The sequence below is a fragment of the Crotalus tigris genome, unplaced genomic scaffold (genome assembly GCF_016545835.1).
Source record: "Crotalus tigris isolate CLP2741 ecotype Arizona unplaced genomic scaffold, ASM1654583v1 scf7180000018470.655259, whole genome shotgun sequence".
NCBI classification, from domain to species: domain Eukaryota; kingdom Metazoa; phylum Chordata; class Lepidosauria; order Squamata; family Viperidae; genus Crotalus; species Crotalus tigris.
In genome coordinates this window covers 196046-484403 of record NW_024097026.1, presented here as the reverse complement: position 1 = coordinate 484403, position 288358 = coordinate 196046, and the positions used below count along the sequence as shown (strand labels likewise).

The following is a 288358-nucleotide window of genomic DNA, read 5'->3' as shown; positions in this document are numbered from 1 at the left end:
GGCTTGGCTTGGGTGAACGCGATATGGAGGTTATCTTCCAAGGTGGGGGAAAATAATAGGTGAAGTTTAAACGGCTTTCTCTTTGATCCCGGCGTCGGGAGAAGCGGCTTTTGAGGGACGCCCGAGCTTTAAGGTTTTAGGCTGGGCTAATTGGGGAAGCACTCTAGTCTGCAAACGAGGCAGGTCTTGGGTTTAAAAAGGGAGAAAGGGGCAGAGAAACTTTAAACGCGTTTTCTTGCAATGAGAGGTAGAATCTGCAGGGGAGAATATGGGCGTCGCCGTTTGTACTGGATTTGCTCATTTCTGGAAATCTAAATCTAAATCATTATCCTTAAAACAATCCATAGAACCAACATTGCCTTTTAATCCATTCAACAATTTTTACTAATTTAAACACACATGTGTATAATTGCATTTTTCAGCTCTAAATCATTATCCTTAAAACAATCCATGAAATCAACATTGCCTTTTGCTCCATTAAACATTTTTAAATTTGTTTTTGAGTCTGATTCTGGGTTTCTTTCTATGCTACACTGGCTTCCATAAAGACACTTCCCTTTCAACTAGTAAATCCATTCTCGATGCTTGTAGTAATCTTTGAGCAAATGTATGTCCCTTTCTCTGTAGTAAGCATCTTTTTTCTCTTTCAACCAATAAATCAATTCTTATTGCTTGTAATAATCTTTGAGAGAGTATAAATCTCTTCCTCTGCAGTAAACATCTTTTTCTGTTCTCTTTGCGATGTAGTTGTTTTGTAGTTTGAAGTCTTAGTCTTTGCTTCTTCTGGTTCTCTAAGTTGTTGGAGAAGGGATTGTCAGATGAAGTAAATTTCACTTCTATCTCTGTAAATTCCTCTTCTGGCACATTTTGATTTATGCCATAATCAGTTGTAACCTGGACATCAGTTTGGGCAAATATAGTAGAGTCTCTGGATTTTAATTCTGAAGTACAGTTTTTAAATGTAGCACAAATTTCTGCAGTGGCTTCATAAATCTTTTCCAATATAAGTGCACAATTCAGTTGTATCTGAGGTTTCTCCATTTTAATACTAATGCTTAAAAGGAGATCTCTTTTTCTTTTTTATAGAGGCTTTGTTTAATGTAGAAATATCCACCCCCCACAGCTTCACAGGTGCACAGTTTATTTTTAGTGTTTTAAAATTCATAAGACAAAATAAGCAGGGTTGCAGTATTAAATTTTCGCCACTAGATGTCTTCAGTAAGTTAAGCTAAATAGCCTCCTTTGTTATGATAAGGCCTTTTGGTGCTAACCACATTCAATCCCTTTGAAGTTGTACTAAAGGAAGTGAGGACCATAAAGCCCCTTTGTTCACCCCCCTCTCTTTCTTTATGACAGAATCCAGAGAGGGCAGAAGTGAGGTTTTCTATAATTGATAACTGGAGATGAAGTATAATTGGATTCTGACAGTTACCCTGTATTCAGCTCTGGAAAGTGGGGTAGGGGGGTAGGGGGGTGGGTTTGGGGTATATTTTGTAATTTTTGTAAAACTTTTCAATAAAAAAAGAAGTGCCCTATAACTCTACAAAAATAGTGTCTTATCTTTTGAGATATGGTTGCATCTAATTTCTTAAAGCTTTGCAGCTGCAAGAAGGCTCAGATCCTCATACTGCACTAGATTTACGAGCATGACACAAGTTTTCTTCTAGACCTTTTAAGAAATTATAGCAGACTGGAAACTACTTGATTAATGCCAAACAATTTCTAGTAATCAAAAATGTGGTGGATGTTTTTGTGTGTGGGGGATATAATGTACTGCTAGTAAAAGATGTATTATGTATTCCTAGGAATTGGCTGGAGACACAGCAGTATGAGAAGCAAAAATTATTTTCCCATAATGGAAGAAAATAAAAATAAATAAATAAATAATACACTTTATTCAGGAACTATTACACGTTGCCATATTAGAATTTGACACAGAACATGCATTCTAGAAATTCATAGATGAGCAGTAATGGAGACTTTCAAGTGCTGGGAGTCCAGGTCTTCTATCATACAATCTCCAACAAATTCCTGGAATACTTTTCTGCTAATATCTTTCAAAAGAGAAGGAATAATCAAGAGATGACCTTATCAAGATCTTAGCCAAGAGAAGTATTGGACAATGAGATTATATTTGTGGGAGATTCATGGAGGTAGGTAAAGTGATCAGCTGATGTTCAATTTGCTATAGAAAGCAAAACTGAATATAAACTAACATGGATGAGCCAAAAGCCTGTTAAGAATTCTGCCACTTGTAGCTTTTGCTTTAAGACATAACATTTATTTCAGTTTGGCACAATGAACCAAGCCATTCAAGAATGATTTCATTATTAATATCATGACTTAGCACATATGTTTTTGTAACATACTGATTTGAACTAATTAGTTAAGAAATTGTTGCATATTTTTAAGAAATTATAAATGGAATATTAAAAATGGGAAATCTGTCATCTTTCCTTGAAAATACCTTCATTTGATCATGCTCTGACTTTAATGTTAGGCCTTCCTTCTGAATGCTGATTATTTAATCTCTTAGCTTTGTGCTTTTCTCTCTCTCTCTCTCTTTTTAGGGAGATGGATTTCATATCTGATACCAATGCTCTTTGATATCCTTGAATTTATGGTTGTCTTTCTTTTGATATCTGTTATTTGGCTTTTGGATTCAATAGCTCTTAGCCTTTAGAGTAAGTTGAGCCGGTACAAAAATCACTTGCTGCTATGGCAACCAGACCATACAGCCTCATTAATGCCATCAGCTTGAACTAGAGTGCTATGGGCAAATCTGTCTCATCTGATCAAAAGATTTATTACATCATGATCATTATCATCATCACTGATGCAGGTAATATTAGAGTTAACTGTTTTCTGATAATTCACCTTGATACATGGCAATATGTATGCACTTGTTTCAAAATTGGATGAACTAGGTCAGCTATCTTTTTTAAAAAAAAATATTTTCCATTTATCCAACATAATTATACAACAAAATTCACTTTGCAAAATAAAATAAATTCATAATCATAACCATAACCCTAGGTGCTGCTTGCTCCCTCCCCCCAAGCTGCATCCACCCTCCCTAATACCTTCCTTCCTTACTTCCCTCCTCTTTCTCTCCTCCCCTCACTACTCTCTTCCCCTCCCCTTCTCCTCTTACCATCCTACTTCCTCCCTTCACCTTCCTCCCCTCTTATCCCTCACGAATACAGGAATACAGCGTAGGGGGAACGCCCAAGCAGCACCTCTCTAAATTACCCTGTCTATATTATCCTAATTATCTACCTATTTACCCACCCACACATCCACCCACCCACCCACCCACCCTCAACACCCCTCACTTCCCAGAGCAGAATACAGGGTTATTATTAATAACAAAATTAACAATATACAGTAAAAAAGAAAAAAAGAAAAAAAAGAGAAAGGAAAAAAAATCATACTTAACCCTTAACTCCCCTTAAATTATATCATCATTAAAAAAATCTCTTATAAAACATTTACTATAAAATTTACTCATAAAATAAATGAAACTTTATAGTCCCATACTTCTTCTGAATATAATCTATCCATCTTCTCCATACAATAATATATCTTTCTTGTGTATGATCCTTTAAATAAGCAGAAATTTTTGCCATTTCTGCTAAATTAGAAACTTTAAATATCCATTCTTCTAAAGTAGGCAATGAATCTTTCTTCCAATATGAACCTACTAATAACCTTGCTGCAGTTAATAAATTCAACATTAAAATAGTTTCTTTATCATCTAAATCCACAAAAATACCCAATAAAAATAATTGAGGAGTAAACTTTATCTTCCTTTTAAAAATCTTTTGAATGTTCCACCAAATCATAATCCAAAAAGCCTTTACCTTTTTACAATTCCACCAAATGTGAAAATAAGTTGCATCCGTATTATCACATCTCCAACATTTGGGTTGTAAGTTAGAATACATACAAGATAATTTTTTAGGATCTAAATGCCACCTATAAAACATTTTATAAAAATTTTCCCTCAAATTTTGAGCTTGTGTAAATTTAACATTTCTAATCCAAATTATCTCCCATAAGTCCAATGGGATCGGTTCCTGGATATTCTGAGCCCATTTAATCATACAATCTTTAACCAATTCTGTTTCCGAATCTAATTCTATTAAGACATTATAAATTCTTTTTATATGAGCCTGATTCTGATCTTTAATCTGAATTACCAAATTTTCATCTTCTAGTGTTATTCTCTTTTTCTTATCTACAGTCCACCTGTCCACTATTTGTAAGTATTGAAACCATGACTGTAAAATATTTTCTTGCCTTAATATATCTAAGGATTTTAAATGCCAATCCGAACCTGACCAATTTAATAATTCTTTATACGAGATTTTATCAAAATTCATCCCCTTAGAGATTCCCTCAATTGCATGTCCAGGAATCCCCCAAATAGGTATTCTATAATTTAGTCTATAATAATACTTTTTCCAAACTCGAAGTAAAGCATTCCTCAAAATATGTGATTTAAAAGCCCGACCAACTTTTTTATTAAAAATTAAGTATGCATGCCAACCATACATTAAATCCCACCCTTCAAGAGAAAGAATATCCTTATTCATTAAATTAAGCCAATCGCGTATCCAAGTTAAGGTGGCTGCATCATAATATAATTTCAAATTAGGTGCTTTAAGTCCTTTCTTGGGCATCTTGCAAAATCTTAAACTTAACCCTTGGTTTCTTCCCAGCCCAAATAAATTTATTGATACCCTTCTGCCATTCCTCCAAATTTACATCTTTTTTTAAAATAGGTATCATCTGAAACAAAAAAAGAAACTTTGGTAGAACATTCATTTTTACAGCTGATATTCTCCCCAACAATGACAATTGCAATTTTCTCCAGTCATTTAAATCCTTTTGTACTTTTGCCCATAATAATTCGTAATTATTCTTATATAATTTTCCATTTGAAGCCGTTAAGTATACTCCCAAGTATTTAAGCTTTTTCACCATCTGAAAACCTGTAGATTTAACTAAAATTTCCTTATCCTTAGTTTATTTATTTATTTATTTATTTATGAGATTTATATACCGCTTTAAGTGTAAGCACTCTCTAAGCGGTGTACACCAGTAAGCAATGTATATATATATATATATATATATATATATATATATATATATATATATATAAATGCCCCCAACAATCTGGGTCCTCATTTTACCTACTCCGGAAGGATGGAAGGCTGAGTCAACCTTGAGCCGGTGAGATTTGAACTGCTGACCTGCTGAACACAGTCAGCTAAAGTGGCCTGCAGTATTGCACTCTAACTGCTGCGCCACCTCGGCTCTTAGTTGACATATTCTTAGATAATATTTTAGTCTTGTGATTATTAACTTTAAAACCAGAAACTTTCCCATACTGTGTTATAAGTTTAATAGACAATCAACCGCTTGAGTCAATTGTTCCAAAGTTAAGACCAAATCATCCGCAAAAGCCCACAATTTATACTCATTCTTTTTTATCTTTATACCCTTGAGTACCGTTGATTCTCAAATCTGGATCAACAAAATCTCCATTGTTAAGACAAATAACAATGGGGATAATGGACATCCTTGCCCTGTTCCCTTTTCAATATTAAAAGTCTCAGTCAGTCCCCCGTTAACAACAATTTGAGCAGATTGTTGCTGATATATAGCTTTAAGCGCATGTAAAAACTTATCCCCAAAATTCATTTTCTCTACCAGTGAGAATAAAAATTGCCAATCTAATTGATCAAAAGCTTTCTCAGCATCCAAAAATATAAAAGCCACAGGAATCTGATTATTCTTATCCAAATACTCAGTTAAATTAATAATTTGTCTTACATTATATTTCATATGTCGCCCTGTTATAAATCCTGATTGATCACTATGAATCAAATCCTTCATAAGCTGCATTAATCTATTTGCCAAAATTTTAGAAAAAATCTTATAATCTACATTTAATAAAGATATTGGCCTGTAATTCTTAGGCTCTGTAAGATCTTGATCCTCCTCCAGGATCAATGATATAAACGCTCTTTTCCAAGAAGGGGGGACTTGAGCTCCCAACAAAATACTATTAAACAACTCCTTTAATGGCTCGATCATTTCTTCAGATAAAATTTTATAATACATTGACGTCAATCCATCTGTTCCTGGAGACTTTCCCACCTTTAACTACTTAATGGCTAAACCAATTTCCTCCACAGTAATTGAACAATTCATCACATTTTGTTGTTCCTCAGAAAGTTTAGGAAAGTGTACTGATTGTAAATATTTATCTATATCAATTCCCTTTATATTATCACTTGAATATAATTTTGTATAAAAATCTAAAAAACTCTTTTTAATCAAATTTTGCTGAAAAACCTCAGTACCTTTATATTTTACTTTCTCTATAATCCTAGCCTTCTGTTTCTTTCATAACTGATAAGCCAACCACCTCCCAGGCTTATTCGCATTATAGAAAGTATTATGTCTCATCTAACGCAGATTAGTAACCACCTGATCTGCCATCAACATATTAAATTGTTCCCTAAGCATATTTATAGAAACCTTTAACTTATTATCAGTTGGATTAAGAACAAGAACTTCTTCTTTTAATTTAATCTCTTCTTATATTTTTCTACATCTTTGTAAGATTTTACCCCTAGAAACTTTATTCAAATGAATCAAAATTCCCCTCATATATGCCCTACTGGCATCCCAGACCATGGGCATCGAAGTACCCTTATTCATATTTAAAGCAAAAAACTCCTTCAAATACTCTTTACATTTTTGTACAAACTCTTCCCAAGTAAACAAATTCTCATTCAGTCTCCAGGATCTTTTATTCCCATCTTCCAAATGTAGCTCCATCCACACCGGACTATGGTCAGACAACGTCCTAGGAAAAATTTTAACCTTCTTAACCCTAAGAAGAAGATAATTAGTAATAAAAAAAATCAATCCTTGAAAATGACTGGTGTCTGTCCGAGTAAAAAGTAAAATCTCTATTACTTATATTCCTTTCTCGCCAAATGTCAATAAGTTCCAACTCTTCTTTCATATCAAAAAAAGTTTTAGGTAATTTCGTTTGAGTAAAAATTTTAGAAGAACTCTTTTTATCTCTCATTGAATCCAAAACTCCATTCCAATCTCCCATCAAAATTACAGATTTATAACCCAGCTGAGATTTTTCCCATGCAAAAGCTTGTAAAATTGCTTCTGTTGTTGATTAGGGGCATATAGTCCAACAATAAGAACTTTCTTTCCTTGTAATAATAACTCCACAAAAACATATCTTCCTTCCAAATCAGCCTCTATTAATTTAGCCGATAAGTTTTTCTTCACATAAATTACAACACCCCCTTTTTTCCCTGGAGCTGGAGCCATGAAATGAGATCCCAAACGAAAATTTATCAAATATTTTGAGTCCTTTAAAGTTATATGAGTCTCTTGTAAACATATTAAATCATTATTATGTTGTTTCAAATAGTGGAAAAGTTTTCTCCTTTTCTGTGGTGAGTTTAGGCCGTTAACATTCCACGTCAGGAACTTTGCCATCTCCACTGGCTTGCAGCCTCTGAAGCATAGCCTGAAGATCAATTGTCGAAGATCTTTTAGGTTTTGCCCCTCCCACAGGCTCTGTAATAACAGTTCCTTCTATTTTATCACCACTCTTCTACTGCTGCTCTTTTTCTTTACATTTATGGGCAGCTCGTGTCATCCTTTGTTCTTTTATCTCAAAATTCTGTGCAGCCAATGCCGCTTGTTCCATGACCATCAGTGAAGAGGCTCCTGCCATTGCAGGCTCTCCTTCAATTTTATTTATTTGCGAGGATGAGGACGGTCCTGCCTTTAAAATAGAATAATAAAAATCTCTTGCCTTTGAAACTGTAGTTAATCTATAATGTGTTCCATCATAATTCACTGCTATTCCATTTGGGATCTCCCATCTGAACTGAATTTGGTGACGTTTTAACTCATCTGACAAAAAGGTAAAATCTTTTCTGCTTCTTAAAATTTTTGGAGGTATTTCTTTTAAAATTATCACATCTTGAGCTGCAATTTGAAACCTCTGTTTATAAAAAGTCTGTATAATTTCATTACGAATAGATCTTCTGGAAAAATAAATGACCACATCTCTGGGTAAATTTCTCTGTCTAGCAACCCGTGAATTAACTCTAAAATTTTTTTCTATCTCATTCCCAACTTCCTCTGGTTTCCATCCAAGAGTGAAAGCAATATCTTTAACAATAAGCATCTTTAAATCTTCCTGTAAATTTTCTTTCAATCCCCTGATGCGCAATGCAAACTCCATTTCTCTGTATTGTGAGATAGTTTGTTCCTCCTGTGTTGATTCTATCTTGTTCTCCACTTCCTCCACCCTAGATTCCAGTCTTGCTGCATTTTCAGTAATTTCTTCCATTTTATCATCAATCCTTTCAATATGCAAAGCAAGTATTTGAAACGCAAATAATATATCCTCCCTAACCTCCTTATTTTTTTCTCCAATAATTCTTCCATAACAACCCTTTCTGCAATCATAAAATCTTTTACCTCCTCTTTAATATCCAAAGCAGTCGATTTTAAAGCTTCTTGTAAGTCTTTAAGAGAAAGTGCAGGAGGAGGAGAGGGAGGGGGTGTCTTTGGTTTAGACTGAGAAACAGACTGAGTTATTGGGGAGGAAATAGAAGCTTTAGGAACTGGAACCAAATGTTTTGAAGCCATTCTTTTAAATTCATTTTTTTTAAAAAAAAAAAAAGTAAAAAAGGAAAAAAAAAAGAAAAAGGAGTAAGATTCTTGCCTCTATATTTGAAACATAAACTGTATCCAACTATTAACTTTGTTGCAAAATCAAACAAGAAAGACAATCACCATTTTGCCTTTCACTTTCACTTTCTTCTTCAAAAGGGAAAGTAAACAATAAAAAAGGAGAAGATACTTGCAGGAGTTAAAGTCCCAATTAATCCTAAATCCACTTTCTCCTGGTCTGCTCCATCTGCATTTATGTACTCACAAAGCCACCGAAAAAAGCAGATGTGGAAGCGGCATCTTGCTTCGTCCCAGATCTTTGGGACAAAGAGGTCCTGGAGTGCGGAGTAATCTCAGGCTCTGAGGGAGCTCTACCCTCCGATCCTCCAAGTTATAGGGATCCAGGGGAACTCTTCCTCTACCTGAGCGGCTCTTCTCTTCCCTTTCTCCCAGGGAAGAGATTCAAGCCGCGGGACAGCTGATTGTCAGAGTCCTGCCGGCTTTTACACACTGCGGGCACGGGCGGCTTTAAGAAAGCCACCATCGTTGCAGCTTGATACACCGGAAGTCTAATTTTTTTTTTAAACAAGTTTTATTAATTTTTTAAATTTTACATTGAAATATTTAGGAAGTAGCGTGGTGATTGGCTAGTCAATAGTCCAATAACAAAGTCTTTCGTGCATATCTCAGTTTATATAATTAAAAGTTCCCTCTCTATTTCCCTTAATTATTATATCACATTCAAGGTAATACATTTCTAATTATAGCTCAATCAATCAATACATTTGTCGATATTATTTTACTTATACATATCCAGATCCTGTTTTTAAGTTTTACCTATTTTCAATTACCATATTCCAATTTAGCCTTTAATATCCATAATATTTAGACTCCGGGTAACACAAATTTTCCTAATTTCATTAAAGAATAGTTATTGTATCTAAAATACACATATTATTCAGTTAATTACATTCTTACTTTATTCCACAAATATATTCTATTTCTCATCCTAATATCTCATCATTTAATAATAAGCTATCTTTTATTGTCAAAAACCAACTTCTGTATTACAATTCAAAACTATAATCTAATGGCTAATTTTCATTTCCCTTATAAGTCTAAGTCCTAGATATTAAGTCAATCAATATCTTTAAAAAATCTCCTTAGCCCATTAAGTAAGATTTTAGGCTCTTCCATTATCAGTCAGCAAAAAAAAAAAAAAAAAAAGAGGAAGAGAGGGGAAATCCCATTTTTAAATCTAACTCTAGCTTTCTTTTTGTGCCAAACAGGCTTCCATACCAGTGCCTTTAAATCCTCAGATGTGTCTCCCTTCATTCCTACACATGTTATTTGAATCAAGGGAGAGCATCCAGTTATCAACTTTTCAAAGGAACTGGCCTCTTTGTGATCCTTAGATTGTTGCTCTAATAACTCAAATCTCCAAGTTTGATTTAAAATATTTGTCATCAATTCAGTCTGGTCTTCTTCTTCTTCCAGTTTCATCTAGCTAAAATAAGAGGTCATGTCCGGTATTATAGTTGTTGTTTGATTGTCTGGGTTGTCTAAGTTCTCAATGTGTTGTGTTTGTTGATCTTTGGCGTTCTCCATCTTAGTGTTGCTTTCTTCAGTTTCTGTTGCTTTTTGAGTTGCAGGTTCCTTGATTGTAATCAAGGTTTGACTGTCAAAGTTCTCAGTAAATTGTACTTGTTGTTGTATAGAATCCTCTTTGATATTGATTTGTTCCTCTTCTGTTTTTTTTTTTTTTTTTGGATTGTAGGCTCATCAGTTGGAATATGGGCTTCAATTTGTAATTTTGAAGTGGCATCTTTGTCTTTTGTTCTAGAGTTCATTAGCTCAGTGGCTTCAAGAATTTTTTCAAGTATGAGTTTATAGTTAAGTTGTGGGTAGAATTCCTCCATTTCTATGGTGATTAGAGATAGTTCTTTAGTGGAGGCTATGTTTAATAAAAGTCAGCAAATGTCCACCTCCACTATTCCTAGAAATTGTTTTCACAGCTGTTTCAAATTCTTATCTTTTTTAGATAATAGGAAGGACAAATCTAGTGAATAAGCAGGCCTCACAGTCAAAGAAATTCACTTGCTGTACCAGGCTTCAACACAAGATGTCCCTGATAGCATATAAAACCTTTTTCCAGACACCAGTTAGGCTTTTATCTAATTGAGAAAAAAAAATTTTTTCCAACTGAACAGATAGATAAAGTAATAGGACCCTGTAACAATAGGAACTTTTTGGGACCCCAAATGTCCAAGAAGTACAAGTCCAGTTATTTAGTTGTTTAGGTTAGTTATTCTTTTCTTTTCTTTTGTTTTCAAGGCTTTAGTTTCCCAAGGTAGGCAGATGCCGTTATGTTAAAAGCGGGGAAGAAATTTCAGGAAGCTTTCATAGGAAGATAGTTGGGATACAAGAAAGGAAGAGTAAGGTCTCTGTGGGCCTTTTGTTGTGCTTGGTGGTGATTTTGTCTTTTGGCAGGCACAGCTTAGTGATTGGCCATGTTGATGCCTGATCTTTTCTCCAACGGTCCAAAGGAGCTGCCCCGGATCAAACAGAAGGCCTGCTGCCCTTCTGTGATCTATCGAGGGTCCTCCTCACCGTCATCAGCCCCCAGGGTGACTTACGACCCTTTTTAGGGTTGCCTGACAAAGGGAAACTGGGCAGCGGAGAGAGCGCTCCTTCCGCACATCCACCAGAGCCATGATCCAGAACCAGAAGCCAGCTACCTTTATTTCTTAATCTATGATCAGCATTCATCTTCCCTCTAAAACTTCCAAGTGAAGTTATATGATAAGAAAGAGCCATAAGGGAAAAATAATTAAACATTTATCTGAGTTGAAGTACTATCAGATGAGGTATATACTGTATCCCATGTTCAGATATTGATCTTGTCCATTTCTAATCTGCTTGTATTTTCTGTTCATTTAGTTTTTTTTCCTTACATCAAAATAGACATTCAAAGGGAAACATGCAGTAGGTGCACAGCATCATCAGACTGGAAGAACTTGTACTGTAAAAGGCTGCATCAATCTTTTTCATATTTATTAAACTTTATTATAATATAAAATAAAAATAGAAACAAAGTTCAAAAAAGAAAGGAGAAAAGGAATAATAAAGCAGCAATGCAGTAGAATACGAACTATAAACTACAGTTACAACCTCAATTTTTTCTTTACATTTCTTGTAAATACAAGCCTTTTCTATAACAAAGTTAATCTAATCATTAAAACATACAAAGGGTCATTTTTTTTCTATTCTGAGCATAAAGTGGAAAGAAATTGGATAAGTTCTTTGTAATTAAAACAGTCAACTTTGCAGTCTCTGCCAACTCTATCACTTATTCCATCTATTCTTCCATTGTGGGAATTGATGTATCTTTCTATTTTTTCACAAATAAGATTCTTGCTGCCGTCAATATAGGTAGCAACAAAGTTCCAAATTTTCTTTCTAGTTTTTTACTCAACAGCCATAAAAGGAAAACTTCAGGTTTCAAAATTATATTCACTTTAAAAATCTTCTGAACTAAGACAAAAATCTGGCCTCGATATTTTTTTGCTTTATCACAAATCCACCAGAGAAAAGCTGCATAAATCTGAATCCCTGCTTCCCTGCAAATTTCATTTCCAAAGAGTGCCCTGCTTCCCTGTGCCTGGATAATTGGTCTAGCTAATGGAGAGCAAACACCCAGCATTTAATTAGCTGCTGCACGACATGACTGTTGAAGAACTAAACTGTAAACAAAAAGCCATTTGTTTTTCTCTGTGTTGCTTCTGGCAATTAGACTAGATTTTGTTGAAGCTGGTTAAGAAGGTTTTGACCCAAAGTTTGTTTTGTACAACTCATGCCAAGTGGACAAGCAGTGATTTAGGAAACTTCCACACAGAGCTTTGTACCAGTTTAAAATAAGTTCAGTTGGGTTTTCCACTGTCATTTGATAAATGAGGCAGTGATATTTTCAGCTATGTTATGGAGCTTTCCAGAGCTTCTGGGAAGTCTTTTTCCCCTCTAATCAGAGCACTTAACTCTCCCACTACTCCTGGATTGACTGAGCAGCTAGTATTCTGTCCATAGCCCCTTTAAAATTATGTGACGCTTCAGAGGTCTTCCTTCAGTACTGGAATGGGACCTTTAGGCACCCACCATTGGGCACCCAAGTCACCCTCAGCTACCCACCTCAGTTCATTTGCAGCTAGCTTCCCTCCCCCAGTGATTTTCCATGGCCAATGGTCCTTTCCCCCAGGCACCATTTGTTCTGGGCATTTCGCTCCATGGGACAAGAAACTGCCAGCCAATCGAGTGATGGGTGGCAGCAATGGCACTGGGGGGGAGACTGAGGGGACTGTGGGAGGGCAGCGTGTGACTGGCTCGGTAGCAGGCTGGGGAAGAGAGCAAGATCTGCTGTGGTGTGAGGCTGCTGGTGTGCCTCACACCACAGCTTATTTAGCATGGGTGTGAATTTTTTTCTGTCTCCCCCTTTTTCCATGGAGGCAAGCTTTACTGTTCTCTTCTGAATGTCTATTATAGGCATTCTTAAAATCTCTCTGTTCTTCATTCCAGCCATACAGCAACATGGAATCATTTTTACATGTTGAGAAAAGTGCCTTGTTGCAAAATTGCTAGCATGCTAGCCTTTTATCATCACAGCTAGAAAAAGCACTTTACCTAGCAGGGGAGATATCATAATCATGAAAGAGTTTTAACTACAAAGGAATGGTTATTGCTCAGCTCCATGGGGACATTTTATAGTTAGTATTCTGATTATTTGTGGACAAAGGCACATATTAAGAAATGAAGACTGGGGGAGAAAGGTTCTAGAAATTTAATTGATCTTTTTTTACATAGTTTGGAAGCTGAAAGGATTTTAGTTTCTCTAGAACTTGTGGTAACTTGTTAATCGGCTGAAAAAAGCACTGGTTGGCTTAGGATATTCCCTCATATGCTCCATCTTTAGAGAAGATGACATAGCTATCTTCAAATTGATTTACCGAGATCAGATGTAATGATGATCACAAAAGAGACAATCATTTATCTGATATGATATAGGGTCTCCTACTCAAGCAGAGGGTTGGACTAGGCTTTTCAACCTTTTCACCCATTGTACCACTTTTAGGATATGGGAATATCCGAGTACCACCAGTTGCCTAGCAAGGTGTCAAAAAACTTAATAACCAAAAAAAAAAAAAAAGGAAAAAAGTGATAAAGTACAGATAGTCCTTGACTTACAACAGTTTGCTTAGTGACTGTTCAAAGTTACAATGGCACTGAAAAAAGTGACTTATGACCATTTTTCACACTTATGACTGTTTCAGCATTCCCAGGGTCATGTGATTTATAGTCAGGTGCTTGGCAACTGATTTATATTTATGATGGCTGCAGTGTCTCAAGGTCATGTGATCCCCTTTTGCAACTTTTGACAAAGTGAATGGGGAAACCAGATTCATTTAACAACCTTTTATATCAGGGGTGTCAAACTTAATTTCATTGAGGGCTGCATTAGCATTATGGTTACTGTGGGAGGGGGGGTTCCTTCCTTTCTTTTTCCCTCCCTCCCTCCCTCTCTGCCTCCCTCCTTCTCATTTCCATTTCCTTCCTTCCTTCCTTCCTTCCTTCCTTCCTTCCTTCCTTCCTTCCTTCCTTCCTTCCTTCCTTCCTTCTTTCCTCCCCTTCTTCTTTCCCTCCTTCTCATTCCCATCTCCTTCCTCCCCTCCTTCTTTCCCTCTCATTCCCATCTCCTTCCTTCCTTCCTTCCTTCCTTCCTTCCTTCCTTCCTTCCTTCCTTCCTTCCTTCCTTCCTTCCTTCCTTCCTTCCTTCACGATCCTGGCACTTCTGCTGAGCCCTGACAGCTGATCGGCACTTCTGCAGGGCTGTCAGGGCTCAGCAGAAGCACCAGAATCAGCACTAGGATCCAGCTGATCAGTACTTCTTCGGGGCTCAGCAGAAGTGCCAGGATCAGCACTGGGATCCAGCTGATCGGCGCTTCAGGGCGGCTCAACAGAAGCGCCAGGATCAGCATGGGGTCCAACTGATCGGCACTTCTGGGCAGCTCAGCAGAAGCACAAGAATCAGCACCAGGGTCCAGCTGATCAGCGCTTCTTCAGGGCTCAGAAGAAGTGCCAGGATCAGCACCAGGGTCCAGCTGATCAGCGCTTCTGGGGGGCTCAGCAGAAGCACTGATCAGCTGTAGCTGTGTGTGCCAATTGTAAGCTCCTGCTGAACCCCCATAGCCCTGAAGAAGCACATGCCAATCCTGGGACTCCTGCCCAGCTCGCTCGCTTGCCCTCCCCCCCAAAACAGGCCGCTCACTCAGTCGCTCGCTCACCCCCATCTCTTCCAAGGCCACATGCTCGCTCAGTCGCTTACTCACACCGTCTTTTCCAAGGCTGCCCCATCTCTTCCAAGGCCACATGCTTGCTCGCTCCCTCACCTTGTCTCTTCCAAGGCCGCATGTTCACTTGCTTGATCACCCCTGTCTCTTCCAAGGCTGCCCCATCTCTTCCAATGCTGCTCGCTCGCTCCCTCACCCCCTCCTCTTCCAAGGCCGCATGCTCACTCACTCTCACTCACCCTTCCCCCGAAAACAGGCTGCTTGCTCTATCTCTCACCTCACTGCTTTGCTAAGAAAAACCTCTTCGCTTCTTGCTCTTTCTCTCTGTCTCCTGCCAAAACCTGCCTCTTTTATACCTTCTCTCCACCCTCCTCCTCCTTTTCTCTTCCGGGTGTGCCGGAAATTCCAATTACCATGTTGCCATATGTGCCAATCCTGAGGCTTCTGTCAAGCTCTGCAGCTCCAGCTAATCTCCTCCAGGTCTGTGTGGCACCGCTTTAGCTGGTTTCCTCCTCTGCTACACTTAGCTAGGGGTCGTGTACCACCTGCCAAGTGATAAAGTACCACTGGTAATATGCATACCATTGGTTGAAAAGCCCTGGACTACAAGACCTCTGAGATCCCTTCCAACTCTATTATTCTATGTTCTATGCTGTCTGGAAGTCCTCTTAGAGTAAGGAAAGGACAAAGTCCTATAAAATGTGAATGAATGAAACCTACAATCACATACAGAAATACAAATTGAATATCTTTCTATCTATTTTACATAACACTACATTAATAAATGCTCAGGGGGAGGGGGAGGGGGAGGGGGAGCTAGCCAAAAGCACTTAAGTTGAATTAATAAAATATTTATGTGTTGCAGAAGCAATAACATAAACTTCCCTGTCAGAAATTGCTTGATACTGATTTGACAGAAGAGATATAACATGTATCAAATCTAGCTACAGTTTAACTAAAAAAAAATGGTGTTTATAAAAAAAAATGTTTATAAAGAAGCATAATAATGTCCTACTTCTATATTACTCAAACTGCAAATACAAATATAACTGCTAGTGGAGTGTTACAATATCTTCTCCTGAGCATGGCTGATTGCAACACACTGAAATGTAGCAATATTCCCTCTGAAGAATAGACTGAAAAGATAACTTATAGGAGCAAATGTTTTCCTTAAACTTCATATATTAAAAAAATTAACATCTCTGGCGGCACAGTGGTTAAAATATAACATTGCAGGTTAATTCTGCTCACATTGCCAAGAGTTCAATTCCCTCAATCCTGACTGGCTCAAGATTGACACAGCTTTCCATCCTTTCGAGGTGGGTAAAATGAGGGCTCAGATTGTTGGGGGCAATATGCTGACTCTGTAAACTGCTTAGAGAGGGCTATAAAGCACTGTGAAACAATATATAAGTCTAAGTGCTATTGCTATTTAAATGCTTTTGGAAGTCAGCATTCAACTTTATACAAAGCTTCAGCCTTTAATTTGCAAATTAAACACTGTGAGCAAAGGGTCTCTGTGTTGATGCCTATCAATCTTTCTCAGGTACAGAACTGAGTTTAGCTCAAAATTCATATGAAAATCCATTTCTCTCTCTTAAATCTTCACTTCATTTTTTGCTGCTGCTGTTAAATAACTGGGAAGAAAAAAATAATTGTCACTCCATTGTCAACACTGCTAACATTGGATGTTTTTGCTTTAACAACAGTTAGAGATGCAACCATTTTATTCTTCTATTTTACTTTTAGGGTATATGATGCTGGGAGGGGAGAAATGTGCATGGGAGTTTAGTTAGACATAACAATACTGTAACTAGTGTGAGAACCAAGGTTTTTGAAATAAGAGATGATAAGAATTGGTGAGTTGGAGAACTGGAGGGAAAGTCTGCATTTCAAACTAATTGGAGAATGTGATTTATGACTGTAAATTAGAGGAGGGAATTGTGGTTTGATACTATGTGCTCAGGGGAGGGGAATTCAGATTTTGGCTTTGGCTATGTAAGTGCCGATGCTATGCTTCTCGAATAAAGATTCTTTAAGGTAAACAATGCCTTGAAGTTCTTTGAAGAGTTTCATCTGTTGGAACCATGAGATCCACCACAAAACATTTCAAAATCTAATTTTCTTATCCATAATTAATAATATGGAGTTAGAGTGAGGGTGGGAGGAACTCATTGTTAACTTCTGACTTTCTGATCTATGCATAGAAAATATCATTTGGAGCCTGACATTTCTCCAGCTGCAGATAAAATTCAACATAAGCAAATCAATGAGTCTAAATTTTGCCATTTGTCTGCTGGCAAAAAATCTAACAAGCTTTTCCTTCAAATTCCAGAACAAATTAAGATGAATGACTCTCCAGGTTTGCAGCAGTTTTGACTACTTTTTTTCTTTTTACTCACAAAGAAAATCTGATACAAAACTAATAAAGTTATTAAAGAATGTTGATTGACATGAGAAATATCGGAATATAAGCAGGCTGTACATTTCTCATATTTCAGTTTGTATGCTGGCTCAGGTCCTTAAGTTGCTCATATCTTGTGCATAAACAGGCTGAGATAAAGCTGACTTAAAAAACTGCAACTGTATATTCATCTGTTCTTCAATTTTGGCAACAATATTTGTCAGGTTTCTGCTTAAGGACACTTAACCATAGATCCCAATTGTTCAGTTCCCATCCGGCATGTTCACTAGCAGTGGGGGAAAAAAATACAAACTTCAATTTTATGTCTCTTCTTATCTTCTGGATTTGAGGAAAAAACTGGAACAATTATTATCAACTTTATCTCATTATTTTTAAAAATCATAATCTTTTCACCAGTGGACCTGTTAAAAGAGTCCAGCTGTCAGAATCCAATTATATTTCATCTCTAGTTATCAACTAAAGAAAACCCCACTTCTGCCTTCCCTGGATTCTGTCATACGATGAAGGGAAGGGTGTGAAGAAAGGGGCTTTATGGCTCTCACTTCCTTCAGTATACTTCAAAGAGACTGAATGTGGATAGCACCAAAAAGGCCTAATCATAACAAAGGGGGCTTTTAACTTTCATGTAGTTTTCTCTGAAGTCTCCATCCAGCCAGCAGTAAGAAAAGGGGGGTGGGAATGTAATGCCTGAGACTGTCGCTGGAAGTAGGGGGGTGATTGGGTGGGGCTACTGGGAAACCCCTTAAAACCTTGAATGAGCTTGGACCCCAAGTCCTGTCTAGAACGCCTGCAACCATTTTCTCTTAATAAAGGATGCCCGTTGGAAGAATTATTCCAAGAGTTCTGTCTTCTTAAGATGCAAAGTGGGGTGGGTCCTTACATTTCCAGCCTTTCAGCAAACCCACCATGAACCCGTATAAATAAATAAAGTCTAACCACTGGTAAACTTCTAAGAGGGAAGGAAGAAACCCAAAGCTAAATAATGGAAGGCAGCAATTGAGGAACAGAGATAGGAGACATTCACACTGCTATGCAGAGTAGCTAGCTAGAATAGAGGCATTTGCCTATAAGAAAATGCAAAGCAGAAGGCAGATCATATAGAATCACTTTTTGGCAATGTTGAAAAATGTTGGGCACAGAGCAAACAAAGACAAATAGAATGTCTACTAACTCTCTGGGGTAAGCTATGAGTGAGTGAAGGGTGACATTGGGAATTCCTATTTTTGAGAAATATTTACTGAGCTCTTGTCAGACTAGGACAAGAAGGTGCAGATGAGCCTTCTGGCTATTTCTTGACTTTATCCTCCATCCATCACCAGCATGCAGAGCCCAAAGGGTTCTCACCAAGAACAGATGCCCCTTCTAAACATTATCAGGTTATATTTTTTGATTTGACAAAAATGGAAATCATTAAATGCATAGGAATAATCATCACATTAGCTAGATTTAATAAATGTAGTTTGATTCCTACTCTTACATCCTGGTATAGGGCCAGAATCTAAAATAACTATTCTGCACAGCAATGCTGCACTGCAACTAGAGTCCAGGTTAAATTGTGCTGCAGAAAATTATGAAATCATCACAACTTTTTCTCAAAGATGTCTAACTCAGTCAGCAGTACTGGTAGTCCTCAAGTTACAACCACAATTGGGGGCCAGAATATTGGCGCTAAGTGATGTCATTGTTAAGCAAGTCATCACATGACCAGACCCAATTTTACAACCATTTTACTACAATCATTAAATGAATCACTACAGTTAAGTTAATCACTGCAGTCATTAAGTAAATCTAACAGTCAATAAGCAAATCTGGCTTTCCAATTGACTTTGCTTCTCAGAAGCCAGCTGACAAGGTTGCGAATCATGATCATATGACTGCAACCATAGAAAATGTGAGCCAGTTGCCAAGCACATGAATTGTGTTCATGTGACCATCAGGATGTGATAGTTGTAACTTTGAGGATGTGTCATAAGCTGTTTTATCTGAGGTCATTGTAACTTCGAACCAGTGTTAAACTAATGGTTGTAAGTTGAGAACTACCTGTATGCTGTATTCCCATAAAATATGAATTGAATGTCTTTGAGAAAAGTGTAGATTTATGGCAGAGAAATTAGATCTAGTTGTTCAGTGCACTTAGAAATAAGTTAGCCATACTGAAATAAATGGGATTTATTTCTATTCTGTTCATGCTTAGAGCAGAGGTTGTCTTCATATATACACTTGAGTGATGTTGAAAAGATTAACACTTACTTGTGAATAACAGAATAAAACAGAAACTTTATTGATTTAGTATCCAACCGTATCAAAAGTATAAAACTGATACAAGTATATAAGCAAATACAAATAAAACAGTAATGCATATTCATAAGTTATCAGTCCTACACTTAACCTCAATCTGATCTAGATATTTTATCCTCTTCAAAATGGCCTTTGATTTAATATTGAAAACTACCCAGAGTTACCTTGTGGTAAGATGGGAGGTCAATAAATTTAATAAAATAAATACATAATAAATGATATAGACAGTGCAGTCTTACTGGTAATGTAGGTTTGTTCCCTGCAAAAAGTAAGAGTTTCTCCTTGGTGTCCCAATATTTTTTTAATTTTTAAATAAGAATCTGTCCGTTCCGCAGAATATAGTTTGCAATTAATGTCCAATATCTTCAACAGTTGGTACAGATATACAGTCTTTCTTCAAATGGAACTTAATAAAAGCTCACATATATATTTATTATATTATTATTATATTTTATTTATTTAAAACATTTATATAGCCACTCATCTGTCAGTCAACTCTGGGTAGCTTCCAATCAATTTTTTTTAAAAATCATATAAAAATAATTTTTCAAATTTATACAAACACAATCAGTTAAAACATTGAAAGCATAAAAAAACCTGGTACCAATCCAGGTTAATGTACTATCATCTAATTTCCCAACACTTGGGGGAAGGCCAGGTCTCCAAAGCCTTATAGAAGGCTGAAAGGTAAAGAGGCAAGATGTTCCATAGAGCAGGCCCTACCATCGAAAAGGTGTACTGCCTAGCGCCTATTAATGACAATATTTGACAGAAGGAACCATTAGCATCCTCACCCTATCTGAGGTGGCAGGACAGGTGGATCTCCTTAGGGCAAAGTGGTAGTTATATATCCCATGTATCCCAAGAGCTATGAATGCAGACATTGTTTATGTACTCTTAAAATTCTTTTTTTACTTTATTTTACCTTGCCTTATTTTTATATCTGATTTTTTTTTTACTACTGGAAGTAAGACAGGTTGCACAGGTTCATTTTAATAGTGAACACTTTTAACTACTTTGCAAAACAACTAAGATAATGAGGAAAAGAAGTGATATAGAATGAACTAAGGAATAATTGTCATTTCAAAGTATGGAATGGGACAACTGGTCACCACCAACTCACTGCAGCCAACTCACCATGGCCAACTCATTATGGGACAACTCGCCATAGCTAATTTACCACCAGACAATTCAACAAATACAAAAGCTAAGCTAATTTCAATGGAACCATGGCCAATAATAAAAAAATAAAGTCAGGCCAGAAATATGAGAGTTACAATAATTTTAATGAAAACGTGGTCACCAATAATAAAAGTAACTGAATAAAACAATTAATACAGCATTGCATTGTCTTGCAGCAAGTTGTCCCATGATGAGTTAGCCATAGTGACTTGTCCCACAGTGTGTTGGCTGTGGCAAGTTGGATGCAGCAAGTTGGCCATGGCGAGTTGTCCTAGACCCCCAAAGCAACCAAAATTTGCCAAAGATTTAAGTATGAAAAATGACTTACCAGTAAGTAAATGTAGATGTCAACACTGCTAACATTGGATGTTCTTGCTTTGACAAAATATGCAGAGCTGTGTGGTATTTTAGAGTTAACTTAGATGATGCTGGGAGGGGAGGAGAAAGAATGTGTGTGGGGAATTACTTTAGATAAAAATCCCACGCTGCAAAAACAAAAGGGAACCTTTAGCCTTCAAACTGATTGGAGAATGTGATTTATGGCAGCGAATTTAGGGAGCGAAACATGCTGGCAAAATATGTGCTCAGGGGAGGAGAATTTAGATCTTAGCATCCCTCCATGCTGTGCCGACACTCTGTTACACAAAATAAAGACTTTTTAGGAAAATAATGCCTGGAAGTTCTTTGAAGTGTTTCATTAGTCGGAACCATGACATCATGCCAAGATCCACTCTCTTTTCAAACTATCTGGGGTCCTGAACTCCAGACGCTGTCTCTAGACTTGAGAGAAGCTGGCAAAGATTCAGGCGGAAATTTCATTATGGGAAGAGAGAGCCTGCTTGAACACCATGACCCAGCAGCTGCTGATACCCCAGAGGGGGAAGCAACAGACAGCATGCCGGGGGAGGAAGAGCTTTGGCAGAATTCCCAGCTGGAGAAAAAACCCAAGCAGCTAGGAGAGCTCATCAGGCTGGGCCCAGCCCAGCGGAGATTCCAGATGCCTCAAGACTGCCTCGCCACCCTCAAAGTCTTCAAAAGCAGAATGGTGGAGAGCTACCAGATTGTCTACCACTGAGAATTTGGATGAGTGGAAAATCCAGTCTGCAGACCAGGCAGCCCTCCAGCCCAGGCCCTCCAGCCCCACAGAGAGAGAAAACCCCAGTCTGGGGTCCCTGCAGCAATGGGATATTTGGGAACCCCTGCAGGTGGATGCTCACTAACCTCTGAGCTTGCCATAGCTAATAGAGGCCTTGCAACAGCTTGGAGTGGTGCAGAAGCCAGGAGATCAGCAGCTGGTGGGAGGACAACCACAGCAAGGAGATTGGTCACTGCCCCCGAATGTATAGCAACCACTGAGGGGCCTACAGCAGCAGGGGGCATGGCCACAATCCCTGAACGTACAACCCCTGGGCATGAATCAGCAACCAGGATGGGGCCAGTAGCAACAGCCACAGTGGGGGCCCCAACAGCCTATAATTGCACTACCTTTCAGAGCAACCTTCGATGGGGACCCAGAGAAGCTGATTTTTTTCTTCAACCAAGTGAGCTCTCATTTGAACTGCTGGGCCTATCTCTACCCAGACCCAGGCGCCATGGTTGATGTGATTGCGTCCAGCCTAGAGGGAGAAGCATCCGAATGGCTGAACAATTTATATAATGAACAAGCCCCCAAATTGGAGGACCCCCACCTCTTCCTCTTAAGGCTGAGAGAAAGATTTGAGGACCCATCCATTGGCCTCAAAGCAGGAGAAAAATCCACAAAATAAAACAAGCCGGCAGGCCTGCCCTGGAGTACATGCAAGAGTTTCGCAAGATAGCAGGTCAAATAGAGGGGTGGCCTGAGCAATCCCTAATCCATACTTCATTGAGAGATTAGATGACCACCTCTTTCAGGCCTGCATCTATCGAGCAGTACCTGAACAGCTGCAAGGCAGTGGTGAAGCTAGACATTCAGCTTGCCTGCTATAAGAAGCCTCCCCCACCTGAATCCAAGCTGAAGCCAGAGCAACCTGAATGGCAATTATCCCCACGAAAACCTCCAACTACTGCAATGGCTGAAGGACCCAGGCTACCTGCAGGCCTGTCAATTAAGTGTTTCCGGTGCGGATGGGAAGGATATCAAGCATCAAACTGTCCAGTCCCCTACCCCTGACTACAGAGCAGACAGGAACCAGCAGTGAGAAGGAAACCTGCCCAGCGGCTAATGAGAAAAAGTCCAACCAGGTCATGCAGGAACCTGTTGCCCAGGTCACACACCCCACACAGGAGGACTCTGGGACTCTGGGTGGACGCACCCCTGCTCTACCATCCTTTCACAACAGCAATGATGGAGAGAAGGACCCGATGGTGAGTCAACACGTCCCACCTTTTTCACTGCCTGCCAAACTTATAGTTCCTAAGTCGGGGGCACAAATAAACCTAAATGTGCTAATTGATTCTGGATGCTCCTGATGCATCATTAGCTTGCCGTTTGCCATGAAGTTGGGTATAGAAGCAAAACTGCTCTCCAAGCCTGTGAGGTTTGAGCAAGCCGATGGCTCCCTGATGGGAGGGACTCTTGTCACGCAATTAACTGAGTCCCCACACCTAGAAATAGGTGAGCACTATTCGCTTCCTGGTGGCTCGAAAAATGACTGAGGCTGTGATCCCAGGGCTAGCCTGGTTGCACAAATGGAAACCATTTATCTGGTGGGAGAAAGGAAGGAGAACTGTGAGACTACCTATATGGCCTAAACCCCCACTGATTCAACCAATGTTGCGGGACACTTTAGGCCACCTAATGAGCGAGCACACATGGCTGCCTCACTGCCACCAGGCAAACCACTCATCACCAGCAAATACCAGGACGTAGCGGAGGCATTTAGTGAAAAAGAATGCAATGCCCTGCCGCCTCACAGACCCAATGACTGTTCCATCAAACTGGTGCCAGGAGCCAAACTCCCATGACTGAAAATGTATGCTATGTCCCCCCTCGAAATGGAGGAAATGCAGTGATACGTAAACAAAAACCTAGCGAGGGGGATCACTGAATGGGCCAAATCTACCATGGGAGCCCCTCTATTATTTAAAGAAAAATAATCTTCATCTTTGCGTGGATTATAAAGGTCTGAACATGGTGAGTGTGGAAAATAAATCCCCCTCCCCCTCCTGAAGGACTTACTAACCCATCTAGCTAAGGGGAGCATCTTCACTAAATTAGACCTGAAAGAGGCAGGGAGGGAGACGAGTGGAAAACTGCCTTGAACTGCCCCATGGGGAGCTATCAATTCAAAGTCATGCCATTTAGATACAGGGGGCCCCAGCCGTATTCATGCAGTTGATTAATGAAGTCCTACATGATTACTTGTACAAAGGGGTTCTGGTGTACCTTGATGACATCCTGATATACAGCATGGCTAATCATATAAAGCTGATGAGAGAAGTATTAAAGAAACTATTGAACTTTATGCCAAATTGTCAAAATGTGAATTTCACCAGACCCAATTAGATTATCTTGGCTACAGAATTTCCAACAAGGGCATTGAAATGGATCCAGCCAAGGTGAAAGCTATAATCGAATGGCAGCCCCCAAAGACTTGAAAACAGCTCTAGGTTTTGCCAACTTCTATCGTCAATTCATCCCCTCTTTTTCAAGATTGCCCTATCCCTTACAGAACTACTTAAGACAGGCAAAATAAAAGGGAAGCCATGACTGGGCCAACCACTAGCATGGACAATGGGCTGTCAAACAGCTTTTGAGAATTTAAAGAGACTATTTGCTGCTGAACCGCTCCTAAAGCACCCCTGCCCAGGGGAGCCCTTTGTAATTCAAGCTGACGCCAGCGATGTGGCAGTTGGAGCTGTATTACTGCAAAAGAACAAAAGTGGGGTCCTGCAACCCTGCACCTACACCTCTAAACAATTTATTGAAAGCGAGCAGAGATGGGCAATCTGGGAGAAAGAGGCCTTTGTAATTAGGTGGGGGCTATTAAACTGGCAACACTATCTAGAAGGGAGCAAGGTGCCTTTTGAAGTATGGACAGATCACAAAAAACTAGAGCAGTGGTTCTCAACCTGTGGGTCGGGACCCCATTCCAGGTGGACTCTTTTTGCAGAACCTGTCTAATGTAAGGACTCACCTCACTTTACATCTTAAGAAGACAGAACTCTTGGAGTATCTCTTCCAACACTCATATTTATTAAGAGAAAATGATTGTAGGCGTGCTAGACAGTATCTGAGAAATTCTCTCCCATCCTTCAATGTTTTAAGCATTCCCAAGCAGCCCCCTACCCCACAATTTTTCTGGGCGGCGATCCTTGTTCTCCCCCTTTTTCCTTACTGCCAGCAAAAGGGAGACTTCAGAGAGAGTAGATGAAAGATGATGGCCATATTGTTATGGTCAGTCCTCTTGGTGAGAATCAACATCCAGTCCTTTTGAAGTTTTAATGAAGGAAGTGAGAGCCATAAAAAAACCCTGCTCATCCCCCTTCCCCTTCGTAGTATGACAGAATCCAGAGAGCGCAGAAATGGTTTTTCTCCATAGTAAATAACTAGAAATGAAATATAATTGGATTCTGACAGATGCTATAGAATGAATGAATGAATGAATGAATGAATGAATGAATGGTGGCACTAATCATCAGCTTCAGCAAAGCTGTTATTTAAGACAGAAAAAATATTGCCAGCAAGAGAGTGATAGCCAACAGTGAAAAGAAGTAAGATCAGTTTGTGTTAAGATTCAGTTCTGTATTTAAAAAAATCAGTCAATATTTCTAAAGAAGTTTTTTAGTCTTACTTTGAGATGTTGGGAGAATTTGCACATAAGTATGTATTGTATCATAGAGTGTGGTCTCTTTCCACAGTGATTGATCCAATTTTTAACAAACTTCCATCAGACAACTAAACTAAACTCACAGTATACATACTACTGCATATTTTGTTTGTTTCATTCCAGTTTCTGTCTACCCACTCATCTGCAGAAAAGAGTTTATTGGAACAAGGTAAAAAGTCACTGATTTGTATTTACTTTTCCTATTCTTTACCTGACATCAAGACAAAATGACATATCCAATAGAAGCCCATAAGAAAGTAAAGGAAATCTAAATCATTCCTTTTTTGTTTTGTTTTTTAATGGAGACTAATAATTATCTGTCATTTTAACTATTCCTAAGGCCTGTTCCACAATTATTTAAAAATGCATCCCATGTGTCATGGACAGAGTAATATTACTCTACTACGACTATGACTATGACTAAGACTACGACTACGACTACTACTACTAGTACATACCTGGGCTGCAAAATCCAGATAGGATTAAATAGCAGCAAAAGTTAAAAGATCTTCATGTCCCTTTCCTGCTATCTAGTAATTATTTGGATTTTTGCAGCCCAGGATTTATAGCCTGCCGTAAAAAGTAAGCTTACACTAGTTTCACATAAAAACCCTGAAAATACTGAGATAATTTGAAATGTTAGGTCCCTCTAGTGGTTTAACATAGCAACAACCAGATTAGAAGAAATACACAAAATCAGTTAATTCTCTTGCTCTTTAATGTTAACATCCACAGTATGGATTATTTTAGTCTCCGCAAGCTATACTGCAGATATTTTTCTTTTGCTGAACACAATGAAAGGCAACGTAAGAATCAGGGTGTAATTATTTAATAGAAAAAGAGCTTCATCTACTTCTGAATAGCTTTAGAATTAATATTCACTGTTTTCATTGGACCATATGCTAGTTCTTGTAGTACTTTCTGATAAGTAATAAAAGTTCCATTTACTGAGATGATATTTATGTAGATTGTAGTCAAAGAAAAGAAACAACAAGGAAGTTTTTTGCTGATGTTGTTGTAAATGCGTATAAAACTCATCTTGTGAGATTTGCTTGAACCTGGTAATTGTTTGGCTGGATTTACTATTATGAGCTGAAACTTCCTCAATCACCTACACATGGATGTCAAACTCGATCGCATTACATGACATATCATGACGTATCACAACATTTTTAGCCTTTGCAGGGCCAAGGTGGGTGTGGCCTGCATGTGACGCATCCAGCCCACAGATGCCTGTGTAAATGCCTGTATCTTCTGACCCTCTCAACCCCAGACTGTGAAAGAAATAGTAAATTGCAGATTTTTCGTTGTGGAGTAAGTGGAAGGGCAATAGCAAGTGTTTGCAAGGAAATGAGAAAAAGAAATGAGAAAGTTCCCATGGAGGATGTGGGAGAGAAATTGATGGAAAATGCATATGAAAGAGGGAGAGAAAGAGAGATAAGAATGCTGAGTAGAAAAAGGGGGTGAGATTTTTCTGTTCCTTTTAACCATTTTTTTTCCTGCTTAGCTCTGTTTGTGGTTTGCACATATCTGTTCTGGTCACTGCAATACAAACTTTAAAAAATCAACTGGGATGCCCATATCCCAGTGAGTGGCATCTACTTACAAAAAGTTGAAAGTCAGTTTTGCAATAAGGCAGTTGAAAGAAGTAGGTAATATTTCAACTCGGAAGAGGGGGCGAGGAGGAAGTAGAGATAATTATATTACTAGACAAAAGAAATTTTAGTTGAGCAAGAAGAATATAAGAAAGAAATCCAGAAGGCTCATGGAAACGCTATATTCCTAGTAGATGCCCTTAGGCAAGAAGAGGAGGAAGGAAGAGGATGGCGAGGAGGGGGAGTTCAGGGAGTCCAAAGCAGTAGAGGGCATGGAAGAGGAAAAGAGGTCTCCTTGGGACCCAACCAGTGTGCTATAAAGCAAGGACATTGGAAGAATGAATGCCTGATGGCTATAGCCATGAGAGCAGGAGAAACAGAATGAAGAGGCCAGGGGCAATGAGCTATTGCTCCCCAACCCCCAAACGCCTGGTGGAAGTCCAAATTGGGGGATCTACACATAAGATATTAATAGATACAGGAGCAAGCAGATATGTCCTTAACAGAACCATATTTTCTCAGACTGCTGATGAGATACCTATTGTGGGAGCTTCAGGAAAAATTATTTTTTTTACAACATTTAGAATGTAAAATAGGGTGCAGTGTGTTAACTCACCAGTTCCTGTATTTACCGGAATGTCCAGTCCCACTCTTGGCACAGGAAATCCTTAGTAAATTACAAACAACCATAACATGCAAAGAGTAAAACATAAAGATGAGGAATAATGGAGAGCAACTGCCTTAGTAATAAAAGAAGAAATTTCCCAAATTCCACCAGGAATAGAAAATGTTATAAAACCTTAGGTTTGGCAGCAGGACAGCCAGGGAAGGCAGCATTTGTTACACCAATCATGGAGGCTTTAGCCCCAGGGGCACAAATGGCTAATATAAAGCAGTATAGTATTAAATGAGAGGCAAGACAAGGTCTCCAGCCCATTATAGTGAATTTCCTGGAATGAGAACTCATAACTCAAATGTCTTCACCTTGGGAATGCCCCAGTGCTACCTGTTAAAATGCCAGATGGGTCCTTCGGTTTCATAAATGATTGGGGGGGGGGTTTGAATAAAAATACTCTCACCCTCTATGCAGTAGTGCCCAATCCATATATCTTGTTGGCATATCTTGTTAATCCTAAAGATAAGTGATTTATGGTGTTGGACTTACAGGATGTTTTCTTTTGTATTCCATTGACAGAACACAATCTTTGCCTTTGAATGGCAAGTCCCCTCATTAGGCATTCCTGTTCAATATACATGAACTAGATTACCACAAGGATTTAAAAATAGTCCCACAATCTTTGGCCAATACTTGGCCAAGGACTTGTATAAACCATCATGGGTCAAGGAATATTCAGTTATATAGTATGTGGATGATTTGCTTTTAGGTATTGATACAAGGGAGAAATGTATAGAAGGAACTTTGCTGCTTTTGAATTGGCTGGCAACTTGTGGCTATAATGTGTCTAAAGCAAAAGCCCAAATTGCACAGCAGGAGGTTAAATACTTAGGCTATGGCATCTCTGCAGGAAAGCGGAGATTGTTAGCCCTGAGGAGGGAAGCAATCTGTCAATTAAAGGCCCCTGTTAACAGAAAACAACTGAGGGGATTCTTGGGGATGGTTGATTTTTGTAGACTTTGGATTCCTAATTTTGGATTAATTGTCAAGCCCCTTTATGAAGCTGTAAAAGGGGGATGGGAACAGGAAAATGTTTGAATGGACCAGAGAATGCCAACAAGCATTCATACAAATAAAGAGTGAGCTTATGAGAGCACCGGCACTGGAGCTTCCAGATCCCACTAGACCAGGGGTGCCACACTGCCGGCCCTTGGGCCAGACGCGTCATCTGGAAGCCGCACCTACCACATTGCCGGCAATGGCAAAACCATCCCGATATGTTGCGTGATATCACGTGACATTGCAAGTTTGACATGTCTGCACTAGACCATTTATTCTCTTTGTACATGAGTGAAAAGGCATTCCTGTGTGAGTTCTCCACCAGAAACTAGGTTCATGGCAAAGACCTGTAGCATATTTCATTGGGATGGCCTGGCTGTTTGTGAGCAATAGCAGCAACAGACCTGCTAGTTGAAGAAGCTCAAAAATTAATACTGGGACGTCTCATAGTTCCACATAGGGTTCAAGAGCTTATGGAAGTAAAGGGAGCATTTTGGATGACTGGGGGTCACCAAGCAAAATACCCTCTTGCTTGCCTCCCCAGCCATACAATTAGAGATATTCTTGCCCCAGGTGTATATTGAATTGCCTCATGATTATATACAGGTGGTGGATTCAGTCTATATCAGTAGACCCAATCTTAGTGATCAGCCTATCCCAAATGATGACTGCGAATGGTTTACAGATGGTAGTTTTATGTTAGAAGGCCAGAGAAAGGCAGGATATGAAAATATGCCTTTGGAGTCTTACATACCCATGGAGCCTTATGGAAAGAAAGAGGATTATTACATGCAAAGGGATCAACAACTAAGTATGGCCCACACATTTTAGAAATATTGGAGGCAGTTTGGCAGCCAAAACAAGTAGCAGTCATGCATGTCAGGGGGCATTCTAAGGAAGACACCCTTTATGCAAAAGGGAACCGGACTTCAGATAGGGCTGCTAGGGAAGCTGCCCTATGATGCTCAGAATTCACAGCCACCCTAATTCCAATTTCTCCTTCCATACCCACTTCTCCACCCAAGGACAGGACATGGGCCACATCAGTTGGAGGCAGGAAGGGGAATGATGGATGTTGGAAGAGAGCAAACTTATTCTACCAAGTACACCCCTGAGGATTCTTTTACCCCAAATACATGCAAGCATACACTGGGAGGAAGTGAGACAAAAGCCCTGGTAGACTTTGTGACATGCTATGCAGTAGGTAAGGGTCTCTATTCTGCTGCCTCCTAAACTGTAGCAGCTTGCCTGATCTGTGTCAGAAATAATCCAAAAGTGGCCAGGTACCCACCCTAGGAGTTCAACTTAAAGGCAACTACCCAGAGGCCATTTGAACTACCCAGGGGCCATTTGAGAAATAGATTTCATTGAGTTACCAGGAAGCAAGGTTTTAAGTATGCTTTGATACTACTATGTACCTTCATATGATAGCCTGAGGCTTTTGCTTGCAGAACTAATAAAGACCATGAAATAAAAGTCCTACTGTAAGAAATTATTCCTAGGTTTGGGCTGCCAAATAGTATATCATATGATTCTGGCACATATTTGATAGCTAAGGTGGTGCAACAATTGTGTGGAACAATTGTCTGCCATGATTTTTCTTGCTAAATATTTGCAGAAAGCTACACCTGTTGGATGAGACCAGCCTGGTCTATGTGAAAGTGCAGACAAGACTTTCCAAGTGCTACTGTCCATCTACACCAGTGTTTTGCTCTAGAACCTAACTTCATCTTTCCAGACAGAAGGCTGCAGATTCACTGGACTTTGTTTGGACTGTCTAAGCCAGTGGTTCTCAACCTTCCTAATGCCGCGACCCTTTAATACAGTTCCTCATGTTGTAGTGACCCCCAACCCCCCATCCAGCTGGCTGGGGGGTATCAAAAACTTGACCAAAAAAAAGGAAAAAATGGGAAAGTATAGGTAGTCCTCGACTTACAACAATTCGCTTAGTGACTGTTTGAAGTTACAATAGCACTGAAAAAGCGAATTATGATCATTTTTCACATTTATGATTGTTGCAGCATCCCCAGGGTCATGTGATTTACATTCGGATGCTTGACAACTGATTCATACTTATGACGTTCACAGTGTCCCAGGGTCACATGATCAATGGCCAGGGGGCATGGCCAGCTGATCACTCAGGTTGCAGAGTGCCTGTGGGGGGGGAATCTGTGGGTCTCTGGGATGGGACTGGGGTGGGTGCCTGCCTTCCTTCCCTCCCTTTTCTCCCCTTGTCCCTTCCTTCCTTCTTTTCTTCCTTTTCTTCACCTCCCTCTTAGTCTATTCCGCCTTCCCTCCCTCTTTCCCATTGTCCCTTCCTTCTTTCCTTCCTTTCCTTCACCTCCCTTAGTCTCTTCCGTCTTCCCTCCCTCTTTCCCATTGTCCCTTCCTTCTTTCCTTCCTTTCCTTTACCTCCTTCTTAGTCTCTTCCTCCTTCCCTCCCTCTCTCTCATTGTCCCTTCCTTCCTTCTTTCCTTCCTTTCCTTCACCTCCCTTAGTCTCTTCCTCCTTCCCTCCCTCTTTCCGTTGTCCCTTCCTTCTTTCCTTCCTTTCCTTCACCTCCTTCTTAGTTTCTTCCTCCTTCCCTCCCTCTTTCCCATTGTCCCTTCCTTCCTTTTTTCCTTCCTTTCCTTCACCTCCCTTAGTCTCTTCCTCCTTCCCTTCCTCTTTCTCATTGTCCCTTCCTTCTTTCCTTCCTTTCCTTCCCCCCCATCTTAGTTCCTTTCTTCCTTCCCTCCTTCCTTCCCTATTTGTCCCTTCCTTCCTTCCCTCCCTTCTAGCAAAGCTCGAGCAAGTTTGCTAGGCAGGAGCCAAAGAAAGCTGCTACAGATGACCTGCTTCTTGGCTGCTCTGCAAAAGCGCGGATCAGCTGTAGAGGTTCGCTCCGATCCTGGACAAGAGGGAAGGAAGGAAGGACAGAAGGGACAAGGGGAAAGAGGGAGTGAAGGAGGGACAAAGAGGGAGGTGAAAGAAAGGTAGGAAGGAAGGAAGGAAGGAAGGAAGGAAGGAAGGAAGGAAGGAAGGAAGGGACAATGGGAGAGGGAGGGAAGGAGGAAGAGACCAAGAGGGAGGCAAGGAAAAGAAGTTCTATCCAGCAGACACTTGGCAGCCTGGCTGCCGAGAAACAGAAGAGCGCAAAGCCAAGGAGAAGAAGGTGGCGGTTTCCTCCCAAAGGGGACTCCTTTTCTCCACCCCTTCCCTGGGTTTGTGGGGAATTTCTTGTCACCAATGCTGACATGTGCTCCTTCGAGCCCGCCATGAGCTTTCTCGCCCCCTTTGCTTCTCCCCCCCCCCCCGCTTTCGTGAGGATTGTGGCACCCTTGGGAAGCCGATCGTGCTTTGAAGCTTAGGAGAGGAGGAGTCCCTTCCTCCTTCCCTCCCTCTCTCCCTGTCAAGCCCCGGCGGGCTCGACATGAACGGGCAGAGGAGGAGTCGTGGACAGGCGAGGTGGCAAAGGAGACCGGTGGCCGTCGCCAGACCTCCCGGCTGACAAGCGCAAGTTTGGGGGTCGCCAGCTGATGGACGCAGGAGTTGGGTGCTATGGCGTGCACGAGAAGAAGTCAATCCGGTTGCTGCACAATGAGTCTCTGGGGAGGGCGGAGCCTTGCTCTTCATGCACCCCCTGCAGGGCACATTTGATAGAGTTCGTGCAGACTGCCGCCAAGCAGCATATTTTCCACAAACAAGTGAGGTGGAGCGGGGGGGGGAGGGAGAGAAGGTGGTTGACAAGCCCTGCCTAAGACCATCGGAAATATGTGTTTTCCGATGGTCTTAGGTGACCCCTGTGAAAGGCTCGTGCGACCCCCAAAAGGGTCGCGACCCACAGGTTGAGAACCGCTGGTCTAAGCTGTGACAGACATCTTAGTTCTATGGCTGCTGTTTAATAGAACCAAATGACTGGAGTTTGTATTCCAAGCTTCCTGGTTAACTTTTTCTTTTCAGGACATTGGATATATTCCAGACAAATTGAGGAAATCCAAAACTGAGCTGCACATATAGCAAAGATAGTTGTAACCCCCCAAACTATGAAAGAATGGGAAGGCTGGTGGCATTGGCGGACAGGGTGGTTACCTGATTTCAGATAGTGACTGTTCTATTAATCACCTGCTGTGGATTACAATGCCTTTTGTTTTGCCTTTCCACTTGTAAATATTGGTGTTGGGTGAATCTTGGAAAATTAAATCATTTTCAGATTCAAAGGGGGGGATGAAGGGCTGGATGCCAAAACAAAGCAAGGTTAGGCATACACTTCAAAAGAGTCCAGGAAGTCTGTAATTGGGGAGTTTGTCTGGTAAGAACAAAGAATGCTTATTCACAGGTAATATGCACATGTAAAGCTTGTAACAATTCTGGGTGGTTAGAAAGCTGATAAAAGTAATGAAGAATTAGGCATAGGCTGAATCCACCACCTGTATACATTCAGCTAAAAGTTAGGAATAGAGATAGCATGGAGCAAATATAATTTGTATTAGATAACTTCTAAATCATTCATTAGCCAAGATGTAGGGATAGGGACAGTTAGAAACCAATAAAATAATTATTAGATTATTATTGAAATGTTTATTAGATCAGGGTTTTTCAACCTTTTCACCCATTGTACCACTTTTAGGATAAGGCAATATCCGAGTACCACCAGTCGCCCAGCAAGGTGTCAAAAACTTGATGACCCCCCCCCAAAAAAGAAAAAAAATGATAAAGTACAGGTAGTCCTCAACTTACAACAATTCGCTTAGTGACTGTTCGAAGTTACAATGGCACTGAAAAAAGTGAGTTATAATCATTTTTCACACTTATGACTGTTGCAGCATCCCCAGGGTCATGTGATCATCTATTGCAACTTTTTGACAAGTGAAATCAATGGCTAGGGGGGGATGGCCAGCTCATCATTCAGGTTGCAGGGTGCCTGTGGGAGGTGCAGGCAGGGATGTGGGGGGGATCTGTGCATCTCTGGTGGAGGGGGTGGGACAGGCATGGGAGCCTTCCTTCCCTCCCTCTGTCCCATTGTCCCTTCCTTCCTTCTTTCCTTCCTTCCCTCCCTCTTTGTCTCTTCCTCCTTCCCTTCCATTGTCCCTCCCTCCCTCATTGTCCTTCCCTCCCTTCCTCCCTTCCTTCCTTTTCCTTCCTTCCTTCCTTCCTTCCTTCCTTCCTTCTTTCCTTCCTTCCTTCCTTCTCTCTTTGTCCCTTCCTTCCCTCCCTCCCTTCCATTGTTCCGTCCTTCCTTCCTTGTCCTTCCTTCCTTCCCTCTTTGTCATTTCCTTCCTTCCCTCCCTCCCTTCTATTGTTCCTTCCCTCCTTCCTTCCTTCCCTCTCTCTCATTGTTCCTTCCTTCCCTCCCTCTTTGTCCCTTCCTTCCTCCCCTCCTCCATGCTCAGGAAGGGACAAGGGGAGGGGGACAGGCTGCCAGCGTGCTGGCGGCTGTGCTGCTGGTGGCCATGGCAACATGCCAAACCTGCATGTGCATGTGCAGAGGCAGAAGCAGAAGCAGGGGAGAGCTCATGCTTCGCTGGAAAACATGCTGCTTGCTAATTTAGCAAAAGCACCAGGATCAGCGCTGGACTACAGCTGATTCACGCTTCTGCTAAATTAGCAATCGGCATGTTTTCTGGCAAAGCACAAGCAAGTGAGCTGGGCAGGAGCCCAGGAGAGCAGCTACAGCTGAACTGCACTTCTGGGCTGCTCTGCAGAAGTGCAGATCAGCTGTAGCTGTATGCCCCGATCCTGGGCTCCTGCCCAGCTCACTTGCTTGTGTTTCTCCAGAAAACATGCTGCTTGCTAATTTAGCAGAAGCGCCAGGATCAGCGCCGGGCTACAGCTGATCCGTGCTTCAGCAGAAGTGCAGCTGAGCTGTAGCTGCACACGCTGATCCTGGACTCTTGCCCAGCTCACTTGCTTGTGTGAGCTAGAGAGCAGGGGCACAAATCGGCGTGTGTTCAGAAACGTCGATCTTGTGCTCCTGCTCATCTCACTTGCATAAACAAAATTCAGAAGACAAGGAAAGGCATCAAAAGCTGTTGATAGATAGATAGAAAGCAAGTGGAAAGTAAGCAAATGAGCTGGGCAGGAGCGCAGAATCAGCATTTCTGAGCACACGCCGATTTGCCTCTCTGCCCTCTTGCTTGCGTGCCAGTGCCCACAATCTTTCCAGCCTCCCCTCTGCCTGTTTTGTGCAACTCCTCCTGGCCCCCACCATTAACCCTCCCACCACCATGCAGGGTAAGGTTGGCGCCCCTGCCCCCAACCCCGCCCAGATGCCCTTGCCTCCCCCAAGCATTTTTTTACTCATCTGCTTTCAGCTGCACTCCCTTTCTCCTTTTGCTTCTCTGCCTTTATTTGCTTCTCTGCCTTTGCCACGTGTTTGTGGGTAAAAAAGAAAAAAAGTTCCATGAGACTTTCTAACTTCTCAGAGAAGTTAGAAAGTCTCATGGAACTCTTTTTTTGTCTCACAAAAACATGGCAAAGGCTGAGAAGGACAGGAGAAAGGGAATGCTGCTGAAAGCAGGTGAGTAAAAAAACACTTGGGGGAGGTGAGGGCATCTGGGTGGGGGTGGGGTGGGGCCCAGGCAATGCGTCACACAGCTCCAGCGGAATCTTCATTGAAGACTGCATGAGGCTGCCTGCTACCCCCAAGGCCACCACCAATCAGCTGGAGCTGCACACTTTGATCCTGGGCTCTCAGTAGGACCCAGGCAATGTGCAGTTCCAGCTGACTTTGCCACAAGCCTGTGCGGCACTGCTGCCATCCACTTTTACACTTTTTAAAACTATTTTTTACATTTTTAACATTTTTTAAAACTTTTTTTACAGTGCTGTTCAACTCGTCCTACACATACCACCAGCCAGGTGCTCGCATATCACTGGTGGTATGCGTACCACCGGTTGAAAAGCCCTGTATTAGATAATATTTCTTATATATCCTGCCTTATCTCACCTTCTGCTTTAGTGGAAATGAATAAAGCTTTCTTAATTCTGTGGTTCGAGGTTCCTTGGCATTTTGGCCAGGATCCCTGTAAGGACCTACCTCAGCTAAGCCTTCCAATAAAACAGAACTCTTGAGACAGACATTATCTCAAAAGGAACTTTTATTAGGGGCTAGTCATAGCAGGGATGGCAAAGTGAGATCTGGGGAAGAACCTGCGCAAATAACATATTAAAAGCAATTTGATTACTCCTCCTCCCAGAGTCCCAGTGTCCGTTTGAAATCCAGCCAATCCACAGGTGGCATAGTGTTTTGTAACTGGCTCTGTTGGTGCATTCTTCAAGGTCTCTCTTGCTTTTGTTTCCTTCTTTTTTTAAAATTTTTTTTTATTGAGTTTATATGAATAAGGAAAAAATAGGAACAATACAGGTATGGGAGGGGAGGGGGATGGGGGGGGAAGGGGATGGGGGATTTAGGATAGAATAAGGATAGGTACAATAATCACATATTTTAACAAACAAACTACCGTCCAGATAATAATAATGAGTAAATATCATACTCAACCATTTTTAAAATAAGATTAACTATAACCATATTACTAACAATTAATAAACAAATTCATCTATTTAAATAAACATGAATAATAAAATCTCAACAAGTCATGACTATCAACATTAACGGTTAAAATCACTAAATCACTAAAAGTAGAGATGTTATCAGCCTATAAATTATAACTCAGTTAAAGATCAATCATCTATTCTGAAATATTAAGTCCTTTTCAGATTCTAATGCGTCTCTAACCATTGATAGAATTTTTCCCAAGTTTTAAAATAAACGGAATCATCTTTTTCTTTCATCTCCAATGTTAATCTATCCATTTCTGCACACTCTTAACATTTTAGTAATTATGGCCTGGTCAGATGGTAGATTCTCATTTTTCCAATGCCCAGACATTCCTATCTCTTTTGGAGATTATTAAGAGAGACTGTTTTTTTTTTTGCTTTGTGTCTGGTTTCCTTTTTGGATTTACTTTATTCTTTTCAAAACAAGGGAAACTACAGAAGAAAATTTGTATGTCTCTAACTGGATTATAAATTGGACACTGCTTTTTTTCTTTTTTCTTTATTGTTCCTTTTTTGTCAGCTTTGCTGTGTGGATATAAACATATCCTTTATGTCTCTCTTTCTATTTTTTTGTCTATAGACTTTGTATTCCTTTTTATATTTTTTCCTATGTTTTGACAATACTTTTACTGGATATTCTCACTTTTATTTTTTACCTTTTTTTCTTTTTGGCTTTTATATTTTTTAAAACTACTTTTGACCTTGATATTTGATAATAGGAGGGTTTTGGATTATAACTTTTTTATTTCTTTCCTTTTTTGAGCTTTTTGGTGGATTATAATTGGCCATCGGGCCCTATTTTTGGATTATAACTAAATCGGGCTTGATGGTGGATTATAAATAAATACAATAACCAAGATGAGTGTTTCAAATCTGGGGAAAGGGGTCAGGAAGGGCTCCTCGGCCCCTGCATCAACTTCAGTGAGTCCAGCGCTTCAAAAATCAATTACAACGTTTTTACAACTGGATTAGTAGAGGAGTGAATTTCAGATGGTTGATCCCAAAAGGATTATTAATTTTTTGGGACTCAAAAAGATATAGAGTGAGCACTCCACAAGAAGCAGAGGATTTTTTTGACAATCATAGAGCCTTCTTGGAAAAAGGTGAGGTGGAACCTAAGAAATTAGAGGAAACGGCCACAGGAACATCAAAACAAACAGAGAAGAAGTGCCCAAAAAGACTCAATCAGAGGAAGATGTTAGATCTAAAGATCAGAGACAGATAAGTTCTCCTAGAAAATTGAGATCCCGACATAATTGAAATCATGGAGGAAATTGGAATTCTTTCAATAAATATAAATGGTCTTAACTCCCCATCAAAAAGGAGTAAAATATTTCATAGATTACAAAAGCTAAAAATGGACATAATTTGTCTCCAGGAGACACATATTAAGATACAACATTCTAGAATCCTTGAACAACCAAAACTAGGTAAACTTTATTTCTCTTTGGCATCACAAAAGAAAAGAGGGATAGCTTTATACATAAAAGAAAAGATGAACCCAAAACAAATTTATGTTGACAAAGAGGGAAGAATATTGATGGTGGAGATCACATGGAACCAAAAACAAATACTGATGGCTGCGATATATGCTCTCAATGAGAAACAAGATCAATTTTTTCAGCAATTATAAGTTAAACTTGTGGACTTAAATTACCATAATTTGTGTATACTTGGAGACTTCAATGCAATTGTTGATCTAGTACGGGATTATAAAAGTTATAAACAAGGGAAAAAAGGAAGTAATATCTTACCTAAACCCTTTCTAAAAATGAAAGATGAACTCAGTATACAGGATACATGGAGAGAGATGAATCCAGAAAAAGAACAATACACTTTTTACTCTAATAGACACAAATCATGATCAAGAATTGACCTGATATGGACCTCATGATTTAAAGACCATGATACAAGAAATTGAAATAGAATCGAACATTTGGGCAGATCATAATCCAATTAAAATGACCTGGAAAGGATCTAGGAAAAGATCGAGATGGTCTCTGAATAAATCAATATTGAAGGAAAAGGAATTTCTACAATTTGCAACAAAAGAAATGGAATTTTTCTTTAAAATTAACAAAAAAGAAGAAACTTCTATTCAAATTGTATGGGACACAGCAAAAGCATACTTTAGAGGTTTGGCTATAACTTATCTTGCCAAAAAGAATAAAGAAAAGAAACATATGCAGCATAGATTGAAAGAACAATTTAGTATTCTGGAATCTGAGTTACAATTGGATCTGCAAAAGAAAAAGCTGAAGATACAAATGGAATTATTAAAACACAAATTAAATTTACTTGAGACAAATACAATGGCACAACAGATTAAACAATCTAAACAGAATTTTTTTGGGAAAATGCTAATAAACCAGGGAGATGGTTTGCATATAGATTAAAAAAAAGAAAGAGAAAAAAGATTAATAAGTAAGCTAGGGAACTCAGAAGGTGAGCTACACTGTCACAATGACTTAATGAAAAAAATTATGAAGGCTTACTATGAGACACTTTATAAGGCAGAGATGGTCTCTAAAGAGGCAATCCAGGCTTACTGTAATTAAAAGAAACAAACCTTCCAAAGGTTCCTGAGATTATGTGGTAGAGGCTAAATGAGAATATATCAATGAATATATACAGAGGCAATAAAAAAGCAAAAGAAAGATAAAACACCAGGACCTGATGGACTTCCTGCAGAATTTTATGTAGCAAGATATTATAACTCCAACTTTGAAAGATTTATGTAATGAAGTCTTCACACAGACAAAAATACCGGACTCATGGACTGAAGCTAATATTACTTTGATACCTAAAGATCTTACATTAATTAAAAATTATAGACCAATATTGCTACTAAATATGGATTATAAAATCTTCGCTGCAATAATGGCAGAAAGAATGAAAAACTTTTTGACGGAATTCATCCACTCAGACCAATATGGTCTCCTACCAAAAAGACAGATAAAGAACAACTTGAGGATTATTTTAAATGTCTTGAAATATTATGAAATCCATCCAGGGAACCAGATGGCACTTATATTTCTTGATGCACAAAAAGCCTTTGATAATTTAAACTGCCATAAATCAATTGAAATTTCTTAGTTCTGGAGTATTGCAGTTGTACAGTCGGCGGTGGTATCTTCTAAAGCCAGGGTGACCACCCTTTTTCCTTGTCCGTGGGCAGCGTTCTTCCTTATATCTGTATGTAGGTCAGCAGTTCTCAACCTATGGGTTGTGACCCCATTTGGGGTCGAACGACCATTTCACGGGGTCGCCAAACTAGGCTGTCCGCCATTTTTTTCCCTTTTTTTTAGCTGTGCTACTCCCTCTTATTCTGTTGGCTTTTGAAAGCCAATAGAATAGACTCTATTCAAGAGACTCTATTCTACTGGTGTTCGAAAGCCAATAGAATAGACTCTCTTGAATAGAGTCTAATTCTATTGGCTTTCAAAAGCCAATAGGAATTGTCCAGGCTGTCTCTGCCCTGCTGAGCCCGCCAAAAGCCCCATTCTGCAAACGGTGCTGCAAGGCGAACTTTCTGGAAAGCTTCCCTCCCTGCTGAGCAACTACTAAAAGTAAGTAAAAGAGGGCCAGGGGTAGGGGATGGGAGGCCGGCGGGTGCAGGGAGGGTTGCTGGCGCGTGTGGGGCCCGACGGGTGCCTTACCTCCCTTGGCTAGGCCAGCTGGTGGCCCAGCTGGTGGTCACCCTGCGCCCTCGCTGCCGCATGCCATTGCCGCCCAGGAGCGCCTGGGCCTGCCTGCCTGCCGCCGCACTGAATGTGCGGTGGCCAAGGTAAGGCTAGTGGGGCAGCGGTGGGTGCAGGGAGGGTTGCAGGCACGCATGGGGCTTACCTCCCTTGGGCTAGGCCAGCTGGTGGCCCAGCCAGTGGTCGGCCTGCGCCATCGCTGCTGCTTGCCAGCTATGCCTCGGCCAGTGCAGGGGGCAGCACCATGCATGTGCGGTGCTCCCGGGCCAAGGCGGTTGCTGGGCGATGGCCCGCGTGCAGCCGCATGAGAGGAGGCGAAACGTGCGCACCTTCTCTTGCCCCGCCCGCAGGGAAATACAGGTAGTCCTCAACTTACGACCACATGGTTGGGGTTGCGGCATTGGGAAGGTTGAGAACCACTGATGTAGGTGAACACCTGGGCCAGGAAAAACCCTAGTCTTTTAGGGTTTTCATCAAACATCACCCCCAATGGGATCGGTTTCACTTCCATAGGCTGGGGTGGTCCATCTCTGGGTCTTTGGGGGGGGGTCACACCCACCATGCCCTTGCTGTGGGAGGGGCCATCACTGCTGCTGCCTCCAGTTCTGCTGGCTCTTCTTCATTTGCTTCCTCCTCCACATCTTCTTTCAACCCTGGGTGCCCCTTCAGTTGGGCTTTTAGTTCCTTGAAAGACTCTCTCACATACCCCATGGTTTGCTTCAGGACTGCCTCCATCATTTCTGATTTTGGATCCACTTTCTCCTTTAGGGAGGGGCAGGCTCCGGATTTTTTTTTTTTTTTGCTTTCTTCTTTCCTCCGCCTCATGTGAGAGTTACTTTCTGAGCTTTTCCTTCCCAGTCATCTTTCTTTCTGGCCCCGAGCAACCACCTGGCTTGATTTGCTTCTCCCTAGGGTTCAGCCTCCTCCAGGTCCCTGGAGATGCCTTCCTCGGGGTCTGCGAAACCGGCGTCTCTGCTCCAGGTCTCAATTTCACCTTCTTCTATCTTGCTGTTAGGAAGAGGCAAGTCGGTTGCAACCCACCTCGGTAGAGCTGTTGCCTCTTCAGGTTGGGCACTATGTAGATCTCGTCTTATGTAAGGACCTTTTCCTCTCCCGTCAACACTTTCTCCATTCCTAAGTCTGGTAGGGCTCCTTGGGGTTTTACGTTGGCACGATCCCCCTTCGGGAAATTGATTTCTGCCATCCTCCAATTTATCCAGGGGTTCCATTTCTTTAACCATTCCAGCCCTAGGATCACTGGGAATTGCATGCCTGGGTCACTACAAATGTTATGTCTTCCTTATGGTTCCCCAGGGATAGATGGACTGATAAAGTGGCTAGGGTAGCTGGCACCCCCCTGCTATGGACCCATCTAACTGGCCAAATAAGATTGGTTGCTTCAGCCTCCTCACTGGAATGCCCAAGTTCCCCACTAGCATCAGGATAATGAGGCAGCGGGTGCAGCCAGAGTCTACTAAGGCTTTCACTTTGACAGCTTTGGGCATTGAGGGAACTAATATAGTCACTGTCTTGAGGATGGGTGCGATGGATCCACTTACCAGGGGTTTGTCCTCCGAGCTGTCGTCCGAGGCATCCACCGCCATGTGGTGTAAGCTGGAGTTCCCTCCCCATGCTTGGAAGGGGTTGGGGACTCCACAGCCTCTATTGCCCTCATGGTGTGCTCTTTTGGCTTGGCTTGGGACTTCCCTGATTTCCTGGCCAGTGATCGGTCTGGGTTGTACTGAGGGGTTTTTGAGCAGCATTCTACGGTGCAATGTCCCTCTCTCCCACATTTGAAAAAGCCTGTTGACTTCTTGGCTGTAGCCGGTGGTTTCGCTGGCTCACGCATCGGTTCAGGAGGCAAGCAACCCCATGGTTTTCCTCAGGGGTACCTCTTCAGTAGGTCTATCTCTGCTTCCTCCACCATTCATCGGTTGGCGTGGGTCCCCTCGAGGCCGGCAAGCATCATACAGGTCGTTCTTTAGGCCATATTTGAAATGGCTAAGGAGGATGTCTTCCGGCCAGTTCAGCTTGTTGGCAATGGTCCGGAATTCTTGTGTACATTCGGCTACCGGGATCTGCCCTGCCTCACTGTCTTGATTCTCTTGTGGGCCTTTTGATCAGCCAGGGGTCCTTGAATTGCCTTCTCAGAGAAGACTTGAAGTGGTTGAAGTTGTTGAGCATTGGGGCATTGGAATCATGCAGGTTCACCATCCATCCTGGGGCCACCCTGTCCAGAATAGATTGCACAATACAGATACGGGCTTTGTCACTGGGGATGTCCCATCTGTATTCTTCCATGTAGCTGAGGACTTGGGTTAGGAAGAATCCCAAGCATGGCAGCTCCCCCCTGAATTTTGCGTCCAGCGGTGGGAATTTTTGGATGGATCAATGCCTTCACCACCAATGGTATTGTCTTCTGTCCTGATCACCATCTGCGGGTCGGTGGGGAGTGGGGCTGCCGAGGTGGTAGCTGCTGTTTCAGCAGACATCCCCGGGACTACAGTTTCTGATCCCCTCTCAGTGTCTCTCCAGCTGCAGCTGCAGCTCCAGGTGCTGGTGCTGGTGCAGCCATGGGGTTCAGGTTTCTCCTCCCCTAGAGAGATGAGGGTTCTTTTCATCAGGTCAATAGCTTTCTGTAGGATCCAGTTCGAGTGCTGTGCACAACTTCCTTCCTCTTTGCTAACGTGCAAGGATTTCTGCATCTCTTGCTTCCATTCAGGTTGGTGGCTGCCCTGTCTCAGGGTCACCTTTCTTGATCTCTTTTCCCACTCATCTTTCTTGCCAACGCCCATCGACCACCGAGGTTTATGGTCACATGTTTCCACCACTTCTTCTCCTGAGGAGTATGACGTCTCGGATCCCAATAGCTGGCGGGATTCCGGTCAGGGGGAAGACTCCCTTTCTATGGGGTTTTCTCCCTTCCCTGCCTTGTCGTCCAACATTGTATTTTTTGCAAAGTCCCCCAGAAAGGGTCTTTCTTCCAGGTTGACTATTACTGCAGATCCTGTCTAATGTAAGGACCCACTTCAATCCCACATCTTAAGAAAGCAGAACTCTTGGAAACAATTTCTTCCAACAGGAACGTTTATTAAGAGTAGTTGATAGCAGGCATAGTAGACAGGATCTGAGGGATTCTTTACAGATTGATACTTTAAAGGGTCCCTAAACAAAGCCCACCCCACAGTTCATCCAGATGGTTCAGACTGCCCAATCCACAGGTGTTAAATCCATCGTGGGAAAAGGAAGATAACATCAATCAGGCTCCACTTGTAATACAATGTTCCACAGCTCTTCACACCTCCTTTTGAGACTGGAGAACTAAGCCAGGTTCTGGATGTTTGCATTTCTCCCCCCCCCCTTTTTTTCCTAACTGCCAGGTTAGAAAGACGAAAGTTCAGAGAGATGCATGGTGCAGGAGGCAATTTGTTACATTGTAATGGTCAGCAGACCCAGCAGGCAATAAACAAAAGATTACATTGTAGTGAATAGAGGAAATGAAAGCCATACCCCTCAGGCATATCCCCATCCCCCTTGGGAGTATGGCAGAATCCAGGGGAAGGTGAGATTTGGTTTTAGATCAGAGGAGATAGATAGAAATGAAATATAAATGGATTCTGACAGTCATTTGCATTCTTTTAAAGAGTTATTGAGGCCATTTGGAGGTTTATCTGTGTCCTCAGGGTCATAGGTTCACAAATGTGTGTGGAGATTTCTTGGCTGTGGAATATTTTCTGCCCTGTGTCCCTTCACTATTGAAGACAAGCATAGGTTGTTGGGGTTGAATCTGTGTTATCTGCATCTTGGATGAGAAGTAAAACATCTTCAAAGAAAAAACAAGAAAGTCCAGTTGCCTCCTGAAAAAGTACCTTTGGGACAACCATGACCTGGATGACTGAGAATCTCCATAGACATTGAGCAAACTGATTCATCTTGAAAGGTGCATAACACCATGAAAACGAAAATGAAGGCCAAGAAGCAATAACATGTGCTTCAGTGTGGTGTTTCATTGCACTTTATAGTTCTTCTGGTTTCTTCTAACACTTTCAGAGATGCCAAGGAAATTACAGCAGGGCTGGGATGAACACAATGGCAAGCAACCTAGCGCTCCTCTTTTAGTGAAGCAACAGTGTGATGTAACATAATTCTTCCATATTGTTTCATAAAACAATTTCAAGGAGTCCTTTGCTAAAATATCAGTTAAAGCAAAACAACTCCCTGAATGTTTATAAAGTCTTAGTACTGTATATATGTTGAATCATCATGATTGAGACTTTTCACATAACATAAGGAAGTTTGGAAGTGGACTCCACTTCTAATGGATATTAAGCTAAGGGCATGACTCCATTTTATGATGAAGAAGATTGTGTGCCATTTAAATGTTTTTAGAAAAGATTGTTTTTATTTCGTTTTTAATAGAATCATAGAGTTGTAAAAGGCCATTTTTGGCTATCAAATTCAAAGTCTTTATCAGTACAGAAGTCCAAATTTAAAAAAAAACCCAACAAATTATCTGCTTTACTGTATCTAGACTGTTGCAATAGAATCTATTAAACTTCATTCTGTAATATTTGGCCCATTTCTCTGTTGCATCAAGAGGATTTTTAATCTTCTGCATTCTGAAACTTAGCTGTTCCACCTAATTTTCTGTCTTCTGCAAATCTAATAAACATGCCATCCAGTTTTTATCCAAACAGTTCCTGAAATTGAAGCATAAAAAGCTAAAGAGTAATTCTTGTGGCATAAATAAATAATGAATATGTGTGGATTATTTACTGTATTTTTATGTATTTATTTTATTTACATCATTCCTTTGTATTCTTTCTATTCATTTATACCATATCATTCCATTGCTTTTCTTTTAGAACAAAGAAACTAAACATTTATTAATCATTGCTTCATTTTTTTTTAAAAAAGAAAGTGAATATAATACTAGACATTGATTAATTCCCCTGCCAAAACAAAAACTGTTATCTCAGTTATCCTCTTTCAAACTCAGGGACACTCTTTTGTATAAATAATTATGGACAAATATTAGGAATTTCTTGTTAGAAAGAACAGTTAATGATTATTGAATGATGCAAGTTGCTGCATGTATGGAGCCAAGTAGACAGACTTCAAGGAAATTCAAATTAATCATTTTAGATGATGATGATAATGATGTTGTTGTTGTTGATGATGATGATTGAAATTGCTTTCAGTACACAGTAAGTTCAAATCTATTTACAAAATATAAAATACCAATCAAATATTACATTAAAAACAAACTTTCATATAATTAATAAAATGAAAGAAAAAAAGGAAAACATAAATAAAAACCATTCACGCAACATTGTGTAAGGAAGGCCTGGGTGAAGAAATACAAGAAAAGGTAAAGATAAAATGTAAATTCCACCCAGAAAGCCTGCCTTCCTGCAACCAAAAGATGGCACTTTGTTTGTTGGTAAACAAGTAGAAGCTCCTAACAGGTTTCCGATCTGGAAACAAACCTTGTGTCACCCAGAATTTCTCCATACAATAAGAAATATTTAGATGCTATATATTGTATTTCTTAAATACTAAACTTCTAAGCATTACTATGCATAGCAGCAGCATCTGTGCATGTGTAAAAAAAAGGGAAGGAGATAATGGTATGAATGTCATTCCCTAATATAGGGCTTTTCAACGTTTTCACCCATTGTACCACTTTTAGGATATGGCAATATCCAAATACCACCAGTCACCTAGCAAGGCGTCAAAAACTTGACCCCTCCCCCAAAAAAGGAAAAAAGTGATAAAGTACAAGTAGTCCTTGACTTACAACAGTTTGCTTAGTGACTGTTCAAAGTTACAACGGCACTGAAAAAAGGGACATATGACCATTTTTCACACTTATGACCATTTCAGCATCCCCAGGATCACATGATTTACATTTGGATGCTTGGCAATGATTCATATTTATGATGGTCACAGTGTCCCAGAGTCATGTGATCCCCTTTTGCAATCTTCTAATAAGCAAAATCAATGGTGAAGCCAGATTCACTTAACAACCTTTTATATCAGGGGTGTCAAACTCAATGTCATTGAGGGCCACATTAGCATTATGATTATGGTCGGGGGGATCTTCCTTCCTTCCTTCCTTCCTTCCTTCCTTCCTTCCTTCCTTCCTTCCTTCCTTCCTTCCTTCCTTCCTTCCTTCCTTCCTTCCTTCTTTCTGCAGGGCTGTCAGGGCTCAGCAGATGCATAAGGATCAGCGCCAGGAAGAAAGATAATTAAATCCATCCACCAAATCATCTTTTCACAGCCTTGGGGCTATGCAAAATGTGGCTCTTTGGAAACTCAGCCTCTACAAAAACTTTTATTTTGTTTTATTTTTACATGTCAGGCACTGTTAAGGCTCTCTGGCAACTTCATTCTTCAATGCATCTGGCCAATATTTAAGAATACAGCCCCAAACCTCTTACGCAAACACAATGCATCATGTCAGTTGTAGGACAAATAACATGAGCAAGCATTTTATTTCCTCCCTGGATACAATTCCTGCAACTGCAGAAAAAGCAGCAAAAACAGAAAAAAGAGAGAATGTGCATTTCATTAATGGAGAACAAAAATGGTTTCTATGTGTGTATAGGGCAATCCTGTCAGATTTCTTTTAGTTTGTTCGAGGCTAGTGTTTATCGCTACATTGTTTCTTTTGCTTCCTGTTTCTTGGATGTCTTCCCAAGGCTATTAACTGAGCTGGGCAGGGGAGGAAGAGAGAGAGAGAGAGAGAGAGAGAGAGAGAGAGAGAAGAAGAAGAAGAAGAAGAAGAAGAAGAAGAAGAAGAAGAAGAAGAAGAAGAAGAAGAAGAAGAAGAAGAAGAAGAAGAAGAAGAAGAAGAAGAAGAAGAAGAAGAAGAAGAAGAAGAAGAAAAGAAGAAGAAGAAGAAGAAGAAGAAGAAGAAGAAGAAGAAGAAGAAGAAGAAGAAGAAGAAGAAGAAGAAGAAGAAGAAGAAGAAGAAGAAGAAGAAGAAGAAGAAGAAGAAGAAGAAGAAGAAGAAGAAAAATATCTTCTCTGGTACTTTTATTTTTTGGCTTGACTAATATTTCCCAAAGATATTTCTTTTTCATGGGTATGTAGATGCTAACTTCTAATTATTGATTGAATCAATAATCCATCACAGCCATGGAGCAAGTTTTGAATTGACTCCGGAGTTCAGAGATCTTAAATGAGGGGTGAGGAACCTTGGCTCTTTTATGACTTCAACTCCCAGAATTCCTGAGCCAGCATGGCTCAGCTTGGAAACCTCTCCCTTTCCCCTTAGCATGGCTGGCTCAGGAATTCTGGGAGTTGAATCCACAAGTCACAAAAGAGCCAAGGTTCCAAACCCCTGTCTTAAACAGTTGCTCCGCGGGAATTGCATCCCATGAAGAAAACCAAGCAAGGGATTTACTAAGACTTTGGAAATGGACGTTTGTAAGTCTAACCAAACAGGCCAAAGCTGACAGCTGTTCTTTGCTAAACTTTCACCCCCCCCCCCAAAAGGGCAACATTGCAAAAAAGAGAAACCAGTGAAGGAGCCAAACTTTTCCCTTCGACCTTCTCCTGAGGAAAGAGGAACGCTGCATCTGCCAGGCTATTTTTGTCCAAATTGGGCACCCAAAGCAAAGGGGAAAAAACTGCTGCAGAGTTTTGAAAAACTGCCAGGGCTGCTGCACCCTCCGCAGTCCAGCCTCATCCTGCACAGCCGCAGCCCAGCCACTTACTTGTCCAAAATGAAGTACAGGTCAAAGCCCCCATAGCAGATGGAACCACCCTCCTCTCACTGCCTCTCTTGCCCGTCACAAGGGATCATCAGGGCAGCCAGGAAGATCCACTGCAAACCCCAGGGAAGAGGTCTCTGCACTGCACAAGCCATTCCCAAATCCAGGCAGTCCAAGGCAGCAAAGGTCCCGGGGCTCTGCTCCTCCCAAGCTCCTTCAACGGATGGCCAGGTGGTGGTGGTGGCGGCTTCTCAGATCAAATCTTCACATTCAAAAAGGAGGGGAAAAGGCTGTCCAGAGGTGGGTTTGGGAGTTTCTTTTGGGTGGTTTCAGATTTCCCTTCTGCTCTGCTTTCCCTCTGGTCCATTTTCAGGGCACCTCTGCCTTGTGCTTCCAGCGCAGCGCAGCTGAGCCCGTCACTGTCGGCCAGGAGATTGGCAACTTCCAGTTCCCTTTGCTTTGCCTCAGATTTGAGGAACATGGAAGTCTCATAACCCCTCCCACCCCTTTCCTTGTGAAGGAAAGAGCTGGAATCCGGTGCTGATCCTGGCGCTTCTGCTGAGCCTCAAAGAAGCACCAATCAGAAGAAGCCCAATCTGAAGAAGTGCCGATCAGCTGGAGCCTGGGACTTGGCACTTCTGCTGAGCCCTGACAGCCCTGCAGCTCCAGTCGTCTGTCGCTCAGGCTTGTGCGGTGCTGCCACCAGTTCAGCTCATTCCTCTCCCCACTACCACTTCTAGGATGGTCGTGTACCACCTTCCAGGTACCAATGTACCACAGGTAGTACACGTACCACTGGTTGAAAAGCCCTGCCCTAATACATAAATGCCCATAGATATACAAATAGATTTTCAGTACTAAATTTATATCCAGAAAACAAAGAACATGTAAGGAACCACTTCAATTCACATCTTAAGAAAGCAGAACTCTTGGAAATGGTTTCTTTCAACAGGAACTTTTATTAAGAGAAATTGATAGCAGGCATAATAGACAGGATCTGAGGGATTTCCTTACAAATCAATGTTTTAAAGTGTCCCTAAGCAGCCCCCACCCCGCAGTTCTTCCAGGTGATTGAGACCAGCAGATTTCTAGGTATTAAATCCAGGAAAGATAACATCAATCTGGCTCCATTGTACGTGATCATTCAACAGCTCCTCACACCTTATTTTGATGACAGATCAAAAACCAGATTCTGGAGGTTGCATCTTTTCACCTCCCCTTCCTAACTGGCCGGTAAGGAGGAGAAGTTCAGAGGGGCACAGGATAAAAGGCTAATGGTTACATTGTGATGGTTAGCAGACTCAAGGCGAATAAACAAAAGGTTACCTTGTAGTGAATAGAGGAAGTGAAAGTAATAAAACCCTCATGCATACTCCCCCTCCCACTTAGGAGTATGGCAGGATTCAGGAGAATTGGGATTTCATCAGACGAAATAGATAGAAAGAAAATATAACTGGATCCTGACATCCTGCCCCTCTTAAAAATAAGAGAGATCCACCTGTAGAGAAAACAAAACAGGTATAAAAGTTAGTCTGGCTTGTTAGGATACTCTGTAGTATCCCAAAACAGTTTTGGGGCTCTTACATGACGTTTATGTACCCACTCATTTCGCAACGAGGGGAGGTGTTTCCATGCTACTAGGTATTGAGTTGTCCCATGATATCTCCTAGAGTCTAGGATTTCCTTTATTTCGAAGTTTTGTTCTCCTTCCACCATGATTGGAGTGGCCCTAAGGGTGACTGTTCTTTTTTTAGCAAACTGCAGTGGAAAATTGGGTATTTGCCTAAGATTTTTGGGTAATTCTAATTCTACTGTTACTGGGTTTATGATTCTTTTAATTGGAAAAGGCCCTATATATTTTGGTCCAAGTTTTTTACAGGGTTGTAGGGGTTTTAGTTATTTTGAAGTTTGTTTTGTAATTGTTCTACCCATTCTTTCAGTGACGGGATTGCTGGTTTGTTTGGGGTTAATTTTGGCATGGGGTTGAAACTTTGACCATTGGCTATTTGAAAAGGAGTGTAGCCTGTGCTGGAGTGGACTGCGTTATTGTAGGCAACTTCTGCGAAAGGGAGTAGGTCTGTCCAATTTGATTGCTGGAAATTAATGAAGAATTTTAAGTACTTAAGCTCAAGTACTGAGTTCATTTTTTTTCTGATTGCCCGTTACCCTGAGGATGATGACTAGATGTCAGTCCCTGAGTGGTCCCTAAAAGGGATAAAAATTCCTTCCAAAATGAAGATGTAAATTGCACTCCCCTGTCAGAGATGATGCGTTGGGGTGCCCCATGCAATCTGTAAATATGCTGCATGAAAAGTTTCGCTAAGGCTTTTGCAGTGGGAATCTTTTGGCAAGGGATAAAGTGCACCTGTTTGGAAAACAAGTCCGTGATCATCCAGATGACAGCATTCCCATTGCTTTCTGGTAATTCCACTATAAAATCCATGGCTATTTCCCACCAGGAGGCTGGGGGAGTTGCCACTGGTTGTAACAGTCTGGGCGATTTCCCTTGCAACTTTTAAGCAGTCGCGCACATTGGGCACCTGGCCATGTAATTTCCTATGTCCTTTTTCATGGATGGCCACCAAAATTGCCTTTTAATTAAGTGTAATGTTTTTACAAATCCAAAATGCCCTGCTGATTTTGTGTCATGGCACAGCTGCATGAATGTGCCCCTCTGGGTGGTTGGTATATATATATATTTTTCCCACTCAGGGCAGTCTTTCCTTGATTGTGCACACGTGTTTATTTTTCTGGAACCATTCATCTGTTTCCAAAGTTTTCCAGAATTTGATTCCAGTTTGGCTGCCCAGCTGCAGTTTTAATTTAACTTGGGCTCTGGTGGTTACTGGAATTGACAGTTGTGGTTCCGCCATAAGCGGTTTAGAATTGGTGGCTCACGTGTTGTTATATTGGGGCATGCGAGACAGTGCATCTGCCAAGAAGTTCTCCCCCCCCCGGAAGTGCTTGAGCATAAAGTGAAATTGGTGAAAATGCTGGGATCAGCTGGGTGTTCTCAAGGCTTCCAGGTTTTTGTGGTCTGTCCATACCTGAAAAGGAATTTTATTCCCTTCAAGGAACTGGTGCCACGTAAGTAATGACCAATATATCCCGTATGCCTCTTTCTCCCACACAGGCCAGTGCTGTTCCATTTCGGTGAGTTTCTTGGCTGTATATGCACAGGGTTGCAATACCCCTTCATCATTTTCTTGTAATAGTACAGCCCCCACTGCCACATCACTTGCATCCACCTGTATTGTGAAGGGCTTATCCATGTCTGGATGCCTCAATACTGGTTCTGCAGAAAAGAGTCTCTTTAATCTCTCAAATGCTGCTTGGTATTCCATTGTCCATTTTAGTGGCTGGATACGTTTCACTGAGGATTCTCCCTTCATTTTTAGTAAGTTCGTGAGGGGCAGGGCTATCTGGGCAAATAAGTTTGCGAAGCCCAGGAAACTTTGCAGCTGCTTCCTTGTGCGAGGTGGTGCCCATTCTAATACTGCTCTGACCTTCTCTGGGTCCATTTCAATGCCTTGTGAGGATATGCAATAACCCATATAGTCTATTCTTTCCTGGGGGAATTCACATTTTGATAATTTGGCATATAGATGGGCAGCTCGCAGTTTCTTTAAAACTGCTCTGACTAGGTTGATATGTTCCTCTTTGGATTCAGTGAAGATGAGGATGTTGTCTAAATAAACCACGACCCCCTTAAATAGGTGCTCCCTTAGTACCTTGTTGATTAATTGCATAAATACTGCAGGACCCCCTTGTAATCCAAATGGCAAAACTTTGAATTCATAGCACGCCATTGGGCAATTAAATGCGGTTTTCCATTCATCCCCTTCCTTAATTCTAACATGGTAATATGCTTCCCTTAGATCTAGTTTAGTGAAAAGTCTTCCTTTTGAGAGATGGGATAACATGTCCTTCGTGAAGGGTAGGGGTATAGGTTGCTTTCACTGATTGCATTCAATAATGTCCACACACAAGCATAAAGAGCCATCCTTCTTCTCTCTAAAGAGGACCAGGGTGACCACTTTAGGCTTGGCAGGTTCGATGAACCCCCTTTCTAGGTTTTTATTTATGAATCTTTCCATTTCGTCCTTTTCCTTAGTGCTCATGGAGTATAGTCTGAACTTCGGGAATTTTGCCCCGGGTTTGAATTCTATGGCACAATTCATGGGTTGGTGAGGGTGGAGCTCATCCGCCCTCTCCTCACTGAAAAGTTTGCAAGATCTCAGTATTCCTCTGGTATTTTGGGTAGCCCCTTTTCTTCTCCCATGGATGCTTTTTCCGTTCTTAATTTGGTAGGTCCCCTTGGGGTTTTAAGTCCATAGGGTCCCCCTTTGGGAAACTGATTTCTGCCGTCCTCCAATTTACCCAGGGGTTCCATTTATTTAACCATTCCAGCCCTAGGATCACTGGGCATTGCATGCCTGGGGTCACTACAAACGTTATGTCTTCCTCATGGTTTCCAAGGGATAGGTGGACTGGTAAAGTGGCTAGGGTAGCTGGCACCCCCCCCCCGCTATGGACCCATCTAACTGCCCAAATTCCCCACTAGTGTAGGGCTAATGAGGCAGTGGGTGCAGCCAGAGTCTATTAAGGCTTTCACTTTGACAACTTCGGGCATGGAGGGAGTTAATATAGTCACTATCTTGAGGATGGGTGCGATGGGTTCACTTACCAGAGGTTTGCCCTCCGAGCTGTCGTCTGAGGTGTCCACCAGCCCTGTGGTATAGGCTGCAGTTTCTTCCCCATGTTGGGCAGAGGTTGGGGATTCCACAGCCTCCATCACTCTATCACTCTCATGCTGGGTTCTTATGGCTTGGCTGTGGACTTCCCGGATTTCCTAGCTGGTGATTTGTGTGGGTTGTGCTGGGGGGCTTTCGAGCGGCATTCTATGGCCCAGTGCCTCTCTCTCCCACATTTGAAACAGCCCGTTGGCTTCTTGGCCATAGCCAGTGGCTTCGTTGGTTCGCACATCAGCTCAGGCTGCGAGCGTCCCTATGGTTTTCCTCGGCGGTGCCTCTTCAGCAGGTCAATCTCTGCTTCCTCTGCCAGGACATACCATCGAGTTGGTGTGGGTCCCCCCAGAGCAGGCACGCGTCATACAGGTCATAATTTAGGCCGTCTTTAAAATGGCTAAGGAGGATGTCTTCCAGCCAGTTCAGCTTGCTGGCAATGGCCTGGAATTCTTGTGTATATTCCAGCCAGTTCAGCTTGCTGGCAATGGCCTGGAATTCTTGTATATATTCGACAGATACCAGGTATCTGCCTTACCTCACCATTTTGATTCTTTTGCAGGCTTTGCAATCAGCCAGGGGGTTCTCAAATCGCTTTCTCAGAGAGGACATGAAACAGTTGAAATTGTTGAGCTCTGGGCCATCGGAATTGTGCAAATTCACCACCCAATCTGCAGCCAGTCCATCCAGAGCAGATTGCACGATACGGATACGGGCTTTGTTGCTAAGGATGTGCTGCCCGTATTCACCTCCCCTTCCTAGCTGGCTGGTAAGGAGGAGAAGTTCAGAGGGGCACAGGACAAAAGGCTAATGGTTATATTGTGATGGTTAGCAGACCCAAGGCAAATAAACAAAAGGTTACTTTGTAGTGAATAGAGGAAGTGAAAGTAATAAAACCCTCATGCATACTCTCCCTCCCCCTTAGGAGTATGGCAGGATTCAGGAGAGAGTAAGAATTGGTTTTTGATCAGAGGACATAGATAGAAAGGAAAGATAACTGGATCCTGACACAAGAAATGGCTCTCTAGATGAAAGGACTTCTTAATAAAAATTAATATTTACAAATTTAACTAAACTGAAAGAAAATTCACTGGAAGTTACAGAGCTAAAGCTTACTCTAAGGCAGGGCTTTTCAACTGGTGGTACGCATAGGACGGGTTGAACAGCACTGTAAAAAAATGTTTAAAAAAATTGTAAAAAAAATTGTAAAAGTGGATGGCAGCAGCACTGCACAGGCTTGTGGCAAAGTCCACTGGAACTGCATATTGTCTGGGTCCTACTGAGAACCCAGGATCAAAGCATGCAGCTCTAGCTGGTTGGCAGTGGCCTTGGGGGTAGCAGGCAGCTTCACCCAGTCTTCAGTGGAGATTCCGCTAGAGCTGTGTGACACATTGCCTGGGTCCCCCCTGCCCCCACCCAGATGCCCTCACCTCTCCCAAGTGTTTTTTCACTCACCTGCTTTCAGCAGCATTCTCTTTCTCCTGTCCTTCTCAGCCTTTGCCATGTCTTTATGAGACAAAAAAAAAGTTCCATGAGACTTGCAAGAAGTTAGAAAGTCTCATGGAACTTTTTTTTCTTTTTTACCCACAAACACGTGGCGAAGGCAGAGAAGCAAATGAAAGCAGAGAAGCAAAAGGAGAAAGGGGGTGCAGCTGAAAGCAGGTGAGTAAAAAAATGCTTGGGGGAGGTGAGGGCATCTGGGGGCAGGGGCGGAGTGCCAATCTTACCCTGCATGGTGGCGGGAGGGTTAATGCAGGTGCAGGGGGCCCAGGAGGAGCTGTGCAAAGGAGGCAGAGGGGAGGCCGGGCAAATTGTGGTCGCTGGCAAGCAAGCAAGAGGGCAGGGACGCGAAACGGCGTGTGCTCAGAAACACTGATCTCGTGCTCCTGCTCATCTCACTTGCTTGCAGAAACAAAATTCAGAAGACATGGAAAGGGGTCAAAAGCTGTTGACAGAAAGAAAGAAAGCGGAAAGCAAGCAGGTGAGCTGGGCAGGAGCACGGAATTGGCATTTCTGAGCACACGCCTATTAGGGGCACGAATTGGTGTGTACTCAGAAACACCGATTCTGCGCTCCTGCCCAGCTCACTTGCTTACTTTCTACTTGCTTTCTATCTATCTATCAACAGCTTTTGATGCCTTTCCTTGTCTTCTGAAGTTTGTTTCTGCAAGCGAGATGAGCAGGAGCACAAGATCGGCATTTCTAAGCACATGCCAATTTGCACCCCTGCCCTCTCACTCATGCAAGCAAGTAAGCTGGGCAAAAATCCAGGATTGGCGTGTGCAACTACAGCTGAGCCGCGCTTCTGCTGAGCCACCCAGAAGCATGGATTAGCTGTAGCCCGGCGCTGATCCTGGTGCTTCTGCTAAATTAGCAAGCAGCATGTTTTCCAGTGAAGTGCAAGCAAGTGAACTGGGCAGGAGCCCAGGATTGGGGTGTGCAGCTACAGTTGATCCACGCTTTTGCAGAATGGACCAGAAGCGCAGATCAGCTGTAGCTGCTCTCCTGGGCTCTTGCCCAGCTCACTTGCTCACACTTTGCTGGAAAACATGCTGTTTGCTAATTTAACAGAAGCGCAAATCAGCTGTAGCCCGGCTCTGATCCTGGCGCTTTTGCTAAATTAGCAAGCAGCATGTTTCCTGGCAAAGCACGAGCAATTGAGCTGGGCAGAGCTCTCCTCTGCTTCTGCTCATGCACAGGCAGGTTTGGCATGTTGCCATGGCCACTGGCAGCACAGCCACCAGCCATGCTGGCAGCCTGTCCCCCTCCCCTTGTCCCTTCCTGGGCATGGAGGGGGGAGGAAGGAAGGGACAAAGAGGGAGGGAAGGAAGGGACAATGAGAGAGAGGGAAGGAGGGAAGGAACAATGGAAGGGAGGGGGTGAAGGAAGGAAGGGACAAAGAAGGAAGGAAGGAAGGAAGGAAGGAAGGAAGGAAGGAAGGAAGGAAGGACAATGAGGGAGGGAGGGACAATGGAAGGGAAGGAGGAAGAGACCAAGAGGGAGGGAAGAAAGAAAGGAAGGAAAGAAGGAAGGAAGGGACAATGGGAGAGAGGGAGGGAAGGAAGGCTCCCATGCCTGTCCCACCCCCTCCACCAGAGACCCACAGATGCCCCCCCACATCCCCGCCCGCACCCCCCACAGGCACCCTGCAACCTGAGTGATGAGCTGGCCATGCCCCCCTAACCATTGACTTCACTTGTCAAAAAGTTACAAAAGGTGATCACATGACCCTGGGGATAAGTGATAAGTGTGAAAAATAAGTGTGTGATTATAAGTCACTTTTTTCAGTGCCATTGTAACTTCAAACAATCACTAAGCAAATTGTTTTTTTTTAGTTTCAAGTTTTTTATTAATTTTACAATATTACATTTACATATTTTAAAAGTAGCGTGGCGGCTGAGCACAGTAATTCTGTTACATTTGAATATCATCAGTACAAATCTCAAATTATTACAACAAACTAATTCCCTCTCTTTCCCCCATGATATCTACTGTCATGTTGAAACCAATGCAGTTCTTATTCTATTAATCAAACAAAAAATATCTTTCTAATATTCATCAATAATCTTCAGTCTATACATATCTTAATTAATTTGACATTCCACCTTTTAGACAATAACCTAGTAAGTTTTTCTTAACTTTAATTTGCCATTGATATTTAAGTTTAACGTTTAATCTTTATCATTTCCAGGTTTTAAATGATCCCAATTTCTAAGTCTCCTATCTCACATTTGGATCTAATAGTTTTTTTTTTCTTTTCTTCCTTTCACTTCCTTCCTTTCTTCCTTTCCAGAAAGAGAAAAAAAATTAAAAATAAACCACCAACATTTATACCACAAACCCATATACAAATTTAATTATTAGTACTTATACTTTTAAGTTTTATTTAACCTTTGTCTCAACTCATAACAATATCTTAAATTCAAATCTTAATTATTTGTAGACATTCAGATTACATTTAATATTTAATTTTTCCAAATTTTTAATTAAACACAATTCCTTTATCCCAATTGCTCATACATTCTAATATTTAAAACACACACCTTATATATAACTTCTACCATCTATCTTACCCATCTAATGACAATATAATATTCTTATTTCAACATATTTCTAGATTTTATATGACCAAAATTTTCTTTATCTCAAATCATTACAATGTCTTGTGTTCAGAATACATATTGTATCTATTTAGATATATTCTATTTTAGATCTCATATATAGATCAGAACCCCAACCTTTTTCAATCTTATTCTAGCTTTTTTCCTCTGCCAGGTCATTTTTCATATTTTTGCCTTTAAATCATCAAAAAAATCTCCTTGTATTGTTGTGGCTATTGTTTGATGCTGATAAGAACGTCTAGTTGATGTTTTCTTAAGAGGACTAGTTGATTTAGCCGTTAATCTCTTTATTTTTCCAGTTCGATGCAGTTGTCCTGAAGTATTTATCTTCTCTTTCATCTCTTTTTCTTTTTTATCTTCAAATTCCTTCTGGTTTATAAGAAACGCCCTTTCCTTGTTCTCTATTATCAATTTCTTTTTTGTGTTTTCTATTGTCTGTATTTGTTGAGTATCTAAGTCTTCTGTCATAATATTTGGTTGTTTCACTTTCTCTATAGAATTCTGTATAGATAATTCTTTGATTGAAGTCATAGTTTGAGTTTGTATATCCAGAGCTTGCATACATAGAGTTTGGATCATTGCTTTTAACATACAAAGAATTTGTTCCTGTACTTCCTCTGTAGAAGAAATTCTTTCCTGTTCTCCTTCCATTGTAATATATTAAACTCAAGAGAAAGAAACTGACAGTCAGAAAGTCCACCAAATGAAGAGCTGAGCTGAATTTTGCAGATGGTGTTTCAAGGTTATTTTATATCTTGTCTATTTTCAAAGCTGTCAACAAGTCTCTTAGAGCAGCAGTTCTCAACCTGTGGGTCGGGACACCATTTGGGGTCGAACAACCATTTCACAGGGGTCGCCAAACAACGCAGTCCGTCATTTTTTCCCCCTTTTCCTTAGCTGTGCTACTCCCTTTTATTCTATTGGCTTTTGAAAGCCAATAGAATAGACTCTCTTGAATAGAGTCTAATTCTATTGGCTTTCAAAAGCCAATAGGAATTGTCCAGGCTGTCTCTGCCCTGCTGAGCCCGCCAAAAGTCCCATTCTGCAAATGGTGCTGCAAGTTGTCTGCAGCGAACGCGAGCTATCTGGAAATTTTCACCCCTCCCTGCTGAGCAACTACTAAAAATGTAAGTAAAAGAGGGCCAGGGGTGGGAGGCCGGCAGGCGCAGGGATGGTTGCTGGTGCGTGTGGGGCCTGGCAGGTGCCTTACCTCCCTTGGGCTGGGCCAGCTGATGGCCCAGCCAGTGGTCGGCCTGCGCCGTCTCTGCCGCTTGCCAGCTACGCCTCGGCTGGCACAGGGGGTGGCACTACGCATGCGTGGTGCTCCTGGGCAGGGAAAGTCCTCAACTTACGACCGGTTGGGTAGTCCTCAACTTACGACTGGTTGGGTAGTTTTCAACTTATGACCGGTTGGGAGTCGCGGCATTAAAAAGGTTGAGAACCACTGTCTTAGAGAATAGCAGGTTACATCTTAGAGTTAGTTGGATCTTTTTAGGGGGGGGGGTTCCGCTCTATTTTAAGGGGGAAAAAACCCCAAATCTTCAATAATAATTAGAATAAAAATCAAGGAAGAAATATATATATAGAGAGAGCAGAAAGCTGCAAATCTTATAATCTGTTAGAGAATTTTAATTTCTCTAATTGGTGAAAAATAAATCAGAAGCTCTTACAGTTGACTGCATTTAGCTGATTCAAATAACTTTATATTTATATAAAAATATTTACAATACCATTCTTCTTTACAGCAACATAACATAATGAAGACTTCTTACAGAGACAGACCAGAGATAAACCTTGAGACTGGAAATCCAGCTCCTAACTCAATACTCTTTTTTCCACAGACTCAGTAGCACTTTCTTCCCATTGGCTGACTGAGTTACCACATGACTCTTCCTGTTCATGAATATTCCAACACTCCTCCCTTCATGACAGGAAGAGACATCAGACCTATTTAATACATTCTTTAATAGTGAAAAAACCTTGTGCCACTAACCTGGCCTTATACTGTATATCATTATTTGGCAATACCTTTTTCTTATATACCCATTTACAACCCACAGCTTTGGTTCCCTGTGGCAAAGTCACTGATTTAAATACTTCATGGTCTCCCATGGATTTCATCTCTTTATCCTCCTTCCATTTTTCTTGTTCAGCTTTTGGTAATGCCAACACCCCTTTATAACTTCTTGGCTCATACCACAAATTGCAAACCTTTACCTTGCTGGCACAATACCTGTCAGGCGGAATTCCTTTGTTATATCGCTCTGACCTACGTGGTATTAACTGCTCCTGTGTCTCAAGTCTTTCTGGCTTCATGTCTTGTTCAGCCTCTCCTCCCTGAACAATGACATCTTCTATAATGATTTTTTCATCATTAGATGAATTATTGTCACTAAACAGATCACTGTCATTAAGTAAGACATACCCAGAATTTGCATTAATTCAGTCCCAATTTTGTTCTGCAAAATTAGCAGACCTTGAAATTATAATTCTTTTACTTCCATTGCTAAAACGATATCCTTTTGACCCTGGCTCATAGCCCACAAACCTGAACTTTCTTGCCTTTTGCTGTCCCTTTCTTCTGATTGCTTTTGGAATATGTACCCATGCAGTACTTCCAAAAATTCTCAAATGTGCCAGTGATGGCTTTCTCCCATATAGACTGGCATATGGAGTATTATTAATGGAGGAACTCCACAGCCTGTTAACTATATAATTAGCAGTCAATATGGCTTCTCCCCAATATGACCTGCTCATACCAGAATCCTCCAATAACGAATCTTTCATTGTTTGCAAAACACCATTCTTTCTTTCAGCTACACCATTGTCTGCTGCTGAATAAGGATTTGTACGTCTGTGTCTTATCCCCAACCATTGTGGGAATTTAGTTGACATAAATTCAGTACCTCTGTCAGTTTGCAACTGACACACTTGTTGTCTGTACCTTCTCTCTACAAAACTTACCCACTGTTTGAATTGTTGTAGCACCTCTGTCTTTGCTCTAAGCAAGTAACAAAACGAATACCTGCTAAAATCATCAACAATTACCAGTGCATATTTTGCTCCTCCCAAACTGGCTTGCATAGGTCCCACCAGATCTGCATGGACCAGCTCTAGAACTCTTTTTGTTTGTCTTGTGCTCCATTTACTAACTGGGAATGCCTTTGACTTTGATGCTTTGCATACTGCATAGTCCAAATATGTTTTGCATCCCTTCAAATTTAGCCCTTTTGCAAAATCTTGCATTTGCTGCAAAACTTTAAAGCTTGCATGGCCAAGTCTTCTATGCAGAAGATGAACACATGAATCATGCTCTGCAACATTCTTAAATATATGGGAACATTGAACCTTTTGTCCCTGCAATACATATAGATTATCTTCCTTTTTGCCTTCTGCACAAATATTCCCATTTCTTTTGATGAGACATTTCCCATTTACAAAAATGACCTCAAAACCTTGTTTGTCTAAATTAGACACACTTAACAAATTATGTTCCATCTCAGGTACACAAAGCACATTGGTAAACTTTGATTCCAAATATAGAATTTTTACATCGCCTTTTCCAATGACTTTTGCTTTCTGACCATTTGCCAAAGCCACAGCTTCTTGTGCTACTGGAACAAACCTGCAAAATAATTCAGAGTTATTAACAATTGTTTGACTTGCACCACTATCAATTAGCCACTTGTCTCTGTTGTTGCTATTGCAAACGTTTGCAACACCAAAATGTTCCTTTTGCAAATCAGTCCTTTTTCTTTGCACAAATGTCTTTTTCTGCAAATTGTAGCAAGTCTTTTCCCGCTGAGCAGCTCTTTGCTTGCAAAATCTCTCTTTTGTTGCAATTTGATCCGGGTCTGATCTGCTTGTTTCTTCTCCTCTGGAGACTTGCAGTCTGGACCCCCTCCTCAGGAATTTCTCCTCCTCGTGGCTGCTTCTAAAATGGTGTTTTTCTTCTTCATTAAGCAAACATGCCTTTAAAGCCTCAAAATTTAAGTCTTGCTCTTCTTTGCACTCAAATATTGCAGAAACCGTGTCCCAAGTTTTATCTAAACTATTCAACACCAATAAAACCTTCTGGGACTCAGGGAATTTAATTCCACGTTGTTCTAAGTCCAAAAATAAACTTTGCATTTTATTTAAATGCTGTTCCACAGATTCACCTGGTTGCAAACAGGCCCTGTAAAGTTTTCTTGATAATTGCACTATATTGCATGCAGAAACATTCAACCAAGCTCTCAACTTCAACCAAATCTCCTTTGCAGTCTTTAAATTTGCAACATTTAGAAATTGGTCATCATCTAAATTCAAGATAAGATAAGCCATAGTTTGATCATGGCTTTTCTGATCTGCTGCTGCAAACACTTGTGGTGGATTTTCAACAATATACCACAGCTCTTTTGCTTTCAGCAAACATTCCATTTTTGCAGCCCATATAATGTAATTCTTCTGGCCCAAACGAGGCACAGAGTTTTCCTCAAATTCCATTGCAGCCATTCTGCTAATTCTGCCTTGTTCTTATACTTTCTAAACACAGGCAATTTCTTCCAGCTTTAAATTACAATGCAGTCCTTAGTAAGCTCTGGGCCCATAACCTGTTAGAGAATTTTAATTTCTCTAATTGGTGAAAAATAAATCAGAAGCTCTTACGGTTGACTGCATTTAGCTGATTCAAAGAACTTTATATTTATATAAAAATATTTACAATACCATTCTTCTTTACAGCAACATAATGTAATGAAGACTTCTTACAGAGACAGACCAGAGATAAACCTTGAGACTGGAAATCCAGCTCCTAACTCAATACTCTTTTTTGCACAGACTCAGTAGCACTTTCTTCCCATTGACTGACTGAGTTACCACATGACTCTTCCTGTTCATGAATATTCCAACATAATCCACCAATTTTAGGAAATAGGATTCCAATTAAGATCTCAGTATTTTCCAACATTTTAAACTCCCAAGTGGTTGATAGATGCTATTTCTGGAGGGAGGGCTAGAATCCCCCTTCCCTCACCACAGGGGGGAAAGTACTTTAGCAGCTTATGCAGGTAATTAAGTAGTTAGGATGTAAGAGAGGCAAACCTCACCCAGTCCATGCTGCTTTGAAGTTGCCAGATGGTAGTTGACTTCGGCTGTTTGCAACCTAGGGACGAGCCATATTTCTATAGCCGGTCCTTTCGTTTGCCGGTTTGGAGGAATCGCCTGGTCTGACGGAAGAGTTGCTGCTCTCCCGGGATCCAGCTGGTCGCCTCTTCGGGGCAAATTTCGGCCCTTTTCAGAGCCCCCCAGAGATGTGAAACAAAACAGGGGAAAGAGAGCAAGTCTTCCAACTGTCCATGGCGGCTGTGTGATGAACTGGAAGTCCACTAAGTGAATTGTTGTAAGTCAAGGACTGCCTATACTTTATCATTTTTTTTCCTTTTTTTGAGTCATCAAGTTTTTGACACCTTGCTGGGTGACTGATGGTACTTGGATATTGCCTTATCCTAAAAGTGGTACAATGGGTGAAAAGGTTGAAAAGCCCTGCTCTAAAGTAAGGGGGGGTACATTATTCGCTCATAGTTATGAAAGAATTAACCAGATAGCTTGTTTCCATTTTTCAAATTTTGAAAACTTAATAAATGGGTGAATTCAGGAGAGTCTAAAATATCAATTTTTATCCTGCATCCTTGAGAAACTGTACCAGCAGCTAATGTTGCTATTAACTATGAACTAACTTTATGCATATTTAATCAGAAGCAAGCCCTTTCTTTTGAATTTGCTACCAAGTAATCATCGATTGCAATCTAAATATTAATGTATAAAATATTATTAAAGTAAAATAATAGAATGAAATTTTAATAAACAATGTGAAGGTCATTAAGAAAGAATACAATGAGAAAAATACAAACAATGGAATATGGTTTTATTAATGTGCACATAACAGCACATTTTCTTTTGCACTGTCATTTCAAATAATGAATTTGCAAATTAGTGTAATTGGCCCTCTCGGAATGATCATAGATTGAAAACAATCCAGTAAGGACCAGTAGTTAGTATGGATTTGTCAAGATTAATCTTACAAGACTGATCTCAATTGTTAATCAGGTAGCTTAGATCAAGGGTGTCAAACTCAATTTCATTGAGGGCCACATCAGCATTGCGGTTGCCCTCGGGGGGCTGGGTGGGTGTGGCCAGGGTGGGTGCAGCCTACTGGGTGGGCATGGCCAGCTCTACATCATTCGTGTCAAGGGTGCCTGTGGGGGCCTGGGCAGGAGTAGTATAGATCTGAGGGTCTCTGGCAGAAGGGGGTGGGACCAGGGCAAGCGCCAAGGCATGGTCCATTTCTTCATTCCTCACAAAGGGTAACACCTCCCCAGCATGTACCCAGGGGGTGGGGCCGACACGGCAGGGGCTGATTCCTCGCTGTTTCTAGACGGCCTTGTGGAGCTAAGACTGAATGTGTTTCAGCATAGATGGCCACCACAAAATTGTACATTGGCTCCTGGCCAGCCTGGGCCAGGACCAAGGCAGTGGGAGCCATTCCCTCACTGTTTCCAGGATGGCTTCGCGGGCCACATGAAACCACTTCACGGACCTCATCTGGCCCCGGGGCCTTGTGTTTGACATGTCTGGCTTAGATAATAGGGAGAAGAGAGCAGATTGTCTTCTGTGTTATACAAAGAATAATGCAGATCAATAAAGCAGAGCCAGATGTGCCTTGAAAGTATTTATTTAAATTAATGCTGATTCAGATTTTTCTTCACTAATAATGCAAAGAAGCAGTTATTGTCTCTCAATCCAGGCCAGCTCACAGAATTGATGTGGGGAATATGGAAGAAGAGGGCATTATGTTGAGACTTTGAACTCATGAGCAAAAGGCATGAAATAAACCTAACAAAATAAACCAAATAACCAATAATTGCTTATCAAACACTTCCTTAGCACTAAACAATAAAATTATTGAACATTGCAGTCATGGGATGTTTGACAAAGGGATGGATGCACGAAAAGTTATTGCAGCTCCCATATCCAGACCTTTCCAACAAAGCTACAGTACTGAAAATCCTGCAGCCTGGTGAACAACCTATGATAAGACTATGTATCACCAAAATAGTTCCCAGTAATAGATTTCCTTCTCATGCTAGATGAGATTCTAAATAATTTGATATTCACTCTATTAAGTTTTTTTGAAAAAAAATATTTTTTTTTACTTTTTAAAACTATCAAATACATTAAGAACTGAAATAGAAGCAAGTTTTCTGAAGAATTTTTATAATTATACATCTAAATTCTCCTTCCCTTTCTGATCCCTACCCCATTCCTCATAAATAGCAGGAGTTTTTCAGTTTGTTGTTTTCGGTATGAAACTATCTAAACCTTTCATGACAAAGAATAAAGGAATCTGTGTATAAATAAAAGTGTTACATGCACAGACAGTAATGTGTTGGCACATTATTCAACTCTTTCAAAACACTTAAATATTTTAAACGAAATTTGAACTCCTATTTTCAGGGCTCCCCATTGGTGTCATAGCTACCCAGGCCCAGCAGAGATAGAGGGGAGGCAATCTTAGCTAGAACTGGGGGGCCATGGTGCAGATGGGGATCTGGCTTTCTCTGCTCGGGATGGCTTGCTGGCCCTGGGCGTGCTCTACCACTTCTACTTGAGCTTGCTACCCAGCCACTTTGCCTTCTTTGTGCTGGGTGGGGCTGCTGCCCAAGGCAGGGCCAAGGTGCATCAGGTGCATGAGGGGAACAGGCTCCACACATGGGCCAAGGGCAAGCTCTTTGAGGGTGCTGAGGAGATGACCAGCAGCAACCTGTTCTCCAACCATAAGCAAAAAAAGATGGGATGGAGTAGGCACGTCCGGCGGTCTGCATCACGTGCCTCCCCCCTCCCCTATTCTGCCTGCTGCTGGAGGGCTGGCCCGGTATTGGCAGCAGACTGCAGAGCCCCAGAGTGCATTGGTCTAGGGGCCATCAGGCTGCAGCTGCTGATGGACACCATCAGTAAAGTGACCAACTTTTTTACAATGAAAAGGAGGACACAAATAAATTGAAGAAAAAATATCGTAAATAAAAGAAACATTTTATTCATTGCAACAATAATACAGACAACTTGCATGTGCAAAGTTTGCTAGCCAGGTGTTTTGGTGCGCTCAGAAGCAATTCCTATTGGCTTGCAAAAGCCAATAGGGGGAGTAGCACTGCTCATGCAAAAGTTGAAAAAAAAACCATCAAAAAAAGGTGCCGGAACGCCATTCTGAGCATTTTATGAGGAAAAAAAAAGCCCTGCAGATTAGTCTTCAAATATCGAAAAGGAGGACATATAGGAGGACACTTTTTGAGGGAGGACAGAACTTACAAAAGGAGGACTGTCCTCCCTAAAGGAGGACAGTTGGTCACCTTACCATCAGCCCCCCTGCTTTCACTGGCCTCTGTGTACGGGGGCCAATGGTGTCAGGCAGCAGCTGCCCCTGGCCCTGCCTTGCCTAGCCTTGTCCCATGGCAATGCCACCCCACCCTGTCCCCTGCCCCCTGCCTCACCCCACAGGATGAGCCTCCTGCCCACCGCCCACCCACCAGAGGCCCCCTGGATCTCCCCAAACCCTGCCCGGCCCCCACAGGTATCCCCCCATGAGCAATATTGAGGTGGCCATGGCCACCTTGACCATGCCCACCCAGTCTGCCATGACCACCACAGCCACACCCACCCAGTGAGTCACGCCCACCCAGTGGGCCACATCCCACCACCACCCCTGAGAGCACCACAATGCTGGCACTTTGAAATAAATAAGTGGGTTTTGGGTTGTGGTTTGGGCACTCAGTCTTTAAAAGGTTTACCATCACTGGTATAGGTGGTACCTTGCTCAACAGTAGTAACTGTGAGAGGGATCTCGGAGTCCTAGTGGACAATCACTTAAATATGAGCCAGCAGTGTGCTGCAGCTGCCAAAAAAGCCAACACAGTGCTAGGCTGCATTAATAGAGGGATAGAATCAAGATCACGTGAAGTGTTAATACCACTTTACAATACCTTGATAAGGCCACACTTAGAATACTGCATCCAGTTTTGGTCACCATGATGTAAAAAAGATGTTGAGACTCTAGAAAGAATAAAGAGAAGAGCAACAAAGATGATTAGGGGACTGGAGGCTAAAACATATAAGGAACAGTTGCTGGAATTGGGTATGTCTAGTTTAATGAAGAGAAGGATGACATGATAGCAGTGTTCCAATATCTCGAGGGTTGCCACAAAGAAGAGGGAGTCAAGCTATTCTCCAAAGCACCTGAAGGCAAGACAAGAAGCAATGGATGGAAACTAACCAAAGAGAGAAGCCACCTAGGACTAAGGAGAAATTTCCTGAAAGTTAGAACAATTAATCAGTGGAACAACCTGCCTCCAGAAGCTATGAATGCTCCAACACTGGAAATTTTTAAGAAGACACTGAACAGCCAATTGTCTGAAATGGTGTAGGGTTTCCTGCCTGAGCAGGGGATTGGACTAGATGACCTCTACAGCTGCAGATACAACCACATTGCATTCTCCTCCTCCTCTCTCTGTTGGCAAGTCAAGGAAAGAAAGAAAGAATCTGAAACAGAATGGAGTTTTTTTCCAAACTTGACAAAAGGGAGGAATCTCGAATTTTAATAAGTAAAATCTCCATTGTTAATACAAATAACAAGGGGGATAAAGGACAACCCTGTCTTGTACATTTTCCTATTTTAAATACGTCTGTTAATCCCCCATTAATTATAATTTGTGCCGATTGTTGCTGATATATGGCCTTGAGAGCACACAAAAATTTATCTCCAAAGTTCATTTCCTCTACGACTTTCAATAAAAATTTCCAATCTAATTGATCAAAAGCTTTCTCAGCATCTATAAATATTTTTTTTATTGAAAATTTTTATTTTTTCCATTTAAACATTATAAAAATACAATACAATTTTAAAATAACATAAATTCATAACCATTGGTGTGACCCGCCCATTCCCCCCAGGCTGCGTCCACCCTTTCTTAAAACATTCCCTACTTCCCTCCTCCTTCTCTCCTCCCCTCCTACTCTTTTCCTCTCCCCCTCTCCTCTCAATACCCTACTTCCTCTCTACACCTTCTCTCCTCTCATCCCTATCAAACCCATGAACGCAGCATAAGGGGAGTGCCCGGGCCGCACTCCTATAAACAACCATTATCTATACTACACTTACCCCCCCTCTTACCCTCCCTCCCACCCCCAACCCCCCTCCCTTCACTTCCCAGAGCAGAATACAGGGTTAATAATAACAAAATTTAATAATAAAAAAAGAAAAGAAAAAAAAGAAAAAAGAAAAGAAAAAAGAAAAAAGAAAATATCATAATTAACCTTTAACTCCATAACCTATAAGACAATTCTCTATAATATTTGTTATAATATTCATTCATAAAATAAATGAAACTTTTAATTAACAGAGGGATAGAATCAAGATCACGTGAAGTATTAATATCACTCTTTAATGCCTTGGTAAGGCCACACTTGGAATACTGCATCCAGTTTTGGTCACCACGATGTAAAAAAGATGTTGAGACTCTAGAAAGAGTACAGAGAAGAGCAACCAAGATGATTAGGGGACTGGAGGCTAAAACATATAAGGAACGGTTGCTAGAATTGGGTATGTCTAGTTTAACGAAGAGAAGGACAAGGGGGGATATGATAGCAGTATTCCAATATCTCAGGGGCTGCCATAAAGAAAAGGGAATTAAGCTATTTTCCAAAGCACCTGAAGGCAGGACAAGAAGCAACGGGTGGAAACTCATCAAGGAGAGAAGCACCCTAGAACTAAGGAGAAACTTCCTGACAGTGAGAACAATTAATCAGTGGACCAGCTTGCCTCCAGAAGCAGTAAATGCTCCAACACTGGAAGTTTTTAAGAAGAGACTGGACAGCCATTTGTCCAAAATGGTGTAGGGTTTCCTGCCCAAGCAGGGGGTTGGACTAGATGACCTCCAAGGTCCCTTCCAACTTTACTATTATTATTATTATTATTATTATTAATTCCATACTTTTTCTGAATATAAACTATCCATCTTCTCCATACAATGATGTATCTTTCTTGTGTATGATCCTTTAAATAAGCAGAAATTTTTGCCATTTCTGCAAAACTAGATACTTTAAGTGTCCATTCTTCTAAAGTAGGCAAAGAATCTTTCTTCCAGTATAAACCTAGTAATAACCTTGCTGCAGTTACTAAATTCAACATCAAGATAGTTTCTTTTTCATTTAAATCAACAAAAATACCCAGTAAAAATAGTTGAGGAGTAAACTTTATTTTCCTTCTAAAAATCTTTTGAATGTTCCACCAAATCATAATCCAAAAAGCCTTTACTTTTTTACAATTCCACCAAATATGAAAATATGTCACATCATTATTACCACATCTCCAACATTTGGGCTGTATATTAGGATACATACAGGACAATTTTTTAGGATCTAAATGCCATCTATAAAACATTTTATAAAAATTTTCTCTCAAATTTTGAGCTTGTGTAAATTTAACATTTCTAGTCCAAATTGTCTCCCATAAGTCCAATGAGATCGGTTCCTGTATATTCTGAGCCCATTTAATCATACAATCTTTAACCAGTTCTGTTTCCGAGTCTAACTCTAATAACACATTGTAAATTTTTTTTATATGAGCCGGACTCTGGTTTTTAATCTGAATAACCAATTGTTTATCTTCTAATGTTATTCCCTCTTTCTTATCTACAGTCCATCTATCCACTATTTGTAAGTATTGAAACCATGACTGTAGAAAGCATCTATAAATATTAAAGCAGCAGGGATCTGGTTGTTCTTATCCAAATACTCTATTAAATTAACAATTTATCTTACATTATTTTTCATATATCTTCTATAAATCCAGAGTGGTCAGTATGAATCAATTGTTTCAAAACCTGCATTAATCTATTTGCCAATATCTTTGCAAAAATCTTATAATCTGTATTTAAAAGAGATATAGGCCTGTAATTTCTAGGTTGGGACAGATCCTGGTCTTCCTTTGGAATCAATGATATGAAGGCCATTCTCCAAGATGGGGGTAACTCTGCTCCCGACAAGATATCATTAAAAAGTTCCTTTAATGGTTCTATCATTTCTTCAGATAGCATAATAAATTGCTGTTAACCCATCTGTACCTGGAGTCTTGCCAACCTTCAATTGCTTAATTGCTGAAATAATCTCTTCAGAGGTAATTAAACCATTAATCCCATCACATTGGTCACTCGTAAGTCTAGGAAAATGTGCTTCCTGTAAATATTTTTCTATGTCTGAAGTTTGTATAATTTCACTAGCATATAACTTTGAATAAAAATCTAAAAAAGACTTTTTAATCAAATTTTGTTGATAGACTTCTTTACCTTTATAAACTATTTTATCTATAGTCCTCAATTTCTGTTTCTTACATAATTGATAAGCCAACCATCTGCCAGGTTTATTTGCATTACAAAATGTATTATGTTTCATATACCTCAAATTAGTTGCCATCTGATCCGTCATTAACATGTTAAATTGCTCCTTAAGCAGAGTAATAGAAACCTTTAAATTATTATCCATTGGGTTTGATATTAAAATCTTTTCCTTACATTTAATCTCATCTTCAAGATCTTTACGTTTCTGAATCTGTTTACGTCTATGAGCATTATTCATGGAAATCAAAATCCCTCTCATATATGCTTTGCTAGAATCCCATATCATTGGCATTGAGGTACCCATATTCATATTCCAAACAAAAAATTCCTTTAAATAACCTCTACATCTCTGTATATTCTCTTCATATGTAAATAAATTCTCATTCAACCTCCAAGACCTTCTAGTCCTTTCTTCCAACAAAATTTCCAACCATACAGGACTATGATCTGAAATTATTCTAGGAAATATCTTGGTATTCTTCACCCTAGAAAGGAAATCTAGATTAAAAGGAATAAAAACAAGTAAGATTGATTATAGGCTGAGCGCTTTTGCTGATGATTTGGTTGTGACATTATCCCATCCAACAGATTTGGTCAAAGATTTGGTTGAAATTTTAGCACAGTATGGACAGGTCTCTGGTTTTAAGGTGAATAAGAATAAAACTAAAATATTATTGAAAAATATGTCTATGAAGGGAAAAGATTTTATAGCCGAAGCAACAGGTTATGAAGTAGTTAATAAGGTTAAGTATTTAGGAATATATATTACAACATCTAATGGAAAATTGTATAAGAATAATTATGAACGCTTCTGGGTTAAAGTACAAAAAGATTTAAATGATTGGCAAAAATTGCAACTATCGTTACTGGGGAGAATCTCAGTAGTAAAGATGAATGTTCTACCAAAGTTTCTTTTTTTGTTTCAGATGATATCTATTTTAAAAAAGGATGCTAATTTGGATGAGTAGCAGAAGGGTATCAATAAATTTATTTGGGGTGGGAAGAAATCAAGGGTAAAGTTTAAGATTTTACAAGATGCTCGAGAAAGAGGTGGACTTAAAGCACCTAACTTGAAATTATATTACGATGCGGCCACTTTAACTTTAGTAAGTGACTGGCTTAATTTAACAAATAAAAATATTCTTGTTCTTGAAGGGTGGCATTTATTATATGGTTGGCATGCATACTTAATTTTTGATAAGAAAGTAGATTGGATCTTTAAGTCACACATTTTAAGAAATGCTCTACTTCGAGTTTGGAAGAAATATTATTATAAGTTAAATTATAAAATACCTATTTGGGGGATTCCTGGACAAGCAATTCAGGGGGTTTCTAAGGGGGTGAATTTTGATAACATTTCCTATAAAGAGTTACTTATTTTGTCGGGTACTGATTGGCAACTAAAGTCTTCAGATGTGTTAAGGCAAGAGAATATTTTACAATTGTGGTTTCAATATTTGCAAATAGTGCAGAGGTGGACTTTAGATAAGAAAGTGGGAATTACTTTAGTAGATGAAAATTTGGTAATTCAGATTAAGGATCAGAAACATGCCCATATTAAAAGAATTTACAATGAGTTAATAAAATTGGATTCGGAAACAGAGTTAGTAAAAGATTGTATGATTAAATGGGCCCAGAATATTCAGGAACCAATTTCATTGGACCTATGGGAGGTAATTTGGATTAGAAATGTTAAATTTACGCAGGCTCAAAATTTGAGGGAAAATTTTTATAAAATGTTTTATAGATGGCATCTGGATCCTAAAAAGTTGTCTTGTATGTACCCGAACCTGCAACCTAAATGTTGGAGATGCGGTTGCTTGGATGCAACCTATTTTCATGTTTGGTGGACTTATAAAAATATTAAAGCCTTCTGGATTATGATTTGGTGGAACATTCAAAAGGTTTTTAAAAGGAAGATTAAGTGTACTCCCCAGTTGTTTCTTTTGGGTATTTTTGTGGATTTTGATGCTAAAGAAACTATCTTACTGTTGAATTTAATAACAGCAGCAAGATTATTGGTGGGTCAATATTGGAAGAAGGATACTCTGCCTTCTTTAGAAGAATGGTATTTAAGGTTTCTAATTTAGCAGAAATGGCTAAAATTTCTGCTTATTTAAAGGACCATTCATAAGAGAGATATTTTAATGTATGGAGAAGATGGATAGAATATGTTCAGAAGAAGTATGGAACTACAAAGTTTCACTTATTTTATGAGTAATGAATTTGTTTATAAACTTATGATGTTAAAGTTTGAAGAGAGTTAAGGGTTAGTATTATTTGGGTTATTGTATAATTAGTAAACTTAAATAGATTATGTTTAATATGTTTGTATAACCCTGTACTTGGCTCTGGGAAGTCGGGGGGGAGGGGAGTGGGGGGAGTGGGGTGGGGGAGGATGGTTTCAAGTTTAAGTAGTTCAAATAAGTAGAAATAGTTTTATTGTATATAATATTGATGTTTTAATCTGGAGAGAGGAATTGCTTGGGCATTTCCCCTGGACCGCATCCAATGCGAGAAGATAGGAAGAAGGGGAGAAGCAAGTAGGAAGGTTGAGGAGAAGGAGGAGAGGGGGAGAGTGAGGAAGAGGAAGAAGAGGGAAAGAGGGAAGTAGGTTAGAGGGTGGATGCGGTTTGGGGGGAAATGGGTGAGCAATACCGAAAGTTGTGTGTATCAATTTATTTTATTTTTTATCTGAAGTATTTTTATGAATGTAATGTATTGCAAAATTGAAAATAATTTTTTTTTTCAAAAAAAAAAAAAAAAGGGAGGAAACAGAATTCCAAGAAGTTGTTCATGGACCATGAGGGCCTGCAAGAATGCCAAGTTCTCTAATGCAGGTGCTTGATGGAGAAGTGGACTGTTCCCATAACAAAAAGAAACATTACTATTGGACAATGTGAACACTCATTGGGTGGGTGGGGGCAAGGGAATCTATTGTTTAACTGAGCAAGCTTTTGTGCGGGAAAACCAGAGCTGGTTTTGCTTCTTCACTACCAAGATGGTGTATCCAATAAAATTTTACCTTTTGGAACTTAATGGCCTTGCAGGATCCTTTTGTTGAATTTGCTAGTCAGACAATTGACATTAAAACAGCTCTCTTCATTATGAATGCAACCTAATCAGATACCTCCAAGAGAAATGTAGTGTAACGATGTTGGAAACTAAAAAGAAGGCTGATGCCTCAGTGAAACCCAGAGCAGTTCTCCCTTGGGAAGCACTGGCAACTGTCCAAGCAGACTCCAGAATGCAGCCAGTGGAGATGCAGTCTAAGGTGAGGGCTGAGCAGTCAGAATAGCTGCTGGTGCAAGAAGAGGGAGTCATAGCAAGGGCCCCTCTACACTGGTCTGAAAGTCCAATTTTTGAGTGGTGTAGGGAAAGCTGCTGAGATGGAATTCTCCCTGATCCCGCCAAGAGTTGCAATAACCCAGGGGAGCAAGCAGAAGGCCAGGAGGGTTGCAGAATGGGAAGAGCTGGCAGAGTGGAAACCCTGACCATGGCCCGCATCCCTTCAGAGGGGCAGCTGCAAGAGAAGTTTGGTGAGATGGAAAAGTGGGAGTGGTACCAGTGAAGTTACCAACCCAGGGAATAGGGCTTGGAACAGGCCAGGCTTCAGCTACCTCATCCCCTTCTCCACCCTAACTGATGGTGTTGGGATTGGTATGGCAGGGACTGGCAGGGTCCTGGGGGGGAGCTGCCCTCCCTCTGGTGGCCACAGGGCAACCCCCGCCAGTTTCTGCAGTAGTAAGAGCCCCAGCTCATTCCACCCCACAGGTTGTGGGGATGCTGCCAGGTTACATGTTAGTCCGTGATGACCATGAACCTCCACCTTTGAAAGCCATGCTTGACAGTTAGCTGGAGAAGCTCACCTACTTCTTGAACCAGGTGTGGAACTACCTGGAGCAGTATGGAGCAGCATCCCCTGATGAAGATGCTTGTGTGAATGCCATCACTGTGAATCTGGAAGGGGAGGATGATGGTGGATGATGGTGCTCGAAGGGAACTCTGGAACTGGGAAATGTTGACACTTTCCTGGAGAGGCTTTGAGCCACACTCAGGGGGGGGGCATACTGATCCGCCAGGCAGAATCTGGCTGAGTAGACAGGAGTTCTGCAGCCTGTCTGGGAGACTGAGATGGTGGCCAGAACATATGCTGGTCTACCACTTTTGAGATGGGATAAATTGGGAACTGCATGCCCTGGGGGATCCCTGATGATCTTCAAGAATGGTATCAGCTGGCTACCACAGTGGAACTAGACCTATTGGAGTATTGGCAGCATGCAGTGCAGGAGAACCAACCCTGCTGAAGCCAAGAGAAGCAGTTCACTGAGACTGTGCATTGATTTCTGAGAGATCAACGGGGTTGGCATGGAAAATATGTACCCTTTCCCTCTCATGAAAGACTTGCTGGGACACCTGTCCAAAGGATATGTGTTCACCAAGCTGGACTTGAGAGAAGCATACTACTGAGTGAGAATTAAGGAGGGGATAAATGGAAGACAGCTTTTAATTGCCCCTTAGGATACTACCAATTCTGGGTGTTGTCCTTTGGATTATAGGGAACTCCCACTTTGTTCATGAAACTGATTAACAAGGTGCTACATGAGCACCTATACCAGGCATGTCAAACTCACAACGTCACGTGACATCGCGCAACGTATCAGGCCAGTTTTGCCATTGCTGGCAATGGGATGGCCGTGGCTTCCATGTGAATGTGTCCAGCCTGCGGACCAGCAGGTTGACACCCCTGACCTATACAAAAGGTTGCTGGTTTACCTGGATGACATTCTTATTTACTCTGAGACAATGGAGGATCATGTGAAGCTAGTGAGACAAGTGCTGAGGAAGCTATTAGAAGCTAAGCTTTACGCCAAATTATCCAAATGTGACTTCTACAAAGCTAGTTTGGACTACTTGGGGTCTGATATGTCTAGCGATGGATAGGAAATGGACCCTGGGAAGGTAAAGGCAATATTAGAATGGGAAGCCCCATGAACCAGAAGGCAAAGCAGTGGCTGGCTCACCCTATCCAGTTCGAGCAAGTGGATGGGTCCCTGTTGGAAGGGGCACCGGCTACTCTCATAATGGAACCCATCCGGCTGGAGATGGGTACTCATTGGGAGATCTTCTGGTTCATAGTTGTTCATAGTTGAGGCGGTGATTTTGAGTTTGGCATGGCTAGACAAATGGGGCCCTACAATATGGTGGGAAGGGGATTACCAGAGGCTACTGTTGTGATTCCATGCCAGCCTGTGCTCCCAACAGCTGAGTCTGAGGAATCTGAGGAGGAGGTGGAGGAGGCATTTGAAGGACCATCAGGGGCAGAGGGAGGCTCTGATGAATTACAGGACTTACGGTTTGATGCAGAGTCTGGGCCCTGCAGTCATGTTCCTGATGAAGCTCAGCTGTGTGAGGAGAATGAGTCAGACTCGGAGGACTCACACCTGATGGACTTGCTAATTGATGCACGTACACGTCTTCAATTAGCAAGAGTAAATCAGCAGCAGTCAATGCGACTACTCCAGGGAAAAAGGAGAAGGCACTGAGCGGCAACGCCTTGGGATTGCTGTATAAAGAGAGGAGGTGTGGGCGGTGCTAGTTGCTGAAGGCAACCGTTTGCAAAGTGCTTCTTGGAATCCTGGTCTGTTCGTCTTGCTTGTGACTACTCTTCTGTTTGCATCATGTTTCCTGTGGACTATTTCCTTCATTTGGACTTGAGTTTTGCTGTTTGTGTTTTGGACTATTTGACAGGTTTGTCACCCATATCAAAAGGGGTTTGCTTTGTTTTAAAGTCTCCAGCCTATTTTATCAAAAGGGGTTTGGTCCTTGTGCCTTTAACAAGGACGGCAATAGGCTGGGATAGAACAGCTATGTATCAGGGTGGGTCCCCAGCCCCCTAACCAGGAATCCGAGGAATGGGGGGTGGAATGCAGGGAAAGGGAGGCAGAGCTGACAGAATCCAGGGAAGAAGCCCCCTTCAAGGCAGTGTACAACGATCTTACTGAGGTCTTCAGTGAGCAGGAGTGCAATGTTCTGCCACCCCACCGCACCACTGACTGCGCGATTGATATTATACCGGGGGCCAAACTGCCCAAACCCTGGATGTACGCCATGATGCCCAGGGAGTTGGAGGAGCTGCATCGTTACATTGACCAGAACCTGGCCCAGGGGTTCATCCAACCAGCTTGTTCACGGATAGACACTCCAGTCCGGTTTAAGGAGAAAAAGGATGATTCCCTTCGGCTCTGTGTGGACTTCCGGGGAATTAATGCGGTTTGCATAGAACACGTATACCCGCTCCCGTTGATGAAAGATCTCTTGGCCCACTTGGGTACGGGACGTGTGTTCATGAAATTAGACCTGCGGGAGGCCTATTATAGAGTCCGTATAAAGCATGGTGACAAGTGGAAGACAGCATTTAACTGCCCGCTCGGCAGTTACCAATTCTGGGTAATGCCGTTTGGTCTACAGGGGCCCCCCACAGTGTTTATGCAACTGATTAACCAGGTATTGCATGAACATCTATACCGCGGGGTTCTCATTTATTTGGACGATATTCTCATATATACGAGAATATCGTATATACCTTGGAGGAACACATCCACCTGCAGAGCTTTCTGGGATTCACCAATTTTTATTGCCAATTTATCCCCTCCTTTGCCATGGTAGCCCTTCCCCTGACTGATCAACTATGCACGAAGCACACAGCAAGTAAGCCACACCCCGGACAATCACTGGATTGGACCATGGTCTGCCAGACAGCGTTCGAGTACCTGAAAGCCCTGTTCACCAGGGAATCGGTCTTACTCCACCTGGAACCTGAGAACCCCTTTGTAGTACAAGCCGATGCCAATGATGTTGCTGTGGGGACAGTGCTGCTGCAACAGAACAGCCAGGGGGTGTTGCAGCCATGTGTGTATATATCGCAGAAGTTTTCAGCCGCCGAGTGGGCGTGGGCCATTTGGGAGAAAGAGGCGTTTGTGGTACAGTGGGCTCTCTTGACATGGAGGCATTTGCTGGAGGAGGCAACAAAGCCATTCGAGGTGTGGACAGACCATAAAAACCTCGAAGTCCTACAAACACCGAGACGCCTATCACCCAAGCATGTCCGGTAGGCACAGTACTTCCGCAACTTCCAGTTCACCCTGAAGTATGTGCCGGGAGGAAAGAACTTCTTAGCTGACGCGTTGTCGCGCATACCCCAGTACCATAGCAGGCGGGAGGAGGTAGTACAAGCAATTATGCCTCCCTACCAATAGGGCGTAGCTCGAGCGATTCCTTGCCGGTTGGTGGGTGATCTGAACCAGAAGCTACAAACAGCAGTCTGAAGCAATCCCTGGTTGAGGGACCACCCAGGCCTCTTGACATGGAGGGAGGGGCTGGCCTGGAAAGGCAACAAAATGTACATCCCAGAAGTCCTGAGGCAAGTGGTTCTTCAACGGTGCCACGACGCTAAACAGACGGGCCATTTCGGCTTCCTGAAAATGTTGTACCTGGTGAGGCGTCAATTCTGGTGGCTTCAAGTTAAGGTGGATATGTGAAAGGTTGCCACATCTGTGCCACCACCAAGCCCCATACAGGAAAACCTCTAGGCTTACTGCAGAAGGTAGCAGACCCAACCCAGCCATGGGAGGATATCGCCATGGATTTTATAGTAGAGTTGCCAGAGAACCAAGGTTACACCGTTATCTGGACCTTGATTGACCTGTTCTCAAAACAGGCCCATTTCATCCCGTGCAAGGGGCTATTGTCAGCCCGGCGATTGGCCAGGCTGTTCGTCGAACATGTTTACCATCCCCATGGTGTGCCCCGGCATATTATGTCGGATCGGGAGGTGCAGTTCACAGCACGGTTCTGGCGGGACTTTATCCAGTACATAGGATCGTCCCAAGATCTCAGCTCGGCATACCACCCCAGCACCAATGGAGTGGCTGAGTGGGCAAATGCCATAGTGGAATGCTACTTATGAAGCTATGTCTCTTACCAGCAAACGGACTGGGCCAATTTGTTGCCATTTGCTGAAGTAGCCTACAACAACACAGTGCATAGCAGCACGGGGTTCGCTCCTTTCCAGGTGGTGCATGGGGTGGATTTTGTCCCTATCCCTGAGTGGCCCCAAGGGACCCCTTTACCATGCACACCCCAGGAGTGGATGGCACAATTGGAAGGCCTATGGGGAATGGTAAAAGAAGCATTAGTGAAAGCGGAGGTGGAAACGAAAGCACAGGCTGATAAAAAAAGGGCAGAGCACAAACCCTTTCAGGTGGGCAATTGGTTGTACCTGTCCACCAAGTACCTATGCTTGGGGGTGCCCTGTAAAAAGCTAGGCCCCAAGTACATAGGTACCTTCCAAGTGGTCCAAGTCATCACCCAGTAACCATAAGGCTGCGGCTGCCTCGGGCCTTTGGGAAGGTACACCCTATGTTCCATGGGAGCCTGCTGAAACCAGTGAAGGATTCCCCACATGGGCCTGGAAACAAGCCACCGGGGCTGGTCTCTGGTGACCAGTATGAGGTACAGGAGATCCTGGACTCCCGAACCCGCCATGGACAGGTCCAATATCTGGTCAGGTGGAAGGGGTACCCCCTTTTGGAGGTGTCATGGGCGGGGAGGAAGGACGTCCACACCCCATGGCTAGTGTGGGCATTCCATCACCAACACCCTGGGAGGCCGGGGGACAGGTCTGTGGAACGGTCTACGCTCACCCATGTCTTTTTGCCTTTTAGGTGGGCCCTGGTAGAAGGGGCCACCTGTCAAGCCCCTGGGCTCGACACAAACTGGTGGGGGGAAGGGACGGAGCAGCCAGCAAACATCTGTGCACTGACCCCATGTGCCGCCCGATGTCCGAGGACCAGCTGAGCATCGGCGAGGCCGCCATACACTGCAGCCGCCTCTCCCTTGTAACCTGGTGCTGGGGGAGTCCTGAAAGCCAGCTGGGCATCAAAGGCGAGCCAGCCAGATTCCGGAGGGGCTGCCTTGCACTGCGGCCACCTCCCCCTTGTTATCGGCCATTGAGGGGAATCCCCGAAAGCCAGCTGGGCAGCGGAGGCGACCAGCTGGGCATTTGGGGAGACCACCTCTCACCGCGGCCACCTCTCATGTGTTGCCAGCGGCCGGGGAAGGACGCCTGTTGCTGCATGGTGCTACTTTCCAGAGGAGCCATCTGCTATGGAGCCACACCAACGGCAGGGGGAGAAGCAGGACAATGACTGGTTGCCGGATAGGACAGCTGGTTCTGCGGAGGCCATGTGGCTGTGCTGATGCATCTGGAGAGGGGGGGGAGTTGGAAATTGAACTACGACTTTTACCTGCATGAACTAGATGCTGGCTTGCTGATTGGGGTGGGGTTGAGGGCGGGGCACATCTATGTAAGGCACTGGGAGCAAACCACTCCTAGTGCTGACTTTCATCTTGCATGCATTAAATTCTTGCTGGTCACTTTGTTCCTGTGTTTCTGGAATTTGTTGGCAGCAGACAGAGGACATCTGACACCAGTGTCTTAAGTGCTGAGCCATTGTGCTGCCCAAATTTTTAAGTGCTTCTTTTAGAAAACTTAGAACTGTCAGTTTAATAATGATATTATTTGGACTGTAGAAGAGTTCAGTGAATAGTTCAGTCTTTCCCTCCACCCCCCATCACTGGTCCAAAGATAAATTATTTTCCTGTATCCTCTCCTCTGACTATTTTCATCATCCCATAAACTGCATCATCTCTGATTTCCTGAGAGTGGGAGTTCAGCCAATACTTTCAGCCAGACACTGAGAAAGTAAATATACTTTTTCACCATCTGGGACTTTGTGAAAAATGAAACAGAACTGTGCCTTGATAATGTTGCAAATTCAATCATCTTATCTCCCCTAGTGACGTTAGATTCATGTGGTGCAGGAATGGTGACCAGTCAGAACCCCACTGAAGTTCAGTTCAAGAATGTGTTTGCTTGGATTGAATTCTTACCCCAGGATCCTTCTATGGTACAGAACTCCATGACAGCAAGGCAACCTTCTCAAGCTAGTGTCCACTGGTATGTTAATAAACAAGCAATGTTGCTGATAGATCTAATAGAACCAGTGTGAATACAATGAATATGTAACCTCTGCTTGTCAGCGAAGGACAATCATCTGACATCCTCCACTTCAACTTCAAAATCAACATCAGAGTAAGAACAAAAAAAATGTGAACATTTCAGATTATACTCCATAGATTATATCTATGGAGATTCTCAAATTCATGGTTGTTCCAAAGGTGCTTTTTCCAAAAGGCAACTACATTTTCTTGGCTTTGGTTTTCATTCCTTTGAAAACATTGAAACAAAATGTTTTCAAAGGGATAAAAAACAAGAAAAACCAGTTGCCTTTTGGAAAAAGCACCTTTGGGACAACCATGAACTGTATGATTGAGAATCTCCATAGATATTTCATAAATAAAGTGATATTACTCAATAATCTAATTTAGAAAGCCCAGACTTCAGATCTTGGTACTATACAGAGAATGATATGATGTTAATACTGTGTTATTGTTTTTGTGATATTTACAGACACTGCTATTTCTTGATGGATGATGCTAGTTGTAGTTATTGTTTTAAGTGAAGTTATTTTAGAAAAAAGATAGCTGAGAATAAAAATTGGCACATAAAAGCGTTAAGCACATGACTGAAATCTCAAAGATAGACTATAGCTTTAGAAAATATGGAATTGGAGTGAGCAATGATGAAAAGGAAAAGCTTAAGCTTTCCCAAATAATAACATACCAAATATTCAGAGAATTTGTAGCAAATAGCAAATTTCAAGCAACAGAGTCCTTGGATCTCTCTGAGCTTAGTTGTTTGCTTGCCAACCAATTAGGTAATGTCATAAGTGCTAATGAGTATGGGGTTTGATCTGTTTATATACAATAGCATTCCCTGCCACGTGTTGGGGGTGTGGTTTTCTCTTTGATAGTTCCTTGATAAAGGTATTGTTTTCTGATTGATTGTTCATCTGATATTAATTCCTACTTATCTGGGTGTGGGCTACAGAAGATGGTGTTCTGATCTTTTTATTTCCTTCTTAGTTTTTTATTGACTCTTTTGAATAAGTTTTCAATAGTAGCAAATATCTGTAGCTCAGATGTAGGATGAGGGTGAAGGTTCATTCTCTGAGCTTATGGGTTGATTCCCAAATGTTTTGTTATCAGACTAGGTAACATCTGCAGCAGAGTTTAGGGGATGTCAGTGTCAGTTTTGTTTTGTTTATAAGGGTTTCATGTGGTCAGTAGGGCTTATGATGAGTCAGGTGTAAGTGTGTCAAGTGAGGGTCTTGTAATGGGTCTTGTGATGAGTCAGGTGTGAGTCATCAGTGGAAGTCTTGTGATGGATCTTGTGATGGGGAAATTACATCAGTTGAGGGTCATTGGAGGGTGAAGTGCTGGTTGAGCTTCAATGCTCTCTCTGGTTAGCTGGGTGGTTGATATGGATTCTGAGGGGTTCTTAGGCTGTTTGCAGGTCAACGTGTCTGTTGATGGAATTGCTTGTAGAGTGTCTGGCTTCAATGAACTCACAAGCATGGCAGGTGGTTGTGTGGCTGATGATTTTTGTGTTGCTCCAATCAAGCTGGTGTTGTTTTGTGTCAGCGTATCAGTGTGGGTAGAGATTAAGGATTTAGGATCATGGCGTTTGATTGACGGCCGTGTTTGTGGATTTTGGTTTTTAATTGACATGATGTTTGTCCAGCATAGAATTGGTTGCAATTGTTAGAGTTGATTTTGTAAATTACATTGTTTCTTTCATCATTCTGTATCTTGTCTTTGGTTCTGGATAATTCCTGGTGGAGTGTGCTGTGGGTTTATGGGCTATTGCTATTCTTAGAGGTTGGAGAATTCTGGCTGACATTTTTGACCCCCCCCCTTTATGTATGGTAGGGTAAGTTTTTGTGTGTTGTTTGCTGTGTGGTGTGGTGTGATTTGGGTGCTGTGTGTCAGAATATGAAGTTTTTTGAATAGCCATTATAGAGAAAGACATCAAGCAGCCATTTCTCTTCTGTTTGTCTTAGTGTTGTGATGCTGCAGTGTGTCTTGGCCCTCCTGAAGAGGGTCTAGACACAGCTTCTTTTGTGTGCTGTGTGGTCGTTGCTTGTGAAGCTGAGGGTCTGGTCAGTGTGCATGGGTTTTCAGTAGATGCAGGTTTTCAGTTTCCCATTGTCTAATCTTATGTCAATGTTGAGGAATGGGAATCTGTTATCTGTTTCATCTTCACATGTGAATTTGATCCCAGGGAATATGTTATTGAGTAGTTGGTGTGTTTCTTCAATTTGGGAGCATTTGATGATGACGAAGGTGTCATCAATATAGCATGTCCAGCATTTTGGTTGGATGGTGGGTAGAGCTATGGATTCAAGTCATTGTATGACTGCTCCTGCTAGTAGGCCTGATATGAGTGATCCCATCGGGATATTTTGTATTTACTTATAGATTTTCCAATCAAACTTGAAGTATGTGTTGAGTCATAGATCCAGAAGTTTCATGATGATTTCTGTGGACATGGAGTGTTTCCTAAATTCCATCGAAGATGTTACCTAGTCTGGTAATGAAACCTTCAGAAACCAACCCACAAGCTTGGAGAACAAACCTTCACCCTCATCCTACACCTCCATGCTACAGATATTCACCACTATTGAAAAAATACTTGGGCATGCAATGCTTAAACTTGCCCGCCATTGGGAGACTTTTGCTGTGAGATGATTGCCAACCCACAAACAGCTACACTTTCTCCAGAAATGCCTCTGCAAACAAAGAACCCCTAAAACCATATACTACCGACCACTGATCAACCACCCACAAGCATGGAAACTGGCCTTCCAAAATGGATGCAAAGTGCTTTGATTCATGATCACTGATGCCCACAACCTCCTGGAAAAATACCAAACACCATCGCCAAACAAAAAAACCCACATGCCTCAACTCCATCAGACAAGACCTGACACCTTAGAACACACAATCCACAGGAATACCAACAAAATACAAACCCAAAAGCACAATTCAGTTCAAGAGAAACTCAGTACCATCACCTCAAAACCACAAGATGACAATTTAGAACTATGGATCAGAAATCTATCCAGCAGACCTTTATCTAATGATGAAAGACTGTCCTCATACACGGCCTCAATTTCAACCACAAAGATGATGACCCCATTGAATTCCTTGCCAATCTTGAATCCATTCTAAAAATGCATCACCTGGACCAAGAAACACATGAAGACATCAGACAAAGAATCATCCCCAATATGCAATGCAACAGACAAAACAAAACATTCAGCCAAGATACTGAAACAAGATAAAAGCATCATCATCCTACTGGCAGACAAAGGCAGACTGATGGTAGTAATGGACAAACTGACTACATCAGCAAAGCTCAAAACTATCTAAATGACACCAACACATACCAAATAATCCACAATGATCTGACAAAACAGCTAGAGAACAAAATAAAAGACACTCTAAGAAAAAGAAAAACAGCTAACACTACTACAGAGAAAGCACATAAAAAAGCTAATACAATCCTGTGTTGTATAAACAGAGGCATAGAATCAAGATCACACAAAGTATTAGTACCACTTTATAAAATCCTAGTAAGCACACCTGGAATACTGCAACCAATTTTGGTCACCATACTACAAAAAAGATGTTGAGATTTTGGAAAAAGTTCAGAGAAGGAGAATTAAAATGATCCAAGGCCTGGAGACCAAAACACATGAAGAATGGCTGCAGGACTGAGTCTAAAGAAAAGAAAAAACAGGGGTGACATGATAGCAGTATTCCAGTATTTGAGGGGCTGCCCTGAAGAAGAGGGCGTCAAACTATTCTCCAAAACACCAGAGGGCAAGACAAGATACAATGGTTGGAAACTGACCAAAGAGAGAAGCAACCTGGAATTAAGGAGAAACTTCCTAACAGTGAGGACAATTAATCAGTGGAACAGCTTGGCTTCAGAAATCGTGGGTGCCCCATCACTGGAGATTTTTAAGAAGAGACTAGACTAGGGGTGTCAAACTTGATTTCACTGAGGGCCACATCATGGTTGTGGTTGACCTCAGAGGGACCAGGTGGGTGTGTTTGGGGTGGGTGTGGCCAGGGTGGGCATGGTCAGCTCGACATTGCTCATATCAGGGGGTGCCTGTGTAGTGGGGCTGGGGGGATCCACTGTCTCCAGTGGAGGAAGGTGAGACCAGGACAAGTGCAAACTCTTGTCCACCAGAGGAGCCTTGCTGTCCCGTCAGGCCATGTGGAGGACCTCCAGACAGTGGCACAGGCTGCCCAGAGCCCTGGGCAGTTGAGGGCAAGTGTCCAGCCCAGTTCTCGAACTCCCAGGGCACTGGAACCCCACAGCCCAGCCCTGCCTTCCCAAGGGGGTGCCCTGCTGTGCTTACCTCCTCCTCAAAGCTGCTGCTACTGTGTTTGCTCTCCTTGGCCAGGTGGCTCATGGTGTGTGTGGGAGGGCAAAGTGTGTAGGTCAGAGGGGGGCACAATCCCCCTCCATATGAGGAGACCTGGTTTTATAACCAAAGCATCCTCAGTGATAGAGGTCAGGAGGAGGGAACAAAGGGATGGCAAAAGGGCAGCAGGGCTGCTGGTGGCCAAATGCTAAGGGAGGTCTTCCCTAAGACCCTCCCTCCCTCTTATTATAAACCCCTTCCTTCCTTTCCTTCCTTCCTTCCTTCCTTCCTTCCTTCCTTCCTTCCTTCCTTCCTTCCTTCCTTCCTTCCTTCCTTCTTCCTTTTACTTCTTTTTCCTGTCCTCTTTATTCTCCTTTCTTTGTTCTTCCTTCCCTCTTTCCTTCTTTTTCCTTCCTTACTCTCTTGCTCTCTTTCCTTCTTTTTTCTTTGTCTTTCCTCTTTCCCTTTCTCCTTTCCTGTCCCTTCTTGGATGCTCAAATGCAAAAAGGGAAACATTTCTCAATACCTCCTTGCCTTGTGATCAAATGCCACTTTTGCTTGTAGTTTGTGGTCACTTAAAAGATTGAGAACAAACCAGACTCAATTTACCCTGTGCTTGCCTTTAGTGGGGTCATCCACAGACAACAGTACAGCAAAACTGTCAAAATGGTGGCTCTGATAGTTGATCAGAATTCCTGTTTTTTATGTGCAACAGCTTTAGCAGAGATAGGTTAGTTGCTTTTCTAGTAACACATAATCCTCAAAAGAGCTCTCTTGTAGGGACCCTGCCTTGGTCTAATTCAGACTGGAAATATAGCAAAGGAAAATATTTCCTCCTACTCTGCTTTGTCCTATTTTCCCCACTGGAAATGGCTGTTTGCAACACACAAGGAAGGGATATTTCCCTAAGAGCTCACAATTCAAGAATAGCAATGTTCCTTCCTTCCTTCCTTCCTTCCTTCCTTCCTTCCTTCCTTCCTTCCTTCCTTCCTTCCTTCCTTCCTTCCTTCCTTCCTTCCTTCCTTCCCTGTTTTTTTTTTAAGTTTCCAGAGGCTCCGGGCAGAGGTGGCAACAGGCAGGCAGCGGTGGACAAAGGCAGGCAGCGCCTTCCCATTTTGACCTCTCCCTCGTCACTCCTCTGCATGGCTCTCAGCTCATCTCTCCCAGACATGTTTGTTTGTTTGTTTGTGGGGGGATCTCACCCCTTGCAGCCCCATGCCCTCAACAGAGACCTTCTGCGATGGCAGGCTGCAAACTAATGAAAGCTGTTTTTTGGGAGTACTTATTTCTTTTTTTCAACTTGCTGCTGATCACATTGTGCCCTGCCCCCCTTAGCCCCGTGGAAGACTGCAAAAAGCTCCCATCACAGTTTCTCTTATCTCTCATGTTCTTTTCCTCCCCAATGTCACAGTGTGGGGCTGCAAGAGGTGAGAAAACCCACACTGCACACATGCACACACACACTCAAAGGAACACGTGCACAGGTCTGGGAGAAGGGAGCTGAGAGCCACGCAGAGGCCCTTCAGGAGCAGAGGCAATGACAGGGGGAGGAGTCAAAATAGGAAGCCTCTGCCTGGAGCCTCTGGCAGCTTAAAAAAATGTGTGGAGCAGCAGTTTCCCTTTTTGTCCACCCTCCCATCCGTTGCCTGCATGCTTGGATTGACTCTACACCTGCTGAAAGGGCAGTTCTTCTTCCAACCTCCCCCAATGCTACTGCATGCCACTGCCATTCACCTTCCACATCCCCCCCCCCACAGCCCCTGCGATCACCTATTGCTGATTGCACATTGGCGGACAGAAGCCTCATGGCCTAAAGGTCCCATTCTGTCTCCTCCGTGCTCAGGAAGGGGCAAGTAGAGGGGGAGAGATTGTCAGTGTTGCCGGTGGCCATGCTGCTGCGGGCCATGGCTTTCCTACTCAGGAGTGAAGTGGTCCTAGTGAAAAGGAAACCTCGTAGGCTGCGAGGCCAGGCCAGCAAGCAGGATGTAAGGACCCACCCCACTTTGCATCTTAAGAAGACAGAACTCTTGGAATAGCTCTTCCAACAGGAATCCTTTATTAAGAGAAAATGGTTGCAGGCATGCTAGACAGGACTTGGGGTTCAAGCTCTCCCATTCCAGGTTTTAAGGGGTTCCCCAGTAGTCCCACCCAATCAACCCCCCTTCCAGTGATAGTTTCAAGTATCACAATTCCATCCCCTTTCTTCTTCCGTCTGGATGGAGACTTCAGATAACTACATGAAAGGCAATTACTCTTCTTTGATATGTTAACGCTTAGAGGCCACAATAAACACACATTCAGTCCTTTGAAGTGTGCTGAAGGAAGTGAGGGCCATAAAGCCCCTTTGCTCTCCCCCTTTTCTCCCTCTTATGGCAGAATCCAGAGAAGGCAGAATTGGGAGTTTCTATGTTTGATAATTAAAGATGAAATATAATTGGATTCTGACATCCGGCCCCTCTTAACAATAAGAGAGATCCACCTGAAAGAAAACACAAGTAAAAAATTTAGTTAGGCTTGTTAGGATACTCTGTGTGAAACTTCTTCAATAGCTTCGGGGCTCTGACGTGACGTTTATGGACCCACTCATTTTGTGAGGCAGGGAGGTGTTTCCAGGCAACTAGGTACTGAGTTGTTCCATGATATCTCCTAGAGTCAAGGATCTCTTTTATTTCGAAGTGTTGTTCCCCCTCCACCATGATTGGAGGTGGTGGGGGGGGGATTTTTGGCCGTAGAGGTGACTGATGCTCTCTTTTCAGCAAGCTGCAATGAAAAACTGGGTGTATTTGCCTGAGGTTTTTGGGTAATTCTAATTCTACTGTTACTGGATTTATGATCCTTTTAATTGGAAAAGGTCCTATATATTTTGGTCCAAGTTTTTTACAGGGCTGTAGGGACTTTAGGTATTTTGTAGATAAGTACACCATTTCTCCTATAATGAATGGTGTAGGCTCAACCCTTTTTTTATCGGCTTGTGCTTTGTATGCCCGCCTAGCTTCATCTAGTGATTTTCTGACTATTGGCCAGGTGTTTTGTAGGTTTTCCATCCATTCTTTCAGTGAAGGGATCGTTGGTTCTTTTGGGGTTAACTCTGGCATAGGGTTGAAACTTTGGCCGTTGGCTATTTGAAAAGGAGTGTAGCCTGTGCTGGAGTGGACTGCATTATTGTAGGCAACTTCTGCAAAAGGAAGTAAGTCCGTCCAATCACTCTGTTGGAAATTTAAAAAACATCTCAAATATTGCTCAAGTACCGACTGGCAGCGTTCCGCTTGTCCATCTCCTTGAGGGTGGTGGCTAGATGTCAATCCCTGAGTGGTCCCTAAGAGGGATAAAAATTCCTTCCAAAATGCAGACGTAAATTGCACTCCCCTATCAGAGATGATGCGTTGGGGTGCCCCGTGCAATCTGTAAATGTGCTGGATGAAAAGTTTTGCTAAGGCCTTTGCAGTGGGAATTTTTTGGCAAGGGATAAAGTGCACCTGTTTGGAAAATAGGTCCGTGACTGTCCAGATAACAGTATTCCCATTGCTTTCAGGCAATTCCACTATAAAATCCATGGCTATTTCCCTCCAGGGGGCTGAGGGACTTGCCACTGGTTGTAACAGCCCTGGCGATTTCCCTTGCAACCTCTTTGCTGATGCACAGGTTGGGCAGCTGGCAACATAACTTTCTATGTCCTTTTTTATTGATGGCCACCAAAATTGCCGTTTAATTAAGTGTAAAGTTTTTACAAATCCAAAATGCCCTGCTGATTTTGTGTCATGGCAAAGTTGCATGAAAGTTAGTCTTTGAGTTGTTGGTATATATAACTTTTCCCCTACCCAAGGCAATCCGTCTCTCATTGTGCACACATGTTTGTTTTTCTGGAACCAATCATCTGTTTCCAAACTTTTTCTGAATTCAATCCCAGTTTGGCTGTCCAGTTGTGGTTTTATTTTGGCTTGGGTTCTTGTGGTTACTGGCGCTGCCAGTTGTGATTCTGCCATTATTGGTCTAGAGTCTGTGGTTCGTGCGCTGTTATATTGGGGCATGCGAGATAGTGCATCTGCCAGGAAGTTCTTTCTTCCTGGTAAATGTTTGAGCTTAAATTGGAATTGGTGAAAATGCTGGGACCAGCGGGCTTGTTTGGGATTGAGTTTCCTGGAAGTTTTCAGGGCTTCTAAATTTTTGTGATCAGTCCATACCTGGAAGGGGATTTTGTTGCCTTCCAGGAACTGTCGCCACGTGAGTAATGCCCAACGTATCCCATAAGCCTCCTTCTCCCATACGGGCCAGCGCTGTTCTGTTTCCGTGAGTTTCTTAGATGTATATGCACAGGGTTGCAATACTGCATCATCATTTTCTTGTAATAGCACAGCCCCCACTGCCACATCACTTGCATCTGCCTGTATTATGAAGGGCTTGTCCATATCTGGGTGCCTTAGTACTGGTTCGGCAGAAAAAAGTCTCTTTAGTCTCTCAAACGCTGCTTGGCACTCCATTGTCCATGTTAGTGGCTGGCTAGGTTTTACTGAGGATGTTCCCTTCGTTTTTAGTAAGTTGGTGAGGGGCAAGGCTATCTGTGCAAATGAGGGGATGAATTGGCGGTAAAAATTTGCAAAGCCCAGGAAACTTTGTAGTTGCTTTCTTGTGCGGGGTGGTGCCCATTCTAATACTGCTCTGACCTTCTCTGGGTCCATTTCAATGCCCTGTGGGGATATGCGATAGCCTAGGTAGTCTATCCTTTCCTGGTGGAATTCGCATTTTGAGAGTTTGGCATATAGGTGAGCGGCTCGCAGCTTCTTTAAAACCGCTCTGACAAGTTTGACGTGTTCTTCTTTTGTTTCGGTAAAGATAAGAATGTCGTCCAAGTAAACAAGGACCCCCTTAAACAGGTGCTCCCTTAGAACGTCATTGATTAATTGCATAAAGACTGCAGGGCCCCCTTGTAATCCAAATGGCAAGACTTTGAATTGATAGCACCCCATGGGGCAGTTAAATGCAGTCTTCCATTCGTCCCCTTCCTTGATTCTCACGCGATAGTAAGCTTCCCTTAAGTCTAGTTTAGAAAAAATTTTCCCTTTCGATAGGTGTGACAGCATGTCTTTCATGAGGGGCAGCGGGTATAGGTTGCTTTCACTGATTGTGTTCAGGGCCCTATAATCCACGCATAAACGTAAAGAGCCATCCTTCTTCTCTCTAAAAAGGACCGGGGCAGCCACTTTAGGCTTAGCTGGTTCAATGAAACCTCTCTCCAGGTTTTTTTTTATAAATCTTTCCATTTCCTCCTTCTCCTTTGGGCTCATGGAGTATAATCTGGGCTTCGGGAGTTTTGCCCCAGGCTTGAATTCAATGGTACAGTCTGTGGGTCGGTGGGGGGGAAGCTCATTCGCCCTCTCCTCACTGAAGACTTCAGCAAGGTCCCTATATTCCTCTGGTATTTCTGTTAATCTTTTTTCCTCTCCTATGGATGCTTTTTCTATTCTTGATTCTGGTAGCCTCTCTTGGGGTTTTAAGTCCATAGGGTCCCCCTTCGGGAATTTGATTTCTGTCGTCCTCCAATTTACCCAGGGGTTCCATTTTTTCAACCATTCCATCCCTAGAATCATTGGGCATTCCATACCTGGGGTCACCACAAACGTTAAGTCCTCTTCATGGTTGCCCAGGGAGAGGTGTATTGGCAAAGTGGCTAGGGTAGCTGGCACCCCCCCTGCTATGGATCCATCTAGCTGGCCAAATGAGATTGGTTGTTCCAGTCTCCTGGATGGGATGCCCAGATTCCCCACTAGTGTTGGGCTAATGAGGCAGCGGGTGCAGCCAGAGTCTATTAAGGCTTTCACCTTCACAGCTTCGGGCATGGGGGGGATTAATATAGTCACTGTTTTGAAGATGGGTGTGATGCGTCCACTTACCAGGGGTTCGCCTTCCGAGCTGTCATCTGAGGCATCCACCGTCCCTGTGGTGTAGGCTGGAGTTCTTTCCCCTTGGTGAGCAGAGGTGGGGTTTTCTGCAATTTCCATCATTTTCATGGCTGTTTCTTTTGGCTTAGCTGAATACCCTCTGGGTTTGTTGATTGGGGATCTGTCTGGGTTGTGCTGGGGGGCCTTTGAGCGGCATTCTACAGCTCGATGCCCTTCTCTTCCGCACTTGAAACACTCCATCTGCTTCTTGGCTGTATCCGATGATTTCACCGGTTGGTGTGTCAGCTCAGGCGGGGGGCGGCTCCATTGTTTTCCTCGGCGATGCCTCTTCAATATGTCGATCTCTGCTTCCTCTGCCAAGACGTACCATTCCTCAAGTCGATGTGGGTCTCCTCGGGGCAGGCAAGCATCATATAGATCATAGTTTAGTCCGTCTTTGAAACGGCCAAGGAGGATGTCTTCTGGCCAATTCAGTTTGCTGGCAATGGCTCGGAATTCTTGTGTATACTCAGCCACTGGGCGTTTGCCCTGCCTCATCGTTGTTATTCTTTCACGGGCTTTGCGATCAGCCAGGGGGTCTTCAAATCGTCTTCTCAACGAGGACATGAAACGGTTGAAGTTACTGAGTTCTGGGGCATTGGAGTCATGCAGGTTCACCACCCAATCTGCAGCTGGTCCATCCAGGGCAGATTGCACGATCCGGATGCGGGCTTTGTCGCTGGGGATGTCCTGCCCATATTCCTCCATGTAGCTGAGGACTTGGGTTAGGAAAAACCCCAAGCGTGTTGGCTCCCCTTTGAATTTCACCTCCAACGGTGGACGTCTTGGAATGGATCGGTGCCTCCATTGTGGGTGGTAGTGTCTTCCGTCCAGATTTCCATCTGTGGTCCGGTAGGGGGTGGGAGCTCCTGGATCAGTAAATGTCCCTGGGGTTGCAGGTTCCACGTCCCCCTCGGTGTCTCTCCCTTTGTGGCTCCAGGAACTGGGGCGGGCGTAGGGCTCAGGAATCTCCTCTCCTAGGGAGCTGAGAGTTCTCTTCATCAGGTCAATAGCTCTCTCTAGGATCCAGTCTGAGTACGGCATACAGCTTCCTCCCTCTTCACTTGCGTGCAGGGATTTCTCCATCTCCTGCTTCCATTCTGGTTGCTTGGTCCCCCGTCTCAGGGTCACTTTTCTTGATTCCTTTCCCCACTCGCTTTTCTTTCCAACGCCCATCGACCAGCGAGGCTTGTGGTCCTGTGTCTCCACCACTTCTTCTTCTGAGAAATCTGGCCTCTCGGATCCCAACATCTGGCAAGGTTCCAACTGGGTCAGCGGCTCTCTTTCCAGGGAGTTTTCTCCCTCTCTTGCTTCGTTGTCTGACATGGTAAATTTTTGCAAAATCCCCCGGCAAGGGTCTACCTTCCAGGTGGATTAATTTTGCAAGTCCTGTCTAATGTAAGGACCCACCCCACTTTGCATCTTAAGAAGACAGAACTCTTGGAATAGCTCTTCCAACAGGAATCCTTTATTAAGAGAAAATGGTTGCAGGCATGCTAGACAGGACTTGGGGTTCAAGCTCTCCCATTCAAGGTTTTAAGGGGTTCCCCAGTAGTCCCACCCAATCAACCCCCCTTCCAGTGATAGTTTCAAGTATCACAATTCCATCCCCTTTCTTCTTCCGTCTGGATGGAGACTTCAGATAACTACATGAAAGGCAATTACTCTTCTTTGATATGTTAACGCTTAGAGGCCACAATAAACACACATTCAGTCCTTTGAAGTGTGCTGAAGGAAGTGAGGGCCATAAAGCCCCTTTGCTCTCCCCCTTTTCTCCCTCTTATGGCAGAATCCAGAGAAGGCAGAATTGGGAGTTTCTATGTTTGATAATTAAAGATGAAATATAATTGGATTCTGACACAGGACATGGAGGTGCTAGTGCAGGTGCAGCGCTGATCTATAACCTGGTGCGGAATGTGGTCAGTCTTAGATCTGCGGAGCTGCCCAGGAGCCAGAAAGCACACGAGGGCTGGCATCATGGCTGAAAGGCTCAGAATGCACTCACCAGAGGATGGGGTGGGGACAATCCCTCGCTGGCTCCAGGGCAGTGCCGTGGATCTAAGGCTGAGCACGTTGTAGATGAATGCCCAGGCCGGGCTGAGGCACTGTGGGCTGGTCCTTCACCATTTCCAGGATGGCTCCATGGGCCAAATCTAACCACACAGCTGGCCGGATTTGGCCCGTGGGCCTTGTGTTTGACATGTCTGGACTAACAGTCACTTGTCTAAAATGGTATAGGTTCTCCTGCTCGAGCAGGGGGCTGGACTAGAAGACCTCCAAGGTCCCTTCCAGCTCTTCTCTTCTCTTCTCTTCTCTTCTCTTCTCTTCTCTTCTCTTTAGTACATGCAACAAACTCCCATTCCTTGACAAGGGAGAACTGGAAACCTGCATCTACTGAAAACCCATGCACACTGACCAGACCCTCAGCTTCACAAGCAATCACCCCACCACACAAAAAAGAAGCTGTGTCCAGACTCTCTTCAGAAGGGCGTGGACACACTGCAGCACCACAACACTAAAAAAAGGAGAAGAGGAACAACTATCCCCAAAAAATTGTATTCTGACACACAGCACTCAAATCACAACATACCACACAGCCAAACCACATGCAAAAACTAACCCTACCACACACAATAGCAATAGGCCACAAACCCACAACTACACTGTCAGGAAAAACTTGTTAAAGACAAACAAGAGATAACACACAACAACATTCTCACTTTAGGATCCAGAGGTTTATTTCAATTTAACACACAAATTCAGTACTTACATTTCAACAACTTATTGCAATAAGGACCAAATGGACCAGCAGTCATTAAGTATGATGACTGGGCCAGGAGGCAACACCCAAATCTTTGAGGCAGGCTTTATACCTTAACATTGTGCCCACCTCTAGCATTCTGGTGCCACCCAGTAGCTATCCCATTTCCCTCCCAGTTCCTTTTCTTGTTAAACACATCATCATCCTTCTCGGATCCCTCCTTCTGGTCACTTCCCTATTCTTGGAACTGACCATTAGGTTAATTCCTTATTCTTCCACTGTTGTCCTGGTTACTGGGCTACTTCCCTGTTCTTTCTTGTCCTTGTTCTAACCACTACTTTCCTCACTACCATTCCTACACATGTCATTGCAAAAGTTGCATCCGTACACAGGGCTCAGTTCCTCTTATTCTCCTATGTTCTTGTTCAATGTTCTGTTTTTCTTAAGAATTTGTGCTGACCACAAACAATCACCTTTTCCTATGAAAGGTCAACAAGAAGTGAAAGCCAAGTGCTAGTTAGCAAGTTTAAATCTAAAATATGATTAATTAATTAGATCATTCATAAAATAGGGATTAATATATATTTTTCCTTTTGTAACACTCCATCAGGAATTATCCAGAACCAAAGACAAAATACAAAAGGATGAAAGAAACAATGTAATCTACAAAATCAACTGTAACAATTGCAACCAATTCTACATGGGACAAACATCATGTCAATTAAAAACCAGGATCCACAAACACCAGCTATCAAACACCACAATCCCAAATCCTTAATTTCTACCCATACTGACACTAAACTGCACTAGTCTTTTGCTGGTTTACCCTATATAGTGGCTGTTACAGTCCTTACACTGTATGTTGTAGATCGGGGTCCCCAATCCCCAGTCCGTGGACTGGTACCTGGCTGCGGCATACCAGCAACCAGTCCACACAAACAAGCAAAGCCCTGTCTGTGGGATGCAGGCAGCACACAAAACCACACACTCACTGGTCTCTGGTGCCCAAAAGATTGGGGACCTTTGTTATAGATGATTCTTGGTTTTGGGGGGACACTACAGGGTCTTTGATTTTGTTAAGATGTTTTGGAAGCCATTAGTTGGTTTGTGATGTCATGTGTTTGTAATAACCTATAGGTTATTTATGAAATATTTTTGATATATGGTAGTGTGTTTTTATTTAGAAAATTGATATTGCTACCTACTTGCACATGGTTCAAAGCAGCTTACAGGACATAAAAGCACAATATAAAAGAAATAAAAATAATAAAAGATAAAAATAAATAATAACCCTTCATCCCGGCAACAACACACATTCATACTAGCCATTTAATGAGCTCCATCCAACTCTTGGTTTTCCAGGCCTGCTGGTAGAACCATGTCTTCAGAACCTTTTTGGTGTCTGGGTTACTGCAATGAGTTTGTGCTTGCCTAAATAATGTCCTTATATATTATTATTCTTCCCTTCTGAATATTATTCCTTTTTATAGCTATTTTATAAGCTATTTGCTTTCAGTTTGATTGATAAATACAATAACATACCACAGGAATAAGAATGGAGCACCACTCTTAAGACTCATAGCAGAGACTGTAACGCAGTGTCTGCCTCATGGAGATGATATTATCACATTATCTTCACTGGGTATACAGATCAATCTCTTTATTATTTGCTCTAGAATTTTTCAATTTTTTCCAAAAAAAATATATTTTTTAAATTTGTTATCATATTTTTGCACCTAACTTGAAATGTACAGATATACAGAACAAGTGCATACAATAAGGAAAAACTTGTTTTCCTTACCTGGTTAATACTTTCATATCATCGGTCAAACTTTATTTCAGTCAACTTGTAGAGAATGAAAAGTAAAAGTAAAGTAAAAAGTAAAATAAAAAGTAAAAAGTTTAAAAGTAAAAGAGAAGGACAAAACATAAAACTCAATCCAAATGAATAATACATAATTGTATAGTCACTATTGTTCCAACATCCAGAAATATAGTGTCTCTTTGATCAGAAAGCAGAATTTGTATGTAGAAAGTATCAAAGTGACTTTAGGTATTTTACCAGGTGAGGGGAGTGAAACAGATTGTAATAGCTATATAAAAGCAGCAGTACAGTAAAATGTGGGTAATAGATTCTACGGCACCTGTAGTACATGGACAGAATGGAACAGCATATGGAATTTGTTGTGTATTGAGTTCATTGAGGCATAGACCAGACCACAGGTGGGCAACCCCTGCGGCTCCGGAGCCGCATGCGGCTCTTTGAGCCTTCCCCTGTGGCTCCCAGCCTCCTCTGCCATTTGCAGAGAGAGACAGAGACAGAGAGAGGCACTTGTGCTTCCCTGCTTCTCTGTCTCTCTCTGTCTCTGTGTTTGTGTGTGTTTGTGTGTGTGTGTGTGTATGTAAAAAACAGTGTACTCACTATGTTCTCCGACAAGCTTAAAATCTTTTTGGGTGTGGCTCCTCCCTTTGCTGCGTCTCTGCAGGAAGCAGGAAGGGCAGGAGAGAGCTAGCTAGCCCAGCTATGCTGACTCAGGAATTCTGGGAATTGAAGTCCATGAGTCATAAAAGAGCCGAGGTTGCCTGCCTCTGACTTGTTGGATAAGAGCTTGAAGCCAGCTTGCCAGGTGAGCAGAAGATTGGAGAGAGGGAGAGGGAGGAGAAAGAGAGAGGGGGGAGGAGAGACAGAGACAGAGAGAGGAAAGAGAGAGACAGAGAGAGAGAGAGAGTGGGGGAAGAGGACTGGCAGACCAAGGGCAGAAAGAGAGGGAGAGAGAGAGGGAGGGAGAAACACAGAGAGAGACCCTTTTGATATCTAAAATGAAGATAAAACTGCATATATCCTTTTTTACATTTATGATATATATATATAGGTCTTTGGTTATTCGGGTTTTCTCCCATGTAAAATTGGAAGTGTCTTGGCGACATTTCGACGAAGTCCCATTCGTCATCTTCAGGCTGGTGTTTTCAGCTTCGTGCTTTGAGGAGCAATGTGTGGTCTTAGCTGTTTCTTCCTTTTAACTGCCAGTGGGGGTATGAACTGATTGGGTGGGAGCTTGGCTGTGTTCTGATTGGGTGGAGGTGTGTTCTGATTGGTTAGGGGCTTGGCTGTGCTCTGATTGGCTGGGGGGTTGGCTGTGCTCTGATTGGCTGGGGGAGTGTTCTGTTTGGTTGTGCTCAGGTTAGTCTGAGTTGCAGAGGGGTTTAAGATTTTGGGCTGCCTTGCTATTTTTTGGCTTCGCGTTCGTGGTCATGCCTCCTCTTCATGGAGGGTGTCAGTTTGCTTCATGTTTGGATTGGAGGGGTTTAAAGTGGCTAATGATGCAGCTGTGGTCTGGCTTCTGGTTTGTGGTCGTGCCTCATCATCGGTGTGGCTTTGGGTTTGTTTTTTGCGTGGATGTGTGGTGGTGACATCCTGTGTGGTTTTTGTGAGTGTGGGTCTGGTGTCATTTTTTGTGTTAGGGAGTTGTTTGTCAATAAGGGCGGGTTTCCAAATGGCTGGTAGGCGGGAGGTATCATCTCGTTTGTTCATGCTGTGTGGGCGTTTTTCTATCTCGATGGCTTCTCTGATTATTCTGTTATTAAAATGTTCAGTTTTGGTGATAGTTCTGGTATTTTTAAAGTCAATTTCATGTCCTGTGGCTTTAAGATGTTGGATCAGGGAAGATGTTGGTTCCTCTTTTTTGACTGAGTTCTTATGTACTTCAATGCATGTACTTGTTCTTCTGTTGGTTTGTCCGATGTATGTGTTGGGACAAGCAGTGCATGGGATTTCATATACTCCTTGATTTTCTAACTCAATTTTATCTTTGGGGTTTTTTAGGATGGTGGATATTTTTCTGTTTGTGCAGAATGCTGTTTTGATGTTGTGTTTATGGAGATCTTGCTGATTCTGTCTGTGGTGCCTTTTATGGATGGGAGGAGGGCTTTGCCATTTTCTTGTTCTCTGTCTTGGATTTTAGTGGGTGTTTCTTTTCGGATTAGGTTTGTAATCTTATTTCTTTGGTACATTGGTGAGAGTGTGTAGTTCGGTTTTTAGGTGTTGTTCGTCAGCTAAGTGTTTTGTTCTGGAGATGAGTGTCTTGGCTACGGAGTTGATCTGTGCTGGGTGGTGGTGTGAGAGAGCGTGCACATAGCAGTTTGTGTGTGTTTTCTTCTGGTAGATGGTGTGTCCTAGGGAGCCATTAGATTTCTTGTAGACTAAGACATCCAGGAAGGGAAGTTGGTTATTAGCTTCTGTTTCCATGGTGAACTGTATTTTGGGGTGTAGGCTGTTGAGGTGTGAGAGGAAGTTGTCCAATTTTTCTTTCCCATGTGGCCAGATTATGAAGGTATCGTCTACGTATCTGAGTCAGAGCTTGGGTTTGTGATCTGATTTTTCTAGAGCTTGGGTTTCAAAGTGTTCCATATAGAGGTTTGCAACGACAGGTGAGAGGGGTGATCCCATGGGTGCTCCTTCTGTTTGTTTGTATTTTTGTCCATTATAGATGAAGTATGTGTTGGATAGGCAGTGGTTGGTCAGATCTAGGATGTGTTTGGGGGGGTTATATTTGTTTTGGATAGCTGTCAAGGCTTCTTTGATAGGCACTTGGGTGAAGAGGGATATGACATCGAAGCTCACGAGTAGGTCGCTGGGCTGTAAGTTTTGTTTCTTTATGATCTCTATAAACTGGAATGAGTTTTTTACGTGTGAGGTGATGGATTCTGCATAGGGCTGTAGTTGTTTGGCGAGAAATTTGGCTAGATTTTGTAGAGGTGAGCCTATGGAGCTGACTATGGGTCTGAGTGGGTTTCCTTCTTTGTGTATCTTTTTTAAAAAATGTTTTTATTCATAATACAATTAAAACAACAATGGACAAACATGACATTCCAGAATGAATTTTCCTATCAGTTCCTATCATGGTACAAAAGTTTAATACATCGTTTTTAACCTCTATATAAGCCTCATCTTCTATACAATACAATTATATATACAATTATATGTACAGTTATATATATCTTTTAATTCTACCATTAACTTGAAGTCCGAGCAGTTCTCCTTAATTCATACCAACGGTAAAATTTCCCCCAGATTTCGAAGTATTCGTGTTCTGTCTTGTCTTTCATAATCATTGTAAGCCTGTCCATCTCAGCACATGATAAAATTTTATGCAGGATCTCTTCTTCCGTTGGAGTTCCCTTATTCCTCCAATTTTGAGCAAAAACCAGTCTGGAAGCCGTTAAAATGTGTAGCATTAAATAAAGTACGCCTTTGTCATGCTTTTGCTTAGTTAAACCTAATAGAAAAAGTTCTGGTTTTGGTTCTACTACTTGCTCTAATATTTCTTCCAACCATACTTTAATCCTGTTCCAAAAATCACGAGCTCGCGTGCATTCCCACCACGTATGATAGTAAGTTTCGCTTGTCAAATTACATTTCCAACATTTAGGGGAGACATTGGTACACATTTTAGCCAATCTTGTGGGTGGGAGATGCCATCTATAAAACATTTTGTAAAGGTTCTCTTTGTAAGAGGTGGCCAAAGTAAGCTTCTTGTTTCTTGCCCATAGTTCTTGCCAGATGTGCAGATCAAAATTAAGACCAAAGTCCTTGCTCCAATTCAACATAATGTCAGAATCCAATTATATTTCATCTTTAATTATCAAACATAGAAACTCCCAATTCTGCCTTCTCTGGATTCTGCCATAAGAGGGAGAAAAGGGGGAGAGCAAAGGGGCTTTATGGCCCTCACTTCCTTCGGCACACTTCAAAGGACTGAATGTGTGTTTATTGTGGCCTCTAAGCGTTAACATATCAAAGAAGAGTAATTGCCTTTCATGTAGTTATCTGAAGTCTCCATCCAGACGGAAGAAGGAAGGGGATGGAATTGTGATACTTGAAACTATCACTGGAAGGGGGGTTGATTGGGTGGGACTACTGGGGAACCCCTTAAAACCTTGAATGGGAGAGCTTGAACCCCAAGTCCTGTCTAGCATGCCTGCAACCATTTTCTCTTAATAAAGGATTCCTGTTGGAAGAGCTATTCCAAGAGTTCTGTCTTCTTAAGATGCAAAGTGGGTGGGTCCTTACATTACAAGAAAGCAACTACAAAGTTTCCTGGGCTTTGCAAATTTTTACCGCCAATTCATCCCCTCATTTGCACAGATAGCCTTGCCCCTCACCAACTTACTAAAAACGAAGGGAACATCCTCAGTAAAACCTAGCCAGCCACTAACATGGACAATGGAGTGCCAAGCAGCGTTTGAGAGACTAAAGAGACTTTTTTCTGCCGAACCAGTACTAAGGCACCCAGATATGGACAAGCCCTTCATAATACAGGCAGATGCAAGTGATGTGGCAGTGGGGGCTGTGCTATTACAAGAAAATGATGATGCAGTATTGCAACCCTGTGCATATACATCTAAGAAACTCACGGAAACAGAACAGCGCTGGCCCGTATGGGAGAAGGAGGCTTATGGGATACGTTGGGCATTACTCACGTGGCGACAGTTCCTGGAAGGCAACAAAATCCCCTTCCAGGTATGGACTGATCACAAAAATTTAGAAGCCCTGAAAACTTCCAGGAAACTCAATCCCAAACAAGCCCGCTGGTCCCAGCATTTTCACCAATTCCAATTTAAGCTCAAACATTTACCAGGAAGAAAGAACTTCCTGGCAGATGCACTATCTCGCATGCCCCAATATAACAGTGCACGAACCACAGACTCTAGACCAATAATGGCAGAATCACAACTGGCAGCGCCAGTAACCACAAGAACCCAAGCCAAAATAAAACCACAACTGGACAGCCAAACTGGGATTGAATTCAGAAAAAGTTTGGAAACAGATGATTGGTTCCAGAAAAACAAACATGTGTGCACAATGAGAGACGGATTGCCTTGGGTAGGGGAAAAGTTATATATACCAACAACTCAAAGACTAACTTTCATGCAACTTTGCCATGACACAAAATCAGCAGGGCATTTTGGATTTGTAAAAACTTTACACTTAATTAAACGGCAATTTTGGTGGCCATCAATAAAAAAGGACATAGAAAGTTATGTTGCCAGCTGCCCAACCTGTGCATCAGCAAAGAGGTTGCAAGGGAAATCGCCAGGGCTGTTACAACCAGTGGCAAGTCCCTCAGCCCCCTGGAGGGAAATAGCCATGGATTTTATAGTGGAATTGCCTGAAAGCAATGGGAATACTGTTATCTGGACAGTCACGGACCTATTTTCCAAACAGGTGCACTTTATCCCTTGCCAAAAAATTCCCACTGCAAAGGCCTTAGCAAAACTTTTCATCCAGCACATTTACAGATTGCACGGGGCACCCCAACGCATCATCTCTGATAGGGGAGTGCAATTTACGTCTGCATTTTGGAAGGAATTTTTATCCCTCTTAGGGACCACTCAGGGATTGACATCTAGCCACCACCCTCAAGGAGATGGACAAGCGGAACGGTGCCAGTCGGTACTTGAGCAATATTTGAGATGTTTTTTAAATTTCCAACAGAGTGATTGGACGGACTTACTTCCTTTTGCAGAAGTTGCCTACAATAATGCAGTCCACTCCAGCACAGGCTACACTCCTTTTCAAATAGCCAACGGCCAAAGTTTCAACCCTATGCCAGAGTTAACCCCAAAAGAACCAACGATCCCTTCACTGAAAGAATGGATGGAAAACCTACAAAACACCTGGCCAATAGTCAGAAAATCACTAGATGAAGCTAGGCGGGCATACAAAGCACAAGCCGATAAAAAAAGGGTTGAGCCTACACCATTCATTATAGGAGAAATGGTGTACTTATCTACAAAATACCTAAAGTCCCTACAGCCCTGTAAAAAACTTGGACCAAAATATATAGGACCTTTTCCAATTAAAAGGATCAGAAATCCAGTAACAGTAGAATTAGAATTACCCAAAAACCTCAGGCAAATACACCCAGTTTTTCATTGCAGCTTGCTGAAAAGAGAGCATCAGTCACCTCTACGGCCAAAAATCCCCCCCCACCACCTCCAATCATGGTGGAGGGGGAACAACACTTTGAAATAAAAGAGATCCTTGACTCTAGGAGATATCATGGAACAACTCAGTACCTAGTTGCCTGGAAACACCTCCCTGCCTCACAAAATGAGTGGGTCCATAAACGTCACGTCAGAGCTCCGAAGCTATTGAAGAAGTTTCACACCGAGTATCCTAACAAGCCTAACTAAATTCTTTACTTGTGTTTTCTTTCAGGTGGATCTCTCTTATTGTTAAGAGGGGCCGTATGTCAGAATCCAATTATATTTCATCTTTAATTATCAAACATAGAAACTCCCAATTCTGCCTTCTCTGGATTCTGCCATAAGAGGGAGAAAAGGGGGAGAGCAAAGGGGCTTTATGGCCCTCACTTCCTTCGGCACACTTCAAAGGACTGAATGTGTGTTTATTGTGGCCTCTAAGCGTTAGCATATCAAAGAAGAGTAATTGCCTTTCATGTAGTTATCTGAAGTCTCCATCCAGACGGAAGAAGAAAGGGGGTGGAATTGTGATACTTGAAACTATCACTGGAAGGGGGGTTGATTGGGTGGGACTACTGGGGAACCCCTTAAAACCTTGAATGGGAGAGATTGAACCCCAAGTCCTGTCTAGCATGCCTGCAACCATTTTCTCTTAATAAAGGATTCCTGTTGGAAGAGCTATTCCAAGAGTTCTGTCTTCTTAAGATGCAAAGTGGGGTGGGTCCTTACACATAGTCACTTTTACTTGTTCCTCGTACATTGCCTGATCTAACAAATAGTAGTATAATTTTTTAATCATTTTATCCTCCGACCCCAATATTATTTTATCCAATTCTATTGGTTCTAATTTAATGCCTAACTCTTTTTTGTCTTTCCGATATCTCGCCTGCAGTTGCAGGTATGCCCACCATTCTAATTCTATCCCTTCATCCTGGAGGGTTTTCCTGGATTTCAATTCCCCTCTTTCATCTAAGATATTTTTATATGTTATGATTTTGTCTAATTGGGTAAATTTTGGGTGTACATATATTTCTAACGGTGAGATCCAACTAGGTACTTATGTATAATTTGGTTGCCAAATTTTTGTCCATACATCAATAAGAGCTTGCCTAATATAGTGTCTTTGAAAATATTTATGTACTTTATATTTATGATCCCATAATATGGCATGCCATCCTATTTGTAGGTCATGGCCCTCCAGACATAATAGTCTCCTGTTTTTTAGTAATATCCAATCTCTTACCCATACTAATGCTGTAGCCTGGTAATATTTCTTCAAGTCTGGAAGACCAAATCCCCCCCTTTCTTTTGAGTCCTGCAATAATTTTAATTTAATCCTTGCTCTTTTTCCTTGCCAGATGAATTTATACATCATTTTATTCAAATTTTGAAAAAATTTCTTGTCTAATTTTATAGGTATACATTGGAACAAAAATAAGATTTTTGGCAACACATTCATTTTAATCACCGCAATTCTGCCCATAAAAGAGCTGTAGGTTAGTCCAAATATCAAAGTCTTTTTGAATCTGTTCTATTAACTTATCATAGTTATCCCTTTTAAGTGTAGCACATTTGGCAGTCAATTGTATCCCTAAATATCTAATTTTATTTGTGATTTGAACACCTATTCTGTCAACCAATTCGTTTTTCTGTATTTTAGTCATATTTTTGACGAGCATTTTAGTTTTTTCTTTATTTATCTTTAAACCTGCTATTTCCCCGTATCTATTCAATGTTTCCATCAGTCTAGTCCCTGATTGTAGTGGTTCTTCAATTATAAAAACTAAATCATCTGCAAAGTCTTGTATTTTAAATGTCTCTTTCTTGATTTCTAAACCTTGGATCTGTTCATCTTGCCGGATTATTCTAGTTAATACCTCAAGAGATAATATAAATAACAGTGGTGATAGTGGGCAACCTTGCCTCGTGCCTTTTTGAATTTGGAAACTCTCCGTCGGTTCTCCATTGATTATTACTTTGGCCACCTGCTTAGAATAAACTGATTTAAATATATTTAAGAAATTTTCCCCAAAGTTCATATACAATAATTGGTTGAACATAAAATCCCATTTTACATTGTCGAATGCTTTTTGTGCATCAAGAAAAATTAAACACATTTGCTTTTCATTATGTACTTCATAATACTCCAATATATCCAAAACAGTCCTAATATTGTTTCTTATATATCTTTTAGATAGAAAGCTGTTTTGATCAGTATGTATAAAATCCACTAAGAACCTTTCAAATCTTTGTGCCATTATTGCCATGAAAATCTTGTAATCCGAATTCAAAAGAGAAATGGGTCTATAGTTCTTAATTTGCGCCAGGCCTGTGTTTTCTTTAGGAATCAAAGTGAGGAAAGCTTCTTCCCATGAAGCTGGTATTTTAGCTTGGGTTAAAACCTCATTTTGGATCTAACCCCTAAACACAGATCCCACCACCTACTTGGAAAAAACCACCAGATCCAAAATAAAAGCCTCCCCTATTAGCAAAGAGACCCAGCAAAGAATCATTCCCAGAGATAAATCATCCAGATGCCCCAAACTCTATGGTCTCCCCAAGATACACAAAGAAGGAACCCCACTCAGACCTATAGTCAGCTCCATAGGCTCACCTCTACAAAACCGAGCCAAATTTCTCGCCAAACAACTACAGCCCTATGCAGAATCCATCACCTCACACGGAAAAAACTCATTCCAGTTTATAGAGATCATAAAGAAACAAAACTTACAGCCCAGTGACCTACTCGTGAGCTTCGATGTCATATCCCTCTTCACCCAAGTGCCTATCAAAGAAGCCTTGACAGCTATCCAAAACAAATACAACCCCCCCAAACACATCCTAGATCTGACCAACCACTGCCTATCCAACACATACTTCATCTATAATGGACAAAAATACAAACAAACAGAAGGAGCACCCATGGGATAACCCCTCTCACCTGTCATTGCCAACCTCTACATGGAACACTTTGAAACCCAAGCTCTAGAAAAATCGGATCACAAACCCAAACTCTGACTCAGATATGTAGACGACACCTTCATAATCTGGCCACATGGGAAAGAAAAACTGGACAACTTCCTCTCACACCTCAACAGCCTACACCCCAAAATACAGTTCACCATGGAAACAGAAGCTAATAACCAACTTCCCTTCCTGGATGTCTTAGTCTACAAGAAATCCAATGGCTCCCTAGGACACACCATCTACCAGAAGAAAACACACACACACCGCTATCTGCACGCTCTTTCACACCACCACCCAGCACAGATCAACTCTGTAGCCAAGACACTCATCTCCAGAACAAAACGCTTAGCTGATGAACAACACCTAAAAACCGAACTACACACTCTCACCAATGTACTAAAATCCAATGGATTCTAAAGAAATAAGATTACAAACCTAATCCAAAAAGAAACCCCCACTAAAATCCAAGAAAATGGCAAAGCCCTCCTCCCATACATAAAAGGCACCACAGACAGAATCAGCAAGATCCTCCATAAACACAACATCAAAACAGCATTCTGCACAAACAGAAAAATATCCACCATCCTAAAAAACCCCAAAGATAAAATTGAGTTAGAAAATCAAGGAATATATGAAATCCCATGCACTGCTTGTCCCAACACATACATCGGACAAACCAACAGAAGAACAAGTACACGCATTGAAGAACATAAGAACTTAGTCAAAAAAGAGGAACCAACATCTTCCCTGGTCCAACATCTTAAAGCCACCGGACATGAAATTGACTTTAAAAATACCAGAACTATCACCAAAACTGAACATTTTAATAACAGAATAATCAGAGAAGCCATCGAGATAGAAAAACGCCCACACAGCATGAACAAACGAGATGATACCTCCTGCCTACCAGCCATTTGGAAACCCGCCCTTATTGACAAACGACTCCCTAACACAAAAAATGACACCAGACCCACACTCACAAAAACCACACAGGATGTCAACACCACACATCCACACAAAAAGCAAACCCAAAGCCACACCGTTGATGAGGCACGACCACAAACCAGAAGCCAGACCACAGCTGCATCATTAGCCACTTTAAACCCCTCCAATCCATACAAGAAGCAAACTGACACCCACCATTAAGATGAGGCACGACCACGAACGCGAAGCCAAAAAATAGCAAAGCAGCCCACCATCTTAAATCCCCCTGCAACTCAGACTATCCTGAGCACAACAAAGCCCCCACCCAAATAGAACACTCCCCCAGCCAATCAGAGCACAGCCAACCCCCCAGCCAATCAGAGCACAGCCAACCCCCCAGCCAATCAGAGCACAGCCAAGCCCCTAATCAATCAGAACACACCTCCACCCAATCAGAACACAGCCAAGCTCCCACTCAATCAGTTCATACCCCCACTGGCAGTTAAAAGGAAGAAACAGCTAAGACCACACATTGCTCCTCAAAGCACGAAGCTGAAAACACCAGCCTGAAGATGATGAATGGGACTTCGTCGAAACGTCGCCAAGACACTTCCAATTTTACGCGGGAGAAAACCCGAATAATCAAAGACCTACATACAAACACCCGCGAAAACCTCAGAAAACCAATATGTATATGTATGTGTGTGTGTGTGTGTGTGTGTGTGTGTATTAATAAGAATAGTGAAAATATTCTTGGTCCACCACCAGCCAGATGGGACCCTGAGTACGAGGGTATACCGAAAACCTACGCATACAGATAAAATTCTGCATTATGCTAGTAACCATCCTATGACCCACAAAGTTAGCTGCATAAGAACGCTATTTAGATGAATAGACTCCCATTGCAGCACAGCCAAAGCCAAAAGGGAAGAAAGAAACCATCTCTTCCAAATATGCAGACGCAATGGTTACCTTACCAGGTTCATCAGACGCTGTAGTATACCACCCAAACCCCGGATGAGCTCGGATATGGAGGAACTCCCATCACAGATAACCCGTGTCACCCTCCCTTACATCAGCAATGTTTCAGAAGCAACAGCCAGGTTGTTAGCCCCCCATAAAGTGAGGGTGGCTCACAGACCTGATCAAACCTTAAGATCCAAAGTGATGCGCCCAAAGGACCCGCTCCCCAACACTGAAAAATCGGCAATCATATATAAAATCAACTGCAAACATTGCCCCGTTAATTATGTTGGAGAGACTTCAAAAAGAATGAAGACTAGGGTCCATGAGCATAAATTAGTGGTAAAAAGGGGGGAACAGCACTCCCAAGTATGGGCGCACATGGCGGATTCTGGACATTGCTTTGACTTTGATAATGTATGCATCCTGTCCGATGACAATACGAAAGAGGGCCGGTTACTAAAAGAGGCATGGCTCTCTGACAGGGACTCTGTCAACCGGCACATCGATTTGTGCCCAGCACATCTAACTTTAAGAGCATGGAGCAGGCGAGACCACCCACCCCTAAGGAGACACCCTGCGACAGTACCACGTAACCCTAGGGAAGAAGTTATGGAGGGGATGAATTTTCACCCCCCCCCCAACAACAGCAACGGCCCGTGGACATTCAGGAGAATAGTCAACAATTGAGGGACTTCTCCCCCCCTCTTGCTCCAGGACCATGCACACGCTCCCAGGCAGTAAGAGAACGGTTGCATGATGAGAAAGAGGCAATTAGCCAACGAACAATCATTCCCGACCCCCCGAAATCCAAAACAGCGATGATCCAGCAGCATCAAAAAAGAAGGAGGATGGGACTGGCTTGCCCTGTGACGACAGTCCATCAACGGAAACAACAGAGTGCCAATCGGAACGCCCAAGAGAATATAGAGATCGAGAGCAGTGTGAATGGGGGGGAAATGCAAATAAGGGTAGAACGTGATAGAAACTGTAAAAAAGATCACTGTGTTGATGGAGGGAGGGATACAAAGGAACCAGGCATACGTATTCAAAAAAGGAGGGCACACAAGGGCTTGTATGAGGAGGAAGGAGATATTCAAGGGATTCAGTCTGACGTGGAGTCCGAGAACATTGATAATGGGGTGAAAGAGCAAGTAGATGTCAGACGGAATGGCAACGACAGAGACGGAGTTTATGCAGCCAAAGAGAGGGAAATGGAAAGCAAGGGATGGGGAGAAAGGCTAAGAGTGCGCCCCCACAGAATGAGGGATGACAATTGGGGAGCAAGTAAAGATCAGAAGAAGGAGGAAGGTAGGAGACACAGAGGTGTGAAGAGGGAACAACTTAGAGATACAAATGACCAAAAAAGGGGAGGAAAGAACCTCCCTAATTCAAGACAGTGGGAGGTAGAGGGGAATAATGACACACCCACAAGCAGTAAAAGCAAGAAAAGAGGAGTCATCAGTATGGAAGCCATAATTAAAAAGCAGTTAAATCAATTAGGACCTATGACAAGATCTAAGAGCCGTGTGCAAATGACGGCTCACCTATAAAGGCACTCTCCCACAGACCAGCATTAACCCTGACAATGTCAGAAGTATCTGACGAAAGCTTGGTGATCGGTGATGGTATTAAACTTTTATAGTTTATTATATTCCTGGTGTTCACGTTTTATTGGTAATTGAGTATGTGTATGTATGTATTAATAATAACATTAAAAATATGATCTCTGGGTATATCCATATTCAAAATAAATAAATAAAAATGAGCACCAGGGAATTCCAAACTGTATAAAAGTTTAATAAAAACGCCAAGCTTTCGTCGGCAACTGCCAACATCATCAGGGCTTAAAATGCTAGTTAATGAGGAAGTCCTTTTATAGATTGGTCAAGATCTGCACCCGCGTCCTAGACCTTATCATCGGGCCTAATTGAATAAACTGTGTTCCGGTTGCAGCTCTTACACTGGCAGTTGTCCTTTTCTTGCATCCCTTGTCTGTATGCGTAGCACCACATATTCTCCCTTCGTTGGCCTCTGAATCAGGCAGGGTATTCCCCCCCTTTTTTGTTTGGTCATGCCTCCTGTGTCGCTCCATTGTGTGTTCTTGTCATCCTTCCCCTTTCTCCATTCGAGTTGTCTAGGTCCTATATGTTCTCCCTTCTTCTCTTCACCACAAGCTCTACTCCATGGGGATCGCCCTGTTCAACTTTCACCCCTCTCTCCCCATCTCCGATGTTTTTTGTTTGTGTATTCTCACCCTCAAGGCTATCCCTTCCCTCGCTCTGCCCAAGTTGTCTAGGTCTTGTATATTCTCTCCTCTTCTCCACAAGCTCCACTTGCAACCAGAGATATTGAGGGAAGAGGAAAGAGAGAGAGTGAGAGAGGAAAGAGAGGAAAGAGAGAGAGAAAGAGAGAGAGAGAAAGAGAGAGGAAAGAGAGAAAGAGAGAGAGAGGGAGAGGAAAGAGAGAAAGAGAGAGGAAAGAGAGAGAAAGAGAGACGGGAGAGGAAAGAGAGAGAGAGGGAAAGGAAAGAGAGAAAGAGTGAGAGGAAAGAGAAAGAGAGAGAGAAAGAGAGAGAGGGGGAGAGGAAAGAGAAAGAGAGAGAGGAAAAAGAGAAAGAGAAAGAGAGGAAAGAGAGAGAGGAGAGGAAAGAGAGAGAAAAAGAGAGAGAGGAAAGAGAAAGAGAAAGAGAGAAAGAGGGAGAGGGAGAGGAGAGAGAGGAAAGAGAAAGAGAGAGAGAAAAGAAAGAGAGGGAGAGGCATACATCTTTTTACATCTTTGGTTGTTCGTGTTTTCTCCCCCGTAAAATTGGAAGTGTCTTGGTGACGTTTTGGCGAAGTCCCATTCGTCATCTTCAGGCTGGTGTTTTCAGCTTCGTGCTTTGAGGAGCACAAAGCTGAAAACACCAGCCTGAAGATGACGAATGGGACTTCGTCGAAACGTCGCCAAGACACTTCCAATTTTACGCGGGAAAAAACCCGAACAACCAAAGACCTACATACAAACACCCGCGAAAACCTCAGAAAACATATATATATGTATATAGGCAAAAAGGTATATATGCAGTGTTATCTTAATTTTAGATATCAAAAGGGTTTTGCGGCTCCCAGTGTTTTGTTTTTGGTGGGAAATGGGTCCAAGTGGCTCTTTGAGTGTTTTGGGTTGCCTACCCCTGGACCAGACCAATGTAATACAACTATTCTTTATTGCTGAAAACACAGAAGTGGCTCTGACAACCACTTGACATCTATTTATACAGTGCCGCCACTAGGCGGCGACCAATCATTTTAAAGAACAATTTCCGCTTAAATTGCAGGCTAGCAGTTTGCTCTGCAACAATTGGAGACTCTTTTCAAACAAACACAACAATCGATCATAACAACTATTAATAACTAACCCAATACATTACACACCTTCCCCCTGGATAAGTTAACACATTGCAACTTATGAACATAATCACTCAAATATGCAGGCGGGTTTCATGTCCGTTCAGAGCGCCACACTGTTGTTTGAGGTCCCCGGTCTACAAGCCTCCTTGTTGGGCCGGATAGACCAGGGTCCCTTGGCCCAATCGCTTCGGGAAGACTGGTACCTTGTTGATTGTTCTGGCTGGGTAGACTGGTGCTGCCATGTCCATTATTGCCAGGTAGACCAGTGCTGCTGTCTTTGTTTGTGATACTGCCTGATGGACTCGAGACAGGGTTCATTGGTGACTCCAGTTCTGCAAGCATAGTCTCAAAAGTTTTGGGTGGCTCAGGCGTGGCCCGGTCACCAGGCAACCTACTAAACTGTTCTCTGTCAGTGGCCAGGCTCTGGCTAGCCTGCCGCTGCCGCAATTGGTCTATGTGGCATCGAACACATGACCATCATCCAGGGCCACTTCATAAGACAGTGGCCCTGACACCTTTGAAACCACAGCTGCCACCCAAAGTGCCCCCAGCCCGTAGTTTCTTGCCCATACTTTCTCATCAAGCTACAAACTTCTTGGAAGCTTGGGTTACAATGTTTCTGCAGCAGCCCTGTCAGGGTGGAGATGATTCAGCTTGGTGGTCAGCCAACATCCCCATCTCAGTTCTGCTGGACTGTAGCCCGTAGTGGTGCAAGAGAGTTCATGTGTGGAGGGTGTGTTAGATTGTACAACTGTCCCCATAGTCACGTCACATACCTTGAGCATGACCAGAACCTGACCTCCAACTTGACCACACTTCCCACAATCCTCCCATAAGGGTACATCAGGCAAAAAAGAAAGGAAGCATGGAGAAAACAAAACAGAGTAACAAAAAAGAAAAGATGAACAACCCAAACAAAAACAAAAAACAAAACCTGGCATCAGCCAAGAGAGAGAGAGAAATGATGCCCGCGATGTGAGTAAGTAGGGAACTGGTGAGAGGAAACTGCCCATGTAGAAGCCTGGCGGGCACAGGTAGCACAATGACCAAAACATCCTGGCATACAGATCAGCATCGGCCCTCAAACAGAAGCTTCAGCCCAAGGTCCTCCTCAGCACCAGGGGCCATAGTCCAAGCAACTCAGTCCTCAGCATCAGAAGGTGATGAAGAAAAGCGAAGGTGAGTGTGATGAATCCAAGCACGAATCCCAGCAACTATGATCGCTATGCAGGTAGAGAACAATGAAGGGTCCTTTCCAGTGTCCAGCTAAAAGGCCAGAATCAGTTCAGGCACTCAATCATCAGGAAGGAAATGATGGAGTGGATGACCCAATCCTGGATGATGGAAGGCCTGAACAGCTTGAGAAATGGAAGAAACATTAGTAGCAAATACATATTCCCCGAGGCCCAGTCTCCAAAAACAGATAAGGAAGTGGACAAGGAAGAGTGATAAAGAAAGGGCCAACCAGACATGATCTCAAAGGGGAACAGGCCAAGAGGGCGTCTGGACCCAAGTAAGATGTGTCTTTTGAGCAAGCCTTAAGATGTTTAAGAATGCGACTTCTGGTTCCGGATCACGGCGCTTGCAGCTGAGCGATGAGACTGTTCTCTTTGCCAGCTGATTCTCCGCTGCCGGTAGACCCTTAATCGGGTCGAAAAGCCGCCTTGGAGGGGTGGCTACCGCTGAGGAGGTCCTCGTCATCCGTGGGAGAGCAGCAGCTTCTTCCACGGACCGAGATTGCTCCTTTGGGCCGATGGTGGAAAGAACGGCCAGTAAAATGGCTGTTCACCTTGCCACTGTAACCAGAAGTCAGAAGAACATCTAAGCACAGGAACCACCATGGCTGAGCCGGGTGAGACTTTTTTTTTTCTCCCTCTCTTGGGTTTCTTTTTTCTTTTGTGCCTGTAAAGAGCACTTTTGAAATGATTTCCCTACTCTAAGAAAGCGGCGTTTGTGAGTGTAGGAAAAAGAAGCTTAAATGGACTGAATTAATTTAAAGTGATTTTTTTCCCTATTTTTATTTTTTTTTCCTTCACTTTGGGGTCTTGGAAAGTTTTGTGAATATTGAATCTGCTATTGAACTTGAATTCTCCTTTTTTCTGTGTTTCCTGATTTTGTTTATGAGATTCCTGGTCTCTGGGAGAAGATTTTACATTGTACTGAGGACACCTTGTGGAAAAAGTTAAAATTGCAACTTTCTCTTTTTTCTGAGGATTAGACTGACCTTAACTTTCAGATTACCATAAAAGGAAAAATACAAAGAAAATTAACAGCTGGACTGGTGGGGGTGGACACTGATTAAATGTTCCCTGAACACAGCCTTTATTAAATGATACAGACTGTTTCTAATTATTTTTGAAATGGAGCAACCCTTGGTTCAACTTGACTATAAACTTATACTGGAAAAACTTTATGAAGCTACTGATGAAATATGTTTGCAAATAAAAGAATTTACTATGGAAATAAAAAACAGAAATTCTGCTTTGAATTTACAAATTGACTCCCAGACTTAGTCTGAGCACTCTATGGACCAAGAAACAACAGAAGCGGGATTAACTAAAGGTAAAGAAGATTCCATTCTGCTTCATACACATGCTGATGAGATCTCCGAGGAACTAAAAAGGACTGCAATTAAATCACTTACAACCTAAAACCAACAGAAATGGACAGACAAGCCCAACGAACTGAGAACTATGGTAGCTTGGATAAACAACTATTAGCTACAAAGTTGGATGTAACTGAGCCAGCCATTCAACAGTTTCAAACGTGGACATTTGACTTTTCAAAATAACAAGGGATTACTTACAAAGGAGCTAGGTCTCTAAAACAGAAAAGAGGACGTCTCTGTTTGATTCAAAGGATACTACAAGACATAAAAAGTGACTTGTTTATTGATATAGTGGCGTTGTTATGGAAACCTGTTTGGCATAAAAGGAAAACTAGAATAAGATTTAAGAGTGTGACTTAAGGTTTTATGTAATGGGTTTAAAAGGCTTACTAGATATGGATTGATTTATGGCTTAAGATGTTAGATTGAATAAAAATTAATTAAAGGTCTGAACTTAATAATAAGGTGTTTGTCTATGTATTAATATGTTTTGGATGTAGTAATTTGGGAGGAGCTTAAAGAAATATGATACAGATATTGAGGGATTGATTGTTAGATTATAAATTATAATAGAAATAGAAATATATTTTTTCTCTTTTTTGCTTTGTCTTTGTTTTTTCTTTGTTCTTTTTCTTTTCTGATTTGAACTAATATTTTGTTTTTATATTAGAATTGATAGTCACTTTGTAATGGAAGAAGAATAAGGAAAAAGAAGAAATGATATTAATAAAATGTTTATTGAATATGTTAAGGAAAAAGGTAATGGGGAGACTCCCGAAGTGTTAACTATGTACTTAGATTAGAAATATGGAATATAGTAATTGAAATAGTTAAGCTTCAGACTGGATTTGGATTTGTGGATCTATTTAGATGAAAGGTCATTGAGGATTGTTATGATTGATTTAGTTGTACTGAAATATATCAATTTGAATATAATATGTTATTAGAGAGAAAAGAGAGGGGTTTTTTAATGATTTAATCTGAACTTTATGAGTATGACTTTGTTTTGTGGACAATTGATTGCCCTGCCACCACGTTGTTTCTTAAGCACTTGTTTGTAAAATGAAAAAAACAATAAAACTTGTTTAAAAAAAAGATGTTTAAGAATGCCATTAGCATTCCTGTCCTTCTCCAGTCTATGTCCACAAGAAACAGCACCCAGTCTATAAACGCTGTACTCATCCTGTGAAATATATGATGGAGCCAACACAGGCAAATGTGAGGGTACAAGCACACCCATATACCAAGATGACAGGGGACCTGATGCGGCAGACTTTTGTGGTGCGGTCGGCCAAGGCATTTCTTCTTCCATGTTCAATATCAACCCTAACATGGGCCCTCACATGAATGGCAGCTATTGTATGCGGGAACAAAACAGCATCCAATAGCCTTAAAATGTCCCACCCATATTTAATAGGAGCAGTGAGTGAACCACATTCTGTCCATAATGCCCCACGTGTAGGTATAAGACAAACCTCCCCATATATGTACTGTCTATAAATATATCAACCGCACCATCTGAATTCTCTAAGGCCCTCGTCAAGGCAATGAGTTGAGGTATATGCAGGGAGAGCAGCTGCTTCCATTACCTGGCCCAATGTGACCACGGCATAGCCATCTAGCCTGTCTCCCTGACCCATAAAAATTGCTGCCATCTGTATACAGGTCCCTGTCCACCTCCTCCAATGGCTGGTCAATTAGATCCATCCAGCCAGAAAATACTTCTATAATAGTCTATACACAATCATGATCACTATCCTGTTCCAGTTGGGAAGAAAGGTTGCTGGATTGAACCTGCTACTGTGCTTAATATGAACCTGTGTGTAGTCAAGGAGTTCAGTCTGATACTGCCCAAGTCAGGAGGCCGTAAATCAATGCCCCCCCCTTAGATGCTAACAAAGCCTGGATAGAATGAGGTGATGCCACTGTGATAGGAGTCCCAAAAGGTTAATTGTCCAACAGCCTTCAAAAGAAGAACAATAGCTGCAGCAGCCCGAGGGCATGCTGGCCATCCATAAGAGCAATAGGAGCCAGTTGTTCAGAAAAATAGGCAACAGGGTGAGACCAAGTACCAAGGGTTTGAGTAAGGACCCCAGCAGCCACCCCTATACGTTCAGCCACATACAAGGTGAATGGTTTCTTTATCTGTGCCTGTAGTGGCCTGATACAAGGGTATAGCCATGAGATCAAAGATGGTGGTTTGTAACTTTAGCAAGCAAATACATCCTAAAAGGCATAAGGCAGTCTGGAAGGTAAAGAAATAAATAAGTAAGGCGAATACCACCCATAAAGCATTCCAAAGGGTTGAGTATTGCAGCTGACACAGAATGGCCATTGGCCCCAAAGACCTGGAACGTTTGTGAGAAAGGGCTTCCAAGGGGCTTATTTAATACTAAATGTGATGCTCCTGTACCAACACCAACAAAAAAAGGGTATTGGTTTCCTCTGACTTTGAACTGTATCAGGGGTGAAGAGGAAGAATCATCCATAAGAGCAGGGAGATAAAGGCCCCCAGCCCCTTACCCCCCCCTTTATCTGGAGCACGGTTGTGGAACAGCACCCTATAGGATAGTTAGGAAGTGGCTCCAGTGGCCAAATGTCATGCAGATACAACACTGGTCCTATCTTAGGGCAAAAGACTGCAATGGGTGGTCTGGGAGGGGTGTACCTGGAATTTGGGTGACAATGTCCCATTTCTCTCTTGGTGGTGGTGGGGGCCCTACCACTCCTCGCCATCCTCTTCCACAAGTCCCACTTCTATCAGTGTGTAATTCCTCTCTGCAGGGGATAATGTTCTGGAATAGTAAGCGATGGGTACTTGGTGCCCATCTGCCATTAGATGGCTTAAAACTGCTCCTATGCCATATGGTGAAGCATCACATGCTAAACTGACAGGCAATTTCTCATTGAAGTGAGCTAGTACTGAACTTGATGACAGCAGTGATTTGACTGCTTTAAAAGCTTTTTTGTGGGTGTTTGTCCACTCCCATAATGCCTTTTTATCCAGAAGCTGATGAAGTGGCTCTGCCAATGCTGCCTTGTGTGGCAGGAATGAATGGTAGAAATTAAGTAGCCCTAAAAATGCCTGCAGCTCCCCTTTTAACTTAGGTCTGGGAGCCTGTTGTATAGCTTTAAGCTTAGAGTCAGAGGAGTGGATTCCAGCAGCATCTATCCTGAATCCCAGGAGCTCAGTAGGGTTCACACCAATTTGGCACTTATCTCTTTTTAACTTCAACCCCGTTTCGCGGAACTGTTGAAGAACTGCTCTAAGATGTTCTGCTAAGACTCCTGTGGATTCCCCAGCAATCAGAACATCATCAAAATAAGGGCACACACCTGTAATATTCTTAAGTATGCATTCCATTACACTCTGGAACAATCCTGGGCAACACTTACCCCAAACTGCAGGCTACGAACCCTGAATGCCCCTCTATGTGTGACTATTGTCTGAGCCTCTGCAGTGGCATCATCCACAGGCAGTTGCTGATATGCCTGTGCAAGGTCCAGTTTAGCAAATACACGACCTCCCTGCAGTGATGCCAGGATGTGGCTTACCACTGGAACTAGTAAGCATGTTGCTGCAAAGCTTTGTTAATTGTGCATTTGTAATCAGCACAAATATGAATGTCCCCATTGGGCTTCACTGGGGTTACTATGGGGGTTTCCCATTCGCTGCTATCTACAGGTTGAAGCATTCCCTGCTGTACTAACTTGTCTAGCTCTGCATCTATTTTAGGCTTTAGTGCAAAAGGCACTCTGCAAGGTTTGATCCTGATAGGAGTTACTGTTGGATCGAGGTTAAGGGAGATTGGTGCTCCCTTGTATTGACCTAAATTAGGGCTGAATACATCAGCAAATTCCTGGCACACAGCCGCTAGATCAACTGCTTGTGTATGGTTGATGCCGGTTACTCAGATGCCCAGGCCATCAAACCAGTCCAGCCCAATCAAACTGGTGCGCTGGCCTTCAACGACCACGATGTTGAGGGGACCCTTGAACTCTTTGAAGCTGACTCTTACTATGGCTTCGCCTTTCACCACTACGCGGCAATTTTGAAAGTCTGTCAGAACAAGGCTTGACGGTTTGAGTTGAACTCATTTCCTGCCTTGTCTGCAGATATAACTAAATGTTTTGTGAGAGATTATGGACAGGGCTGAATCGGTATCTAGTTCCATAGAACAGGGGACCCCTTGTAGCCTGACTTTAAGTCTCAGCTTCTCTTTGAGAGGGCGTTGGGCTCCTGTCCTTAATATGTTTCTCCTTCCAGAGCACTAACCGACCCTGTTCTGTCCCGGAGCCCATTTACCTTTCCATGGGATGTCTTCAGGCAGAACTTCTCTCTGGTGACCTTTACAGACTCTGGCAATGTGCCCTTGCTTGCCACAAGCACGACACACTGCAGTGTGGAATTTGCACTCAGACCTCTTGTGCTATTCACCGCAACTGGCACAGCTAGGGAATAGAACTGCCTTGTCAATGGGATGTTGCCATCTGATGGGTTGCTTCTGTAACCAGTTGATCTCATCACCCTCGTCTGGGTCTTCCAGTATTTCTGTAGTTTCGTGGTGCACAGTTGTCTGGCTGAAGGGAGTCTTCTGAGGTCATAAAGCCTTCATTGCTCCACCAGCAGCCTCATCTGCCATGACCTCCTTTAACACATCCTGGAATGTCAGTGTTTCTTTTGCAAAAAGCCTCTGCTGAAAATCTCAGTTCCTCAGGCCACACATGAGTCTGTCTCTGAGTCGATCCTCTAAGTCAGAAAACTCACAGAGTCTTAATGCTTGTCTTAGTGCAGTCACGAATTCAGCTGCTGACTCCCCTGCCTGTTGCTCTCTTTGCTCAAATGCATGCCGCCAAGAAATAACTGACAGCCTGGGTTCAAAATGTTCCTTTAGCCTCCTCTTCAGATCAGTGTATGTGACTGATTCTAAGCTGGCTGGGGCAATCAGGTTCTCCGCAATGTTGAAGGTTGCCTGCCTGCACACGCAGGGCAGGGTTGCTGCCTTCAGCCCATCGTCTTTCACCTGGTTGGCCCGCAGGTAGCTCTCCATCCTGGAGACATAGGAGCTCCATTGTTCAGGGTGAGAAACATCAAATTCGTTCAGCTTACCCACTTTGGCCATAGCTGATACTCACAAGGTCTTGGTCAATGCCTTCTGCAGCTAGGAGCTGCTAGGTAAATCCTGAGGACAGATCCCTCAGGAAGACTGTGCCTCCAGTGTGACTTTATTGGCAGGCAGGGTGAGGACGTGGTCCCTATCAGGGCTCTGATGCCTGATCTCACACCCTAGTGACTTCTGGCTAAGTGCTTCAGCTCTCTCTCTCCTTAGCAGCATCTCACCTTTATCGCCACTATTGTGTATTGAGTTTGTTGGGGCATAGACCAGACCAATGTAATACAACTATTCTTTATTGCTGAAAACACAGAAGTGGCTCTGCCAACCACTTGACATCTATTTATACAGTGCCGCCACTAGGCGTGACCAATCATTTTAAAGAACAATTTCCCACTTAAATTTCAGGCTAGCAGTTTGTTCCATGACAGTTGGAGACTCTTTTCAAACAAACAAAACAATGGATCATAACAATTATTAATAACTAACCCAATACATTACAGAATTGTTTTTTTTGTCTACCTTCCCAGGTGGAAAGGAAAAGCATTAAATCTGGGTTAAAACCTTTCTCAGCTTGGCTACTGTAAGGTAGAATAATGTGGAATAATAATAATAATAATGAAAAAATCATTAAAATAATGTGTCTGCATAAATACTGGAATAAAGCTGTGTTAGCAATCTGTGACTAACCAAATGCGCATTGCACTTGGAAACAATGTATGGAGCATAACTGTCCATTGTATGCCTGTGAGAAACTAACCTAATGTAATACAATGTGTATCACTAATATGCGTTCCTTTGTTCCTGAGAAAAGGAATGTATAAAACTGAAGCCTAAACTCACCCTCGCAGTTCAGAATTGCTTGTCTTCACTGCTTCTGAACCTTGCACAATAAATCTCTCTGCTAAACTCTCTAGAATTCATAAAAGTCTCTTTCATTTTCCACAAGAATTCTGGCACTCCAGACGGGACTTTTAGGAAGAGGCCATTGACCTTCCAGAGGGACTGCCCTGGTGGGAAGCCCCGCTCCTAACGATGACTCCTCCAAGCCGGCTCCGTGGCCTTTGTCTACGGGGAAACCTCGATGGGAAGGGAGGGGAACTCACCTGCCAGCAAAGCACTCTAGTCAAGGATCCACCGAGGGTAGCAGATGGGTCTTTAATCCTGGGAAGGGTCTGGAACGCCTGCAGGCAAGTATCGTAAAAGGGGATACCCGATCCCTTTAGGATCAGAAGAGGGGACTGATCACCCCCTAGAAGACAAGGCGGCGTCCTTAAGTCTTCAAAAGGTAGGATTGTGTGGGTGGTTAAACCATCGCATTTCCTGCAGAGTGACCGTTGGAACGTCTGGCACCTCAGGTTGGTGGTAGTGTGTTAGGGAGAAATGGGGGGAACCAGACAAAGAAGGGTGTTGGTGCATGTTAGGAAATTTCAAAAAGGGGTTTTCTAGGGATTATGGGACCCAAGACCAAATCCAGCCATGTTAAAAAGATTCTGTGAATCTGACGGTGGATCTGCACGCGTGATGGCGGCTACTTTGTAGCCGTCCTCCTGGGTAAGTGTTTGAATTGCTATGAACAGTGGCCATCAGCTGTTCAGCGGTTCAAAATCCCCCTCCCGGGCAAAGGGGGGGGAAGAGGGTTGTCTGAATAGTGGTAGAGCCACTCTCATGCACCCCCAAGGCTTTTTTGGGGGGGTGAGAGGAGTGCTCCCACGGAGTTCAGACTGTCTCCGCTTCCCAGCTGCTTTTGTCCCTAGGGACAAAACAAGCCGCTGCAACCACCTCCGCGATTAAAGTGATCTGGTGAGTTTCTTTTTTAGAGGCGGACAGAGCTGAGTAGAGGATTTAGCTTTTGCTTTCTTTGATTTTATTTGGATTTTAAGTTTAAAGATTTACTTTTACTTTTATATTCCCTCTTTTTATTATTTTCCTTTTGTTAAAAGGGAAAGTAAAATGGCGATCATCAAGCCTTTCGGTTTTTTTTTTCCTTTGGGAAGGCAGAATGGCGATCGGCAGGCTTTTTGGTGTTTTTTTTTATCCTTTTCTTTTTTTTTTAATGATTGGAACGGAATGTGGATTTGATTTTGATGTTGGGTTTGGATTTTAGAAGCATTATTATTTTTGTTTAACTTCTCTGTTTTGCTTTTTGTACTTTTAAAAAAATGGAATGGATTTTTTCTATTTAATTATTTTTTTCTTCTTCCCTTTTCTTTTTTTTAAACTCGTTTCTTTTTATTATAATGATCTCCTTTTGAAGGATTTTTTGATTTTTTTGGAGTTAATCTCTCTTTTTCTTTTGTTTAATTTTTGTAACTTTTAAGAAGGAGTAAAGATTTTTCTAAGATGGCTCCAAAGCGTTCAGTATCTTTTTGTTATAATGATCTCCTTTTGAAGGATTTTTTGAATTTTTTTGCACTTAATCTCTCTTTTTCTTTTGCTTAATTTTTGTAATTTTTAAGAAGGAGTAAAGATTTTTTTTAAGATGGCTCCAAAGCGTCCAATAATTCCTACAGCTCCTAAGGTGGTTTCTTCTTCGGTGTTATCATCAGTGCAACAAACTAAATCAATAGCTTCACCCTCTTCCTTGGTACAGCCAATAATTGTGAAGGATTTGCAAGATATGATGGGAAATGTTATATCTCAAATTAGGGCAGAAATGAAAGAGATTTTAGAGGAAAATAATAAGGTTTTGAGGCAAGAGATAGTTTTGGCTCTAAAAGGAGTTGCCTCTGTTCTTGAAAAGCTGAACTCTCGTGTAGAAGAGGTAGAAGAAAAAATGGAATTGATGGAGGGAAAATTTGAAAGCATGGAAAAAGAAATGGAAACTGAGATTCTTATGCTTCAATATAGACAAATGGAATATGCCTTAAGAATCAGAGGTTTGGGAGAGTCTGTGCAAGGAGATCTGAGAGAGATGGTTGCAAAGGACTTTGCTGTGATTTTGAATAAAGAAAAAGAGGAAATACTTAGTGAAATTGAAAAATTATTTAGAGTTAACTCTGTGGTGGCAGTGCAAAAGAATTTGCCAAGAGATGTGGTAATTTACTTTGGGAAAAGATCCCTGCGCAACGAAATTATACAAGCTTTTTATAAGAAGAGATTTCAAATTGCTTCACAAGATGTTATAATTCTAAAGGAGATCCCATCTAAAATTTTAAGAAGAAGAAAGGAGTTTGCTTTTTTAGCAGATGAACTTAAAAAGAGACGAATCTTGTTCAGATGGGATGTTCCGATTGGAATGGTGGTGAATTACCTGGGGATATGTTATAGACTTAATACTGTTTCTCAAGCAAAAGACTTTTATACTTCGGTCCTGGGGGTATGTTCATCGCCATCTATTAAGTTTAAAGCTTTGGAAGAAAAGAAGGTAGAATTGCAGTCTGAAGAGCCTATACTTATGAAAATTGGGAAACCTCAGTTTGAGGGGCCTCAACAAGTTGAGATGGAGGAGCAGAGGATAACCTGTGCAACATATAACTGTGAAGAAAAGGAGCAACAGAAGAAGGTTAAGGAAGCCTCACAACTAATGGTTTCTGAATCTGCGGGAGAAGTAGGATTTATAAATTTTTTGAAGCAACCTTTAAGGGTAGAATTGCAGTCTGAAGAGCCTATATTAATGAAAAATGGGAAATCTCAGTTTGAGGGGCCTCAACAAGTCGAGATGAAGGAGCAGAGAACAATTCGTGCAACATATAATCGTTGTCAGAATCCAATTATATTTCATCTTTAATTATCAAATATAGAAACTCCCAATTCTGCCTTCTCTGGATTCTGCCATAAGAGGGAGAGAAGGGGGAGAACAAAGGGGCTTTATGGCCCTCACTTCCTTCAGTAGACTTCTAAGCAGCTGAATGTGTTTATTGCAAAATCAAAGAGAGACTTTGAATGTAAATAGCATCAAAGAACCTTACCATGAAAAAAGAGAGCTATTTACCTTTCATGTAGTTATCTGAAGTCTCCATACAGACGAAAGAAAGGAGCAAGGGGGTGGAATTGTGATGCCTGAAACTATCACTGGAAGGGGGGGTGATTGGGTGGGACTGCTGGGGAACCCCTTAAAACCTTGAATGGGAGAGCTTGGACCCCAAGTCCTGTCTAGCATGCCTGCAACCACTTCTTCTTAATAAAGGATTCCTGTTGGAAGAATTATTCCAAGAGTTCTGTCTTCTTAAGATGTAAAGTGAGGTGGGTCCTTACATTAGACAGGACTTGCAAAATTAATCCACCTGGAAGGGAGATGCTTGCAGGGGGATTTTGCAAAAATTTACCATGTCAGACAATGGAGCAAGAGAGGGGGAAAACTCCCTGGAAAGAGAGCCGCTGACCCAGTTGGAACCTTGCCAGATGTTTGGATCCGAGAGGTCAGATTCCTCAGGAGAAGAAGTGGTGGAGACACGGGACCACAAGCCTCGCTGGTCAATGGGCGTTGGAAAGAAAAGTGAGTGGGGAAAGGAATCAAGAAAGGTGACCCTGAGACGGGGGACCAAGCAACCAGAATGGAAGCAGGAGATGGAGAAATCCCTGCACGCAAGTGAAGAGGGAGGAAGCTGGGCACTGTACTCAGACTGGATCCTAGAGAAAGCTATTGACCTTATGAAGAGAACTCTCAGCTTCCTAGGAGAGGAGAATACTGAGCCCTACGGCCGCCCCAGCTCCTGGAGCTGCAAAGGGAGAGACACCGAGGGGGACGTGGAACCTGCAACCCCAGGGACATCTACTGATCCAGGAGCCCCCACCCCCTACCGGACCACAGATGGCAATCTGGACGGAAGACACTACCACCCACAACGGAGGCACCGATCCATTCCAAGACGTCCACCGTTGGAGGTGAAATTCAAAGGGGAGCCAACACGCTTGGGGTTTTTCCTAACCCAAGTCCTCAGCTACATGGAGGAATATGGGCAGGACATTCCCAGCGACAAAGCCCGCATCCGGATCGTGCAATCTGCCCTGGATGGACCAGCTGCAGATTGGGTGGTGAACTTGCATGACTCCAATGCCCCAGAACTCAGTAACTTCAACCGTTTCATGTCCTCTTTGAGAAGACGATTTGAAGACCCCCTGGCTGATCGCAAAGCCCGTGAAAGGATAAAAACGATGAGGCAAGGCAAACGCCTAGTGGCTGAGTATACACAAGAATTCCGGGCCATTGCCAGCAAACTGAATTGGCCAGAAGACATCCTCCTTGGCCATTTCAAAGACGGACTAAACTATGATCTATATGATGCTTGCCTGCCCCGAGGGGACCCACATCGACTTGAGGAATGGTACGTCTTGGCAGAGGAAGCAGAGATCGACATATTGAAGAGGCACCGCCGAGGAAAACAATGGAGCCGCCCCCCGCCTGAGCTGACACACCAACCGGTGAAATCATCGGATACAGCCAAGAAGCAAATGGGGTGTTTCAAGTGCGGAAGAGAAGGGCATCGAGCTGTAGAATGCCGCTCAAAGGCCCCCCAGCACAACCCAGACAGATCCCCAATCAACAAACCCAGAAAGTCTTCAGCTAAGCCAAAAGAAACGGCCATGAGAATGATGGAAATTGCAGAACCCCCCACTTCTGCTCACCAAGGGGAAAGAACTCCAGCCTACACCACAGGGCCGGTGGATGCCTCAGATGACAGCTCGGAGGGCGAACCCCTGGTAAGTGGACGCATCACACCCATCTTCAAAACAGTGACTATATTAATCCCCCCATGCCCGAAGCTGTGAAGGTGAAAGCCTTAATAGACTCTGGCTGCACCCGCTGCCTCATTAGCCCAACACTAGTGGGGAATCTGGGCATCCCATCCAGGAGACTGGAACAACCAATCTCATTTGGCCAGCTAGATGGATCCATAGCAGGGGGGGGGTGCCAGCTCTCCCTGGGCAACCATGAAGAGGACTTAACGTTTGTGGTGACCCCAGGTATGGAATGCCCAATGATTCTAGGGATGGAATGGTTGAAAAAATGGAACCCCTGGGTAAATTGGAGGACGACAGAAATCAAATTCCCGAAGGGGGACCCTATGGACTTAAAACCCCAAGGGAGGCTACCAGAATCAAGAATAGAAAAAGCATCCATAGGAGAGGAAAAAAGATTAACAGAAATACCAGAGGAATATAGAGACCTTGCTGAAGTCTTCAGTGAGGAGAGGGTGAATGAGCTTCCCCCCCACCGACCCACAGACTGTACCATTGAATTCAAGCCTGGGGCAAAACTCCCGAAGCCCAGATTATACTCCATGAGCCCAAAGGAGAAGGAGGAAATGGAAAGATTTATAAAAAAAATCCTAGAGAGAGGTTTCATTGAGCCAGCCAAGCCTAAAGTGGCTGCCCCGGTCCTTTTTAGAGAGAAGAAGGATGGCTCTTTACGTTTATGCATGGATTATAGGGCCCTGAATACAATCAGTGAAAGCAACCTATACTCGCTGCCCCTCATGAAAGACATGCTGTCACACCTATTGAAAGGGAAAATTTTTTTCTAAACTAGACCTAAGGGAAGCTTACTATCGCGTGAGAATTAAGGAAGGGGACGAATGGAAGACTGCATTTAACTGCCCCATGGGGTGCTATCAATTCAAAGTCTTGCCATTTGGATTACAAGGGGGCCCTGCAGTCTTTATGCAATTAATCAATGACGTTCTAAAGGAGCACCTGTTTAAGGGGGTCCTTGTTTACTTGGACGACATTCTTATCTTTACTGAAACAAAAGAAGAACACGTCAAACTTGTCAGAGCGGTTTTAAAGAAGCTGCGAGCCGCTCACCTATATGCCAAACTCTCAAAATGCGAATTCCACCAGGAAAGGATAGACTACCTAGGCTATCGCATATCCCCACAGGGCATTGAAATGGACCCAGAGAAGGTCAAAGCAGTATTAGATTGGGCGCCACCCCGCACAAGAAAGCAACTACAAAGTTTCCTGGGCTTTGCAAACTTTTACCGCCAATTCATCCCCTCATTTGCCCAGATAGTCTTGCCTCTCACTAACTTACTAAAAACGAAGGGAGCATCCTCAGTAAAACCTAGCCAACCACTAACATGGACAATGGAGTGCCAAGCAGTGTTTGAGAGACTAAAGAGACTTTTTTCTGCCGAACCAGTACTAAGGCACCCAGATATGGACAAGCCCTTCATAATACAGGCAGATGCAAGTGATGTGGCAGTGGGGGCTGTGCTATTACAAGAAAATAATGATGCAGTATTGCAACCCTGTGCATATACATCCAAAAAACTCACAGAAACAGAACAGCGCTGGCCTGTATGGGAGAAGGAGGCATATGGGATACGTTGGTCATTACTCACGTGGCGACAGTTCCTGGAAGGTAACAAAATCCCCTTCCAGGTGTGGATTGATCACAAAAATTTGGAAGCCCTGAAAGCGCCCAGGAAACTCAATCGCAAACAAGCCCCAGCATTTTCACCAGTTCCAATTTAAGCTCAAACATTTACCAAGGAGAAAGAACTTCCTGGCAGATTCACTGTCTTGCATGCCCCAATATAACAGTGCAAGAACCACAGACTCTAAACCAATAATGGCAGAGTCACAACTGGCAGCACCAGTAACCACAAGAACCCAAGCCAAATTAAAACCACAACTGGACAGCCAAACTGGAATTGAATTCAGAAAAAAGTTTGGAAACAGATGAATGGTTCCAGAAAAACAAAAATGTGTGCACAATGAGAGATGGGTTGCCTTGGGTAGGGGAAAAGTTATATATACCAACAACCCAAAGAGTCACTTTCATGCAGCTTTGCCATGACACAAAATCAGCAGGGCATTTTGGATTTGTAAAAACTTTACACTTAATTAAACGGCAATTTTGGTGGCCATCAATAAAAAAGGACATAGAAAGTTATGTTGCCAGCTGCCCAACCTGTGCATCGGCAAAGAGGTTGCAAGGGAAATCGCCAGGGCTATTACAACCAGTGGCAAGTCCCTCAGCCCCCTGGAGGGAAATAGCCATGGATTTTATAGTGGAATTGCCAGAAAGCAATGGGAATATTGTTATCTGGACAGTCACGGACTTATTCTCCAAACAGGTGCACTTTATCCCTTGCCAAAAGATTCCCACTGCAAAGGCCTTAGCAAAACTTTTCATCCAGCACATTTACAGAGTGCACGGGGCACCCCAACGCATCATCTCTGATAGGGGAGTGCAATTTACGTCTGCATTTTGGAAGGAATTTTTATCCCTCTTAGGGACCACTCAGGGACTGACATCTAGCCATCATCCACAAGGGGATGGACAAACGGAACGGTGCCATTCGGTACTTGAGCAATATTTGAGATGTTTTTTAAATTTCCAACAGAGTGATTGGACGGACTTACTTCCTTTTGCAGAAGTTGCCTACAATAATGCAGTCCACTCCAGCACAGGCTACACTCCTTTTCAAATAGCCAACGGTCAAAGTTTCAACCCTATGCCAGAGTTAACCCCAAACGAACCAACGATCCCTTCACTGAAAGAATGGATGGAAAACCTACAAAACACCTGGCCAATAGTTAGAAAATCACTAGATGAAGCTAGGCGGGCATACAAAGCACAAGCCGATAAAAAAAGGGTTGAGCCTACACCATTCATTATAGGAGAAATGGTGTACTTATCTACAAAATACCTAAAGTCCCTACAGCCCTGTAAAAAACTTGGACCAAAATATATAGGACCTTTTCCAATTAAAAGAATCATAAATCCAGTAACAGTAGAATTAGAATTACCCCAAAATCTCAGGCAAATACACCCAATTTTTCATTGCAGCTTGCTGAAAAGAGAGCATCAGTCACCTCTACGGCCAAAAATCCCTCCCCACCACCACCTCCAATCATGGTGGAGGTTGAACAACACTTCGAAATAAAGGAAATCCTTGACTCTAGGAGATATCATGGAGCAACTCAGTACCTAGTTGCCTGGAAACACCTCCCTGCCTCACAAAACGAGTGGGTCCATAAACGTCATGTCAGAGCCCCGAAGCTATTGAAGAAGTTTCACACAGAGTATCCCAACAAGCCTAACTAACTTTTATACCTGTTTTGTTTTCTTGCAGGTGGATCTCTCTTATTTTTTTGAGGGGCCGGATGTCAGAATCCAATTATATTTCATCTTTAATTATCAAATATAGAAACTCCCAATTCTGCCTTCTCTGGATTCTGCCATAAGAGGGAGAGAAGGGGGAGAACAAAGGGGCTTTATGGCCCTCACTTCCTTCAGTAGACTTCTAAGGAGCTGAATGTGTTTATTGCAACATCAAAGAGAGACTTTGAATGTAAATAGCATCAAAGAACCTTACCATGACAAAAGAGAGCTATTTACCTTTCATGTAGTTATCTGAAGTCTCCATACAGACGAAAGAAAGGAGCAAGGGGGTGGAATTGTGATGCCTGAAACTATCACTGGAAGGGGGGGTGATTGGGTGGGACTGCTGGGGAACCCCTTAAAACCTTGAATGGGAGAGCTTGGACCCCAAGTCCTGTCTAGCATGCCTGCAACCACTTCTTCTTAATAAAGGATTCCTGTTGGAAGAATTATTCCAAGAGTTCTGTCTTCTTAAGATGCAAAGTGGGGTGGGTCCTTACAATCGTAAAGAAAAAGAGCAACAGAAGAAGGAGGCAGATTTCAAAGCACTTCTTTCGAGATTTATGGATAAGAGAGACTGACAAGGATGGAGATCGAATGAAAATTCTAGATAAGAAGTTTAAGTTTAAGTATTCAAAACAGTACTGAGTCTGTGGGAGAAGCAAGATTTACAAACTTTTTGGAGTTAGCTTTAAGGGCAGTTTTCAAAGCACTTCTTTTGAGGTTTATGGACAAGAGAGACTGATAAGGAATGTGTTTATTGTGGATGGAATTTGTTATTGGTAAAGATTTAAATGTGTATAAGGGAATTCTAATGTTTTAAGTAATGTTCAAATTTGTGTTTTGGAGGGAGTTTATAAAGAATGATGGATAATAACATAAGTATGATATGAAAAGGTTCAGAGTATATTATAATGTGTTTAATGATTGGGTTTTTATTATTATTATTATTATTATTATTATTAAGAGAAGATTACTTGTTTAATTAAATGTATCTAGATTTGTTTAGGATTTATATATCTTTTAAGTTTTTTTTTTGATAGGAGAGAAGATTATGGAGATTGAATGAAAATCTTAGATAAGAAGTTTAAGTTTAAGTATTTAGTTTAAGTATTCAAAGAGTATTTAGTTTTAATGGTATAATGAAGGTTTATATGTTTATTTTTGTGTTCTAGGATAAAGAAAGAGGGAGAGATTAGATTTTATATTGTAGGTATAGATATTCAAAGAAAGTAATGTTTAAATTTGTGTTTTGGAGGGAGTTTATACAGAATGATGGATAATAATATAAGTATGATACTAGAAAATGTTTAGAGTATATTATAATGTGTTTAATGATTGCAATTATTATTTTTTAGAGAAGATAACCTATTTAATTTAATGTATTTAGATTTGTTTAGGATTTATATGTGTTTTAAGTTTTTCTTTTCTTTTTCTGAAAAATTTTAATTAAGCCTGTACTCAGCTCTGGGAAGGTTGGGGGAGGGTTTGGGAGGTTTGGGGAGCTGGGGGAGGGTATGGGAGGGTGGGGGGGTTTGGGAAGGGGATTTGTTTTGTAAAATTTAAAAAACTTTCAATAAAAAAAGATTCTGTGAATCTGAATGGGCCACCTTTGGCGTAGGGTGGCCCAAAGAGGGATCAGCGAATCCCGAACTCGTGGCACGGGTTCATCAAATTGTGACTGGAAGTGGTCATTGGGACCAATATCCCTATATAGATCAATGGCAGATTAATATTGAGGAAAAGCCTCGATGGTTAGCAAAGTGTCAAATAGATTGTGCTAAAATATATTTGGCAAACCAAAAAGCCAAACCTCAGACAAAAGCTAAGATTTTGAGCCAGGAAGATAGGGAGGAAGTTGCCAGGCCCCTGCCCTATGTTCCTAGAAGAGAAGAAGGGGGAATACATCAGCAAATTCCACCCCCTCCGGTTGAAAGAAATAAAGTCCATCTTCAACCAGAATCTGGTGTGGAAAGAAAGATAAAAGCAGATAAAACCGTTTAGAAGACAGAACAGGACTTGGATAGCGATGACAGCAAAACATCAGTTTCTAGTCGAACTAGAAGTAAAACAGGGGTCAAAACAGAAGAAATGATAGCCCCTCTAAGAGAAGTCTTGGTCCTTGGACCAAACAACACCAATATTCCGATGCTTCAGTATGTTCCCTTTACAACCACTGATCTATTTAATTGGTGTCAGCAATATGGACCATTTTCAGAAAAACCTCAAGAAATAATAGACCTATTCTCCACCATTATTCAGACACATAATCCCACCTGGGATGATATGCAACAACTTATTTCTACTTTATTGGATATGGAAGGGAGAGAAAAATATAGATTAGGAAAAATGAAAGTACTTTCCTGTTGACACCCTGAAGGGGAAGTGAATTATCAGGCAAGCAGAAATACTGAAGCAGTAGAAGAAAGACCAAACTGGAATGCTAACGATGCACAGCACCAAACTTTGTTGTAGAATTATTGGCTTTTGTGATTAGAAGCCCTGAGAGAAGCAGCAATCTGTCCAATTAATTATGCTGCAGTAACTAGTATTTGGCAAGAGAAACATGAGTCACAACCGCTTTTCTCAGCAGACTGATGGAAGCTTATAAAATAAATACAGGTCTTGATATGGAGATGGCACAAAACCACCGCCTCCTAATTGAAAGATATATCACCCAAAGTGCCCCAGACATAAGAAAAAAGTTACAGTGCACAGAAGGGGTATTAGGCAAGAATGTAGCAGAGATTATGGAAATAGCACAGAAGGTGTTCCATAACCATGAAAAAGAAGAGCGTAAATCAGATCAGAAAGAGAAAAAGAAAGTTGAAATGTTAGCAGTGGCATTGGGGGGGGGATGTGTATTGGACCCAACCAATGTGCCATCTGTAAACAGGAAGGACACTGGCAAAGGGAGTGCCCCCAGAGGAATGGCCAACTTAGGGGACAATCTCGCCAGCATGGAAGAGGACGAGGAAGAGGATTTAGAGGGACTTTCCAAGGAAGTTACAGGAGAAGCTTCAGGGGAAGAGGGCATCCAGCCTATCCCAGTCAGATGGAAGAAAGAGAAGAAAACATGATCGGCTTAGCAGACATGGAATGGGGAAACTGAAGAGGACAGGGCTCTATGGTCCCACCCCCGGAGCCCATTGTTAAAATACGGGTGGGAGGACAGATTGTCCTGATGTTAGTTGACACGGGAGCCACCAGATCAGTCCTAAATAAATCTATTGGCAAGCCATCAAACCAGACCATCCAAATTCAGGGAGTATCTGGAGAAACTCAATCCTGACCATTCCTGGAACCCCTAACATGCCAAGTGGGACAAGGAATCATTAAACATCAATTTCTATATGCCCCAGACTGTCCAATTCCATTATTGGGGAGGGACTTGCTTACTAAGTTAAAAGCAACAATATCCTTTGACCATGGGAAACAATTAATGCAAGTGCGCCACCCAGTGGAAGAAATACGGCGTTTGATGATAGTGACAGAAAAAGAGAAAGTAGGAGGTAATAAGTGGCAGCAGTTTAATGTCCCACTCCTGTGTGTGGAGGACAACCCCCCTGGATTTGCAAAATTTGCCATGCCCGTTATGGTGGAACTAAAGCCACAGGCATATCCTGTTAGGGTACCCCAATGATATTGTACTTCAGAGGCTGCAATTGCCATTCAAGAATTAATCCAAAAATACTTGATAGCCAAAATCATTAGAAAAATTCAGTCACCCTGGAATACTGCAATTCTACCTATTCGTAAGCCCGATAGACAGTGGAGACTGGCACAAGATCTCCGCCCCGTTAATAAGTTGGCCTTGACCCTACACGTGACTGTTCCTAATCCATATATTCTTTTGAGTACAATACCTGCATCCGCTAAATGGTTTTCAGTTGTGGACTTAAAGGATGCATTTTTCACCATACCTTTAGCTGAGAATTGTCAGCCAATTTTTGCATTTGAATGGGCTAATCCAAAGACACAAATTAAGACTCAATATACCTGGACTAGACTACCACAAGGCTTTAAGAATTCACCTACGTGTTTTGGTCAAGCTTTAGCCCAAGATCTTGCATATTTGAAGTTAGTTAGACAAGAAGACTGTTGCCTTCAATATGTGGATGATGTTTTGATAACTGGACAAAACAGGGAGGATTGCTTTGAAAACACATCCAGACTGCTCCAAATGTTACAAGACTGTGGCTACAGAGTGTCCAAAAGGAAAGCACAATTGGTTCAAATGACTGTAATGTATTTAGGATTCCCATCCCCCAAACAAAACAGGAAGTTAGACCCTTTTGGGAATTACAGGCTTCTGTAGAATTTGGATTCCTAACTTCGCTCTCACAGCTAAACCATTATACCAAGTTTTAAGGGGACCAGAAAAGGAACCTCTTTTGTGGCAACAAGAACAGACCCTAGCAATGAAACACCTTCGACAGGCTCTTACTACAGCACCAGCCCCAGGACTAACTGATATATCTAGGCCATTCTCACTTTATGTCGATGCAGGAAAATTGGAACTGTCCGTCGCTTGTCTGTCAAAACAGCTGGATATGGCCACGCAGGGTTGGCCACAATGTTTAAAAATTCTAGCAGCGGTTATACTGTTACTACAGGAGGCAAATAAGTTAACCTTTTCAGCACCGGTGGCTGTTTGTACTAGTCATGCCCTGCAGACAATTATTGACAATAAGGGACATTTATGGATTAGCAATCAAAGGATGCATAAGATACAGGCCCTTTTATTAGAAAATCCACAAGTTACACTGCAACAGTGCTCAACTCTCAATCCAGCCACTCTCATGCCAATACCAGATTCAATTATGCCTGTACATAACTGCATGCAAACAATAGAACTACAATATTCTTGCAGACCTGACCTTATGGACCAACCATTGCATAATCCAGACTTTCAGTGGTTTACTGATGGATCCAGCTTTATGGATCAAGGAATTAGATACTCTGGTTACGCAATTGTTTCTCAAACTGCAACTGTAGAATCAGCACAATTACCTAGCCAAGCAAGTGCACAATTTGCAGAATTATATGCCATAATCCGAGTATTAGAAATAGCTGCAGGAATTATTTTAAATGTATATACGGACAGTAAATATGCATTTTTAACAATTCATGCACATGCAGCAATCTACAAGATCATCCAATATGCAACTTTGATTAAAAGACTTATTAAGGCAGCTCAATTGCCGTCCAAAGTTGCGATCATCCATTGTCCTGGACATCAAAAAGACTCAAGCCTTATTACCCAGGGCAATAGGAAGGCAGACAAAGAAGCCAAGAGAGCTGCGTTAGCAGGCCCCCCTCTCCAGTCAGATGTCACCAGGTTCATGTATTTAGACACTTACTTAGAACACTTTAGACACTTACTTGATCCTACATATACGAAAGAGGAAAGCCAAAAGTTAAAGCAAGATGTACAAGCCGAACTGGTTAAAGGCTGGTACACCCTTCCCGATGGGTGCATTGCTGTTCCTCTGGCGCTTGCCCACCCCCTTATTTTTCAAGCCCATAAGCAACATCATCTGGGAAAAACTGCATTATTACAACAGCTTGAACGATTTTTCTATCTTCCCTTTGCTTCTTTGCTAACAGCCCAAGTATGTTCTCAATGTTCCATTTGCGCCCAAACCAATGCACGTCAAGGACCGATAGTACCGCCTGGTCGACAACCAATCTCTTATTTTCCAATGGACTATGTCGTTTTTTTTTATTGAAAGTTTTTGAATTTTACAAAATAAATCTCTTCCCCAAACCCCCCACCCTCCCATATCCTCCCCCTTCTCCCCAAACCTCCCATACCCTCCCTCAACCTTCCCAGAGCTGAGTACAGGCTTAATTAAAATTTTTCAAAAAAGATAAGAGATAAAAAAAACTTAAAACACATATAAATCCTGAACAAATCTAAATACCTTAAATTAAACAAATTGTCTTCTCTAAAAGATAATAATTACAAGCTTTAGACACATATTATGATATACTCTAAATCTTTTCTAATATTGTAGTTATATTATTACCCATCATTCTATAAAGAATCACCAAAACACCAATTTAAACATTACTTTCTTTAAATATCTATACCTACACTATAAAATCTAATCTAATCTCCCTCTTTCTTTACTCTAAAACACAAAAATAAGCATATAAACATTCATTATACCATTAGGACTGGATACTCATTTAATTAATTAACACATATTTAAACATTACTTAAGACATTTTCCAAAAACATTATAAATCTTACTTCTCCCGCAATCTCAATAATCTTCTAAATACCTAAACAAAATACTTAAACTTAAACTTCTTATCTAAAATTTTCATTCAGTCTCCATAATCTTCTGTCCAATAGCCGGTTGCGTCCACTAAAAACACAATCCTTATCAGTCTCTCTTGCCCATAAGCATCGAAAGAAATGCGTTAAAATCTGCCCTTGAAGGTCGCTCCAAAAAATTTGTAAGTCCTGGTTCTCCCACAAACTCAGGAACCAATACCTGTGAAGTTTCCTCAACCTCCTTCTTCTGTTGGTCTTTCTCTTTACATTTATATGTTACTTTTTCTTTACATTTATATGTTGCACAAGTCTCAGGAACCAATACCTGTGAAGCTTCCTCAACCTCCTTTTCTTTACATTTCTATGTTGGACAAGTTGTCTTCTGGTCTTTCATCTCTTGAGGAACTTCCTTGAGCTTCTTCTGTTGATCCTTTTCTTTACAGTTATATGTTGCACAGGTTATCTTCTGCTCCTCCATCTCTACTTGTTGAGGCCTCCCATTTTTAATTAATATAGGCTCTTCAGACTGCAGTTCTGGCATTAAAGGTTGCTCCAAAGAATTTATGAATCCTACTTCTCCCGCAGATTCAGGAACCAATACTTGTGGAACTTCCTTAAACTTCTTCTGTTAATCTTCTGCTCCTCCATCTCTAATTGTTGAGGCCCCTCAAACTGAAGTTTCCCAATTTTCATAAATCTAAGCACTTCTGACTGCAATTCTGCCTTTTTTTCTTCCAAAGCTTTCTTGTGAAGCAATTTGAAACCTCTTCTTATAAAAAGCTTGTATAATTTCATTGCGCAGGGATCTTTTCCCAAAGTGAATTACCACATCTCTTGGCAAATTCTTTTGCTCTGCCACCACAGAGTTAACTCTAAATGTCTAATCAATTCCACTAAGTATTTCCTCTTCTTCTCTATTCAGAATCACAGCAAAGTCATTTGCCACCATCTCTCTCAAATCTCCTTGCACAGACTCATGTAAACCTTTGATTCTTAAGGCATATTCCATTTGTTTATATTGAAGCATAAGAATCTCATCTTGAAAGTTTTTCATCTCTTTTTCCATAGTTTCAAATTTTTCCTCCATCAATTCCACTTCTTCTACGCGAGAGTTCAACTTTTCAAGAACAGAGGCAACTCCTTTTAAAGTCAAAACTATCTCTTGCCTCAAAGTCTTATTATTTTCCTCTAAAATCTCTTTCATTTCTCCCCTAATTTGAAGTATAACATCCCCCATCATATCTTGCAAGTCCTTCACCATTATTGACTGTGGCAAGGAAGAAGGTGAAGCTATTAATTTAGAAGCCACCTTGGAAGCTGTAGAGATTACTGGACACTTTGGAGCCATCTTAAAAAAACTTTACTCCTTCTTAAAAATTGCAAGAATTAAGCAAAAAAATAAGAAATTAACTCCATAAATTCAAAAAAAAAATCCTTCAAGAGGGGATCATTATGATAAAAAGAAAGGAGTCCAAAAAAAAAGAAAAAGGAGGAGAAGAAAAAAAATAATTAAATAGAAAAAATCCATTCCATTTTTTAAAAGTACCGAAAAGTACAAAAAACAAAACACGAAAATTAAACAAAAATAATAATGCTAACACTCCATTCCAATCATAAAAAAAAACAAAAAAGAAAAAAGGAAAGGGAAAAAAAGAAACACCAAAAAGCCTGCCAGTCACCATTCTAGCTTCCGAAAAAAAAAAAAAAACACCGAGAGGCTTGCCGATCGCCATTTTACTTTCCCTTTCAACAAAGGGAAAAAAAATAAAAAGAGGGAGTATAAAAGTAAAAACAAGTCTTGAAACTTAAAATCCAAATAAATCAAAGAAAGCAAAAACTAAATCCTCTACTCAGCTCTGTCCGTTTATAAAAAAAAACTCACCAGTTCGCTTTAATCACGGAGGTGGTTGCAGCGGCTCGTTTTGTCCCTAAGGACAAAAGCAGCTGGGAAACGGAGACAGTCTGAACTCCGTGGGAGCACTCTTTTCACCCCCCCAAAAAAACTTGGGGGGTGCATAAGAGGCTCTACCACTATTCAGACAACTCTCTGCCCCCCCCTTTGCCCGGGAGGGGGTTTTGAACTGCTGAACAGCTGATGTCTGCTGTTCATAGCGATTCTTACACTTACCCAGGAGGATGGCTACAAAGTAGCCGCCATCGCGCGGCAGATCCACTGGAAGCCTCGGACTATGTCATTGTTGATTTTACTGATATGCCTAGGAGTAAGAAATATGTAGCCCTGTTAGTTATAATCGATAGCTATTCAGGGTGGATTGAAGCCTTTCCAACTGTAAATAAGAAAGCTATACAGGTTGCCAGAATCTTTCTAAAAGAAATTATTCCTAGATTTGGTTGCCCTTCTAGGATTTCATCAGATAATGGCCCTGAGTTTGTACACCAAATTAACAAGGCTTTAGCCCAGGCATTAGGAATTAAGTGGAGATTTCACCATGCCTTTCACCCCCTATTGGCTGGAAGGGTGGAACATGCTAATTGCACAATTAAAACCCTCATTACCAGATTTTGCTTGGAAACTCATCTCCATTGGCCAGATGTTTTGCCTATGGTTTTATATGCAATCAGACTGCCCCCCCGCACTAAACTACAACTTAGTCCTTATGAGCTCATGTTTAGCCATCCCCCTTGTCTATTTAAACCTGACAGTCAGGGCTGGCCAGACTTGGCTCATAGGGGGGGAATAGACCAACAGAAATTGTTACATCAGTTACAGCTTCATAATTTAGCTGTTTCAAATTTGTGCCACTACCCCCTGCAGTGGTCACGGCAACACATGGGTTCAAACCAGAAGATAGAGTATGGGTGAAACACTGGAAATCAGACCCCTTGAGCCCAAGATGGAAAGGACCATGTACTGTTGTCATGTATTCTCCTTTGGCAGTGAAAACCTTGGAGGGAAAATCCTGGATCTACTGGAGTAGATTGAAAGCAGCTGCACCTGCCAATCCAGTAACTTACAAGGTGGATAAAACGGACAAACCTTTGGTGTTGAAATTTATAAGAAATACACCCTGTCGAACCCTACCAGCAACGGGTTCTCAACACACGGTGTGAACAACAAACCCTGCTGAGACACTCTGGAAGCTGTCTCTCTACGCACAGTGGAAGATATGAGGATTCTTCAGCTCATAATATCTGTTAGTTATTTAATATGGGGAACATACATACACAAAGAAAGAACAAAAACACAGGGGAACCAGGGTTGTCAAAATGCATCAAAATTACAAAACAAGGAAGCCTGATAACTAAGACTTTGATTTATTATACAATTAAACCAGAAGGGTGCCAAGATAGTTCCCCTAGCTCCTGTACATACAATAAACTACATATAAAGTTTGTAGAAAAGGGGTACAAGATCAGTGTTATAACTTGAAGTTTGATCCTGACAGCTGGGCCTTGCAGATCCGAACACATAAAACAAGAGGGAGCCCTAGGGACCAGGCACTATTAGGGATCTCCCAATGGAAATCCAACCCACACTCCAGTTTTAGCATCACCTTTGAAGTTTGTAAGGCAGCTAATTATTGGCCTGCAATAAATGGTTGCGGAGGGATCGGTTATATTCACAGCTATATCCCAAACCATAAGTACTTGTGCCCACCAGATGGATGTACAATCTCCATGGTCAGATGTAAGTGGTGGTCATGTATTAAGTGGCATACCCAAGACCTGAAGGAGATGGAACAAATCTTGTTTGAAAAGAATAATACAAAAGCAGACTCCTGTGGAAGGGACAACTGTAATTTGGTGACTCTCACAATCAGGAATGGCAGTTGGAACAAAATAGATGGGAAAGATGAAATTGGATGTTTGGGATAGGAATAGATGCCAACGGCTACGACCCAATATCAGAGGTAGAAATCAAAATTATAACTGCAACCAAAAGATCAGAACAAAAATCCTTATTCTGGTCATATTATGAGGAAATGGAGAAAATAAATATTCCTGAAATACCTAGACATGTAACCAATACCTTTGTTAAGTTAGCTGAAGATATTGCCCATACTTTAGGCGTGTCTGTTTTGTGTGTGGTGCAACAAATATGGGAGAAAAATGGCCACAGGAGGCACAAGAGTTAAATTATACCAAGGTACTAGAAATGTCTGAGAATAATAGTTTAACCTATACAAGCAGGAAAGATGGTGATTGGACTCTCACTTCCAACTTGGTAGGACATGTATGTTACTCAAGGAACAAAACAGAATCTTGCGTAGCAGTAGGTGACCTCCTATGCACAGGGACTTGGGAAAACAGTAAATGGAGGTCTGGAACCAACAAAACCACTACTATGGATCATTATACCCTTACTAACGTATCTGGGATGCCATAACTAAAAAACCCCACAAATACCAGTCTCCTTTGATTAGCCCCAGATGGAATGTACTGGATTTGCGGAAAAATGGCATACGGACAACTACCTAAGAACTGGTGTGGATCTTGTATATTGGGAATAATTCGACCAGGATTTTTCCTGTTACCATTAAAAACTAAGCAAATTCCTGGAGTTCCCATCTATGATGAAGTTGGCAATATAAGACAAAGAAGGGAACCAAGGGCATACACCCAAGGCACAGGAGTCACTTGGCAGGAACATGAATGGCAACCTTGCCACATTAGCCTAGTTTATGGCCCAGCTACTTGGGCTGAGGATTAAATGTATGGATACCGTACCCCTATTTACATGCTCAACAGGCTCATTAGCTTACAAGCGGTGGTAGAGTTAATCACTAATGAGACTGTGAAGGGACTAACTGAATTGGCCAAAGAAAATGTGAAATCAAGGACATATATTATGCAAAATAGGTTAGCCTTGGACTATATGTTGGCCAAAGAAGGAAGGGTATGTGGAAAATTCAACCTAAAAACTGTTGCATCAAAGTAGATGAAAGTGGAAAAGTGTTGAAGGACATAACAGACAGAATGGTCAAACTAGCTCATGTTCCAGTGCAAACCTGGAAAGGATTTAATCTGGAAGACATATTTTCAGGATGGTGGCCAAAGTTACCAGGCCTACAAACCATCATAGTTATAGCAGTATTGTTAATTCTAGGATGTATTCTGATTCCCTGCTTATTCCCCTGTGTTATAGCGATGATTTGAAGAATCTCAGAAAGTACAGCCCAATTAACTGCAAAACATGAAACAATGTTAGCTTTATGGGAATACAAAATGGTGCCCACTAAAGATCCTGAATCACAGGTAGAATGATGGAAGTTTAAGCAAGAAAACTTCCAAAGGGTGGAATAAGGTAGAATAATATAGAATAATGTGGAATAATAATAATAATAATAATAATAATAATAATAATAATAATAATAATAATAATGAAAAATCATTAAAATGATGTGTCTGCATAATTACTGGAATAAAGCTGTGTTAGCAATCTGTGACTAACCAAATGTGCATTGCACTTGGAAACAATGTATGGAGCATAACTGTCCATTGTATGCCTGTGAGAAACTAACCTAATGTAATACAATGTGTATCACTAATGTGTGTTCCTTTGTTCCTGAGAAAAGGAATGTATAAAACTGAAGCCTAAACTCGCCCTTGGAGTTCAGAATTGCTTGTCTTCACTGCTTCTGAACCTTGTGCAATAAATCTCTCTGCTAAACCCTCTAGAATTCGTAAAAGTCTCTTTCGTTTTCCACAAGAACTGTAATATTGTTTAAGTATCTAGTCAGTCTAAATTTATAGGTTTGGCTGCTTGGCAAAACATACCTGAGCAGCACAGCCTAGTCTTGTCTGTCCATATTCAAAACATATTGTGTTAAATTTTTCTTTGCTTCTTCACATCCCAACAAATATTGTTGTAGTTTTGCACTCACTCTAGCCCCATAGCTTGGTTGATGGAGTCTGTCACTACCCCTGTATCACTTCTCCAATATCCAGAAATAAATTATCAGAGAAATCAGAAACTACATATCCAGCAATTATCTTGGGTAGTATCCTATTATCTTTTGCAGGAACAGACTAGTTGTTGGTTTGTAGTGTGTGCATTTGTAGACTTTATTTATTATATTATATAGTGTGGCATCAATAAACTGTATTGAATGGTTTAAGAAAAATTGCAGACCCATTATAGTTGGATCCACTGGGAAGAAGATGTCTGGGAAGAAGATAGCTAATCACATCATTGTTGCCCCCATATCACTCCCTGATGTGTCCATGTCCAATGAAAAGTAAAATAAACCATGGAGTGCCTGTGTAAGGACCCACCCAACTTTGCATCTTAAGAAGACAGAACTCTTGGAATAATTCTTCCAACAGGAATCCTTTATTAAGAGAAAATGGTTGCAGGCGTTCTAGACAGGACTTAGGGTCCAAGCTCTCCCATTCAAGGTTTTAACGGATTTCCCAGTAGCCCCACCTAATCCCCCCCTACTTCCAGCAACAGTCTCAAGCATTACATTTCCCACCCCTTTTCCTTACTGCCGGCTGGATGAAGACTTCAGAGAAAACTATATGAGAAGTAATAGCCCCCTTTGTTATGATTAGGCCTTTTTGGTGCTATCCACATTCAATCCCTTTGAAGTTGTACCGAAGGAAGTGAGGGCCATAAAGCCCCTTTGTTCACCCTCTTCCCTTCCTTGTATGACAGAATCCAGAGAAGGCAGAAATGGGGTTTTCTATAATTGATAACTAGAGATGAAATATAATTGGATTCTGAAATCCGGCCCCCTCAAAAATAAGAGAGATCCACCTGAAAGAAAACAAAACAGGTGTAAAAGTTAGTCAGGCTTTTAGGATACTCTGTGTGAAACTTCTTCAATAGCTTCGGAGCTCTGACATGACATTTATGGACCCACTCATTTTGTGAGGCAGGGAGGTGTTTCCAGGCAACTAGATACTGAGTCGCTCCATGATATCTCCTAGAGTCAAGGATTTCCTTTATTTCAAAGTGTTGTTCGCCCTCTACCATGATTGGAGGTGGGGGGGGATTTTTGGTCATAAAGCTGACTGATGCTCTCTTTTCAGCAAGCTGCAATGAAAAATTGGGTGTATTTGCCTGAGATTTTTTGGTATTTCTAATTCTACTGTTACTGGGTTTATGATCCTTTTAATTGGAAAAGGCCCTATATACTTTGGTCCAAGTTTTTTACAGGGTTGTAGGGACTTTAGGTATTTTGTAGATAGGTACATCATTTCACCTATAATGAATGGTGTAGGCTCAATCCTTTTTTTATCGGCTTGTGCTTTGTATGCCTGCCTAGCTTCATCTAGTGCTTTTCTAACTATTGGCCAGGTGTTTTGTAGTTTTTCCATCCATTCTTTCAGTGATGGGATCGTTGGTTCATTTGGGGTTAATTCTGGCATGGGGTTGAAACTTTGACCGGTGGCTATTTGAAAAGAAGTGTAACCTGTGCTGGGGTGGACTGCATTATTATAGGCAACTTCTGCAAAAGGGATTAAGTCCGCCCACTTGGTCTGCTGGAAATTAAGGAAACATCTTAAATATTGCTTAAGTACGGAGTTCATTTTTTCAGCCCCCCCCATTTCCTTGTGGGTGGTGGCTAGATGTCAGTCCCTGAGTGGTTCCTAAGAGGCATAAACATTCCTTCCAAAATGCAGATGTAAATTGCACCCCCCTGTCAGAGATGATGTGTTGGGGTGCCCCATGCAATCTGTAAATGTGCTGGACGAAAGATTTTGCTAAGGCTTTTGCAGTGGGAATCCTTTGGCAAGGGATAAAGTGCACCTGTTTGGAAAACAAGTCTGTGACTGTCCAGACAACAGTATTCCCATTGCTTTCTGGCAATTCCACTATAAAATCCATGGCTATTTCTCTCCAGGGGCTGAGGGACTTGCCACTGTTTGTAATAGTCCTGGCGATTTCCCTTGCAACCTCTTTGCAGTGGCACATTTTGGACAACTGGCTACATAACTTTCTATGTCCTTTTTCATGGATGGCCACCAAAATTGCCGTTTAATTAAGTGTAAAGTTGCACTCATTGCACTCATTTCACATGCTAGTAAAGTTATGCTTAAAATCCTACAAGCTAGACTCCAGCAGTATGTAGATCGAGAACTACCAGAAGTACAGGCAGAATTTCGAAGAGGCAGAGCAACTAGAGATCAAATTGCCAACATACGCTGGATCATGGAGAAAGCTAGGGAGTTCCAGAAAAACATCTACTTCTGCTTCATTGACTATGCAAAAGCCTTTGATTCTGTGGATCACAACAAATTGTGGCAAGTTCTTAAAGAGATGGGAGTAGCAGACCATCTCATTTGTCTCTTGAGAAACCTATATGCGGGTCAAGAAGCAACAGTGAGAACTGGACACAGAACCACTGATTGGTTCAAAATTGGAAAAGGAGTCCGGCAAGGCTGTATACTGTCGCCCTGCCTATTTAACTTATATGCAGAGCACATCATGAGAAAGGCAGGGCTAGATGAATCAAAAGTTGGAATTAAGATTGCCGGGAGAAATATCAACAACCTAAGATATGCAGATGATACCACTCTAATGGCAGAAAGTGAAGAGGAACTAAAGAGCCTCTTGATGCGGGTGAAGAAGGAGAGTGCAAAAGTAGGCTTGAAACTCAACATTAAGAAAACCAAAATCATGGCATCCGGCCCTCTCAATTCCTGGCAAATAGATGGGGAAGAAATGGAGGTAGTGACAGATTTTATTTTTCTGGGCTCAAAGATCACCTCAGATGGGGACTGCAGCCAAGAAATTAAAAGACACTTGCTCCTGGGGAGGAAAGCTATGGCAAATCTAGACAGCATACTAAAAAGCAGAGACATCACCCTGCCAACAAAAGTGCGTATAGTCCAGGCCATGGTTTTCCCAGTTGCAATGTATGGCTGTGAAAGTTGGACCATAAGAAAGGCTGAGCGCAAAAGAATTGAGGCCTTTGAACTATGGTGCTGGAGAAGACTCCTGCGAGTCCCTTGGACTGCAAGGCGTTCAAACCGGTCAGTCCTAGAAGAGATCAACCCCGACTGCTCTTTAGAAGGTCAGATCCTGAAGTTGAAACTCAAATACTTTGGCCACCTAATGAGAAGGAAGGACTCACTGGAGAAGGGCCTAATGCTGGGAAAGATTGAGGGCAATAGAAGAAGGGGACGACAGAGAATGAGATGGCTGGATGGAGTCACTGAAGCAGTAGGTGTGAACTTAAATGGACTCCAGAAGATGGTAGAGGACAGGAAGACCTGGAGGAACATTGTCCATGGGGTCGCGATGGGTCGGACACGACTTCGCAATTAACAACAACAACAACACAACAAAAAGTTTTTACAAATCCAAAATGCCCTGCTGATTTTGTGTCATGGCAAAGCTGCATGAAAGTGACTCTTTGGGTTGTTGGTATATATAACTTTTCCCCTACCCAAGGCAACCCGTCTCTCATTGTGCACACATTTTTGTTTTTCTGGAAACATTCATCTATTTCCAAACTTTTTCTGTATTCAATTCCAGTTTGGCTGTCCAGTTGTGGTTTTAATTTGGCTTGGGTTCTTGTGGTTACTGTTGCTGCCAGTTGTGACTCTGCCATTATTGGTTTAGAGTCTGTGGTTCGTGCGCTGTTATATTGAGGCATGCGAAATAGTGCATCTGCCAGGAAGTTCTTTCTCCCAGGTAAATGTTTGAGCTTAAATTGGAACTGGTAAAAATGCTGGGACCAGAGAGCTTGTTTGGGATTGAGTTTCCTGGGCGTTTTCAGGGCTTCCAAATTTTTGTGATCAGTCCACATCTGGAAGGGGATTTTGTTGCCTTCCAGGAACTGTCGCCACGTGAGTAATGACCAACGTATCCCATATGCCTCCTTCTCCCATACAGGCCAGCGCTGTTCTGTTTCTGTGAGTTTCTTGGATGTATATGCACAGGGTTGCAATACTCCATCATTGTTTTCTTGTAATAGAACAGCCCCCACTGCCACATCACTTGCATCTGCCTGTATTACGAAGGGCTTATCCATGTCTGGGTGCCTTAGTACTGGTTCGGCAGAAAAAAGTCTCTTTAGTCTCTCAAACGCTGCTTGGCACTCCATTGTCCATGTTAGTGGCTGGCTAGGTTTTACTGAGGAAGCTCCCTTCATTTTTAGTAAGTTAGTGAGGGGCAAGACTATCTGGGCAAATGAGGGGATCAATTGGCGGTAAAAGTTTGCAAAGCCCAGGAAACTTTGTAGTTGCTTTCTTGTGTGGGGTGGTGCCCAATCTAATACTGCTCTGACCTTCTCTGGGTCCATTTCAATGCCCTGGGGGGATATGCGATAACCTAGATAGTCTATCCTTTCCTGGTGGAATTCGCATTTTGAGAGTTTGGCATATAGGTGGGCGGCTCGCAATTTCTTTAAAACCACTCTGACAAGGTTGACATGTTCCTCTTTTGTTTCGGTGAAGATATGAATGTCGTCCAAGTAAACAAGGACCCCCTTGAACAGGTGCTCCCTTAGAACGTCATTGATTAATTGCATAAAGACTGCAGGGCCCCCTTGTAATTCAAATGGCAAGACTTTGAATTGATAGCACCCCATGGGGCAGTTAAATGCGGTCTTCCATTTGTCACCTTCCTTAATTCTCACATGATAGTAAGCTTCCCTTACTATCTAGTTTAGAAAAAAATTTCCCTTTCGAGAGGTGTGACAGCATGTCTTTCATGAGGGACAGGGTGTATAGGTTGCTTTCACTGATTGTATTTAGGGCCCTATAATCCACGCATAAGCGTAAAGAGCCATCCTTCATCTCTCTAAAGAGGACCGGGGCAGCCACTTTAGGCTTGGCTGGCTCAATGAACCCTCTCTCTAGGTTTTTTTTAATGAATCTTTCCATTTCCTCCTTCTCCTTTGGGCTCATGGAGTATAATCTGGACTTTGGGAGTTTTGCCCCAGGCTTGAATTCAATGGCACAGTCTGTGGGTCGGTGGGGGGGGGAGAGCTCATTCGCCCTCTCCTCACTGAAAACTTCAGCAAGGTCTCTGTATTCCTCTGGTATTTCTGTTAGTCCCTTTTCCTCTCCCATGGATACTTTTTCTGTTATTGATTCTGGTAGCCCCCCTTGGGATTTTAAGTCCATAGGGTCCCCCTTTGGGAATTTGATTTCTGTCATCCTCCAATTTACCCAGGGGTTCTATTTTTTTAATCATTCCACCCCTAGGATCATTGGGCATTCCATGCCTGGGGTCACCACAAACGTTATGTCCTCCTCATGTTTGTCCAGGGAGAGGTGTATTGGTAGAGTGGCTAGGGTAGCTGGCACCCCCCCCCCTGCTATGGATCCATCTAACTGGCCAAATGAGATTGGTTGTTCCAGTCTCCTGGATGGAATGCCCAGATTCCCCACTAGTGTCGGGCTAATGAGGCAGCGGGTGCAGCAAGAGTCTATTAAGGCTTTCACCTTCACGGCTTCGAGCATGGGGGGAATTAATATAGTCATTGTCTTGAAGATGGGTGCGATGCATCCACTTACCAGGGGTTCACCCTCCGAGCTGTCATCTGAGGCGTCCACACGTCCTGCGGTGTAGGCTGGAGTTCTTTCCCCCTGATGAGCAGAGGTAGGGGGTTCCGCAATTTCCATCATTCTCATGGCCGTTTCTTTTGGCTTAGCTGAAGACTTTCTGGATTTGCTGATTGGGGATCTCTCTGGGTTGTGCTGGGGGGCTTTGGAGCAGCATTCTATAGCTCGATGCCCTTCTCTTCCACACTTGAAACACCCCATTTGCTTCTTGGCTGTAGCCAATGGTTTCACTGGTTCGTGTGTCAACTCAGTCAGGGGGCGGCTCCATTGTTTTCCTCGGCGGTGTCTCTTCAATATGTCGATCTCTGCTTCCTCTGTCAAGATGTGCCATTCCTCAAGTTGGTGTGGGTCCCCTCGGGCCAGGCAAGCGTCATATAGATCATAATTTAGTCCGTCTTTGAAATGACTAAGGAGGATGTCTTCTGGCCAGTTCAGTTTGTTGGCAATGGCCCGGAATTCTTGTGTATATTCAGCCACTGGGCATTTGCCTTGCCTCATTGTTTTTATCCTTTCGCAGGCTTTGCGATCAGCCAGGAGGTCTTCAAATCTTCTTCTCAGAGAGGACGTGAAACAGTTGAAGTCGTTGAGTTCTTGGGCATTGGAGTCATGCATGTTCACCACCCAATCTGCAGCCGGTCCGTCTAGGGCAGATTGCACGATCCGGATGTGGGCTTTGTCGCTGGGGATGTCCCGCCCGTATTCCTCCATGTAGCTGAGTACTTGGGTTAAGAAAAACCCCAAGCGTGTTGGCTCCCCTTTGAATTTCACCTCCAACGGCAGACGTCTTGGAATGGATCTTTGCCTCCATTGTTGGTGGTAGTGTCTTCCGTCCAGGTCGCCATTTGTGGTTCAGTAGGGGGTGGGGACTACTTGATCAGCAGATGTCCCCGGGGCTGCAGGTTCTGCTTCCCCCTCGGTGTCTCTCCCTTTGCGGCTCCAGGTGCTGGGGCGGCCGTAGGGCTCAGGATTCTCCTCTCTTAGGGAGCTGAGAGTTCTCTTCATCAGGTCAATAGCTTTCTCTAGGATCCAGTCTGAGTACGGTGCCCAGCTTTCTCCCTCTTCATTTGCGTGCAGGGATTTCTCCATCTCCTGCTTCCATTCTGATTGCTTGGGCCCCTGTCTCAGGGTCACCTTTCTTGATTCCTTTCCCCACTCATTTTTCTTTCCAATGCCCATTGACCAGCAAGGCTTGTGGTCCCATGTCTTCACCACTTCTTCTCCTGAGGAATCTGACCTTTCGGATCCCAACATCTGGCAAGGTTCCAATTGGGTCAGCGGCTCTCTTTCCAGGGAGTTTTCCCCCTTTCTTGCTCCATTGTCTGACATGGTAATTTTTTGCAAAATCCCCTGGCAAGGGTCTCCCTTCCAGGTGGATTAATTTTGCAAGTCCTGTCTAATGTAAGGACCCACCCCACTTTGCATCTTAAGAAGACAGAACTCTTGGAATAATTCTTCCAACAGGCATCCTTTATTAAGAGAAAATGGTTGCAGGCGTTCTAGACAGGACTTGGGGTCCAAGCTCTCCCATTCAAGGTTTTAAGGGGTTCCCCAGTAGCCCCACCCAATCACCCCCCTATTCCAGCCACAGTCTCAGGATTACACTCCCACCCCCTTTTTCTTACTGCCGGCTGGATGGAGACTTCAAAGAAAACTACATGAAAGGTAATAGCCCCATTCTTATGGTTAGCTCTTTTGGCAATACACACATTCAGTTCCTTTGAAGTGTACCAAAGGAAGTGAGGGCCATAAAGCCCCTTTGTTCACCCCCTTCCCTTCATCGTATGACAGAATCCATAGAAGGCAGAAATGGGTTTTTTTTATAATTGATAACTAGAGATGAAATATAATTGGATTCTGACAGATTTCCTATGTAAAATAAAATAAAAATAAAATAAACTTTGAGGTATTTTATGAACAAGCATGACCTTTGAATCTACTTTACAGATGACTCAAAAACAAATATGGATTTTTAGTTAGTATTTCATATCTCTTCTTCAAAACAGGCAAAACAGGTGATACAAGGTGGCCTTCTTTTTAGTATTTTTGGAATGGGGAAAGTGGAGTTTCTATATTGTTTGCTTATAATAACCCTGTCATGGATTACAACCATTATAGATAAGGGCTCTCACATAACTTGTAAAATAAAAAGCAAATCATAGGCTAGTTTGGGTATTTGGTAATAGCACTGTTGATTGGCACCTCAATTTTAGGTTGAATTCTTTGCTTGATCACTGAATGATTTACATATATGAATGAATTATCAAGTTTCAATAATGTCTTTCAGATGGATCAATGCAATTTTCAACTGTAGTCAAAGGATGTATCCTCATTTGTCAATCATCCCAAATGAATTTTAATTTAAATTGCTGAAAACAACAGAAAAATCAGCATGGCATTGCTTCAATGCAATGACGTATATTGAAACACTTTTATTATGTTTTTCACACAAACCTATATTAAGCCCTAAATTATTGTTATTCCTTGCCATAAATTGAATCTAGAAAATGTAGCACTGTATCTCAACTCGGAATAAAATCCCATTAACTTCAATGGTACTGAGAATAATAGAATTATAGAATTGTAAGGGACCTTTTAAGATACTGTATTAAGTTTAACTACCTTCTCACTGCAAATAAGAGCATATAGCAAGTTATGCAGATGAGTTGGAATCTAGAATTCCAACTAACCAATAGCCATACTGAGAGGAGTCTGAGAGTTGTCCTTTCATTTGTCTAGAGAACTCCAATTTAAGGAAGTTTGGAGTATAAAATTGCCACCCAGAAGTAATACATAAGTACTTTGATTTCTACTCCATATGGCTCCCTGGAAATCTGTAAATTCTTATTAACTACAATAGTGGAAGTAATAACATTCTTCTTCAGAGATAAAATAGTCTGATTATTGATACTAGAAGTCAAGTGATTTTTTTATAACATTTGTGTTCTTTAACAGATTTTATCAACGTAATCCTGTTGTCTGGTTCAATGTCATGTTCCTCAAAGAAAGCAGATAAGGTAGGCAACATGAAAATTTTATTTTCATCCAATTTTTTTTGCCAAAGCTGCAGTTTCATTTGGAATGATCAGATCTTTTCAGACAAATCAAGGCACGTTGCATTTGGTCCTTGCAGTGATAAATTTAACTCATTCAAGATGTCAAAGATGTCAACCAAGTAAGCTATTTTCTGCAGTTTGCTGTTATCACTGAAAATAGCTTCAAATTGCGGTCTTTCTTTCTGAATAAAAATCGTTTTGAGTTCATCACGAAGCTCAAAAACACATTTTAAAACTTTTCCTTTCGACAACCATCTCACTTCAGTGTGAAATAGCAGAGCATTGTTTGGCGCATCCAACTCATTGCACAGTTGTGAAAACAATCTTGTGTTTAAGCTGCTTGCCTTTACAAAGTTGACACAATTTATGACGCTTTTCATTATTTCTCCTAATTCTTGTGGCAGCGTCTTTGTTGCTAATATTTGCCGATGAATCATACAATGAGTTCCGATGACTTTTGGTGACTCATTCCGTGCCAAACGTTGAAATCCAGATCTACATCCTAGCATAGCTGGAGCACCATCTGTACAAACACCACAAACCTTTTCTCAAGATATGTTATGCTCTTTCAGAAATGAACCAACTTTGTCAAATACATCACGTGCAGTAGTTGTTGTTTCAAGAGGTTTGCAAAATAGAAACTCGTCTTTAAAGTCACCATCGTAAATATACCTCATGTAGACCAGTAACTGGGAACAGTTTGCAATGTCTGTAGATTCATAAAACTGGATGCTAAATATTGGAAGTGGAGCAGATTTAATTTCTTGGATTACCTGATCAATAATATCAGCAGACATGTCATCTATTCTTCTGCGGATAGTGTCATTGCACAAGGAAACTGCATTCAATTTTGTCACACATTCGTCTCTGATCATAACTCGAACAAGGTCTTTGGCCGCTGGCAACAGTAACTCCTCTGCAATAGTGTGAGGCTTCATGGCTCTGGCAATTCTGAGTGCCACCAAATATGACCCTTCAACAGCCACTACATTTTGTCTGTGGTACTTGCCACCAGTGTCAAGTCTGCCTTTCTTCAGTCCATCAGCTTTTGCTCTGAAATAGTTTGTGTCCTTGCCAGCATAGCTTGGATGCTTGCTTTCAAAATGTCGTTTAAGTTTGTTAGGCTTCATCAATTCTGCTGATAAAACTTTGGAACAAAGTACACACTGCAGTTTTTCAATTCCCGCTGTATATATAGACGTGAAGCCATATTGTAGGAAATCCTCACTATATTTCCTTTTCCTGATGTTCTTCAGATCCATTGTCTTGAATGGTTTGCTAGTGAAAATATGTAACAATAGCTTTAATAATACAAAACATAACACATGGCATAGTTCAGTCAAAACAGTTCATTAAAGTTTCCTATGATTTACCATTCTCTGTGTTGTTCTATTTACAAACCCAGTGTTTCTCAACCTTGACAATTTTATGGCATGTGGACTTCAACTCCCAGAACTTCACAGCCAGCAATCACCAACTCCATGGGAGGAGTCTTATTCCTTTGGTGGAAAATCAACTCAACTATCCTGGGAAAGAAACCAGGCTCATGCAATTCAAATTTTTAGCCAGAGATCTGAGACCATGAGAAAACACAAGTCCATATTTAGGTGGCCACATAACTGAGTATTCATCATGATTTGGGAGCCCAAGATGCACCACCCAATCTCAGGGAGTGTAGGCAGAATCTGCTCAATATATAGACATATATATGTACTGGAATTGAAAAAATGTTGAGTTTTTAGACTGGAACTTTGAAGTGCTTAAATTAATTAGGTGATTTTTGTGTATAATAATATGATCTGATAAGGTATGATAATTATTTGGATGTGATTTGAAGTTTGTGTAATGAATTGAAATGAAGTAAGGTTTAACATTGTTTCTTTTTAAAACTAAGTTAGTTATTATTGGAAGAAGATATAAATGAGACTGGTGATTAAAAGAGGGATGAGAGAGATTAAGAACTTGAACGTATCTGGAAGACATAATTGAAGTGATAATCTGTTGAAGTAAAACAATATTTGATTATGGAAATTGTAAATTGATAAAGTCTTAAAATAGGTTTAGTAGTAACAGAAACTTAAACTAGAAATGGAATACCGTATTTTCTGGCGTATAAGACGACCCCCAACTTTTGAGAAGATTTTCAGGGTTTAGGATTCTAAACCCTGAAAATCTTCTCAAAAGTTGGGGGTCGTCTTATAGGCTGGAAAATACGGTATTTCCTAGTTTGATGTTACCTAGTTTGGTAATGAAACATCTGCAAGAAAACACAGAGATCACCAAACTACAAACCAGAAGTCATAGGCAGCACATTGCAGAAGTTACCAAAACTGTATCAAAGATCTGTATCTCCAGATCACCAGTTGATAGCATCAGTTGAGGCAAATTCTAATCCACACATCAAGAGGGCATCCAGGTGAAGAAGATTCATTCAGGAGGAAAGGAAAGCAGACTGACACTATTTGACTGCACATCAGCTCAGCTAGTTGACTGGCTCCCTCCCAACCCCTTACTGATCTCAGACACTGATTCTGGGCCAAACACAAGGCAAGCAAAATGCCATCAACATACTGATGCCACCTCCTTCCAAAGTCCAAGCTGATTTCTTTGAGCATTTGTTTGTACTTGGAAAAAAGCAGAGTAGAGGAATATTTTTTAAGTGGATCTGAGTCAGTGGGAGACAATGGAAGGTTGCAGGACCAATTCTGGGTATCTGCAGCTCTGTATCTGGTGGACATGGCCACCCCCAAATGACAGAGGTTGTAATTAGAAAAAAAACCATTTCTCTGGATGTTTGTAGGAAAACTACAAAGGTGACCAGAATTACTTTTAAAATAGTCAAAAGAGTCTCAACTTAAGCCAAGATTTACTGATGAAAAAGTTGCCAAGTGTAAACCATGCACCACAAGCTTCTTTTGAAGAGAACAAAGTCAAAAAAAGAAAGCCCTTTAAAACAAGCCTTCAGACCAGAAAGGATTTTATCACTATGCTTAAAAAATAAAAATCCATTAGTAATACTATATCACTGCTGCTTGCAAAGGGCTCCCCTTTATGCCGAACCAGGCACCTGATGAACTCTGGCAAGACCAATCAACTTTGTGTAAACATCTTGAAGGCTTTGGGATGTTGAAAGGGGTGATTTAAAAACCACACCAAGCCTCTGTATCAAGGGCCAGTTTTCCCACCATGAGGCAAACGCTTCTTACCACCCACCTAGAAGAAGCCCACTAGTAGCAATTTCCAAAATGCCCAGTGTGCCAGCTACGCATTCTGCCAGGAGCCTAAAGATCGGAGTTCAAGAAAACCCACATGATAGATGAGCTCTCCTGTGTGGACATCCCAGCTTGCAAATCATCCACGCCGTTCAACCCAAGACTGACGGGCCATGCCCCCTCTCAACTTCTGAAGGCAACAACACCCTCCTCTGCCACCCAGAACCCAAGCTCTTTCCCAGGGAGAACAAAGTCTGCTTAACCAGCTGCAGGAGCAGAGCACACAGTGTCCTCAGCTGCCCCTCCAGCCTACTTCGCTGGCTTGCCCTTTGCCAACCAGGTGCTCCAGGTCCTACAGGTGATACCTCCCGGTAACAAGGGGAGACCTTAATTTCTCCAGATGCCACAATCTGACAGTTACCTCTGAAAATTCATATATCCATGCTATAATCACGGACATCATGCTAATCAATTTCATTCGCTGCAGGGAAAGACATTTTGAAGATGAGATCTGAACATTAGTGATGGGTAAAAAGGATCAAGAACTCTTATTTATAAAGCCCCAAGTAGAGTGGGCCTAGGACTCAGTCAACAACGTGCAGAGAAAGAGCCACTATGCAATTAAATCAGAAAAGCAGATTGCAGATTCTGGAAACTTACCCTAAATAAAATTAGAAAGATGTTTCCTGCTCTAGGTCCCAGTAAAGAGTTTGACAAAATAAATTCCAAATTGAAACTTTTCAAGCACATGTATAAAATCACGCATACTTGAGTCGTATTTACGTTCACTGAAAACCAAGGACTCCAGCGAGGCTTAAATTCAGAAAAGGGACTTGTATTACCATTCGACCTCCTCAAAGTCAGCTGTTCCGATTCACCGCACTGCAAATCACCAAAAGGGAAGCATGGAAAAGAAGGGAATGGCCAGCCTCGCAGCCCCGTCGCTGATCCCAGACCTCCCGCCCGGCTGAATATATTGAGCGCGGCTTTTTTGGTTCAGGGAACGTGGACGTACTCGAGCTGGTGGATAAGGGGAGGGGAAGAAAAAAAAAACCGGCAGAGAAAGTGCAGGGCTTTTTGGGAAAGGTAGTCCTTGACATACAGCTGCCTATGGCCAACAACTCGATCTGGACTCTATCTCCCAGAGCGCACTAGGCAGCGAGCTGGTAGGAGGCTTTCTCTGTGCGAGCCTCTCTTATGTAGTTCCAGATTCACATTGCATCCTATCAGGCCAAAAGGCAATGATGTCACCTGCAGGTTTGTGAGGCAGCGAGGCTGGAGTTACTGCTGCTGGCGGCGGCGGCGGCAGCAGAGGAGGAAGCGAGCCTGCCTAGCTAGCACCCATTGTAAGCAGAGCGGGGAACTGGAGCGGGCGGCATTGGTAGCTCCAGAAAGGATGCACGGGGGCTTCAGGTAAGGCGGTCCCTGCTTCCCCCCCCCGGCTCACTGCAGGCGGCAATCAATGCCCAACCTGAGGGCCCATTTCCAGATGGTGGCTCGGCTTGGGTGAACGTGATATGGAGGAACCTAAGTTACCTTCCAAGATGGGGGAAAATAATAGGTGAAGTTTAAATGGCTTTCTCTTTGATCCCGGCATCGGGAGAAGCAGCTTTTGAGGGACGCCCGAGCTTTAAGGTTTTAAGCTGGGCTAATCGGGGAAGCGCTCTAGTCTGCAAACGAGGCAGGTCTTAGGTTTAAAAGGGGAGAAAGGGGCAGAGAAACTTTAAATGCGTTTTCTTGCAGTGAGAGGTAGAATCTTCAGGGGAGAATATGGGCATCGCTGTGTGTACTAGATTCGCTCGTTTCTGAAAATATCCCTGCGCCCCTTTTCGCCTCCCAGAATTGTGTGGTTCCCTGAACAGATCTGCGCGAGAGGCCAGAAAAATGGGATGGGGGGTTTCGGGGAGTGTAACAAAAGGTGCAGATGTCTTTCCCCCATTTCTTTCCGGTTGCAGCCTTTCTTTCCTCTGAATGGGGTCGGGCTGGATACACCGCGAAAGAGATTGGCTTGAAAACCCGGTCTGTCACCTTTATCATTATCTCCCCTCTCCCCACACACACATACTTTTTGTTGTTGTTTGTTGCTGCTGTTTAAACAAACACGCACACACTCTCTCTCACACACACACACACACACACCATTGCTGTGGGTTCAATGCGGCCAGAGAGAGAGGGAGTTTTGATTCTGCTGGCTTATCGCGAAGACATTTGAACAAGCAGACTAAAAGGAGGCGTGTAAGTCGTGGCTTAATGTTGCCGCAACAAGACTTGGTGTGTGTTTGGGTGGACGGTATGCATGCTTGCCGTCCTCTTTATTGCAATCTCTTTTAAGCTCGTGGCACCCTTTTGCTAACCCCTTTCCCCCAGAGAGGAAACTTACTGCTTTTGGTTGTTTCTCTCTTGCTTTCTGCTGCTTGCTCTCTCTCGCTTTCTGCTGCTTGTCCTCTGTATCACTTTCTGCCATGTGCTCTGAAACCGAAACTTCCTAACTTTATATAGAAAAAAGTTGCGCATGCGCAAAGAGGACGGAGGGAGGAACGGCACTTTTGAAAGCCAATAAGAGGGAGTAGAACAGCTAGGGAAAAAGTAAAAAAATGGTGGACAGCGTGGTTTGGCGACCTCCGTGAAATGGTTGATCGACCCCAAATGGGGTCGTGACCCATAGGTTGAGAACCACTGATCTAGAGGACAACAGTTGCCTATTTCCTTTTCTTTTGGAACAATCTGTCATGGTTCCAACAGATGAAACTCTTCAAAAGAACTTCGAGGCGTTGTTTACCTTAAAGAATCTTTTATTCGAGTAGCATAATATTGGCACTGCATAATCAAAGCCAAAAACTGAATTCCCCTCTCTGGGCACATAGTATCAAAGCACAATTCCCTCCTCCAATTAACAGTCATAAATCACATTCCCCAATTAGCTTGAAGCAGCGGCTTCCTCTCCAGTTCTCCAGCCCATCAATTCTTTATCAGCTCTGGGCTCAATAACCTTGATTCTCATGCTATATTTAGTGTTGTTGTGTCTAGCTAGACTCTCATTCACATCCCCCCCCATGTCCCAGCATCATCTTACTCTAAAAGCGAAAGGGAAAAGATGGCTACATTTTAATCTGTTGTCAACGCAAAACATCCGATGTTAGCAGCATTGACATCCGGCCCCCCTTACAAAAAGGACAAATCCTGTAATATAAACAAAAGCACAGGTTAGGGATTGCCTCTTGGTTTATTAGGGTGTTTCTTATAGAACCAATTAATGAGTTTGTCATCTTTCACATCGCTAGACTTCACCCAAGTGGCCTGAGACAACGAATATCGAGAATACGTTTTACTTCATAGTGAGTTTGTCCTGCCACCATGAGGGGTCTGGGTGCCTTCTTAGGGGGAGGTCTTAAAGTGGAACCCTGATAAGGTTTCAACAGGCTGCAATGGAATACAGGGTGAACTTTTCCTAAGAGCTTAGGGAGTTTTAATTCCACTATGACCAGGTTAATGATCTTTACAATGGGGAAAGGTCCCAAGAACTTGGGTCCTTACTGGGTAATTTGAGCTGTAAATATTTAGTTACAGATAAACCTTTTTCCCAACTTGAAATGTTCTTTGAGGAGCCCTTTTTTATCTGCCTGCTTTTTGTAGGTCTCGGAAGTCTTTTTTAAAGCAGTTTTTGTAGTTTTCCAAACTTCTTCCCACCCCCTCACCCTTTGATCAAGTGTCTGGGAAGTAGAGGGCTCCTGGGGGTATGCGGGTGTTGGGCAGAACTCTTTTCCTGTAGCCACTTTAAAAGTCATGAAGCCAGTGCTGCTGTGAACTGAGTTATTGTAAGCCACCTCTGTGAAAGGGAGGAGGTCAGTCCAGTTCGTCTATTGGTAGCTAACATAGCATCTGAGATATTGCTTCACCATTGAGTTTGCAGATTCAGCTGCTCCATTAGTAGACAGGTGAAAAGCAGATGATAGACCTCAAGATGAGCCAATTAGTTTGAGAAAACGTCTCCAAAACATAGCTGTAAACTGCACCCCCCATCCAAAATTATTCATTTAGGCACGCCCTGCAGCCGGTAGATGTGTTTCAAGAACATTTTGGTCAGTTGTTGGGTGGATGGGAGCCCTTTGCAGGCGATGAAGTGAACCTGCTTTGAAAACAGATCTATCACAGTCCAGATGACTGTATTTCCTTTACTTTCAGATAGATCTACTATAAAACCCATAGCAATTTCTTCCCAATGGTTGGGAAGGGTCTGCCACTGGCTGCAATAACCCATGGGGTTTCCTTAGAATTCTTTTCATGGTGTCATATACAGCACAACTCCGGACATAGCTTTCCATGTCCCGTTTCAATCCCGGCCATCAGAATTGCCGGCGGATGAGGTGTAGTATTTTCAAATATCCAAAGTATCCAGCCTGTTTTACGTCATGGCCATGTCGGAGAGCATTAAGGCGGAGGGTCTCTGGCTTTCTCCCCTTGTAAGCCAAACCATCCCTGCATGTTAGGGAGGTTTGATTGTCTTTGAACCATTGATCGGTGAGGAGCTTGTTTTATTTTCTTTATCCTAGTGTCATCAGGGTTAGGGGCTCTTGAAGGTGGGATTCTTCACGGCGTGAGTTGCGAAGCTGTTTGTGGATTGGGGATAATTGCCTCATTAACCTCTTCGTGCTGTTTTTTGTAGTGGGGCAGTCTGCATAGAGCATTAGCTAAGAAGTTTTTTCTTCCCAGTATGTACTTTAGAGAGAAGTTAAAATGGTTAAAGTATTATACCCATCGCACTTGTTTCAGGGACAATTTGTGGGGAGTTTTCAGTGATTCTAGATTTTTGTGATCAGTCCATACTTCAAAAGGCAGCTTGCTCCCTTCTAGATAGTGTCTCCAGTTTAATAGAGTCTAGCGCACAGGTCGGCAACCTGCGGCTCCGGAGCCGCATGCGGCTCTTTGAGCCTTCCCCTGTGGCTCCCAGCCTCCTCTGCCTTTGCAGAGAGAGACAGAGACAGAGAGAGGAAATTGTGCTTCCCTGCTTCTCTCTCTCTCTCTCTCTCTCTCTCTCTCTCTCTCTCTCTCTCTCTTTGTGTGTGTGTGTGTGTGTGTGTGTGTGTGTGTGTGTGTGTAAAAGAGAGTGCACTCACAGTGTTCTCGGAGGAGCTGAAAAGCATACTGGGCAGAGCTCCTCCCCTTTGCTGCATCTCTGCAGGAAGCAGGAAGCAGGAAGGGCAGGAGAGAGCTAGCTAGCCCAGCTAGGCTGACTTAGGAATTCTGGGAGTTGAAGTCCATGAGTCATAAAAGAGACGAGGTTGCTTACCCCTGAGCTTGTTGGAAAACAGTTTGAAGCTTGCCAGGTGAGCAGCAGATGGGGGGGGGAGAAAGAGAGAGAGAGAAAGAGAGAGGGAGGGAGGGAGAGAGAGAGAGAGAGAGAGAGGAAAGAGAGAGAGAAAGAAAGAGAGTGGGGGAAGAGGAGTGGCATATCAAGGGCAGATAGAGAGGGAGGGAGGGAGAGAGACAGAGAGAGAGAGACTCTTTTGACATCTAAAATGAAGATAACACTGCATAGGTGAATGTCAAGTTTCAGATTCACTCCACTCTTCTCAGATTACAATTCCAAGCAGAGGAAAAAAATTGTTTAAACGAACAGTTCCCCCCTCCTCCTTCCTGTCTCTGGCTCTTTAAGTAACGCAGCCAGCCGAAAGAGAGGGGGTGGGGAATCTCACCACCCAAAAATAGTTTCATCTCCTTCATATGCATTTTTCAATAAATTCTCTCATACATTCTTCATGAAATTCTTCTCATACAAATATTTACTATTATTTTCATGGTTAGGGAGAAAATGGGTGGGTTTTGAAGGCTAACACACACTTCAACAAATTAACTCATTCAGTTCCATACTGACTGTTTGCATAAAACCATTCCACATACAATTATTTCATTTCATACTTTCTCCAGGCAAACCATATATTCTTAGCAAGGCCTTTTTGAATTGTTGTTATCAGAGAGGGCTTTGAGCCTCTTCCAAGTCTTGGAATAACAGAATAACACAGACAAACATATATACACAAATACTGTTACAACAACATTTATTTAGACATATAACTTGTCTTGCAAGAAGTGAGAAAAATGACAAGGTGATTTCAACCAAAAAGTGGTTTTGAGGGCCCTAATCATTTCCCATTTTTCTCACCATTCCAAGCCCAAGCATAATGTTCTGAGTGGCCACACACACACACATAACACAAAACACAACAGGGTTAAACTTAACAGATTGCAGAGTTTCAAAGCATTCCGATTGCTCTGAGGGAGTACATTTTGATTTATGTCTTCTAACTAATCAGCAAAGAATTAGCCTCTTCAGAAGAAGCTGAAAATCCAATTAAAGATGTTTTTAGAAGGAATAAATGTTACTTAGTTGCAAGCAGAAGGGGGCTGATAATTAATTGCCCTTCTGAAGTATTTGGGTCCATTTTTTTCTTCCTTGCCTGACAGGACTGAACACTGAATACATAGATGTTTATACTGAAGCCCAAGGTTCAAGATGTAATTTATGCTCTATCTTTTAGCTTAAGCGTCCGATACTCAGAATTCGAAGAACACTGTTTTCCTATCTCCGCCCACCAGCTCCCTTGTGTCTGCCCCAGGTTAGAGGAGGAATCTGAGTTCCTCCATGCCTGTCCTTGCTTTTGCGGGGGCCGAGATAACTTGCAGCCCATACTTACTCACTGAGGGGTCTCGTAAGACAAAAGTGCACTTAGGGGTCTGTTCCAGACGATGGTAAGTATGTTAGCAGCTGCTTCTTCCTGTAGGGGTCCCAAAACAAAATGTCCCTGCTGAGGGCACCAGCTGTAGTAATCAGTCCTTAGTCATTGAAGGGTACAAAGAAATGGCCGCTTTCTACGCAGCCTTTATTGTTTATATAGAGTTTTACAAATAGCAAAAGATACTGCATGGCAATAGCATTTCATTGGCTAAAATCCTTTACCAATCATCAAGAGTAAAAAGCTAGAGGCCATAAACAGGGAAACTTGTTGTTCACCAGCCAGCCTTATCAAATTGGGAAGGTCACACAGACCTGCGCACTTTCACGTCACTATGGTGATGTGAGGGGGGGGGAGATAGATGCAGAGAAAAGATACAAGCATTGGGGGGCAGTTTTCTGCGCACGACTGTTATGAAGATAACACTGCATATATCCTTTTTTTGCCTTTGTGTGTATGTAATTTTATTCTCTTAAAGCATTCTCTTGGTGATCATTGTTTTAATAGTATGGATATTCCCAAGAGTCATATTTTTACTTTTATTTTTAGTGTGTGTGTGTGTGTGTGTGTGTGTGTGTATGTGTGTGTATGTATATATATATATATATATATATATATATATATATATATATATATATATATATACACACACACACACACACATATATATATACATACACACACACACATACATACACACAAACACACACACACCTATAATAAAGGTAAAAAAGGATATATGCAGTGTTATTTTCATTTTAGATATCAAAAGGATTTTGCGGCTCCCGGTGTTTTGTTTTTGGTGGGAAACGGGTCCAAGTGGCTCTTTGAGTGTTTTGGGTTGCCTACCCTTGGTCTAGCGGGTTGCAAAACCTCATTTTCCCACACAGCCCACCTCGTCTTTCACTCAGTGATTTTTTTCGAGGTTTAGGTGCAGAGTTGTAGGGTCCCATTCTGGTTCTTTTGTAGTAGTACAGCTCCAATGGCCACATTGCGGCATCGGCTTGAATTACAAAGGGCTTCCCTGGGCAGGGATGCTTTAAGTTTGGTTCAACAGCAAGTAGTCTTTTTAAGTTTTCAAAAGCAGTTTGACAGTTCATAGTCCATGCTAGTGGTTGGCCCAGTCACAGCTTTCCTCCCTCTTTGCCTGTTTTTAGTAATTCCATAAGGGGTAGGGCAATTTCAGCAAAGAAAGGGACGAATTGATAGTAGAAGTTGGCGAATCCTAGGAAGCTCTGGAGCTATTTGCGAGGCTGCCATTCAATTACAGCTTTCACTTTGGTCGGGTCCATTTCAATGCCCTCACTGGAAATTCGGTAGTCAAGATAATCTAATCAGGTCTGGTGAAACTCACACTTTGATAGTTTGACATAAAGTTTGGCATTCAACAGTTTCTTTAATACTTCTCTCACTAGTTTTATGTGGTCAGTCATATTCATGCTGTATGTCAGGATGTCATCAAGATACACGAGAACCCCTTTGTATAAATGGTATGTAGGACTTGATTAATCAGCTGCATGAAGACAGCTGGAGCCCCCTGTAGTCCAAATGTCATGACTTTAAATTGATAGCTCCCCATGGGACAGTTAAAAGCAGTCTTCCACTCATCTCTCTACTTTATCCTCACCCGGTAATATGCCTCTCTCAAGTCTAACTTAGTGAAGACACTCCCCTTTGCCAGGTAGATTAATATGTCCTTCAGGAGGGGGAGGGAGTATTTATTTTCCACACTCACTGTCTTCAGACCCTTATAATCTATGCAGAGATGAAGCGACTCATCTTTAAAAAAAAAAACATCAGAACTCCCACAGTAGACTTGGCCTATTCAATGAGTCCCCTAGCTAAGTTTTTGTCCACATAACGCAGCATCTCCTCCATTTCAAGGGGAGACATAGCATACATCCTCGGTCGGGGACGTTTGGCTCCCGATAACAGTTCAATGGAGCAATCATTGGGTCAGTGGGGAGGCAGGGCGTAACAATCTTTCTCACTAAATGCCTCCGCTAGATGCCAGTACTCGCTGGGGATGAGTGGCTCACCTGGTTGAGATAAGGCAGCCATGTGCGCCAGCTCATTGAGTGGGCTAAAATCTCCTGTAACATCCGTCAAGTTAAGGGGGGGCTTGGGTCCTATGGGTATTCTTAGTTCTCATTCCCTTCTCCCACCAGATAAATGGCTTCCATTTGTCCTACTAAGGTAGCCCTAGGATCAGAGTCTCAGTCATTTCTGGAGCCACCATGAAATGAATGAACTCCCAGTGCTGACCTATTTCTAAGCATACAGGTTTGGTCAATTGCGTGACTAAAGTTTCTCCCATTAGGGAGCCATTAGCTTGCTCAAACCTCATGGGTTTGGAGAGCGGCTTTGCTCGTATGCCCATTTTCAGGGCAAGTGATAAGCTAATAATGCAGCAGTGTCAACTAGTACTTTTAAATCTACCTGTGCCCCCGTCTTAGGGATTATGAGTTTAGCAGATAGTGAAAATGGTGGGATGTGTCAACTCACCATTGGGTCGTTCTCTCCTTCATCATCACTGTCATAGGAGGGTAGAGCAGCGGCAGTCTGGCTTGGGTCTCGGCACTCTCCTGTGTGGGGGACATTACTTGGGCAATGGGTTCCTGCATGATCCAGTTGGTTTTCTCTTTTGTTGGCTGCTGGACTGGTTTCTTCCTCACTGGTGGTCCCAGTCTATTCTGCTGCTGGGGGTAAGAGACTAGGCAATTCGCTGCTCAGTGTCCCTGTTGTCCACATCTAAAACACTTTATCGGTGGCTCAGAAGGTCGCCTGGCATGCTCACTAGCCATAATGGTTGGAGGCTTTCAGGTGGGTGGCTGTCATTTGGGTTGATTTGGCCTCAACTCGGCTTCCTGTGGGGGTGGCTTCTGATAGCAGGCGAGCTGAACATCTAGTCCAATGGTGGCGAACCTATGGCACTGGTGCCAGAGGTGGCACTCGGAGCCCTCTCTGTGGGCACACATGCCATTGCCCCAGCCTTGCCTCCCCCCACGACCCCACCATCAGCCCCCTGGAGGAGAGTCTCCCCCAAGCATAACCCACATGGAGCAGCACAGCCAAGGATATGGCAGCCAGGCAGCACAGACAAGACTCTGCCCTCACACCCCATCATGCACAGTTGATGCTGCAGGGCGCAGGGAGAGGGCGTGACCGCCATGGCGCTGCTGGGTGATCTGCAACAGGCCCTGAAGGCAGTGAGTGGCTCTTCGGGCAGGTGGGAGGGGCGGGGCAGGGGGTGGAGCAGGGACAGGGCCAGTTTTTGGGCATTCAGTCTCTAAAAGGTTTGCCATCACTGATCTACTCTTACTGCTGCCTAGTACCATTCTTGCAGCTGATCAGGGACTGCTCTATAGATACAAGCCTGAGAGAGGTCCTTGAAATGATGGACTAGGCTCAGGCCACCTCTCTATTCTGCCAGCTATCTTGCAAAACTCTCATATGTATTCTAGGGCAGGCCTGCCAGCTTCTTTTATTTTGTGGGCTTGCTCCTCTGCTTTGAGGACAATGGATGAGTCTTTGAACCTTGCTCTAAGTCCTAGGAGGAAGAGGTGGGGGTCCTCTAACTCGGGTGCTTGCTCATTATACAAATTGTTCAGCAACTTGGATGCTTCTCCTTCCAAGCTGGACTCAATCACGTCAACCATAGTGGCTGGGTTTGTATAGAAATAAGCCCAGCAGTTCAAGTGAGACCACACCTGATTGAGGAAAAAGATCAACTTCTCCGAGTCCCCATCAAAGGTGGCTCTAAGAGGTGGCACCATCAGTGGTTGCTGGCCTCCCCATTGTGGATGTTGTGTCCCCAACTGTTGCTGGTCCCCTCATGGTGGCTGCCACATCCCCAGTTCGGCTGCTGCACTGCCAGAGACTGATGGCTTCCCACCTGGGAAGGCTGCGGCATTCCCCATTGTTGTACAGGTCCTGGGCTGGGTGGCCGGTAAGCATGCTGATCCAGGGTTTGGCTGTCCCAGTGACGGCTCAGGCTCTTATCCCATCGGTGGTGATCTGGGCTTTGGGAGGGGCGATGACTGGAGCTGTCTCTCCCCGTGGGGCTGGAGGCCATGATCAGTGGCTTCGAGGACAGGGAGGCTGCCTGTTCTACACAGGGGGGACTGGGGGTTCCCCTTGGTAGGAGTTGGTGGCTGCCTCACTGATCATCATGATCACTTGCATATGGGGAACAGGAAGGTTGTTCTCCACTCTTCATCTCTAGTTCCTCAAATCTTTCCACCAACCTCTCCACTGACTGACTACAGGCTGCGGACAGGTACTTCCACTCACCCGAGTCCTCAGTGGCAGAGGATTTTGTGGTTCTCCACCAGTCTGAGGAACATGACATGTGGGAACCCCCTCTTTGCAGCTCAACTTTGTCCACCTTTGAAGCACCTGATAGTGGCAAGGCCATCTTGGGGTGTCTGGAGTCTCTGCTGGGTAGGGTCCATTCCGACAACCAGATCAGCAGTCCTCACAGCTTGGGATTTGCCCCTAGCTGGGAGGCCTGAAAAAGTTCCTTCTCCACCAGCGTGCTGGCTGTTGCTCCCCCCTCTGGGGTAGCAGCCGCTGCCAAGGTGCTGGTTTCAGGCGCTCTTTCGTTCTTCATGTTGATATCTTCCCTGAATCTTTGTTGACTTATCCCTCAATTCTAGGGACAGAGACTGGGGCTTGGGATCCTAAGATAGTTAAGGAAAATTTGGAGTTTTGGGCTTAATGTCATGGTTCCGACAGATGAAACTCTTCAAAAGAACTTCAAGGCATTGTTTATGTAGAGGTGAGAGACAGGCAAAAGTCGTGAGCAGAAAACTGCCCCCCCAACGCTTGTATCTTTTCTCTGCATCTATCTCCCCCCCCCTCACATCACCATAGTGACGTGAAAGTGCGCAGGTCTGTGTGACCTTGCCAGTTTGATAAGGCTGGCTGGTGAACAAGTTTCCCTGTTTATGGCCTCTAGCTTTTTACTCTTGATGATTGGTAAAGGATTTTAGCCAATGAAATGCTATTGCCATGCAGTATCTTTTGCTATTTGTAAATCTCTATATAAACAATAAAGGCTGCGTAGAAAGTGGCCATTTCTTTGCACCCTTCAATGACTAAGGACTGATTACTACATGTTTACCTTAAAGAATCTTTTATTCGAGTAGCATAATATCGGCACTGCATAATCAAAGCCAAAAACTGAATTCCTTTCCTCTGGGCACATAGTATCAAAGCACAATTCCCTCCTCCAATTAACAGTCATAAATCACATTCCCCAATTAGCTTGAAGCACGGGCTTCCTCTCCAGTTCTCCAGCCCACCAATTCTTTATCAGCTCTGGGCTCAATAACCTTGATTCTCACACTGTTTAGTGTTGTTATGTCTAGCTAGACTCTCATTTACATCCCCCCCTCCCAGCATCATCTAAAAGTGAAAGGGAAAAAGATGGCTACATTTTCATCTGTTGTTAATGTAAAACATCCAATATTAGCAGCTTTGACACAATCTTGTATAAGTGTGTACATTCAAGTTTAATTTGATCTTGTTATTTCATTGCTGTATTTGATATAAATTTCAGTTCTACGTCCTATTCTTAGCAAAAGCTGTGTCTTTCTTATTTATTTCCATTATATATTTTATAGAGTAGAAAAAAAAATCAGCAGTCTAGAGGTAGACTGAGGATTTTAGAAGTATAAATATCATTTAGAAAATAAATATTAAACTAGCCCCATCAGGAACAATGATGATTGTTGAGAAGATGATACTGACTTAACATAGTGGTGGATACAAAGTCATCAAGGGAGACAAAATGACATAATACCTTCAGCCAAAGTTGTATACCATGATTCCATGGTATCAAGGATTATATGTTACAAGTAGCTTCATTTACATTGATTAGAATTAGTGCCATAGTTCAAATTTTCTGGATCACATTTATAAAGTTCAAAGTTCAACTGCATATTACTTTGTAGCTGTATTTCTAACATGTGTCTGTATATGGTTTTGTATTGTATATTGTATTTTATAAAGGCACAAGGGTGTTTGCCTTATATCTATGGACTGACATAGCACAATCAAAGCCTCCTTACTGAGTATAGAATTTATTTAGAATAAGAATTGTGCTTGCTTATTTCAACAAGAGCAAGCAAGATATGTTTTTACTGCTTAATCCTGCAGAAACAACACAGTTCTTTGAGGCTGACTTGGGAATGATTCTCCATAATATATTTTTTCTGGCATAAATAAAAATATGCACACACAACATACTTTTAGAACTCAGGCTATAAGTCATGGAAACAGAATTGTTGCTGGTAAGGAGCAAAAGGCTGGAACAGAAACAAGTTTCAAGTGAGTTAAAGATCCCATACTACCGGTAATATTTTCCTTCATCTTCCATCTCCCTCCTTTTATTTTTTTTTTAAAGCTACATTGAAGCTGTCTGGGGAAACTGGAAGGGCTGTTTCCCAGCTCTTGGTGCAAATACAAGAAAGCCTGGCAGTGTTGTGGTAATATAGCTAAAAACTACAGAGCATTTGCCACAGTGATTATGTACTTGCATCTGAACTTCAAGCAAATACATGACATTGGAGTCATGATGCATAGTTCATCCTTTACTCATTGCCAATGAAGAAGTCAGTTTACCTAAGATCTCCTTAAATTTGATCAACTTAAAACATAAACTCTGATTAGGAAGCCCCAGGTTTTATTTATATTTAGGATATCTGTGTCTGCCATTCGAAAAAGGTTCGTGAGGTAAAAGAAACATTAATAAAGATTAATAAAAATGTAAGAGAAAACACACAAAAGTAACCAGTAAATACAATAGGGAAAAAAATCTATCAATCAAAGTTATTAAAATTGCTAACAAATCAAGGTCTCTTTAATAAGAAGTCAAAGTTGAAATCAAAGTTCAGATTCAACCTTGCAATGAACTTTGGGCATAAAAATGTCAATTCTCTTCACAGGGTTTTATAACAATTATTGTGATAACCTGAATTTCTTTGCTCCAAAAGTATTACATAAATAGTGAGAATATAACCATTTATGTGGATAGACTCCTTACAACTTACTTCTGAATTAGACACATAAATAAATACATCATAATTTATTAGCTGACCTACTTAAGAACCATCAAGAAACTATTCAAAGCAACTGAATAATTTTTGCACTATTTACAGTGTGTGCGCTCTTAGAATTTTTGTGTTTTGGAAACATTTTCTATATATTCATTTTAAAAACAGAAAAGCTAAGGTTATTCACAATATTTTCATAGATCATAGAATGTTGGGGAAAACACAGATAAAGGACTAATAAAGAAGCAAACTATTTTAATGCCTGACTAAATTTCTATCTATGCAATAGGAAGGGGAGGAGGAAAATTAAAGGTAACTCCCTGATTTCAGCTCAAAGTAACAATAGTGGTATTATCTGAAGAGAAAGATATTTGAATGCCATTTCTGTATTCTGAGGATGTCTTATGGAAACTGACTAGGAAAAAAACAAACTTCTATCCACACAGAATAAGAGTTGTAATGTACATTAATACTGGAAAACATTCAAAAGAATTTAGAACTTCCACATCTTTTTAGTTTTACTCATCTGAAGGTGGCCTTGCAAACAAACATGAATTACATGTAAGATTGTGCAAGCCTAACTTCCGGACACAAAGGCAGCAAGGTGAATCATCCTGCTCAATTACCTACCTACTAGCAGAACTCCACACATGCTGGAAAAAAAAAAATCTTGGATCTACCTGAGGCAGAGCGAGAGAAGATAGTGGGATATTCAGCAAAACACTAAATGTAGGGAAAGGGATACATTTTTCCATCTGGTGTTATAACTCAAATGTATTCCAGAAGATCCTTTAAAAGAGGATTTTGCCAAACTTGGAGAAGGGAAAAGTTATTGTAAGGACCCACCCCACTTTGCATATTAAGAAGACAGAACTCTTGGAATAATTCTTCCAACAGGAATCCTTTATTAAGAGAAAATGGTTGCAGGCGTTCTAGACAGGACTTGGGGTTCAAGCTCTCCCATTCGAGGTTTTAAGGGGTTCCCCAGTAGTCCCACCCAATCACCCCCCTCTTCCAGTGACAGTTTCAGGCATCACAATCCCACCCCTTTTTCCTTTCTGCTGGCTGGATGGAGACTTCAGATAAACTACCTGAAAGGTAAATAGCCTCCTTTGTTATGATGAGGCCTTTTGGTGCTATCCACATTCAAACCCTTTGAAGTTGTACCGAAGGAAGTGAGGGCCATAAAGCCCCTTTGTTCACCCCCCCTCTCTTTCTTTATGACAGAATCCAGAGAGGGCAGAAATGGGGTTTTCTATAATTGATAACTGGAGATGAAGTATAATTGGATTCTGACAGTTATGTTGCAAGTCCATGAAAAGAGTTAGGTGCGAGTTCTTGATTAGAAATTGAATAAATAGGATTTTTTCTATATTTCACTGGTACACTTCTGTAGTCCTCCCCAACTTGGGATTCTCCATCTGTGTTTGCCATTTATGTTTCAGAATTCCCAGACAGGATGGAGAGCTTCAGATGCAAAAGTTGCTCCATAGAACCATAGTCAACAAATCAGCATGTTTAGTCTTTTGACATTCAGTAATTTTGTCAGGCATTTGAATTCAACAATCCAAATCTATAAGTCAATCAATTTATATCTACCAACTCTTATGCACAATTACCATAATTGATACAGTCCATTGGTATGAAGGATACAAAATATGCTTGCTTATTCAGGCACTTGATGTCTTTTAGGTTATTTAGTAGCCAGTGATTTTCCTCTTTTATAATGATTGTAAGTTGAAAAAGGTTGCCCTAGCATGTCAGAAACTGAAGGAAATGAAAACTAGATAGGAACTCTCTTCTTCTGTCCATGATGTATTATGGAGGTGTTGAATTTGGCAGCTGCCATTTCAGGTAGCCCTCGACTTATGACCACAATTGAACCCAAAAATTATGATGCTAAGCGAAACAGTTGCTAAATGAATTTAGCCCTGTTTTATAATCTTTCTTGCTACAGTTGATAATGAATCACTGCAGTTGTAAAGTTATTAACATAGTTAAGTGAATTGGGATTCCCCACTGACTTTGCTTGTCAGAAGGTTGCAAAAAGCTGATCGCATGACCTCAAGACATTGCAACCATCATAAATATGAGTCAGTTGCCAAGTTGTCTGAATTTTGATCACGTGGCCATAGAGATTCTGCAACAGTCATAAATGTGAAAAAAGGTCATAAGTCATTTTTCAGTGGCATTGTAACATTGAATGGTCACTAAATGAACTATTGTAAGTTGAGGACTACCTGTATAAGGAGAAAATACCATTTTTGCAAGCTCCATTTTGGATGTCTGCCTTGATTAAAATTTAGGTGGGAGAGGGGAAGCAATAAAATGGAGAAAAAAATTGTAATCTATACAAGTCATGAGCCCCAGAATGGAATATTTCCAACTGCTTTCTTTGGAGTGGGTCCTCCAGAGCTTACCTGGAAGATTGGCAAAACCCAAAATAAAAAAAAAAAGACAGTTCTTCAACCTGTCTAATGAGTAGGTATGTTGCACTTTCACCCTCCAGAGTAGCCTCCTAAATAGCTATCTAAGCTTGGAAAGATGAGCACTTTTTTTAAAATGTATTGTTTAACCTCTCAAGTTGCTTGCCGGCTGCTATTGGTGGGCGTTTTCCGAGAGGGAGGGGTCTGCCTGGAAGGAGCAGCTAGGGGATGCTGCCCCCCTGTCACATGATGGAAATTTCCACTCTTTGACTCTTTTTCAAAAGGAGGAAAGAAAAGAAAGGAGGACGAGGTGGAAGACGTCTGTCCACACTTCCTTCTCCGAAGCAGTAGCAACTTTTGGTCCGAAGGGTATCCCGTAACCAGAAGCGCCTGCCAACATCTCGGCCCAGGTAGGCAAAGCGATCTTCCCGAGCGGCAGATATTCCCCTCCGACGCATCGGGCCACCTGCCGCTGCGCGTCATTGGGAGAATGCCGCGCTGGCTTTTCCCTTTCAAATCATCCCGCCAGGGAGGGTCGCTGAGGCGAATGGCAGCTACGTCGATAGCAAACAGGGGGAGGTGGTGGTGCGCGGGAGAGGAAAAGGTGCCTCGGATATATCTAGCTCCCTCACTGCCCCCGACCCCAACCCTCCTCCCCACCACACACTCCACCGCGAAGGATCTGGCTGCACGCCGTCGGAGCGATCCTGCCGAGCTGTCGTCAGGCGAAGCGTTGCAGCCTATCTCTGGAAAGGCAGACCGGACAGGTGGAAAGAAAGTGGGGGACCTGAAATGGGCTGAAGGGAGGCAATACAGTGAGAGAGGGGCAGAGTGACAGAACAACGTGCAGGAAGGCCAAAGCAAGGAACGAGGCACAGTGACGGCAACTCGGGGCTGATTTGTATGAAGAAAAGAAATTCAGAAGGTTTATGGTTGAACGCGCCTATTTATACAGAGTGCATTTTAACAGCAGTAAGGCTCGGCTGGATATCGTCCCTTGCAGTTCCAACTAACGCTAGAAAACTTCCTTCAAACCTCGCTCGTGGCAACGGTGAGCAACAGCCCGAGTTCAGTCTCGAAGAGCTGGTTGCAGCGGTCGGACCCGCAGGAAAACAAACCGGCGTCGCTTTTTAATTTTTTTTCCGAAGCGAGAAGGCTAAACGGCAAGGCCCATTCGGCAGGCGTGACTGAGTCAGTTCGCCCTCGTCAAGCCGTTGCCTTTCAAACGTGCTTGGACTCCAAGCCTCAGGATTCGTGGGCACCGCTGGATATTCTGGGAGCAGAATATATCTGCAAAATATCCGCTTGTGAGGAGGGTCGCTGGGGCGGCAGATATGCCACGGGCGCCACAGGGCTCCAAGCCAGACTGGGACGAACGGCTCGGTATTAAGGAACTTCTTGGCTCGTGACCGCGACTGGACAGGCCAGAGGGCTACCCGCACAGCGTCCTCCTCGCCTCTTCCTTGTTTCCGTCAGGAAAGGGCTCTCGGGCTGGCTGGGCAGAGGGCAGTCATCAGAAGTACCTTCCTCGGCGCGCGGCTACAAGGGCTTGTCGATGTGTCCCGCCTTGAGATTGCGATCGGGGTCGGGTTGGAGGAATGGGGATCTCCTCCCGAGCCCGGCCGACCACGTTGCTTGAGAGGGCTTCTCCCTTTAGGGAGCGCTAGGGAGCAATGTGTCTTATGCTCTTCACCATCATCGGTAGCCACTCTTGGATTCAATTTAGATGGGTTGCTTCTCAACCTCAGAAGGCTGGAAGACAAGGCATTAGGTCTCAAACCTTGAGTTTCCATGACCTCCAAATGTGATCAATAGATTTGTGTGCCACCCCCCCATGTTTTCATTGGGGTCTGAGTTGGGATAAATATAGTTCATATAAAACTCACACACATTTTCATTGGATTTAAACAAAACAACAAAACTAACTTTTAATAGGAAGGATGAGCTTGCTTACTTCTGTATAGTTCTTATAATCCAACTTTTACTTTTGAAACATCTATAACTTCTACATTTGTTTTGGAATGATCTTTGCTCTTTATAACTGGAACTCCTATAAATCCTAATTGCTATCCTTCTCACTAAGCTGAGCAGAACTGGGTTCTGAGAGCAGTCTAGGTTTGCAAAAGCTAGTTATGAGGTTTGTGCATGGAAAGTAGGAGTCTTGCTAGAACTTGCTATGAACTTTGGATAATCGTCCCAAACTGTTCATTTGCCCAGAGAGTGAGGGAACAAGTTCTAGAAGTGATCCTGCTTTGTGTGAGCAAGACATCCCCAACTGTAATCTTCTCAAATTTCCTTCTGTTCCCAGGGTGGTGGTGGTCATGATCCACAATCCGAGAACACCTGGCCAATATGTTATGCAGAAGCATAACAACTTTCCAATAGCAGGAAATTATTTCTTAATGTTCTACTTTTCAAGAGAATTCCAGCCAATCTAATGGAATGATTTTATGCAAGACTGATGGGATACACTCAACACCAATATTAAAATTATTTATGAATTGTGACAGTTGGACATCGTTTCTTGATCTTTCCTTTTAGTTGCCTTAAAAACATCAACACACCTGCAAGTTTCCTCTACTAGAATAAAATCCTACTATTCCATGGACTGGTACCAGTCCACAGCATGCCAGCAACCCGATCTGCACAAACAAGCAAAGCCCCATCCATGGGATGCAGGCAGCACACAAAACCATACACTCTCCAGTCCGTGGAAAAACCTTTCTCCATGGAACCGGTCCCTGGTGTCCAAAAGGTTGGGGACCTAGATGACTAACTTCCCATTTTGAGGGTATGTGAGCACTCTGACAAAATGGCTGCTAGTTAAACATATCCAAGCACTAAATAGCTACCATGTGGGATAGAACTAGTTACAAAGCACCAAATTACCAAAATGCTACTGCCACTCCCTTCCTACTACCCCTGATTCCTTTTGTGCTTTTCCTGGGCAATTGGCTACACCTACAAAAAAAAAAAAAACATTTGGTACAGCCATCCATCAAATATATTATGTCTATTTGGGATCCAGAGGTAAAATCTTCCTTAGGTATCACAAACCAGTTGTTGCACATGCATATCTGACCTTAAAGCAGTGGTTCTCAACCTTTTTAATGCCGCGACCCCCAACCGGTAATAAGTCGAGGACTACTCAACTGGTGCAGCACCGTTTGCAGAATGGGACTTTTGGCAGGCTCAGCAGGGCAGAGACAGCCTGGACAATTCCTATTGGCTTTTGAAAGCTAATAGAATTAGACTCTATTCAAGAGAGTCTATTCTATTGGCTTTCAAAAGTCAATAGAATAAAAGGGAGTAGCACAGCTAAGGAAAAGAGGGAAAAATGGCAGACTGCATTGTTTGGCGACCCCCATGAAATGGTCGTTCGACCCCAAATGTGGTCCCGACCCACAGGTTGAGAACCACTGCCTTAAAGAGTTGCACAAGATCATAAAATGCAAAGACCTGCAAATAGAAATAGAATGACTATGGCAAAAAAAATAAAATAACAATAGCACTTAGACTTATATACTGCTTCAGTATATAGTACTTTATAGCCCTCTCTAAGTGGTTTACAGAGTCAGCATATTGCCCCCAGCAATCTCATTTTACTTATCTTGAAAGGATGGAAGGCTGTCAACTTTGAGTCGATCAAAATCTAACCCCTGGCAGTGAGCAGTTAATTAACCTGCAATAATGTATTCTAACCACTGCGCCACCATGGCTCAGCAAATATAATACCTACAGTAAATAGGCACCTTGGGTATAATCCCAAAACATCTGGAGCACCATATAGATTGGGCTTTATTCCTGGCAACTACATAGACATATGCATGCTACCTTTCGCTAACAGTCAGTATTGCCCAAAACAAGCTTTGTGGGTTTTTTAAATTTCAATTCAGGGATTTCCTAATGGGTCCCATCTAAGTGTTAACCAGATCTTATCATGGTTAGCTTCCAAGACCAGAACATAGCTGGGTGCTATCTTCTCTCATATCAATTAATTAATGGCAAAAGCTCTTGGCATTTTCAGAAACCCATATGATCAAATCTGCATATGAAAGAAAGGTTTCTTCCAGTATGTAAACTACCTGTTACCTAGGGAAAATTTGAAAGTCTGAGTTAAATGTATATGTGTGTGCATTAGAACAGGGCTTTTCAACCTTTTCACCAACTGTACCACTTTTAGGCTATGGCAATATTCGAGTACCACCTAGCAAGGTGTCAAAAACTTGATGACCAAAAAAAAAAACCTGTTCAAAGTTGCAATTCCACTGAAATGACTTATGACCATTTTTCACACTTATGACCATTGCAGCATGCCCAGGGTCATGTGATTTATATTTGGATGCTTGGCAACTGATTCACATTTATGATGATTACTGTGTTCCAGGGTCATATGATCCCTTTTTGCAACCTTTTGACAAGCAAAGTCAATGGCAGGCTGCTAGTGGCCAAGTGCTAAGGCGGGACTTGCTTCCTTCCCTCCCTCCCTCCTTCCCTGCCTCCCTCTTTCTCATGCCCATCTTCTTCTGAAGGAAGAATTTGAAACCCCCCCCCCATATTTTCCCTCTTCCATATATTCATCAAACAAGGAAAAGCCTCCAGAGACAGAAAAGTGAAGCTGCTGAGGGAACCAGCTTAAAAAGGCACATTCCCCTTTAAGAATTAGCTGTTGGCTAGAAAGGAAAGTTAATGAGCGCAGCTGGCACTTAAGGAAGAAAAAAAATGTAGTAAGTATTGGCTGCCGGCTAAGGCAGCCTCCCCAAATGGCTCCATTCATAAGTAAAGGAATGCTATAGGCAAAATCCATTCAGGAGAAAAATACTTCAAAATCCCTTGCAGCAAAACTTATAGCTAACAATAGCAGAACAATAGAACTAACAGGAGACATCAGCCATCAGCCAAATAGAAATTGCCAAACACTCCTTAAGAACACAAAGCCCACATTGCACAAATCCCAGAACTTCAAAATCACAAAAGCACATAAGAATCCTTCCACTCTCCATCTCCCTCCCTCCATGTCTTACCTCCAGCTGATGCTACCTTTCTTCATTTCTCCTGGAGGGCAACCCCTCCCGTGCTGCATTTCTTGCCTGTTTGTTGCTGCCAGCACAGGTGGCTGCCACAGAAGTTGTAGATCGGCTCATGGCCGGCCTGCTTGGACTCCTTGATCTCCTCTTCTCTTCTCCCCCCCACCCACCCTCCTTCCCCTTAGGTGCAGCTAGAGCTGACTCTACATCCTCCCGAGGCTGCTTCTTTTTTTCTCTCTCCCACCCAAATGGTCTCCTTTTATAGCTTCTCCTATCTCCGCCCCCTCTCCTCCTTTCTCATGGGGGAGAGTGAGCCAGAAGTGAGCCTGGGGTGAGGCTCAGCCTCAACCACTCTGCAGCTCCAGAGGACTCTCTCACAGTAAGTCCTTGCCTGCGCTGGCTTTTTCCCTCCCCCACTACACTTGGCTAGCAGGCTGTGCACCACCTGCCACTCGTTAATGTACCACAGGTGGTACACGTACCACCAGTTGAAAAGCCCTGCATTAGAATATGACTTTTAAGAAGGTAGAAGGACAGATTTTAGTTATCAGATCAATCAGAATAAATGGAAGGTATATTTATAATTTAGATATATGGACATACATATGTATAGAATAAATCCCAGAAACATTTTTTTCTGGAACAGACCTAGAGTGGCAGTGGGAAGACGGGCAATAAATGAACTGGCCATAAATTGCCATGATAGATGATGGATTGAGTAGCAATGTGAAAGTAATAGAGGTACCTCAAACTTCCAGGTATGTTTCTCCAGAAGTTTCTCTCTTTCTTAGAAGCAGCATGACAGCTATGTGATGCAAAGGTTGCCATGGTGAGTTCACATCCTTTATTGAATGCTGTACCCAAGTAAACAGCCACTTAAGTCAGTGCTGTTATTTATTAAAGCTGTTAGTATTCCTATCACTGTTTCACTGCCTGCCTTGTTTTGACAGACGCATGACTTCTGGGAATGTCCAAGCAAAAGTATGAGGGCTGCAATAATAGGAAATAAGCAAAGCAAAATGTTCTTAGGTAACATTATTTCAAAGATGTAAATCCTATGCAATATTTTAGCATCTTGTATTGCAGGTTCTCCAGTCAACCAGTTCACTCAATACTGTTCACAGCCTCAGTCTTGTTTCAAGCCAATTTTGAGACTGTTGTCAATGGCCCAATAAGTAGGTTATAATTTCATGTGTCTGTACTTACAGTATATACATTTTTGAGATCTGATTCAAATGTTTCAGGCCTTTTTTTCATTTGTTATGTATGAATGTCTTTCACCCTCCTCCCCCATTCCAAACAATATTAGGAAGGGGGAGTCAACATAATAAAAGGAACATTCAGAAAGCCCAGTTCTCCTATTTCTCTCATTATAGGTCCCATTCACTATATAAGTGAACTGAAGTGAGTAGTATTGGGGAAAGAAGAAAAAGAGGGGGGGCTGCTTTAATTCTTTTTTTTTTTTTTAAAAAAAATGAAATCTATGTGCATATTTCCTACTGCTGCTATGAAGTATCTCCAGAAGCAAAGGCATTATATCAGAACTAGTTTCAATAAGGAATGGCAAAGTGTGGTCACTACAGATACCATACCTATCTTCATCCTAAGACAAAAGGTCACAGGGTTATTCTAAAAACAGCTCTTTCAGAGGGCTTCTGGGGTGGGGATGAAAGTTGAGCTATTCCTGAGCTGAAGGTGTGTGCATCTGATGAAGGAGAATTAACTTCCCAGCAACTCTGATTAATAATGACTATATGTCAATCAATTAGAATAAAGCTGGAAGGGACCTTGGAGGTCTTCTAGTCCAACCCCCTGCTCAAGCAGGAAATCCTATACTATTTCAGACAGGTGGCTGTCCAGTTTTTTTCTTAAAAACCTCAAGTGAGGTTGTCTTCCCTTCTGGTGCTTTGGAAAATAAGTTGACCCCCTCTTTGTGGCAGCCCCTCAAATACTGGAATACTGCTATCATGTAACCCTTCTTTGCACTTTTCCCAAAGTCTCAACATCTTTTTTGTAATGTGGCAACCAAAACTGGATGCAGTATTCCAGGTGTGGTCTTATTAAGGATTTATAAAGTGTTACTAATACTTCATGTGATTTTGATTCGATAGCTATATTCTGTTGTTCATTTTGCTGTTTACTTTTGGATTATTATTCTCTTAATCCTATTACTTAAATCAGTATTTCTTAATCTTGACAACTTTATGATGTTTTGACTTAGGCTCCCAGAATTTTCCATTTGGAAATTCTGGAAATCAAAGTCCACATATCTTAAAGGTTGAGAAACACTGGCTCAAACCATTAAAATGCTTTAAATAGAGAGACATAGAAACCAAACTAGAAGAAAGAAAATAAATCTAATTTTATGGGATGAATAAATGGGATGTCCAGAAACATCACCCTTCTTTTTGTCATACTGTCTCTCACAATGGACTCTGAATTGGGATGAGGAAACTACAGAATAATGATGGGAAGAAAGAATAAGGAGTCACTACCTTTCTGTCATCCTAGAAAAGAAAATGGATTCTTCTCCAAAGTAGGAAACATAGAATATCTGTATAAAGTTTACATGTTTGATGCATATGAATAAGAAATACTCCTTATAATTCAATTATGCAATTTATTTTAGACAGTGAATAAGGTTGTTATTAGGTAATTTGATAAAGTTAAAAGAAAAAATAAGCATAATTGATATAGAAATATGATGTCTTATGCCCTAAAAGAGAATGTCGTATGATAGGTCTTCAAACAGAGAACTGTTTTTTTGTAAATCATGACGAGTCTAAAATAATAATACAGACTTGTTTGCTTGTAGTAGCTCTCTTAATTTATGGCATTTATCACAATTTTCTATACAAAGTCATGGTTCTCTTGTATTATACAAATTCTTCCAACTCTGTTATTCTAAGTTTTAAATTATACAATGATTCTCAGTAATAATTGTGTTGAAAGTATTGAAAACAATCTGTTTAATCATTCAGTGCTGAAAATATTTACTTGAAGTTTTATTGCTATAAAATGTTTTCATTTCTTAAACTTTGACACAGTAGGAAGTGAATTACACAACAGGATACATAACTGAAAAAGGTAATGGTTATTTTCAACAACTCTGATTAAAGCCATTTCATTAATGTTCCTTAAGGAAAAAGTAGTATTTTCTAGAAATTAATTTTAATTTTTTGAATTTGTGAATGTTCTGAGCCAATTAAAAGCAATCTTTGAATGTCTCAGTTTTTTCTCTGACAATAATAGAATATGTTCATTTTTCATACAGTATATGATATACAAATGGTCTTCCATAATATATAGGTATACCTTTTTCAAGTTAGTTCTATACCATTTGGCATTATAATTCTAAGAACATATAATCATATTCATACAGCATACCTAAGCAGAAATAAGTTTCAGGTTACCCATGGTTTTCCTTCATAAATCACTGATACACTTACAGTTCCAAGATATTGACGCATCTTCTTTTAAGAAAGCCACATAAAATACCAAACTATTGTTGTTTTCAATCATATGAAATAGACATTACATTTCTTTGCATCTAGAAATACATAGCATTCTAAATTTGAATTACAAATTCACAGGCATATTTCAGGTCTACAGAATCTGTATCAGGATAGTCATAAGTTGAATCAATATTATTCAATGGAATAAACAACAAATACAAATGCAAAATGGACCTTCCGAAAATGGAGCAAATTACCTAAATCCACATTGAAATTGGTATCAAATTTGTAGAATCCTTAGTAGCACTTATGTTTGGTAGTTTGTTTGCAGATGCTTCATTACCTGAGTATAACATAATCAGTGCTATTGATTGTGGGATTTACTCCCTGTTTATATAGAATAGCTTGCCTTGCCAGTGTTGGTGTAGGTTATGGTTTTATCCTTGGTAGTTTCTTGATTAGGGTATTATTTTCTGTTTTATTGTTTGTCTGGTGTTAATCCCTGCTCACCTAGGTGTTGGCTGGTGACAATGAGTTCTGGTCTTTTTGTTTCCTTCCTAGTTTTTTTTTTTTTAATTATTTATGGTTTATCTCTCTCTGTGCCTATTCATGGCTGATTTGTCTAAATGCCAAGCTTCCAGCAATTTTCAGTGTTCTGGATTGCTGCAATGCATTTACACTCATTTGAATAATTTCTTGCATAGCTTTCCTTTTGTGAGGCTGGGTTGTTACTAGTGAAGATTGTTTATTGTGGTGTTTTTCCATAGACTTGCTGTAAGGACCCACCCCACTTTGCATCTTAAGAAGACAGAACTCTTGGAATAATTCTTCCAACAGGAATCCTTTATTAAGAGAAAATGGTTGCAGGCATGCTAGACAGGACTTGGGGTTCAAGCTCTCCCATTCAAGGTTTTAAGGGATTCCCCAGTAGTCCCACCCAATCAACCCCCTTCCAGTGATAGTTTCAATTATCACAATTCCACCCCCTTTCTTCTTTCTTCCGTCTGGATGGAGACTTCAGATAACTACATGAAAGGCAAATACCCTTCTTTGGTATGCTAACGCTTTGAGGTTACAATAAACACACATTCAGCATTCAGCTCTTTGAAGTGTACTGAAGGAAGCCCCTTTGTTCTCCCCCTTTGTTCTCCCCCTTCTCTCCCTCTTATGGCAGAATCCAGAGAAGGCAGAATTGGGAGTTTCTATATTTGATAATTAAAGATGAAATATAATTGGATTCTGACATCCGGCCCCTCTTAAACATAAGAGAGATTCACCTGAAAGAAAACAAAACAGGTATAAGACTTAGTCAGGCTTGTTAGGATACTCTGTGTGAAACTTCTTCAATAGCTTCGGGGCTCTGACATGACGTTTATGGACCCACTCGTTTTGTGAGGGAGGGAGGTGTTTCCAGGCAACTAGGTATTGAGTTGCTCCATGATATCTCCTAGAGTCAAGGATCTCTTTTATTTCGAAGTGTTGTTCGCCCTCCACCATGATTGGAGGTGGTGGGGGGGGATTTTTGGCCGTAGAGGTGATTGATGCTCTCTTTTCAGCAAGCTGCAATGAAAAATTGGGTGTATTTGCCTGAGATTTTGGGGTAATTCTAATTCTACTGTTACTGGATTTATGATTCTTTTAATTGGAAAAGGTCCTATATATTTTGGTCCAAGTTTTTTACAGGGCTGTAGGGACTTTAGGTATTTTGTAGATAAGTACACCATTTCTCCTATAATGAATGATGTAGGCTCAACCCTTTTTTTATCGGCTTGTGTTTTGTATGCCTGCCTAGCTTCATCTAGTGCTTTTCTGACTATTGGCCAGGTGTTTTGTAGTTTCTCCATCCATTCTTTCAGCGAAGGGATCGTTGGTTCGTTGGTGGTTAATTCTGGCATGGGGTTGAAACTTTGACCGGTAGCTATTTGAAAAGGAGTGTAACCTGTGCTGGAGTGGACTGCATTATTGTAGGCAACTTCTGCAAAAGGGAGTAAGTCCGTCCAATCACTCTGTTGGAAATTTAAAAAAACATCTCAAATATTGCTCAAGTACTGAATGACACCGTTCTGTTTGTCCATCTGTCTGAGGGTGATGGCTAGATGTCAGTCCCTGAGTGGTCCCTAAGAGGGATAAAAATTCCTTCCAAAATGCAGACGTAAATTGCACTCCCCTATCAGAGATGATGCGTTGGGGTGCCCCATGCAATCTGTAAATGTGCTGGATAAAAAGTTTTGCTAAGGCCTTTGCAGTGGGAATCTTTTGGCAAGGGATAAAGTGCACCTGTTTGGAAAACAAGTCCGTGACTGTCCAGATAACAGTATTCCCATTGCTTTCTGGCAATTCCACTATAAAATCCATGGCTATTTCCTTCCAGGGGGCTGAGGGACTTGCCACTGGTTGTAATAGCCCTGGCGATTTCCCTTGCAACCTCTTTGCTGATGCACAGGTTGGGCAGCTGGCAACATAACTTTCTATGTCCTTTTTTTATTGATGGCCACCAAAATTGCCGTTTAATTAAGTGTAAAGTTTTTACAAATCCAAAATGTCCTGCTGATTTTGTGTCATGGCAAAGCTGCATGAACGTGATTCTTTGGGTTTTTGGTATATATAACTTTTCCCCTACCCAAGGCAACCCGTCTCTCATTGTGCACACATTTTTGTTTTTCTGGAACCATTCATCTGTTTCCAAACTTTTTCTGAATTCACTCCCAGTTTGGCTGTCCATTTGTGGTTTTATTTTGGCTTGGGTTCTTGTGGTTACTGGCGCTGCCAGTTGTGACTCTGCCATTATTGGTCTAGAGTCTGTGGTTCGTGCGCTGTTATATTGAGGCATGCGAGATAGAGCATCTGCCAGGAAGTTCTTTCTCCCTGGTAAATGTTTGAGCTTAAACTGGAACTGGTGAAAATGCTGAGACCAGCGGGCTTGTTTGGGATTGAGTTTCCTGGAAGTTTTCAGGGCTTCTAAATTTTTGTGATCAGTCCACACCTGGAAGGGGATTTTGTTGCCTTCCACGAACTGTCGCCACGTGAGTAATGCCCAACGTATCCCATAAGCCTCCTTCTCCCATACGGGCCAGCGCTGTTCTGTTTCTGTGAGTTTCTTGGATGTATATGCACAGGGTTGCAATACTGCATCATCATTTTCTTGTAATAGCACAGCCCCCACTGCCACATCACTTGCATCTGCCTGTATTACGAAGGGCTTGTCCATGTCTGGGTGCCTTAGTACTGGTTCGGCAGAAAAAAGTCTCTTTAGTCTCTCAAACGCTGCTTGGCACTCCATTGTCCATGTTAGTGGCTGGCTAGGTTTTACTGAGGATGCTCCCTTCGTTTTTAGTAAGTTAGTGAGGGGCAAGGCTATCTGGGCAAATGAGGGGATGAATTGACGGTAAAAGTTTGCAAAACCCAGGAAACTTTGTAGTTGCTTTCTTGTGCGGGGTGGTGCCCAATCTAATACTGCTTTGGCCTTCTCTGGGTCCATTTCAATGCCCTGTGGAGATATGCGATAGCCTAGGTAGTCTATCCTTTCCTGGTGGAATTCGCATTTTGAGAATTTGGCATATAGGTGGGCGGCTCGCAGCTTCTTTAAAACCGCTCTGACAAGGTTGACGTGTTCCTCTTTTGTTTCAGTAAAGATAAGAATGTCGTCCAAGTAAACAAGGACCCCCTTAAACAGGTGCTCCCTTAGAACCTCATTGATTAATTGCATAAAGACTGCAGGGCCCCCTTGTAGTCCAAATGGCAAGACTTTGAATTGATAGCACCCCATGGGGCAGTTAAATGCAGTCTTCCATTCGTCCCCTTCCTTAATTCTTACTCGATAGTAAGCTTCCCTTAGGTCTAGTTTAGAAAAAATTTTCCCTTTTGATAGGTGTGACAGCATGTCTTTCATGAGGGGCAGCGGGTATAGGTTGCTTTCACTGATTGTATTCAGGGCCCTATAATCCACGCATAAACGTAAAGAGCCATCCTTCTTCTCTCTAAAAAGGACCGGGGCAGCCACTTTAGGCTTGGCTGGCTCAATGAAACCTCTCTCCAGGTTTTTTTTTATAAATCTTTCCATTTCCTCCTTCTCCTTTGGGCTCATGGAGTATAATCTGGGCTTCGGGAGTTTTGCCCCAGGCTTGAATTCAATGGTACAGTCTGTGGGTCGATGGGGGGGAAGCTCATTCGCCTTCTCCTCACTGAAGACTTCAGCAAGGTCCCTATATTCCTCTGGTATTTCTGTTAATCCTTTTTCCTCTCTTATGGATGCTTTTTCTATTCTTGATTTTGGTAGCCTCCCTTGGGGTTTTAAGTCCATAAGGTCCCCCTTCGGGAATTTGATTTTTGTCGTTCTCCAATTTACCCAGGGGTTCCATTTTTTCAACCATTCCATCCCTAGAATCATTGGGCATTCCATACCTGGGGTCACCACAAACGTTAAGTCCTCTTCATGATTGCCCAGGGAGAGATGTATTGGCAGAGTGGCTAGGGTAGCTGGCACCCCCCCTGCTATGGATCCATCTAGCTGGCCAAATGAGATTGGTTGTTCCAGTCTCCTGGATGGGATGCCCAGATTCCCCACTAGTGTTGGGCTAATGAGGCAGCGGGTGCAGCCAGAGTCTATTAAGGCTTTCACCTTCACAGCTTCGGGCATGGGGGGGATTAATATAGTCACTGTTTTGAAGATGGGTGTGATGCATCCACTTACCAGGGGTTCGCCCTCCGAGCTGTCATCTGAGGCATCCACCGGCCCTGTGGTGTAGGCTGGAGTTCTTTCCCCTTGGTGAGCAGAGGTGGGGGTTTCTGCAATTTCCATCATTCTCATGGCTTTTTCTTTTGGCTTAGCTGAATACTTTCCGGGTTTGTTGATTGGGGATCTGTCTGGGTTGTGCTGGGGGGCCTTTGAGTGGCATTCTACAGCTCGATGCCCTTCTCTTCCGCACTTGAAACACCCCATTTGCTTCTTGGCTGTATCCGATGATTTCACCGGTTGATGTGTCAGCTCAGGCGGGGGGCGGCTCCATTGTTTTCCTCGGCGGTGCCTATTCAATATGTCGATCTCTGCTTCCTCTGCCAAGACGTACCATTCCTCAAGTCGATGTGGGTCCCCTCGGGGCAGGCAAACATCATATAGATCATAGTTTAGTCCGTCTTTGAAATGGCCGAGGAGGATGTCTTCTGGCCAATTCAGTTTGCTGGCAATGGCCCGGAATTCTTGTGTATACTCAGCCACTGGGCGTTTGCCTTGCCTCATCGTTGTTATTCTTTCACGGGCTTTGCGATCAGCCAGGGGGTCTTCAAATCGTCTTCTCAAAGAGGACATGAAACGGTTGAAGTTACTGAGTTCTGGGGCATTGGAGTCATGCAAGTTCACTACCCAATCCGCAGCTGGTCCATCCAGGGCAGATTGCACGATCCGGATGCGGGCTTTGTCGCTGGGAATGTCCTGCCCATATTCCTCCATGTAGCTGAGGACTTGGGTTAGGAAAAACCCCAAGCGTGTTGGCTCCCCTTTGAATTTCACCTCCAACGGTGGACGTCTTGGAATGGATCGGTGCCTCCGTTGTGGGTGGTAGTGTCTTCCGTCCAGATTGCCATCTGTGGTCCGGTAGGGGGTGGGGGCTCCTGGATCAGTAGATGTCCCTGGGGTTGCAGGTTCCACGTCCCCCTCGGTGTCTCTCCCTTTGCGGCTCCAGGAGCTGGGGCGGCCGTAGGGCTCAGTATTCTCCTCTCCTAGGAAGCTGAGAGTTCTCTTCATCAGGTCAATAGCTTTCTCTAGGATCCAGTCTGAGTACGGTGCCCAGCTTCCTCCCTCTTCACTTGCGTGCAGGGATTTCTCCATCTCCTGCTTCCATTCTGGTTGCTTGGTCCCCCGTCTCAGGGTCACCTTTCTTGATTCCTTTCCCCACTCACTTTTCTTTCCAACGCCCATTGACCAGCGAGGCTTGTGGTCCCGTGTCTCCACCACTTCTTCTTCCGAGGAATCTGACCTCTCGGATCCAAACATCTGGCAAGGTTCCAACTGGGTCAGCGGCTCTCTTTCCAGGGAGTTTTCCCCCTCTCTTGCTCCATTGTCTGACATGGTAAATTTTTGCAAAATCCCCCGGCAAGGGTCTCCCTTCCAGGTGGATTAATTTTGCAAGTCCTGTCTAATTCCAAGAGTTCTGTCTTAAGAAGACAGAACTCTTGGAATAATTCTTCCAACAGGAATCCTTTATTAAGAAAAAATGGTTGCAGGCATGCTAGACAGGACTTGGGGTTCAAGCTCTCCCATTCAAGGTTTTAAGGGGTTCCCCAGTAGTCCCACCCAATCAACCCCCCTTCCAGTGATAGTTTCAAGTATCACAATTCCACCCCCTTTCTTCTTTCTTCTGTCTGGATGGAGACTTCAGATAACTACATGAAAGGCAAATACCCTTCTTTGGTATGCTAACGCTTTGAGGTTACAATAAACACACATTCAGCATTCAGCTCTTTGAAGTGTACTGAAGGAAGTGAGGGCCATAAAGCCCCTTTGTTCTCCCCCTTCTCTCCCTCTTATGGCAGAATCCAGAGAAGGCAGAATTGGGAGTTTCTATATTTGATAATTAAAGATGAAATATAATTGGATTCTGACACTTGCATTTCTATTTTCCCATTGTTTGCCCTACTGCTGAGGATATTCAGGAAGGTAGTGTATTGTTGTTTTGTTTTTCCCTTGTGAATTTTATTCCTTTGAAGATGTTGTTTTTATTGAAGAGAGATGAATGTGAAAACACATGAATTGTTGATTGAAGACACTTGAAACAATGCTCTATGAGCTAGCTAGTTAATATAAAAACATTTCTTTCTACAATCCTTTTCAGTATTCTCATTTCATTCCTCTTGGCAATAAAAGCTCTTATCATGCCTGAAATTATTATCGCAACTTAATAGATGTATATATATGGAGCAATCTCTTTGTGCAGCAGTTGTTTTTTCTTCATAAATTGGTGATTCCTCTGTCAGAAGCTTGTTTAAAAAATTAAACAGAAAACCAAGAGACAAATATGAGATTCTGAAAAAATAACATATGGATAATGAATCCAGCAGTATAATTTTAAAGGAGAATGTAATTCACTTACTATGGTCTTTTATTTTCTACTAATAACATTAATTTGTCAGTAGAGGGATTTGAGGAGCATATCAGGCACTGCCCCTCCACATATACCTTTACACAGACACACACACTCACACACAGATCCTATTCTAGTGCTTCAACATATTTATATATTCTCTTTGAGAAATGATTCAGGGGAGCCTACTTCTAGAGGTCAGACTAAGCAAACATCTGTTGCAAAGTGTCATAATGGGGTTGTTTCCTTAGATTATTTTCAAGAGATCATGGACATAACCTTACAAATTATGTTTTTGAGATTTACAATTACTGTTAATCAGTGCTATCACAAAATTACACAAATTACACATACAAAATCATAAACAGCTTTCTAAAATGGGAAACATGATTTGATTCCTTCAAAGCTAGCATGTGGCCACAAATACACTTTATGATGTAAATGCAATATAGCTTCAAGAAATTAAATATAAAATATATTAATAAATACTGCTAAGCTAACTTCAGAAGGTTTGGTTAATAATTGTAGAATGAATTTTCATAATCATATTTCCCATATGATTGTGATAAACAGCCTGTACTGAGCAAATATGATTTCTCAAAAACAGAAAATCTTTTCTATTAACCATTCAAGAAGAGTAAAGAGAATTATGCTGAGGGTATCTATCATTTATTAAGAGTGAAACAATGTACTTTAATTTGCATGCAATTGCTAAAAGATGTTTATGGAAAAGCACTAAAAGTATACGATGGGACCTCATCAATGCAACTTTATTTTGATATATCAGTGGTTTTCAACCTGTGGGTCGGGACCCCATTTGGGGTCAAACGACCATTTCATGGGGGTCACCAAACAACGCAGTCCGCCATTTTTTTCCCCTTTTCCTTAGTTGTGCTACTTCCTTTTATTCTATTGGCTTTTGAAAGCCAATAGAGTAGACTCTCTTGAATAGAGTCTAATTCTATTGGCTTTCAAAAGCCAATAGGAATTGTCCAGGCTGTCTCTGCCCTGCTGAACCTGCCAAAAGTCCCATTCTGCAAACGGTGCTGCACCAGTTGAGTAGTCCTCGACTTACGACCGGTTGAGGGTTGCGGCTTTAAAAAGGTTGAGAACCACTGTGATATATGAAGTGTTGCCAATTTTAAAAATAGCCTTTTCAAAATAAAAGGTTTTATTTTGTTTCAGCCCTGTTAATAACAGCGGCAATGTTGCATGCTATTCGGGATTCTTTAGACTTCAAAAGTCTATTTTTGAAATATCTTGGGCATCTATAGAGCCTGATGAGTTCTTCCCACTTTTCAGAAATGTAGCTCTTCCATATTTTCTATTTGCATCTACACAATACAACATGGAAACAAATAACAGAACATCCTGGGAAATTGAAATGCTGCAAAAGCTTCCTGTGTGACTAGATTAATCACCAGTCCCTACCCCTGCATTTTCTTTTGCCCTGTATAACAGAAATTGTTCTGCCTTACTGAAACATTTGTCAAAAGCAGAAATAATTTAATTTATCTTCTCATGGGTCTCTTTAATGAGGTGCCTTGAGACACATACGAGGGTCCTTTTTTTCATTATTCCAGCAGCTTCATGTTTCTCCAGCACTGGAGATGGATAATCCACTCAGTGGGTTGAGACTGTATTCCTGCCCAATCAGATCAGTCAGCCAAAGTTGCCACGCCTGTCCTGGACCATGTGATCCCAGTCTTGACTGATCTCGCCCAGAAGACAGACGTTTTCAACTTTGGCTCCTAGGCAGGTATAGTTTCTTTCCATTGGTGGATTATTTCTCCAGTAGCTAGGAGTTTAGCTTAAGTTAGTTGGAATTAATAGGTTTAATCTAATTGAATACTCTAAAATTTCTAAATTCTTCTAAAGCACAGGAACTGAAATTTAGACTCCTAAAGGATTATCTCCCTAGTTAAGGAAGGGAGTAAACCCCTTAGAATCCCCCCCTGACCCAATCCCTCTCCCTCGGCTATCCACGTCGGGCCGGTTTTTAGACAAGCGTCAGTTCCGCGGGGGTAGCAGAGAGTTAAAGGGACGCACGCGGGGGGGAGGGAAGTCCGGGGACACTTGCGGGCGGCGCTAATCAGCTGGGGAAGCGAGTTACCGTTCTCTTAACTCACCAGGCACTCTCCAGGACTTTTAAAAGAGCTGCCATTACAGGGGTGGCTCAGCGCACGTGCGGCCTTTGTCTTCCTCACGCACATGGCACAGGCAACAGGGGGAGCTACTGCGCATGCGCGGTAGCCATTTTAACGCATGAGCAGTAGTTTCCGGCCTACGGAGGCAATTTTTTTCGGAACAAACAAAGAGCCATAAAATCATGCGCGGCCAGCAAGTGTGCACGCGCGGCCGGAATTTGGATTAAGGAAGCAGGTATAGAATAAGAATCTTTAAAGACCTCCTTCTTGGTCCGGCCTAAAGGTAAGGAGCTCTTCTGCACTAGGATAATAGAGCTCCTTACTGAGATACATAATTCCCTTGCAAGGGTGTTTTCAGAGCTTTTACTCTAGGACTTGGTTTCTTCACCCCCCCAAAAATAAAAAAAATAAAAAATAAAATAAATAAATTGCCTTTGGCTCCTTCTGGACTTTGGGTCCCCCATTAGTGACCCGTACACTTCTGGATTTAGCGGTGGGTTCCAGGCATTCCCATTAGCGTGCCTGTCCTTATCCGTGCACAGTGACTAACTCTGACCATTTGCAGAGTCTGTTCCTGAGTTCCAGATGCCCCCTGTAGGGCGCCTGTCCTTACTCAGAGTTGGAACTCTCCTACTACCTGGGTCCCCCTATCGTGGCCCGGCGTTAGTGGAGAATGGAGGAAGCAATCATTCACTCTACTGGAGCCCTGCCTTCAACCTCTGGAGCACCCACTTCAGAGGAGTCGGAATCCTCTGCAGCCCCTAGAAAGGCTGCAAGGAAGTCATCAAAAAAGGCTGACAAACAGGCAATCAGAAGGCACCAAGCCCTAGAAAAAGAATTCAACAGAGCCCAGAAAAGGGCCAGAATTGAAAATAGGCAGAGCGGGGGAATAGTTCCCGAACTACCGCTGGGACTCTCTTCATCCCCATGGGGTGTTTGGTCTATAGGGAACTCATCCCAGTCCCAAACAGAGGGCGGGTTAGGTGAAGTCTCATCGCTCTCCCGATCACCCTCTCCACGGAGGATACAAGAAACTCCAGTGACCACGCTAACCACAGCAACAGCAGGGCCGCAGGCAATGGTTACTCCTCCTGCACTGACGGGGGATCTACTAGCTACCCTAATAGCGCAGGCAGTAGACCGGGCATTTGAGGCCAGGGCTCAGACCTCCAAGACCAAGCCTCTAGGGCTCAGAGTGAGGCTTCGGGAGGAAACAAAGGACCACCAGGACCTCTCTTCCCTCTCAGACTCGTCGGTCTCTGAGGAACCTTACCTGGACCATCCAGGTACGTCACAGGGGATCCAAATGTCCGAGGAGGAGGACAATTCACTTCAGGTACCGTCCTTCAACGGCCTTTTTAACCCTTCTCTTTTTGTCACCATTCTGCGCAAGGCTGAGGCCACAGCCCATCTTGGGCATGGAACAACAGTGGAACCTATCACAGTCGACACGGAGGCTGAGCCAACATTTGCCGAAAAGGTAACCACTCAACACCGCATACCATGCCTGACCATGTTCCTAAACACAATAAGGAAACAGTGGTCAGCACCAACCTCCCTACCGCTTCCCAGCAATGCAGAGAAGAAGCTATTTAACATAGCAAGGGAGCTGGAGGGAACCTTGGAGGTACCAGTGGTGGACGAACCCATAGGACCCCTGATATCGGACACGGCCATATCAGGAGATTTTGCAGAGGCTCTTAAAGCCGAGGACTGAAAGGGTGAGTCCAACTACAGGAGAACACACCAGGCAATAACATGGGCTATCAGGGCGACTACCTCCGCATCTTTTTTTACCAGAGCCACACTCTGTTGGCTCCGAGAGTTACAGGGTCAGGTCCCCATGGAGGACATACGTACCCACCAGGAACTCAGCAAAATGGTAGCGGCCACGGAACATGCATCGGACGCGACACTCTTAGCGACCAAGTTTTCAGCCAAGGCAATGGCGTCAAACATCGTGAGCAGGCACCTCCTCTGGCTAAAGAATTGGCAGGCTGATACCAAATCCAAGTGGAAATTGGCTTCGGCTCCGTACCAAGGGGCAAAACTGTTTGGTGAGGTACTAACGCCATACCTAACAGAGAACAAGGACAAGCGCAAGGTCCTTAAACACATGCTTAAAAAACAGGATAAGAGACCCCGTTCCTGGGGAAGGAAGCAATCCTTCGCGCAGAAACCAGTGTCAACTACTTTCAAAATTTCCAACCCTTCCAAGCTAGGCAGGATAGGGAAAGACAGGGGGACAGACAGAAACAAGACATAGGCAGACACAGGGAAGATGGCCCTTTCAGGGGAACAACCGCCCCTTCCGCCGTACCAGATGACTCCCTCCCAGACCTTCCCATAGGGGGCAGACTAGCAAGGTTTGTCTCCCAGTGGGAAGAGACCACCACGGACGTATGGGTCAGAGACACTATACGTCATGGCCTATCCCTAGAATTCCTCTCAAAACCCCAGAACTGTTTCCGCCCCTGCCCCTACCCCATGAACCCAGTAAAGAGGAGGCTCATGAACGAGGCTGTTCAGCACCTCCTAAACATACGAGCTGTAGAACCGGTGCCCATGAACCAGAGAGATCAGGGGTTTTATTCTATCCTCTTCGTGGTTCCGAAACCATCGGGGGGTTGGAGAGCCATTCTGGATCTAAAGAGGCTAAATTTCTACCTAAAATACCGCAAGTTCAAAATGCAGACACTGCGCTCCATCCTAGGAAGCGTAAGGAAAGGGGATTTTCTGGCATCGATAGACCTCATGGAGGCATACTTGCACATCCCTATCTCTCTGGCTCACCGCCATTTTCTATGGGTCGCCTACAGGGGGCACCATTTCCAATACAGGGTGCTTCCTTTCGGCCTTTCATCAGCGCCCAGGGTGTTCACTAAGATACTGGCGGTTCTGGCAGCACACCTAAGGAATATCCCGGTCAGAGTCCAGTGTTACCTGGACGACATTCTAATCCAATCATCATCCGCCCAACAGTCTCAGGCGGACCTAAAGTTAGTGATAAAACTGCTGCAGGACCATGGCTTCTCGGTGAACTTTCCGAAGAGTCACTTAATCCCAACTATGAGAATACTCCATCTGGGAGCTGTCATAGACACAAGGGAGTGCAAGGTGTACCTATCACAGGAACACCTCAGCAGCATAAGGGAAACTGTAAAACAGGTAAGCCGTGGTCAGTCAGTGACGCTGGTCTACCTCTCCCAGCTGCTAGGGAAGATGATCTCGACCATAGCAATAGTTCCATGGGCAAGACTGCACTCAAGAGAACTACAGTGGTTCATGCTTCCGTTTCAGAGACAGCAGCTCAGTGTATCCCAAAGAAGGGTAGGCCTACCTCTGAGAGTATGACACTCCCTCAGGTGGTGGCTATCTCCAGCCCTCCTCAGAGGGTCTCCCTTCAGGGAACCAGACGGAATAGTAGTCACAACAGATGCAAGCCTATTCGGCTGGGGAGCCCACTTAGGGACCAAGTGGACACAAGGCCGCTGGTCAGCAGTGGACCTCAGACACAACATAAACTGGCTCGAGCTCCGAGCTATTCACCTAGCATTAAGATATTTCCAGAGCAGCATAAAAGGCAGTCACGTACTAGTCCTGACGGACAACGTGACAGCCAAGGCCCACATAAACCATCAGGGGGGCACACACTCTCACGCTATTTCGGCCGAAGCCCTCCTACTGGGAGCTTGGGTGGAACAAAATCTGGCCTCCATAAAGGCCGACCACATATCGGGGGAGGCAAACATCCAGGCAGATTAGCTGAGCAGATCAACAATAGATCACTCGGAGTGGCAAATACACCCGAGGATCTTCAGGGAGATCTGTCACCGCTTCGGGCCTCCCCAAGTAGACCTATTTGCCTCTCCTTCCAATGCTCACCTGACTCGCTTCTTCTCCCGATTCCCATCCAAGGGAGCAGAGCAGACGGATGCGTTACGAACCCCATGGCCAAGGGAACTTCTGTATGTGTTCCCACCCTTACCTCTCCTTCCGGCGGTAGTACGCAAGATTCTGCGGGAAAGAGCCGAGGTAATCCTTGTGGCCCCTTATTGGCCAAGGAGGCCTTGGTTCGCAGACCTGAGGAGTCTCTCCTGCACGAATCCATGGCGGATTCCTCCGGAGAGGATTTCCCTCAGACAGGGGGAGATCTCCCACCCAGAGCCACAATGGCTACAACTAGCCGTCTGGCACTTGAACGGTCAATTTTAGCCAAGGGGTCTTGCTCACAGGGTGTAATTAGGGTAATACAGGCTTTAAGGCGTCCTTCCACGGACCGTATCTATGAGGCCATGTGGAGGAGCTTCCAATCATGGTGCTCTAAACAGGAATTGCTACTCAAAGGGATCACAGTTCCCAAGATCCTAGAATTCCTGCTAGATGGCTTAGAGAGGGGCCTTTCGCCAAACACGCTGCGCAGGCAGATCGCCGCCCTCTCAACTATACTCTCGGCCAGCCCCGGTGAAACCTTGGGCAAGCATCCCTTAATACGGTACTTCCTCAAGGGGGCTGCGAACATCAGACCACCAACCGTACACAGGTACCCATCGTGGGAATTACCTCGAGTACTACAAGCTCTTACCAGAGCACCTTTCGAACCACTCAAAACATGTGACATCCGCTACCTGACCCATAAGATAGCATTCTTAGTAGCTATCACGTCAGCTCGACAAATATCCAAGTTAGCTTCTCTCTCAACGACGAAGGATCTGTGTCACTTTCACAGAGACAGAGTTGTCTTAAGAATAGACCCTTCATTCATCCCAAAGGTCAATTCCCTTTTCCACAGAGCACAGGAGATAGTCCTACCAGACTTCTGTCCAAACCCAACTCATGCCCTAGAGCAACAATGGCACACCTTGGACATACGCAGGGCATTAAGATATTACATTTCACGTACAGCAGAATTCTGACACTCAGAAGCACTTTTCATATCCTTCCACCCCTCCACTAGGGGCCGGAAGGTCTCGTCCTCTACCATTGGAAGGTGGATTAGGGCATGCATCACTGGGGCATACTAGGCGGAGGCCTTACAAGTTCCCAGACATATCACGGCCCACTCTACAAGGAGCGCTGCCACCTCAGCAGCATGGGCCACGCAAGCCTCTATTGAAGAGGTTTGCAGGTCGGCCACTTGGGCTTCGCCCTCTCCATTCATTCACCATTACAAAATCGACAAGTACTCCTCTGCAGAGGCCTCCTTTGGTAGGAGGGTTCTCCAACAGGTTCTAGACCAAAGTTACACACGGGACCAGTCTAGTCCCCAACCCAAGGGACAATAGGCTTTGGTATGTCCCACTGAGTGGATTATCCATCTCCAGTGCTGGAGAAGGGGAATTGACTTACCTGAACGCCTTTTCTCAGCACAGAGATGGATAATCCACACCCACCCTTCTAGACAGGAATAGTAAGGTATATTTAGTTTGAGCCAAAACGTCTTACTATCAGTCAATGGCTTCGCTCGTGTCGAGACTGGGATCACATGGTCCAGGACAGGCGTGGCAACTTTGGCTGACTGATCTGATTGGGCAGGAATACAGTCTCAACCCACTGAGTGGATTATCCATCTCCATGCTGAGAAAACGCGTTCAGGTAAATCAACGCCCCTTCTCTCAGGCATCAGTGGAGAGAGCAAGAAGGCAAGTTGCAAAAAGTAAGATCATGTCACAAGATAACATCCCTTACACCGTTTGTGTTGGGATGTGATATCACGATACTCCATTTTAGCATCCCATATTTAAGAACAGATTAACTACATCAGCAGACTCCCTGTTTTCCTAGACTAGATAGAAGAAAGAACTCATCCTAGGTAAGCAAGCAAATCTTCTTCGTAGATTTCCACTTTTTGATCTTGATAATGCTTTTGTGGAACTTAGCAGTTTATACAAAACAATGAAATCCAACAGGTCTGGTTAGCACCTCCCTGTAAACTTATTCCAGAATTTTCTGCAACACAGAAATCAGGGCCTGCAATGGGATGTCTAACAGACCTTGGGAACATGGAGGAACATTGTCAGAATCCAATTATATTTCATCTTTAATTATCAAACATAGAAACTCCCAATTCTGCCTTCTCTGGATTCTGCCATAAGAGGGAGAAAAGGGGGAGAGCAAAGGGGCTTTATGGCCCTCACTTCCTTCAGCACACTTCAAAGGACTGAATGTGTGTTTATTGTGGCCTCTAAGCTTTAACATATCAAAGAAGAGTAATTGCCTTTCATGTAGTTATCTGAAGTCTCCATCCAGACGGAAGAAGAAAGGGGATGGAATTGTGATACTTGAAACTATCACTGGAAGGGGGGTTGATTGGGTGGGACTACTGGGGAACCCCTTAAAACCTTGAATGGGAGAGCTTGAACCCCAAGTCCTGTCTAGCATGCCTGCAACCATTTTCTCTTAATAAAGGATTCCTGTTGGAAGAACTATTCCAAGAGTTCTGTCTTCTTAAGATGCAAAGTGGGGTGGGTCCTTACATTAGACAGGACTTGCAAAATTAATCCACCTGGAAGGTAGACCCTTGCCGGGGGATTTTGCAAAAATTTACCATGTCAGACAACGAAGCAAGAGAGGGAGAAAACTCCCTGGAAAGAGAGCCGCTGACCCAGTTGGAACCTTGCCAGATGTTGGGATCCGAGAGGCCAGATTTCTCAGAAGAAGAAGTGGTGGAGACACAGGACCACAAGCCTCGCTGGTCGATGGGCGTTGGAAAGAAAAGCGAGTGGGGAAAGGAATCAAGAAAAGTGACCCTGAGACGGGGGACCAAGCAACCAGAATGGAAGCAGGAGATGGAGAAATCCCTGCACGCAAGTGAAGAGGGAGGAAGCTGTATGCCGTACTCAGACTGGATCCTAGAGAGAGCTATTGACCTGATGAAGAGAACTCTCAGCTCCCTAGGAGAGGAGATTCCTGAGCCCTACGCCCGCCCCAGTTCCTGGAGCCACAAAGGGAGAGACACCGAGGGGGACGTGGAACCTGCAACCCCAGGGACATTTACTGATCCAGGAGCTCCCACCCCCTACCGGACCCAAGATGGAAATCTGGACGGAAGACACTACCACCCACAATGGAGGCACCGATCCATTCCAAGACGTCCACCGTTGGAGGTGAAATTCAAAGGGGAGCCAACACGCTTGGGGTTTTTCCTAACCCAAGTCCTCAGCTACATGGAGGAATATGGGCAGGACATCCCCAGCGACAAAGCCCGCATCCGGATCGTGCAATCTGCCCTGGATGGACCAGCTGCAGATTGGGTGGTGAACCTGCATGACTCCAATGCCCCAGAACTCAGTAACTTCAACCGTTTCATGTCCTCTTTGAGAAGACGATTTGAAGACCCCCTGGCTGATCGCAAAGCCCGTGAAAGAATAACAACGATGAGGCAGGGCAAACGCCCAGTGGCTGAGTATACACAAGAATTCCGAGCCATTGCCAGCAAACTGAATTGGCCAGAAGACATCCTCCTTGGCCGTTTCAAAGACGGACTAAACTATGATCTATATGATGCTTGCCTGCCCCGAGGAGACCCACATCGACTTGAGGAATGGTACGTCTTGGCAGAGGAAGCAGAGATCGACATATTGAAGAGGCATCGCCGAGGAAAACAATGGAGCCGCCCCCCGCCTGAGCTGACACACCAACCGGTGAAATCATCGGATACAGCCAAGAAGCAGATGGGGTGTTTCAAGTGCGGAAGAGAAGGGCATCGAGCTGTAGAATGCCGCTCAAAGGCCCCCCAGCACAACCCAGACAGATCCCCAATCAACAAACCCAGAGGGTATTCAGCTAAGCCAAAAGAAACAGCCATGAAAATGATGGAAATTGCAGAAAACCCCACCTCTGCTCACCAAGGGGAAAGAACTCCAGCCTACACCACAGGGACGGTGGATGCCTCAGATGACAGCTCGGAAGGCGAACCCCTGGTAAGTGGACGCATCACACCCATCTTCAAAACAGTGACTATATTAATCCCCCCCATGCCCGAAGCTGTGAAGGTGAAAGCCTTAATAGACTCTGGCTGCACCCGCTGCCTCATTAGCCCAACACTAGTGGGGAATCTGGGCATCCCATCCAGGAGACTGGAACAACCAATCTCATTTGGCCAGCTAGATGGATCCATAGCAGGGGGGTGCCAGCTACCCTAGCCACTCTGCCAATACACCTCTCCCTGGGCAACCATGAAGAGGACTTAACGTTTGTGGTGACCCCAGGTATGGAATGCCCAATGATTCTAGGGATGGAATGGTTGAAAAAATGGAACCCCTGGGTAAATTGGAGGACGACAGAAATCAAATTCCCGAAGGGGGACCCTATGGACTTAAAACCCCAAGGGAGGCTACCAGAATCAAGAATAGAAAAAGCATCCATAGGAGAGGAAAAAAGATTAACAGAAATACCAGAGGAATATAGGGACCTTGCTGAAGTCTTCAGTGAGGAGAGGGCGAATGAGCTTCCCCCCCACCGACCCACAGACTGTACCATTGAATTCAAGCCTGGGGCAAAACTCCCGAAACCCAGATTATACTCCATGAGCCCAAAGGAGAAGGAGGAAATGGAAAGATTTATAAAAAAAAACCTGGAGAGAGGTTTCATTGAACCAGCTAAGCCTAAAGTGGCTGCCCCGGTCCTTTTTAGAGAGAAGAAGGATGGCTCTTTACGTTTATGCGTGGATTATAGTGCCCTGAACACAATCAGTGAAAGCAACCTATACCCGCTGCCCCTCATGAAAGACATGCTGTCACACCTATCGAAAGGGAAAAATTTTTCTAAACTAGACCTAAGGGAAGCTTACTATCGCGTGAGAATCAAGGAAGGGGACGAATGGAAGACTGCATTTAACTGCCCCATGGGGTGCTATCAATTCAAAGTCTTGCCATTTGGATTACAAGGGGGCCCTGCAGTCTTTATGCAATTAATCAATGACGTTCTAAGGGAGCACCTGTTTAAGGGGGTCCTTGTTTACTTGGACGACATTCTTATCTTTACTGAAACAAAAGAAGAACACGTCAAACTTGTCAGAGCGGTTTTAAAGAAGCTGCGAGCCGCTCACCTATATGCCAAACTCTCAAAATGCGAATTCCACCAGAAAGGATAGACTACCTAGGCTATCGCATATCCCCACAGGGCATTGAAATGGACCCAGAGAAGGTCAGAGCAGTATTAGAATGGGCACCACCCCGCACAAGAAAGCAACTACAAAGTTTCCTGGGCTTTGCAAATTTTTACCGCCAATTCATCCCCTCATGTGCACAGATAGCCTTGCCCCTCACTAACTTACTAAAAACGAAGGGAGCATCCTTAGTAAAACCTAGCCAGCCACTAACATGGACAATGGAGTGCCAAGCAGCGTTTGAGAGACTAAAGAGACTTTTTCTGCCGAACCAATACTAAGGCACCCAGACATGGACAAGCCCTTCGTAATACAGGCAGATGCAAGTGATGTGGCAGTGGGGGCTGTGCTATTACAAGAAAATGATGATGCAGTATTGCAACCCTGTGCATATACATCTAAGAACTCACGGAAACAGAACAGCGCTGGCCCGTATGGGAGAAGGAGGCTTATGGGATACGTTGGGCATTACTCACGTGGCGACAGTTCCTGGAAGGCAACAAAATCCCCTTCCAGGTATGGACTGATCACAAAAATTTAGAAGCCCTGAAAACGTCCAGGAAACTCAATCCCAAACAAGCCCGCTGGTCCCAGCATTTTCACCAATTCCAATTTAAGCTCAAACATTTACCAGGAAGAAAGAACTTCCTGGCAGATGCACTATCTCGCATGCCCCAATATAACAGCGCACGAACCACAGACTCTAGACCAATAATGGCAGAATCACAACTGGCAGCGCCAGTAACCACAAGAACCCAAGCCAAAATAAAACCACAACTGGACAGCCAAACTGGGATTGAATTCAGAAAAAGTTTGGAAACAGATGATTGGTTCCAGAAAAACAAACATGTGTGCACAATGAGAGACGGATTGCCTTGGGTAGGGGAAAAGTTATATATACCAACAACTCAAAGACTAACTTTCATGCAACTTTGCCATGACACAAAATCAGCAGGGCATTTTGGATTTGTAAAAACTTTACACTTAATTAAACGGCAATTTTGGTGGCCATCAATAAAAAAGGACATAGAAAGTTATGTTGCCAGCTGCCCAACCTGTGCATCAGCAAAGAGGTTGCAAGGGAAATCGCCAGGGCTGTTACAACCAGTGGCAAGTCCCTCAGCCCCCTGGAGGGAAATAGCCATGGATTTTATAGTGGAATTGCCTGAAAGCAATGGGAATACTGTTATCTGGACAGTCACGGACCTATTTTCCAAACAGGTGCACTTTATCCCTTGCCAAAAATTCCCACTGCAAAGGCCTTAGCAAAACTTTTTATCCAGCACATTTACAGATTGCACGGGGCACCCCAACGCATCATCTCTGATAGGGGAGTGCAATTTACGTCTACATTTTGGAAGGAATTTTTATCCCTCTTAGGGACCACTCAGGGACTGACATCTAGCCATCACCCTCAGACAGATGGACAAGCGGAACGCTGCCAGTCGGTACTTGAGCAATATTTGAGATGTTTTTTAAATTTCCAACAGAGTGATTGGACGGACTTACTTCCTTTTGCAGAAGTTGCCTACAATAATGCAGTCCACTCCAGCACAGGCTACACTCCTTTTCAAATAGCCAACGGCCAAAGTTTCAACCCTATGCCAGAGTTAACCCCAAAAGAACCAACGATCCCTTCACTGAAAGAATGGATGGAAAGCCTACAAAACACCTGGCCAATAGTCAGAAAATCACTAGATGAAGCTAGGCGGGCATACAAAGCACAAGCCGATAAAAAAAGGGTTGAGCCTACACCATTCATTATAGGAGAAATGGTGTACTTATCTACAAAATACCTAAAGTCCCTACAGCCCTGTAAAAAACTTGGACCAAAATATATAGGACCTTTTCCAATTAAAAGGATCATAAATCCAGTAACAGTAGAATTAGAATTACCCAAAAACCTCAGGCAAATACACCCAATTTTTCATTGCAGCTTGCTGAAAAGAGAGCATCAGTCACCTCTACGGCCAAAAATCCCCCCCCCACCACCTCCAATCATGGTGGAGGGGGAACAACACTTCGAAATAAAAGAGATCCTTGACTCTAGGAGATATCGTGGAACAACTCAGTACCTAGTTGCCTGGAAACACCTCCCTGCCTCACAAAATGAGTGGGTCCATAAACGTCACGTCAGAGCCCCGAAGCTATTGAAGAAGTTTCACACAGAGTATCCTAACAAGCCTAACTAAATTTTTTACTTGTGTTTTCTTTCAGGTGGATCTCTCTTATTGTTAAGAGGGGCCGGATGTCAGAATCCAATTATATTTCATCTTTAATTATCAAACATAGAAACTCCCAATTCTGCCTTCTCTGGATTCTGCCATAAGAGGGAGAAAAGGGGGAGAGCAAAGGGGCTTTATGGCCCTCACTTCCTTCAGCACACTTCAAAGGACTGAATGTGTGTTTATTGTGGCCTCTAAGCTTTAACATATCAAAGAAGAGTAATTGCCTTTCATGTAGTTATCTGAAGTCTCCATCCAGACGGAAGAAGAAAGGGGATGGAATTGTGATACTTGAAACTATCACTGGAAGGGGGGTTGATTGGGTGGGACTACTGGGGAACCCCTTAAAACCTTGAATGGGAGAGCTTGAACCCCAAGTCCTGTCTAGCATGCCTGCAACCATTTTCTCTTAATAAAGGATTCCTGTTGGAAGAACTATTCCAAGAGTTCTGTCTTCTTAAGATGCAAAGTGGGGTGGGTCCTTACACATTACGGGAGAAAACAGGCCATTGCAGAAAAGATTCTTAGCACAGAAATATGAGAAATAGAGTAAATCCAGCTTAATTGCACAAGGTATAAGTTGAGTTGAAGAACTGCTTCAGCAGACTTTCAGTATTCTGTTACATCACCATTCAAGCAATCAAGGTTTTTCCAGAACTCTAAGCAGTTCTTATTTCCTAAATTTCTGTGTCTCAGATGGTTTAACAATGGAGAATCAATGGTGCTCTATATTTTGTTAAACTAAAGCTTCATACTGTTCTAACCAGCATGGAAAAAAGGTTTAGTAACATCTCTAACATACTTACCCCTTCCCTTTTATAGGAAATACTCTTAAGTTGTCGTTTGTGTTATATTTTTTTTTCTAGTGAGATACCATTATTTTCCATTTCACTTCCCATCTGTTCTGTTCAAACAACTGAGTTGCTTCATTTTGACCTATTGTTGTAACTATATATGCAATATTACAACCACTTCTATTTGTTACATTGCTGGGAAACTATATTTGAGCTCCTAACAAAGCCAATAACTTTTACACGATCCATTGCAACATAGGGAGCATGGAAATATCTAATATATTTGAAAACTTCTCTTGTACATTTCCTCAAATGCCACAAAACAAAACTTGCTTTGATAGTAGTAGCCTAAGAGGTATGCAAAAAAAGAACAGATGTCAGAATCCAATTATATTTCATCTCTAGTTATCAATTATAAAAAAACCCATTTCTGCCTTCTATGGATTCTGCCATACAATGAAGGGAAGGGGGTAAACAAAGGGGCTTTATGGCCCTCACTTCCTTCGGTACACTTCAAAGGAACTGGATGTATGTATCGCCAAAAGAACTAACCATAAGAATGGGGCTATCACCTTTCATGTAGTTTTCTTTAAAGTCTCCATCCAGCCGGCAGTAAGGAAAAGGGGGTGGGAGTGTAATGCCTGAGACTGTCGCTGGAAGAGGGGGGTGATTGGGTGGGGCTACTGGGGAACCCCTTAAAACCTTGAATAGGAGAGCTTGGACCCCCAAGTCCTGTCTAAAACACCTGCAACCATTTTCTCTTAATAAAGGATGCCTGTTGGAAGAATTATTCCAAGAGTTCTGTCTTCTTAAGACGCAAAGTGGGGTGGGTCCATACATTAGACAGGACTTGCAAAATTAATCCACCTGGAAGAAAGACCCTTGCTGGGGGATTTTGCAAAAATTTACCATGTCAGACAATGGAGCAAGAAAAGGGGAAAACTCCCTGGAAAGAGAACCGCTGCCCCAACCGGAACCTTGCCAGATGTTGGGATCCGAGAGGTCAGATTCCTCAGGAGAAGAAGGGGTGGAGACACGGGACCACAAGCCTCACTGGTTAATTGGCATTGGAAAGAAAAGTGAGTGGGGAAAGGAATCAAGAAAGGTGACCCTGAGACGGGGGGCCAAGCAACCAGAATGGAAGCGGGAGATGGAGAAATCCCTGCACGCAAGTGAAGAGGGAGAAAGCTGGGCACCGTACTCAGACTGGATTCTAGAGAAAGCTATTGACCTGATGAAGAGAACTATCAGCTCCCTAGGAGAGGAGAATCCTGAGCCCTACGGCCACCTCAGGTCCTGGAGCCGCAAAGGGAGAGACACCGAGGGGAAAGTGGAACCTGCAACCCTGGGGACATCTGCTGATCCAGTAGTCCACACCCCCTACTGAACCACAGATGGCGATCTGGACGGAAGACACTACCACCAACAATGGAGGCACTGATCCATTCCAAGATGTCCGCCGTTGGAGGTAAAATTCAAAGGGGAGCCAACACGCTTGGGGTTTTTCCTAACCCAAGTCCTCAGCTACATGGAGGAATACGGGCAGGACATTCCCAGTGACAAAGCCCGCATCCGGATCATGCAATCTGCCCTGGACGGACCGGCTGCAGATTGGGTGGTGAACTTGCATGACTCCAATGCCCCAGAACTCAGCGACTTCAACCGTTTCAGGTCCTCTCTGAGAAGATGATTTGAAGACCCCCTGGCTGATCGCAAAGCCCACGAAAGGATAAAAATGATGAGGCAAGGCAAATGCCCAGTGGCTGAATATACACAAGAATTCCGGGCCATTGCCAGCAAACTGAACTGGCCAGAAGATATTCTCCTTAGCCATTTCAAAGACGGACTAAATTATGACCTCTATGACACTTGCCTGCCCCGAGGGGACCCACACCAACTTGAGGAATGGTACATCTTGGCAGAGGAAGCAGAGATCGACATATTGAAGAGACACCGCCGAGGAAAACAATGGAGCCGCTCCCTGCCTGAGTTGACACATGAAACAGTGAAACCATTGGCTACAGCCAAGAAGCAAATGGGGTGTTTCAAGTGCGGAAGAGAAGGGCATCGAGCTGTAGAATGCCACTCCAAAACCACCCAGCAAAACCCAGACAGATCCCCAATCCACAAATCCGGAAAGCCAAAAGAAACTGCCATGAGAATGATGGAAATTGCGGAACCCCCCACTTCTGCTTATCAGGGGGAAAGAACTCAAGCCTACACCGCAGGGCCGGTGGACGCCTCAGATGACAGCTCGGAGATGAACCCCTGGTAAGTGGACACATTGCACCCATCCTCAAGACAGTGACCATGCCCGAAGCCGTGAAGGTGAAAGTCTTAATAGACTCTGGCTGCACCCGCTGCCTCATTAGCCCGACACTAGTGGGGAATCTGGGCATCCCATCGAGGAGACTGGAACAACCAATCTCATTTGGCCAGTTAGATGGATGCATAGCGGGGGGGGGTGCCAGCTACCTTAGCCATTCTACCAATACACCTCTCCCTGGGCAAACATGAGGAGGACATAACATTTGTGGTGACCCTAGGCATGGAATGCCCAATGATTCTAGGGATGGAATGGTTGAAAAAATGGAACCCCTGGGTAAATTGGAGGACGACAGAAATCAAATTCCTGAAGGGGGACCCTATGGACTTAAAACCCCAAGGGAGGCTACCAGAATCAAGAATAGAAAAAGCATCCATAGGAGAGGAAAAAAGAGTAACAGAAATACCAGAGGAATATAGGGACCTTGCTGAAGTCTTCAGTGAGGAGAGGGCGAATGAGCTTCCCCCCCACCGACCCACAGACTGTACCATTGAATTCAAGCCTGGGGCAAAACTCCCAAAGCCCAGATTATACTCCATGAGCCCAAAGGAGAAGGAGGAAATGGAAAGATTCATAAAAAAAAACCTAGAGAGAGGTTTTATTGAGCCAGCCAAGTCTAAAGTGGCTGCCTTGGTCCTTTTTAGAGAGAAGGATGGCTCTTTACGCTTATGCGTGGATTGTAGGGCCCTAAATACAATCAGTGATAGCAACCTATACCCTCTGCCCCTCATGAAAGACAGCTCTCGAAAGGGAAAATTTTTTTTAAACTAGACCTAAGGGAAGCTTACTATTGCATGAGAATTAAGGAAGGGGACGAATGGAAGACCACATTTAACTGCCCCATGGAGTGCTAACAATTCAAAGTCTTGCCATTTGGATTACAAGGGGGCCCTGCAGTCTTTATGCAATTAATCAATGATGTTCTAAGGGAGCACCTGTTTAAGGGGGTCCTTGTTTACTTGGATGACATTCTTATCATCACCGAAACAAAAGAGGAACATGTCAACATTGTCAGAGCAGTTTTAAAGAAACTGCGAGCCGCCCATCTATATGCCAAACTCTCAAAATGCGAATTCCACCAGGAAAGGATAGACTACCTAGGTTATCGCATATCCTCCCAGGGCATTGAAATGGACCCAGAGAAGGTCAGAGCAGTATTAGATTGGGCACCACCCCTCACAAGAAAGCAACTACAAAGTTTCCTGGGCTTTGCAAACTTTTACCGCCAATCCACCCCCTCATTTGCCCAGATAGCCTTGCCCCTCACTAACTTACTAAAAACGAAGGGAGCATCCGCAGTAAAACCTTGCAGCCACTAACATGGACAATGGAGTGCCAAGCAGCGTTTGAGAGACTAAAGAGACTTTTTTCTGCCAAACTAGTACTAAGGCACCAGACATGGACAAGCCCTTCGTAATACAGGCAGATGCAAGTGATGTGGCAGTGGGGGCTGTTCTATTACAAGAAAACGATGATGGAATATTGCAACCCTGTGCATATACATCCAAAAAACTCACGGAAACAGAACAGCGCTGGCCCGTATGGGAGAAGGAGGCATACGGGATACGTTGGGCATTACTCATGTGGCAACAGTTCCTGGAAGGCAACAAAATCCCCTTCCAGGTGTGGATTGATCACAAAAATTTGGAAGCCCTGAAAGCGCCCAGGAAACTCAATCGCAAACAAGCCCCAGCATTTTCACCAGTTCCAATTTAAGCTCAAACATTTACCAAGGAGAAAGAACTTCCTGGCAGATTCACTGTCTCGCATGCCCCAATATAACAGCGCACGAACCACAGACTCTAAACCAATAATGGCAGAGTCACAACTGGCAGCACCAGTAACCACAAGAACCCAAGCCAAATTAAAACCACAACTGGACAGCCAAACTGGAATTGAATTCCAAAAAAGTTTGGAAACAGATGAATGGTTCCAGAAAAACAAAAATGTGTGCACAATGAGAGACGGGTTGCCTTGGGTAGGGGAAAAGTTATATATACCAACAACCCAAAGAGTCACTTTCATGCAGCTTTGCCATGACACAAAATCAGCAGGGCATTTTGGATTTGTAAAAACTTTACACTTAATTAAACGGAAATTTTGGTGGCCATCAATAAAAAAGGACATAGAAAGATACGTAGCCAGCTGCCCAAAATGTGCGACTGTGAAGAGGTTGCAAGGGAAATCGCCAGGACTATTACAACCAGTGGCAAATCCCTCAGCCTCCTGGAGAGAAATAGCCATGGATTTTATAGTGGAATTGCCAGAAAGCAATGGGAATACTGATGTCTGGACGGTCACGGACTTGTTTTCCAAACAGGTGCACTTTATCCCTTGCCAAAAGATTCCCACTGCAAAGGCCTTAGCAAAACTTTTCATCCAACACATTTACAGATTGCATGGGGCACCCCTACGCATCATCTCTGATAGGGGAATGAAATTTACGTCTGCATTTTGGAAGGAATTTTTATCCCTCTTAGGAACCACTCAGGGCTTCCAAATAGCCATCACCCTCAGACAGATGGACAAACAGAACCTTGTCATTCAGTACTTGAGCAATATTTGAGATGTTTTTTGAATTTCCAACAAAGTGATTGGACGGACTTACTCCCTTTTGCAGAAGTTGCCTACAATAATGCAGTCCACTCCAGCACAGGCTACACTCCTTTTCAAATAGCCAACAGTCAAAGTTTCAACCCCATGCCAGAATTAACTCCAAACAAACCAACGATCCCATCACTGAAATAATGGATGGAACAATTATAAGACACCTGGCTAATAGTTAGAAAAGCACTAGATGAAGGTAGGCAGGCGTACAAAGCACAAGCCGATAAAAAAAGGATTGAGCCTACACCATTCATTATAGGAGAAATGGTGTACTTATCTACAAAATACCTAAAGTCCCTACAGCCCTGTAAAAAACTTGGACCAAAATATATAGGACCTTTTCCAATTAAAAGAATCATAAATCCAGTAACAGTAGAATTAGAATTACCCAAAAATCTCAGGCAAATACACCCAATTTTTCATTGCAGCTTGCTGAAAAGAGAGCGTCAGTCACCTCTATGGCCAAAAATCCCCACCACCACCTCCAATCATGGTGGAGGGTGAACAACACTTCGAAATAAAGGAAATCCTTGACTCTAGGAGATATCATGGAGCGACTCAGTACCTAGTTGCCTGGAAACACCTCCCTCCCTCACAAAATGAGTGGGTCCATAAACGTCATGTCAGAGCCCCGAAGCTATTGAAGAAGTTTCACACAGAATACCCTAACAAGCCTGACTAGCTTTTATACCTATTTTGTTTTCTTTCAGGTGGATCTGTCGTATTTTTGAGGGGCATGATGTCAGAATCCAATTATATTTCATCTCTAGTTATCAATTATAAAAAAACCCATTTCTGCCTTCTATGGATTCTGTCATACGATGAAGGGAAGGGGGTGAACAAAGGGGCTTTATGGCCCTCACTTCCTTCGGTACACTTCAAAGGAACTGGATGTGTGTATCACCAAAAGAACTAACCATAAGAATGGGGCTATTACCTTTCATGTAGTTTTCTTTGAAGTCTGCATCCAGTTGGCAGTAAGGAAAAGGGGGTGGGATTGTAATGCCTGAGACTGTCGCTGGAAGAAGGGGGTGATTGGGTGGGGCTACTGGGGAACCCCTTAAAACTTTGAATGGGAGATCTTGGGCCCCAAGTCCTGTCTAAAACGCCTACAACCATTTTCTCTTAATAAAGGATGCCTGTTGGAAGAATTATTGCAAGAGTTCTGTCTTCTTAAGTTGCAAAGTGGGCTGAAAAAGAATTTGGACTGTGCTTACCTCCACTGTCAGTCAATTGCTCCAACTCACACTGTGCTAACATTTGTCTTGCTTTTTTACCCAAACTTTTCATCCATTTGTGAACATGGCTTTTGTTTTTCACCATTGTTTCTTTCTAGCTTCTCTTAGTGGCATGTTTGAATTGATTTTGTTATTGAAAGAGGCAGAAGTGTTGATATTTTAAATTTCATCTTTAAATGTGAAATTGTATATCTATCATTATGTCAAGTGTGTTCCAATGTGGGTATGACAGTACAAAAGTTTTCACTAGAGGTTTTAAAATTTGTTATTAAACTACTGTCTAGGAAGGATAAACCCCACCAAATTAGAGCATCCCTAATCTACAGTTGATTACCTAACAAATACACTGCATTGCTTCACCAAGTTTACATCAGTTTTTGAACTGATTGCTTTCTCCATCTCATGGCCAAAACCAAATGTCATATATTATGAATTATGTCTGTGAAAACCTACATTCCATTTCATGCTTTTTTGTTTATCCATTTCTGGAATATTATTTCTTAAAAGGCTGGCCCCAGCTTTGGATCACTATGGGGTCATTCCCCTCCCCATTTACTGTAGAGAGAACATTATTTGTATCCTGCATATTGATCAAGGACTGGGCAGAGACTGCTAGAATATGGGATACCCAGCTGCTTAGCCACGAACCCTTTGGATGGGCAAATCAAAACCTTGTTATCAACACGGTTTCTTGGCAACATGCAAACTAGCTAGATATTTTACTCACTGGATCACATTAGTCAGGACATGAATTAAGCATTAATGTTTAACTCTCAGACTTCACATCAGTACAATATGTCAGTTCACGCTAAAGTGTCTAGAATCCTTAATCATTTATCTTTTAAAAAAGAGAGAAAGTGGGCTCCAGTTCAATCCTGCTTTGGAGACATTTTTTTAACTAGATAAATTTCCCCATACCCTTTAACTAGGCCAACAGCTTGTACTTACTGATAGGCTTCATACTGTAGATCATGCTAAACCAATTAACTTGATTTTGCATATTGTGCTCAAATAGCAAAATCTCTCCATTATCTTTATCTTTGTCTTCTACATTTTGAAACTGATTGTATAAGGAGAGCTTCCTCTATCTGTGGAGTGTCTTAACATGGTTGGATCCATTTGACTGAGTTGATCAAAATAATATCAGCATTCTCAATAGATAGAGAAGACTCTCTCTCAAGATTGTCTTCTGCTCATGAAAGAAAACCAACAAGGACACAATTAAATATACCACAGTGATCCCACTCCTCTCCTTTTCATATGTGGAGATAACACAAGTTAAAAGGAATTAAAGAAGGCTCAAATTCACAAATTTGGAGATATTTACAGGTAGCTTTCATGTCTCTCCTTAAATTGATCTTCTCCATTTACACTCGCTTCCTACTTACAATTGGTTTTTTTTAAGTCAAGGTACGTTCAATTACGTGGATCTTCTTAAATGTGTTATCATACTTTTCCATGAAATTGGTACAACATTTAGAGTGAATTACAGAAATTAGAATTAACAACATGCAACTATATTTGTCAGTTAATATACAGTATGACAAGAGTAGTAGTTAAGGCATCAGGTTAGGAACAGAGAGACTTCTAGGCCTGCCTTTCGCACAAAACAATCTGGCTGACTTTGAGCCAATTGCTTTATGACATATTTATATTTTCAAGTAATCATTTCATTATTTTTAAACTAAGATATTAAGAATTGCTGCATTTGAACAGGTAAATAACTGATCTAATCTAGCAAGCTGCCCTCTCCATGAAGCATCTAAATCAGGATGTCAAACTCAATTTCATTGAGGGCCGCATCAGCATTCCGGTTGCCCTCAGGGAGCTGGGTGGGTGTGGCCAGGGTGGATGCGGCCTACTGGGTGGGCGTGGAGGAGTGGGTGTGGCCAGCTCTATATCATTCATGTCAAGGTTGCCTGTGGGGGCCTGGGCAGGAGTGGGATAGATCTGAGGGTCTCTGGCAGAAGGGGGTGGGACCGGGACAAGTGCCAAGGCATGGTCCACTGGAGGAGCCTCACTGTTCCTCTCAGGCCATGCGGGGGGGGAGGGCTTATGGAGCTAAGACTGAATGCGTTTTAGCATAGATGGTGTTGAGTCCTTCGCGGGAATGTAAGACACAAGAAGCAGTTGTAGTTCTCAGTTTCTTTTATTCTGCGTTTAGCTTACAAGTAGATGGCTTCAGCAGCTCCCAAAACCTCTCAGCTTCTTATATAGACATTTCCCGGGTCAATGCGATACTTTTCCCGCGCCAGCACCCGCGCATGCGCACGGCGCTGGCAACAGCCTGTCTGGTCCCGGGCAGCTTTGCACCTGTCCGGGACCGCCTGCAAACGCCCCGAGCCATTTGCAAGGCTCGGGACATAATACCCCTTTCCCCCGGGCTAAAACTACTACCAACATATAATCATTATTTTATACAGTGTTCTGCTTCTCAGTGCTCCTACCGTTACCTGGCTTTTGTTTAGCCAGCAATGTTATGTAATCCTCTAAGTATCTAGGAGACTTCCTTGCTCTCTGTGACCTTCTCAGCTCTGGGTTTCTGACAGGTGTTCCCTGACTGAGGGGTGACAAGAGCCTGTTCCCCTTATCATGCCTTGGTGCCTTCCAAGGACTTTGACCCGATGCCTGGCCTGCTTGCTCGCCCACCGGGCTCGTCAGGCCAGGGCTTCTGTCACTTTGTGACCTGGTTGACCTGCCTAGCTGTAGGCCCTCGGGCCCCTTGAAGTGATAGCCACTGCTGGGCGTCTCTATAGAACCTCCTAGGTCCGTCCAAGACCTGTCAGGAGGCTGTCAAATCCCTAAGCCCCGTTCTGTGTCCGGGCTCGTGTGGGTCTCTGTACCTTCCCAAAACTCAGTTACTCCCTGATTTGGGCTAGAGGTGTTGCGGTCGGGACTTGGTTCCTCGACCACCTCCCTGTAAGTTTGACCTCCTGTAGGATTAGGGGTAAGGTCAGGCCAACTCTGGGGATTGTGTGCCAGCTCTCTTGCGGGGAATGATTTGTTGGGATGCTCCTGGGTATCCTCCGTGACTGGAGTGCTGTGTGATGTGTGTGGACAGTGAGTATGCCCCCGGGGTGACTCCCTGGCTGGAGTAGGCGTGGATGCCTGGTAGTTAGGTAGGCTCATAGAATTCTTGTTCGGAGCTCTCGCGGAACCCTGGGATGGGCCGTTTGTGGCTCCATCAGTGGAGATGGGCAGCAGCTCGTGCCCTTCCCTTTGCTCCAAAGGGTCCCCCTCCCCCCCGGAAAAGACCCAGGAGTCGCATCTGAAAAGTCCCGCCTAGGGCGGAGTTGGTCGATGTGCCGACGCAGGACACGACCGTTGTCCAGGGCAACCTCGTAGGAGAGAGGACCTGTGACCCTGGAAATAGAAGCGGGGACCCATGTATGACCAGGCCTGTAATTGCGAGTCCAGACCGGGGCACCCTCAAGTAGTTGTCTAGGTGCCCTAGGATGTGAGGTAGATGAAGGCAATCTGTCCGGATGCAACCGGTCAAGTTTAGTAGTAAGTGGACGCCCCCAACGAAGTTCAGCTGGACTTCTCCCTGTAGAAGTGGACGGTGTGGTGCGATAAGAAAGGAGAAAGTCAGCCAACCTGTGATGCCAGTCCCCGTAGGTGAGCCTCTTCAAGGCGTCCTTGGTGATGCGAACCATGCGTTCAGCCATACCGGTGGTGGATGGGTGGAAAGGTGCAGAAGTGGCATGACGAATCATGTTAGCCTGCAAGAAAGCTTGGAATTCGGAGGAAGTGAATTGAGGGCCGTTGTCAGACACAATGACGTCTGGGAGCCCGTGTGCAGCAAAAATCCCCCTCAGTACTTGAATAGTCTTTGCAGTGGTGGTGGAAGAGACAGGTACAACCTCAAGCCATTTTGAATGGCTGTCAACCAGGACCAAGAAGAATTGACCCTGAAAGGGCCCAGCGTAGTCAATGTGCACCCTAGACCATGGGGACTGTGTTTCCTCCCATCTATGCACGGGAGCTTGGGGCATCTCTGGGCAAGATCGTTGGCACAGGTGGCATGCATGCACCTTAGCCTCAATATCTTTATCTAAACCAGGCCACCACAAGTTGCTGCGCGCAAGAGCCTTCATACGAACAATGCCAGGATGACCCTCGTGGAGGGATTCTAAGACCCTAGTCCTCATTGAGGTGGGAATGACAACTCTGTTTCCCCAAAGCAGACAACCCTGAGAAAGGGACAGCTCGTTCCTTTTGGACCAGAAACTCTGAAATTCAGGACTAGGGCAGTGCTCAGGCCAACCAGACAAAACCCAGGAACGGACACGTGAAAGTGTGTGATCTGTACCTGTTTCAGCGGCAACATCCCTGGCACTAAGAGGGAGCTCGGGCAAAGCTTGGATTGATAGAATGTTGACAGCTGGCGCAGGGTCAGCTTCTACTACTGGCAGAGGCAATCTACTGAGGCCATCAGCAAGGCCCATTTCTTTCCCAGGCTTGTGGAGTAAAGAAAAATCATATGCAGACAAAAAAATAGACCACCTAAGCATTCTGGGGGAAATGATCTGGGGAGTCTGCTTACGTGTGGTAAACAGTCCCAGCAGAGGCTTATGGTCAGTGAAGACCGTGAAATGCCTGCAATATAGAAAATCATGGAATTTTTTAATTCCAGCAACAACAGCCAGAGCCTCCCTGTCTATCTGAGCGTAGTTGCGCTCAGCAGAAGACAATGTTCTGGAGTAATATGCAACAGGAACCTGAGTTCCATCAGACCTGAGGTGGCTCAGGACAGCTCCTACCCCGTAAGGGGACGCATCACAAGCAATGCACACAGGAAGGGACTCGTTGAAATGTGCAAGTACACTGTTAGAAGTGAGCAAGGCCTTGACTTTGTTAAAACAAGCCTCATGTGTTTGTGACCAGTGCCACACTGCTTGCTTGTCTAGTAGCCTGTGAAGAGGCTCAGCCACACGGGCTTTATGTGGAAGGAAGGAATTGTAGAAATTCAGGAGGCCCAGGAAGGCCTGAAGTTCGGCCTTAGACTTTGGCCTAGGTGCTTCTAAAATAGCAGTTAGTTTGGATTCAGCAGGGTGAATTCCAGCAGCGTCAATTTTGAATCCCAGAAATTCAGTAGAAGGCACCCCAATCTTGCATTTGTCTTTTTTGAGCTTGAGGCCTGTTTTCCTGAATCTTAACAGAACAGCCCTTAGCCTTTCAGCTAGAATGTGTGTGGAGTCTCCTGCAATTAAGACATCATCAAAGTAGGGGCAACCCCCCGGTATGCCCCGTAGTGTGTTTTCCATTACGCTTTGGAAAATCCCAGGAGCGACATTCACTCCAAACTGCAGCCTTTTTACCTTAAAGGCTCCCCTGTGGGTCACAATAGTCTGAGCTATAGCAGCATCATCATCAACAGGCAGCTGTTGATATGCTTGAGCTAGGTCAAGCTTTGCAAAAACGCGCCCCCCCTTGAGGGAGGCCAGAACATGACTGACCACAGGAACAGGATAGGCATGTTGCTGCAATGCCTTATTGAGTGTGCATTTGTAATCAGCACAAATGCGAATGTCCCCATTTGCATTTAGAGGCGTGACAATGGGGGTCTCCCACGGGCTGGAATCAACAGGTTCTAGGATTCCCTGTTGGATTAGTTTGTCTAGTTCAGTGTCAATCTTACTTTTTAAAGCAAAAGGGACCCTTCTTGCTTTAATCCTAATGGGAGTGACAGTGGGGTCTAGCTTAAGGACACAGGTGGTCCTTTGAATGTGCCCAGCTGGGGGCTGAAAACATCTGCAAATTCTTTGCAGACTTCCGGTAGGTCGAGTGTTTGTAAGCTGTTGAGTCCTGTGACGTGTATCCCCAGGGCCTCAAACCAATCGAGTCCTATGAGACTCGTTCGTTCACCCCCTACTACTAAGAGGTCTAGTGGACCTTCAAAATTCTTATACTGTACGTTAAGGGGGGCCTCCCCTTAACACACACTCTCAAATTTTGAAAGTCTGTTAACACAATGTCAGAAGGCCTTAATTTAGCCTGAGTTCCACTGCCGGAACAAATCTTCCTAAATGTATGTAAGGATATGATTGAAAGGGCAGACCCCGTGTCTAGTTCCATAGTTAATGGAACCACTTGTAGCTTCACCTTGAGTGACAGCTTTTTCTTGATGGGCTTGTGTGTGCCTGTCCTGAAGATGCTTCTTCGCGAAGCGCAAAAACCTACCCTATTCTGGCTGGGGACCCTGGTACCTTTCAGGCGCAGTTCTTCCTGAGGTTGTACCTTTCGTTGGCCCAGACACACAGCTGCAATGTGTCCTTGTTTGTCGCATGCCCGGCAGGTAGCGGAGCGGAACTTGCAGTCGGTTCTCCTGTGGCGACCTCCACAGCCGATGCACTTGAGTGGGGCTGAAGAGCTTCCCTTCTGATTTCCTTCCTTCGTGGGGTGGAGACGGTCGACTTCCTCGTCCGGATCCTCCTCGGAGTTCCTCTGGACGTCTTCCTGGTGCACGGATGCAACCTCTGGACTGTTTCTGATCGGCCGCATGTTCTTGACGGCGCCGCCTGCTGCTTCTTCTGCGGTGACTTCTCTTAAGGCATCTTGGAAGGACAATTCTTCTTTAGCGAAAAGTCTCTGTTGTAGATCTCGATGCCTTAACCCGCACACGAATTGGTCCCTCAGTCGTTCTTCGAGGTCCTTGAACTCGCAGTGCTTGGCGGCCTTCCTTAATGCGGCGATGTATTCTTTGGCCGACTCACCGGATCGTTGATCCCTCTGCTCGAAGGTGTGGCGCCATGCGATGACGGACATCTTGGGCTGGAAGTGCTCCTTCAGTAGCTTCTTCAGATCTGCGTAGCTGACAGACTCTACTGGAACAGGTGCTGCAAGGTTTTCTGCGATTTCGAAGGCGTCTTGACCGCAAACACAAAGCAGGGTGGCAGCCTTCAAGCTCTCTTCCCTCACTTGGTTTGCCTTGAAGTAGTTCTCCACCCTGGCTACGTAGGACTCCCACCGCTCTGGATGTGAGACGTCGAACTCCGAAAGCCTTCCAACCTTTGCCATCTTCAGGAGATGGGTCTATCAGCCAGCCTACCCCCGAATGCGCACTGGATTGGCGAGTAGCTGCCGAGTCGACACCGTTCCGCCGCTCAGGACTCACTTGGGTAAGCTTATACTTCTTCCTTTCCAGGCGATGTAAGGCATCCCACCTTCGTCGCCAGTGTTGAGTCCTTCGCGGGAATGTAAGACACAAGAAGCAGTTGTAGTTCTCAGTTTCTTTTATTCTGCGTTTAGCTTACAAGTAGATGGCTTCAGCAGCTCCCAAAACCTCTCAGCTTCTTATATAGACATTTCCCGGGTCAATGCGATACTTTTCCCGCACCAGCACCCGCGCATGCGCATGGCGCTGGCGACAGCCTGTCTGGTCCCGGGCAGCTTTGCACCTGCCCGGGACCGCCTGTAAACGCCCCGAGCCGTTTGCAAGGCTCGGGACATAACAGATGGCCACCACAAAATTGTGCATTGGCTCCCGGCCGGCCTGGGCCAGGACCAAGGCAGTGGGGGCTGTTCCCTCACTGTTTCCAGGATGGCTTCACGGGCCACATGAAACCACTATGGGGACTGCATCCGGCTCCTGGGCCTTGTGTTTGACATGCCTGATCTAAATGAAATAGGAAGATTTACACATAATAGAAAAGACAACAGTAATCATTCTCACTTACATCTCACTAATACTCTCTTACTAATGCCCATGTTTATCGCCTTTACAGAAAGAAATTCACTTGCTTTTTATTATATTCCAACTTTCTTGTATTACTCTCTTTTCAGAGATATTTTATTAGAATCTATGTTTTAGCAATATTTCTTAATACATTCTGAATTATATGAAAAATTTTTTGGAGATATTTGCAGACACAGGTACTATCTTTGAAGCTAGAAATAAAAAGATCAACATTAAGTGACTACTTCCTTAAAATCTTCTAGTTTTTAGTTAAGACCCTCAAAAATTTAGTAGTTAGAAAATTTACTTTTCTTTTAAAGTAATATTTAACAAAATGGGTTGTCAATAGTGTCCAGATAACTTGATAAAAGTCCATATCAGGCTTTCTACAAATGCACATTTTGTACTATAGCCAAGTTTGAAAAGCAAATAGCTCTGGTGACAATGATGTTTGGTCTGAACGTGCACCAAAACTTTTTCTATTTCATTTTTTTTAAAAAAAAAGTGACGCAAATCTGACAAAGGGCAGTGTTGAGTTAACTTCTTTGTTGATTGGCTTATCTAATATACTCCCATCTCCCTTTAAATCACAGTCCAACTGTGGAAGGTTTTAAATAGAGTATATCTGAAAGATAGGGAAAGAAAGAAAAGAAAGAAAGAAAGAAAGAAAGAAAGAAAGAAAGAAAGAAAGAAAGAAAGAAAGAAAGAAAGAAAGAAAGAAAGAAAGAAAGAAAGGTAATTGTTCAGTATTTCAGTTAAGGGTTCAAAACCTAGTATTTAATTAATATTTCTAAATTTGAAATATTCAGTAAGTGTTTGGGTTCCCTATGATTATTTCATTGCCAAATATGGTCCAGCAGCAGGATTTGATTTTTCTTAGAATTCATTTATCATGCATTATTACATTAATAATTCAATAATAAATTGTATGCATCATCATGCTAATTTTGAAAATATACTGCCTCATAATTGTTTTTGGAATTTTATGTGTACTGTGATTGGCAAATTGATCCCTGGTTTAACTTCTTCTGAAATGTAATTAAATAGGGTTTATTCCAATTTATTAAAACTGTGTTTTCTTTAAAAAACTTGCCTTGATTTCTAAAGTGGTCTTCTTTCCAGGCACTGTTTATGTATATCAACAAAGATTATATTATATGACTTCAATTGTGACTGCTACCTATGGAATTTAGTACAAATGCAATCCACATTTTTACAACTTGCAAATGTACTTGCTGTTATATTTGTGTCTCTGTAGAATAAATACATTGTCCCCTAAATACAACCCATTTCTTTGAGGTTTCTGGAGAAATATCATATTGTTGTAGATTCATAGCTAGAGAGCTCATATAACCAGAATTTCAGACAAATATTAAGAGATTTTCTGCATTCTTTGAAAGCACATTAGTGTAGATCACTGCCCATCCATGAATTCATGGGGATGCTCAAAGCAGAATTCTTCCCATAAGTAAAACTCTTCTTCTATTGTATCAATACTGAAAAATGAGGTTTCTGTGCCAACCTATGCCTAATCTCTTCAGTGCCATAATGTATAGTCATGGTCTAAATGTGATTATGGGAACTAAATGTACTTGGAGATTGCAAGACAGAGAGAACCCCATAACACTAACCGTTATAAGTTCATAATAATATTTACATCACTTGCATGCTTGCTTTTTTGCAATAATACACCAATGGCAAAAAAAGCCCTGTGCAGATGTAGGCAATCTACAGATGTAGTTGAAGTAAGAGTTGAATATTCCATCAGGATAGGCAATATCAAAAGTATTATTTCACATTTTGTGCATTCTGAGTTGTTTCACCAGAAATCCCAATATGCATGTTGTACAAAGAAGCCCCAATTAATTTCAGAAGGTTGACTTTTAAATAAACAGATTATGATGGTAATGTAATCTCTTAAATTGTTCCCTGGAAGAAAAGCTGTTGAGTAAGATTAACTGGAGGTTGAAGAAATACATGATTCCATCTATATTCATATTATTAATTCAGTTCAACAAATTCATGGGGTACCTTCTATGGATTTTGACTCTTCCATAGTCGATAATGTTTGTCTGGGTCATTTATCTGTGAGAAGCATAAACAACCATAACAGAAAGGCCTATGGTTTCTGATTTGAATTTACATTTAAAATAAAGCATTTGATTATACAAAGATTAAAGTAAGTTAACATTTTTTTCATGTTGGGATAAGTACTTGATTAACTAGAATCTGCAAAATTGGCCCTAATGCAACATGATTTTCTTCAGTTAGTTGCAATTAACAGGTAGTGCCCAGGACAGGGTGCACATTTTCATCCATGTTAAAATGAGGTATTCAGTGCAATTGAAATGAATATTGGAACACAGATGGAAATATAAACAGCTGGTATAGGTGTGCATCAAAATGCCTATGGGATAGGTATTATGAAAGTGTCAGTCTAGAATTCTAAAAGTTAGAATTTCAGTACATTTGCAAATTACCAAGTTGGGGGAAATTGGCATATATAAATGAAATAAATAATCAAACTATTTATCTGTGAAAAAGGAATGTGAAGTGGATTTTGTTTTGTTGTCAAAGTTTCTACTTAGAAGTTCTATTTAGTTCTATGCTTACTACCAAGGAAGTAAGAACAGGTTTGTAGCTTTATTTTTTAATAATAGAATGATACTGAGATAATAGATAGATAGATAGATAGATAGATAGATAGATAGATAGATAGATAGATGATAGATAGATAGATAGATAGATAGATAGATAGATAGATAGATAGATAGATAGATAGATAGATAGATAGATAGAACTAAATAGACAGGCAGACAGATGTTGTCTTTCTGGTTGCCAGAAAGCAAAGTGCCAATGATTATTTAAATAGCTAATGCAAGGAAGACATTGTAGAGCTCGCATTGTAGAGCTCGTGTATCTTAGGAATCAAAATAAGCCTGCAATACAAGCCCAACTAGATTTCTGTGACCAGATGCCAGATTAAGTTATCATTCTCAGTTACCAGACTGATCACAGAAAGGAATATACAGATCTGCTATTTCAGGTAGGAAAACAAATTAGAAACTTGACATTCTTTTGAAACAAATTAAATTAAAGATTTAAAGAACTAGATTTAATGCCTACTTTTCTAAACAGAATCTATTTTAATTTGTTATCAGTCTGCTGGTACTGAAAAACATTATAATGTTTTAAGTGCATTCACTTCTCAGCATGCTCAATACTATAAATACGTTTATTAGTAGCTATTTGTTAGGAGCAACTTACTGTATCTAAATCTAGTAAAGGTGGGATTGAAAATTTTCCCAGTTGCTAATATTCCAGGTTAAAATATTAGGAAATAAATCAAATGACACATCAAATAAATAAATGTGAAAAGAAACAGGAATTAGAAGTGTTCATATTACTGAACTTTTTTCATATTAACTTTTAATTCTGCAGTGTTTTAATCTTTGCTCTTTAATATTAATAATACACCCAATACGTTCTTATATCTAAATAAATTAATTTGATTTACTTGACTTTACTCCATATAAAGGCTGCAATGTTTATATATATATATATATATATATATATATATATATATATATATGTGTGTGTGTGTGTGTGTGTGTGTGTGTGTGTGTGTGTGTGTGTGTTCTGAGGTTTTCGCGGGTATTTGTATGTAGGTCTTTGGTTGTTCGGGTTTTCTCCCGCGTAAAATTGGAAGTGTCTTGGCGACGTTTCGACGAAGTCCCATTCGTCATCTTCAGGCTGGTGTTTTCAGCTTCGTGCTTTGAGCAGCAATGTGTGGTCTTACCTGTTTCTTCCTTTTAACTACCAGTGGGGGTATGAACTGATTGGGTGGGAGCTTGGCTGTGTTCTGATTGGGTGGAGGTGTGTTCTGAATCGTTAGGGGCTTGGCTGTGCTCTGATTGGCTGGGGGAGTGTTCAGCTTGTTCATGCTGTGTGGGCGTTTTTCTATCTCGATGGCTTCTCTGATTATTCTGTTATTAAAATGTTCACTTTTGGCAATGGTTCTGGTATTTTTAAAGTCAATTTAAAAATTGTGGCTTTAAGGTGTTGAACCAGGGAAGATGTTGGTTCCTCTTTTTTGACTGAGTTCTTATGTTCTTCAATGCGTGCACTTATTCTTCTCCCGCCTACCAGCCATTTGGAAATCCGCCCTTATTGACAAACGACTCCCTAACACAAAAAATGATACCAGACCCACACTCACAAAAACCACACAGGAGGTCACCACCACACATCCACGCAAAAAACAAACCCAAAGCCACACCGATGACGAGGCACGACCACAAACCAGAAGCCAGACCACAGCTGCATCATTAGCCACTTTAAACCCCTCCAATCCATACATGAAGCAAACTGACACCCTCCATGAAGAGGAAGCACGACCACGAACGCGAAGCCAAAAAATAGCAAGGCAGCCCAAAATCTTAAACCCCTCTGCAACTCAGACTAACCTGAGCACAACCAAACAGAACACTCCCCCAGCCAATCAGAGCACAGCCAAGCCCCTAACCATTCAGAACACACCTCCACCCAATCAGAACACAGCCAAGCTCCCACCCAATCAGTTCATACCCCCACTGGCAGTTAAAAGGAAGAAACAGCTAAGACCACACATTGCTGCTCGAAGCACGAAGCTGAAAACACCAGCCTGAAGATGACGAATGGGACTTCGTCGAAACGTCGCCAAGACACTTCCAATTTTACGCGGGAGAAAACCCGAACAACCAAAGACCTACATACAAATACCCGCGAAAACCTCAGAAAACAAATATCAAACCTCTACGGGGAGGAAATCCACCATCTGACCAGGACCTATGAAAAACTTGAAGTCCAAAGAGCTTCCATTTTATGCGACCTCGCATTCCTACGCAACTGCCGAGATCAAAATCTAATGCCCACATGTTTCCAACTGAAATTCCACTCCAACTCTGCAGCCACCAAACGGATCCTGAAAAGAACAGAATTGGCCCTAATCAGAAATGAACTTCACACAAAAAGATTCCTCCTAGACCGAATTAACAAAGATCTCCTCACACTCCACCTCAAACTCAGCAACAAGATCCACCCCGCACTTTGGGACAAATCCAAACAACTCGCCGTCTGGAGAGCCGAAACACAGACCACCCTCAAGACAGATACACACACCAACAAACTCCGAAGACTACAAGAACGCCAGAAACAAACCCCTCCTCCCTCACAGCCACACATGAAACAAACAGTGCATAACATCTCAGATAGGATCCTCACCAAAGCCGAAACCAATGTCCTTTCCAAAGGATTCAACTTTGCAGTCGCTCCCAAACACATCCCCACTGAAACCATTATATGTGGAGTTGAAACCAGCCTGACCAAAATCAACCCCGACGACGCTAACAGAATCAGACTCGAAATCACCAACATCCTCTGCACCAGCAAGCCACCCAAAAGCAACTTACCCAAAGAGGAACAGACAGCACTACGTAACCTGAAAGAAGACACCAGCATAATAATCCTACCAGCAGACAAGGGCAACGCCACGGTGGTTATGAACACATCTGACTACCAAACCAAATTAACCAACCTACTCCAAGACTCCACATACAAACCCCTAAATACAGATCCCACCACCTACCTGGAAAAAACCACCAGATCCAAAATAAAAGCCTCCCCCATTAGCGAAGAGATCCAGCAAAGAATCATTCCCAGAGAGAAATCATCCAGATGCCCCAAACTCTATGGTCTCCCCAAGATACACAAAGAAGGAACCCCACTCAGACCTATAGTCAGCTCCATAGGCTCACCTCTACAAAACCTAGCCAAATTTCTCGCCAAACAACTACAGCCCTATGCAGAATCCATCACCTCACACGTAAAAAACTCATTCCAGTTTATAGAGATCATAAAGAAACAAAACTTACAGCCCAGCGACCTACTAGTGAGCTTCGATGTCATATCCCTCTTCACCCAAGTGCCTATCAAAGAAGCCTTGACAGCTATTCAAAACAAATATAACCCCCCCAAACACATCTTAGATCTGACCAACCACTGCCTATCCAACACATACTTCATCTATAATGGACAAAAATACAAACAAACAGAAGGAGCACCCATGGGATCACCCCTCTCACCTGTCATTGCCAACCTCTACATGGAACACTTTGAAACCCAAGCTCTAGAAAAATCGGATCACAAACCCAAACTCTGGCTCAGATACGTAGACGACACCTTCATAATCTGGCCACATGGGAAAGAAAAACTGGACAACTTCCTCACACACCTCAACAGCCTACACCCCAAAATACAGTTCACCATGGAAACAGAAGCTAACAACCAACTTCCCTTCCTGGATGTCTTAGTCTACAAGAAATCCAATGGCTCCCTAGGACACACCATCTACCAGAAGAAAACACACACAAACCGCTATCTGCACGCTCTCTCACACCACCACCCAGCACAGATCAACTCTGTAGCCAAGACACTCATCTCCAGAACAAAACGCTTAGCTGACGAACAACACCTAAAACCCGAACTACACACTCTCACCAATGTACTAACATCCAATGGATTCCATAGAAATAAGATTACAAACCTAATCCAAAAAGAAACCCCCACCAAAATCCAAGACAAAGAACAAGAAAACGGCAAAGCCCTCCTCCCATACATAAAAGGCACCACAGACAGAATCAGTAAGATCCTCCATAAACACAACATCAAAACAGCATTCTGCACAAACAGAAAAATATCCACCATCCTTAGAAACCCCAAAGATAAAATTGAATTAGAAAATCAAGGAGTATACGAAATCCCATGCACCACTTGTCCCACCACATACATTGGACAAACCAACAGAAGAATAAGTGCACACATTGAAGAACATAAGAACTCAGTCAAAAAAGAGGAACCAACATCTTCCCTGGTCCAACACCTTAAAGCCACAGGACACGAAATGACTTTAAAAATACCAGAACCATTGCCAAAAGTGAACATTTTAATAACAGAATAATCAGAGAAGCCATTGAGATAGAAAAACGCCCACACAGCATGAACAAGCAAGATGATACCTCCCGCCTACCAGCCATTTGGAAACCCGCCCTTATTGACAAACGACTCCCTAACACAAAAAATGATACCAGACCCACACTCACAAAAACCACACAGGAGGTCACCACCACACATCCACGCAAAAAACAAACCCAAAGCCACACCGATGACGAGGCACGACCACAAACCAGAAGCCAGACCACAGCTGCATCATTAGCCACTTTAAACCCCTCCAATCCATACATGAAGCAAACTGACACCCTCCATGAAGAGGAGGCACGACCACGAACGCGAAGCCAAAAAATAGCAAGGCAGCCCAAAATCTTAAACCCCTCTGCAACTCAGACTAACCTGAGCACAACCAAACAGAACACTCCCCCAGCCAATCAGAGCACAGCCAAGCCCCTAACCATTCAGAACACACCTCCACCCAATCAGAACACAGCCAAGCTCCCACCCAATCAGTTCATACCCCCACTGGCAGTTAAAAGGAAGAAACAGCTAAGACCACACATTGCTGCTCAAAGCACGAAGCTGAAAACACCAGCCTGAAGATAAAGCATTAAAAGTTTTATAAAACGTTAAAAGTTTAAATATAAAACATTTAAAAGTTTTTTAAAAAGCAGACCTAGCTTTCGTTGGCTCCTGCCAACACCATCAGGGTGCAAATGAATCACTGGGAGAGACATTTATAAACAAACCAGCGCCTGCGCTCGACTCCTGGACCGCGTAACAGGTCCCAACCGGCCAATCATTGCACCTGTGTCAATTGCTACATAATTGCTCAGTTTGTCCTCATTCTCCCCATCTACATGCCTACTAGCTTTCACTTTCCCACCTCTCTGCATCTGTGACTCAAGAGGGCACATAGCCTTTCTACAATCCAGTGTGTGATCATTATCACCAAGTTGCTTCTCCCCCTCCTCTCCCTTAAAACCTTCTACACAGATAGATCTCTCCCCCCCTCCACCCTTTCGACATCCATCACCATCATGTTCCTGCTCTCTATTCTGAGATCCTATTACAAACACCCTGCAAGCACTCGTATTATCGGACTTCCCTTTACACTCGGTCTTTCTAACCATCCTCCTGCTGTAATCCTTAACAGCATCAATCTCCTTCTTTCTTGTAATAGCTCCTATTCCATTTGGAGAACCAATCCGTGATTCCTGCCATCCGCTAAGCGGGGCGGCAGATACCCTCCGGGGCGATCGTTTCAGCGTCTGATCTAATTGGCATCCAACAATCACCCTCTCTTCTTTCATTGCTTGAAACGCTGCTGTCCAAGGATGTATGATTGTTCCTGAGGCAGGAAGCTCATGGGCGCTCTCCTCCCATACAACCGCAGGGGGCATGGCTTTCCTTGAACGCAGTGAATAGGGAGGCAGGTTGGACCCAGATGTCATCGTCCTTCTGTCTTGTGGCAATGCCGCTGCTCCATACGAGTGCGAGTGCCTTCCAGGTGGGTGGGTGAGGAAGTCCACAGTAACGGGGGCTTCCATACAAGTGGGGGGAGTATTCAGGCCAACGGGGGTGAGGTCCCTAAGGTTGTTGGGTTGCCTCATACACGGAAAGTACGTCTCCATGCTTAAAGTCGGGAGAGTCTCTGATCTTTGACTGTTATTCTCACGGGTATCAGTTCTCTGAGGTGAGGGGATGGGACTGCAATTATTGGGTCGTCCATTCCATGGTGGTCGAGTGCGAACTTCCCATGCTCTTAAAGCTAAATGCGCAGGGCATAGGTCAATGTGACGGTTGATGGCTCCTTCGCGCGAAAGCCAGGCCTCCTTTAATAGCCTGCCACTCTTCGTGGTGTCATTAGCTATCACCTGCACCCCATCAAAATCAAAGCTATGACCAGACTCTATCATGTGTGTAAGTATTTGGAGTACTGTTCCCCTCTTCTTATAGCCAGCTTGTGCTCTTGGATCCTGGTCTTAACCCTCTTGGAGGTCTCACCCACATAACTGCTGGGGCAGTTATTGCAATGAATTTTATATACTACCCCAGACTTCTCCAATGTGGGGAGTGGATCCTTGGGTCTCATGACACAAGACTGTAACGTTTGGTTGGGCTTGTGTGCCACCCTAACATTATAGGGTGCCAACAGCCTAGCGGTGGCTTCCGAGACGTTATTAACATAAGGGAGGGTGACACGCATCATCTGGGATGGTATAACCTCCATCTGTGCACCGTTGGGAGGCCTGGACAGGGCACCATGGCGCTTAACAAAACTGGTGGGATATCCGTTCTGCCTACAGATGCGGAAGAGGTGTTGCCTTTCTTCCGCTCTGGCTTTGGTTGTATTGCAGTGGGAGTCCACTCTCTTGAAGAGTGTCCTAATACAGCTAACTTTGTGGGCCACTGGGTGATTGCTACGATAATGCAAAATCCTGTCAGTGTGTGTGGGTTTATGGTAGACCTTAGTCCTCAGGGTCCCATCAGGTTGGCGGTGGATTAAAACATCCAAGAACGCCAATCTGCCCTGGCGTTCTTCTTCCTCCGTAAACTGTATATCCGCACACACTGAATTGAGTGCGCCCACAAAGTCAGCTTTTCAACTCCTCTTAATGACGACAAAAGTGTCGTCCATGTAGCGGGCCCAGAACTTGGGACGGTACTGGGCCATTGCTACATGCTCCAATTGCTGCAAAATGGCCTCAGCTATAACACTCGAAATTGGGGATCCCATGGGAGTACCCTTAATCTGCTTATAAATAGTGTCCTGGAACGTAAAATAGTTTTCAAGCACATTCCCAAGAGGTCCACAAGGTTGTCAGGGTGAAGGGAGTCCTGGTGCTGTCCTAATCCCCTGAGATAAAGTAGGTCCTTAACCATCTTGACAGCTAAATCCTGTGGGATAGAGGTGAAGAGGGCGACCACGTCAAAAGACACCATCACCTCATCATCCTCTATCCTCAGGTTACTGATTTTATCCAAGAAATCCTCCGCAGACCTAACGGTGGTATAACTGTCATTGACCAAATGGCCAATATGATGACTTAGCCATTTGGCCAAGCCTGACATCAGGGTGTTCCTAAATGACACAATGGGTCAAAGTGGGACACCCTCCTTGTGGACTTTGGGAAGCCTGTAAAACCTGGCCACCGCCGTGTCATTAGGGCGTATCCTAGCAAGAGTATCTTCATCTATCCTCTTGCTGCGTTTAAGGGCATTGAGCATTTTATTGACACGGTTCTTAAGGGTCGTCATGGGGTCCCCACTTACGATCCTGTAAGCTGTGACATCACCGAGTAATTCCAACGCCTAGGTCTGCTTTTTAAAAAACTTTTAAATGTTTTATATTTAAACTTTTAACATTTTATAAAACTTTTAATGTTTTAACTTTTCCTGGTGCTCACATTTTATTTCTTAGTATGCATACACCCAGGAATCACTCTTTTATTTTTACCATTATATATATATATATATATATATATATATATATATATATATATCCTTAATAGTTGTAAAAATACGAATCCTGGGCATATGTGTTCAATGATGCAATCTTCAATCTCCGGGAAGAGTATACTCCAGTTATTTATTGTTAAAACAACATTTAAAAACAATAAAAACAGTTATATACAAGGTTAAAACAACTTAGCTTTCACTGGTCCTCTGCCAGCATCCTCAGAGTGGGGCTTAGGGGGTGGGAAAGTTCTTTTTATCCCCTTGCTGATCCAACTGCCTACTCATTGCCTTCGTGACAGGGCCACTCTTCCTGATTGCCTGTAACTGCCTTAACTGTTCCGCCCTCTCTTTTTTGCACTCTAATATTGTATTTTTCTGCTCTGTCATCCTTGTACCGCCTCCTCCTCCCTGAGCTGTTATCACCAACACACTCCTCAATCCCTCCTCTCTACCCAATGCAAGGTGCCTCCTCCGATTCAACACTACACGAGTCCTGTCACGGAGTTCCTCCTTTTTATTCTCCCTGTTGGGCTGCCGGTCTACCTGCCGTTTTTGCATTCCATTGCCAGTTCCTATCTCATCTTCCTCCTCCAACTCCCCTCCTCTCCTAACCTGCCGATTCATACACCCTTTTTGTCTTCTGTTGACAGAAATTGGCACCCTATGACGTGAGGGTGGCACATAACCCCAACCAGACGTTGCGATCTAGGGTGATGAGATTAAAAGACCCACTCCCCACCATAGAGAAGTCCAATGTCATTTACAGGATCAACTGTGAAAGTTGCTCTGCCAATTATGTGGGGGAGACCTTCAAACATGTCAAAACTAGAATCCATGAGCATAAGTTGGCGGTAAGGAGAGGCGACCAATATTCCCAAATCGGAGCGCATATGCTAGAATCTGGGCATAGGTTCGATTTTAATAACGGGCAGGTGATGGCCAGTGACAACACGAAGGGGGGCCGGCTCCTTAAAGAAGCATGGCTGTCCAACGAAGAATCCATCAACCGACATGTGGACCTATGCCCAGCACATGTAACATTAAGAGCATGGGCAATGCGTGACCGTCCCTCCAGAGGAAAACAATGTAACATTACGTGCCTTCAGCAAAGAGGGTTGATGGAGGAGACGAGCCTTGGAAATGCCCAGATAGGGAATAATCAGCAGCTGAGTAACTCTCCACCTGCTGAAACATATGCCCATCCCCCATGGGCACAGGAGTGTATTGACAACCAAGAGCCAAGTGCCGATGAATCGAGGGTCTCCCCAGGAACAGCGAGGAGTTTGACAAAGAAGCGATCTTGTACAGACCCCAGATTATTAAACAATCATGATTCGAATGATTGGAATGTCACGTGTAATTCCACCGGCGATCCTGCAACTAACTCCACTAATGACATTTCCCTATTGAGCTGTTCTCGCCTTGAGAATGCAGAAGAATTACGGGGAGATGAGAAGCCTGTTTGTTATAATCTTAGAGCCTCCACACGCTCCCACAGACATTTGAGAGGAACGATCCCCCGCAGGACTGTACAAGGAGATGCAAGTCATGACCGCAAGGACCCCGCCTCTCTCCCTTTAAGGAGGATTGCATACCCCCAAGTAATGAGTGAACGTATAAACAACAGTAAGGGGACAGCCCCCTCGGGAGAAGGGGTTAACAATCAACTTGTGGGTGCCACGAATTCCAGAGAGGATGTTAAAATCACCCTCATTGCAGAGAAAATAGAAAGGGGAGTTAACAAAGTGATACGAAGGATTGGGAAACAGGATGATACAAACACAATGGAATCTTGGGCTACAGAGACAAACAATGAGAATATAATTGTGAAGGAGGATCGTAAACAGAGAAACAGGGGGAGGAGAATGGAAATAGGGAGTACAAAGAGGGAGGATGAGGAGAATAAACAACACAAACACAGACAGTGCACATTTAACTACGTAGAATTAAGGAGTCCCCCCGACTTACAGTCATACAAAGAAGGGAGGAAGAGCTGCGGTACCGGCACAAGTAAGGAAAGTGAGGAAATTACAGCTTGCAACACAGAAACTACAATCAAAACGCAGGTGGATTGGCTGGGACCCATGACGAGGTCAAGAAGCCGGGCACAAAGAGCACCACATTTATAAATAGCTTCTCCCATCGACTGGACGCTACCCTGATGATGCTGGCAGAAGCCAACGAAAGCTTGGTTTTATTCTGGTTTTATTAAAACTTTTTATAGTTTTGTAACTTCCTGGTGTTCGTATATTTTATTGTTTAGCATGAGTCTACCCAGGAATCACCGTTTTGTTTTTAATATTCTTAAAAATAATTATGATAGAGCAGTTCTGCTTGAAGCCAGAAGATGGGAAAAGCTTGCATGCCGTGTTGCTGATAACTATTGCAAACTAGCATTCCTGCATAATTGTATCAAGGAAAATCATCCACCCAGGTCGTTGAGGAGGAAACTCGTTATTGACTCTGCTGAGTGTCTGCATGTTAGGCAGTTGTTATAACCTCTAAGCCACAGGCTCTCTCTCACTTTGTCAGCTGTATCAGGAGAGAAACAGGGGGAGGAGATTTTACCTTGAATGTGCACCCTGTCAGCCCAAATATGGGAGAAAGAAATCTTCTTTCTTTTCTTTTCTTTTGCCTGTATCAGCTCAATCTAGAGCCATCCACAAGCAGCAGTCGCCAACTGCGACATCATTTTACATTTTACAACCGATAACATATATATATATATATATATATATATATATATATATATATATATATATATATATATATATTTTCTGAGGTTTTCGCGGGTGTTTGTATGTAGGTCTTTGGTTGTTCAGGTTTTCTCCCGCGTAAAGTTGGAAGTGTCTTGGCGACGTTTTGACGAAGTCTCATTCGTCATCTTCAGGCTGGTGCTTTCGGCTTCGTGCTTCTAGGAGCAATGTGTGATTGTAGCTGTTTCTTCCTTTTAACTGCCAGTAGGGGTATGAACAAATTACAAAATTTTTACTTCAATAATGGCTGAGAGATTGAAAAAATACTTATTTGAATTTATACACTCAGATCAAAATTTATACACTCAGTTGAATTTATACACTCAGATCAAAATGGCTTTTTACCAAAGAGACAAATTAAAAACAATTTAATGGTGATAATGGATGTATTAGAATATTATGAATTACATCCAGGGAAACAATTAGCATTAGTATTTTTAGATGCCCAAAAAGCGTTTGATAATGTTTTCTGGCAATTTATGGTTCAGCAATTACAAATAATGGATTTTGGATAGAATTTTATAAATATGATAAAAACAATATATAGCAACCAGACAGAAAAAGTGATAGTGAATGGAGATTATACTGAGAGCTTTGAGATAAGAAAAGGTATGAGACAAAGGTGTCCACTATCTCCATTATTGTTTATCTTTACTTTGGACGTACTAAATAGAAGGATAAGACAGGACACAGAAATTAAAGGATTGAAAATAAAAGATGAAACATATAAGTTACAAGCATTTGCTGATGATTTAGTGTTTATCGTGAAAGAACCATTAGAGATGATTCCTAAACTATGGGGAAAGATAGAATAATATGGAGAAATGGCAGGACTAAAAATAAATAAAGAAAAAACTAAAGTAATAGTAAAGAACCTCACAGATAAACAAAAAAGGCAAATACTAGAGAAAACAAAGGTACAAATAGTGAAAAAAGTTAAATATTTAGGTATTCATCTTTCGGCTAAATGTTCATCAATAAAAGAAGACAATTATATAAAATTATTGAAACAAAGCTAGACTTGGAAAGATGGAAAAATCTGCAGCTGTCAATATTAGGAAGAATTGCTACAGTAAAAATGAATGTGTTGCCGAAGATTTTATTTCTATTTCAAACGATTCCAATAAAACTTGAGAGAAAATTCTTTCAAGATTTAAATTCATTGGTTTTGAACTTTATTTGGCAGGGGAAAAAAGCTAGAATTAAGATGAAAACATTACAAGATGCTAAGGAAAATGGAGGTTTTGGGTTGCCAGAATGGACGTTGTATTACCAAGCATCTGTGTTAACATGGGTGAAAGAGTGGATAACACTTAGAAATAAAAGGTTATTGTATTTAGAGGGACATGATTTACAATTGGGATGGCACGCTTTCTTATGGTACGGGAAAAATGAAGTCCATAAGTACTTTCAAAATCATTTTATAAGAAATGCCTTGTCAACAGTATGGAAAAAAATTAAAGCTAAAATATATTTTAAAATTCCAGGGTGGTTATCAACAATGGAGGCATTTATACATCCAAACTTGGTAGACTTTGAAAAAATATGGACATATAAAGATATTCTAGATATTGATGGGAAATTAAAATCTAAACAAGAACTGGAAAATCAGGGAATTAACTTGTCCTGGTGGGCACATTTACAGATACAAAGTAAATATGAAAAAGATGTAAAAATGTATGGATTTTACAAGGATCAAACTGTGTTTGATAAAATTTTGTTAACCTCAAATAAGAAATTAATTAAGAAAATGTATATCACTTTTTGTTAATTTTGGATATGGAAAGTGAACAAGTGAAAGAAACAATGACAAGATGGGCAAATTTTTTTGGCTATAATATAGAATTAGAAAAATGGCAAATATTATGGGAGAGAAACTACAAATTAACAATGTCAACCTCATACAAAGAAAATCTGTATAAAATGTTTTATAGATGGCACCTGCCACCAGCAAGATTAGCAAAAATGTTTAAAAATATGTCAGATAGTTGTTGGAAATGTAAACATAACATAGGCACGTACTATCACATTTGGTGGACATGTGGTAAGGCAAAGGCCTATTGGAGAAAGATACATATGTGGTTAGAAAAAATATTGGGTGAACAAGTGGATTTTAAACCTGAACTTTTTTTACTAGGTATTATGCCTGAAAAGACTAATAAGCAGAAATTATATTTAATCTTACACATTACTACAGCAGCGAGAATAATTTTTGCACAATACTGGAAGAATGAAGGACTGCCATCAGAAGAAGAAATAATCAGGAAAATATTGGAATGTGCAGAGATGGACAGATTAACTATGAGGTTGAAAGATAAAGAAGATACAGACTACTATCAAATTTGGAACCTATTTTATTCTTGGCTAGAGGAAAGAATGAAGGATTAGGAGTTGAACATGTATTAGCATAGCAAACTCCAAACAATTTGTTGATTGGAAAAATTAACATATGTTGATGGGGAAAAAACCCAATAAAATCTTTAGAAAAAAAAAGATTGCATGCATTCGGACATTGTTTGCATGTATAAATACATGTTGCAGTACCAAAAAGGCCAAGCAAGTGGAGTGTGCCCATCTACATCTGGTGTGCAAGTGGAACAGTTACCCAGCTAGTTTCATTCAAAGATACAGCAGACGCCAAGAACCCCGCAGAACATTGAATGACCTAGAGACAACAACCTGGACAACGGTACCTTATGTCCAGGGGGTGTCAGAGGCAACGGCACACATATTAGTGATGTATAACATCAGTATGGCTCATTGACCCGACCAAACACTCCGTATGAAAACAATGTGCCCCAAGGAACCATTGCCAAAGGGGGGGAAATCATTGGTGATCTATAGAGTGCACTGCAAAGATTGCCGGTGTAACTACATGGGAGAGACGGCCAAACGAAATAAAACCAGGATTCACGAACACAAGTTGGCCGTCAAAAGGCAGGAGCAGTATTTGCAAATATGGACACACATGGCCAGCAAGGGGCACTCGTTTGACTTTATGGGGGCGGAGGCCATTTCCCAGGATACCTCCAAAGGAGGGTGCCTGCTCAAGGAGGCCTGGTTCTCAGATGCAGGCTCAATCAACCAACATATAGAATTATCTCCGGCATACCAGGCATTAAAAATGCACGAGGAGCAAGCCAGGATGTGGATAGCACTCACAAGGAGGGTCAAGGAAAGCAATGACCCTATGGAGGGAGGACTGGACCCACAACGAGCTGTTGGAGCCAGGGGGGAGGAAGAACAATGACTGGAGAAAAACAGTGTGGTCTGCAAAAAGGAAAAGGAGAAGAGAGATGAGCAACCACCGACCCAGTGTGGCCAATGGGAGAGGAATCCCACAAACACTCCCATGAGAACACCGGAGGACCGGATGAGGACAAGTCAACAAAGGGCAAAAGTGCTACAGAACATTCATGCGCTAGTAGATGAGGAATGACCGGGTGAGCATGGACGAGGGAGATCTGGGAGCGAGTTAATAGCTGCATCAGTTGATCGGGTGCAGACGGGACACACTCATACATCGGAATACGGGCGATGGAGAAGAACTGAGAGTGGAATGGCAGCCAGTTCGGCCAAATGAGTGCGGATGAGACGGAGAGATGGGATGCATCTAAACACACGTATGGCCATATGGGAAGGAGTGTTGAAGGAAACAGGGCCAACAAGGATAGGCAGCGGGAGGCCAGAACAACAAATGGACGAACGGAAGAAAAGGAGGGGGGTGACTATAAAGAAGGCAGTGATGATACCAGATCCATACAGGCAACCAGGAATGGTCATGAGGGGACAGCTGAGGGATACAGGAAGGATGGAATTGATAAGATGAGAGGGAGTGAATCCGGGAGCGAGTCGGCAGGCAGCCCAGCTGACCGCAGCCGGACAAGGTGGAGGAATAGGATGCGACCAGGCGGATGTACAGCCTGGTATAAAGAGAAATTAGAAGAAATAGGGCCAACAGGGATAGATAGGGGGAGGTTAGATAAACGGATGGATCCACACAAACAGGAGGGAAGCGGCAGGAAAAAGGCAGCGATAAGACCTGTCGTATGGCCCAAAATGCTCATGGGGAGAGGGACGGAGGGTACATTAACAGCAATGGCACCAGGAAGGAGTCAGCAGGCAGCCTGGTTGAGCACAGGTGGATGAGGCAGAAGGATAGGATGTGGCTGTGTGTGCGCACACCCAATCATGAAGAAAGATCAGAGGAAATAGGGCCCAGAGGGACAGAGAGTGGAAGGCAAAAACAGTGGATGGATCAGCAGGGTAAGAAAGAGGGGGGGCAGCAATGGAGAGGCACCAACGGTGCTGATCCTGAGTGCCCAGCCTAGAATAACCGCGGGAAGACAGCCGGTGGATATGTCTACGGCAACAACATTAGGAAGGATAGGGTTGGCAAGGATGAGAGGAAGTAAATTCAGGAGCGAGCTGGCAGGCAGCCCAGCTGATTGCAGACAGATGGGACAGAGGGATGGGGCAGGACTGCATGCACACAAACACACAGATGTGAGGAGAAACTAGAGGGAATAGGATTCATGATGATGATCAGTGGAAGACAGGAGCAACAGACAGACAAATGGAATGGAAGAGAGGGGAACAGCAGCAGAAGGGCACCTGGGATACTGGATCCAGACCCGCAGCCCAAAGTGAGTGCGGGGGAGCGGCTAGAAGGCACACCAATGGTAACAACACCAGGAAGGAGAAGATGGACAAGGAGGGGAGGGAGAGAAGTTGTGGAATTGGAGTGCAAACAAGGGGAGGCGGGACAATTAAGGTAATTACGATCGGTCAGGACAAATGGCCCTATCACATGGTCAATGAGTAAGAAACTAGGTTAGCAAGGTTTATAAGAGATCTCTCCACCCCCAACACTTTACTCTGAAGACACTGACAGTGGATCAGCAAAAGCTAAGTTTGTTTTAGTATTGTAAATAGTTGCTTTTATTGTTTTAATTTTTTTAACAATAAACAGCTGATTTATATTCCTCCCGGAGTTCAAGGATTGTATATTATTGAACAGATATGCCCAGGATTCGGATTTTCACAGTCATTAAGGATATATATATGTGTGTGTGTGTGTGTGTCTTTTAAAATACTAAAAATGCGAATCCTGGGCATTATGTTAACCAAATAAAAGAAAAAACGAACACCAGGATATAATAATAATAATGAGGTAATGATATCATTTGATGTTACCTCACTCTTTACCTCTATCCCTCAAGATCTAGCAGTCACGGCAATAAGAGACTTCCTAGAAGAGGGGCCGGAACAACATAAGGATTCTCTCCATACCAATGATTTAATACAGTTGCTAGCCTTATGCCTGAAGACATACTTCACCTTTTGGGATGTGGTATACAAACAAATAAAAGGGATGCCAATGGGATTCCCCATCTCAGGCATTATTCCTGAGGTGGTTCTTCAGTGGCTAGAATCAATGGTAATGTCTAATGTCTAAAATTTTGGGCATGTTATGTAGACGATACTTTTGTGATTGTCAAAAGATGGGATAGCGCCAAATTCTTGGAGGAACTGAACTCGGTATATCCAGACATCTGCTTCACCGTAGAAGAAGAGACCCAAGGCAGTCTTGCCTTTCTGGATGTACTGATCAGCCAATGCCCTAATGGCACATTGTGCACGTCTGTATACCGTAAACCCACCCATACAGACAGAATGCTACATTATAATAGCAACCATCCAGTAGCACACAAAATCAGCTGTATCCATACGCTATTTAAACAGGTCAATTCCCATTGTAGCACGGGCAGAACTAAAGTCAAGGAGAAAAAACATCTTCATCACATCTTTATGCGCAATGGCTATCCCATGGGGTTTGTGAGACAGCATAGTTGACCACATCGAAATCATAGAGACTCACACTCCAATGTGATAGCAATGCCAGCCACACGAACAACCCTCCCTTACATCCATGGTGTCTCGGAAGCCATGGCACGACTGTTGGCCCCCTACAATGTGAGTGTTGCCTATAGGCCCGAGCACACCCTTAGGTCCAAGGTCATACATCCAAAAGAACAGCTCCCCAATGGTCAAAGATTGTCTGTGGTTTACAGAATCAATTGCAAAGACTGTGTGAACAATTACGTTGGGGAAACTACTAAAAGGCTGAGGACCAGGGTCCATGAACATGAACTGGCTATTAGAAGACAGGAGCAACGCTCACAAGTGTGGGCCCATATTTCCAGCTCTGGCCACATGTTCGATCTAGCTAACACAGAGGTTATAGCTTGTGAGACTACCAATGGTGGCCTCCTACTCAAGGAAGCCTGGCTCTCTAATGAAAATTTCATCAACCGGCATATAGATCTTTTGCCAGCTTACCAGACTCTGAAGAGATGGGAAAAACAGTGCCACAGCCTGAAGACATTTAACTCTTCCTTCGCAGGATTGGGGTGGTAGAATGATGGATGAGATGGGCATGATCTCTAAGGAAGACGATGACCTGGTTAAAGAGAAAAAACAGAAACCGAAACAATGGGACTGCATAATTGGGATGATGGCTCTATAGGTGAGACGACCACAACTCCCATGGACCGAGATGATGGACCAAACGGCCCTAAGCCGGGGACGGACGCGCTGAGGAGATCTGGAAGGAGGGGGAGGGAGGGGGAAGACAGAGAACAGAAATGCCGGAACAGCTGCTTATTGCAGGACTGGAGCGGAGGAATTACGACAATGGCCTTGGGGGTGGGGGAGGATAATGGCCCTGGGAGGGAGGGAGACTGGGCACAGGGACGGATTGACAGCCACCCTCCAAGTGCTTGCACATACTCCTAAAAGAGCACTTGAGGATCGTAAAACAACTAGTGGAGCCAAGGACAGTTTGCCTGATGCAGAACAACTCTGTGTGATATGGATTAATACAATCAACGGGCCAAATGATGCACTCAAGTAGCCGGCGCAGAGGCAGGAGGCTATATGAGCTGCCTTCCCTATCTCCTTCTATTCTAACTCTGATGACGCTGGCAGTTTTGGCCGGACGAAAGTTTAGTGACTTTTCTTAACCACAGGCTTGTTTATATTAAACAGTCTGTTTATTATATCCTGGTGTTCGTTTTTTCTTTTATTTGGTATATATATCAGCATCGGCTGTGTAGTTCTTAAAGGGGCCGTTTCTAAAGTTGTCCTCTCCTCTCCAATTGCTGTTGTTTTCTTTGTGCGTGTGTGGGTGCCTGGAGATCCACTGTTCATCTGCTCCCGGTCATCCCTCCCCACCCCCTCCCCACCCTGATGCCGATGGGTGGACCTATGACCCGATCCAGGGTCAAAGCGCAGAGGCAGCCAGCCACATAAAAATGGACTCCCGGATCCAGCATTTTATACCCTGACGATGTCAGTAGTGTGACCAACAAAAGCTTGGTTTTGTAGATTAAACATTTATGTTTATGATTTTATCTTGGTGATCACCTTATTTTACTTCACATTATGTGTATACCCGGGATTCGTGTTTTTAATACTATTAAGGATACATATATGTATGTATGTATGTATGTGTATATGTATATGTATGTATGTATGTAGGTAGGTAGGTAGGTAGATATGTAGGTAGGTATGTATGTATGTATGTATGTATATCCCAAAATAAATCAATTGTGATCACCAGGAGAATCCAAATAGGAAAAATTTTTAATAAAACCAAGCTTTCATTGGAAACTTCCGACATCGTCAGGGTTAAAGTCAGTCAATGGGAAAGAACTTATATAAGATCACCAAGCGCCTGCATCCGGCTTCTGGACCGCGTCATCGGTCCCAGCTGATTGGATTGCACTCTAAACATATCCTTTCCTGTTCCTACTTCATACACTCTCATTCACTCTTCCATCACTAATTCTTGGACTGAGTGGGATCCTCTGCCCCCTTCTTTGGGTGATAACTGTTTCTATACTCCCCTCACCCTCTTGTGCATAGTTCTTCTCACCAGGGGTCTTGGGGTGTGGGCCATTCAATCCTTTCTTGATCTCACCATACACTCCATTCGGACTCCAACCGATTCCCCCCGCCCCCTGGGGCTGTAACCTGGGCATCTCTCTTTGTTCTATGTCTTCTACTCTCCTATCCCTTCTTGCATGAGTAATCCCCGTTTGCATATCACTCGACCTGGTATTTCCTCCCCTGTCCCCGTTTTCCACGTTCTCTATCACCATCATATCAATGGCATCCTGCCATCCAATCTGCTGTTATATTTCCGCTCAATACAAGTCCCCTATGTTTGTTTTTCACAGGAGGATCCTTCTCCTGTAAGTGTGGATGTTCTTTATCTATAATTTTGGATCCCACTCAGTCCAAGAATTAGTGATGGAAGAGTGAATGAGAGTGTATGAAGTAGGAACAGGAAAGGGCTGGGTGCTGGTGTCAAGGATACGTTTAGAGTGCAATCCAATCAGCTGGGACCAATGACGCGGTCCAGAAGCCGGATGCAGGTGCTTGGTGCTCTTATATACGTTCTTTCCCATTGACTGACTTTAACCCTGATGATGTCGGACGTTTCCAATGAAAGCTTAGTTTTATTAAAAAAATTTCCTATTTGGATTCTCCTGGTGATCATAATTGATTTATTTTGGGATATGGATGTACCCAGGAGTCGAATTTTTACTGACACACACACACACACACACACACACACACACACACACACACATATTGAGAAAAATAGTCAAACACCAGGATAATACAAAAAACAACTGTTTAATAAACTTAGCTTTCGTCGGCTAACTGCCGACGTTGTCAGAGTGGAATGCTGGAAATTCAAATGCCTGCTTATAAGACCTTATAAGACCTTTGTGCTCTGCTCATGGAGCGCATTACCGATCTACCCGCCCCTGATAATCATATTGCTTCTAGTTGTCTCGCATCCATCTGCATATTCGTGAGTTCAGGGATCCTCGCCTCTCCTTTTGTCGCCGCTTTGGGCATGGCTGGATACCTGTTGCCATGGGATGGTCTTCCAATGTTTCCTGTCCTATGGCCATCCCCCCCCCGTTGCATGTGTAGTACCCCACCTCAGTGTAATTAGAGACTATACATATATATATAACACAATGAGCATAAATGCATTCGTATCTACTGTCATTTTTTCCAAAAATACTCATTACAATTTAACTTTATAATATAATTGCTTGTCATAAATTTCTCTACCCGTTATATCTATAACAAACATTCAACCAAGATTGACAAATTTTTAACCATTAGTGTATAATTTGCAACTGTTCATTCCATTTTCCCTATCAAAAACAAGCTACCATTTTTTAGAATAGAATAGAATAGAATAGAGTTGGAAGGGACCTTGGAGGTCTTCTAGTCCAGTCCCCTGCTCAAGCAGGAGAACAGTACATTAATTTTTAATATCTTTGTTTCATCATAGAATCTATTTTTTATGCAACTCATTTGAGTTCTCAGTCAATAATTTCATACTTCTAACATCACCTCAAGGATTCCTTATACATTAAAGAACCACACAGTTTTGTCTTATTCTTTTTTCATTGCTGAATCATTCATTAAGCATTCCATGTTTACACAGACGCATGCTGTACTTGTTTCGGTATTCATATTCACACAGAATGTTCCACAGTTCTGTACATGGTCTCAAAATCAAGTGTTCCACACATTTTCTTTCTCATATTCATATTTTACTCAATGACTCGCTGAAAAGCAGAAATCAGAACTACGCATCTTCCTGACATAGAGCTTCAAGATTTTGCTCACTCTTACCACTTGCACCCTTTCAATAACAATTCGGTCAGATGATTTCCTAGGCAACCTTAATCTCTCTTTAGTTTTTGCATTCACTTCTCTAACTTTCCCTTTTTACAGCATAAGCAAACTATAATAGAATTGTTCCACTTGGTGGGCACCGATATAATCTCTACATATTTGTTAAAGATGTCACACAGCCATTCCATAGTCAGGTTCATGTTCATGTCTTAACATTTTTTCAGTTACATCTTCTACACAAGTAGCCATTCTTCAACGTTCTCATATTACTTATATCTTTTATATCACCTTTATTTATGTATTTTATTTATTAAATTTACATGCTGCTCATCTCACTGTAAGAGAGTTCTTCATTAACTCTATAACATTTATCATGTTTGTTTCAAATTTATTCTTTGACATATCAATATTGCTGTCATACAGATTTTTAAAACGTTCCTTCAAACAATTACTTCATTTCAGTTTTATATCAAATCATTTCTCTGCTTATATTTTTAATTCAATTGATTCCATTGGAAACTCTTTGTTCAGTCCTATGTAGACATTTTTAAAACAGATTTTATTTCTATGACTATAAATGCATTTCTCTTCATTCAATTTTCATTTTAGTGAGAGATGAATATAATTTTTCATATAGGATGCGTACTTTTTACTCCTATACTCATTTGATGTTCTTTCATGTATCTACCCAAAAAAACATCCATTTTACATTTAGAACTTTTAATCTTCCTTCAGTCCTTCACTAATTTGCACAGTCTTGTATCATAAAAAGTCAAATTAATAATACTTTTGGATGTTTATACAATCTTGCAATATGGGTGCACAGGTGTGCACATGATTTACGCTTAAACTCATCAAATTTTTATTACACTCATTCATTATTGGATCTCTAAATGGCTAAATCCCTTTTTTCTGTATTCTTTCAATTTATTCCCACCCATTTATTCATAGCACTTACTAAAATAATGTTTCCCTTTAATCATATTTGTTCAGAATGTTGCACATTTTTCCTAAAATTCATTTCTGTTTCTTTTATTATCACCATTTGAGTGTGAGACACAACTATCAACAATCTCAGGATTCCTACCTCTATACACAGCCATAGCATATAGCTGACACTGAAATTTAATTTAATGGAATGAAATTTAATGGACTTAAAACAATATTTTCTGTGGGATTTGTAACAATTTATAAAGTAGTATATGAAGTTTTTGAAATTAATGATAAAAAATCTTCCTATGGGAAAGTTTTGCTGACTGGAACACAAACAGATGGTAACTTGAAGGCTGATTCTTAAAGGAGAACAGACTTATTAATACAATGGAGCAACACTATTTGACCAGAGAATAAACAAAGGCTGTTTGAAAACAATTAATTCAAAGGTGACTTACAAGATTGTGTTGTTGAAAGGAAAATCTTCATCGGGGTCCAGTCCAAGCTGAGAATGAGTGTGGGTGACATATTTTTATTGGCACAAGATTAAAATTTGGTCGGGTTAGGGAGACTTGATAAACAAGCTTTTAAACTGTTAATGTAAAGAGGGGAAGACACTAATAGAGGCAGCAGAAAATGATCCCTGCAGTGGCTCCAAAAGGGGAGCCTTTCAACCATGAAGGTCTAAAGGTCAGGATAAAAGTTCTGTTAGATGGAAAAGAAATTTATAGTGTCCAATATTCTGTGCCAATTATTTTCAGATGTTGGATGTCACTTGGAGCTTCCAGTCAGGTCTGCACATTCCCCCAAAATTCTTCACAGCCATGGTTTGCCTCAGTACATAATCACTGGCTGCCCATTTTAAAGGGTTGCTTACTGCCTTAGTTTAGTGCATCCAGGTTACTGATGTCCAGTTGAAGTTAGCCAGTGTGCAAGTCAGGTTATTAATATTTCTTAAATTGCACACAGTGAACCCTAGAACTCCCAATCTGAATCCACCAGTGCAACTTATTGAGGGCTTGGGTTAGGAGATCTAGATCAGTGTGCTCTGTTTCCAAAGATTGTGGGGGTCGTCTGTGCAGGGCTGAAAGATATGAGAACAGGGTCCCTTCCCCCCTTTGTGGGTGACTCTCCTAGAGAGACCCTGTTGGTTGGACATGAGGAATGGAGGTCAGAGGATAAGAAATGGAGAAGTGGATTGAGGAGGGGAGATAGCTTGCAGGCAGGGTTTGAAAAGACATTAAGGTTAACTCTACAGATGTTAAATAGACAGATGAAACCCATTCAAAGATGTACAGTAAATGCAAGAGTGAAATTTTCCTGTAGATGAACTTAAAACATTGCCTCCTGACAACTTTGGGCTGTTGTTACAAGGAGAGAGAGAGGGAGGGAGAGAGAGAGAGGGGGGTACTTTCTTTTAAGTACCTTTATTTAGCCAAATTGTTTCCCCAGATTTGTCCCTGAGCAAAGCCCATTCCTTACATATCTCCCTTGCTCATTTTCTCTTCATACCAGCTAGGACAGACACTCACCTCTCATCCCATGTCACCAACAAATCTCCTAGGGGGGTCCTGTCATGATCCTTGAGCTATAGCTTCCCATGTTCTCTTTCCAACTTAGGAGAATCTGGGAGGTCCTGCTTCTTCTTCCAAACTGCAGGTACATGCACCTCCTGATTCAGGCTTTGTCACTGTCTTCCCAGCTGGTTGCCCAAATCTGATTCTCTCACTCACTTTTCCATTCCATTTTCATACAGCCTCTCTCTTTTCCCTAACAAAAGGTCCTATGCTCTGGCCAAACCCCCATGCTTTCCAGTGTCTGACACTTGAACAGATCCTTTCTGCGGTTAGGAAAGGCCACAGGGAGCAAGATCCAACTGTGATTGGGAAAAAGGTTTTCTCACTCACACACACAGACATACACACATTTCCCTCACTCCCCTGGGCTTTAAAGTTAAAATTTAGAGGTACTCACCTTCTTTCCAAAGCAGCCTTTGAGCTCAAACTCAAAACTCTCTTTACTACCCCTGCTCCAAATGGGCAGGGTCTGGGAAACCCATCCATAGACACAAGGGATCTGCTGTCAGCAAGATGAAGGCTTACCCAGTCCTGTTCCATTAGTGAGGTTAGCTTGAAGTCCCATCTTGGGTGCCAAAATGTTGAAAGAAACATCTTCATCAGGTCCAGTCCAAGCCGGGAATAGATATTAAAATGCCAGAAATATAAATGTGATATATAAAATGATGTCAAAACAGATCTACAAATGAAGTTTTAATCATTAAAGAGGACGAACAAATTAATAAATCAGAAGAGTGATTTGGAAAGCCTTCTTACTTTGGATTTACAAAACTAATATGTAAAAAGTGGGAAACTCTGAGAAGCGAAGAAACTCATCCAAGCTTCTTGGATGAGAAGCAAAATGTCTTCAAGAAAGAAAACAAGAAAACACCACTTTTCTTTTGAACAAGCACCTTTGGGTCTCTCTGAGAAGAGATAAATAGGAACTCCTCAAGCAGACAAAGAGAAACTGATAAGAAATCAACTAGTGGGGCAGTACTTGATAGGACTAAAAGTGAAGCTTTTTTAAAATGAAAAGATTTATCAACTGAATCTGTTTAATCAAGATTAAAACATACATATTATACATATTAATGAGATTTGATTTTGACAAGATCTTATGCAAGGCTTTAAAGATTTTTTTTATGAATGGGGAGAAATTGCTTCTGTTTTATCTTTGAGAAAATGGTAAATTTGATTATAAAATTGAATTCTTTGATTAAGATTCAAACATATGGTGGCACTTAGTAGATTTTTGCTAATTAGGCTTGAATATGTTTGACCTTATGACATCACTGCTCAAAGAAAATGTCATCAACTAGTAACAGCTGCTGTGGCTGGAGGATCTCTCATAGTAAAAAAGAAGGACTTTAAATTTGGAGGTTCACAATATGTGGTTTTTTAAAATAACTACCAGAATAATAGTACAGAGATAGAATTGGAGTACTAACAAGACTTCTTCCTGAAGTTTGATCAGAATACAAATATAAATTTTGGAGAAAAGGAGACTGTAAAATAAAGGATGCAAATTAATGCTGTATATGGCATTTCTTAAACTCCCCTTGATCTTGTGTTTTATTTTCACAAGATTCATGTTATAGGCAATAATGCTACTCAACTCTGTGTTTAAATGTCATAAATACAATTGTCAAGTTTTAATTCAAGTGTATTATCACTTCATTACAGTTTGTTATGTAGTTGTGCAACTTTGTAAATAATTTATAAGAATTAAATCCTGTTAGATCTGTAGGACTTACTTCCAGATAAATTAGAATAGGAAGAGACCTTAAGACTATAACCCTATATTTTCTTACATGAGAATAATGGCCATTAAACACCTTGTCTGTTTGATTGATTGATATCAGTTTTTGTCCAGGAATTCAAAGTAATATATATATATATAGCACTACAACTCTTATGAAGAGGTTCTGGACTGAGAAAGAGTGGATGACCCCAAATTAACCAGTGAGCTGTCAGAAGGAGGGCTTGGATCTGTAGATCAGACATATATAGAGTTGTACACATTTTTTCTAAATTAAAATATTATTACATCCTTTTCAATTTCTCTAATTTTAGGTTGGGGTTTTTTGTATTCTGTTAGAGTACTAAGTGTTCCAAGAATCAACATCTTGTGGATGCAGAACCTTTAAACAGAAGGCCCAGTTCTGTTGACACTGAAGTTGCCTCTTTGTGTGTCTGTGTCTGTGTCTCTGTGTGTGTATTACTGGAAATTGCTGACTGCTCAGATGGATCACCTGGAACTGCAGAAAGTCAACACAGAACTTGATGAGGAGAGCAACAGCGGAGACAGCATTGAAGACAATGATGCAGATATGGCTGATTCAGAGAAGGCTACTATTAGCAGGTAGGAAGCAATGTAGTTGCAGAAAGTACAAAAGCAAAACATGTTAGAAAAGTAATAGAATTTCACTGGAGAAAGTCAGATGATTAAATAATTAATATTGCTGAAAATGAAAATGCTTGCTTTTGCTTTTACTGTAAAAGGCAGCAGCTGTATTTCTGGAAAGGAATTTTTCCCACCTATATATAAAAAGAAATCTGCAAATTTGCTTGCCCAGTTTAACATTTATTCTTAGTGTATTGACCAATACTTTGTTTAATTTATTATTAATGTTTTCTCTGAAGATTCTTATTGCTCTCAAACTGATCACACATATAAGTTAATATTTGAAGTCACAGGAACCAGTGCTTATTTTCAAATGACTGTGTTTCCTTGAAACCTGTTTAATGATTTGAACAGTACATTTGATTTTAAACTATTAAGTGCTCTACTGCTGTGACTGTGTAATACAGGTAGTCCTTTACTTGCAACCATTCATTTAGCAACTATTTAAAGTTACATCAGCACTGAAAAAAGTGACTTATGATCAATCCTCACACTTATGACTGTTGCTGCATCCTCATGGTCAAGTGATCAAAATTTGGGCGCTTGGCAACTGGCATGTATTTAGAATGGCTCAGCATCCCAGAGTCATGTAGTCATCATTTTCAACCTTTCCAGACAACTTCCAAAAAGCAGTCAATGGGTAAAGCATGTCAGGCACAAAGGATCAAGATTATACATTAAGTTTCAGCACAGAAGATTTAGTTAAGCTTTCACACAAGAATTTGGTCAATTAATGGTCAGCACTAAATTGGCACTAAATTCAAAGGAATTCAAGGGGGGCTGGACTTGGATCATTTGTGGCAACCTAAAGAGTCTAAGCTGATGACACATTTATCTCCACCCTTTCTGCCTGCTCTTCTACAAAGCCAGATCTGCTTAATGGCTATGAGATTCACTTAACAATTGTGGCAAAAAGGTTATAAAATCAGGCACGATTCACTTAACAATCACCTTGTTTAGCAATGAAAATTTTGTTTCCAATTGTGGTCATAGATTGTGAACTACCTACATCTCTCCCCTTTCCAAACAGTTAATCTGTTTCCTGTTACAATTTATATTGTCCTCTTTACTCAGTCTTAAGACTAACAGCCTCAGTAATCAAAATGATTTATCTGACACCAAGAAAGTTACATCTGTGATGGCTGTATATTTTATTTCTGTCATTTTTCCATGTTATTTTATGATATTTAAAGTTGGTCAGAGCAATATAAAGTTATTTCATTTTATTTTATTTTCATTATAAAGTTTTATGCTTCATTTGCTTTTTCTCACCTTTCAGCCACTTTGTTGGTGATGATGCAGAAAGCCAGAAGTTTCTTGCTAATGGCTTCTTGGGTAAAAAGAAAATGGAAGGTTATACAGATGAATATGTAAGTTTATTAGCAATAGTTATGTTGTAGGCCTATCTGTAGAGATGTGGTGGAATTAATACATCATCATTATTGTTTTTTCCTCAACAGCATCCAGGAAATATTTCATTCAGTATTTCGGCATTTAATTTAAGCAACGCCATCATGGGCAGTGGTATATTAGGGTTATCCTATGCCATGGCCAATACTGGAATTGTCCTTTTTATGTAAGTAGTAAGCTATGTATTTTTTTAAAAAAATGGTGAGGAAATATAGACATGAAGCATTCTCATTTGATGAGAACTCTGTGTATTTTGTGCTCAGGACAAATACACAGTACAAAAAAAAAAAAAACTAGCAGGAGAAACAATCCAAATAAATCTTAATATAACCTTGTTAGGAATTCTCTCACATTCTTAACATATGAGTATCATAAGATAATAAATTCCTGTATACAAACCTGGACCTGGTAGAATTCATTCACTTGGTACTGTGGCAAACAGCACATATAACAGTAAAATCCAGTATCATTTCAGTCTTTGGGGAAAATCCAAACAATACTTTATATACTTAACAATTTATATCTGTTGATAAATGGTACTTCTCTCTGTTCTTTTTAAATGGAAAAAAAGGAGACAAGACTAAGTGATTTAGAACAGATATTAATTAAATAGCTGGCATGATGATGGCTTGAACTATACAACCCTCAATCTGAAACTGTAACATGCAGATATAGATTTCTGTCCATCTAATATCTTACTAAGTCAAATATTCTAGCAATGCTGACACTAGTGACATACAGCTGACATACACTATCTATACAGTATGATGGACAACAGCAGATGTTTCCCAGCAAGTCTTAACTAGATCTATCAAAGCAGGAGACAACTTTTAAAAGCTGTTCCATTCAGCAGATGATTACAATTCTTTCAATCTAGCATCATGATGTTTAATTAGGAAAAGTCTGAAATAATTGGATTTGATGACTGGTCTAGCAGCAAATATACTCTCAGTATTCTTAAATACTCTCAGTATTTAAGACTAAAAAATTCATGAAACAAATGTTCAGCAACAGGATAATGAAGTTTTTTAAAACAGAATAACTCTTTATTAAAATTTAAAAATAATTATTGCTCAATCTAGACTGGATTTTAGATTGAGACAGGGTTTAGACACGAGAGGAAAAAGAGGAAACAGATGTAGTTTATCAATGATTTCTAACAGTAAAGGATAATTTTACCAAGAAAAAAATGTGTCTTAAAGATATTTATATTAGCATTCATAGTTTGGATGATAATTCAGTATTATAATCAGAAGATCATAAATGTGTTTTGGAACTAAAGTTTTCCCATTCAACTCCTCCACCCTCCTATCATCAGCAGCCTGTGAAAAAGTTAGCACAAAGATTTTGACTTGCATCAAACAAGAATTTCAATTATGCCTCCACTAGACATCTATAACTTAATATCAGTTAACAATCAGGAATATAAGCAGGGATGTGAACAAATATTCATATAGAGCCACTATGTTCATAGCAGCAAATCTGATAGTTTTCCTCATAGTGTTTTCTAAAAATGATAAAGTAGAGGATTTTTATTAAAAATAAATAAATCCACAAATTTGATTTAAATAATATTAAAATGTTCAACCCTAAAGTATTGTATATTTTAAGGCATTGATTCTTGTCTTCATCATATATCACTCTTTATTAAACAACAAATGCATTTTACATGAGCCTAAATTCAAATTAAATATTATATGAGTGGCTGTAGTGTCAAGTGAAGAAGAGGGCTAAATCACCTCTATTTTAGAGTGCATATAATTCTATACAACATACAGTAAGAAAGCAAATGCTCTTAGTCCAGACTGGGCTTTTAGGAACACCTATGAACCTCATTGTGTCTTTACCATTTCTTCAATCTTTCTTCATTTCTGAAGCTACAATAGCACCCCAGAATTAAAGCCTCTATATAGAACTGGAAAGTCTTTACTTGTAATTTTTTTTTTTAAATTTATATTTCTAATTTCCATATTTGTTTCAGAATTTTACTCTTCAGTGTAGCAATGATGTCACTCTATTCAGTACATCTACTACTGAAGACAGCCAAAGAAGGAGGTATGATTTACTTAATGTGGGGAGGGGGGCAATATTTTAAGTAAGCATATTCTAACTCATAGACTACAAGGCAGACGTATCAAGCACCCCACCCTGACATTTAGTAACCATAACTATTTTTACTACAAATTATCATCAGTGCTATCATTCCACACAGAAGACCCTCAAAATGACCATGTAGTGTTGCTAGCTTCAGAGACTGGCAATGAGCATTTACTAGAAACTTCTTAAATGTATCATGGCAACGATTCCCAACATTTTCTTCACCACAGACCCCCTTTAAATATTTTTTGTGGCCAGAGACCCCCAAGACTTAACTAAAGATTTAAATCATAACATTCTCCAGCATGTAGAGGAATGTAGACTCCATGCATGGGTTGATTTAATCTTCTAGCCCAATCAGACCAAACAATCAAAGTTGCCACGCCTCTGCAGGGTCTGACCATGCCCCAGTTTTCGTTTGGTCTCAGCCCTGAAGACACATGAGAATTTGGCTCCTAATTTAGATTCAGAAAGGTAGTTATTGCCATTCGTGGTTTCTCTATCCTTTTTTTCCTTCTTGGGGGGGGGGGATTGGTTCAGCTCTGAGCTCAGTGCTGCACCATTTCTTCTCTCTTAATCAATTCCCTTCTCCGTGAGTTTTCAGAGGCAGACAGCTGATCGTAGATTGCTGCCTCCTCATTACAATCCACCTCCCCCAGCCCCTCCCAAGATCTTCACTGTGAATGCGAAGCTAAACTACTAATTTTCAGCTGAAAACTGAAATCACCTTCTTAGGTTTGTTACCAATTCAAACAACCTGCGGGCGCCATTTTGAGCTCTAGAAGGCTCGATCCTCACACTACTGAAGTACTTCCTTGTTATTGTTGATTGTCAGCTGTAAATTACCCCCCCCCCCAAAAAAAACCAGCAGGTGAACTGTTTGACTAAAAGAGCTGATTACCAGATTACTTGCAGGAGAGGATTTTTTCTCTCAGCTTGTTTCATCTCTCATCAGATTGTCCCAGCCGCCATTTTGGGCTCTGCCCGATCACACACATTAAATTGACTGCTTTGTCCTAATTACAGCCTTTTCAGTCATGAAGTAACTTACTTATTTGGTGATTCTCCCTAAGTGGGGGGGGGGGAATAGGAGTTCTAATTACATTCCTTTAGATCTTCATTCAGCTGCTTAATAGGCACCATCTCAGGTTGCCTAGTGGACATAGGGAAAATACCTTGAGTCTCTCACTCCATTTTATCTGGTAATATTCCAGACTGTGACTTACCAGTACCTTTTAAATATCCAGTGCCAACAGATTGGATGGCTGCTTGCCTTGCCTGTTTTCCGCTGTCTGCATAGTGGTCAGCACTTACTGTCCTAGCCGTCACTAAGTGAGACACGGGGGTCAAAAAAAATCAATTAAAATAAAACAGAATTAAATTAAACAAGATATATACCTATATTCATATATAGACTTATCTTTAATTGATACCTTTTCGGCCAAATTGTCTCTATTACAGTGGGCCTGAAAAATTGAATGGGGAGGACAGCCCCTGAGAGTAGCGCAGCTTATATCGCGTAGTGACTCCGTGCTTAATGGTGGGCTGGACCTCACAGACCCTCATGCAGGCCTGTACCACCCAGGTGGGCCGTGGCCTTCCTTTCTCCTGCAGACCAAGGGCCGATCCAGGGATCTCATGGTGAAAACCTGCCCTTTCTTCTCCTGCAGAACAGGACTGATCCAGGGATCTCCTGGTGACAACCTGTCTTTTCTTCTACTGCAGTACAGGCCAGATCCAGGGATCTCCTGGTGAACACCTGTTGTTTATTTCCTATTGTTTATTTCAATATGGCGGATAACACCGTTTCACAGGCTTCCACCTCCAGTGGAAATATAAAATGCAAGCCATCCAGTCTGGCTACACCTGCAAAAGCCAAGGCCAAGGTCAAACGGACCTCTAAGGCCGATGACAAGCAAGCAGATAGCAGACATGGGGTGCTGGAGCGACAATTCTCCAAAGCCCAGCGGCAGACAGGAGTGACGCAGCTTATCCCCTCACCTCCTCTTGCATCCACATCAGGGGAGCATCGACCTTCCCCTCTTACACAGGCTTGGTCTCCCGAGCAGACCCTGGACCAGGGTTCCTTGCTGGGATATGAACGGGACCATCTGTCCTTCTTTGACCGAGAATTGAGATTACAGGTCCAAGATTCAATTCCAGCTGCTGAGCCAGGACCTTCCTCAGTGTCTTGTGGGTCTCAGGGGGAGGTTACTACAGTCGTCCCTCCCCCCAATCCCTTCAGCATCTTTCAAGCCGATGGTGGCGGGTCTTCGGGGCCCCGAACATCCTTCATTTACTGTCCAGCTCCAAGCCATGATCTCACAGGCGGTGGTTCAGGCAATGGCGGCTTCAGGGAGGGCCATTCCGGTCCAAGGACCGTCAACCCCCCCCTATGCCCACGGAAACTAGGCATCCCAGGGAGTATGTGATTTCAGATCACGGTTCTCCACCTCAATCTGAAGGGAGCGAGATATCAGATTTTTCTGCTCAGATTCCGGAAGAAGGCATGTGGTCAGACGGGGAAGACATTCAGGCGGAGGCCACTCCTATGGCAGGGGTGTTTAATTCAAATTCCTTCTATCCTCTTTTACAAAAGGCCTATGTCACCGGAAAAATTGAACCTGTGAAACCACAGACGACCGATCAGGACTCTGGACAGAGTTCTGACCCACTGTTTCTGGAACCGGTCAAGAAGAACCTACAGATACCTTGCCCCCCTATGTTTCTCAAATCCATTCAGGATCAGTGGGGATCTCCTGGAAGTTTCTCTGCTCTTGGGGGATTAGATCGTAAGCTCTTAGATATGGTCCCTTCCCTCAACGATGTCCTCGAAGTTCCAAGTGTAGACGAGGCTCTCGCCCCCATACTGTCAGACACCAAAATCCCAGAAGATATGTCGGAGGCCTTTAAGGCTGAGGACAAGAAGTCTGAGATTTCCCTCAAAAGGACCCATCAGGCATCGGCTTGGGCTATAAGAGCCTCAACATCTAACTCCTTTTTCGCTAGAATTGCATTAATCTGGCTCAGGGAATTACAGGCCAGATTATCCCCAGACGAGGTAAGGGTTCACCAGGATGTCACTAAACTAAGGGGCGCACTGGAATACATGGCAGATGTGTCTCTGCAGTCGGCCAAATATTCGGCTCAGGCCATAGCTTCCAACGTGGCCGCACGCCGGTTGTTCTGGCTAAAAAATTGGAAGGCCGATACCAGGCACAAATGGAGAGTAGCTGCGGCACCATATCATAAGGGTCGCCTTTTTGGAGAGGCTCTCACTCCTTACCTGACTGAAAACAAAGAAAAGTTGAAAGTACTAGCTCATGTTGTCAAAAAAAACGGGCAGACGTTTTTCTCCATACAACCGGCGTCCGTCATTCAAGTCTGGCTCAGACCGAACTACATGGAGCGGGTATCGGTCCTTTCAAGCAGGGCCGGACCGCTCATCGGACCGGTCCGGCTACAGAGACAAGCCAAAGCCACAATTCCAGGCTAAGAGGCCCCTTCCCAGCAGAGGAGCTCGTCCTTTCCGAAAGTCAAAGTGACTTGAGGCGGATTCCTCCCATTGGCGGAAGACTGGCACTATATTTCCACAAATGGGAAAGTACCACCACAGACAATTGGGTTCTAACCACTATCAGAGACAGACTGTCTCTGGAGTTCCTCACACTCCCACCTCGGCGCTTCATCTCCTGCCCCCTATCCAGAAATCCCGTGAAACAAGGTCTCATGGAGGAGGCCATTTGTCATCTGTTAAGCATAGAGGCAATAGAGCGGGTACCCCCAGATCAATGGGGACTGGGTTTCTACTCCATCCTATTCATGGTACCAAAACCCTCAGGAGGATGGAGGGCGATCCTAGACCTCAAGGCTCTAAATCGGTACCTAATTTTCCAAAAATTCAAGATGCAAACTCTTCTTTCTATTCTGGGCAGTATTCGGCCGGGGGATTTTCTTACACCCATAGATCTGACAGAAGCTTACCTACACATTCCCATACATCCAAATCACAGGTGTTTCCTCAGATTCAGGTATTCCAACCATCATTATCAGTACAGAGCCCTGCCATTCGGCCTATCATCAGCTCCAAGGGTTTTCACCAAAATCCTGGCGGTTCTCGCCGCACAGCTCAGGTTGGTACCAGTCCGTGTTCAGTGCTACTTGGACGATATCCTAATCCAGTCGTCCTCGGCACTGAACGCCCATTCAGACGTGGAACTGACGATCAAGACACTCCAGGATCATGGATTTATGATCAACTTCCCAAAGAGCCATCTGATCCCAACAAACCGTTTGCTCCACCTAGGCGCAATAATAGACACCAGCCAGTGCCGAGTTTTCCTGTCTCAGGAGCGTCAGTTCAGCATACGTACGATGGTCACCAGGGTGCACAAGGAGAAACGTGTAACCCTGCTCCTGCTGTCACAGCTGTTAGGGAAACTGATCTCATGTATTGCCATAGTGCCTTGGGCCAGGCTTCATACGAGACAACTACAGTGGTTTCTACTCCCTTACCAGAAACGGGGTGTAGCATGTTTTCCACAGAGGGTGCGACTCCCACCACAGACACTCACGTCCCTCATCTGGTGGTTGTCCCCAGCACTGTCCAAAGGATCCCTGTTCAGAGAACCGACTCGGGTAACCTTGACCACAGATGCCAGTCTGTTTGGATGGGGGGCACATCTGCAATCTCAATTCGCCCAGGGACGGTGGTCTCAATGGGATCTCAAGAAAAATATCAATTGGTTAGAGCTCAGAGCCATACACCTAGCACTTCGCCATTTCCATAAGAAGTTGGCGGGCCGCCACGTGCTGGTTCTGACAGACAACGTGGCAGTAAAGGCCCATGTCAACAGGCAGAGCGGCACTCGATCACGGATTCTAATGTCCGAGGCCCAGTGTCTGGGGTCATGGGCGGAACAGAATCTGTTGTCCCTAAAGGCAGAACACATTTCAGGGGTGGAAAATGACCAGGCAGATTTTCTGAGTCGATCTACGATAGATCATTCAGAGTGGCGTCCACATCCCCATCTCTTTCGGGAGATAACTCACCATTTCGGTCGGCCCAAAGTCGACCTGTTTGCATCCCCGAAGAACACCCAGTGTCCCTGGTTTCTATCTCGGTACCCATCCCAGGGTTCGGAAAGAGCAGATGCCCTCTGCAGCCCTTGGCCGGCGGGCCTTCTATATGCATTTCCACCCCTTCCCTTGATCCCGGCTGTCATCAGGAAGCTGTTACAGGAACAGGCAGAGCTAATCCTTGTGGCCCCGTATTGGCCGAGGCGTCCATGGTTCACGGATCTCGTGAACCTCGCCGTAGCCCCCCCTTGGCAAATCCCTCCAGAGAGGATAATTCTAACATAGGGGGCCATATGCCATCCGAACCCACAGTGGCTACAACTAGCCGTCTGGCATCTGAGCGCCAGTTCTTGATGTGCAGATCTTACTCTTCAAGGGTGATAGCTATGATCCAAGCTTCCAGACGGCCGGCGACGAACCGAATCTATGATGCCACTTGGAAGAACTTCTGTGACTGGTGTACCTATAAGGGTTTGTCTATCTCTTCTGTCACTATTCCAGTGATTCTTGAATACCTCATGGATGGAGTGGATAAAGGCTTAGCGCCCAACACCTTGCGTAGACAGGTGGCCGCTCTTTCCACGGTGTTCACCTGTGCCAACGCCACTCCATTGTCCCATCATCCCAGGGTCCGATCCTTTATGAAAGGAGTCTCCAACACCAGACCTCCGGTAGTACACAGGTATCCATCTTGGGAACTACCTCATGTTCTGCAGGCACTCACTAGGTCTCCCTTTGAACCTATAAGGTCTTGTCCTCTTCACATTTTGTCCCACAAGGTGGCTTTCCTAGTAGCCATTACGTCGGCGAGACGCGTGTCAGAGCTGGCTGCTCTTTCAGTTAGGGAAGACCTGTGTACCTTCTATCAGGACAGAGTGGTGCTGAGGTTAGATCCCTCATTCATTCCCAAGGTGAATACCCTGTTTCACCGGGCTCAGGACATTGTACTACCAAACTTTTGTCCCAATCTTTCTCACACACTAGAAAAGCAGTGGCATTACCTAGATGTACGTAGGGCATTATGTCATTACATTAAGAGGACAGCTTCCTTTCGCAAATCGGAGGCATTGTTTGTTTCTTTCCACTCAACTTCCAAGGGACAGAAGGTTTCCTCCTCTACTATAGCCAGGTGGATCAAGGCCTGTATCGCTCAATCTTACCAGGCTTCCTCTTTACCTGTCCCAAGCCGCCTGACAGTGCACTCTACTCATAGCGCTTCCACATCGGCGGCGTGGCAGACTCAGGCGTCCATAGAGGACATCTGTAAGGCGGCTACGTGGTCGTCCCCTTCACCATTCATTCACCACTACAAACTCGACAAGTTTGCTTCCGCGGAGGCTGCGTTTGGCCGTCGGGTTTTACAACAAGTGGTCCATTTCAGCACCGACACTTAACCAACCTGCTTCCCACCCATGGGATCATGGGGGCTTTGGTATGTCCCATGCGTGGAGTCTACATTCCTCTACATGCTGGAGAAGGGGCATTGTCTTACCTGAACGCCTTTTCTCAGCATGAGGAATGTAGACTCCACCCCCTCCCTGATTATTACTAGCAGCTAGGTTAGTGTCAGCAGTTCGGAGCCATCTCGTCACACAATCATTCGCTTCGCCCTTTTGAAAACTGGGGCATGGTCAGACCCTGCAGAGGCATGGCAACTTTGATTGTTTGGTCTGATTGGGCTAGAAAACTAAATCAACCCATGCGTGGAGTCTACATTCCTCATGCTGAGAAAAGGCATTCAGGTAAGACAACGCCCCTTTCTTCAAGCCTTCGCAAACCTCCTGTGATGACATCATAGTCCCCACAGGGTCTGCAGACCATAGGTTGAGAACCACTGTATCTTGGGAAGCAGATGCAACCCAAAAAATGTTCAGGTTTTATATCCTTTCATTTCAAAATGGGACAGGGGATTGCATCTTTAGGATACTTTACCCAAAGTCTTCCTAAATCCTAAATCAGAGCCAGCATTAAATGGTAGTGCAGTTGCATTTTAGTCAAGTTTTACTCTTTCCTAATTGCAGTGGGAAAATGTTAAGTATGTACCTATTTTAAATTAACCAGTGAGCTGTCATAAAGAGTCAAATCAAAACCAATGGATCAAATATTTTGTACTAAAATGTTCCATTTCCTTTTGGTCCTAGGCTCGCTAATATATGAAAAAATAGGTGAAAAGGCATTTGGATGGCCTGGAAAAATTGGTGCTTTTATTTCTCTCACAATGCAGAACATTGGAGGTAAGCTGAAAATAACAGTTCAGAAAGTTTAAAATAAAAATGATTTGTCTAATGATAAAAATTGGAAATAGTTGTCTATTGCTGATATCATCATAATCTTAAATTAGATTTAATAAAAATAAATTTCTTAATTGTATTGCCAAACATGGTATACAAGTAATATATATAATTTGAATAGCAGCAGAAAACTAATTTTAGAGTTGATATGGAACAATTGAAAAATGACATTTAGAAATGTAAAAATGGTCCATAATTTACATTGTCCAAGTAGCATTTTTCTAACTGGAAATACAGTATTCTGAAAATACTGTTTGGACTATTTATTATATTTGTATGTTGTTTACATTTGCTGTAAGACATTCTGGATTTCCAGCAAATTATAGTATGTAATATGAATTGTGTAATTACAGAAAAGTATTGATGTATGGCAACAATTGCTAACATTTTCATGTGCTTTTAAATGCCTTTGGATATCAGTTTTTTAAAATATGACTATTTTGATCCTACTTCTTTAGGATCTCTGTCCTGTAGGTACTTTTCAGTGGTGGCAACAGCATCACACAAATGTCACAATATGCAGTATACTTGCGTCCCAATGTTTTTATAAGTATGTAAATATCCAACAACATTATTACATGTCTTATCATTGTTTGTCCTCCCACGAATAGGATTTCTATTTGACTGAAATTTTAATCAACTGAATCTTTTGTATGTCCCTTTTCAAGCATCCTATTCAACTAAGATAACATGTTTGTCATTCACAGCAATGTCAAGCTACCTCTTTATTATTAAGTATGAATTGCCAGAAGTAATTCGAGCATTTTTAGGACTCGAAGAGAATTCTGGGTATGTTTTTGCTTATGCTTACTTTTATATATTTATTAAAAACCAAATGTTTATGAGATTAATTGATTCATATTTTATTTCCTTAAACTAGAGAATGGTATCTGAATGGCAACTACCTTGTAATATTTGTAAGCATTGGAATTATTCTCCCCCTTTCACTCCTAAAAAATTTAGGTAAGCAATTACTTATTCAAATATATAGTTTATCTTTAGCTGATAGTAAATTGTACTATCATTTCATTTTTCAATTAACTGTACATTCATTTATTATTTTTAAAGGTTATCTTGGTTATACAAGTGGATTTTCGCTTACTTGTATGGTATTCTTTCTCAGTGTGGTAAGTGGGGGAAACGTGTACAATCTTTACACTGGCCTTCTCTAATTGATCTCCAGATGGTGTAGTTCCAGACATCTGGAGACCTACTTTGAATGTTCTGTTGTAAATTATTGGTGCATGCATTAAAATGGCAATAAGCAATTGATGGGCCCATTAGTGGCTCCATCTTTTTTGTGAAATCTTCTCCATTTGTCACCAGATAAATTAGAGCTATTACGACATGAACCATGGCAGTATAAATAGAGACTAAGTAGTGGTGTAAGCTGTATTACACTGATTAAACATTTTCCAATTCCACATTTAGCAAAACTATCTAGAATTCTTTGAGGAATTTGCACTTGTGCAATTCTTTTTATTTTGCAAAATTAAGGGTGGGAAATCGTTTCAGAAGTAAACCTTTTCATTACCATTCTTAATCTCTCAAACACAAAACATGATTCAAAATCATACTGAAATATGGCTATTTGGTACTGAAATCAACAGTGTGACATGGGGCTACTTTTGGGGCTTAGGCTACATTAAAGGTATAATAATAATAATAATAATAATAATAATAATAATAATAATAATAATAATAATAATAATAATAATCCCCCAGTGAGGCACTACCTTGACGTGGTTGTGGGGCTTGTGTACTCTGAGGAAGATGAGAGCTATGCCAGAGGTTCAACCATACTGGACAGGTCTCATCAGAGGAGTCAGACAAACAGTGTCTCTCCCATAAAAAATATGGTGAGACGTAAATTTCAGAATGCCATACCGGCTCAGATGTCGCCCGGGTTAACAAGGTCTGCACTAGATATTGGAGCTCCTGGATATCTGGTAAAAAATGGGTTACAGGATTCAGGACTGTTGGCTGAGCAACCAGGGCCAGCAGCTGCAGAACTACTGGAAGAAAAGGTGTTTACCCGTCGCAGATACACAGTGATTGAAAATGAAGAAATAACGATCTGTTACTACAGATCAAATCCAACAAGAAGAGGATATCTAAAACGAATGCACCAGTTCTGGAAAGAACAACATCCAGAATCAGAAATAACAGAACAGAGACTAGCAGATAAAGGCAGATTTATAATATGAAATAAAGTATTCACAGAAACAGAATTGGACAAACTGCAAAGGTTTACCCAGGGCAAAGAAATCAAAGCCTTACCAGAAGTAATTCAGAATGTAGAGGCAAACCAGGGGGAGTTGGCAGTGAAGAAATCCAGCAGAGATATACAACTGTTCTCATTTGGAAACCAGGCACCTCTTCCTCAGGAAGAACAAAACCCTCTAACTAAAGAAATAAAAGAATTGAAACAAAGAATAACTGAGCATCTAGAACAGCACAAAAACAACAGAATAAGGCTACCTGCATTGAAGCTTGTTCCAAAGAAACAGCTAGCACAAGCATTAAAAGATGCAAATACTGCAATATCAAGTATAAGCACCAATTCACTGCAAGAAACAAACCAACTAATGTACAGCACAGCTGCAGTTATAACTGAATACCTGGGATGCAAAATCAACAAAGAAGAAAAACAAACAAACAGTGCACCAGAAAAATGGAAGGTTAGACTAGAAAATAAGATCAGCAAGTTAAGATCACATGCAAGCAAGCTAGAACAGATGAAAGAAAAGAAGCTGAAGAACAAGAAGACCAAAGAATACCTAATCAAGAAATACCACTTAGAAACAAGGAAGATCAAGGAAGCACTGGAAATAATAAAGCAACAAATAACAGCTATAGCCAGGAAAATCAGTAGATATGAAGCTCAAATTGCAAACTATAGGCAGAACCTCCAATTTCAATCCAATCAGAAACGTTTCTACCAATCCATCAATGGAGAAACTGCAAGGAATCAGTCAGTACCTGACAAGGAAGAAACAGTGCAGTTCTGGAAGCAGATATGGGATAACCCAAAGAAATACAACAAGGATGCGGCTTGGTTAAAAGAGGTGGATGCAAATAAAACAGAAGTTGAAATGAAAGAACTAGTAATAACAACAAAAATGGTAGAAAAAAGAGCAAAGAAAATCAAAAATTGGTCAGCACCAGGTGAAGATGAACTGCATGGGTTTTGGTTGAAACATCTAACTGTTATACACCCACTCATTGCCAAGCAGTTCAACAATATACTACAAGGAGGAGAAATTGAAAAGTGGCTAACAACTGGGAAAACCTACCTAATAATGAAAAATCCAGCAAAAGGGGCAACACCAGGTAACTACAGGCCAATTACCTGCTTACCAACAACTTTCAAATTACTAACTGGTGTGGTAGCTGATGCAGTACAACAGCATCTAGTTGAAAACAATCTCTTTCCACCTGAGCAGAAAGGAAACCGCCCCAATAGCAGAGGAACAAAAGATCAACTCCTAATAGACAAAATGATCTTGGAAAACTGCAAGAGAAGGAAGACCAACCTGAATGTGGCATGGATTGACTACAAAAAGGCATTTGACTCTCTGCCACATGACTGGATAATCAAGTGCCTAGAAATAACAGGAGTCAGTAGAAACATCAGAAAATTTGTGCAAAGATCGATGGCACAATGGAAGACACAGTTGCAGATCAATGGTGAGAGACTGGGAGAGGTTAATATCAAGAGAGGAATATTTCAAGGAGATTCATTGTCACCATTACTATTTGTTATTGCACTGTTTCCTCTGTCAACAATACTGAATAAATCAGGACATGGCTATCAAACATCAAAAACATCTACCAGACTATCCCATCTCCTTTACATGGATGATCTGAAGCTGTATGGAAAAACAACATCTGAAATAGAATCACTGCTCAACACTGTTCGTATATATAGCCAAGATATTGTTATGGAGTTTGGCTTGGACAAATGTGCCACACTTACTATCAAACAAGGAAAAGTAGTGAAAACTGAAGGAATCAAGATGCCCCACGAAAATAACATTAAGAGTCTGGATGAGGAAGATTACTACAAATACTTGGGTATCCTTCAAGCTGACAACATCAAGCACACTGAAGTCAAGAAAAAGATTAGAGGTGAATACATCAAGAGAGTGAAGAAGATCTTAAAGTCCAAACTCAATGGAGGAAATACCATGAAGGCAATCAACACCTGGGCAATTCCAGTCATTAGGTACACAGCTGGAATAGTGGACTGGACTCAAGCAGAACTAAAAGCAATGGATAGGAAGACCAGAAAGATAATGACAATGAATCATGCCCTTCATCCACGCAGTGACATTGACAGACTTTATCTACCAAGGCAAATAGGTGGGCGTGAAATGCTACAAGAAAAAATGGCTTTGGAAGAATATCTTGATGAGATATTGATGAGCCGAGGTGGCGCAGCAGTTAGAGTGCAGTACTGCAGGCCACTTTAGCTGACTGTTCAGCAGGTCAGCGGTTCAAATCTCACCGGCTCAAGGTTGACTCAGCCTTCCATCCTTCCGGGGTACGTAAAATGAGGACCCAGATTGTTGGAGGCAATGTAAATATATATATATATATATATATATATATATACATTGCTTACTGGTGTACACCGCTTAGAGAGTGCTTGCACTTAAAGCGGTATATAAGTCTCATAAATAAATAAATAATAAATAAATATATGAAGAACAATGATGAAGATGCACTGAAATTAGTATATCAGGAAGGCTTACTAACTACTGGAGAGACCAAACTGGCCTACAAGAAAGACCAAATGAAGAACAGAATAGAGGCATGGGAAGACAAAGCACTACATGGCCAATACATTAAAAAAATAGCTGGGAAAGCAAATAATAACAAGACCTGGCAATGGCTAAGAGCAGGAAAATTGAAGAAAGAGACCGAGGGACTAATTCTGGCTGCACAAGACCAAGCCTTAAGGACAAATGCATATAAAGTCAAAATTGAGAAGACAGCAACAGACAGTAAGTGCCGCCTATGCAAAGAAGCTGAAGAAACAGTGGACCACCTGGTAAGCTGTTGCAAGAAGATTGCACAGACTGACTACAAGCAGTGGCATGACAAAGTAGCAACAATGGTGCATTGGAAGATCTGCAAAAAATATCATTTGCCTGTAAGCAAAAACTGGTGGGATCATAAAATAGAGAAAGTCATAGAAAATGATAAAATTAAACTGCTCTGGGACTTCAGAATTCAAACAGACAAGCACCTGCAACATAACACCCCAGACTTAACAATTGTCGATAAGAAAGATAAAAAAGTCTGGATAGTGGACGTGGCAGTGCCTGGAGACAGCAGAATAGACGAGAAAGAACTGGAGAAGATAACAAAATACAAAGACCTACAAATAGAAATAGAAAGACTGTGGCAAAAGCAAGCAAGAGTAGTACCAATAGTAATAGGCTCCTTGGGTGCAATCCCAAAACAACTGGAGCACCACTTGAACTCCATTGGCATTGACAAATTCGCTATTAGTCAATTGCAAAAGGCGGCCTTATTAGGAACTGCTTCCATCCTGCGACGATATCTGTAATACCATCAAACATCCACATCTGCCTATCCCAGGTCCTGGGTAAGGACTCGATAGGTAGACAAAATGCCAAATTCAGTCTGAACAACTGGCTGACTGTGCGATGATCCATAATAATAATAATAATAATAATAATAATAATAATAATAATAATAATAATAATAATAATAATAATGCATTCCCTCTAACATTATTAGAAAATAAAATAGAATAACAGAGTTGGAAGGGACCTTAGAGGTCATCTAGTCCAAGCCCCTGCTCAGGCAGAAAACCCTATACCAGTTCAGACAAATGGCTGTCCAGTCTCTTCTTAAAAACTTCCAGTTTTGGAGCATTCACAGCTTCTGGAGGCAGGTTGTTCCACTGATTAATTGTTCTAAATGTCAGGAAGTTTCTCCTTAGTTCTAGGTTGCTTCTCTCTTTGGTTAGTTTCCATCCGTTGCTTCTTGTCTTGCCTTCAGGTGCTTTGAAGAATAACTTGACTCCCTCTTCTTTGTGGCAACCCTCGAGATATTGGAACACTGCTATCATGTCACCCCTCGTTCTTCTCTTCATTAAACTAGACATATCCAATTCCAGCAACCATTCCTTATATGTTTTAGCCTCCAGTCCCCTAATCATCTTTGTTGCTCTTTTCTGCACTGTTTCTAGAGTCTCAACATCATTTTTACATCATGATGACCAAAACTGGATGCAGTATTCTAAGTGTGGCCTTACCAAGGCATTGCAAAGTGGTATTAACACTTCACATCATCTTGATTCTATCCCTCTGTTAATGCAGCCGAGCACAGTGTTGGCTTTTTGGGCAGCTGTAGCACACTGCTGGCTCTTATTTAAGTGATTGTCCACTAGGATTCTGAGATCCCTCTCACAGTTACTACTATTGAGCAAGGTACCACCTATACTATACCTGTGCATTTGGTTTTTCTTGCCTAAATGTAGAACCTTACTTTTTTCACTATTGAATTTCATTTTGTTAGATAGCGCCCAATGTTCAAGTCTGTGTAAGATCCTTCTGTATCTGAAGCCTATCTTCTGGAGTGTTGGCTATTCCTGCCAGCTTGATGTTGTCTGCAAATTTGATAAGTTCCCCATCTATCCCGTCATCCAAATCATGGATGAAGATGTTGAAAATCAGTGGGCCCAGAAAAGAGCCCTAGGGCATCCCACTACACACTTCCCACTATGTAGATGTGGTTCCATTGATGACCACACACTGAGTACGTCCGGTCAGCCAGCTACGAATCCATCTGGTGGTGATGTTCTCTAACCCACATTTTTCTATCTTATCAAATAGTGGGTTGGGGTCTACTTTATCAAATGCCTTACTGAAGTCCAAGTAAATTATATCCACAGCATTCCTCTGGTCCTCTAATTTTGTCACCTGGTCAAAAAATGTAATAAGATTTGTCTGGCATGATCTGTTTTTGACAAACCCATATTGGCTTTTGGTAATGACTTTGTTTGCCTCTAGGTTTCACTGATTCTTGCTTGATTATCTTTTCCAGAATCTTCCCAGGTATTGAGGTCAGGCTGATAGGTCTGTAGTTTCCTGGATTCATTTTTTCCCCTTTTTTGAAGATGGGAACTACATCAGCTCTTTGCAGTCCTCTGGTAGTTCCCCTGTGCTCCAGGATATTTGAAAGATATTTAAGATATGAAAGATATTGAAGATATTGAAAGATAGTAATTGAAGCATTGATTTTTTCCAATCCAATTTATACTCTTTCTGTCCCCAGATATTAAAGCACCCCAAATTTAGCCCTGTCTCCTCCTCTAATGTCAAAATGATCTCTTATAATCTTCTGAGAGTATTGGGAGGTCAGGATGTGATCCTTATATCTCAATTACCATCTAACTATGGAATATTATGTAGCAGCAGTACTATTAATATCTTGAGAAGTAACAGAGTATGATAACCCAATCTTGATTAGGTTGCAAATTTTAACATGTTATACATATTTCTGTTTTAATCAACAATAAACCAAATAAATCCAGGGAAATCTGTGTAGGATTTAGAATTTTTTATAGGATTTAAAGAATTATTTTCCTCTTAGTTACTAATATCCAGGCTGATTTTTATTTATTGCATTATTTCTCAAAATTGAAGTATCTCTGCAATTGTAAATTTTTAAATAAACATTAAAAGGTATACTATATAAACTTTAAAAATAGAGATCATTTCTGGTAAATATCCAATAGCTACATTCTTTAAAACATGTTCACTGTATATTAATTGGATGATATCTAGCCACGTAATAGTCCAAATCAAATTCTGGCACCATGTTATATGCAAATGTACTTGTTATGTTTTACTTTTCTGGCACTGCAACGTTGAAATGTAACTTCTGTGAAAATGGTAATTGCAATGCTTTATGATGAGATCCAGTGCTTTCTGTGATGAATTAATACTTGTATTTTCTTATAATAATTTAGGTAATCTACAAGAAATCCCAAATACCCTGTCCTTTCCCAGTCTTGGATAATAAAGTTGGCAATTGGTCCTACAATGATACTGCAGTTCCACTACATGTAGTGGCATTACCAAATGATTCTGCTAATTTGGAATTAAACTTGATGATGGACAGCACTAACAAACAATATGCTTCAGTTTTTGAAGAAACCAAAGCTAAACTACATCAAAATGGAGTAGAATATGAAGCCCATGGAGAAGACAGTGACAAATGCCAAGCCAAGTATTTTGTGTTTAACTCACGGGTAAAGGCCTGTTATCATTTATTTGACAGAAAATAACCTTTATAAATGTTGACCTTCTCCATTAAAGAGTGCATTAAAACTGGGAAGTTTTAAATATGTAAACTATACTGGTCACTGCTGCAACCTGAATAGTGGCCATACCTTGCTGCATCATGGTTAGAAATATATAGAAGCAATAGTCCCATAATCAATCTTGTCCTCTTTCTCCTACTTTGTAAATTTATACATAAGATATGTATAAAATACCTTTGAATCACTTGCTTCCAAAATAGATCATACCTAGCACATTCTTGATCTAACTTTCTTCATCTGGGATTCTCCTTTGGTCAGAGGTTTAATAGTACCAATAACAAACCGTTACAACAGACATGTCAAACTCATGATGTCACGTGACATTGCACAATGTATTGGGACAGTTTTGCCATTGCCGGCAATGGGGTGGGTACGGCTTCCGGATGATGCGTCTGGCCCACGGGTTGGCAGTTTGACACCCCTGCCTTACAATGTTCAGGAAATTGAATTCAGGTTGCCCAGGAAGAAACAAGTCCAGCATAAACCAGAGCTGAAATCCTTATTTGTTCATTTTTTTCAGACTGCTTATTCAATACCAATTCTGGCATTTGCATTTGTATGTCATCCGGAAGTATTACCTATATACAGTGAACTTAAAAAGTAAGACTACTCACAGACTTCCTCTGACTTTTTTATTTCATAAAGACTGAATTTTTTATATAGCAAAATATTACTATTTATTATTTCTGTTTCACTTTTCTTTGGTTTATTGTTAATTTCTCTTTTTATGTTTCCATTTCACATTGGGACATCTGAGAATGCAATATACATTTAAAAATGGACAGAGAATTAGTTCTGTGGTCACAGCTATCATTTTGACTTTTTTTGATCCTCCCAAGGAGACTCCTATTCACATTCTTAATGCAGTACCCACTGTATTTTAGGTTTTGCTCAATATGTTTTGTACTGTAATAGCAACTTACTGTTTGATTAGTGTACAGGCAGTCCGTGGGTTAAGATCAAACTTACAGACAATTCATATTGATGAGCAGGCTGCATATTACTAAAAATGGCAGACAGCCTTCTTCTTCCTCACGTTGACAAACCACTGAAACTATGCAATGTTTTATGAACTGCTGAAGCTGAACATTTTTATATATATCCTGTTTTCAGTGATTCATGAAAATATTGCCTTTATTCTTAACCCGGGATTGCCTTTATAACATCAGGGGAAGATAAACTTTCTTTGGGACATTGGTAACACTTCTATTTTTGGATGTATTCAAAGCTAGTCTGACCATGAAGCAACAGATCTTGAATGACAATAACATAATCACACCCTCAAACATTTCAGTCAAATTTGTCAGTTATTTCTTCTTACTGTAGGCCAAACTTACATTTATCTCATTTTTCAACTGGGCTTTCTAAGTAGAACTATTTTCTCAGTTGTGGCATAGGATATTACCCCTTTGCGAACAATGAAGTAAGAGTTAACTGATAATCCTTATGTTTTCTGTATAAAGAATGACTTGAAGGAATTGCACCATTCTTAATCTCAACCGCAAAATAAATTTCAATTATTATTATACTATTACAGTATTAATATTTCTATTCATCCATTAACCAGAGTTCTCTTGAGCCATCTCCTTAAAAAGGACAAGTATAATCTCCAGATGTTTATTTTTAAATAAAATGAATAAATGAATAAGAATTCATTCCCATTTCACATTATACTTCCTAAAGTTCCTTTAGGCATGATATAAATCTGGTATAGGGTTGATAAGCAAATGAAGCCACTTACTGTACTCAACACATAAGAGCTGAAAGAGGGGTCCTTGGTATTCTCTGAGTTTGATTGTTTTCTTGCAGATGTTTCATTACGCAAACTCAGCAGTGCTAGTCCTAGGTGTAGCACTGATGATGTTACCTAGTTTGGGTAATGAAATGTCTGCAGAAAAACAACCAAGCTCAGAGAGCACCAAGGACTCCTCATTTCAACCCTGAGCTTCAAATATTCTCCTTTATTAGAACTGAAAGAGCCACGGGGTAATCATCAGTCTCTCTCTCTCTCTCTCTCTCTCTCTCTCTCTCTCTCTCTCTCTCTCTCTCTCTCTCTCTCTCTCTCTCTCTCTCTCCCCCCCTCCCTCCCTCCCTCTCTCCCTCTCCCTCTCCCTCTCCCTCTCAGTCTTTCTCTTACACACATACAAAGCTACATGAATAAATAAATCTACTAGTAATTAACTGTCCATTGGTGTATTCTTCTCAGCCGATCTCAAAAACGGATGCAAAATGTTTCCAATGTCTCCATCATGGGAATGCTCATCATGTACCTCCTCGCTGCCCTTTTTGGCTATCTTACTTTCTATGGTGAGTTTAAGCTGATTCGAAATGCTCGACATATCTGTTCAGGTTTCATATTATTCAGAATCTGTTTCCTTGTAATAGCTATTTCCCTTCAGTGGGTTGATTTTTTTTTAAATCAACTTTAGTTTGCTATTTATAAAAATAATTGTGCACAGTAAGGAATGTTATTTTACCTGAGCATTTTAAGATATCAAATTCATATGCTAAGATCAAGGTCTATTATTGTTTGATTGTTTTCTACCAGAGTTAAGCACTGGAGATGATTCCCTAAACCAAGGACAGATAACTGAATTCTGCCCAACTGCCCCAATGATGACCATATTGCAAATTAGTCTCCACATAGGGATTTTTGCTGTTTGCTAATTCCAAACTGTTCAGTGAAGGTGCACCAAGTAATGATAAAATTGCTTGAAAAAACTAATAGAGAATGTTCTTTTTTTATCAGGTGAAGTAGAAGATGAGTTGCTTCATACATATAGGAAGGTTTACACCTTTGATACTCTGCTCTTGATGGTTCGCCTTGCAGTTCTTGTGGCTGTGACTCTCACTGTACCAATAGTTCTATTCCCAGTAAGTCATTTTAAGCAAACTTTAAGCAGTCCATCCATGACTGTGCTCTTTTCTTCCACTTTTGTAATTCACTTCAAGAAATTCAAATATAAAACAGGTCTTTTTTTAATAATGTGACATGATATTAAAAATAATACAGAATATTACAGACAAAAATCTAGAAAGGTAAATTTAAGCAGTTAAGGGGGGCATTTTAGATTAAAAAATTATTTCAGGAATTGTATTAATGATCTTGATCTATTAAAGAAAATCCTCCAATCACCAGAGAACTCAGAATTCAGAGTTCCAATTTAATAGGATAGCCAGCTATGGCCTCTTCCAAGATACTCCATTCTGAAAAAGACATAAAGAACATATACTAAGCATTACGTAACCATAAGTACATTAACTTCTCTTACATGGGCAAATTCTTCCACTGTTGTGTTTTCCCCCTAAAATCTGTTTAGGGAAACATATTTTATTATTATCTAAGGGTGCTACTATTTTGACTAAACTAAGATAAGCTTTCAGTCTTAAATACTGTTTGTAGAAAAAATGCTTGCGGAAAAATTTATAAGCTATAGGAGCAGTCTCCAGGTTAGTAAAATCAGTGAGAAAATAGCTACTGATTCATTGTTTTTTTTACAAACTTCATTCTGATGCTATTTATTGATGTTTGGCATCTGTACTTAAGACTTTTTTTCCCCCTTTTAACAAGTCAAGCGACGACTTCACCCTAATGTTGACCACTGGAGCTGCTATTAACCTTTTACCTAGTAATTATCCCCACATCTACATAGCAGCTATAGAAATGCTGTTCAGGCTTGAGATATTTGCTGAACAGGCCAAACAGAATCATATATCCACATTTATTGTTCCAGAGGTCTCTTGTACGTGAAATGATAGAGTGAAATTATATTTAATAGACATATAGAAGAAGCAAAAGTCTTTGCTTTATTAAAACCCACAAGAAATCCTATAAAATTGATTTCTGCAATTATAAAGTGAATATACTGAAATGTTTGCTTATGAATAAGAGATGTCCTTTATGGATTTCACTGGTAACCATGCTGACATCCTTTTCCAAGTCAGTTTCAATATCTTTTTTTGATAAGAACTTATTTTTGATATTTTCATATGATAACATTAGATATTCTGCATCAAGGTATGTTTTTTTATTTATAAAACATGAGATAAAAAGGGCAAGTTTACAAAGATGAAAAGGGGCAAAGGTAAAACATTTCTTGCTACAAAATGTTTAAAGGGTATAATAAAACTAAAATATGCTGATTTATGTTTTTTTTATAGATTCGTACATCTCTTACCACACTCTTGTTCCCCAGAAGACCTTTCAGTTGGATAAGACACTTCCTCATTGCTATTGTTATTCTTATATTTAATAACCTTTTAGTCATCTTTGTCCCTACTATTAAAGACATCTTTGGATTCATAGGTATGAATGCTTTCTCTTCTCTCATTGTTTTAAATAAAGAATATTAACATAGCAACATGTTCATTTTTGCCAAATGTCCTTTCTCTAACCTGGTATTTGGATGATCTGGATCTAGAATTCCCTGCCAAATTATTGTGGAATCTGAGAAGTTGTTTTTCAATAGAAGAGAATACTTGTAGCTTGGGACTGAACTGAGGGGTCCTTGGTGCTCTCAGAGCTTGGTTGTTTTCTTGCAGATGTTTTATTACCAAACTAGGTAATATCATCAGTGTGAAACCACCAAGCTCAGAAAACTGTTTTTTATAAGAAAGATAGAGGAGATTCCATCTTTCCATCCTGCTATACTTGTGAGATGAAAGTCAAAAACCTTAAAATGGCAGCCACATTATTTGATCCAAACCCCACCCATGTTCATGCATCACAATGCAATAGTGCAACACCTAGAAAGGAACAGTTCTTCAATTGTACAGTCAAGGTAGTCATCTTCATTTTTTCCATTCATCCCTATGGTCACCCATGCTTCTGTTCCTTACAGCAATTAGAAGCCTTTCATATAATTATTATTGCATAGAGAAGGTGAAACATCTCCCTCTTGTTCAGATGCCAATCCAGAGAAGACCTCCCACAAAATTTCACATAAGATTGGGTCAATCTTTTTCTAGCATCACATGTGATAAGCTTTTTTAAAAAATAGATGAAGCATCTTCTTTCTCTCCTCTTCCAGCTATTCTCATTTCCTATATAAAAATGAAATCTCAGTAAGTACTATCTGTGTTAAATATGCCCTGATGTCTAGATCTTCTAGAATCTACATCCGTGGTGGCGAACCTATGGCACAGGTGGGCAAGCGTGCCATCGCCCCAGTCCTAGGCCTTAAGCTGGGTTTTATAAAAACTTTTCGCTTTATGCCTCTGCTGCCGTGTGCAAAAAAAAAAAAAGGTTCAATCAATCAATCAATTTCAACTTCTCGCGGGAAAAAAAAGATCTCGCAAAGTTGGAATTGATTGATTGAACTTTTAGTCCCACCCAGTCTGCCATCACCACCATAGCCACACCCACCCAATGGGCCACGCCCACCCACTGGGCCACACCCACCCAATGGGCCACACCCACCCAATGGGCCATGCCTACCCAGCACCCAATGATACATAAGTGGGTTTTGGGTTGCAGTTCCGGCACTCAGTCTCTAAAAGGTTCGCCATCACTGATCTAGATTTTTAGATTCTAAGATGAAGCCTTTTAATTATTTCCACAATTGATCAGGTTTTTGGATATAATGGAATAATTGGGGGGGGGAATGAGTAGACCTAATATGCTCTAGATCAGACATGTCAAACTCATGACATCACATGATGTCGCGCAACATATCAGGACAGTTCTGCCATTGCTGGCAATGGGATGGGCGCAGCTTCCACATGATGAGTCTGGCCCATGGGCCCGCAGTTTGACACCCCTGCTCTAGATTATAAAATCAAAAGACTGCCTCTTTAAAATATATTATCAGTTCCTTTCTTCTTTTCTAGCACATCATTTCTAAAGTTTAAAAGTGTTCATTCTTGTATTTTAATTCATCATTGCATTTTGGCTTTGGTATTTATAGGCATTGTTATTTTTCTGTCACTACAATCTGCTTTAGGAAATAATTGTTAAAAAGCAGACTACAATTTTGAACAAATAGCAATTCACAAGAAAACATGTAAATCTGGAATTTTCTCTATTGTAGAAATAGTTCTAATAGAAAAATAGACCTATAGATACATTCATAGAAATGTCAGATATTGTTATAAAAGATTCTCATTGTATATTTTTAACTCCAGGCAATATAATTTACTGAATACCTGATAATGTAATATTAAAAATGCATGTTCAGAAAACACTAATTTTAGCTTGGTTCAATCAGATTGAATCCTTTGCTACAGGGGAGCAGTTATTTCTTACCCAGAATTTGAGAAGAAATGTTCAAAGGTTCTAATTTAAGTGAAATGGAGGAAGGTTGAATGCAAGTGTTTGTTACAGAACTGGAATGTTAGAACCTCCAAAACTGGAGTATTGATCTTGTCAGGCTTCACCCCAGAGGTTGGCAAGCAATAAATCTCACCTCTCCAAACAATGAACCATCTAGTTGAGAATAGGCTTTCTTGGTAAGAAACATTCAGATAGATCAGATAAAATAGACTTTTATTACAGATAAGAATTAAGACACATGCACACAATAATTTATCTTCTGATATGCAAATAAGACAAAATCTTTAAATACTACCAAGCTTCACAGCAGTGTTTCTCAATCTCAGCAATTTTAAGATGTGTGGATTTTACTCCCAGAATTCCCCAGCCAGCACTAAAGTTGCTGAGATTGAAAAACACTGCTGCAAACTTTAAAGTCTTGGATTTTTGAATCAATGGAGAATTGATGGCTTGCTTGGTAGTGCTGGATGACAGATATGCTTATATAGTAGCCAACTTTAACTTATGAGTGCTGGTTGCCACCTAACTAGGTTCAGCCCTTACCTTTGCAGAGAGAGAATAACATTGGCATAACTTCTATGAAAGTATATATATTGCAATATTACTTTGGGGAGAAATTAACATTGATAATATTTTTTAAAATTCCCTTAGCTCGCTTTCATTTCCCAAACAGTAAGACTATTTTCTTATTTTAGGTGCCTCTGCTGCAACAATGCTGATTTTTATTTTGCCTGCTGCATTTTACCTTCGAATTGTCAAGAAAGAGCCTTTGAGGTCACCTCAAAAGATTGGAGTGAGTCATCCAGATTTTTTCAATTATTGAGCTATGTTTTAGCTTTTCCTATCAATTAATCATTTTTGCTATACTTACAGGTCCTAATTTTCCTCATTATTGGCATAATCTTTATGTTTGGGAGCATGATACTAATTCTCTTGGATTGGATTTACAACTCTTCACATTCCAATCAGCATTAATTTGGAAGGAAATTGCAAGTGTTTATTTTTCTTTGCCACCAAAGTGATTGAATTTCATTAGCCATATGCAAGAAAACAAACAAAAGACTTTTGACTATAGAGAAGACATTACTTCTAGTCAATAACAGCAAGATTCCAAAGACTTTGTTAATACTACTAGATGGACCTAAGCTGGAATAAATCCCCCTTCGGTAAGGGATGGTTATTTATTCATTATCACCTGTGTCCATTATTTTTGGACTAGGACAGAATAAAAATGTGATTTGTGAAGATGCTTGGATCTAATTATGTATATAGTACCCACAAAGACTGTTACTTTAGTTTTGATAACTACTGTTTCTGGAAACCAGAAAGCAATGTAGCCATTTGAAAATTATGCTGATATTTTTAACAAACTTGTGAGTTGATTCTATATTGTATCCAATCCTGAGAAAAAGAGGTTGGAATATTTATAAATTATCCAGAAATGGAGATTATCTGATTGCCAAATTAAAAAAAAATTGTGTTTATATGTACAATACATATAATGTATATACATAAAGAAATATGAAACTATTATTTGAAATGACTAACTATAACATTAATAATTACACTCAAAACAGGATATAAAAACAGCATCAATTTCTGAAAGTATTTCACTTACACATTAATAAATTCTGTTAATTATAGGAGTGCCCACTACGGAAAGCCAGCAAATGTGATAAATTCTTTATTACACTAATTTTTCATAAAATTATTTATTACAAAAATTGCTGATGAGGGCTCAAAAAGGTCCCTTTTCTCTGCAGCTGTGGGTTATAGAAAGTATTCAGGCCAATGGATACTTATAAATGACACCAGAATTCTCCAATTTATGGAATTGTACTTAAAAGATAAATTAAATCTTAGCCAGCCAGAGCTATTTCTACTTTTACTGCTACCAAAGTATATTTTTTATTACTTGTATTATGTTGTCAAAAATTAACACTCTCTATCCCACCAATAAATGTAAAAATTCTTATAGTGAGAGTTTCTCTGCTTCTGGTGGCTAATAGATTAATCTTCAATATGATGTCAATAATTACATAATAAGGATGTCTAATCTTGACAACTGGAATGGGCTTAGATGCAGAAAGAGGCTGGTTCTAGTGGGATTCCTATGACAAGTATATATAACATGTATCAAACTGATCCTGCATGTGTAATTTGTTTTGATTTTAATTGTTTAACAAACTGGAACTTGGTTTGTGATTTGTTTTCCACAGTAGTTCAAATAGATTTAACAAAATCACATAGAATTTGAAAGCACATCAGCTAATATTGTTGTTCAATGCAGTTGTATTTGATAATATAGACAGTACAGCACATTGTAAGCATTGATATATTTGTTCTATATAAATATGTATGTACATAATATTATTCTTTATCAAAGTTCCTATATGGTTTAATGCTTTGATTTTTATATATAAGTTTGGGTAATTATTGCTTTAATATTCCCAAGTGTAATATACTTAGATGCAGCAATGTTTCAATGAACTCTAAACGCTTCATTTCTCAATACATTGTTAGAAATTTCTGAAAAGGCCAGAATAATACCTAAATAAAATGGAACTCAAATGGAAATGAAATAAAATGAAAAATCAAATGTTACTAAAATAAATAATAATAAAATTAAAGGATGCAAGATTGATACTTATTGATCTGTTGTACAAAGTGCTATATTATTCCAAACTACATAAACTATATCTGCAATTCACTTTCGGGGTTCACATTTATTTTCCACACCTATTGTGCTGCTGATTGTGACTTCAGTCAAGAGTGACATATTTTCTAAATACTTTGATGTGAAAAACAGAAGCATTTACAGTATTAGTCCTGTTAGATATTTTATACAGATAAATAAATTACTGAGATTTTTTGCTGTTATACTGTCTTTTTGAAGACCAAACCGATCTCTTGCAAAGGTTTGTTATATTTCAAAGTACATGATCCCCTAAATTCAATTTCCTTTATTTATTTATTTTTTTGAATTTAGAGGATCATGTGCTTTGAAATAAAGGAAATTGAATGGTATGTTAAATGAGATTGGTAGGCATTCAGCAAGCTAAGCATAATTTTCGAGAACAACCTCCCCCTATACCTGAAGAGAAAAGTTTTCAATCAGTGTGTGCTACCTGCTCTAACATATATGCTGGAGAAACATAGACACTAACCTCACAATCAATACAAAAGCTACGAGTGATGCAAAGAGTCATGGAAAGATAAATGCTCAGCATTACAAGACAAGATAGAAAGATCTGCAGGTGGATTAGAGAACAAACTAAAGTATACGATATCATCAGGAGAGTATGTAAGGACTCACCCCACTTTGCATCTTAAGAAGACAGAACTCTTGGAATAATTCTTCCAACAGGCATCCTTTATTAAGAGAAAATGGTTGCAGGTGTTCTAGACAGGACTTGGGGTCCAAGCTCTCCCATTCAAGGTTTTAAGGGGTTCCCCAGTAGCCCCACCCAATCACCCCCCTCTTCCAGCGACAGTCTCAGGCATTACACTCCCACCCCCTTTTCCTTACTGCCGGCTGGAGGGAGACTTCAGAGAGGAGTACATGAAAGGTAATAGCCCCATTGTTATGGTTAGTCCTTTTGGTGATATCCACATCCAGTCCCTTTGAAGTGTACTGAAGGAAATGAGGGCCATAAAGCCCCTTTGTTCACCCCCTTCCCTTCATCGTATGACAGAATCCATAGAAGGCAGAAATGGGGTTGTTTATAATTGGTAACTAGAGATGAAATATAATTGGATTCTGACAGAGTAAAAGAATTGAAAAGGAAATGGGCTGGTCACATAGCAAGAAGAACTGATGGCAGGTTGACCAAGGCAGTCATAGAATGGATCCCACTTGATAAAAAGTGTCACCCAAAGAAACTTAAAACAAGATGGATTGATGACATTAGCAAATATTGAGGGCCCAACTGGCAAAAGAAAACTCAGGACTGTATTGGTTGGAAATATGCAGAAGAGGCCTTAATCCTGCAGTGGATAAACAATGGCTAAAATGAGGATGAGGATGAGGATCCCCTAAATTAAAATTCTGCTGAATTTTGCTTTCCAGAAATTTAAGTATGTTTGTACCTCCTCCACTGAAAGCAATGCTGTATAAAATACATAATTATGGGTTATTTTTTTAATCTTATTAGGACTAGTTTAAAAGAAGATACAATGTTGTATTTTCTAATATTCTGAAACCAATATCTTTAAATATGTATATTGAATAAAATTTGCACCACTGAGAAATGCAGAAATGAACAGTTCACTAATTTCTGATACAGCTAGAATTTTATTGCAAGGTATACAACTGTATAAAATTTTTCTCTATATATTTTATTTAAGAATCAAGACTCCAAAAGAGCCATTTCACAACATGTAATAGGGCATATTAGCATTTTTCCAACATTATTAAAATGAAAGATGCAAATTGTACTGAATAATGATAACGATAATGATGATTATGATGTTTCATCAAAGGAGCATCCACCAGTCCCAATCTTTATTGGCTTCATGGGATGAGAATTTGTAAAAGAGTTTATGGATTTAATTTCTTCAGTATGACTTCTCCTCTTTAACTCCAACTGTGACCAAACCAATCAAGAGAAAATGGAGCACGGGCTATAAATTGCTTTTCAAATCTAATTTATTTCACTGATGTTGACCATTCAAGACATAAATGGTGTATGATTGATTTGGATCATCACCTCTGCCACAAAAAGCCTGCCAGTTATTAAATTAGCAGGAGGGGCCCTTCTGAAGAGGATCTAGTCACCAACTCTTGAGTACTCAAGAGACTGATTCCCAGGGCATGGAATGTGCTTCTCAGGAGATATCTCCACTGTTAAGGAATATGGAAAACATCTCTTTTAATGACTAAATATTTTAATAACTGAATTTAATTTTGGTTTTAACTGTGATAAGTTTGCTTTGGTTTATACTTCATATTTTTTATTATTGTAAGCTGCCTTGGAAGGTAGACTATAAATTCAGCAACAGATAAGTGAATAAAACCAAGATGTTCTGAATTAGGAATCATTTCTGAAATTGAAGAAGGCCAAAATAATGACTTCCCTTCTCAAGCAAACAAGCTTCTTTCAAAGGTAATTTTGGAGAATAATGCTTAGCACTATTTCAGCCATTCACCAGTTATTTAGGTTGCAAACAAAATATGGCATTGTATGTATGATTGAACTAAATGACTAAAATGTGAACAACTGCTATGAAGAGGGATGCATATAGAAGCTGCTTTATGACTTTGTGGACTGGTGTAAGGACCCACCCCACTTTGCATCTTAAGAAGACAGAACTCTTGGAATAATTCTTCCAACAGGAATCCTTTATTAAGAGAAAATGGTTGCAGGCATGCTAGACAGGACTTGGGGTTCAAGCTCTTCCATTCAAGGTTTTAAGGGGTTCCCCAGTAGTCCCACCCAATCAACCCCCCTTCCAGTGATAGTTTCAAGTATCACAATTCCACCCCCTTTCTTCTTTCTTCCGTCTGAATGGAGACTTCAGGTAACTACATGAAAGGCAAGTACCCTGCTTTGTTATGATAAGGTTCTCTAGTGCTAACGCTTTGATGTTACAATAAACACACATTCAGCATTCAGCTCTTTGAAGTGTACTGAAGGAAGTGAGGGCCATAAAGCCCCTTTGTTCTCCCCCTTCTCTCCCTCTTATGGCAGAATCCAAAGAAGGCAGAATTGGGAGTTTCTATATTTGATAATTAAAGATGAAATATGATTGGATTCTGACATCCGGCCCCTCTTAAAAAAAAGAGAGATCCACCTGAAAGAAAACACAAGTATAAAATTTAGTTAGGCTTGTTAGGATACTCTGTGTGAAACTTCTTCAATAGCTTCGGGGCTCTGACATGACGTTTATGGACCCACTCATTTTGTGAGGGAGGGAGATGTTTCCAGGCAACTAGGTATTGAGTTGCTCCATGATATCTCCTAGAGTCAAGGACTTCCTTTATTTCGAAGTGTTGTTCACCCTCCACCATGATTGGAGGTGGTGGGGGGGGGATTTTTGGCCGTAGAGGTGACTGATGCTCTCTTTTCAGCAAGCTGCAATGAAAAATTGGGTGTATTTGCCTGAGATTTTTGGGTAATTCTAATTCTACTGTTACTGGATTTATGATTCTTTTAATTGGAAAAGGTCCTATATATTTTGGTCCAAGTTTTTTACAGGGCTGTAGGGACTTTAGGTATTTTGTAGATAAGTACACCATTTCTCCTATAATGAATGGTGTAGGCTCAACCCTTTTTTTATCGGCTTGTGTTTTATATGCCTGCCTAGCTTCATCTAGTGCTTTTCTGACTATTGGCCAGGTGTTTTGTAATTTCTCCATCCATTCTTTCAGCGAGGGGATCGTTGGTTCGTTTGGGGTTAATTCTGGCATGGGGTTGAAACTTTGACCGGTGGCTATTTGAAAAGGAGTGTAACCTGTGCTGGAGTGGACTGCATTATTGTAGGCAACTTCTGCAAAAGGGAGTAAGTCTGCCCACTCGGTCTGCTGGAAACTAAGAAAACATCTTAAATATTGCTTAAGTACGGAGTTCATTTTTTCAGCCCCCCCATTTCCTTGAGGGTGGTGGCTAGATGTCAGTCCCTGAGTGGTTCCTAAGAGGGATAAAAATTCCTTCCAAAATGCAGACGTAAATTGCACCCCCCTGTCAGAGATGATGCGTTGGGGTGCCCCATGCAATCTGTAAATGTGTTGGATGAAAAGTTTTGCTAAGGCTTTTGCAGTGGGAATCTTTTGGCAAGGGATAAAGTGCACCTGTTTGGAAAACAAGTCCGTGACCGTCCAGACCACAGTATTCCCATTGCTTTCTGGCAATTCCACTATAAAATCCATGGCTATTTCTCTCCAGGGGGCTGAGGGACTTGCCACTGTTTGCAATAGTCCTGGCACTTTCCCTTGCAACCTCTTTGCCGTGGCACATTTTGGACAACTGGCTATATAACTTTCAATGTCCTTTTTCATGGATGGCCACCAAAATTGCCGTTTAATTAAATGTAAAGTTTTTACAAATCCAAAATGCCCTGCTGATTTTGTGTCATGGCAAAGGTGCATGAAAGTTACTCTTTGAGTTGTTGGTATATATAACTTTTCCCCTACCCAAGGCAACCCGTCTCTCATTGTGCACACATTTTTGTTTTTCTGGAACCATTCATCTGTTTCCAAGCTTTTTCTGAATTCAATCCCAGTTTGGCTGTCCAGTTGTGGTTTTATTTTGGCTTGGGTTCTTGTGGTTACTGGTGCTGCCAGTTGTGACTCTGCCATTATTGGTCTAGAGTCTGTGGTTCGTGCGCTGTAATATTGGGGCATGCGAGATAGAGCATCTGCCAGGAAGTTCTTTCTTCCTGGTAAATGTTTGAGCTTAAATTGGAATTGGTGAAAATGCTGGGACCAGCGGGCTTGTTTGGGATTGAGTTTCCTGGAAGTTTTCAGGGCTTCTAAATTTTTGTGATCAGTCCACACCTGGAAGGGGATTTTGTTGCCTTCCAGGAACTGTCGCCACGTGAGTAATGCCCAACGTATCCCATAAGCCTCCTTCTCCCATACGGGCCAGCGCTGTTCTGTTTCCGTGAGTTTCTTGGATGTATATGCACAGGGTTGCAATACTGCATCATCATTTTCTTGTAATAGCACAGCCCCCACTGCCACATCACTTGCATCTGCCTGTATTACGAAGGGCTTGTCCATGTCTGGGTGCCTTAGTATTGGTTCGGCAGAAAAAAGTCTCTTTAGTCTCTCAAACGCTGCTTGGCACTCCATTGTCCATGTTAGTGGCTGGCTAGGTTTTACTGAGGATGCTCCCTTCGTTTTTAGTAAGTTAGTGAGGGGCAAGGCTATCTGGGCAAATGAGGGGATGAATTGGCGGTAAAAGTTTGCAAAGCCCAGGAAACTTTGTAGTTGCTTTCTTGTGCGGGGTGGTGCCCAATTTAGTACTGCTTTGACCTTCTCTGGGTCCATTTCAATGCCCTGTGGGGATATGCGATAGCCTAGGTAGTCTATCCTTTCCTGGTGGAATTCGCATTTTGAGAGTTTGGCATATAGGTGAGCGGCTCGCAGCTTCTTTAAAACCGCTCTGACAAGTTTGACGTGTTCTTCTTTTGTTTCAGTAAAGATAAGAATGTCGTCCAAGTAAACAAGGACCCCCTTAAACAGGTGCTCCCTTAGAACGTCATTGATTAATTGCATAAAGACTGCAGGGCCCCCTTGTAATCCAAATGGCAAGACTTTGAATTGATAGCACCCCATGGGGCAGTTAAATGCAGTCTTCCATTCGTCCCCTTCCTTGATTCTCACTCGATAGTAAGCTTCCCTTAAGTCTAGTTTAGAAAAAATTTTCCCTTTCGATAGGTGTGACAGCATGTCTTTCATGAGGGGCAGCGGGTATAGGTTGCTTTCACTGATTGTATTCAGGGCCCTATAATCCACGCATAAACGTAAAGAGCCATCCTTCTTCTCTCTAAAAAGGACCGGGGCAGCCACTTTAGGCTTGGCTGGCTCAATGAAACCTCTCTCCAGGTTTTTTTTTATAAATCTTTCCATTTCCTCCTTCTCCTTTGGGCTCATGGAGTATAATCTGGGCTTCGGGAGTTTTGCCCCAGGCTTGAATTCAATGGTACAGTCTGTGGGTCGGTGGGGGGGAAGCTCATTCGCCCTCTCCTCACTGAAGACTTCAGCAAGGTCCCTATATTCCTCTGGTATTTCTGTTAATCTTTTTTCCTCTCCTATGGATGCTTTTTCTATTCTTGATTCTGGTAGCCTCCCTTGGGGTTTTAAGTCCATAGGGTCCCCCTTCGGGAATTTGATTTCTGTCGTCCTCCAATTTACCCAGGGGTTCCATTTTTTCAACCATTCCATCCCTAGAATCATTGGGCATTCCATACCTGGGGTCACCACAAACGTTAAGTCCTCTTCATGGTTGCCCAGGGAGAGATGTATTGGCAAAGTGGCTAGGGTAGCTGGCACCCCCCCTGCTATGGATCCATCTAGCTGGCCAAATGAGATTGGTTGTTCCAGTCTCCTGGATGGGATGCCCAGATTCCCCACTAGTGTTGGGCTAATGAGGCAGCGGGTACAGCCAGAGTCTATTAAGGCTTTCACCTTCACAGCTTCGGGCATGGGGGGGATTAATATAGTCACTGTTTTGAAGATGGGTGTGATGCATCCACTTACCAGGGGTTCGCCCTCCGAGCTGTCATCTGAGGCATCCACCGGCTCTGTGGTGTAGGCTGGAGTCCTTTCCCCTTGGTGAGCAGAGGTGGGGGTTTCTGCAATTTCCATCATTCTCATGGCCGTTTCTTTTGGCTTAGCTGAATACTTTCCGGGTTTGTTGATTGGGGATCTGTCTGGGTTGTGCTGGGGGGCCTTTGAGCAGCATTCTACAGCTCGATGCCCTTCTCTTCCGCACTTGAAACATCCCATTTGCTTCTTGGCTGTATCCGATGATTTCACCGGTTGGTGTGTCAGCTCAGGCGGGGGGCGGCTCCATTGTTTTCCTCAGCGGTGCCTCTTCAATATGTCGATCTCTGCTTCCTCTGCCAAGACGTACCATTCCTCAAGTCGATGTGGGTCCCCTCGGGGCAGGCAAGCATCATATACATCATAGTTTAGTCCGTCTTTGAAATGGCCAAGGAGGATGTCTTCTGGCCAATTCAGTTTGCTGGCAATGGCCCGGAATTCTTGTGTATACTCAGCCACTGGGCGTTTGCCCTGCCTCATCGTTGTTATTCTTTCACGGGCTTTGCGATCAGCCAGGGGGTCTTCAAATCGTCTTCTGAAAGAGGACATGAAACGGTTGAAGTTACTGAGTTCTGGGGCATTGGAGTCATGCAAGTTCACTACCCAATCCGCAGCTGGTCCATCCAGGGCAGATTGCACGATCCGGATGCGGGCTTTGTCGCTGGGAATATCCTGCCCATATTCCTCCATGTAGCTGAGGACTTGGGTTAGGAAAAACCCCAAGCGTGTTGGCTCCCCTTTGAATTTCACTTCCAACGGTGGACGTCTTGGAATGGATCGGTGCCTCTGTTGTGGGTGGTAGTGCCTTCCGTCCAGATTGCCATCTGTGGTCCGGTAGGGGGTGGGAGCTCCTGGATCAGTAGATGTCCCTGGGGTTGCAGGTTCCATGTCCCCCTCGGTGTCTCTCCCTTTGCGGCTCCAGGAACTGGGGCGGCCGTAGGGTTCAGTATTCTCCTCTCCTAGGGAGCTGAGAGTTCTCTTCATCAGGTCAATAGCTTTCTCTAGGATCCAGTCTGAGTACGGTGCCCAGCTTCCTCCCTCTTCACTTGCGTGCAGGGATTTCTCCATCTCCTGCTTCCATTCTGGTTGCTTGGTCCCCCGTCTCAGGGTCACCTTTCTTGATTCCTTTCCCCACTCACTTTTCTTTCCAACGCCCATCGACCAGCGAGGCTTGTGGTCCTGTGTCTCCACCACTTCTTCTCCTGAGGAATCTGGCCTCTCGGATCCCAACATCTGGCAAGGTTCCAACTGGGTCAGCGGCTCTCTTTCCAGGGAGTTTTCCCCCTCTCTTGCTCCATTGTCTGACATGGTAAATTTTTGCAAAATCCCCCGGCAAGGGTCTTCCTTCCAGGTGGATTAATTTTGCAAGTCCTGTCTAATGTAAGGACCCACCCCACTTTGCATCTTAAGAAGACAGAACTCTTGGAATAATTCTTCCAACAGGAATCCTTTATTAAGAGAAAATGGTTGCAGGCATGCTAGACAGGACTTGGGGTTCAAGCTCTCCCATTCAAGGTTTTAAGGGGTTCCCCAGTAGTCCCACCCAATCAACCCCCCTTCCAGTGATAGTTTCAAGTATCACAATTCCACCCCCTTTCTTCTTTCTTCCGTCTGAATGGAGACTTCAGGTAACTACATGAAAGGCAAGTACCCTGCTTTGTTATGATAAGGTTCTCTAGTGCTAACGCTTTGATGTTACAATAAACACACATTCAGCATTCAGCTCTTTGAAGTGTACTGAAGGAAGTGAGGGCCATAAAGCCCCTTTGTTCTCCCCCTTCTCTCCCTCTTATGGCAGAATCCAAAGAAGGCAGAATTGGGAGTTTCTATATTTGATAATTAAAGATGAAATATGATTGGATTCTGACAACTGGATAGACATTTTTGCTTTTGTGGCCTTTTTACTCCATTACATTAAAATTATATTTCATTATTTTCAATATTTTCTTTGTATTTTTACAGATTAATGGAAAACAATAAATAATTTTAAAAGACATTTAGTATAGTAAATACTAGTAAATAAGGCATTATTTACTAGCAAATACTAGTAAATAAGGCATTTTGTAATAATATTCAGTTGTGTCAATATTACAATATGTTGCATATCATCAAAGTTACTAGATTTTATTATTCATGCCAAAGTTACAAATTAGATCTTTGGTTTGGTATTCAAAGTTTCTACTTTTCTTGCCTATTTTTTATTAAAAGCATAATTTATTATGTTGGTCTATGACTATAATAAAGGTTTGATTTGATTAATTTTTATTTTTCTGATTAAAAAAAGTTTAAATGTTTTCAGTCAGTCCTACATACATAATTCAAAGTTATGGGACAGGAAACATATTTTTCAGCTCTCCATGAAAATCATATGTTCAGAAGAAAGAATATATCTGTTGGGCTATAATTCTTCCTTTCTGTATCATACACTTCTGCAAACTTACCACACCATAATTTCCCATAATTAAAAGCAGTTGCTATAGCAAAGGAGTGTGATTTTCCTAATTAGCTCTGCCATCTGATGTTACATATTGCACATATCTCTTCTTCAAGGAATATTTGCTTATAAAAGGTAGCATCCTTCAAGTTAAGCTCAATTTATGCTGATTACACAGACAAGGACATATAGCTTTCTTCACAATTGTTTTCCCCACATTCTTTTTCCTTTTTCAGTCTAGTCTTGGATTTTCTGATGAGTCTCTCTTCCAAGTGATAACATAGTCTGTTCTTATTTTGCTCTTCAACATCAGTTAGGTTATGGGTGTCAAACTCGCCGCATCACATGACACGTCGTGACATCGCAACTTTTTTCACATTGCCAGATATCAGAATCCAATTATATCTCATTTCTACCTACCTACTCTGATATAAAACCAATTCTTACTCTCTTCTGGATTCTGTCATACTACTAAGGGGGAGGAGGGTAAGCCTGGGGGTTTTATGACTTTCACTTCCTCCATTAACTACAAAGTAACCTTTTGTTGATTCTCTTTGAGAGTACTAACCATAAAAATGCGGCCATCTGCCTTTCATCATACTCCCTCTGAATTTCTCCCCCCCCCCTTACTGGCAGCGAGGAAAAAGGGGGGAAAATGCAATGCCTGGGCTTTGGGTAAAGAGAGAATGAGTGATCGTGCCGACGGAGCAGACTGACAATATATTTCCTGGACTTAACACTTAGAAATCTGCCGAATTGAATTGCCCGGAAGAACTGTGGGGTGGGGGCTGCTTGGGAACACTTTAAAACATTGAATGGTGGGAGGGGATCCCTCAGATCCTGTCTAGCATGCCTGCAGTCAATTTCTCTTAATAAAAATTCCTGTTGGAAGAGATGTTCCAAGAATTCTGTTTTCTTAAGATGCAACCGGCCCGCAGGCCTGCAGTTGGACACTCCTGAGCTAGGTATTATGCAAGCTTTCTGGAGAAGTTTACCCTGTACATGCTACAATTGAGAGAAATTTCTGTGAAAGACTGAAATTTAAAGCAAGACTACTTAAGAAAACCCTGATCCTGTGTTTCAGGAACCCCTTAAACCCTAAAAGAGCTGAATGTCAAAGGAAGAACATCCGATGTTCTTGCTTTAACACTGAAGTTGTAATATTGGTAGAAGGAAAGACAAGAGCAGCTGCTGCTAAACTGTTTCAACTTGTTCATATACTTTCAGTCCTCTTTGTTCAATGACCAAAAATAAAACCTGAAGGAGATTATTGCTTCTTTGTAGTCATAAAGAGAAATACTTGGTTGTAAAGGCCAATTGTTCTAAGAATGTGGAATGGTTTGAATATGCATTCTAGCCATTAATCACACTAATCAGATGTCATGAAGAAATGGCATTACTTATAATAGTGATGATGTTAGCTGTTCAGTCATGTCCAACTCTTAGCAATTCTATAGGCCAGGTCTGATCTTGCATTACTTCTTTGAGTTTTTTTGTGCTCTGTCTGGTGTCAGCTTTGAGGGGTGTCCAGTCAATGTGTTCTTTGGTAGTCTGCTTTCCTTTTACCACTAACCTTTCCAAACATAATTGCTTTCTCCAGGGAATTTCCCCACTGACTTGGCCAAAATAAGTGAGATGCAATTTTGCAATTTTTGCCTTTCAATGACCAAACACCCCATAATAACACTTTTAAAGGCACTATATTACTCAGTTATTTAAAATCTAAATACTATTTCCACCACATAAACTTCGTCACCCAAACATCTATTGTCTATTGACTAATTAAAATGGGACTATTTGTCAATGATATCATCATTATCTGTCAGACCCCAAAACTCCTCATCTGCTCCCTCCTTTCTTCTATCTTTTTGGGGCCTGCCATTATTGTTGGGGGAGGGGTGCATGGGGGATTCATAGTGTTAACTTTCTCTTTCTACTTCATCGTCTGGCCTCCTCCTTTTGAGAATGGAATGTGTCTCCTTATCTGGGAGACAGTTACAAGGAAATGAAAGCTGGAAAAGACCTTGAGATGTGTGCTTATCTTGCCAGTTAACCACACACCAAGCCACCTGTGGATTGGCTGGATTTCAAATGGACATTATGACTTTGGTGGCAGAGTGCATATTGCTTGCTTAATTATATAATTCATGCGGGCTTTTCTTCAGATCTTGCCTTGAATTCCCTGCTATCACTAGTCCCTAAAAGTTTCCTTTTGAGACAATGCCTGTTTCAAGAGTTCTGCTTTCTTGGGTGATTAGTTGAAGTGGGTCCTAACAGAAGGCAAGATCTGCATAGTACTCAACCCGGAGAAGTGAACTGCTGTACTGGAGGAGTCGTAACCAAATTCTAGATGGAGGCGTTCCAGTCAGCACAATGGGCCAAAGATCTCCTCAGCCTTGAAGCCAGCGAAAGCCTCTCCAGAGACCTGGAAATAGCTGGACCATCTGGTGAAGAAGATCAAGCCAGATGATCACTCGGAGTCGGAAAGAAAGAAGAATGGGAGGAGAAAAGTCACCTTAACCTGGGGGGGGGGTGTAAGAAAAAAGCCAAGAAGAAGAATCCAGACCCTCCCCCCCCCAGACAAAGACACAGAGAAACAAGAACCCAAACCAGGATCTATGGAAGCTGTAATGGAGTATGTGAAGAAAACCCTCAATGAGTTTAAAATGCAAATGAAAGGGGGCTGCAAGTCAAAAGAAGAGTCGGAGGGAGAAGAATCTGAAGAGGGAGAATCGGAGATCTGAGAGGCATCAGCCATTGGAGCCCAAGGTGCAGCCCAACCGCAAGGCCACCTGCTACAAGCCACCAAGGGGGAGCCAGCAGAAATGAAGCTGATCCCAAATCGGGGCGAAGTTTGATGGAGACACCAAAAGGCTGGGGTATTTTCTGGTGCAGGTGTTCACATATATGCAGATCTATGGGAGAAGCCCATGGATGTAGAGAAGATACACGTGGTCACCTTAGTGCTGGAAGGGGCAGCGACAGATTGGATGGTGACTCTTTACAACTGCAATGCTCCCGAGCTGAGAAATTTTAATCATTTTATGGCTGCACTCCGAAGGCATTGTGAGGACCGGCTGGCAGACAAGAAGGCCCAGGAGTGCATAAAGACCATGAAGCAAGAGAGAAGACCCGTTGCTGAATACACTGAAGAATTCAGAGAACTGGCCAGTCACCTTCATTGGCCAGAGGAGATCCTGGTGAGCTGTTTCCAGGACAGGCTGAATGAGGAGCTGTATAATGCTTGCGTAGCTCGGGAACCCCCGGGGCGACTTTTACGATGGGTACCTGCTAGCTGAAGAGGTGGAAATCAACCAACGTAAGCACCTGCACCACCTGGTGAGGCAAAGTTTTAAGCTGCAACCAGAGAAATGAGGAGACTCCGCACAAGCCACTCCTCCCCTCTGCCTCACAGCACAGCATGTTTTAAGTGTGGAGGGGCATCGTGCCGCTGACTGCTGCAGCAAGACGCCCGCTAAGAGAGGGGACTCCCTGCTGACTGGAAGACCTCCCTCACAACCCAGAGAAACCGCTATGAAGTCCACGGAGGCTGTGGAGCTCCCTTGGGACTGTAGTCCAATAGGTCAAGCTCCAGCCCTACAAGCAGGTGACCCTGGAGAAATGGAGGATGATGACGAGGACAACCCGTTGCTGAGTTGACCCCATAACAGTGCCCCTAGAAGTGTCCATTCCTGGCACTGGAAAGACAGTAAAACTAGGTGCCCTTTTGGACTCAAGTTGTACTTGATACATCATGAGCTCAGAACTGGTGGGGAAGATAGGAATACTCCTCAGGAGATTAAAGACTCCAATTATGTTTTGCCAGCTGGATGGATCCGTTACGGGAGGGGTGCCTGCTAGTTTTTCCACCAGACCCTTACGCATTGACCTAGGGAACCACAAAGAGACTTTGGCTTTCATTGTGGCTCCTGGAATGGAGTGGCCATTAGTCCTGGGGTTGGTGTGGTTAAAGAAATGTAATCCTGTGGTTAATTGGAGAGAGGAGCAACTCAAATTTGCAGATGAGGAAGCCCTATCCATAGCTAAACAAACTAGTGGGAGATGTGAATTACATCATTAATTTGCCTCCACCTTCAATGAATCAGAGCTGCAAAGCTTCCAATGGAATACCAAGATTTAGCTGAGGCATTCAGTGAACAGAGGGCGGATGAACTCCCCTCTCACCATCCCACAGACTGTGCTATTGAAATCATCCCAGGAGCAAAACTGCCAAAACCAAAGATGTATTCAATGACTCCTAGAGAAGTAAGTGAACTGGAAAAGTTTATAAGGAAAAACTTACAATGGGGTTTTATTGAACCAGCTATACCTCAAGTGGCTGCTCCTGTCCTCTTTAGAGAAAAGAGGGATGGTTCTCTTCGACTCTGTGTGGGCTATAGGAGTCTCAACATTGTGTGTGTGGAGAACATGTATTCCCTACCATTAATGAAAGACATGTTAGCACACATGTCAAAGGGAAAATCTTCTCGAAACTAGACCTGAGGAAAGCTTATTACTACATAAGGATTAGGAAGGGAGACGAATGGAAAACAGCTTTTTAAAAGTTTTATTGATTTTCTAATTTTACATTTAAGTATTTAAAAAGCAACATGGCAGCTGAGTTAATTGAAAATTCAATGACATGCAAGCATCTTTAGTACAAGTCTCAAACTACCATATTAAATATTTCCTCTCTTTTCCCCTTAGTATTTACTGTCTCATGTTTAAACTAATACAATTCTTATTGTATCAATTAAATAAAAATAACATTCTTACATTTATCAATATTTTTAGCTTATACATATCCTGGTTATTTTAACATTCAGTCTTTATAGACAATCAATGTCCTAATTAGTTTTTTTCCAATTTTTAGTTTCCCATTAATATTTAAATTTAACATTTAATATTTATAATTTCCAAGTTTTAGGTGACCAAAGTTCCCTTTATCACAATTCATCACAAAGTCTAATATTCAGGATACACATCTTATCTATTTGAATATATTATATAGGTGGTTGGCCCTTCTGAGCTCTTCCACAGTGTAGTAAGAATGCACCACCACCACCCCAATCCCTTCCCAGTACCCTTAAAGACACAGGAATCAAGTGCAAAGCAAGAAAATAAAAAAACACAAACTCTGATTTTTTTCTCTCTTTAAGCTGCCTCAGGCGTGTCACATGTCACAATGTTGCAATTCTAGACTGAAAGGCTCTGGTAATTGCAAAAAGCTTTAGCTTTAAATTAAGCCAGTTTACCTTCAAAGAAAACTTTCTAAAAGCCACAGACAGACTCAATTAAAGGGGGTAAAACTAATTACATTTGTTTAAAGGGATTAAACCTTTCCTGTTGACTTTTTTCCCCTTCCCCCACCCAAACCATGTTCTTTTATAGAATCTCCTCTCTTCCACCCCCCTTTTTCTTCAGTTCACCTCCAGCTCAGAGCCAATGAGCTGGAGCCCTGCCGGCTTCTGCTGAGCCAAGACAGTCCTGCAGCTGCAGCTGCCTCTCCCTCAGGCTTGGCTCTCTTAGGCTCATTCTCATCCCCTGCTACACTTGGCTAGCAATCACGTACTACCTGCCATGTGGCAAAGTACCACAAGTGGTACCACCAGTTGAAAAGCCCTCTGCTTTTTAGAATGCTGTCCAGATTTGCCATAACTTTCCTCCCCAGGAGCAAGCGTCTTTTAATTTCTTGGCTGCAGTCCCCATCTGAGGTGATCTTTGAGCCCAGAAAAATAAAATCTGTCACTACCTCCATTTCTTCCCCATCTATTTGCCAGGAATTGAGAGGGCCGGATGCCATGATTTTGGTTTTCTTAATGTTGAGTTTCAAGCCAACTTTTGCACTCTCCTTCTTCACCCACATCAAGAGGCTCTTTAGTTCCTCTTCACTTTCTGCCATCAGAGTGGTATCATCTGCATATCTTAGGTTGTTGATATTTCTCCTGGCAATCTTAATTCCAACTTTTGATTCATCTAGCCCTGCCTTTCTCATGATATGCTCTGCATATAAGTTAAATAGGCAGGGCGACAGTATACAGCCTTGCCGGACTCCTTTTCCAATTTTGAACCAATCAGTGGTTCCGTGTTCAGTTCTCACTGTTGCTTCTTGACCCACATATAGGTTTCTCAAGAGACAAATTAGATGGTCTGGTACTCCCATCTCTTTAAGGACTTGCCACAATTTGTTGTGATCCACAGAATCAAAGGCTTTTGCATAGTCAATGAAGCAGAAGTAGATGTTTTTCTGGAACTCCCTAGCTTTCTCCATGATCCAGCGTATGTTGGCAATTTGATCTCTAGTTCCTTTCTCTTTTAGTATAGATTGATTTAAAGTTCATCTTGATCTTTTTTGTATTCCTTTCCATGTCACTTTTAAAGGGTTATGATCTGCCCATGTGCCTAGTTCTATCTCAATTTCCTGTATATTCATCCTCAATTCAGACATCATCCAAATCATGTCAATTCTTAACCAGGATTTTTGACTATTTGAATAAAAATTCAGTTTTTCTGGATTAGTTTCCCTCCAAACATCTTGTATTCCAATTTCTTCTATCATATTAAAAAATGTCTTAGGTAGTCTTCTTCTTCCAGTTTTCCCTGTTTTACTGCTTTTATAGTCAATTGTCCCATCTATTATCACATTAAAGTCTCCTACTAAACAAATATTTTGGTATTCCATTTCTATTATTTTTCTATGGAGGCTTTGGTAAAATTCTTCCTGGTTTTTATTTGGTACATAGATTACTACTAACAATGCTTGTTTTTGATATAGATATATTTCTACCATCACAATTCTTCCTTCTTCATCTAAGTAAACCATTTTAGAATCTATTGTCTCTTTAATATATACAGCAACACTTCTTTTTTTCTGATGTGCTGATGAATAATAAAGTTTCCCAATTTTGGGGTATTCCAACAGTTTATGATGTTGTTTTTTTATATGTGTCTCTTGCAAACAAATTATGTCTATATTTAATTTCTGTAATTTCCTGAAAAATTTGTTTCTTTTGATGGGGAATTTAGTCCATTTATATTCACTGAAAAAAAATCTGTTTTCTTTCTCCATTTCCATTATTTATATTTAGGTCTAGTCGATCTCGTGGTTCTCTCCTCTCTGGCAGTTCCTTTACTCTCTTGTTCAAATTTCTCTTTCTGTTCTCCTGTTTGTGTAGTTACTTCTTCAATTGTCTCTTCTCTTTGTTTCTGTTCCTTACTCTCCTCTTGCCGATGTTGCACTCCTTCATCTAAAACTGCTCGGTTTCTTACTTCAAAGTCTTCTGCTTTCCAGATTGAATCCAGTTGATATCTAGTATTCTTCCAATTGATTAAAATCCCTTCTGGCATTAACCATCTAAAATTTATGCCTTTTGCAATCAGCTTTGTAGTTAAAAAATGGTAATGTCTTCGAGTATCCCTTACTCTCTTAAGTACCTGTTTTAAGACCACAATTTCTTTATTTTTGTATTGTAATGGCTCATCTCTCACTTTTCTCAGTACTTCATCTCTTGTTGTTTTCTTTATGAATCTCACATGTACTTTTCTAGGTAGTTTATATTTCCTTGCATAGCTTGAATTCATTCAAAATATTTCATCTATCTCCATTTGCATCTCTGCTCTATCTGCTTTCAAAGCCTCTGCCAGAGCTCAATGTTCACAACTGCTGTATTTTCTTCTCTGTCTTCAGGGATATTTTGAAATCTCAAATAATGTTCCGCCTTCTCCATTTCTAAGATCGCCACCTTCTAGATTTTGATTTGCTTGTTCTAATTTTTCATTTTCTTGTAATAGTATTTCCATTTTTATCAATATCATTTGATTTATTTTCCATTTTATGAATTACTTGTTCATTTTTACCAATCATTTGATAATGAACTTCAAATTGTGCCTTTATATCCAAAATTTATTCGCTTAATTTATCAGAATTGCTTTTTGGCTCTTCATGATTTTTTTGCATTGACTCTTGAATCAATTTTACTGTAGTCTGCATTTCATTTTGGGCAGTGCTTATTTTCTCATGCTGCAACATTGTTTCAATAGATCCCTGAGTTGTTGGGCTAGGTATTCTAAAGAGGGTGCAGAGGAAGTCTTCTTCATAAGTCTGGTGATGTTTGATGTACTCATTTTTCAGCCAACAATCTTAGGGTAAAATCCAAAATGTAAAAAGGAGCCAACTACTTCAGGCTAAATCCAATATCTCAAGGGGAAAAAAACAAAATAGAGCAGGCAAAAAGAAAAAAGAAAGAAAAATCCAACTATCTTAGGCTAAAATCCAATCAAAAACAACGAGCCAACTACTTTAGGCCAAATTCAACTCCTCCAGTCGGGTCTCAGATGTAAAGCATTTGCTGTCTCCAAATAATTCCTGTTTTAGTTATATCCAGAGTCAACAAATATAGTTATGAGAAGTCTTTTCCATTGTAGACTCACACCAAGGCACTTTGTTTACACCAGCTGTTGTCCCAAGGGCAAATATTTCCAGATTTTTTAGTATTTAATAATATTGTAATTTCTTCTTTTGCCACTAGATGTCCTCATACATTATTTTATCAATGTCTGATTTTAGAAATTTTTACAAGGTTTTTCTTTTAAAGTTCTTATTTAAAAAAAGGTTTTTATTTTCCATTTATTCATACAAAATACAATTAACCATTGGTACCGCCTGCCCATTCCCCCCAGGCTGCGTCCACCCTCTCTAAACCTTCCCTACTTCCCTCCTCTTTCTCTCCTCCCCTCCTATTCTCTTCCCCTCCCCTTCTCTCTAACCATCCTACTTCCTCCCTACTCCTTCTTCCCCTCTCATCCCTCTCACACACATGAACGCAGCATAGGGGAAATGTCCAAGCATTTGCCATGACTATATTATCATTACCCACCCACTCACCCACCCACCCACCCTCAACCCTCCCCCCCTCGCTTCCCAGAGCAGAGTACAGGGTTATTAATAAGAAGGTTAACAATAATAAAAAAAGGAAAAAAAAGAAAGAAAAAAGAAAAAAAAACATCATACTTAACCTTTAACTCCCCTTAAATTAAGACATATAAACAAATCTCTATAACAGTTACTATAAAATTTACTCATAAAATAAATGAAACTTTATAGTACCATATTTTTTCTGAATATAATCTATCCATCTTCTCCATACAATAATATATCTTTCTTGTGTATGATCCTTCAAATAAGCAGAAATTTTTGCCATTTCTGCAAAGTTAGAAACTTTAAATATCCATTCTTCTAAAGTAGGCAACAAGTCCTTCTTCCAATATGAGCCTACTAATAACCTTGCTGCAGTTAATAAATTCAACATTAAAGTAGTTTCTTTGTCATTTAAATCCACAAAGATACCCAATAGGAATAATTGAGGGGTGAACTTTATCTTCCTTTTAAAAAACTTTTGAATGTTCCACCAAATCATAATCCAAAAAGCCTTTACCTTTTTACAATTCCACCAAACATGAAAATATGTCGCATCCATATTACCACATCTCCAACATTTGGGTTGTAAATTTGGATACATACAAGATAATTTTTTAGGATCTAAATGCCATCTGTAAAACATTTTATAAAAATTTTCCCTCAAATTTTGAGCTTGTGTAAATTTAACATTTCTAATCCAAATTGTCTCCCATAAATCCAATGGGATCGGATCCTGGATATTCTGAGCCCATTTAATCATACAGTCTTTAACCAATTCTGTTTCAGAGTCTAATTCTATTAAAGCATTGTAAATTCTTTTTATATGGGCCTGATTCTGATCTTTAATCTGAATAACCAGATTTCCATCTTCTAGTGTTATTCCTTCTTTCTTATCTACAGTCCACCTGTCCACTATTTGTAAATATTGAAACCATAACTGTAGAATATTTTCTTGTCTTAATACATCTAGAGATTTTAAATGCCAATCCGAACCTGACCAAATTAATAATTCTTTATACGAAATTTTATCAAAGTTCATCCCCTTAGAAATCCCCTCAATTGCATGTCTAGGAATCCCCCAGATAGGTATTTTATAGTTTAACCTATGATAATACTTTTTCCAAACTCGGAGTAAGGCACTTCTCAAAATATGTAATTTGAAAGCCCGGTCCACTTTCTTATTAAAAATTAAATATGCATGCCAACCATACATTAAATCCCACCCTTCAAGAACAAGAATATCCTTATTTGTTAAAATAAGCCAATCACTTATCCAAGTTAAGGCTGCTGCATCATAGTATAATTTCAAGTTAGATGCTTTAAGTCCTCCTCTTTCTCGGGCATCTTGCAAAATCTTAAACTTAACCCTTGGTTTTTTCCCAGCCCAAATGAATTTATTGATACCCTTCTGCCATTCCTCCAAATTTACATCTTTTTTAAAAATAGGTATCATCTGAAACAAGAAAAGAAACTTTGGTAGAACATTCATTTTTACAGCTGAAATTCTCCCCAACAGTGACAATTGCAATTTTTTCCAGTCATTTAAATCCTTTTGCACTTTTGCCCATAGTAATTCATAATTATTTTTATACAATTTTCCATTTGAGGCAGTTAAATATACTCCCAGATATTTAACCTTTTTCACCATCTGAAAACCTGTAGCTTTAACCAAACTTTCCTTGTCATTGGCTAACATATTCTTAGATAATATCTTAGTCTTATGGTTACTGACTTTAAAACCAGAAACTTTTCCATACTGTGTTATAAGTTCTAATAAACAATCAACCACTCTAATCGGTTGTTCCAAAATCAAAACCAAATCATCCGCAAAAGCCCATAATTTATACTCATTTTTTCTTATCTTTATGCCCTTGATTACCGTTGATTCTCGAATCTGGATCAACAAAATCTCCAATGTTAAAACAAATAACAATGGAGATAATGGACATCCTTGTCTTGTCCCTTTTTCAATATTAAAAATCTCACTCAATCCCCCATTAACAACAATTTCAGCCGATTGTTGCTGATATATAGCTTTAAGTGCATGTAAAAAATTATCCCCAAAATTCATTTTCTCTACCAATGAGAATAAAAATTGCCATTCTAATTGATCAAAGGCTTTTTCAGCATCCAAAAATATAAAAGCCACAGGAATCTGGTTGTTCTTATCCAAATACTCAATTAAGTTAATAATTTGTTTAACATTATATTTCATGTATCGCCCTGTTATGAATCCTGATTGATCACTGTGAATCAAATCTTCCATAACCTGCATTAATCTATTTGCCAAAATTTTTGTAAAAATCTTGTAATCTACATTTAATAATGATATTGGCCTATAATTCTTAGGCTCTGTAAGATCTTGATCCTCCTTCCAAATCAATGATATAAACGCTCTTTTCCAAGAAGGAGGAACTTGTGCTCCCAGCAAGATACTATTAAAAAGCTCCTTTAATGGCTCCAACATTTCTTCATATAAATTTTTATAATACGTCGACGTCAATCCATCTGTTCCTGGAGACTTTCCCACCTTTAACTGCTTGATAGCTAAGCCAATTTCCTCCACAGTAATTAAACAATTCATCCCATTTTGCTGTTCCTCAGAAAGTTTAGGAAAATGTACTGATTGTAAATATTTATCTATATCCATTCCCTTTATATTATCACTTGAGTATAGTTTTGTGTAAAAATCTAAAAAACTCTTTTTAATCAAATTTTGCTGAAAAACCTCAGTACCTTTATATTTTACTTTCTCTATAATCCTAGCCTTCTGTTTCTTTCGTAACTGATAAGCCAACCACCTCCTAGGCTTATTCGCATTACAAAAAGTATTATGTCTCATATAATTCAAATTGGTAGCCACCTGATCTGCCATCAACATATTAAATTGTTCCCTAAGCATCTTTATAGAAACCTTTAAGTTATTATCAGTTGGATTAAGAGCAAGCGCTTCTTTTATTTTAATCTCATCTTCTATTTCTCTACGTCTTTGTATCCTTTTATCCCTAAAAACTTTATTTAAATCAATTAAAATTCCCTTCATATATGCCTTACTGGCATCCCAGACCATGGGCATTGATGTACCCTTATTCATATTTAAAGCAAAAAAACTCCTTTAAATACTCTTTACATTTTTGTACAAACTCTCCCCGGGTAAACAAATTCTCATTCAGTCTCCAAGGCCTTCTGTTCCCATTTTCCAGGTATAGCTCCATCCACACAGGACTATGGTCTGAAAGGGTCCTGGGAAAGATTTTTACCTTTCTCACCCTAGAAAGAAAATCACTAGTAATCAAAAAGAAGTCAATCCTTGAAAATGACTGATGTCTATCCGAATAGAAGGTAAAATCTCTATCACTTGTGTTCCTTTCTCGCCAAATGTCAATAAGTTCAACTCTTCTTTCAAATCAAAAAAAGTTTTGGGTAATTTAGTTTGAATGAAATTTTTTGAAGAGCATTTTTTATCTATAATTATATCCAAAATTCCATTCCAGTCACCCATCAAAATTACAGATTTATAATCCAACTGGGATATCTTCCCATGCAAAAGCTTATAAAATTGCTTCTGTTGTTGATTAGGGGCATATAATCCAACAATAAGAACTTTCTTGCCTTGTAACAGTAGTTCCACAAAGACATATCTTCCTTCAAGATCAACCTCAATTAATTTAGCTGATAAATTTTTCTTCACATAAATTACAACACCCCCTTTTTTCCCTGGAGCTGGAACTATAAAATGTGATCCCAAACGAGAATTTGTCAGATATTTTGAATCTTTTGAAGTTATATGAGTCTCTTGCAAACATATCAAGTCATTATTATGTTGTTTCAAATAGTAGAAGACCTTTCTCTATTTCTGAGGTGAGTTTAATCCATTAACATTCCAGGTCAGGAACTTGGCCATCTACACCAGCCTGAAGCCTTTGAAGCATAGCCTGAAGATCAACTGTTGAAGATCTTTTAGATCTTGCCCCTCCCACAGGCTCTGTAGTAACCATTCCTTCTACTTTATCACCACTCTTCTACTGCTGCTCTTTTTCTTTGCGTTTATGGGCAGCTCGTGTCATCCTTTGAACTTTTATCTCAAGATTCTGTACAGGCAACACCACTTGTTCCATGACCATCAATGAGGAAGCTCCTGCCATAACGGGCTCTTCAATTATCCTTGTTTGTGGAGGTGAAGACGGTCTTGCCTTTAGAATAGAGTGATAGAAATCTCTTGCCTTTAAAACTGTAGTTAATCTGTAATGTATTCCATCATAATTCACTACTATTCCTCTTGGAATCTCCCATCTGAACTGGATTTGATGACATTTTAACTCATCAGACAGAAAAGTAAAATCTTTTCTACCTCTTAAAATTTTTGGAGGTATTTCTTTTAAAATTATCACATCTTGAGTTGCAATTTGAAACCTCTTTTTATAAAAAGCCTGTATAATTTCATTACGAATAGATCTTCTGGAAAAGTAAATAACCACATCTCTTGGTAAATTTCTCTGTCTACCAACCCGTGAGTTGACTCTGAAGATTTTTTCTATCTCATTCCCAACTTCTTCTGGTCTCCATCCAAGATTAAAAGCAATATCTCTAACAATAAGCATCTTCAAATCTTCCTGAGAATTTTCTTTCAATCCTCGGATACGCAATGCGAACTCCATTTCTCTGTATTGTGACATAGTTTGTTCATCCTGTGTAACTTCTATCTTATTCTCCACTTCCTCCATTCTAAATTCCAGTTTTGCTGCATTTTCAGTAATCTCTTCCATTTTATCGTCAATCCTTTCAATATGCAGGGCAAGACCAGAAAATGCAAATAGTATGTCTTCTCTGACTTGCTTGTTCTTTTTCTCCAATAATTCTTCTGTAATAGCCCTCTCTGCAATTATAAGATCTTTTACCTCCTCTTTAATATCCAAAGCAGTCATTTTTAAAGCCTCTTATAAGTCTTTGAGAGAGATTGCAGGAGGAGGAGAGGGTGGGGGTGATTTTGGTTTAGACTGAGAAGCAGGCTGAGTCATTGGGGAAGAGATGGAAGCTTTAG

The 288358-nt window shown here is 42.0% G+C and overlaps 1 protein-coding gene and 1 pseudogene across 1 annotated transcript; one reads left to right on the top strand and one right to left on the bottom strand.

Moving 5' to 3' along the window:
• Positions 1 to 146104: 146104 nt before the first annotated feature.
• On the bottom strand, positions 146105 to 156420 carry LOC120312268 (annotated as a pseudogene).
• Positions 156421 to 165904: 9484 nt separating this feature from the next.
• LOC120312266 (sodium-coupled neutral amino acid transporter 4-like) lies at positions 165905 to 265525 on the top strand. Its single transcript, XM_039352771.1, has 16 exons — positions 165905 to 166080; positions 237025 to 237143; positions 238465 to 238555; positions 238646 to 238761; positions 240577 to 240650; positions 247913 to 248005; positions 248770 to 248851; positions 248943 to 249025; positions 249131 to 249189; positions 256074 to 256355; positions 256948 to 257027; positions 258634 to 258734; positions 259177 to 259301; positions 260589 to 260733; positions 263394 to 263491; positions 263572 to 265525. Exons 2-16 carry the CDS (start codon positions 237025 to 237027, stop codon positions 263671 to 263673), a joined length of 1650 nt encoding a protein of 549 aa, XP_039208705.1. The 5' UTR covers positions 165905 to 166080; the 3' UTR covers positions 263674 to 265525.
• Positions 265526 to 288358: the final 22833 nt, after the last annotated feature.

Coding starts and splice junctions, on each gene's coding strand:
- LOC120312266 (XM_039352771.1), top strand. CDS start 237,025: ATGGATCACCTGGAACTGCAGAAAGTCAACACAGAACTTGATGAGGAG. Junction 249,026..249,130: donor TTCACTCCTAAAAAATTTAG/GTAAGCAATTAC, acceptor TTATTTTTAAAG/GTTATCTTGGTTATACAAGT. Junction 257,028..258,633: donor ATATACAGTGAACTTAAAAA/GTAAGACTACTC, acceptor TATTCTTCTCAG/CCGATCTCAAAAACGGATGC.